Here is a 288,358-nt window from a genome sequence, read left to right as displayed (position 1 = left end):
CTTCCCTAGAATACTTTGTACAAAGCTCCATCCTCCTACTTACACTACTTTATAACTATCTGTTCATGTGTCTGTCAGAGTGTGGGGACAATGACTCATTCACCTTGGGTGCCTGACCCAATGCCTAGAACACAGCAGGCACTAAATAAATGTTTGGAGGATAAATGAGTGGATGCAACAAGTGCTGAGCAAATCTTTAACTCAGATATCTGGACATAGTTTCCTTTTCCTCTCTCCTCACCTGACCTTTATTGTCTCCCTCTGATTAACCAAAACATGGGAGAAGAGTGGACTGTGCAATCTTGAGAGCGAGCCGAGAGATGAAGAGTGCTTTAAAACACGTTAGGGTGTGGGAAAATATGTCACCTGTTTTTCAGTCTATGTGAGTAACATTTCTGGATCTTAGGTTTTCTTAAATTTGAGTATATGCAGATGAGACCCTCCTGGGAGACAGCTTTTTCAAAGTAAGATTAGTCAAGGGGCAGAGAATAATAATGATAATGATAATAATCATAATAATATTAGAAGATAACCTTTATATGTAGTGGGTACATGTGCCAGGCACTGTAATGAGCTTGTTACATAGTTAATATAATTTGTTTAATCCTCAGAACAATCAGATGAGTGAGGTCCCTTTACTCCCCCATGTTGCAGATGAGGAAACTGAGGTACAGAGAGATTATGTAGCTTACCCAAGGATACATATCCAGTAAGTGACACACATGGCTGTTCAAATATTTAGATAGCATTAAGTGCTGATGAGACCAATTCTGCAGGCTGCGTTCTCATGGGCCAATTAGCCTCACTTCATTCAGAGCCACATTGCATCTTGAGAAGGAAGAAAGGGAAAGAAAAAGTAAGAATTGATATTTTTTGAGCACCTATTATTTGTCAAGAACTGCCTTAGGGGTTTTACTAAGATTGCTTTTCTTGTCACAATAGCCTGACAAAATAGATGTTCTTGGTTTACAGATGGAGAAACCGAGACTCAGAAAGGCGAGAAGACCTGTCTGAGATTGCCTAGTAAGTGGCAGAGCCAGAAAGGAAGGCAGGCCTGTTTGATTGCACTGACACTGTGGCACAGTCGGGCCTCAAGGCAGACAGGGCTAATGCATGGCAGCAGAACAGGGGATGCAGTGCCCAGTGCCAGGAAACACAATGCTGAGTACGAGCCTTAGAGATGGTGGTTACATTGGCCAGGATAGGCTTGAGTGTACTGCAGTAACAAAGAAATCTTGAGATCTCACTAGCTTAATACGCTACAATTTATTTCTTGTTCACTAGAATACAAAGCCCAACGTAGGACACATTGCCCTCCTTCACCTCATGGCTACTCCATCTGGAACGGATGGCCTCCAAGATCATCATGGACAGGTAGAGAGAGAGGAGCCACCCAGGCTCTTAACTGCCTTGATCTTGAAATGACATGTTTCGCTTTCAGTTTTAGTCTATTGGCCCCAACTGGTCACATGGCCCAATCCAACTGCAAGGGAGGCTGGGAAATTTAGTGAAGGGTGTGGGTGTTGAGTGAGCACCAGCTCTGCCACAGTGCTTCCATGGCATCTGCCTCTTATCCCTGAGGGCTGTTAAGGATGTTACTTTGTTAAAAGATGTTGACAGTGTGAGTTTGGAGGTCTCCTGCCATGCCTCTAAATCTTTCCAACACAGTTCTCTGAGCTCCTTCCTCCTCTGTGAAAGTGAACCTGTGTGGAAGAGAGACCAGGAAGCTCTCAACAGGGCAAATTAGCAGATGCCCTTTGAACCCTTGTGACCTCTGGCTCTGGGTCTTGTGAAATTCAACTTTATCCCTTTGCGCTCCCAGGAGAGAAAATGAACTGCTAAGAAACCCACCTGTGAAATGCACTACCTTGTCTTCACAGCCCAGGAAGCGGGAAAGAGCAGGCCTGGAGATGCAGCAGGGAAGCATTGGGGGGGGCGTGGAAGTGAGGATGAGGGGACTCCAGTCACCCTCATTCCACCGCTGAGTCCAGACTCTGCAGCAGAGAGCAGTCCTCTTTTTATTAAGGCGTAGTGCCTCTTTCAAAATAATTTACAGCACACAACCAAGCCTGCTGTGCAGCATTACAACGTGTCATTAAAACTCCATTCCTCTTGCCAGAGTAAATGAGCCATTTACAGCCAGGGCGCCAAGACGGACTGTTGTTATTTTTTTCTGCCTTCGTTATTACGAATGTTCCTAGCTCTTCTCAGACAAGCCCCTGGGGATTCCCAGAGGACTTGCCTTGCCATTCGGGTCAGTTACCCGGGCTTGGAGGGGTTTCCTGGATAGAGGCATCGCCCTTGCAGAGGACTGCAGGAAACCAGAGCTGGGTCCCCCACCGGGGACGGTGATCCTGAGAGGTACCACTTATACCTCATGTGCTATCACACACGGGCAGGAGGTCACACGTGCACACAAATGCGCATACACAGGACTAAAGCAAACAGAACCCAGCACCTCTGCCTTCCCAGCCATCAGCACTTGCACCTCCATTAGGATGGGAACACGTGGCTCGGCGGGGGAACTTCAGGTGAGTTGAGTATCATTAAGGAGGGTTCTTAAATCTCCTCTGAAATATGTGCATAGACAGGCTCAGAAATGACCTTCAAATGCTTTAGGGTGTGAAGTTCTTTCTCGTGGTCTTTCAGGTCTCAGAATTCCAGCCCCTGATGCTGTTCTGTGTTGTCTGACCCCAGTGAAGCAACGGACAGTGAAATAAACAAGTCGGTCAAGTATTCATTGAGGGAAAGAGAGTGAGGAGAGTCCGTGGGCAGCTAGAGGAGGAAATACTGCTAGTGAGTCAGACAGAAGTTTGCCCAGAGGTCTGAGGACAACAGCTTTGTCTCATTTACCTTTACACCCCACCCCCTCCTCACACACATACGACCCTGGGAGGTACATGGGAGACACTTGCTAAATATCTCTTGAATTGAATGATGCTTAAAAGATTTGATTCCACCCTCAAGGAGTTTACAGTTTAGTTTCCCAGAAAGTGTATGCTCTCCTCTGTCTTTTGAAGTCTGGTTTATCTTGCAAGGCTGCTGGCCCCAGTTCTTTTCTCTAAGACCACTGACTCGGTGCCAACCTCTCCCTCTCCCTAACAAAGTCAGGTTTACTTGAGTACTTAACTGTCTCCTCTGCTGCCCATGAACTTCTTGGGTCAGGAAACATATCTGATTTAGCCTAGTATCTCCCACAATGCCTAGCACAGTAGATGGAGTAAAATGCTCAATAAATGCATTTAAACATTCATGAAGCTTACCAAATGCTCTGTCTTGTGACTCACAAAACTCAAATTGCTCTGAACTTTGGTTTTCTTCTCTGTAAAGCAAGGATAGTAATAATAACACCACATAGGATTCCTGGGAGGATTAAGTGAGATGATGTATATAAAGCTCTTAGCACAGGCACCTGACTCACAGGGATAGTAGTTACTCTGTAATGGTAGCCTTTAGGGGAAGTGTTCTCAGCATTATTTATCCCTCCTTTATGTCTAGGAATCCAGATAGGAATGGTCAGATTCCAGAATACCATGTTTTCTGTAGGCGCTTCCCAAGGAGTATAAATAAGGTTATTTGGGTTCACCCCATGCTCTGTTGAACTCCCTTCCTCTATTCACAGGCATCGAGTATGGCCTTTCTAAGCTTGAGAAGGATCTGATCCGAGATGGGTTTGAGTGTAGAGGGGAATTATATTCAGGTCCAGAACCCAAGGCAATAAGGGGACCCACTTCATACGTGCAGCCACCTCCTACTATCACCACCACCTGACTTAGCCAACAGAGGCTAAGTAGCTGGTGACAACATTGACAAATGTCAAGGAACCCTAGCTTCAGACTCCCTTGGTGCCCTGCATGAGCTTTTAAACTGGTAGAGAAGGAAAACTGTTATACCAGCACCTATCATGAAAGACAGATGGTAAGAGTTAAAGGGGAGGTACAAGGTACAATGGCATAGTAGAGGGATTTTAACAGCCTGAGGCCTGGCCCATTGATTGGGAGAAAGAAAACATGTTAAAAGAAGCCACCCTATAACCTCCTTCTCCAGATTTTTCATGGTTTTGCTTTTGACTGTTTCTTCTAACATCTTTGTATCATAGTCTTAATAGCCAGCATGTCATCAATTTAACTTTAAACCATTAAAAGGCACCACGCTGAGAGAATGTGTGGGATGGAAGGTGGCTTCATTAAAGCAGTGAATCTTAAAGAAGAAGGAGGCTTTTGTCAAGGTAATATGGAAGGAAAGACATTTCTGGTCAAGAGGAGGAATTGCAGGGCCTATTAAGGAAGGAGTGAGTAGTGAAATGTGGCTGGAGCAGGGTGTAGAATGAAAGAACTTCTGAGTAGGACAGAATGGTAGAGAGCCTTGACAATAGGCTGAAGGGTTTGGACATACTCTCTAGGCAGTAAAACACACATAAAAGCTCACTTTGACTAAGACAATGATGTGATACATCTGTGTTCTTGAAGAGTTAGTCCGGCAACAAAATGGAGGACAGATAAAGGGTAGATGGGGAGAATCTAGAAAGAGGGCCACCGATTAAGGAACTATCACGGTAATGCAGGTGAAGGATCATGGGATCCTGGGTTGTGTCCATTGAAATGGACAGTAATAGATGGGTACGAAGGCATTCTATGATGAAAACCAGTAGATTTGGAGACTGAGTGGCACTATGGAGGGAAAATCAGAGGTAAGGTCAAAGATGACTGCCCAGTTTCAGTCCGTCATGACAGATGGATAGGATTACCCTTAAATAAGATAGAGAATCTGAAAGTGGGGAGCAAGTTTGTAAGGTATTTAGGGGTCAATGAAGAATTCCATTTGAGGCATGTTGTTTTTGAGACAGTAATGGGACACCCATGTGAAAATGTTTTAGACAAATGGAAATATGGACCTGGCATTCAAGATAGATTCAGGACGAGGGACACAGATTAGAGGGTCATGAGGGTGGAGGTAAGATTGAAGACACTGGGGTAGATGAGATCACCGAAGGGGAGATTTTAGAATGAAAAGTTGAGGACAAAGGCTAACTCGGTGGTGTCCTTTCTCCTCATGGTACCCTTCAGACCTGAGCATAAGCCCTCAGTGTCATAATGCTAACACCGCCTAGTGGGTGACCATGGGCAAATCTCTTCTCTAGAAGAGTCTGATTTCCTCATCTGTAAAATCAGAGGTTGGGCAAGATGGTCCATGTTCTGTGAAGCCATGTTTGGAGAGAATGTAGTAAAATGGCTGCTATCATAGAAGGCCATTCTGAGGCAGAAGTAAGCAAAGAAAGCCTAGCACAGGGAAGACATTTTCTCCTGCTGGTCCCATGTAGGCAGGACTCAGCTTAACTCATCACCATCACAATCAGCAGCCCTCCGCTACTACTGATCACACTCATAGGAAGAGAAACAATTAGAGTTGAGAGTTAACTCTTGGGAGATGGCCAAAGAACACTGGTCTGAAGACCTCTCAGTAAAGCACTAGGATACCTGGGCAGGATCAGAAGTCCACTTGCTAAGCACATAGTGCCCCGACGTCTGTTCTTTCCCAAGTCCACATTCACCACGTCCTCTGTGGACCTAGTCTCGGCACCATCTAGACTTTGTTTTCAAGGAACAGAACATTTGGTTCTCAATTGTAGGTATCTGGAATACAATTTACTCTCCTTCCCCCTCAATCCTTTCTGCCTCCTTCAAGTCTAATTTGCATGTAAATTACTTGGGAATGAATTTGGGAGCCATTACTAGGGGAATAGATGGCAGAGAAGATAGGAAGGGTGGAAGATGTTTCTTGCTACTTCCTGTTGTGCTCAGGAATTAGAAGGCATCCTGGGAGCCCCTCCTCATGGCTAGGAATTGGTCATGGTGTGAATAAACTTGATAGTAGGTTCAGGATGGTACCAGCACTCTAAGGTCAAAGAGACCAGCTGGAAATGGTGGGAGGAACAGGGATCTTTCCCTTCCCTCGGTGCTACCCAAACACTTTTACTGTCAGGGCCCTGTATTTAGTTCTAAGTTGTTTTGTGTATGTGTGTTGTGTGTGTGTTAATTTTCTTTCCTCAGTTATAGTCTAAGTTCCTCAGGATAAAATTTTGTTTCTTTATATTATCCACACAGCCCTTTGCATAGTTCTAAATAACAATAGGATTCATTAAGCCCTTGATTTTAGGCAGCTCCAAATTTTCTACACGGGAGGAGCCTTAGAGGCAACAATCCAGTTGCGAGAAAAGTTTAGAAACTTTTCTTAAAGCGCATTTCACAAATATGAGAAAATGTCAATTGTGCTTATCTAAGAGTGGGTGGGGCTTGATGACCCCCAAGTTACTCCTTATCATCATCAATTGATTGATTGATTGATTGGTTTAAGAAGCAGTGTTTCCAATAGCTAGAGCAGGATGGAAAAAAGGGGAAAAAAAGAAAAGGATATACATTAGACTTTCCATTTCTTCTAATTCTGGGAGCATCTGATGAAGGTGTTTAGATCCCCCAATATAAGAGCTGGACTTTGCTGGTAGAGAAACTCTTTAGGAAATGGAAGAGAGAATTGTTAGAATTTGTATGCACCTTAGATATAATGCAGTAAAACCACTTTATTTTCCAAGAGGTGAAATGGGTACCCAGTGAAGTACAGTGATTTGTTCATGATCACACAGCTAAACTAGGATTTCTGAGATCCACTGCCCTTTCCTTAAACCAATGGTTCTCAACCTTGGGGAGCTTTAAAAAACTACTAGTGCTGGATCCTTCCCAGACTAATTAAATCAGAACCTATGCAGATGAGACCCAATCATCAGTATTTTTATAAAAGCTCCCTAGGGTTGAGAGCCATTACTCTATGCTATGGGGCCTCTGCTTTATTGTAGCTCAAAATGAGTTTGGAAAAATTTATGGATCAATTCTAAAATAGATACTGAGTTTTTACTGTGTGCAAGGCACTGTGTTAAGTGGCTGTAGGGAAATTAGATTGGGGAAGAAAGGCAAGGTCATGGCCTAGATGAGCTTCATACTAATAGAAAGCCAAGAGATAAGAACGAAGTGCCACCTTCTTCTACCCCTCTTCCCATCATTTTGACAATGGAAGACATCGCTAATTGACTTTGGCACCCTTTTTCTCTGACCCAAATATGGTCTCATAAGCCTTCCAACCCAGAGCTTTAGGCGGACATCACCCTTTGATCTCTTGGCACCTGGGAAGAAATCCATTTACTGTTCTTGGACAAGTCATACATATATGGCTAGAGTTGAATTACCAAGTAGGAGAATAGTAAGAATAAAGGCAAGGTTCTTGTCTGTCAAGCAGTGATTTTGAACTTTATTTTGTAGGCAATCAAGAGCTATTGAGGATTTTGGACAAGAGACTGTAAATAAGTCTAACCTGGTTACTGCGAAGGTCAAAGAGATTGGAGTTAGTGAGACCAGCTGAAAGGCTATTGCATAGTTGGGTCATCAGGATATATATGAGGCAACAAGGGCCTGAACATGAGGGGTCACAGTGGAAATTGAGAAAAAAAGAGACAATTTGAGAGATGTTGAAAGAGAAGAGTTGGCAGGATTTCATGATTGATAGAGTGTAGAGAAGAGAATGAGAGAAGTTAGATGACCGCCAGGCTTGGGGACCAGATGAGTGAGGAAATGGTGAGGCCATTACTGAAAAGAGAGAAGCCAGGGGAGTCACTAGATTTAGTGGAGAGATAATCAACTTGGGGTGTCCAGACATTTCTTCTTTGGGGAAATCTGTTCTGAAATGGTGTCGGTATACCTGGGTTGAAATTCCTTGTTCCACCTTGTATCTACTGACTGAAGTAGAAATGGAGTAGGTAAGCCTTTTAATTTGCCTCAGTTGTTTCTTCTTTAAAATGGGGGTGAGGATATTAATGGTCATATCACAGAGTTGTTTTATTAGGATTAAATAAGATTAGTGTGACAGGGCTTTGTAAACAGTAATAAACCATGAGCAATTGATTAGTTATGGATTCTTCTGGTTCACCCACATGGATGTATGCTGGCCCAGGGGGACCAGAGTCTGGGAGGAAGGCCAGGCCTGGAGATGGAGACTTGAAAATATTCTCTCTGGAAAAGATAATTAAAGTTAGCCAATGTTTAAGACCTCTTAAATAGATTTCAAAAAGAGAGTGGAGATCACATAGATTGTTGAATAATACTACTTTTTAAAATATTTTATTTGATATTTCTTTAAATATTTATTTTAAATACTCATTTCTATTATAAAAGAAAAAAACTACATGGTCTCCTGCCACCAAACACATTGTTCACATTCTATTGTATTTCTTTCTTCCATGTTCTTTGTTTTTAGCATAAACAATTATTTATAAAGGAGAATAAGAAGAGAGTGAATAAGACATTTTAAAAAATAGCTGGAGTAATCCTAACTGTGGAAGATAGTCACAATACATCTTTTTCAAGAAGTGGGGATAGAAATCACAGACTCCTACAATTGGGAAAACTGTAAAGGTCATTTAGTCTAAACATTTTTTTTCTTTTTGCTAAGCCTACGTTCATTAAATATGCATCATGCTGCAGGTTCTTGGCTAAATGCTATCCATGCAATATATCATATAATACTCTCAGTAATCCTGTGAGGTAGATAGTGTGACTATCCATTTTACAGATGAGGAAACTGAGACCCAGAGGCTTAGTATCCTGACTGAGGTCACAGAGCCAGGCCTGTCTGACATCAGAGCTCATGCTTTCAATGCTGTGCCATCAAAGCCCTCCCACTGTCCTTGGCCCAGTAAAATGAGAGCCCTTCATGAGGGATGCGTGAAGGATGTGGCCCTCTGGGGTGTGTCTGAATCAGAAACTGCTGGGAGTGGGCTGAGAAATGAGTCTTCTGTGAAACAGAGCAATAGAAGAAATGAGTCAGGAGACAATAATCATCGTCAATCTTTGTGTGAGTGTGTGGTGTGGGAGGGGGGCCATAAAGGATCCCAAAGTCACATAGAGGAGACTTGTGGCTGCTCACTGTCTCCATTCACATACTGGCCCTCGCCCCCAGTCTTCTCTGATGTGGCTCTCTTTCTGGTTCTCTCTGGCTTCTTCAGACAAGGGGTGCCCAGTCATCCTGTCCTGGTGGGACAGAGATACAGCTGTACCAGTGGAGATGAGGACACCTCTCCTCCTCAGTGAGTTTGAGTCTTTAAGCAGAGCACCCTACTCCATAATCATCTGGCGTGAGCCTTCAGCCATAGCCCCTTTTCTTGCCAGTTGGGCAATGCTATGAAAAAAAAGATGCCTTAGGGCCAGAGGCTGGAGAACCACTCCTAGCCCCTGCAGGAATCAGAAGAGCTGACAGGGTTGCTTTTTCACAAACAGCCTTCCTCCCTCTTTGGAAAGAAAGCCTTCTCCCCAGCTCTGCTGCAAGGCAGCCTCCTGCAGAGCATCCGTAGCATTGCTGAGCCGTTCCCATGGCAACAGAGGAAGGGGCTTTTTGTTTTCCTCAGAAGGTTGAATCTTTTCAACTAGAAGGTGGCTGTTGGCTCTTCTCCACATTCCGTTCTCCATCCCCTACCCTTATTTGGCTGTGTGACTAGTTTTGCAGTTATGGAGTTTTAAACAAAATTGAAAGAGGTATAATAGGTGGAAACTGAGGCTGAAAGGCTTAAGGAGGCAACTGGTCCAGACTTTTCTCAGCAATTACAGATCAGAGCTGTGGATGTTAGACTTGATTGCAGCAAGACTCATCAGAATCTGTAGGGGAGACACCAAGAGGCTCCCAGCTACTTCAATAGTGTCTACTAAAGAAATCCAGAGGTTTTCCAAGTAAGGCATCTGGGTGGCATTGCACTGGGAGACACTCACCTGGCCCCTCCATGGTGTGTAGAGTGAGGTTGCTTTTTCAAATTTCCTTTCCTTTCCAAGGCCATGACTCAAGATGCCTGGCATAGAAAGCCTGGACTTGATCTCATATTCAGGTAAGTGACCTCAGATGAGCTATTTAATCTCTCCAGGCCTTAGTTTCACTTGTAAAATGAGGGAGTATGAGATAGTAGGATCCTTTTGGGGTCTAAAATGCAGTGTTTTTGAGTTGCTAGGGGAGAAAAAGAGACTTTTCTGAATTGTTGCCGTGTTGCAGATTCTGGGCTGTTCCAGAATGAACACCTTCCTTAAGGGACTTGCCTTGTGAAGTACTCCTTACCCCCTTCCTCTTCTATTTTACGTTAAGGTAAACGAAGCCTAGAAGTGGCCATGTAGGCAGAGAACGGTGCACAAAGACCTCCTCTATCATGCCTGACTCCAGGACAGGCAAATCCCCTCTAGACTGTGAGCATCTTGAGGCCAAAGACCATACCATAAAGACCTTTGTACCTCCAGCACCCAGCACAGTGCTCAATAAATGTTTGTTGAATGGATGAACCTGTAAAAATCCCAAATCATTAGAGCTGAAAGGATACTTTGAGATCCTTCAGTCCCTCATTTTATAGATGAGGAAACTAAGGCTCAAGACATTATGTGGCTTGGCCAAGGTTGTAACGCAAGCTAAAGGTGGAGGGAAGACCAAGCCCGGCTGTCTCAACCCCTCTGCTGCCACCCTTCGTGTGCCGTTTCTAATTCTTTTACCATTCCTGCAAGGAATTTTACAGGAGCATGCTGTCAAAGCTAAAATCATTTAGAATCCTCTTACCATTCATCAGGAAAGCTATGTCAGCCTCTAGGGAGGACAGAGCCAGCCTGGACTCCGCCTCTTTGCCCTCTGCTGTTTAATAGCAGGATAATGTAGGCCTTCAAATGTAAGGATTAGTGTAAGTAGGCGTGTTGCAAATACGCACCTTTCCCACCTTCAAACCCAGAAGTTGTAGCTAAGAGTAATGCTGGTTAAATACTCTAATTTTCCCCCTCATTTTCTCAGTATACATCCTATGTTAGTAATAATAGCACTAGCATGTTAGGGTACTTCATGCTAGCTGCTGTAACAACCCCCCCCAAATCCCCCAAATTTATTGGCTTGCACAATAAAAGTTTATTTTTTACTCATGCAAAGTCTAACATCCTGGACTGGCAGTTCTCCTCTGAGCCATTAGCAGGGATACAGGCCTCCATCTGTGGTTCCATTGGGGCTGCAGAGTTGCTCTGCCATATTCCAACCAATAGAGAGGGCAAACTTTGTACCTGTGACCTAACCACCTGGCCCAGCAGTGGCACACATCACTCACACATCACTTCTACTTACACTCCTCTGGGGATCACTCAGTCATGTGGCCCAACCTAGATGCAAGGGGGACTGAGCAATGTGGCTTCTGACTGGTCAGCCACATCCCAGCAACAACTCTGCGCTATGAAAGGGGAGCCTGGATCTTTATTGGTCTCCACCACACGTAGCTAGCATTTATACAACACATTATTTGCCAGGCAATGTGCTACGTATTATTTCATTTAATCTTCACAACAATCCTACAAGGTTATTATCATCCTCAATGTACAGATGAAAAAATTGCTTGTGGAGATGTCATGTAACTAATGCAAGGTTACATAAGTAGTTGGTGGCAAATTCAAAATTCAGGCTGCAACTCAGACCTCAAGCTCATAACTGCTACATTCCACTCTTTTTAGCTTCTGACCTGAGAAACTACATCAGCCTGTACAGTCTTCAGCAATTTATGTTTCCCCTATGCACCTTGGTTTTATCTTCTTTAATGTAAGAATGTTAAACTGGATGAGATCTGAGATTGAGGTAGCCTGCCAGCTGAGACATCATATGATGCTTGGGATGAACAGATCAGATGTGTGTGTCTTAGTTAACTTGGGCTACTATAACAAAATACCATAGAATGGGTGCTTAAACAATAGACATTTATTTCTCACATTCCTGGACGCTGAGAAGTCCAAGATCAAGGTGCCGCCAGATTTGGTGTCTGGAGAGGATCTGCTTCTAGAGTTGCAGACAGCCACCTTCTCCCTATATCCTCACATGGTGGAGAGAGACAGCTCTGGTGTCACTGCCTCTTCTTATAGAGACACTAATCCTATCATGGGGGCTCTGCCCTTATGACATCATCTAAACCTAATCACCCTCCACTTCCTAATACCATCGCATTAGGGGTTAGGGCTTCAACATGTGAATTTTGAGGGGGAACACAATTCAATCCATAGCAATGGGATCCCCATGGTTGCTTGACCATAGTGAGGCCCTTCCAAAGGTTTGCTAATTCCCTATTGAAACATGAAGCCTCACAGTGTCCATGTAGGGGAAAACTGGTCAAATCATTCCCATTTCTCTAATAAAGAAATCAAAATACAGAAGAAAGGAATGTTTTCTCCCCGAAGACCTCAGAGTGATTTAGGAGTATCCTTGAAAACAGGACTTTTTATCTAGTGCTCTTGTCACTAGAGTGGGGGGAAAAACACTGCTTCTGTGCCCAAAATGCTGATTTCCTGAAAGCAAAATATGTCACATGGAAACAAATCATTCCCAACAAAAAATACTTGCACTTAAATGAAAAAATGAAGCCACGGGACTTCAATGAGCAGTGTGTGTAGGATCCCTGCATTGACACACTCTTGAAGGGCTCGAGATAGATGAATTACCCAGCATTACTTCTCCTTAGAGATTTCATGTGGTAATAGAGTGAGCTCCAAACTCATTCTAGGTCCAGATATTTAAGGAAAGGACAATCTTTGAGTGGCTTTATACAACAAAGCTATATTTCACTGTGTACAGAGGATACCAGTTCTGTGTGTGTGTGTATGTATACACTTGCACGTGTCCTTTCTACCTACGTCCTCTTGATGCTCCCACCCACAGCATCCTAAGCCCTAACCCAGATTCCTCTTGAGATTCCCAACTTGGGGGTAGGAGAAGCTCCACAGGCCTCTTATAATGTCTTTTGGAGGCTTTTTTTTGGTGACATGTTAGACAGGTTGCCAAGGAACAGAAAGAGCACGACCAAAAGGATTTCCATTATATGGGGATATATGTGCACATGAGCACAGGCATCCCTTCCTGGGAATGGATTGTGCCTCTAGAAGAAGGATGATCCCAGAAGAAACCAGGGAGCAGAAATAAAGACTCCAGTTTAGAACTTACCGGTGGCCAGAGCTGAGAAGACTGAGTTCTAGGCAAAGAAGATTCAAGAGTAGCTTCAGAAGACCCAAGAGCGTATTTGGGTAGGTTCCTCTGGAGTAAATGGTTCTTGTCCGTGCTTTGTTCCAGAATAAGATAAGAATGTGAGAAGGCAGAGTGTGAGTGGAAACAGGGTAGGAAATGTGGAACATTTGGAATCTGCCTGTTGTAGCCTGGCCTAAGGAGCAGCAGGCAGCTTGCTGGGGAATGACCAACACTGATGTCTTCCCCATGGCTCCTCTGTCTTAAAGGGCAGGATGTATATGCAGGGACTTGGACATTTTGTTGGCTTGGAGAAGCTTCTCTTTAATACTTTGCTATAAAATGTACACAGGATTTGTTTTAATCAGGTATAGTAAGACACACAGATGTAGAAATGACTGTCATGGAGGAAGAAGTTTTTATATTCACAGATCCCTAGAGATGGGAGGCTTGGCCTGCCGTGTGGGGCTACACCGGGATTGGTAATGTGGTGGAGGAAAAACATGGGCAAGAGCCTTTATTGTGGTTTCTGTAGGAAGAAATTGTCAAGGCAGAGTAAGTAGGCTTAGGATTGGCTAGTTTGAATAATTTCAGTGGGCTCTAGGGAATAGGGACTGTCTCTAGCTCTCTGGTGCCTAGTCCTGGGGTGGTTGGAGCGGGTGGATAGTGGCCCAGAGTGTGAGAGCCTGATAAAGGAGGTGGGTGAGGGTACGGGTTTTGGATAGGTTGGTTTGTATATGAACGGCTCATTTGCAGGGGAGTCCTTTACTATCTCTAGAAATTGCCTAGCCCCAGGAGGAGCAGTACCTCCAGGATCAGCAAAGCCCTGGAAGTCAATGAATCAGAAAATAAAGAAAACCCTGATTCATGCATACCTGTAGGAGACCTAGTCTTTGTCTAGTTAAGAACAACCTAAGGGAGTTGATAGTTGGTGTTGCAGGTCAGGTTTCCCCGAAATCAGACTCTGCGATGGAGATTTGCATGAAGGAAGTTTAATGTGGACAGTTCTAAGGCTCCAAACTTGAGGAAGTGAAGGGAGCGCAAATGGGTGGAGGAAAGGTTGGACTGTGATGCCAGTCACACACAGACTTCAGCAGATCCTGGTCCATGGGGACCTCCGGAGCGTGAGGGGCCCTTCAGAGACGTCTTGAATTGGGGCAAGAGGTCAGGTCAGGCTCCCCATCCCACCCTAGGAGGGGCATGATCTCTGATCACAGTGAGTGAGCTCTCTGTACACAGGGCACTCTAGTGGGGGACCCAGCAGCTGGAGGAAGGGGCTCTCCAGTCCTGAGGAATCTGGTGGCACACCTGAGCAGCCACTAGAGTTGGGATAGAGAATCAATCTCAGAAGTAGGCTAGAGACTGCTGGGCAGGAATCCCCTGGAGGAGGGGTCATTTTTTATGTTAAATCAAGCTATGTGTCTGAAGCTCTGTGGTGAGAAATCTCATTTTGCTGCTAAGGAGAAGTCACCAAACCAAATTGGTTTATTCATGTTGAAAAGTCTGAGAATCGTACTCGGATTTTGTTGATGATTCTGCTCAGATGAAATACATCTACCAGTATGCTGGTGGTATAGTCGTGCCATTGCTAAAAATTCCATAAGGAGAACCCAACCCAAGGCATTTTCTTTCTCCTGGATTTGTTTTTAAAGGCAGAAGTTCATCTGGTGCCCCTTCTGGATCTTACAGGAAGTGCTATCTTCCTCTCTGCAATGGGGAAGAACCAGGCCTGCCAGTAAGGATGGCTGGAGTGTCCCTTTTGTGAGAGGTTTTGAGAGCCACAGATAAAGTCATACCACAGCTTTCTTTTACCTTCCAGCCCCTGTAGACCACAGACTCACCAGTGTACCTGAGAATCAGGAATGAGGTGGATGATGTGTCTGTCCATCTGTAAAGGCCTGGGCCAGCTGGTCTTCAAGGAAAGATGAGCCACAACAGCGCTCATAGCCAGCTTCCACTGCATCTGGGAAGCACCACGCTTCCTAATATCCATGTTCTCCATCTGTGCTTCCTGCTGGGCTCCACAGCTCCTTTCCAGCCACCCTGTACACACACACACACACACACACACACACACACACACACACACTCACACACACACACACAGCATTCTCAATGCTCACCATTTAGTTGGTATGCACCAAATGCGTGTGACATCTGGTTCCACTCCTGACCTCTCATTTGAGCATCTCGTTTTCTTCTCCTTTCAGGAGGGGCTAGAAGACCCAAATACCATATTTATAATCCCCCAGCTGCCACCACCCAGCCTATGTCAAAATTCCAGATTCTATTATCCCCTCTCCGACATTTCAGCACTACGCTCCTTTTGGGTGGGCCCTACTTTCCTTTCCTCCCATCATCCCTTGATGCAAAATGAACACAAGTCTAGGAATTCTTCTGAGAATCTTTGGCCTGACATTGGAAGGTGTCTGATATACGCTTTTAAAAGATTGGAGGGAAGGCGCATCTGAGAAATGCTTTTTCAGGTGGCATAGGACTTCTGCTTTTTCCCTTTTAACCACAAGAAGGGAAATTTTTACAAAATTCTCTGGTGTTAGAGCTGAAATGTGCTTTGGACATCACCTGGGGCAGCTCCCTTATTTTGCATATCTGAGGCCCAGAGAGGGTTGGTGACAGTTCACAGAGTTGCTAAGTGAAAGAGCCAGGAGTGAAATACTCAAGCTGCTTTGGCCACCAGCCATGTGCACGGCAATCAGGTCACACTTACTCTTCACTTGCCACCACGTGTCATTTTCATATTCCATCATTACACCCTATCCCTCCTCCTGCTGAAGGCCCTAATTGCTGTTCTTCCAGTCTCCCTTCTCCCCGGGTACAGGCTTAGTAGTAATATCAGCTTGAATTGATCAGTACTTCTGTGTGCCAGGAATTGTGCCAAGTGCTTCATGTGAATTAATCCATTTACTCCTTTGAAGAACTTTGTAAAGGAAGAGCCATTATTGCACCTGTTTTGCAGTTGGGAAAACTGAGGCACTGGGATTCAAACCAAAAGAATCCCTCCTTTTAACCAGCTCTCTACCCCGGCAAGTAGTGAGCAGTGAAAAGGCCGATATCTGGATTACCCTGCAAAAGATTACTTTTTTAGCACTTATCAGGGGAAGGGGCTCCTTTCTCAAATTTTGGAGGTAGAGGAGTGGGGAAACATAAGATTATACAACCTGAAGCTCAGTATAAGGAAAGCAGATTGGCCGCAGGGTTAAGTGCCTTGGTGTCGAGGCCTGACGCTGCCTCTGTCTTGCTGGTTGTTTCCTGTATGTCACTTTATGTCATGGGGTCTCGGGTTCTTCATCTGAAAAAAAAAGGGCAGAGGTCTACAGATGAGAAGATCTTTGAGTGTCCTTAGAGCACAAGCGTTTTCAGAATCTGTGACTCTATATTCATCACGTTATCTCTGTGCAGGGAATTCTGGTCATATCTCGCAGGGAACCAGACACTCGTTCATCAGCCCCACGTGGAGTCTGCAAAGTCCACTTCATATAGGCCCTGCCTCCCCACGACACATAGCAAGAGGCTGAGATAAGCAAGAGCCAGCTCTCAGACTCTTTGGAGGTATCCCCTCATCAACGCGCGCGCACACACACACATGCATACGCACATGCACTCCCGCCCAGGTGAGGAATCTGCAGGTCTGAGCTCTCCTCAGCTCATCTGCAGATCCCAGCAAGGATTTGGCTCTCCTCTCAGGCAGCACAGCCCCACCGTAGTCATCCGGGTTTTGCTTGGTATGATAGTGCATTCAGTTGAGGGCTTATATAATTGCAGAGTCAATGATGATCTCCAGGCCAATTTCAAGTCAAAGCTATTTTTAATGGAATTGCCAAAGGATGGTAGGGATGGGGGCAGGGAGAAGAGATGTTCAGACAATGCTTTTTTAAGCCGATAAATCTCCCCAAATTTTAGCCGTTGCGTTTCTGAACCTGAATTTTCAGGGTGAGATTGGAGAATGCCAATTAAATCACAGCAGATCTTTGTGAGAGCCGGGTTCATTTTCTTGCACCTACGTTTTTCTTTCGAATGCTGTTGCATGTAGTGGAAATATGACTAGGCTGAGAGTCAAGAGACCTGAGTCTATTTCCAGCTCAGCTAAAGCCCTTAATGTGTCCTTGAGCTAGTAACTTCCCCTATCAGTTTCCTCATCTGTAAAATGAGAAGGTTGAACGAAATGATCCTCATGTCCCTTCCAACTCTAAAATCCTAGATGATCCTCGATGTCAACAGTGCTAGAGCCCCAGAACTGTGAAATGTCATGTGGTCCACAAAGGGTTAGGTTCTTCCTATTTAAATTCTTTCCTCCACCCAAGTTACCTTTGTTGATACAACAAAGGTTGTATCAACAACCTGTCCTAAGTATCCAAGAACCTAGGGCTTTATTTTACAAACTATCTTAGGGAAGAAGGTAAAAGATTTCCCTGGCTTGTGAATGCCATCTAGGAAGGGCAGAGCTTGAGTTATTCCAGTGCCGGGAGTTCATGAGGCTTATTGTCAAATCTTCAGAGAAGAAAATTTCACCAACACTTAGCAACATCAGAAACAAAAAGGTGTCCCCTCTGCCACAGTCAGGTCAAGCTATTGAATTTTGATTTGACCTTGAACTTGCTGTAACTGAACAAGATAGACAAGTGACCTAATGGAATGCTTTAAAATATGTTGCTTCCCTTCACACAGACGTGGATTTCTGAGCCAATTTTAAGCAGTCCTGGCTCTGTCTGTGCATGTTGATTTAGACTGTGGTTATAGTGCTAGCAATTTAGTAATTTGCCTCATTTTTAATCTGCCTTTCCCTTTAGCAGGATCATTTTCTCGGTGTTAAGGGATTAACATTGAGGTAAGAATGGCTAAATAACAGCCCTTTCTGGAATACAAATGACTTTATAAATAAAGGAACATAAAAAGAAGAAGTAATTGCAGTTGGCAAATGTGATATGCCTTCTCCCCTGTGCACTAGTCAGGCCAGTCATGGCATTATGAGTTCAGTTCTAGACACTATATTTCAAGACTGTCTCCATGCTTGAGTCTCCACTGGGCACAAAGACCAGTATACTTAGTTGAACAGTGTTCCCCAAAAGCTCATGTCCACCTCACAATGTAACCTTAGTTAGAAATAGGGTCTTTGCAGATGTAATATGTTAACATGAGATCATACTGGAGTAAAGGGGGCCCTAAATCCAATATGACTTATGTCCTTATAAGAAGAGGGGGAGAGACACAGACACACAGACAGACAGGGGGGAAGGTCATGTGATGACAGAAGCAGAGGTTGGAGTGATGCATCTATAAGCCAGGAAACACCAAGGACTGTCGGCAACCACTAGAAGCTGGGAAGAGTCAGGAAGTGTCCTTCCCTAGAGCCTTCAGAGGGAGCATGGCCTTCCTGGCACCTTGATTTCAAACTCTAGCCTCCAGGACTGTGAGACAATAAATTTCTGTTGTTTCAAGCCACACAGTGTGTGGTACTTTATTACGGCAGCCCTGGGAAACTAATACAACCAGAATGGAGAGGTGTCTGGGGGCCACCTCAGAACAAATGGGAAGAGCCAGAAACCCTCAGCCTTGGGTTGTCCACTGCCCATTTCCTTCATTCCCACTTCCAGGCTTTGAGATGACAGGGAGTTGTGAAACTTGCTGATGGTCTCACTGCAAATCTTGTTCCCTAGCCCTACCCAGACTACCACGGCTGTGTAACAAGCCTTTCACTCCTTTCTTGTTGGCTGCCTATCCCATCCTCTCAATGGCCGTTCCAAACCTTTCTCACCTTTCTCAAGGGGTCCAAACCCACCCACTTGCCTCTCTCTCTCAATAGATGATTTACTCTGAGACATTGATGAGAGCACTCTTATCTTCTCTCCTCACCTCAGAACCCTTCTATGCCTCCTGTGTCTGAGGGAAGGTGTGCACCTCTTGCTTGCCAAGAAGACTCTCCACATATGCTCTTGACCTCAACCTTCCCTGGCAACCTCAGGGACCTTACTCCATCAGCCCTTCTCCCCGGCTGTGCATCTCAATCTCTCCCTCTCCAGTGCTTCCCTCTCTCCCCATTCTCAGGGCCTTTCTACAAGCAGGCCTAGATCTCTCTTAATAAAGCCAAACCAACCAACAAACACACTCCTCAGACCACTACTTGATCTTCCCCTTGACCTTCAGATTTCTTTACTGAGTTGTTAATAGTCACTCTTTCCACTTCAGCAAACTCTTATCAACAGACCACTGCCCTCACCCCCTAACGTGAAGCCACCAGGGACTTTCCAAATCAACAAATCCAATGGTCTTATCTCTATTAACATTAAAGACATTGCAAATATTAGTTTTAAAGCATCACCCATAGTCTCATACTTAAAATTTTTTGAGTTTTTGCAACGTGCATTTCACCCACACACATACACATATATGTATTTTTTTCTGTGTAGTTAACATGGTTTGCTTGCTCTCCGCAGCATCTATTACTGTTGACCACACTCTTCTTAAAACTTTCAACCTGCTTGGACCCTGATTTTCCTCCTATCTCTCCAACTGTTCCTTCTTAATATCTTTTTCTGGCTCTTCTTCCTCTACCCACTTTCTTTGGCCACTTTCTCTCCTCATTCTACAAGCTATCCATGGATAATATCACTACTCCTGTAATTTCATTTAACCCCTCCGTGCTGATGGCTCACAATTTCCTATCCTCAGTTCAGACCTCCTCACTAATCTCCAGACTCTTCTCCAGCTGCCCGCAAGGCACCTCTGTCTTGATGTCCAACAGACTACTCATTCTGTTGAACTAAACTCTTTCTCTCTGCACATGGCATCTTCATCCACCTTGCCACTCTCCTGAGTAAGCTGTGAGCCACCATCTTAGGGCTCTCCCTCCTCCTTCTTCCCCCTCAACCCCTCTCCTTTTGTCCATGGCACCACTACTGTCTTGGTCACTTTGACGTCATTTTTGAGTCTATCATCTCATCTTTATTCCTCCTCAAACCTAATCAGTGGGTGAATCCTCTGGATTCCAGCCCCATACTATCTCTAAAAAGTTGCTTTTTTTTCCCATTCTTAATACCACCAATGAGGCTTTCATTACGTTTCATCTGGACCATTGCGGTGGGTTACTGACTAGTCCTTATGACTCAGGTTCCTCTCTGAGCCACTGCCAACTTAAATACTGACAGAAAAAAATTTCCAAAGTACGGCTTGAGGCCTGAGTTGGAGGGAGCATGACTCCATCCTACTATAAAAAACATTCTTCTGTGGCAGAAGACTCAAGCTGGCCTCCAAATCCCCCCACTGTGTGATCTCATATATCTCCCCCTGTTTTCCTGTGCTTGCTGTCTGCCTCGGGATTCCCTGACACTGCTGGTGCTTTCCAGCCTCTGTGTCTTGGCTCTGAGTGACCCACCTTCCATTGTAATGGCCCCATCCCACCCCACCCCTGCACCATCTAGCACCACCCATCAAAATGCAGGACACACGGTAAAATTTATCCCAGATCATCACTGCCATCATCACCACTGTCACTTTATCTTATGTTTGAATAGTGTTTCGCAGTTTCCAAAATGTTTTCACATGCACTTTCTCAACTGAGCCCATAAAAACCTTATAGCTGGGCAGAGTAAATATTTATCATTCCTTTGACAAATGCAGAAACAGATCAGAAAAGGTAAACTGCTAGCTAATATGTCACTGTCTTTGGGCTCCTCCTTATAGTGCTCTTGTTTCCCATCATATTCTGCCTCCTATTATGATTATTTCCACACTGGGCATATCTTTCGTTCTCTGTTGTGAACTACTTATGATAAAAAACAATAGTAATAATGGTTTACCGTTGTATCACACTTGACAGTTTGCAGAACGCTTTCAGATTAAGCGTGGCTCTTAATCCTCAAAATATTCGTCTGTTAAGAATGATTATCCCCATTTTAACATACAAGTTTGTCACTCGGGCTAAATTTCCTTGTTGTAGTTGGAACATTCATCCATAGGATGAATGTAGTATTTGTGGGTTGTCACAGCAGCTTGAAAATCTAGTACTTGAAAATCTGACCCATGGAAGATCAAGAGGTCACTTAGTCAATGTGTCCCCACATTGTAAAACTAACACTAATCAGTGGGCTTTAGAGGAAGGGCATTGTTGACTTGATGTAAAAACAACTTTATAACACTTGGAGCAGCCTAACACTGGAACTGTCACAAGACGTAGTGAGCTCTTTAATTCTGTGTCAGGTTCATTACAGTGGTCTGCGTTGAGAAGAAGGAGGGGAGAGGGACAGGTGGGGTCAATTCTTTATATTCCTTTATTAAAAAATACTTATTAAGAATCATCTATGTGCCAGTAACTGTGCTAGGTAATGAGAGTGCAGTGGTCATAAAAACAAAATCCCTCCCCTTGAGGAATTTTCAGCCCACTGAGAAAAACTAGTTTAAGTGATAAGTAAATATATAAATTACAATTTGTGAAAAGTGCTGTAAAGAAAATAAGGGGTGCTAAGGTGAAGGTAGCTTTATATTGAGCTACTCAACACTTTATATTGAGAAGACCCCTTAAAAGCAGCATTTAAGGTGTAGAAGTTAAACAGGCAGATATTGAAGAAAGAGCAATCTAGACAGGAAATGTCACATGCAAAGGCCCTGCGGTGGAAAAGAAATGAAGGGGGAGGAAGGGCAGTGTGGCAGGACAATGGTTAAGGGACAGAGCCAGGCAGGGCCTCATAGGCCACCATAAGTAGTTTAGATTCTCTTCTTAATTCAGTAGGAAACTGTGGGAAATTATAAGGTAGTTTTGCATTCTAAAATAATATGATTGCTATTTAAAAGCTAATTTATCTAAGGATAGCAGCTTCTTAAATAAACGCTTGTATACTTGGACTATATCACCATGAGTGGCAGCCGTTCTAATTCAGAGTGGGTCCTCCTGCCAAACACTGTGTGGACAGAGCTCTGATTCATAAAGGGGGCATTTTTCTCTGGGAGGAGCCCAGCAGTCTATCTAGAGGAGTACCTGAGTCTCGGAGGAGACGAGGCAGCAGGGAAGGCAACCTGTTGTGACGGGGATATTGTAAGGATAAAACGAGGAAGAGGTGCTGAGTCCTTTTCCCTAATCCACAACCTTCTGCTGGGTCACACAGAGGAGCCTGTCTTCCCTGCGTCCATTCAGTGGCTGGTAAGAACTTGGAAGAGCATCTCAGAAATAACTCGGGCTGCTCATCCAGTTGTTCAGTGAATTTTTATTGAGCCCCTGCTATGTGCCAGGCTGTTGCAGGCTCTGGGGATATGACGATGAAGCAGACGGGCAGAGCCCTTGCCATCAGAGTGCCTACATAGCAGTGGACATGAGGAGGTGGAAAGCAACCCTTTAGGAAGTCGCTGTAAGCACGTCCAAGAGAAGAAAGGCTAAGGGCAAACACACTCATTGATGCCAAACATTTATCAGAGGCAGGAGAGAGAGGAATTTTAAGACCTGACCTGAGTAATGAAAGGAGGTCTTTGGAAAGAAAAATAGAGAAGAAGGACAAGGGAAATTATCTGGGTGGCAAAATTTGTCTGCGATGGCACCTCAATCTCTCTTTAATCCTTTTCCACCCCAGCCCCAAATTTGAAAGGATTGCAGGGAGCTCCTGTTGGAGTTGTTTCTGGGATAAGTAAATGTGCAGAAATGAAGACTTCTGTCTTGAATTTGCAGACTTCTCCATCTTTCATCTCTATTGTATAAATAAGCTTATATAATAAAGGATGTGCTGTGGCCCTTTGAGCTGCTGTGATAATGTTAGGACTCCACTGAACAGCATTGGCATGAATTAATCTATTGCAGTATCTCTACAAATCAAGAGGCTGACTTCTACTGGAACTGTCCCAAGGCTTTGCGCACAGGGCAAGCCAAATGTCACCTCACTCTGAGACTGAAAATGCCTTGGGTGCCCTTGCTGATAATATCTGATGTATAGATGCATGTGTACAAGCACTCAGTGGCTGCTGGCAACATTTATTACATCCCAAGTGTGAAACGTGCTAGTCTATTCAAGGATTCTGATAGAATTTATCAGCCACAGTGAATGTATAAGGGACCTGGCTTCACTGTGGCTGATTAGAGATCTTCTTTCCCATTTCTATACCACCTTTAGTCTGGGGAGTGAGCAGGAAGTTGCTCACCAAGGGCTGTCCCTTCTCGGTCATCAGGATGAGGTTATTTGGTTTTCCATAGGAAGAGATATGAAACAATCAGATTAAATCATATTCTGATGATGTGAGAACACCTGGTCCTAACCTACCTTTCCAGCCTCAGCTCCTACCTATTCTCTGTTACTCTTGCTCCTCCAAACTAAGCTACTTGTGGGATCCTGAACTTGTCATCTTTGTTCAGTCTGGTCCTTTTGCCAGGAATGTTCTTCTCCGGTACGGGAGTTTTCTCTCATCTTTTGTGACCCAGCTGTAACCTCAATATCTCTGAAAATTCTTCCTGCCCTATTGGAGAGCTTCTTTCCTTTGGGTTCCCATAGGTCAGGTCCTTTGGCATTGGGGATACAAAGTCAAGTAACATAGCGACTGTGTCCCAAATCTTCACAGTCTGGTAGAGAAGCAGACACAAGTAGAGACACCATGTGCAACTATAACAAAGATATAAAAAGAGATATAGAATAAAGAATTTAATCCAGTCAAGTCTAATTGAACATGGGCCCAATTCTGAGATCTTCCATCATTATAACAGTCCCAGTTTGCCCTAGTGATGTCACAATCCCATCCTGGCACTCTTCTAGGCACTTTAGCCTCCTTCCTATAAAGGTCATCACCATTCTTATTACAATCAGCAGCAACCTGGCCACCATCATAATCATAAAATTACTAAAACAGAGTTAATATGTGAACTTTCCAAATCAACAGTGTATGGGATGATTATTCGTATTATAAAGATGATTCTTCGTTTTGTAAAGGCACCTCTAAATACTAAGATTTCTGCTACAATAAAACTTGTGTTCAATTTACAGATATTGAATATAGTCCATTTTTTCAAGAATATTTCTTCACTTCACAAAAGAAAATTAAAAATGCAGGTGAGAGTATTAGCACAAAGGAGTTGCAAAATAAATTTTATTTAGTCAGATATGAAATAAAATGCATGTGCATTAAGAGTGGGAATAGTGACTGTCATATCTATAACATTAATATATCTCTTTCAGTGTTCTTTCTATGTAGTAGTGAGTCACAATTATTTCACAGAGTACTAACTGTTCACAGGCATTAGAGGTTTTCTTCTTGTAGTCCAGGTAACCTAATTTTCTTAGAAAAATTTTAGATATAATCTCTTACCAATTTATACTCAGTGGAAACTAGAAACTTATTATTCTGTTACATTGATCTGTCTATCCAATGGTCACTACCACATTGACTTAATTACTGTGGCATTTTAGGAAGTAGCATGATTTCCCCAACTTTGTTCTTCTTGTTCAAAGATGACTAGGTCTTTTGAATCTCCATATACATGTTAGAATCACCTTATCACCTTATCACCTAAAAAATTGGTTGTGATTATAATTGGAAATGTGGTGTTGAATGTATAGGTCAATTTGGGGAGAATTGAAATCTTAACAATATTGAGGTTTCCAATCCATGAATGTGATGTATCTCTCTATATGTTTGAATCTTTAATTTCCTTGAGGAATATTTTATAGTTTTCAGTGTAGATGTCTTACATATATTTTCTTAAATTTATTTCAAAGTATTTTTTGTTTTTGATGCTATGTTAAATGAAATTTTTAAATATTTAATGAAATTCTATTTTCCAATTATTTGCTGCTGGTGTATAGATATATAATTGAGTTTTGTGTATTGGTCTTGTGTCCTATGACCTTGCTAAACTCACTTATTAGCAACTAATAGTTGCTTTATATTTTTCTTAGGGTTTTTTATATAGACAATCATGTCTACAAATAGTTTTACATCTTTCCTATCTTTATGCCTTTTATTTCTTTTTTCTTGTTTTATTGCACTGGTTAGAACTTCCAGTATAATGTTGAATAGGAGTTGTAAGAATGGACAGCCTTACTTTGTTCCCAATCTTCCTCAATATGATATCTTTTATAAGTTTTTCATAGATACCTTTTTATTAAATTGAAGAATTTCTCCTTTATTTCTATTTTCTGATTTTTTTTTTTTTTACCACAAATGGGTTTTGAATTTTCTCAATTTTTTCTCTTATATCTATTGAGATGACAATATGGTTTTGCTTTTTAAAGCTGTAATATGGTTTAATTACATTGACAAGTTTTCAAATGTAAATCAATCAGCCCTGACAGCTCAAGATCTTGAGGTAGGCTGAGTTCCCACACCTGGTTAGAGAAACAGATTAAAGAAATAATCTGGTCTTTTGAGTTCTCTCCCAAAAAGGATAAACACCATAATATTGGCAGTCTAGGCAGCAAGGCCAAATTCAATCCAGAAGAATTTTTTATGCCAGTACATTACTGGCATAAATTGTACTTGGTCATTGATGTATTATCCCTTTTATATGCTGATGGAGTCAGTCTAATAATATTTAATTAAGGATTTTTTTGTGTCTATTTTCATGATGGATATTGGTCTGCAGTTTTCTTATAAATTTTTTGCAAGAGTTTAGGGTATCAAGGTTATGCAGGCCTTACAAAATGAGTTGAGAGGTACTCTCTCCTTTATTTTCTGAAAGGATTTGTGTAGCATTTGAATTAGTTCTTCCTTAGATGGTCAATAAAATATACAGTGAAACCATTTGGACTTAAAGTTTCCTTGTGGGAAGGTTTTGATAAAGAATGCAATTTCTCTAATACATAGTACCTATATTTTCTGTATCATCTTGTGACAATTTTGATGAATTATGGTTTTCAAGGAACTTTTCCATGTCCTCTAAGTTGTTAAATTTATTAGCATAAAATTGTTCCTAATATTCCTATATTATCCTTTGAATGTCTGTAGGATCTGTAGTGATGTCCCCTCATTTTTTTCAAGAATTCTTGCTAGGTTTATCAATTTTATTAATCTTTTTAAAGAACTACCTTTTGGCTTTGTTTATTTTTCCTGTTGTTTGTCTCTTTTACATTATACTGATTTCTAGTCTTATCCTTATTTTCTTCCTTCTACTTACTTTGGGTTTTATTTGTTCATGCTTTTCTAGCTTCTTGAGATGGAAGCTTATATTGTTGATTTTGAACCTTTCTTGTTTCCTAATAAGTGCATTTAAACTTATAAATTTCCCTTTAGGTATTGCTTTAGCTATATCTCACAAATTTTGATACTGTGTTTTCATTATCACTAAATTCAACATATTCTAATTTTCCTTAGGATTTCTTCTTTGACCAATGGGCTATTTAGAAGTATGCTGTTAATTTCCAACTATTTGGGGGCTTTCATATGTATCTTATTATTATTGATTTCTAATTTAATTCTGCTGTGGTGAGAGTACATACTCTAAAAAGTTTCAGCCTTTTGAAATTTATGGAGAATTGGTTTCTGGCCTAGAAGATGGTTTATCTTGGTGAATATTTCACTTGAAAAGAAAGTGAATTCTGTAGTTGTTGGGTGTAGAATTCTATAAATGACAATGAGGTGATTGATAGTGTTGTTTAGATCACATGTTCTTACTAAATTTTGTTTAATTGTTTCATGAATTACTAAGGCAAGTCTTACATCTATGATTGTGGATTTGGCCATTTCTCTTCTTAGTGTTGTCAGTTTTGTTTCATGTAATTTGAAACTCTGTTATTAGACACATATATGTTTACGATTGTTGTATCTTCCTGATGAATTGACTCCTTTATCATTTATGAAATGTCTTTCTTTATCTCTGGTAATGTTCCTTATCTTGAAGTTTTTGCCTGATATTAACATGGCCACTTTATCTTTCTTATGCTTACTATTTGCATAGTTTATATTTTTCTATTATTTTACTTTAAACCTATTTCTGTCTTTATATTGTATTTATTTATTTATTTATTTTTGATGAAGATTTGCTGTGAGCTAACATCTGTTGCCAATCTTCCCCTCCTTTTTTTTTTTTGCTTGAGGAAGACTAGCCCTGAGCTAACATCTGTGCCAAGCTTCCTCCACTTTGTATGTGGGTCACCACCACAACGTGGCTTGATGAGTGGCATAGGCCCATACCCAGGATCCAAACCTGTGAAACTGGGCCGCTGAAGCAGAGCGCACCAGACTTAACCACTACGCCATGGGGCCAGCCCCTCTGTCTTTATATTTAAAGTGTATGTTTTGTAGACAGTGTATAGTTTATGTGTGTTGAATATTTTTACTCCTATCTGACAATTTCTGCCTTTTCATTTAATATGCTTATTAATGTAGTTAGATTTAAGTCTACCATTTTGTTATTTGTCTTATCTCCTGTCTTTTTTTGTTGTTTTTCGTTTATTCCCTTCTTTTAAGCTAAGATTTTTTTTAGTATTTTATTTTAATTCTTCTGTTGGTTTTCCAGCTATAATTCTTTGCATTGTTTTTTATTGGTTGCTCCAGGAATAACAATATGCAAGGTCAACTTAGACTTAATTTATATGACTTTACATAAAATATAAGAACTTTGTAGCAGTCTATGCCCCTTTATACCTTTGCATTCTTTGTGCTATTGTTGTCATATATAGTATAGCTACATACATTATAAAACCCACAATAGAGTGTTATAACTTTTGCTTTAAACCCTCATGTGAGTTATAAAAACTTTATGAGTAGAAAAAAATATATAGTATTTTGTCCTTACCTACATGTTTATTGTTTCTACTGTTTTTCATTCCTACCTGTAGACCTATCTCCATCTGGTGTTATTTCTTTCAGTCTCAAAAACTTCCATTAGCATTTCCGGTTCAAGACTGCTGGCAACATATTCTGTTTTCATTTATCTTAAAATGTCTTTATTTTGCCTTCACTTTTGAAATATATTTTCTTTGGACATAGAAATCTAGGTTGAAGGTTTTTTTTCCTTTCTCTCGGGCTTCATTGTCTTCTTGTCTTTGTTGTTTATGAAAAGAAGTTATCCATTATTTACCATTTCCCTGTATATAATGTGTCATTTTTCTTTGGCTACTTTCAAGATTTTTCTCTTTATCTGTGGTTATCAACGCTTTGAATATGACGTGCCTAAGTAGTGTTGGTTTTTGTATTCATCCTACTTGGTGTTCACTGAGTCCTGAGGCTTTGTAAGTTAATTTTTTTAGCAACTTTGAAAAACTTTAAACCATTATTTTCTGTTTTTCCTTTCCTAGTCTCTATCTTTCTTCCTGGGACTCTAGTTACACACAGGTTATACTGCTTGATGTCCCACAGGTCACTGAGGTTCTGCGCTTTCTTTCTTTTTCAATTTTTTCCTTTCTATTCTTCAGATTGGGCAGTTAATCTTGATCTATCTTAAAGTTCACTTATCCTTTCTTAGGCCCTTTCCAATCTGATATTAAGGCCATCCAGATCTATAATTTCTATTAGGTTCTTTTTTATAGTTTCCATTTCTCTGCTAAGATTCTTCATCTGTTCATTCATTATGATACATTTTCCTTTAAGTTCTTAAACATATTTGTAATAGCTGTTTTAAAGTCCTTGTCAGCTTATTTCAACATCTGGCTTATCTTGGGGTCATTTTCTATTGAGTGTTTTTTCTCTTATCTATTGATTATGTTTTCCTGTTTCTTCACATGTCTAGCAAACATTTACTGTATGCTAGACATTGGGATGAAATACTGTAAACAGTTTCAATAATATCATCTTCATTGAAGGGTTTTTGAGTTTTGTTCAGAAAGTAGTTACATTTCAGTAACTTCTGTTCCTGTCAAGCTTGGTCTTATTCTTTGTTAAGATGGACCTCTTTTAGTTTTAAACTTAGCCCTTGGGCACGGCCCTTGCTCTATGGTATGGTCCTTACTTCTGCCATGCTTATTCCTAATGCCTGAGGTGTGCAGTGAGGTCTCACCACTCCAGTTAAGCTGGAACTGCAGTGTTTCTCAGCATGGCCTGATCTCTGTTTTCATCATTCAGCTCTCAGGCCTACAGAAAGACATCTCTTCTGAGCCTTGTGGAATCTTGCCTGCACTGTGCAGCCCAACTCTCAGCCAAAGATCTGCAGGGAACCTCCATGAAGACTTCTGGGACCTCCTTCTATACAGCTTCCTCTTCTCAGGGACTCTACCTTGAAAATTTCAGCCACCTCAGCAACCCAGAACCCTAATCTCTGCCTCCGCAGCTCAGCTAAACTACCTCTCTGTTTGGGCTCCATCTTCCTGTTCCACAACAAGAAAGTGTCTCCAGGAAGGAAGACTGGACAACCACAGAGTGATCATGGCACTTGAATCATGTGTTTTTTTTCTGTCGAGGATCACAGTGTATACTGCTTGTTATTCAACACCTGAAGACAGTTTCTTCAAATATTTTTTTCAGTTTTATGGTTGTTTTCAATGGGAGGTCAAGTCTAGTACCAGTTACTCTGTCATGGCCAGAGGCACAAGTTCAACCTGAATCTTCTTTAAAATATAGATTGGGTCCTCTCACTTCCTGCCCAAAACCCTTTCGGTAGATTTCCATTGCTCTTGGGATACGTTTGTGATATATAATATCAACTTCAAGGCCCTACATGACATGGACTCTGCCTATTTCTCTAGTTTCTTATTGTACCATCTTTTCCCCCCATACACTACCCTCTTGTCAGTGTGTTCACTTTCCTTGAACTTCTACCCCACGGTCTTCTCACATGTCTTTCCTTCCACCTTAAAAATGCTGCACCCTCTCCTTGCCTTGTTCACTGCTACTCATCTGCAGGTTTCAACTGAAATGTCATTCCTGACCCAGCCAGTCTAGGTTATCTCCCTTGTTATATGCTCTTGTTTCACCCTGTGTTTTTCCTTCAAAGCACTTATTAAAATTGTAATTATGTGGTTATTTGTTTGATGTCTGTCTGCCCCTCTAGAATACACAATGCATCAGCACAGAGATCCCGTCTCTTCTATTTATCCCACATCCTCAGTATTTGTTAGTGTCTGGTACCCAGTAGGTACTTAATATATACTTAAATAAATGAATCCACTTCTGTCTTTTAGATCTTCTACTCATTTTGTCCTTAATAATAAACATAATATCTTACATTTGTATAGTCTTTTTGACTTTTTGAAGAGGGATTTCTTGCATATCTCCTCTGAGCCTCGCAAAACCCTGTAAGGAAGGTTTGTGACTATTATCAGATAAAGATTTTGAGACACGGAAAAGCCAGGTGATATATCAAAGCTCATACTACTGTAGGAAGAAACATGGCTAGAACAGTCTCCTGGCATCTAATCAGGAATTCTTTCCATAAGACCCCTTGGTCTCTCATTATCTTGGATTCTTTCTAACTTTATAGGGAAAATTGTGTACAAACATAATCCTCTTTTTGAAACAGGTTTTTAGTTTTTCAGACTGGAATCATGTTGGCTTTTTAGGCCTTTAAAAAATATCAGTGAGCACAGAGGAAACTCTACGTAGTTTACAGTCATTTTGCTCCTATCAGTTCCCATGCTAAGCAGTGTCCCCATTTCCATCTTGGCCATGTGGGGCTCTTTGCTATCAATTACAATTTAAAGTTGCCTGGGCTTTTTTGTTGCAAAAATATATCTCAAATATGCTAATGCATCTTTTTTTTTTTTTTTTTTTTGTGAAGAAGGTCAGCCCTGAGCTAACATCCATGCCAATCCTCCTCTTTTTGCTGAGGAAGACCGGCTCTGAGCTAACATCTATTGCCAATCCTCCTCCTTTTTTTTTCCCCAAAGCCCCAGTAGATAGTTGTACGTCATAGTTGCGCATCCTTCTAGTTGCTGTATGTGGGACGCGGCCTCAGCATGGCCGGAGAAGCGGTGCGTCGGTGCACGCCTGGGATCCGAACCCGGGCTGCCAGTGGCAGAGCGCACGCACTTAACCGCTAAGCCACGGGGCCGGCCCCTCTTTTTTTTTTTTTTTTTAAAGCCAATAAAGACTACCAAAAATCAACCATCCATCCAGAAAGCCTGTAGTCGTTTGTGTGCTGTTGTCCCCAGGTAGAAGTGAATGTGCTGAGCTTTACACTCTCCGTCTAGCTCCTTTCTGTGACCAGCATGGCTATTCACAGGCCAACTGGCTGGGAACACCATCTGAGTTTTTGACCACACAAAGCTGAATGGCTAATCCAGGTCTAACTTTGACCTCATCAGCACTACCTTCTCAGCACCACTTTGGCTTAGCAGCTCAGTTATTTACTCCAAGGGATGATTGAATGCAATGTTAATGTCTCTTCAGGGCTTTTGGGCTCATTTATCTATTCAATCTTTTAGGAAAGGTAAAGAGCAGAGAAAGGTAGGCCAGACCAGTTTTGTACTAGTAAAGATTGTCTGATTTCTCACTGCGTGTTCTTTGCCACTTTTCTGCTGTTCCACAATCCTGAAGACCATAGGTAAGTCATCACTGGGTTCTTACTATGATGACAGCTTTGGTAGATCTTGTGCATAGCGAATGGGACCAGACTTAGAGCGCAAGGCTGTAAGGTAGTGATTTGGGTGAGCAGCAAATTCTGGCCTTGGTGTTCATCATCAGAGCTTTTGTCAAACTCCTTTTGGCCCAGGATCCTCGCACCCATGGAACGCCTTAGAACTCTTAGAATTCTAATACTGAACCAATCATGAGGATGTGTGTCTGATGCTTCGTCCAAACGAAGGGGCAGAATATTTGCAATTGGGGTAATCCTAGAAAAGAATCTAGGTCATTTTTTTTTGCCATACTTCAAGCATACTTTCCCATCCTTCCCAAAGGTAGTGCTCACTACCATTTATAGAGCGTATACGTGACCAACACTGTGCTAAGCTTGTACCTTCATTCTCTATGAGATAGGTACTGTTAGCCTGATTTTACAGCTGGGAAAACTGAGACACAAAGAGATAAAGTAAATTCCATAAATTCATTGAGTTAATCTGTGGAAGAGCTGGGATTTGAACCTAAATCTGTTTGTCTGCGTCTGTAGTCTTTGCTTGTAACCACAGGTGAGCAAACTATTTCTGTAAAGTGCAGATAGTAAATATGTTAGTCTTTGCAGGGAATATGTGGTCTCTGTCACATACTCATCTTTCTTCCTTTTAGAACCTTTAAAAAAGTAAAAGCCATTTTGAAATCACAAGCCACGCGAAAACAGGTCATAGGCCAAATTTGGCCCAGATTTGGCCCGCGGACCATAGTTTACTGACCCCTGATTTTAGTCAGTACACACACTGCTTCTCAGGATGTGAAAACTCACTGTTTCCAGGGGAGAATAGGGAGAAAATACTAAGGGCCTGGGAGAGGTAACAGGATTGCAGTAGATGCTGTCCCTACTCTGGTGAGATAAAGCCAGGGGTCATTCAGCCACTTGGCAGCTGTGCCATGGAAGGTTCAGCTTTCCCTTTGAGATTCTTTCAGGAACCTCATGCCTCCAGCAGCCAGAGAACCACAGGCTGGAGGGAAATGCCTCCTCTCCGGAAAAGGAAGCCTGCAGGGCCAAAATTGTCTTCAGACTACCTGACCCTTCTCAACCTTTCTCCTCTGCACACTCTTGCTTATAATCAGAACACTATCAGGAACTCTGGAGTCAGCAGGTTTTTATTTTTATGTTTTAATTTATTTTTTTTTCAGCTGCCAAGTGTTTGACTGTTTAAGGGAGTCCCGTGGTAAATATTTATCTCCCGCCCAGAAGAAGTCAAGCTTCCCTTTGCTGAGCTCACACAGTGTAGCTCTTAGAATGCTGCTGCCCAGGACAGCTGACCGTCTCTACTAGGTTCAGTCCCAGCTGTGGGCTGAACCTCTTCCAGAAAAGGCTGCTGGGCCAAGAAGCTTCCTGTGACTCCCTGCTGCCCCCGTCTAACCAACATCTGTCTCCTCACCACAAGCTTCCCTGCCCACCCCCTTTCCCTGGCGCAGACATATTCTTCTGCCTGGCAAAAGGAACCTTGTTTCCATGGAAGCCTCATTAAATCTGCATCTTGCTCGGTTTGGGTTTGATCACGGCTACCAGAAGTATTTTTAGCCCATGCAGTTGCGTAATGAGATAGGGATTGGGGGACGGAGGGGGCACAGTATGGACAGAGAGAAGATTTAAAAAAAAGAGATTGTGACAGGAAAGGAAAGAAAACCTCAGGAGGAGAGGGTTTCACCAAAAGGAGGAAGGTGAAATACTCCTCTTGGGTGGCTGGGGCTGCTGCTCCCAGCTAGCTCCATCCTACTGGAAGCCTGTGGACACTTGCCATGACAACTGTCCTGGTCATAGTCAGGGGAGCCTCTGATCTCCCTTTCCATGAACTCAGTTGGCCCCAGCCAGGGTGTCAGTTAAACCAGGGATTGTGACTGACTGACATCGCTTCTCATGGGTCTCCCCTCCTTGTGGGCAGAGAGGGCAGGGAAGGAATAGAGGGCTGGGCCCTCGATGGCCACGGAGTGATAGCGGGGGAGAGGTGGTGTCTTAACACATTGGAGGTTTACATCCGAAGACAGGATTTGGGGTCAGAACGGGCATACAGTGTCATTGGTGCTGGAACCTGATACCAAGCCTGTCCCTTGGCGGCTGAGGTTCTCAGAACTTTCACTTCTGCTCTTCAGCCAGACTATGCCCTCACACCACTCCTGCACCTGAGACAGCTCTTGATAACTGGGTTGGTTGTTTGCACTGGAGTTATTAGAATGTATGTGTGTGTGTGTGCGCGCGCGCGCGCATGTGCACAGACATACGCCATACTTGTGCATGTGCATGTCCATGTATAACACCACACAAAGAGATAAAAACCACAGGCAGAGATAATAGCTAGTGTTCTTTGAGCCCTTACTGTGGCCACATGGTGTCTTAGGCCTTGTACCTGTGTTAACTCATTTTTCCTTTCCTTAATTCTGTGGACTAGACACTCACCATCTCCATTCCACAGACAGGGAAACTGAGGCACAGAGAAGTTGAGAAACTTACTCAAGGTCATCAGCTAATTAGTGCTGAGCCAGGTTTTGTACCCAAGCAACCCAATTTGAGAATCTGCAGTCCTAAGTCAGTAACATGTCGTTGGCCTGTCATATATTTTAAACAACTTTCTGTGCACAGAACCATTTATAGTAACTTGTATTGATGAGCTGAAAGTAGTCTGCAGACGTGCTACTGGGATTTCATTCATCCTCAAAGAGGTGGTTTTTTTCAAAGGTTTTCTGAGGGCGGTATCCAAATTCATAAAAATATGTACGATCAAGATTTTCACGAGCTTCATTCTGACTTTCCTGCACTGCTGTTCTTCCCACATTTCCAACTGGTTTTTCTTGCCTTGCCTTTTTTTTTTTTTTTTTTGTGAGGAAGATCAGCCCTGAGCTAACATCTGCCAATCCTCCTCTTTTTGCTGAGGAAGACTGGCCCTGAGCTAACATCTGTGCCCATCTTCCTCCACTTTATATGGGATGCAGCCACAGCATGGCTCGACAGGCAGTGTGTCAGTGCGTGCCCGGGATCCGAACCGGCGAACCCCAGACCGCTGCGGCGGCACGTGCACACTGAACCGCTTGCGCCGCTGGGCTGGCCCCTGCCTTGTCTTTCTTGAGCCTCGTTGCTCCCAACATTGCTGGTAGGACTGTGTCCCAGCTTCATATTCTCAGGACAGCATTTCATTTCCCACTTTTCTCTCCAGTTGCTTCCCGGAAGGGTAACTCTGAGGGCCTTCCTTGAGCTTGGCAACCTGCTTCCCGTCTTTGCCTGCCCGTCTCTTCAATGATTTCTTTTTCAACCTGTCCCTCTTCGAGGCCTTAGTTTTCTCTGATGTTACCAGCATCCTTCCTCATCCCTCACAAAACCAAAGTGGAGAAGATGAAACCAAAATCCATTCCCAGCCCCTCCTGCCACAGCCTCTCCCCTAAGTGCTTTCTCTGTTCTGGTTAGGACATGAAAACCACAGGGGACATGTATTGAGGATTTATTTACTATACTGTACACCTCAACCATTACAATATCCCTATGAGCTAAGTACCATAGATACCCTCCATTTTACAGATGAGTAAACTGAGGCACAGAGAGATACAGTCATTTTCCCAAGGTCATACAGCTAAGGGGTTGGAACCATGATGCAAAACTGGGCAGTGTAGCTCCAGAGCCTGTGCTCTTAGTCACCGCTCTACACTGCGTCCCACTTGGAAACGTCCAAGGAAAAGTCTGAGATGGATCAGCTGCCCTCTTCCTGTGCGATAAAGCAGAGAGGAGGTGTCCTGGAGCTACACTGGCTGGATTGTTCATGGTCAATGGCTTGTGTTCAGCAATAGCCTCTAAAATCCAAGGTCTTGCCCAGGTTCTGTGACAACTGGGCACCACCAGGAACAACCAGTAACTATGATTTCATCGGCGATGTAGCCCATCCAAGAGCAAGGTAGGAAGAGCACGCATATATTATCCTTGTCGCTCTCTTTTGGTTACAACAAGCAGGAATCCACTAAAGCTAGCTTACGTTAAAAAAAAAAAAAGTTGAATGCATAAGATATAAGGGTATTTTGCAGAACTCAAGTTAGAGCAAACAGGCCTTCTGAGGTGCTGAAAATAGGAACTGGGAAGTTGCCAGTGCCTTCCTGTCTTTTCCTCTGGAAGCCAGTGGTTTATTACCTGCTCTCTCCACGTCTCTGCCTCATTTCTCTCCATCTCTTCAGACGATCTTTCACTGCTTCATCACACTCATGGGAAAACCCTACATCAACACTTCTGAGTTTACGTAGCCTCACTTCAGGCAGCCATAGGATTCTTAAAACTCCACATCCAGGGAGAAAGCTTGGGTCAGGGGCCCAGCTGAAGGGCAGGGAAATGGAGAAAAAGACACAGCTGCCAAGCCTGCGAGCAAAAAGGAGGCCAGGCAGAAAGCTGTTGCCATGGTCCAAGGGACAGTTTAGAAGATCAAGGCAGAAGTAAGTCGTGTCCTTTTCACAGATGGAGAAACTGAGGCACAGAATGAGCCTGGCTGCACATCCAGAGCTCTGGCCTCTGTGTCAGTACTAGGTCCACCGGACATGGTGTCTGATCCCGTTGGGAAGTGTGGTTTCTCTGCTTTGTCCCACAGCCCTCTACACAGCACTGGCTGGCCAGGGGGTCCTGGGGCCCTCTCAGGATACACTCAGTTCAAAAGATCCAGGAAAAAAAGCATCCAAAGTGAGGTTCTGGAAGAGCTCAGGCTCTGAGTGAGGACACCTGGGTCCTAGGAGCAGCTCTGTGCTAATCTGTTATGTGGTGTCCTCATGGAGCTAACACCTGGTGCTCCTGGATTTGAATGCAGGTCTCCAAAGCTGACGTTCTTTCTATTATGTGACAACCCTCATAAAGCTCACAACAACCCTGTGAAATGGGTGCTGTCAGACCCACATTACAGATGAGCAAATTGGGGCCCAGAGGGTCAGCCGCTGGTTCAAGGTCACACAGCTGAGCCAGGATGCAAACACAGCCCTGTCTTAATTCCTAAGAGCCACTTGCAGTACTCCACTCTCTGCTTCATTTCCTCATCTGTCAGATGGGACGATAATGCCCATCTCACGTGGATATTGTAGGGAGGAAAAACAGATAAAAGAAGAGAAAGAGCTCTGAAAACATAAGCAGCCCCTGCAGATGGGAATTATTTTTGTTGCTGTCACACACCGCCAGCCCCTGGGGCTTTGCTGAGCTGTCCCCGGCCTGGAGCTCCTCCCACCAACAACAGGGGCGAGAGTCTGTCGTTATCCTGAGCCAGGCTGACAAAGTGAGCCCTGCTCCCTCCTTCCCACCTCCCCATCCCCGGAAGAAGGAAGAAGCGGAGCTCATGCTGTGCCCTCCCTTGTTGCTGGGGGAATACAGAACCTAGAATTCGGGTCTCAGCAGCAGGTTGAGGAGACAAGAAGATGGATTTTTTCCCCCCAAAAAATTTATTTTTGAAATATTTTTATTTGTGGATTCAGGTTTGCATGCAAGTTTCTGCCAGAGATATAAGATATCCCAATGATGGGGACTGTTTTATAATTGAGGAATGGGAAAGGAAACAACAGTTACTGGGCACCTACTGTATACTGGGCAGCTATGTGACTATTGACCATCCTTGTAATATAATACAGGCTCTATTATCCCCATTTTACAGACTGGGAATGTGACCTAGCAAGGTTGTGTTCCATGTGCTAGTTCCCACAGTGGTGACAGGGCTGGGATTAGAATCCAGGTCTCCATCTCCTTATCTCTGTCTTTCTACCATTGCCTCCCACTAGAGGGGAAGCCATGGAATGGGTATCAGAGATGTCACTTTCCAGTCAAGCAGACCAGGAACCTACTGGAAGCTACTTATGCACAAGTCAGTGAGAAAGAAAGCAGAGTCAGAGGTGGATGGGGCCCCCAGGCAGCTTGCCCATGCTGGCCCACACCTTCTGACCAGCTGTCATCACCTGGTTTTAGACAGGGCTGGTTGTGTTCTACAGAGGCCTCCCGGACATTGCATAGGCTTGCGGGAACCTGTGAAGGGACAGTCTTCAGGCTTCACTGAGGTTCAGCCCAACTCATTAGCTAGGGCAGGTACCTGAAGGTGCCTTCCAAGGGATGGAGCAGGTAGGCAGGAGACTCAGGATTCGTTTTCATGGCCAAAGGCTGAGCTGAGAGGCTTTCTGAGCAGTGGCAGAGTGGGAAGTGTCCAGAAGTTTTATTTGACAATTGAGCCAGGAGGAAAGGAAAGAAGGAAAGCGAATGTTAAAGTGGTAGGGCTCACCTCAGCTCCTTAACGAAGGTGCATGGGGCCACCTCTTGAAGCAGTGAACCTGCCTTAGGCCATGTGTTTATCAAAGAGACCTGTCAGCCCTGCAGTGGGCTCTGTGTTTAGAAAAGGGCCTAACATGATTCCCCTAGAAAGGATTTGACAACAATAACGTGCCGCCGTATGTGTTTTCTCGTCTCATTCTTTCAGTAGTCCTCTGAGGTACGTGAGGCAAGTCCCTCCACTTGGCAAGTGGGCAAAGCAGGGCCCAGAGAAGTTAAGCTGCTTTTCCAGAGCCACACAGCTGGTAAACAGTGTCCGTCTCAGCTGTCTTCTCTCCCATACCCACTGGTCTGTGCATCACACAAATAGAAAGCCAACTGAGCAGGCATAGAGGCATTGAGTGTGTATGCATGCTGCAATCTCCCTCGTTTTGTCTCTCAGGGCTGTACCCTAGAAGAGCTAATTATTCTTGGTTAGATAAGAAATAATTAGCCAACACTCCTGCAGGATGGTTGATCAAATACCAACAGAACAAACTCAGATCCAAATAGATGCTCACGATGTGTGTGGAGTCACCATTTCACCATACAGCTCTAATGTGTGACCCTCATACACCTACCATAGTGTGACGTGTGCTCCCTCTCACCTCAGTCCCTGATTCCACATTGTAACAAACAGGATTTCAGGCTTTCTACTAACAATGACTAAGTTTATGTGGATCCCCTTTTGAATGCCAAACCCTGAGTCAGTCACTGGAGGTAGAGACATGAAGAGGGCAGTCAATATTACTTTGCCTACCTTTGGCAAGAAACCCAACTTGCATTCACTTTGGGGAAAGGGGGATTCGTTGGATCACATGAAAAAAGCATCAGGACAGTCCCAGGGATGCCCACAACCGGGAAGTCAGATGCGTCCAGGAGTCTTTCTTCTTCTTTCCTGCCATCTTTCGTCTCTCAGACTGGTTCCCTCCGCTGGGCTGAGGACATGGCTGCAAGCAGCTGTCAGGCTCACGTCTTTAGCTTAAACATTGGAGACCAACTGTCCCTCTTGTGTCAGAGACCGCTTAGACCATTCACCCTGCGGGGAGGTAGGATATGTAAGAAGATGCAGTTCCCATTCCAACCACGTGGTTAGACTCAGAGAAATGAACATACCCAAAGCAGAGGCGTAGAGGAAGGGAGGTGACGCTCAGGTGATAAACAAGACCCAGCCCCTGACCTTAGGAGCTTTCAGTATAGTGGGGGGTGTAGGCATGGGCAAGTAAGTCAGCAGCTATAACACAGTGCCATAAATTCTATGACACAAGAACCCTGAGACCCAGAGGAGGGGCAGCCATGTGGGTCTGGGTTGGGGTAAGGAGGGGCATCAGGAATGTGTTACAGGGTCACTGAGGGACACTCGGTAACTGGGAATCATCCAGGTGTACAAGGGAGGGAGGGCATTCCAGACAGAATTAACCACATTAGCAAAGATCCAGAAGTGTGTGAGCACCTGGGAAAGGCAAGTAGCTCAGTGTTGTTGGAGGCTCGGACACAAAAGGAGGGGGATGAGGCCTGATGTGAAGGGTAGAAGAATTAAAGTTCTTCAACAATATTTGTGGAGTTAGGATCTCAAGAACCCTGAAAGGATTTGTTTAGAATAGAGTCAAAGAACAACCTGAACAAAATATACAGGGTGAGAGTTATTGGATAGCGTGTAACATGGTGAGAAATGTTGGCTTGAAAACTGTGTCTGTAACATGAAGGTGTTTTAAAGGATTTTCCTTTGGGAAGAGATAAAAATCTCAAATTGTCCCAGTAACTAATGAGCCTCCCTATGGATATAAAATCTTAGTAAATGTAATCATGAGAATGCTGGTGAGATGGGCAACATAGATCACAGAGCAGCTTGTAATTAGTGGTTACTAAGTTGGCGTATCCTTCAGGTCGCACTTTTAAATATGATTTTCAAAAATTAAAAGTCAGTTAACTTTGAAAAAAATATTGAAGGAGAGAGATTATGTCACCTCAAGTTAAAAAGGAACATTGGAGATGGTGACTCAAATGATCAAAAGCACCAAGCTGCCCCTTAGGATTCGAGGGAATAGTGTACAACTCAGAAATCAGATATGTGCGAAGCAATATGGAATGAGATAAATACCAGATGTTCGAAAGATTGGAACTGATACAGGATTTTCAGGCACCAGCTTCAAGAAAATGAAATGAGATCAAGAAAGGCGAGTAGAAGTCAAGGGAGTGGAAGATATTAGGGAAAGTGAGGAGCTAGGGTTTTGTGGGAAGGAAGGGAGGAGAGGCAAAGGGAACAGCTCTTTTAACACAGGAGCCTCCTCCTACCCTCTCCTCCCTCTTGCTGTAAAGTGGGTTTGTTTTAGCTGAAATGACTGCAAGGCAAATTTTTATTTAAAATAAAGGAGCTATTTTGTGCTGACTTCCATCATAAAATCAGAGCTCTACTGCCATAAAATAAAATCTCATAATAGAATGAGTAGAAAATTTGATATCCTGCAGAAGGAAAGATGGCAGCCCACTCAATGCCAAGCTGGGCATGATTGTACACAAGCCTTGCGTCTCCCGCTGGGAGGCGTAGCTACTGCCCAGCACTTCACATTTCCACTGCAGCTGTTTTCTGCACATTCAGAGGTTACTGAATCCCTTTCCCATCAACAATTGATCTTTGGCCCTTAACCTAGGAGTTATTAACCTGGAGCCCAGGCACCTGTAAAGAGAATCAATGACTGATTTTTCCTAGGGTCTTGTGATCCCCCTGAAATGATATACAAAATATTGCATGTGAGTGTGTATATTTTTCTGGTAAAAAGCATCTGAATTATCAAAGCAGTTCATGACCCCCCAAAAGGCTGAGAAATATTCCCTAGAACAAAGGGAGTGTTTGCTACACTCAGAGACTTCCAGATGTGACCAGGGCAGCTCACACAACTGGGATGCAGTTTCCCACTTCAACAGCCGGTCTACTTGCAGCTGTACAAATTCATCAAAGCATATTGTAGTAATTCTATAAGAATCAGAAATTTAGTATATTCAATTTATTTAGAATAAGGACCACTGTATACAAGTTCTTCCAAAAGACTAAAGATTCTACTTTTGGCAGGAAAGAACATTATCAGATTCATGAAGTGCCCTTGTATTTATATTTTTAACTCTGAGAAATAATTGTGATTTCACTAAATAAAATCATTATACTTCAATTACAAAAATGTTGGCTGATTTTGGCATCTAGGGGTAAAATGTAGCCCTTGTGAAGTGCCAATGCACTGTATTTTCATCCACTAACAAGATTGAGCTTCTGAAATTCGCAGTTAGGCATAAGGATGTGCCCATATTATGTGATATGTTTAAAGAATCTCAAATATTCACTTGAAATGGAGGAGAAGAAAATTCAGAACACAGAATTTCTTATGGAAAATCAACTTAGAGGAGGCAGGAAGGAGAGCAAGCAAGAATATTTCTGGTAAATCGTGGATGCATCAATAGCCTGCCAATGTGTTGATCAAAGAAATTGTCTTTTGGGGGAACACAGTAGAAGCCAATTAAAAAATAAGCATCATGCTGTATAAAAACAGCCAACAGAAGTCACAATGGCCCGATTGTGTGATGAGGTAATTAACAGCTGGAGTTAGCAAAATACGCTCAAAAAAAAAGAAAGAGTAGTTAAGAGGAGAATAAAAAAAACACAGAGCAGATCTTCAAAATCAAAAACAATGGAGACAACTATTCAGAAAATTAAGAAAAAAAATCTCACTTAGACCTGAATTATCTGGATAATTGGTAAGACTTCCTACATGTAGAAGCCTCAGTCCTCTGCTCTTCTCTCTGTAAATTCTGTATTGAAGACATCATCTATGCTCATGGCTTCAAAAGATCTTTTCTTTGTGAATAAATCCCAGATCTGTGTCTCCTGGGCTCCGTTCTTTTATGTCTAGGCATAATCTCCCAGTCAGCATGCCCAAATTGAAAGCATCATTTTCATTCACCAAAACAACTCCTTCTCCTCTTCTGGAAGCCTCTCTTTCTGTCCATTGCTCCATCATCCCCACCTCCTTCACCCAATACGAAACCTTAAATTTATCTTTTACTTTGCCTTATCTCCAATTTCTGCATTCAAAATGTTTTTCTCAGGGGCCGGCCCGGTGGCGCAAGCGGTTAAGTGCGCGCGCTCCGCTGCGGCGGCCCGGGGTTCGCTGGTTCGGGTCCCGGGCGCGCACCGACGCACTGCTTGGTAAGCCATGCTGTGGCGGTGTCCCATATAAAGTGGAGGAAGATAGGCACCGATGTGAGCCCAGGGCCGTCTTCCTCAGCAAAGAAAGAGGAGGATTGGCGGATGTTAGCTCAGGGCCGATCTCCTCACAAAAAAAAAAAAAAAAAAAAAAATGTTTTTCTCAAACATCCCTTTTTCATTCCTTCATTCGTTTGTTCATTTCACAAGCATTTATGCGCTCCTGCTACACTCTGGAAACTATGCTTGGTGCAGAAGAGGGTCTTGTAAACAAGCAATTTCAATTGAGTGTGATGAGTGTCATCACAGAGACAAGCACACAGTGCCGTGGGAGGACATGAGAGACACCAATCCAGTCCAGGGATATTGGGAAAAGCTTCTCAGAGAAGGCGATGTCTGAGATCTGGAGGATGTGTGGGAAGTGGGCAAGAAAGAGCTCAAATAACAGCATTCCAGAAAAAGGCCTGTCATAGCATGCTAAGAAGTTTGGAGGACAGTAAAGAACCATTAAAAAGGGAAAGAAGGGCCGAATGAGATTTGCAACTTGAACAGATGGCTACAGCTGTGTTGGGAGAATGAAATTGAGTGGGTATGAATCAGGTCAGGGAGTTGAGTTAGGAGACTGTTACTGGAATTTGGGCCAGAGGTGATGGTGGCCAATGGATAAGAGTTTTAAGAGGAGAATGGAAAGAAGAAATTGTATTCATGAGCTGTAAGTAGGTAGAAGCAACAGGATCTGATGATGCCTGATTGGAAGTAGGGATGGGCCAGAAAGCAAGCCAGGAGGCAGGACTGAATGGATAGTGGTAGACCCACTGCCATGAGGATTAAAGGAAGAGAAACAGCTTTGATAAGATGATAAGTTCAACTTTGGGATGTGTGAATCTGTTACGTATTTCAGAGGTAGAGCAGTTCTAGGTGATGATAAGGCTCAGGATGTAGCCTTGAGAGTGGATGGTTGAAGTGGTGAAGGTCATTAACAGTAGTGAAGGTCATGAGGTAAAGGTATCGAGGGGCAAGGATTTTAAATTAGTCCTCTTGGGCCCAGCTAACATCACCCAGGATGCTGGCAGGAAGATTGCGAGCCGGGTAGCAAAATCTTCAATCTTGAGCCAAGTGACTCAGATGTTAGTAGACAGTGGCAGGAAGCAGCAGGAAAAGGGTTTATAGCTTGCTGAGGGCAGCAGGGAGGACAGAATTATCCCTGGCTGATGCAGCTCTGAGGTATTGTGCTTCTCAGCCAAACCTTGGGAAAGCAACAGCAATATCCATAGGAGGTGGTGGGCACTGGCTTCCCCAGAAAATCTGCCTGGATGGATTCTATTCCCAAGGGACTCCTATCTAGATAAGGAGCATTGTTAGTTCTCAGAACATAACCAACCAGATGTATATGTCATTACTGACTTTCCCCCACAACCCTTTTGCTCTGGCCACATGGATCTACTCGTGGTCTGCTGAGTGCACTTTGTGCTTTCTTCTTTCAATGCTGCATTGTTCGTAACCTTCTTCTTCCCTCTTTTTCACCTCACCTACCCGAATCTCATGTATTCTTAATGACCATCTCAATCCCAGCTCTTCCAAGAACATTTTTTATTTTTATTTTTTGGTGAGGAAGATTGGCACTGAGCTAACATCTGTTGCCAATCTTCCTGTTTTTGCTTGAGGAAGATTGTCCCTGAGCTAACACCTCTGCCAATCTTCCTCTATTTTTTGTATGTGGGATGCCACCACAGCATGCCTTCAGGAGCGGTATGTAGGTCCATGCCCAGGATCTGAACCTGCAAATCCTGGCTGCCGAAGCAGAGCACACGAACTTAACCACTATGCCACTGGGCTGGTTTCCCAAGAACCTTTTAATACCTACCAAGTGATCATTCTCTCCACTGGCTGCACACTTCCTGTAGCACCTGTTCTATTTCTATCAAATCCTACTTATTAGGCACGTATATTGCAATCTCTTGATGGACAGAGAATCCAACTTATAATTTGTCAATTTCTAGTATATTTCCTTGCATATGTAGATGCACCATGAATGTTCAGAAGGCTGGTTGGTTAATTTCCTACTTGGAAATTATATGGTCTGCAAAGTTCTGGCCCATGTGTTTCTTTTATCAAGAAGGAATGACAGACAGTACATGGAGCTCAAATTCCGTGAAGCAAAACCAAATAAGAGATGGCGCTGATTGTTTTTTTCCTTTTAGCTCCTGTAACAATTGTTCTGAATTTGTTTGATTTGCCTAAGAGCTGAAATTATGACTGCAGCTCAAATGGTTTTTCTGTACATCCAGAAAATGGAATTGACTATTTGATAGAGTAACTGCTTAAGACAGGAAAAAGAGGAGATTGTAGTCCTCAAGACTCTTTTTTTATAGCAAAGCAATAAAAAAAAAAGTGAAGATAAATGGGATCCAGTGGCAAGTATATGAACCTGTTGGATGAAAGCCCCTGTGGCCGTTGAAGGACAGTGTTTATGTGACTGCTGGGCCATCGACAGAGAGATAATGTGCATCAGTGGCCAATGTTCCAGGAAGTTTAAGGAGATGGATGGAAGTTGCACAGCAACTCAAGAGCCTTCTTAGGAAGGCAGGACTCCTTCAGTGCGCCATCTGCCTGTCTGCCTGTTCTTTATTCTTCACATTAAACTGTCTTCCTTTGCTCATTTTTATGATGGTTATCCTAATAATACTGTAGCCTGGACTTTGGCCAGGACATCTGGAGATAGGAATCTTCCTGAATTATTTTTCCCTTTGGGTTGTGTGATGATATTTACAACTTGTTAGATGGCTAGAGATCCTGGAGAATTTCTGTTTTCTTGGATAATCACCAAAGACGGTGAGGCCTGTGCTTTGGATAGTGGTACCCGTGGAGGGTGACATCATCAGCGGCCCCCAGGCTCCAGTCAGTCAGGACCTTTGGAACTGCAAGCGGCTCATCTGCTGGTACCCCATCTCCTTCCCTCCAGCACTCCTAACTCAGCACTGGCTCCATGTCGTAGGTGGTCTGGTTTGTGGAATCTGATTCGGTCTCAGCAAAAGGTGGACACAGACACATTCCCAGAGTGGAGGGCTTGGCCTGGCTGGTCTTAGGCCGAGGGAACTGGAGAATCTTATTCTACTGTTCTTGAAACTCCAGAATTTTGGGGGGACACAGACATTCAGTCCATAACGAGGTGTACTGCTAGCACCTGCCTCCTCCAGTTGTGATGAGGGTTAAATGAGATGTGTTGAAAGCACTCAGCACAGTGTCTGGCACGTAAGGAACACTCGATAAATGATGGTTGTAAAGAAACCAGAGAGACCCGAAGGTGACAGTGGATGACAGAGGCCACAATCTCCTCCTGTCTCACGAAAAGCAATTTTTATTATCGCCTTTGAAGGGCTGTATAGTGTGGTGGTTAAGGGCATGGATGATGCAGCTAAACTACCTCAGTTCAAATTCTATCTCTGTCATTTATTAGCTGTGTGACCTTAGGCAGATGACTTAAGCTCCCTGTGCCTCAGTTTTATCATCTCTAAAAGAGGATAATAAATAAAATAATATTGTGGAGATTTGATGAGTTAATACATATAAAGTACTTGAAACAGTGCCTAGAATATATTAAATGATATGTAAGTATTAGCTGTTATCATCATTAAATGATGGGCGGCTTAGGACAGATAGGAACTTAAAGTCTTTGAGGTCGTTCCCAGTTTCATAAATCACACTGAGCTTGCAGTGTAAATATCTGCTTACATGTCTGTCCTCTCCATTGGACTGTGAATTCTTTTTTTTTTTTTTTTTTCGGTGAAGGAAGATTACCCCTGAGCTAACATCTGTTGCCGATCCTCCTCTTTTTGCTGAGGCAGACTGGCCCTGGACTAACATCCGTGACTATCTTCCTCTACTTTATATGTAGGACGCCTGCCACAGCATGGCTTGATAAGCTGTGCCTAGGTCTGTGCCCAGGATCCGAACCTGTGAACCCCGGGCCACTGAAGCAGAGTGCGGGACCTTAACCACTACGCCACTGGGCCGGCCCCGGATTGTGAATTCTTGAAGAGTAGGGACACAGTTTTATTCATCTCTGTGTAGCATAGCATCCTGTTACAACACCTGATGTTTACTAAGTGCCAAGCACAGTACTGGGCATATTGTGGGGATTCAGTCAATGTGAGTCGATGCAGGTGGGCAGTTTAAAGGTGAGAGAAGGGCCTCAGGGGCATCACACTCAATAGTCACCAACACAAACTACAAACATTGTTATCCAGGAGAAATCTGGTCAATATTTCACCTTCAGCGTCAACACCAAAAGAACCCAGGGAGAATGTGTGGAAGGAAAGAGAAATTACAATCTGCTTGTATGTGTTTTAATATTATTATTATTATCACTACGATATGATTTTGTGTGTGTGTTCTGTGTTCACTTTGTGTGCGTGGAAAATGGGATGCCAACCTGCTCCCCTTCCCAGTACTAGAGCTCAGGAGAAATTGCTTACAGACAGGAATCTGTAAGCCATGAATTTGGCTATAAGGGCTTCTAGGCACTCTTTCTCAGCATTTGTAATCTGTGTCATACCAGAGGTAAAAACAATGTCTTGCTCATGTTTGTAACTCCTTCAGCTCCTAACTCCTATCATATACTTTACCCATAGATGCTCAATAACCGTTTATAAATGGAATTGAATCTCTGGACGCCAGGAAGTACTCACCTTTTCCCGCCTCTCCCCTACTACATAGTTGATCTAGCCCTATCCCCCCTTCCATCACCCACCTTACAAACAGCATGTAAACACTTCCCAGGCATCTTCTTCCTCTGTTGTTGTTCTTGACACCTCCACTGCTTTTTTCTCTCACATCAAAGATTTCCAGTGCCATTTGGGAAACAGAATTCTAGAAATCTGGAGACCTAGGGCTCTTTAGACCTTGCAATCCAGTTTTCTGACCTGAGGTATGTCCTTCATTTCTCTCCCCGACTCCATTTCTCCTCTTCCTCAGTGAATATTTTCTGAGTCCCCATTAAGCATCCAGCAATTCCAGAAAATATTCCATGTTCTCCTCTTTCAATGGCACGATCCTGGAGCCACATTCCCTCTGGAGACTAAGCAGACTGGAGAAAGATGGAAAAGTACTTTGCGTGTGAGGAAAATGCTAAGTGTTCTGTCTGATCGCTTCAATGACAAGTTTGCTTCTTGAGAAACTTGACTAGACAGAGTGTGAGGAAAAAATGAAAAGGCAGAAACGTGTTAAGCTTGGCTGAATAATGACCAGCAGGGTGAAAAGATAAGATAACCACCCACCCACAGGATTTCTATCCTCAGGCCCCAGAAAGTTGATAACAACAAGCATTGAAACTACTCTTAATGGAGGGTTTGCTAAAAAAGCAACTTTACAGCCACTTTTAGGAAACAGGATAGGGAAGTTTATGAAATAGAGAAGATGCCTAAGCCTGTGAGATACCACCTCCATCTTGGAAAATAACCAAGATGGCACCATCTTGTTCAGGATCATTTAATTTAAATAGATTCAGTGATTAATGACAGTGTTGTTAACAATCATAGCACTGAGTGTATATTAAACATTTTGTGTTAAGCAATTTGCAGGAGGATATCTCACTTAATCCTCATGTCATCCTTTTACAGATGAGAAAATTGAGGCTTAAAGAGGTGATTTTCCCAACATTATCCAACTATCAGTGGCAGAGCTGTGACTCAAACTTAGTCAGTCTGACTGCAGGATCTCTGCTCTTGTCTCCTATATTGTCATATACCTGGTCTGTTGAAATGGACCATCTTCCTACACTGCTTTTGTGACCTTCAGAATGCCTAGGTGTGGACTGGGTAAAGCTCATAGGCAGGGAGGAAGAAGAAAGTATTGAAAAGATTCCTGGCCTGAGCTGAGCAGTACCATTTACTATAACGAGGGGGTGTAAATGGGGAGCTATTTACCAGCTGTGTGACCTCGGGCAGATCCCATAACTCCTCCAGCCCTCAACTGCCACACTCCTCAAATGGGAGTGATTGTAACTACATGGGCTATCGTGAGGATAAAATGAAATAACTCTGTAAACAGAAGTGCCCAGTGCAGATGCAGAGGATTATTGGCACTCCCTACCCTTCAGGTATTAGAAGTTGTTACTAGGCAACTGGGAACATGAAACATGGTCAATTGTCTGCTGACTGGTGCTGTAGTTAATTTTGGCCCCTCTCTTTCCCTTCCTTCTCCAAAACTTAAAACATATGCCAGCTGCCTTTCCAATAGGTTTTGTTTTCCTTTGGGAGAGAGGAAATAGACCAGGATACCCCAAAACTAACCCATTAATTCTATTCTCAGCAATAAATGAAATGGGGTCCCTGATAACTGCCATGCCCACCCCACAAGATAGTTGGGAAACTCTTGATGGTCATGCATGGGAAAGCATTTCATAAACGGTAAAGTGCTGTCTAAAGAGAAGAAATTCAATCAGAGGGCTCCACGCTTGAGGGATGGATTCTTAGAAAACCAATTACTCTACTTATGTGGCCAGAATCTGAGGGCAATGCTGGGGAGAGGAGCCAGGTCAAAATGGAACAGTAGGAACTAGTCATGTCAAATCTGAATTTATGAAAGCTTTAGAACCAGAATCAGCAAACTTCCTTTGGACCATGAGCTCACATCATGAGTTATGGCTAGGTCATATCTCCTTCCTGCCCCTGTCCCCTCTCCCTCCCTACTTATCCCTCCTTGACCCCAAGACAAATAATAAGTAGAACAGATTATAATCCGAGGGAATCATACAAATGGGAAAGGAAGGAATGTGTTCAAGAGCATTTCCACCTATATTGAAATTGCACAGGAAGCTGGTGAATTCATGCTGCCTGTTGTCACCTCTCTCTGTGCACACGGTTCCTTGGCCTCCTTCAAGTTCAGTTTCCTTTTGGGTCAACCTCCTGCTCCTGTACGAATGCTCAATGGCTCAAGTTAACCCCACTCTGCCAAGTGCTGGAGAAACAGAGAGGTGGACAACATGGCCATGCCCCCACGGGGCTCACAGAACAGTAAGAATGAGAGAAGACAGAGGTTGTGGGTTCTAGGTGCTAAGTGGTTGCTACAAACTGGAAATGGGACCAAGTTTGGAGGAGGGAGAGGCCCTATAGGCTGAGTCATTGGGGAAGATTTCTGGAGGAGATGGGACTTCAGCTCTGCCTTAGAGGCAGGACTTACATAATAAATGTGTTACAGTCTTTTGTTGTTGGGGTTTTTTTGTAAATAAATTATTTTAAAAGATAATTTAAAAAATGCAGTCTGCTGAAAAGGCAAGATGCAGCAAGGGAGAAAATTGGGGGAAAAATTCCTCTTGGAGACATTCCTTCACTTACCCAGTGCTAGATTACCCAAAAGCATCAGCTAAGTAGAGTCATCCCCTAAAAAATTAGAAAAAAATGGAAATAATTTGAGATTTAAAAAAGAATATCTCATCATGGGAACTTAATTGGACTTTTTTGTTTGTTTGTTTATTGCAGTAACATTGGTTTATAACATTGTATAAATTTCAGGTGTACATCGTTATACTTCTATTTCTGCATAGATTACATCATGTTCACCACTCAAATACCAATTACAACCCATCACCACACACATTTGCCGAATTATCCCTTTCACCCTCCTCCCTCCCCCCGTCCCCTCTGGTAACCACCAATCCAATCTCTGTCTCCATGTGTTTGTTTATTGTTGTTATATCTACTACTTAATGAAGGAAATCATACGGTATTTGACCTTCTCCCTCTGACTTATTTCACTTTGCATAATACCCTATGGATGGACATTGAGGGTATTAATTGGACTTCTTACACTTACTTTATGGCTTAGTTTTGGGTCAGAGTCTGCACAGGCCTTGGCATCAGACCACTGGGATCAAAGCCTGGTTTTATCACTTACTAGCTGGGTAACCTTGGGTAAAATGACTTAACTTCTAAAAGCCTCAGTCTCCTCACCTGCAAGCTAGAAATGCTAATAGTACCTCATAGTGTTCTGGGAAGGAGTAAATGAGTTATATTTGTAAAGCATGGTGTCTGGCCCCGAGGAAGCTATTACTTGCAGGGGAGGAGGGCATCATATGGTCTTCATAACATAGGGGAGCTAAAAATCTTAGTCCAACCCTCACTGCTCCCTTCAACAGCATCATCAGAACCTCGTTCCTTTGTCGTATAGTTCTCTCAGTCCTTCAATGAGCGAGAAATCAAGCATTCATGTCCCTGTATATTTTTCCAGACTTTGTGCTTGGCCAATAAATATATTTTCAGTCCAAATTTCACATTCTCCTTTGGGACTTTTCACCTGATAAACATCCCTTGTGTGCTGTTGAGTACAGTACCCTTCCTCCCTACCCCCACCCAGAGCTTCCTTGAATGTACATCTGCTCTGTTGGGCACAATGATGACCCCACCAAGGTCAGACAATGGCTGACCTCATCTGGACCCTGATGACCAGTCCATAGACTAGACCCCAGGGCTTAGCAACTGGCTGAGGCCCAGAGAGCAGTTGGAAAACAAAAAACAGTCCAGCCCAATTGTTTTGGCACGCCCGACCTTAGGCTGCAACAAATGAACTTGAGGAATCAGATAGGAAAAGAGAAAGAGGTGATGCAATTATGTCCCATCTCCCAATTTTCTGACTCAAAAGTTGCTAGTTTACCTCCTTAGATTAGTATTTATCAGAATCTCCTGGGGTGTTTGTCCAAATGCAATTTCCTAGGCACCACCCCAGATCTACTGACCCAGAATCTGGGATTGGTACCTGGGAATCAGCACTCTGATTACCCCAGAGGTTGCTAATATGGGTGCTTCCATGACCACTCTTTGAGAAGGGCTGCCTAGAACTCTCTCTCCCTGCAGGTGAGGTTGGGAGGAGAGGTTGTCCAAGAGGGACCTCCACTTCAACTGCAGCTCCTCTGCTTTATCTGCTGTGCTTGGTTATAGTTCACGGTAGGCTTCCTTCTTCACAAACATTTTCTTCAGCTTTAAAAAATTGTTTTGGTAGCCATTGGTCTATTGGAAAGGACACTGGATTTGGAGTCCAGGTGGCCTGGGTTCAAATCCCTGCTCTGCCATTTACCAGCTGTGTGACGTTGGGCAAGTTGCCGACCTCTCTGTGCCATTTCCTCTTGTAAAGATAATCGTGCTTCACCGTTTTGAGGATACAATGAAATGACGTGTGAGTAACAGCTTTAGGAACACTGGGTCATTCTACAGTGCAATTTTTTATCATCAGTTTGGAGCCTGCCATGCCCACATTCAAATCCAGTGAGTATATGCAGTTCTGTGCATGAATAAAGGAGGCTTCTTTTCCTTTCTACCCTTGTGTGACTTTGGTTTTGACTGTGGACTGAATCCACGACAAGCCTGGGCCGTGATGTGGCTCTACTGGACTCTGCTGTTTCTTCCTCCAAGCCCTCAGAGCTGAGTGGGGCAAGAGTTTCCCCACGTTCAGCGGCAAGAAAAGGGACTTTCTTCCTGGGAAGGAGTCTGGTCTGAGCATCTTCCAAACTCCAACATCACTGATGCTGTTCCTCCACCCAACCTCATTTGCTGTCTCCTGTCTCAATTGAGAGAGAAACCATTTGAGGAAGGCTCTAGGAGCTAAGGCTGCGGCTGGGCCAGCGGAGGGAGCAATTTTTAGCAGTCCATCCTCTTTATCTCCTCTTTTCTTAGGAGCCTTTTCTAGGTAGCACCTCCTCCTATCTCCCGGTGGCATCTCCTCATGGAATGCACAGGTAAGGGTCCTTGGAAAGCACCAGCTCACTGGGGACAGTCTCCAGGCAGATCCACCAATCTTCATTGCTGAGCTCCATCCTACTTTCAGGCTGTCCTCCCCCCGTTCCGCCCCGCCATCACCATAGCAACACAGTGGTGTAAAAAATAAAGGAGCTAAGGCATCTAAATATAGCCTGAGTCTCAACACTTCCAGCATGGAGCCTAAGACCAAGGGGTGACAGCTAGAAGCACCCAAAGGATGAGCAGCAGCCAGGAGGGAGGATGAGTCAAGGAAAGGTCAAGGATAGAAGGGAAGGTCGGGGGAACAGTCATTTATGGAGCCTGCTGCCTGTGTCTCCTCATTTAACCCCCACACCACTGATGTGGATGTTATCATCTCCATGGTACTACTAAAGACAGAAGCTCGAAGAGCTTAGGAACTTGGCCAAGGTCACACAGCTGTAAGCATTAGAGCTAAGATTTTAACTCAAGTCTCTGGGACCCCAGAGTTGATGTGCTTTTCCCACCATACCACATGTGCATGTGCAGGCCAGAGAGTTTTCTGGGGACACTGGGCTTTTTGAGAAGGTCATATAAACAAGCTGAGGCCAGAGCTCCACTAAATTATTGGATGAGACTAGGCCTAGTGGGGTGGGGGACAGGGAGGAGAGGGAAAATATATGGCTTCTACCTAAGCAGCCCCTGTGTGTTCCTCAAGGGCCAGGGAGAATGAGGGGGACTGTTGGCAAGACTGCATTTCCCAGGGTGATAATGATATGGAGTGGGAGTGGAGGCTGTTATGATGCCCTAATATAGAACATAAACCCCTGCAAAAAAGGGCATGATTAGAAGCCCTAAACCAGAGAATGCTCACTGTGTGATTCATACCTTCACTCATTCCCTCGTTCATTGGTTCAGCAAATATTTTTATTACGCATCTGACATGCTCAACTCTGGAGATACGGAGATGATGAAAACAAATACAGCCCCAGCCCTCCCAATGCTTAGGACACTGGGGGAGACAAGGAAGGAAATAGTTACACACCTGATTGATTCTTTAGAACTGTGACATGGACAGTAAGTATGTAACAGAAGAACATCACCTGCCTGATGGTAGCAGTGGAAGGGAAATACAGAAGCTCTTACAGCTGAAGAAAATCCGCTCGGTCAATTTTAAGGGAGATGTTTTTCAAGGTGAACAGAGAGGCTGTACTGGTAGCTTAGCTTTGACCATGGGCCTGGGTGATCAGTGTACCCCGCAGACCCGCTCCCTGCCCTGTGTCTTCATAATAATCGTGAAGTCCATTTGGTAGCCATACAACGGAGGCTTTCAAAACTCGACAAACTAGACCCAGATGAAATCTGACAGTAAGGAAATGTATTAGGTCTTCTTCCTACAGCCCTTGGTATCCCTGGCATGAAACTGAGTGTGTGGTTTGTGGACAAGGCAAGTCAGCTATGCTATTGGCTCCTCAGGGTTAGCAGGAGCAGCGCTGGGAAGTGTCTGTGAATTAAGCAGGAGCAGGAGGGGAGGGCGTAGGCATTACAGTTGTGAATTTCTGTGGATCCAAAGCTTCTCCAAACTACCTGCATGGCAGCAAATATAGGGGCTGCTCTATGAATGAGTTAGCATTAGATAATAGAATGGGTGTGGAGCCCTTTAGCTCTTCAGAGAAATACTGTCTAAATACATAGTGTTTGCATCAGAGATAATGATACAGTACTCTATTTATAGTGCTCTGCTACCTACCTGCCAGCTCCTTCCCAGGGACGTGGTACAGATGAATGGGCAAGATCTGGGAATGTGCTTTGAAATCATAGATTAAAGCCCTTCCAGGTAGGCATAGAATTTTAAATGTATTCTATTAGTGTCACTGTCGTTATTTTTTCTTTTATCACCCCGGAGTGTCACCACCTTCTGTTTCAGGTGAACGACCCTGCCTGACTGTTGCGTACCCTGAATGTCATCAGAAAGGCAAGAGCCCACAGATGTGCAGTATAAACAAACATGTTTTTATCTGAGGGTTCCAGAGGTATTCTGGGCTGCTCCGGTCAGCTGGTCCTTGCCTCTCTGTGAACCCAGGCTTTCCCAAGCTCATTTTCTGTCCACCACTAGGAAGATGCAAATGTGGTACTTGAAGTGAGTACTGACTGCAAACCTTCTGGCCCTGAGCAGGGTTGAGAGGGGGCAATCGGAGGAAGGGCAGATGTGCTATGAAAGGGAGGCTGACTCTTCACCGCCTCGCCCAGCCTGGCCAACTGAGTGAGGGAGCACAGCTCTGGAGAAGTCATTGAAGTGGGGCAGGGTGGGAAAGGAGCTTGAGAAATTGGCACTGATTGGGACTACAAAATCAGATTCTTGCATCTCTGGGAAAAGAAGAGTGTAGATGGGGGGCTTATCTGTCAAGAGGAACAGCCAGGATCTGGCTAGAAGAAAGTGAATTCAAATGCTTCCTCCATTTGGAGAACTTCTCATGCAGGGTTGAGGAGCCTTCAGTAGGACAAATTGGTACCTTTGCTTCTTCCACACACACCTTGATGGAGATCAAATAGGACCCTTTAAGCATAACCAATGGGATTAAAATATGCAAATGAACTGCCTCTGCAACCGCCCTCTGAGCTCCTGCCCCAGGAGAGAATAAAGAGCATGCTGGATAATAGGGAAGGTCACCCTCTGGAAGGCACGCAGCTAACACTGGGGCAGCAGGTGCAGGGGAAAGATGATCCCCATTTCCAAATAGACTTCCTAAGACTGGCTAAGGTCAGTATGCGGTGATATGAAAATGAGGAATGATGTTGAGGGATACCATACCCTTTTGCCTGTAATTCTTCCTCAGACCAGACCATGAGTTCAGAAAATACCCTGCCTGGTCCCAAACGAGCACTTGTCAAACTCCCAACTATCTCACCCTCTTCTCATCCTATCCCAGAAATGAGGGAAAGAATAATTCTTTTATTGGTTGTTCCAGTTATAACTTAAACAACAGACCATGGTCAAATTAAGTGACATTTAAGACTGCTTATTTTTTTAATGTTTACATATTTTTTATTGAGATACAATTGACATATAACATTATATTAGTTTCAGGTGTACAACACAATGATTCGAGATTTGTATATATTGCAGAATGATCACCAGAATAAGTCTAGTTAACCTTCATCACCACACTGTTAAAAATTTTTTTTCTTATGATGAAAACTTTTAAGATCTACTTTCTCAGTGTCTTTCAAATATGTAATACAGTATTATTAACTATACTCATCATGCTGTACATTACATCCCAGGACTTATTTATTTTATAACTGGAAATTTGTACCTTTTGATGCCCTTTACCCATTTCCCCCACTCCCCACCCTCCATCTCAGGCAACCAGTAATCTGTTCTCTGCAGTACCTATGAGTTTGGGTTTTCTTTTTTTTCCACATATAAGTGAGATCATACAGTATTTGTCTTTCTGTGTATGACTGCTTATTATATGTCAGTTACTATGCTACGAGTTTTACTTGCATGGTCTCATTTAATCCTCTCAAAACCCTATGAGGTAGGTTTTATTATTGCACCCATCTTCAGGTAAGGAAACTGAGGCTCAGAGAAATTAAGTAATTTTCCAAAAGTCTTAAAACGCTTAGGTACTGAACCCAGATATCTCTGACCCTAGGGCCCATGCTCTTGACCACTAACTGGGGGAATGGATAATTATTTCCATGGCCTCAGTCATAGGAAGGAACAATGGAGCACACACTTCACTGAAGTCATCACTGAATAAGTGAGTGACTGCAGAGCCAGGTTCTAGCCAAAGTGACTCCTTTGAAGGCCAAAGAAGGTTAGACTTGTTTGGGAAAGGGAGCAATTAAAGTGGTCTTTTCATAGCAGTAGCCCAAGAGCCGGCCCTGATGGCCTAGCAGTTGAAGTTCGGCACACTCTGCTTCGGCGGCCTGGGTTTGGTCCCTGGGCGCAGAACCACACCACTCGTCTGTCAGTAGCCATGCTGTTGTTGTGGCTACTGACAGACAAGACCTACAACTAGAATATACAACTATGTCCTGGGGCTTTGGAGAAGGGAAAAAAAAAAGAGAGAGAGAGGAAGATTGGCAACAGATCTTAGCTCAGGGAGAATCTTTCCCAGCAACAAAAGAGAGAGTAACCCAATAACAATGCTCTGAAGAGAGTTATATGGGCAAGAATGGAGTCAGGGAGACTGGCATGGGTCTGCCCCAGCACTCCTACCAGTATAATCACATATTGAGTGTTAAGTGTAGGCTCTGCCGTCAGTTCCCAGCTCAAATTCTGGCTCCATCACTTAGTAGTATTCATTAATCACTCATTCATTCATTGAACAAACATGTATTGGGTACCGTCCATGTGCCAGAGACTGTTCAAGCGCTGGTAAATGAGACAGTCATGGTTTCTGCTCTCGTGGAGCTTGTATTCTGGTGGGGAAAACAGATGGTACCCAGATAACCAAATAAATAAACAAGTTGAAAATGAAACAGGGTGATTTGGTGTGGAGTAGCTGGAGAGCCAATCAGATTGGGCGGACAAGGAAGTAACCTGCAAGCAGAGGCATTTACAAAGGACCTGGGGATAAGAATATCTGGAGGAGGGAAGTTCCAGGCAGAGGAAGCAGCTAATGCAAAGGCCCTGAAGCAGAAATGAGGTGGACGCATTTGAGAAAACAGAAAGAAGGCAAATAAAGACAGCAGGGGCAGAGGAGGCGGAGGGAGAGTGGTAGAAGATGAGTTGGGGCAGGCAAGGCTGAGCTTTGCCGGCTTGATCAGGTTCTCAGGACGATTCTGGAGCCAGCAGCATCGGCGTCACTTGGGAACCTGTTGGAAATGCAAGTTTTCAGGGCCCACCCAGACCCCCTGAATGGGAGACCCTGGGGGCAGGGCCCAGCGTTCTGTCTGATCAGGCCCACACGAAGATTCGAGTATGCTGAATTTTCAGAACTCCTGGGCTAGATGATGCAGTTTTAATTTTATTCTAAGTGCGATGGGAACCTACTGAGGGTTTAAGTAGGGGAATGACCTATTATGATTTTCTTTAAACAATTTTAAAAAGCACTCTGGCTATTGAGAGGAGGACAGACCGTAAGAGAGTCAGAGGAATGGAAGCAGGGAGCCAGGTTAGGCGGCTATTGCAAAGTTCCCCTGCTTTGAGTAGGGCGGTGTGGCAGAGAGGAGAGGTGGCCCCCGCCTGAAAAGGGCAGGGAGGCAGAAGCTGGGGCCACAGAGAACTGGCCACCATCTGTCCAGCGCACAGTTCAAAGGCAATGTCCTCAGAGAAGACATTCCACACTCCCCCATTCCCTCCCTCTTATCTAAAAATAGGGAGCACGGCCGAGATCTGGCCTGTCACAGACCTTGGGCAGCTGAGTCTTCTAGAGGGTGGGTGCTTCCTCTGGTGAGGAGGGGCAGGTGAAGGGGAGGGCAGTGGTGAAGGGATGGACTCTGAAAGGCTTAGAAAGTTGGCTGGCTTCCTGAAAGTCTTAAAGAGTTAGCTCCGGAGGGGGAGTAGGAGCCCTACTTATATTACACACACAAACACACACTCAGCTGAGTGAGACCTGCAATTTCCAAAAACAAGGGTTACGGGCTTTTGCTCATATCATTACCCACAAAAGTCCCAAGTGAGAAATAAAGCCTCTTGTTCTCCTTGTACAGGCTCAGAGAGGGTCAATGGCTTAGGAGAAGGCAGCAGGGGAACTCAGACTCAGGTCCTTTGCCTGCTCGTCTAACATTCTCCCCATTATTCCACAAGGCACCAAGTGACCACAAGAGTGGATTAGGATCAGGGCGAGGTGAGTCATGCAACTGCAAGGTTGGGTCCTGTCTGTACTTAAAATTTTGATATTTTGTTTGTCATGGATTTTTTACATTAATTCTGATTTTTAAAACTATTGCATTAAAATATTACTTCTCTTGATTACTGCATTGTTTGGTGCCCCCTTACATTTTGCACCTGTGCCTCGCTTGCCTCACCCTGATCCTGGCCCTGGATCTATTCTTCTCTATTCTATATCAACCTCTTCCATTGACCATCAGCAGAACCTTTAAACACAAAGCAAACAGGATTTCTGTTCCCCTCACCCTTGTGAAAATCTCAGCTTCTGCTTTTAGACTCTGTTCCCCAAGAAGTTTGCCTGCTATGTTCCTGCCAAGATCAGTGAGATCCGTGAAAGTAGCAGGAGGCTAGATTCTCACAGCAGAGCAGAGTATGCAGTGCTCAGCACTCCTGCAGCTGAGCCAGGGCTGGGACTCAGGCCCTCTGGCTCCAACCCTTGCCAGCCTGGGCCCCATTTGTCTCTACATGGTGCCAAACAAGAATTTGCCATCTGTCTGTAGAAGAAAGGAACAACCCTGAACCAGAAAACAAATCATTGAGAAGTCTCACAGGTGGACATTTCTGACAACCCCTTTGGAACCCACAACACAATACACCCAAAATGGCGACGATGACTGACATGCAACCCATACACTCTCTCTCATCCGGGGCCACTGCACTGCACAACTCCAGGGGCAGCATTCCCATTGACTTCTGTGTGAATGGAGCCCACTGCAGTTGTGCAATGCTGCAGCTCTGCCTCAGTTTAGTCCATGACTGATTCAGTCAAGAACATGTCTATAGAATCAGCTAATCTTCCATGTAGTTAAGTCTCCAGTTGAAGGATTTTCTTCGCCTAGCACAGGGACAGTAGTCTTTTCTGGACTTGCTATTCATTGGGATCTCTAGAAATTATCCACCAGAAATATACACTTTGTAAGTGCTCCAGTGGACAGGAAATTAAGATGGAAGGCAGGAGCTTTGACTGTGCTTGACTCAGGTCCTTAGGAGCCAGCTCCTCTCTCTTCCTAATTATTAGCAGGTTTTTCTTAGACCTGAAATTTCATGTCGAGATAGTACAAACATCTCTCCTTTCTGCTTGGATCAAAATCATTTTTAAAAAATGAGATCCCCGGCAGAGAGGGAAAGCAAGACAGAGAGACCCAACATTTCCAAAGCCATGAATCAGATAACCAGCTATTTGTTCTCTTCAGTGCTGGGAGTAGACACACTGTTAAATAAAATGATTTTATAGATTATTCTCACTGCCTTTCCAAGAAGGGGATTTATCAGCTTCAGGGCACAGTAACCGTTTATTCCCAGAACATTTGTGTTTTTTTCTACATCCCCTCTTGGCTTGGAAGAGGACAGAATTGGAGCTGTGAGATGTCCTCCCTTTCCCAGACCCCACTCCTTTGGGGTGAGACAGGGCAAACTTGGGGCCCAGATAGGGCTGTAAATAACTGAGTCACATATAGAGCTGAAACCTGCACAGGTCCACTGCTATGGGGATTGGAAATTTAATTCCACTTTGAGAATAACTGGGCAAGGCCCTTACAGAGACCACTTTCAAGAAGGCCAGATTCTTCCTCTAATGTATAGTGAAATGTTCCTAACCCTCACCCCACCCCATCACACCCCTGCTCACATGCGTATACACACAATCAGAAATATGAAGTTCTCCCCACATACGGCAGCAAAGAGGGAGAGAAATCTTTATCATAGCTTCAAGAGATGAGAGCACTCTTGTCCTAGCAAAGAAATTGTAGTTAGACAATGGATGAGCACATTAATTTTCCTATGTGTGTAAGCACACACACATACACATACTTTTATCTTCGCATGGTGGCCATGAGAAATAGTCAAGCTTAGGAGCCTCCTTGAGGTTTGTGGGATACTCAAACCACACTGATTTGAGCTGCATGAGGAATGTGAGTAAGTTGATTCCCTCCATAGAGACACTAAATTTCCTAGAGCTTAATATTACCCCCTACCCTATGGAAATTCCACACAAGCAAAAGGGATGCTGTCTGTACATGTTCACACCACGAGACTAGAAGCTCCATGAGAGCAGGAACATGCTTCTGATAAATAATGAGTGGGTAGATGGATGGATCGATGGGTGGATAGGTGGATCAATGGGTGGATGGATGGATGGATCCTCTTTGAAAGGGTGGAGAGTATAAATATTTGTGATTTAAAATCTTTTCTATCCCGTAGAGCTGCCCTGCAAGGCATGACAGCCTTCAAAAGGAAGGGTGCTGGTTTAGAAGACTGCTTTTCTAAGAAATTAAAAAATTCCTTCACTTTGCCCTGACCCTTGGGAAATAGAGTAGCCCCTTTGGGGTTTTGGGCATCACCTTCCCTCTGACTATAACCTGAAACCGAGGTCTGTAGTCATACAGTCACCTCAGTTGCCCTTTTCCCTTTAGCCACAGGTAAGAAGCTCTTCAGGCATTGGGGAAGTGGATATTTAGGAGAGCAAAGGAGTCAATCATGAGCTACAGTGCCCAGTTATGAGCCCAGACATTCCAGAATGAACAGAATGAGCATCAAGTCCTCAAACATGTGGGTGTGCGCCCATGGACATGACCAGCAGTCAGGTCTTAATTGTCAGTGGAGACAAAATGTTCCTATATTTTGCCTAGGGGAAGCCACATCCTTGTGGATTTTCTCTGATCAGTGCAGCTAGTCATAGTATGGAGAAGCTGCAAGCAGCAGAGCGCTCATCAGAAGGATCTGGAATAGATGCCAAAGGAGCAAAGATCATGTGCATGCTCCTCCATACACATCCAAACACATCCTCCCACTTTGTACCTCCCTGCCTGTTCATTCTCCCACCCACCGGACCACCTCCCCCAAGCTGCAGAAAGTTCTTCAGTGAAATCCATCTCTCTGCCTCAGCCTGTCCCATATTCCTGTTGGTTCAGGCTGTGTGTGGAATAGTGAATCAGGCAAGAGTCTGACAAACAGGGCTGCTGCTTACAGTTGTGCAGGTTGTGCACTATATAAAGACCCCTGAGTGGAGGCTAAAAAGCCAGCCAGGGCTCTCCACGCCAAGCCCCACCATCTGACGTGTTGCTATGCAACCCAGAGGAAGGCACCCTGTCCTTGCCAAGCTGTGTATCTCCAGGGCTGTATCTTTTCTCAACTTGGCACAAAGGTGCTGTATAGTCTAGCAGTGGCCCTACAATCAGGACAAAGTATTCTGATTACAAAATAGATACTGCAAGACAGTTCCAAGAGATCATCTGGCTCAGTTCCTGACTTCATAAAATAAATAAGAATTTGTTGTAGAATTGAAGTCTGCCTGCCTGCCCATATTAGTTATCTATTGCTGTGTAACAAATTGTCATAAACTTAGAGACTTAACACAATACCCGTTTATTATCTCATAGTTCTGTAGCTCTGAAGTCTAGGCATTGTGTGGCTGGGTTCTCCGAGTCTCACCAGGCTAAAACCAAGGTGTTGGCCTGCTGGGCTCTTATCTGGAGGCTCGGGGGAAGTGTCTTCTTCTGAGCTCATTCAGGTTGTTGGCAGAATCCAGTCTCTCGTGGCCTTAGGTCTGAGGGCCCTGTTCCTTGCCATCTGTCATCCAGGGGCCACTCTTCTCCTGGAGGCTCCCTACATTCCTGCTCACATGATACCCTCCATCTTCAAACCAGAAACAGTGTGTTGAGTTCTTCTCATGCTTCAAAGAGATTCAGGCATGAATCTCTCTGGCTTCCCTTTCTCCTTCAGCCAGAAAAAGCTCTCTGCTTTTAAGGGCCCTTGTGATTAGATCAGGCCCACCTGGATAATCTCCGTATTTGAAGGTCAACTTTGCCATATAAGATATCATGTCATATAACACTATGGGGGAGATATATCATCACATTCACAGGCTCCAGGGGTTAGGTCAGCATATCTTTGGTGGGACATTTTAGAAATTCAACCAACCACAGCCTCCTTGCCCACCCATATTCCTTTTAAAAGCCAAATCAGGGCCGGCCCTGTGGCTTAGTGGTTAAGTGAGCGCGCTCCGCTGCTGGCGGCCCGGGTTCGGATCCCGGGCGCGCACAGACGCACTGCTTCTCCGGCCATGCTGAGGCCACGTCCCACGTACAGCAACTAGAAGGATGTGCAGCTATGACATGCAACTATCTACTGGGGCTTTGGGAGGAAAATAAATAAATAAATAAAATCTTTAAAAAAATAAAAAAAATAAAAGCCAAATCATTGAGCCTTTTTTCCCCAAAGGCTTGTTTGAATGGGCATATTCATACCTTACTTTATCAGATAGTTACCCATTTTCAGCAAATGCTAGCAAGTAGTAAACTAATTTGTGAATCAATCAGAATTACTTTTTCTCGTCATAACCTCTCTGAAACATTTTGGTAGAATCTGAAATCTGTGCTGGAACTGGCTCTTACCAGTTCACAAGAGCTGATTGTTAAATGTTTAGGAATTTTGCAAGCTGGTTGTTAAAACTATTAGTAGCTTGAAATTGACTAGAGTGGGAGTATTTACACCACTGAAGCCATACACCCCAAATCAGGGTTCCTTTTTTTTCCTAGAGAGCTGGTTTACCAGCATACCACTGGGTGTAGACCTAGGTCATCTACTTGACCTCCTGTAGCATGCAGGAATCCTTTCCACAGCCTTTTTTACACATCATCATCATCCTACTTTTTAACACCACCAGGAATGGGGCTATCATTCCCTTATAAGCCAGTTCATCTCGCTGATGTAGTGGTATGTTGTAGAATTGAAGTCTGCCTGCCTGCCAATGGCCCCAGTCCTTTGGAAACAGCACTTGTGACAGTCCCAGAACCATCTAGAGTGGGTGCCATCTTCCCCAGGAGACACCTCTCCTCTGGATCCACATATCAGATCCTAGTTAGAAGCGCAGTCTTTAGAGCAACACTGTCTAAATTCAATCCCAGCTCTGCCGCTCATTTAACTATGACCTTGGGCAAGGCACTTAACTTTCCTGGGTCTCTGGTTCCTCATCTATAAAATGGAGCTAAAAATAGCACCTACCTCACAGGTTATGGTGAAGATGAAATGAGATGATATATGCAGAGAGAATAGCACCTGGCTTGGCGTGTACCCACCTCATGGGTTTGTTGTAAAGATTAAATTACTTAATATAGGTAAAGCATCAGAACAGAACAGTGCCTGGCACAAAGTAAGCACTAAATTAGTAAATTAATTTGAAACACGGTTTCTAGACTTTTCATCAACCTAGTCACCCTAGTCTGGTGCACTCCAGTGTCTCAAGATGTAGTGTCAGAACGGACCTAATGACTCCAGCCTTGGGCTAACACTAGACGTTGCTTCCAGCCGCCCCCTGCCTGACTGGCACGAGCATTGAGCAGCTGCCTCTTTTTCTCTAAGTTTTCAATAGAGTCAGAGAGACCTCCAAGGAGTCTAGAGCCCTGGATCAGCAGCATGGGCACAACCTGAGAGCCTGTTAGAAATGCTGAATCTGAGCCACCCCCAGACCTGCTGAATCAGAATCTGCACTTTAATAAGATCCCCTGAGGGATTCATATGCACATTAAAATCTGAGAATCGCTGTTTTCAGGGACCCTGTGACACACCTATTTTCAAGAAAAATTGGGTAGGGCATCCTAAGCCTTCTCATGAGACAAGGAGCCTTTCCCCCAGCCTTAGTGGGGGGGTCGGAGGGGGACTGCCAGAGCTGGGCTGTCAGGCTGTGGTTGGGAGGCAGGAGGGGCTTTTCTGCTCCTTGCTCAGAGCCAGAAACCTGCTAGGGGAAGAGATGGGGGCTGCTGGCACCCAAGTAGGGAGATAAAGAAGACTAAAAGGAGGGCTCTCAGAGATGTGAGGCTTCTGAAAGCTCCTACAGAAAGGCTACCAGCTTGGCCGCCAGCTCTGTCCTGCGGCCCCAGGTCGAGGAAGCTCTGTGAGCAGCTGGGATGAATTTAGAAATGATGAAAAGAAACCCTTCTTGATATGGTGAAGAGTCGTTTAGTAGGAATCCAGAGGGAAGAGGTCTCTGAGTCAGAGATTATTTCTAGCAAGAGAGGGCCAAAAGGTTAGGAAGCCACCTACTCACCACACAATGCAGAGGCTGATCCACTTATTACCTGCCTGTGCTGCCTGAATTTAAATGGGAGAATTCTGTGATTCCTCATCGTGGCCACAGTTTGGGAATGGTACCCAGAATTGTACGAAACAAACTATAGGAATAATAGGGGACATATGCTAAAATCCCAGCTCTGCTGCTTACTAGCTATGTGACTCTGGACAAGTTACTTAACCTCTCTGAGCATCTGTTTTCTCATCTTTAAAGTGGAAGTAATACGCCTCTGTTACGTGGCTGAAATAGGATGAACTAAGCAAGTTCTTCTCATGGCGCGGAATACAATGTAAATGTATATATTATCTTAGGTTCCTTCCTTGTATAAAGTGAAATTCACGGGGTCCTCCTCTAATATAGTATTCATCCATTTGACAAATAAATGCTGCTTCCTTCCTTTTCACCCTAAAGGAACTCACGGTCAAAGAGCACCTTTCCTTTTGCAGTATCCTGAGGACCAGAGGCCTAGTATGGAATTGGGTGTCCTCAGTGCAAAGGAATGTTCTGAGAGGCCAGCCAGGCAGCCCAGAAATGTGTTTCCTAATCCTTTCCGGGCTGTTGGTGGACAATCTCCTGGGAGCATCTTTTCCAAGCGGCACAGCCAGGTCTTAGCTGGGAATGCTGCATGCTTTGGCACCTCCCTCTGTAGAAGGTTCAGAAGAGAGGCAGGTGCAGGCCCTGGAGCCTCTGAGAGCGTCACTGGCTCTAGGAGCATCTGCTCAGGATAAGCTGACCCCATGACCATTCAGTAACTGCCACTGGGCCGGAAGGAGGTATTGGGCATAGGAGAAACGTAGGGTTCAAAAACCCTAGCCTAAACCCATGAATTAGATCCCAGCTTGTTGTTGGAGAGCTCTCCCATAGACTGGACAAATAGAGTAGATTAAGTAAGCTGAGGATGTAATTCAATGACACTGGGCTTCTGGCCTCTTTGTCCCACTGGGAATCCTCAGGCTTTCCATCAAAATCGCCTTCAAAATATTTTTTTGTCCCTAATGAGTTATATTTTTACTGTGAAAAGGCAGAGTAGATTCATTTCATGGAGCCTCAAGTGTGTTAGAAATTCACCATTAGTTACTCGGCAAGTCATGATGGAGGGCCTCCTCCACGACAGGCACTAGGACTAAGTGGCAAATAAGAGACACAGGGTCTTGTCCTCATGGAGCTTACACTCTAGTGTGGGCAGACTATGAACAAGTGAGTCAATGAACTAACCAGCTCACTTCAGGCTGTGATTAGTGCCCTGAAGGGAACAAGCAGATGGGACGTGATGGAAAGTGACCCATGGTGGAGAGGTGGAGATGGTGGGGAGGGAAGAGACCCAGGGAGATAACATGGCCATGGGAGGCCTTTCCGAGGTGGTGATTTTATGTGGAGACCCAAAGGATGAGGATAAGTGTGGACCCAGGTGCATGGAACAGCAGGGCTGATACCCTAAGTGGGAAAGGACTTGATTTGAGGAACAGAAAGACGAGTGTGTCTGGGACTCACGAGCAAGGGGAGAAGGTTATGAATGAAGTCAGAGAGTTGGCAGCAGTGGGATCACGTAAGACCCTATGGGCCACGGTAAGGACTTTGTATTTATTCCAATCATAGGAAGTATGATAGGACCTAGGTTGCACCTTTAATGAATAACCTGGTTGTTGTGCAAGGAAGGGATTGAAGGAAGAAGGCAAAGACAGGAGCAGGAAAATCTCTTAGGAGGCTATTGCAAAGTCCAAGGGAGAGGTAATGGTGTCTTGATCTAGGTCTTGACAGCAGAGGGAAAGATGGTGGTGAATTAAATGTATTGGGGTTGGAGGTGGGGAGGGGAGGAAGAGGGATGAAGGAAAGGAAGGAATCAGGGGTAATCCCAGGTTTGGGGCTTGAACAATTTGATAGATTACAGTGCCATTGGCTGAAATGGGGAAGAACAAGTTTGGAAAGAGAACTCAAGAGCAGGCTGGTGATTCTTACTAAATTTAAATGTACTTGTGCCCTCGTTTGTGGCTTGAGCAGAACTGGGAACTTTCTCAGTTTTCAAGAGCTGGAAGGGATTTCTCTAGCCTCCAGGCAAGGTGACACCTTAAGTCCGAACAGATGTGGTGCCTTCCCCGTGAACGATCTCAGTGAGGGGATCGTATGCCCTGCCTGCTCCACTGATTATGCCCTCCGACTATTGGCTCCGCTAGCTGACCTAAATTCCTCTTGCCGCTACTGAATGTCTGTCCTCATTTTCCTCTTCAGCTAAGTTGTCAATGGCTTCTCTTATTCTGCTTATCTGTTCACTGAAAATCACAACAAGCACAAGTCACGCTGTGTTTTATGACATGTGGTCTGTCCAACCCAGAGCTTGTCACTGGCAGAGACACAAGGCCAGATTTGGGGAGACTGTGAGAGTTGCTCTTCATGCTACCACCCTAAACATTCCAAGCGCTTCTTTTTTTTTTTTTTTTTGTGAGGAAGATTAGCCCTGAGCTAACATCCGTTACCAATCCTCCTCTTTTTGCTGAGGAAGATCAGTCCTGGGCTAACACCCGTGCCCATCTTCCTCTACTTTATATGTGGGATGCCTGCCACAGCATTGCTTGATAAGCGATGTGTAGGTCCACACCTGGGATTCGTACCTACGAACCCCAGGCCGCCAAAGCAGAGTGTGTGAACTTAACCACTATGCCACCAGGCCAGCCCCCAAGCCCTTCTAATAACCCATTTGGGGTCTATCATCCTGTTACATCCAATCCTTTCTTGACCTGACTTCTATTTCAAGCCGGTACCACCTCTTGGGTCACCAGTTCTAGTTACTGATTTCCCTTCATTTTCTGACTTAATGACTGGAGATTATAAGAATCCCTTATGTTACTCTCAAACCACCAAACTGGGGTCATATTACTCTCAGTAATAATGGTTGCTATTTATTAAACACTATTAAACTAGGGAACATGCACCCTGCCAAGTGCTTGGCATACATTATCTCATTTAAGAACGCTATGAAGTTGGTATTATTATTCCACTTTACAAATGAGACTAGGAGAGCTTAGCAAATTTCCCGAAGTCACCCAGCTAGTGGGAGGTGGGAGCTGGCTTTGATCCCAGGTCCTCAGTCTCCAATGCCCATGCTGCCACTCTGGAGGAAGGCAGGCTGACGTGTTGTGGCCTTTCAGAGGTTGAACACTCCCTCTTTCTGTGGTGGCTAGCCAGGTTTTTCTGTGACTGGGGTGGCTGTGGCAGGTGATGAGGGTTTAGAGTCTTTGTTTTTGAAGCAGTAGGGTGGGAGGGGCCGGAGAGTATCAGTAACTATTACATTCACTTCAGGAGCGATGGACCCACATCTGATTCTATAGAATCGACAGTGTGGACAGAGGAAGCTCTGTAGACACCCAAAGCTCTACCAGTGACTTGGGAGAATATTACAGATATTCCTACTTTATAAAATGATAAAGGGAAGAGCTGAAGGTCTGAGTCTCCTCAACAAAGGCCCTGGGGCACCTGAGTCTGACAGGGTGCACGCCTGCAGGCAGCCAAGCAGGGCTTCTGCGTGGATGCCTTCTTTCTCACCACTGAGGCGAGACTCGGCTCCATGCCCACCCCCTTCCAGCAACGTCTCACACCCTCTGGGAAGGGCTTAAGTATCTTGACTGGGGTCTGGTCTGGAAATGTCCCCCTCATTAGGCAAAGGCTGGGAGAGGCCCAGGTCCACCTCCATTTTTAAAGCTCCTAGTAATACTTAAAAAAATGAAGAAAGCAAAACAGGGTCACTAAAATTGGTTTATATTTTTCAATGTTTAAATTTAAAAAATAACATCCTTTAACATAAAAGACAATATAATTGTGCTGGTCACATGATCATTGTAAGATTTATAAACTAGTCGTAATTCAGAGCACCCCGGAGTTAATGTGATCTGGTCAGTGTAACCCTGTGACAGAGCACCTTTGGAGAGAGGGTTGGTAGTTTTGATGCCTGCTGTGCATTACCAGAATGTGTGTCTTGAGCCAAAAGGCCCTCCTGGCTTCCCTGTGACAGTCACTGCCACAGAGAAAGAGAGAAGTTCTGCTGTTTCCAGGCAAGACTCCCACAGGCCACCTTGTCCCCCCAACCCCAACTTTCTGTCCTTTCTGTGAAATAAACCTTTCAGATCAACATCAGCTGACAGGCTTATTTTTTTTTGATTTCAATAGTCAAAAAATTCTCCCTTGTCCCAAAAGCAAGAGGGATAAGGAACCAAACATTATGGGAGGACCAAAAAGCCTGAGCTGTTAGAGGTATATTATTTCATTGCTCTCACAACTGCCCTGGGGTGGTGTGAGCATCATTTAACCCATTTGTGTATCAGTTAAATTATTTGTCCAAGGTCACATGGCATATCCAGGATTAGACCCCAGAACCTTTGACTGTAAAGCCTGAGCTCCTTCCAGTCTTCGAGTGTGATCGTGCCATGAAGCCACACGAAGCCTAGGAGGAGCCCCTTGTGGCTAGAAGGGGCCCAGGGCAGCCACTATCCTCCATGCCCTGTGGTGTTGGGGCAAACTTTGACCTTTTTGGATCTTTTCACTGCTTCCTTCTCACCCTGTTTCTTCTCCTGGCTGGCTTGCCCCACCCCCCACTCTGCACCTTGCTTATGATACTTATTTTTCCATCCACAGCAAAACAATTCACATCAAGGTAATTGATGATGAGGCGTATGAGAAAAACAAGAATTTCTTCATTGAGATGATGGGCCCCCGCATGGTGGATATGAGTTTTCAGAAAGGTGTAGTACCCTGTCCTCCACACTAACGTTAACATTCTTCTCTCCTCTTCTCTTTCTTCTTTTCTCCAATCCATTTGTCTCCTTCTCCTCCCCTTCTTCTACCTCTCTGGTTCACTTTCTCTTGTTTTCTTTCTTGTTCTCTTTTCATCTCTTTTCACCTCTCCCTCTCTTCTCTCCTCTCTCTGCACCCAGCTCTGTCCTAACACCTGCCAGCCTGTCACATGGTATCTGTAAGAGGGATGCTCAAGAGCCAATGGTAATTTTTGTTTATTAAGGGATGGGGAAATGGATATGGGGAAAAACAGAGAGACAGGGAGAGAGAGAGAATGAGAGAAAGAGCCAGCCAGAGTGCTGAGAGTATCGTATATGAGACTCTTTGCTTCTCCTTAATGGCTTAGTATACAGAAAAGAAAAAGACCAAGTAGCAGAGCACCAGGCAGGAGGGCAGTACTGGGAGACTGGCCAGGCTCTCAGCATAGATATCTACAGGGCAGCTGTTCTCAGGGCTAAGCTTACAGTCCCTGGACGTTGAGCATCAATGTATTTGGATTTGGGTTCTATTTAAAGTCCATCCTATTCCCTAAAGCAGGCCTTAGGAGCCATCTTATCTGCCATATACACGCTGTTAAGGTGTGTTTCTCTCCCTGACCTTGATTGAGCTGAAAGTACAGATTTGAGTTCCAGGTCTAGGTGCCCACCTGTTTCTATGAAGAGCATCTAGGTGTGGAGGCAACAAGTTAGAATAGTGGGAGAGAGGATTCTGACCTGAGTGGAAGCTTCCTTAAAAAGTCACGAGACTTCTCAGAGTGGTTGGGGCCTTTGCCTTCAACCTAAATGACCCCATACACTCCAGGCCTCCAATAGGGAAGTCTGAACATCCTCTATGGATAGCGCATACTGTGGAGCAGGGAGCTGCCAGTATTTGGGGCAATGTTCCTTCCCTGGCTGAGCTGTCAACCATATCCCTCCGGGCCATGCCCATAGTCACAGAGCACCCCATTCCCATTCCACGGCAGAGTCCTTGCAGTGGAAAAACAGGCCAGGCTCATATCTCTTAGATAGCCCCGCGGTCTAGGGCCTAGAGAGAAATTCCCAGAAAATGCTTCTTGACAATCAGTAAGTTTTGTCTTTCGTCCACTGAGCAAGGTGTGAAAAGGTGTCCAAAAAAGTGCCAGAAAGGTGAACAAAAATGTACTTGTAAAACACATGCACACACAACACGAATTCACAGCAAGTCCTGCGCCCAACAAACCACCTCAGATCAGTCCACCACTTTATAGACAGCGAAGCTGAGCCTGTCTGCAGAATGGAACAAGAACATCAGAGGCTCTGATGAGACGTTTTAGCTATTGCTCGTTAGCACCTCTTTGACCTTTAGAGAGCATTTAGGCCCCAGGCCAAAAAAAAAAAAAAAGTAGAAAACTAACAATCAGGGCTCACTATTGGGGCCCACTGAGCCCGCTGTGGTTCCATGAAGCACCAGGAGCAGCGACACAAGGAGACCCAGGCCCACGCAGCGACTTCTCCGCTGCCGACGGGCCTCGGCCAGCCCCACGCCAGGCTTTAGAGGGGAGCAGTTTTCAAGGAAACTTTGCTTCCCTGGCTGACTTGTTTTTAAAAGACGCTAGACTTTGTTGAGATACCCAGAAATGAACAGAAACCCCTATCACCTTGTCTCCCAGCCCCTTGATGATCAGCGTTTAAGGAAGCCAGCCTTGGGACGCGACATTCCTATAGGATAGAAGTCCAAAGGTGATTTAGAATTTGATGATATATATCATTTTCTTCACACTTTCCCACAAGTGCATCACCTATGGATATTAAAGGAGTCCTGTATCACATCATGGTTAATACATATTTATTTTAGTTCCCGCCACTGAAGCCCTGTGAGATAAAGAATGAGAAAGAGAATAGAATACTGCCTTTCTTGCTTTCTCTCTCTCTCTCTCGTTTCTCTTCCTCATAAATACTTTCCTTTTAAAATTTTCTTTATGAGGCTCACATAAGAAGTGGGTATAGACACAAGTAAGGGAACCAAGCCCCTAGCTAGGTACCGTTGACATGTTTCCTATTACAGAAGGGCCCTGGTCATTCCCAATGGGCCAGTAGTTTACCGACTGCCCAAAGAAATGCCACTGTTACCATGTGACACCCATTGGAATGTGCTGCCCAACTCACTTCCTACTAACCATTGCAGGATCTAAAATGACTCCTCCCCACCATCACCCCCCTTCCTCCTTCCCAGTCCCCTCCTGTCCTCCTGGATCCCTTCCTTTGCCCACTTTTCCTTGCCTCCTGGCTCCCTTTCCTTCTCACCCATAAGGACAACTATGACCAAGGAGACCAGAAAAGCTAAGACCATTTTTTGTATAAGAACAATACAATCCACCATAGTCCTGCCAAAAGCCACCATGGCGGGACTGCGCTGCATGTGCCAAGAGTGATGGGGAGTGATTTTAAAGGCTGTGCTCCAAGTAACCAACCAGTCTACCGACCCCGTCGACACACTGTCTCTCTTGTTGTCCCTACAGGAAAACCGTAAGGGTTAAAATAGTAGATGAGGAGGAATACGAAAGGCAAGAGAATTTCTTCATTGCCCTTGGTGAACCGAAATGGATGGAACGTGGAATATCAGGTGTGAGATTCTTTAAAAAACAAACAAACAAAATAAAACAACAAAAAGAAAGAAAAATGTAAACAAACTGAAAAGCAACAACAACAAAAAGCAACTATATTTTTTCTCCCTCCTTTTCTTCCCTCTTCCTCCTCCTTTTGACCAGCAGATTTTTTTACTCTTTTCCCTCCTGTAGTCTTGATCTCACCCTGTTTCGGTATCATCTCTGCCTTCTTAGCCTTAGCTTATTACAAGTCCTCCTTTCCCACGCCCTGGGTGCTGCAGCCTCGACTCCTCATTACCCTAATGATTTCCTTCCACCCTGTGCTCCAACTAGCCAGTTACCACTGTCCCCTGCACTCTCCCCCACAGCCCCTGCACAGATACACCGTAACCTGTGAATGTGGAAACTCCTTGGTGGGTGGGGAGGAGAAGAAAAAGAAAGGAATGTGATGCGATGCATGCATGTGCCTGTCCCTGCCTTCCTCCCTTCCCACCCTACACTCTCTAGCCTGGATTGAATGGGGAGGGTCTGGGATGGGGGCTGGGGCCCATGTTGCAATGATGCTTTGACAATTTTCTGCTGCCCTCCCCAAGCTCCCTTGAGTGCTTGGCAGGTTATACACTTGCAGAGTGGCCCATAGTCCCCTCTGCCCTTCATGAAGGTAAGTGTTTTATCTGGCTATTCGCAGTTGGGTAGACCGTGGCACGGAAAGGCTTACCAATTGTCAGAGGCCACAGCTTCTAAGAGCTCTCTGAGAGAGAGCTGGCTTCTGAGGTAGTCATGCAGCCTGGAATCCTGAGCTATTCTTCCTCTCCTTGGCATCCCGCCCCATCCCATTCTACCTCTGTTCCAAGGTAGAGTACTTTATTCAGACTACTTTAGGATAATGCAATCACTAAAGCAGAAAATTAAGAGTCTGCAAAAGGAAGAAAGTAATCCAGGTATGGAAACCTACCTAGCCAGAGGGTCCTGGAAAAGGACTGACATGGGGCATGAGTAGTGACTTATGGGTGTTCCAACTGGAGAAGGGACTCTTAAGTGGTGTAGTTGGTGTTGATCCCTGAGAAACAGGTGTTGAACAGTTCACAGAAGCCTGCCTTTGCTTTGCATCCGCAAATGAGCCTATCACCCAGATCTCAAGATAACCCTCATCCCACATCAGAGAAGTGGCCTCATTTCCTCCTTTCCTCAGGACATGCACCTAGGAATACCTGCCGGGCTTCCATTCCTAAGGGACTGATTATGTTGCAACCAAGGTAGATGTAAGGAAAGATTGCTCCCCTTGAAGAAAATAATTGGAAGCCACTACTTTGAAAGTGTTGGAAGAATGTATGTGGGAATGGTAATGTGCTCTTGGGAAATACCAAGAGGAGAATATTCGCAATCCCTTTCAGGAGAGTTATGCTGCTGAGAGCCTCATGGAGGATAGAACAGTGAGAGCATCTGTTTGTCAAAAAGTGGTGATTATTCTGCAACTACTTCATATTCATATGACAACAAGCAACATAAAGCCTTTCACCCAAGGACAGATCCAAGAGATTCAGCAAGTACACTCCCAAAGTCTCATCTATAGGTCTTCTTCTCAGACCCGTGTGATTGATCAGTTCTCATTACCTCCTGGGAACTTTCTCTGCAGAGATGACCAGTTCTGTGACCACACTGGTTTGGACACACCTGGTGTTCTAGAGGCAGAAGCCCTCTCCATCTTCCATTACTCATCCTCTCCTTGTCCAACTACTAAGATACTGCCGTGAGCCTGACTGCCACAGAATGCTGGGAGAAAGAAAAAGTCTCTGGTTCCATTGCTTCCTAGATTGTGTTCCTGCCACCAAGAATATTCTCAGAAATGGTCTCAATACCTGCCCTACCTCATTCCCAACTCCCTTGTGAATTTACTCCACATCTTCATGAGTGGTTGGATGCAGAGAACACCTAAGGCCATTGTAAACCAGCTTCATCAGTTTCCACAGCCCCAGCTACTTAGGTGCAGGTGAAAGCAGCACAAAGGGTCATACAAGGTAGCTGGAAGGAAGGCAGTGGCTCCAGACAAGAAGAATGGGCTGGAAGTCCATCCATGACTTGATTCCACCAGAAAAGAGGCTCTCTTTTCTGCATCCCCAACAAACCCCTATCAACAGCAGGACAGTGAGTGACCTAAGGTAAACCTTGTGCTCTTCAAGAGACTTGGCCAAACACAAACATCTATGACTACTCCGCATTTGAGGACCTCTTTTTTCTGCACTAAATTCTCTGTCCTAGAAGATGTTAGTAAAGCCCTGGTGGAGGCGGTAGGTGAGAAAACCAGGATTTCATCAAGCTATCGGTATGATATGCCCCCAGATCTTCCCACTACCAAGATGCCAAGATGGAAGGTGCCAACAGGAAATGTGTCCATTTCCTAGCTTCCTGTTTTATTGTCTATAGGGTAATTTCCAGTTTCTTCAGATCTTCCCATATTTTGGCATCAAACCATAAGGTGAAAGGTCATAAAACTTGATTGTCTAGGCTCAGAATCAAATGAAAACCTATCCTGATTTCCAGAATTCCCTGCTGCTCTTGGAGTGAGAAACAGTGCAGTGGAAATTGCTTTTCATTATCACTGCTGCATGGGAGAGTCTTAGGCATTCAGAACAGCATAGGCTCTGCATGGTCAAAATGACAATTGCATTACCAAAAAAAATAAATAAATAAAGGACTGGATTTGAAATAAGAGATTCTATTCTTGGCAAACAAAGCAGACTTCAGAGGTGAGATTGAAAGCTCTGGACATGCTGGGGGAGGGAAAAGGGAGGATGAATAGGAAACATGGTTGCCCTGGAGTAGAGTAAGCACTGGAGTCTAGAAGTGGACTTCAGAAAGCAATGCTGAGTGGCAGAGTCAAGGCTGCCAGGCCTGGGCCTGGACTGGAAGCCTCAGGTGGGTAGGGAAAGCACTTTCCCGCAACAATGGGGCCTGTTTGTGCCTCCCCTTATCACATCCGTGGGCTCACCCTGACAAGCTGCCCAGATCTTCCAATTAGTCACAGAGCTGTGCTGTTTCCTACTTGTCCCTGGGGTGTGTGAGCAGGGATAGATGACTCTGACCTGATCCTGCAGATCAATACAGGGGAAAGTTCAGCTCCAGCTTCTCTCATCATCAGCAGCAGGAAAAACCCCTGGAGGTATTGTGTCACTCAAAGTTGGCCTACCTGGATCTCACTGACCCATTTATAACTGCTAAGTGGAAAGTCTCAGATCCATGTAGACAATGACCAGAGAATGGTGCGATTTCAGCTGACTACAAGCCCTCTCGCTGCACTAGGGATGATTCTGGTGTTGGAAGGGATGTCTGAGTGAAAAGCAGGGCAGCAGGGACCTTTTTGGAAGAGCTGCCCCTTGTCTGGCCTAGCTGGGTATGCTGATGTGTTCCAGTCTCTGGTCTCCACTGGAACTTGGGGGCCAGGGATGGGGACTTTTCCACGCAGATCCATAGAAGGAGCAGAATGAACAAGCTGCCTTGCTATCTCTCTATCTATCTATCTCTCTATCTCAGTGTAGTGAAGAGATCCATTGATCCATTACTCCTTGGAATTCCGCATGGGAGAAACCAAAAAAAGTCAACTGCTGTTCACCCTGCATATATACCATAAAGATTCTGGATTCACATGTGTCTTCAGGGGCTGTGAATGAGGAATGATGGATCACAGGCCTGAGTTGCATTCCTAGGGATTCGAGAAGAAATAGTTCACAGACACTCCGCCAGACACGCTCTTTCCTCAACAACTTCCCTCAGTCACCTGTTACACCAGGGGTATGTGACAGGTTGTTCCCAGACTTTTATTTGACAAGAGCCAGGGAGCGAGGGGCTATACTAAGACACCATCAAGATGAAAATGTGTGTGTCACAAGAATTTTTAATTTTTGGACCTTGAAGTCTAAAAGAGTTAAGCACAAGTACAAATTTAGGGGGCTAGGGACAACTTGTGCTGGGTACATCTTTAACTCAGCTTCCCAGTCCACGCAGGACCTTGTATTTCTCTTCCATCTGTGTATAGCTTTCAATATGACAGTCTCTCCAGAATATCTGGACGCTGATTTAGCCTTTCCTTTCTGGAACGAAAAGACCACCATCCAGAGATGCAGCACCACAGGATCTATGAAAAATACAATTGCCAAAACAGGACAACAAACCTTTATCAAACACCTACTAGTTGCCATGACTTTGCTAGGCACAGGTAATACAAAATGGTAGGAGTCCATGGCCCCGACCTCCAGGCTGTATCTATAAAAAGATAAACCATTCCAAAGAAGACATTCTGCAGGACTTACCATTTCACTAGGTCATTCTTTTAGGGAAACTCAAAGTTCTGGCCTACATGGCAGCTAGGAAGCCATTTGTGGCCATGGAAATGTTGTGGGCACCAGGAAGCTGAGCATGATCTGATTATGAGGTTAGGGATGAAGGTCGTAGAACTGGGCACTGCTCCACTCTTGTACACCATTAGTCAGTGCCCTCAGCTCCTATTCAAGCCCCAGGGTCATATTGTCCACTGATAAGCCAGCTACTTTGGCAGGGTTGCAACCCATACAGTTTTCAATGTAACTGGATTCTCACTCCTTTATAGAATGGATGTGAGAACCTGATCCCTTAGAAGTTGACGAATAACCGACTCTGTCTCTGCTCCACCCACTTGGTTCCCCCATCCTTGTTCCTCTATCCCTAGCCCTCAGAGTTGCAGGGAAGGTGTGGGGAAAGCTCTCATTTAACTGCAGGGCTCTGGTGCTCAGCAGCCTCTCCAGCAGCTCACACCTCTTGCTGCTGCTGTGCATGCTCCAAATGCTGCCTTTTGCATGTGGCTGCAGAGCTCTCACCTACTAAGCTCACTGCTTTCCTTATGCTACCAGCAACCACAAAGCCCAGGAACACTTTCAAGATGGGACCTTAATGCTCTTTCCTTTTCTTTCTTCCGCTTGTCTGATATCCATTTGCAAACAGCACTCCTGTTGTCTCCAGGTAAGAGGTGTCTTGCTAGTGCCATTATTTAGTTTAAGACCAATGTCTTTTGATTTATTAATAGGAATCATGGGCATGAGTTAACCTTACAAGTTCTCCCAAGGACTGGGAGATTTATTTCCCCAATTGTAATTGAAGTAATCGTAAGGAAGTAGACAATTCCTTGAGCACCATTTCTGCCAGTGGATGTGGGTAGGGGCATAGCTGTTTTTCTCTGGGACCAGGAAGAGAATTGAAGCTTACCAAAGTGATGGTGCATCTTCTCCTGCATCTTAATTCGTTTGTATCTCATGTTGTGGGGCAAGAGCGGATGAGAGTCAGAGCTGAGTCTCCTAATAGGATCATGATGGGATTTGAAAGAAATTACTTTGATCTCAAGGGATCCAGGGGAAAATAATCAGGAGCTGCTACGAGAACATGAAAAGCAATTTTTAAAGAATCTGGAATTTTACTGCTCCTGGAGATCTTCCATCTCATCACAGCTGAGATCTAAATTGCTAGAAGTTTGTTTCATTTGTCATTGACCCTTGAAGTCACATGTGCCATGAACAACAGGAAGAATTAGGATGTTATAGAGGGTGAGGGCTATTATCTGGCTGAAAATAGAAATTTTAGGGAATTTATTGTGGAGAGATTCTCATGCAAAATCTAGATCCTGTTACAGAACATACACCTACTTTGAGAGTGTGTTTGAATCAGTGGAATCCAATCATAAACAATGTCCAAATTTGTGAGCAGATAGGAAAACATTTCCATCAGATCCAGCAATACTATAATTCTTGGTGCAGGCAGAATGAGCTATATAAGACATCTCAATATATTTTAAAAGAACATTTTACATTTCATCAGCTCTTTGAACATATAAAAATCTTAATGTCATTTAAGAAGCAAAGCATCTTATAGAATTCATTGGTATTCAAAGTCACCTATAGGCTGCACCCTGGGTTTGAGAAGGGGCAGTGTACACAATAAGGATATTTGCCTCCTTGAACCCTTAAACAAAAAAATGTAGGTAAACCTCTACATTTTCCCTTTCTGCAAACAAAATTATTCCAGCTTCCTTGGTCTCTTGCTTCCTCTTTATACCAGTAGAATAAGGACTACTTCCAACCCCATATATTTCCACTATTCTCTCCGGGTATTGATGTCACAGTATTGGGCATTCCTTTTCCACTTCACTCATCCTCTTGCCTTAGAAGGTATTTGGGCTTCTTTGTTCCAACTCTTGCCTCCACCCCCACCAACCACACATATAAACACACAAGAAAGATTGTGATTTAATTTAAGCTTCTTTATACTTTTAACATATTTGCACAAATACCAATAGAAGCTAAAAGAGGAAAAGAAGGTGTCATTTCCTAGATATTTCAATTTGTAAACATTTAATTTAAGAGCCCTTGGTTAGATTTTAAATTCACAGGAAATCCCAAATTCTTGTTTGAATTTTCCTAGGTGGGCAGGCAAACATGATTAACAATGCCTGGTGGTGAAAGACGGAGAGAAAATATATTCATTCTAAGCTACACCACCAAGCTCAGGGACCTGGGAATGAGAGCACTGGCTGCATCGCGCCACTTCTTTCTGAGGATGTCTGTAGAGTATTCACAGCAATCTATTCCTGTCTGGCCTCTCAAGCTCTTTGTTCATCCAATATTTGTTCAATCTTCCATCCTATTCATATTCACTCTCTCTCTCTCTCTCTGTCTGTCTTCCCCCTCTATCCTCCTTTTCCTAAATCTAAGAGTTTGTTTAGTCAGTCTGAATATCAAGATCACCTGTCATTTATTCTCTTCCCTTGAAATTCTGAGGAGTTACGTAAACAAGTGGTCAAAATCATTATAGTCTTTTAGGTTTGAGACTTATCACTCTCTCAAGAAATTAACTTAATTTGAATATAAAGGAATGATCATTACAAAAATAGAAAAAGGCAGGAATAGCTACCAAACCAAGACACTAAGTCAGAGTTGATTTAAAGGCAAGTGAATTGATCAATTAACAGATATATATATATATATGGAGTATCTCTCAGGTGCTGAGGGAGATCCAAAGGTAGAAGATTGGTTATTTGTCAAAGAGATTTTTGCAGAAGGCTAGGTGGAAAAACTGACTGTCACTACAGGGGTGAACAGGTCAGTAGGTAGATCAATATCCTTCTAGATGGATATAGTGCTAGATTGATAGCTAGAAAAGGGGTTAGACAGGTACATTTATATGTCACTGGAGAGTTCATTATATTGGTATAAAGTTCTTGTGGCACATGTAGGGTATGACATGGAGGAATTAGGGAGGCAAGAGTGGAATAATACTGTCACTGTTGGATGGGCATTGTGAGATGGTGCCAAAACTTACAAGTAGAGGAAAAGCGTACCCATGCTTTTAAGGAATCTATATGTCTTTTTCCAAAGAGTTTTTCTCAGAGTGGCTTGCAGTCTGGCTTCTAGGATCGCTGACTTCATAGCTAGAACCCTGGATGTACCCAGATGTACCTTCAGAATTAGTTAATAAGAGACAGAATCAATGGATTAAATTGAAGTCAGGCTGCTAGAGGGTATCTGCTTACGTAGAAATATACGGAAGGACCTTGATCCTTGAGAAATCATTGTTTCCAAAAGTGATCACTAACGCTAGCAGGAGGACAGCACCATGGACAGCTCCCAAGCATTTTGGGATTGTCTTCTGTATTTAATGCCAGAAGCACTGAGTAAAACAGCCAGCTCAGGAATCCTCCGCACACTCTCTTACCATCTTCATTCAGGCCAACTAAGAAAATCCTTCTATAAAATAGGTTCTCTTCTTGGTAACTTACACCTTTGGCTTACAGCCTTCCAGTGAATTCCTTTCCTTGCAACCTCAAGAGCTCAAGTCTCACTCCTCCGCATGCTTCACCAGTTCCCAAGATAGAGAGAAAAGAAGACTTTCTTGGCCTCTGGCCAATTTTGTCCTTGAGCTTATCCAAGGACTAGAGGATTCCCCTAGGAGATTCACTGTGTGGAATGAAAGCAATTAAGGATGCAAATAAAAGAATTAATTGCATGTAAGAATGTGGACTTGGATGGAAAGATGTTTAAATGAGCTCTGAAAGAAACAGGCTGCCGAGAGCAATTTTCTAATCAAAGGAGAATAAAAAGATTCAATCTCTATTTCACTCTAATCCAGAAAACATGTCTTCATGGTGAAGTAGTCTTAAAATGGACTCACCAGCTGAATTGGAAAAAATTTCTAACTGTTCAACGTGAGAAGAGACTACTGATACATAAGGCAAGACGCTGAGAGACACAGGGAATGCCTCAAAAGAAAGTAAAGGAAGAGCTTTCTTTTGTTTTGTTTTTGAACAAGTATTTGTGTTCCAGAAGAAATGTGCCTATTTCCTGTAGAAATCCTGGGGAACTTTCATTGGAAAATCATGAATTTTGGGGGGAAATCTCCCAAGTTTCTCATTGTAACGATAATAGTCACTTGTATGAAATGTAGATATTCCTGGAAACATCCCTCCTTTCTCCTTTATAGAGAGGATAGTCCAAACAGTGTTAGAAACAGATGTTAATGTGAACCAGTAGACATTCCCTTTGGATTAAAATGTGCTTCTGGCCCCCAAGAACTCTTTCATGAAGTAGTTGAACAAACAGGCCCAACAGTTCAGAATGGTTAAAGATCAAGAGATTTGGCTTTTGTTCTCAACTCTCTAGTATCTCACCAAATGACTTGGGGACTTCGCTTGATGCTATTTCTCAGAAGGTCTTTGGGTCAGGTTGCTCACCCAGGTATAAATTGGAAAAAGGAATGCTTATACCAGGCCTGCAAGAAACCCTCTCGTGGTCTGATGGCCATAAAATGTTCAGCACTTTGTTGAAAGAGGCACTAAAAAATACACAAAATCTGCAGTCTCAAGAGCTATGTGCCCGCCTCACATGCCTAATACTCTGAGCTTTAGACTTCTAGGGAATGGTGAATGTGCTAAAACTAGTCTGATTTTGTTTTGTTGCAGAGATGACAGACAGGAAGCTGACTGTGGAGGAAGAGGAGGCCAAGAGAATAGCAGAAATGGGAAAGCCAGTATTGGGTGAACACCCCAAACTAGAGGTCATCATTGAAGAGTCCTATGAGTTCAAGGTCAGGCCATAAGTGAGATCTAATTGGATGACAGAGTGATGGGGTGGGAGGTAGAAGACATGGAGTTTTGTTCCAATTTCACCACTGAATGTGTGAAGTTGAAACTGAACGAATCACTTACCCACCCCAGCCTCAGTTTCCCCATTCGTAACATGGAATGAATAGTTCTGGCCATTTGTATCCTAGGAATATTGTGAGGAACATAACATATTATATGGACTAAATGGGCTATAAAGCCCCTGGATGTATCATCACTGTTGTTTAACTGTATTTTTAAAACAAAGATACTAAAATTTACTCCTCCAGGGCAAGGTTTATTGACATCGTTACCATTTTTCTCTATTGTATTACTCTAAATATCCAATGTCAGTAGTCACAGCCAAAGAAAAGGGAAATGGAAGAATTGTCCCAGAAGATATCACCCAAGACCATTCCATGCGTAACTTTTAGAACCCACATGGAGCCCACTGAAATGCAGGGCTCCTTTCATTCTCTTGAAACACCAGACTCCTCAATGGTTCTGAGCATTCTAACCTCATGATTCCAAGTTTTTATCTCCCTGACAGAGTACAGTGGACAAATTGATCAAGAAGACAAACCTGGCGTTGGTTGTGGGAACGCATTCCTGGAGGGACCAGTTCATGGAGGCCATCACTGTCAGTGCAGGTAAGAGGGTCTCAAGATGGGCACAGCCCTTGCTGGGAGAAGCAGACAACACCAGAGAAGGAAAAACAGAACCACATCAACAGCCTGCCAATTTCTGGGAGGGCCTCTGTGTCCAGTCTTCCCAGCTCTAGTCCTAGATGTTTGCCTGTTTCACTGGGTCACTTTGGAAAAGAATCACAGGGTAACTGAAAAAGCCTGGCTATCTCTGGTTTCAAATCCTGGTTCCGCTGTGTGGACTGGGACAGGTTATGCTCTCTGCGCCTTGATTTCCTCATCCCAAAAGAGAACTATTGCTACCTTTCTCAGCAAAGTAAGTAGAAAGGCACAGAATCTGGTACCAAACATGAACTCAATAAATTCTGGTTTCCATCATTCCTTCCTCTTATTAACTTAGTCCTCCTTTTCTGTAAAATGAGGGACTATTCTGACTTAGAGATGTGGGGGTCCAGAGTTTGTAAAATCTTTGCATTGACTCTGACAAACCTCTGCCCCAGATGATTCCAAACCTCTCCTGCACCATTTACTGACAGGTTCCCTCAGTGGTGACTCACAGCAGAGCCAGTGTCCCAGAAGCCTGCAGACGTGTTGGAATGGGGATGGGAAATGCTCCCACCACCATCACCAATCTTGCCTCTCAGTACCACTGAGGCCTCCTTGTATGGCCTGCCCAAGCACTACTGGCCTTGTCTCTTTTCATGAGGTTTTGTTGTCATAGCAACCCACGGGGTCATATCCCCAGGGCCCCAGAGCCACAGCTAAAGTACAGCCAGGAAGAGAGAGCTGCTACCTCCGCTGCCCCACTTTTCACATCGCCTGCTTCAGATACTCCCAGTTCACTCTCTGATGACCTTACTTTGCCCCCAAAGAGAAAATAAATGGAATGTAGGCCACATAATCTAACCACCACCCCCTCTTTTCAAATGAGGAAACTGAGGTTCAGAAACAGGAGGTGATTTACCCCAGGTTCAGATTCTCTTCATGGCAAAGCTGCAGTGGAACCCAAGGGTCCTGACTCCTGCTCTTTCAAAACACAGCTTCCACGGGTGGTATGAAAACATTACAGAGGTTGCCCTTGACAAGGCGCCAGCATGCCTCAGCACATCCTCTCCTCCTGGACTGCTGAACAGGCAACTCTGCCCACCTTTCCTGGCAAGGACAAACGAGGCCCATCCCTGCTCTGTCCCATGGGATATTTGGAGTATGGCACTGGCTCTGTGGTGTGTCCGCATGATCTGGAATGACAGCCGTCCCTCTGAGACAGATAATGACCAGAACCACGAAGTTATTGCAGAATTAGAGAGGAGCCCCATTGGCATCCAGTGAAGAGTGGGCACACGCTGATTTCGCTTTTCTTCACCTAGGCAACCAAATCCACCCTCCTCTCTTTCTCCTCCACTGCCTGTCCCTCTTGTCTTCTCCCACTCTATCTCTTAACCTCTTTCTTCTCTTCTGTATTCCCCTGTCCTCTCTCTCCCACTCTCCCTGGGAACCCTGCATTCAAATTGACCAATGGGGCACCCCAACTCGGTTCCCATTTCCCAACTGTTTTCTGGTGCCCATGCCCTGGCCCCCACCAGCTGCCCAGGAGGGATCTGGAACCTCCTTCCAGCTGATGAGGTTCATGATGTGGTTTGGACTTGACTTCCTCATGAATGGGGATCTGACCTTGCTGCCCTTTCCCAGGCGTGTTTCTCTTGCCTCCAGCAGGGGATGAGGATGAGGATGAGTCAGGCGAGGAGAGGCTGCCATCCTGCTTTGACTACGTCATGCACTTCCTGACGGTCTTCTGGAAGGTGCTGTTTGCCTGCGTGCCCCCCACAGAGTACTGCCATGGCTGGGCCTGCTTCGTCGTCTCCATTCTCATCATCGGCATGCTCACAGCCATAATTGGGGACCTGGCCTCCCACTTTGGATGCACCATTGGCCTCAAGGACTCAGTCACAGCTGTTGTTTTCGTGGCATTTGGCACCTCTGTGCCAGGTGAGAGTGAAGGGTGCTTGGGTTTGCAAAGAGGATATTACCAGGTTCAAGTGACCCCTACAACTTTGCCTCATTGTCTTCCTTACCATCTCAGATCTGAGCTTAACAGATCCCCTGCTCCTAAGGTACACAAAAGTCAGAGAGAGTAATGATAGTATTAATAATGATAGCCAACATTTCTTGAGCACTTTTGATTTGTCAGGCCCCATGTATGCTAAGCAATTTACATCTTTTAACCCTATAATTGCTCACCAAAATCTTATTCAATAGGGACAGTTATTTATCCCCACTTGACAGAAGAGGAAACTGAGGCCCACAGAGGTTAAGTTACCTTCCCAAGTAAGTGGCCCAATTTCTTATCCTCCATGTTATGTGAATAGGCCACAAACACGGTAATTCAAAGAATATAGATATTGTTCTCCTTCCATTTCCCTCTGGCAGTCTCTGAGAGGCTGAAGATTAGCCTGCTTGAAGAAGTCACAATAGAAATGCCCCCACGCATTCTTGGCCGCCTCTGCTTAGAAGGACACCTGTGAGTACAAAGTGTCTCCCGGCGGGACAGGCGAAGGAAGCTTAGCGAGTTCTTGTCCTTTCATATGATGAATTACATATTCTTTTTTTTCCTGATAAACACCCAGAGACGAACAGGAACAGGCATGCACTTATTCATTCATTAGACAAGTATTTACTGAGCCTGATACAGTCTTATGCTAATTGCTGGGGCTAAAGTGGGAGGCAAGACAGACATGCTTCCCTCTCCACGTAGAGTTTATAATCTAGTGATGGAGACTACACTCAACCACTATAATTAAAATCATCTCTATAAGTTTTATGAAGAAAAAGTACAGGTGCCATGCAAGTATAAAACAGGGACCTGGGCTGGGTCATGGATGGCTTCCCAGGGAAGATAAATGTAAGCAGGGCCAAAATGACAAGTAGAAGTTAGCAGGCAGAAAGGGGCTGCATTAGCTCAGGTTCCTTACTTAGTTCATTGGGGTTTCCAGGGTGTCCGAGCCCTGAACTCCCACTGAGGAGCTGGCCTCCCCATTGCTGTAGAAAGAAAGAGACAGCATCCTCCTACAAGAGGGTTAGGCTGAATCTCATCAGACAGGACTCTGCTGGCTGGACCAAGAAAACATATCCTGCTGGAGAGTAACTAAATCTACATCACACTCTTGGAAAACCTCTTCCCAAAACCCTGGCACAGACCAGTGAGATTATTTATCCATTGGTGATGCAAGAGGTTTGGATCATGGAAATGATCAGGTGGTAGGAAATTAGATGATCCAGGGATGATCTGGTTAGAGGAGATGCCCTGTGATCTCTGTGCTCCAGGCCTCAAGGGCCTGGAACTACCAGAGGGGAAGGAGCAGATATGGCGAAAAGAAACAGATGTGGGAAGAAATTGCAGAGGATCGGAAGCAAAATAAAGCAAGGTCATAGGCAAGACGTTTTCTCTGGGAGATCTGAGCAAATTGGCAACAAGGAGGCAAGCCAGGATGAGCCAGACAGGGAGAGAGCTTGGGGCACTTCCAAGTCCTTGCGATTGGTCCAGGGAACAGCTGGCAGCATTAGGGTCTTGAAGAAGGTTATGCTGTGGTCCACTCAGCTGATTTGGCTGAAGCTCTTTGGATGGAGGGCGATGGAACGGAAAGGGCCTTATATGAGAGTTGTAGGGTCAAATCTCCCTAACTTCCCGCATGACCTTGGGCAGATTCCTTGACCCTTATTTTCGTTACCTGTGAAATAAAACGTTGGGCTAGTTGTCCCCGACAGTCCTTTCAGTGCCTACAATCCGTGCCAACAGCTAAAGTCAAACAGCCTGCCAGGCCCTGTGCTCCACATACTAACTGCAGAGGCAGAGCTCCGTGCTGCTGGAGTCCGAAGCTCACCCTGCACATCCTCGTCATGGTTCGCCAGGGTTTCCTCTGTCTCCCTAAATCCAGCCCATAGCACAGTGCTGAGCCTGCAGGCATCGTGCAATAACTATGTTAAGTGAGTAAGTGCCTCCTGTGACAGTTACAATCAGGCATCTACTGTAAGCAGCTTCCCGGGATGTCAAGGTTCCCTGGGAAGATATTATGGGATAGCAAACTCCCCTTACTGAAAAAGTAGTCAAAGGGAACAATGAACCCACTCAGTAAAGACCAGGACCAGAAAGACCCGAAGGAATCCAGCAGATGAGGAATGGGAACCCCAGAGAAGTGAGGTGACTTGTCCAAGGCCACACAGCTTGTTAATGGCAGAGCTAGGGGTGGCCTCCAAACCCCTGTCTCTCATTCCTGGGCTCAGCCAGCTGGCCCCAGCTGCCTTTTGGACATACTCAAAGGTGGGCCCTCCACACCTCAGCCTCCCGCCAGCTCCCATTTGTCTCTGCCCTTTTCCAGATACGTTTGCCAGCAAAGCTGCGGCCATCCAGGACGTGTACGCAGACGCCTCCATTGGCAACGTCACGGGGAGCAACGCCGTCAATGTCTTCCTGGGCATTGGCCTGGCCTGGTCCGTGGCCGCCATCTACTGGGCCCTGCAGGGACAGGAGTTCCACGTGTCAGCCGGCACGCTGGCCTTCTCAGTCACCCTCTTCACCATCTTTGCGTTTGTCTGCATCAGTGTGCTCCTGTACCGCCGGCGGCCCCACCTAGGCGGGGAGCTTGGTGGCCCTCGTGGCTGCAAGCTTGCCACGACTTGGCTCTTTGTGAGCCTGTGGCTCCTCTACATACTCTTTGCCACGCTGGAGGCCTACTGCTACATCAAGGGGTTCTGAGCCACAGGACGAGGCCTCCAGCAGAGCAGGCCTAGAACTTCTCCTAAGAGAAGGGCACCTCCCCACCAGTGACCTCTCCGAGATGAGCAGCCCTGGAGAGGCAGCATCAGGACCCGAGCCCCAGGATCTTCACCCGACCTAGGCCCTGGCAGTGAACTGAAAGGGCAGAGTCTTAATCAATCCATCAGAATGGAGGAAACACCCACTTTACAAAGTATTTAATTCAATACAAACCAACAACAGCAACAAACCCACCTCCACCCCATCTTCCCACCCATGTCCCTGACCCATAGCAAAGGTCAGACCCGTTCACCATCTGCTATTCCACCTTCTTCTGATTATTCCTTTGCTTCTACTTTCTTTGGGGGCAGGGTTTCTCCTGTCTGTCCAATTCAATACATCACCGTTCTCTCAGTTGGCGAAGCGTGAAAATGAGTCATAGCCATGTGCCCGGTTTGGGGTTCTCTTTTCCTTGTAGTCATTATTGCGGTTGCTTTCATTTCTCCATCAGGTTTTGCTCATTGTTTTTTTGTTTGTTTTGTCTTTTCTTTCTGAAGTTAGTGACAAAGGTGCTGGGAAGGAACTCAAGGTCTGAGCCGATGGGTAGAGGCATAAATTTTCAGACACACACCTGCTGACTCTCATTGAGTAACAGCTGTCTCTTGGCTCCATTGAGGTCTTGTCCCTCATTTCCGTTTTTTCTCTGAATTCTTGAGAGGGCTGATGGCATTTGGGTGGAAGTAAGTTTGCACACCCACGCAGGGCACTAAAGAGCGAGGGGTTGTGGCTAGAGTGGGAGGAGCTTTATATGCTTATGTCAAAATCAAATTTACACAAAAAGTCATTGTTCTCTTCCCTGCCCAAGACTTTCAAGTTCTGTCTGTCTCATGTGTCAGTGTCTATATGTTTATCCTTCAGCAGGAAGACCCACCAAGCAGGAACTATGGGACAAAAATAAGAATCGTATGTGATGACAAAAGACAGCTGGGGAAACAAAAGAGAGATATGCCTTCTTGAGTGTCTTTGGCTTTGTATCTGAGGCAGGAGAGAAGAGATGCCCACCTAGTGAGATCTTTAAGGGGAAAGATTATATTTAAAATGTCAGTGCTTCTGAGAAATGTCGGCTTCACCACCCCCTCACTTTCTAAGGCATCAGACTAAGGGGTCTGACTCTATTTCTTGAGGTAATGCAAAAACTTAGAGGTTTATAAGAAAACAAGGGGCTCCTTCCACCTCTCCTGAGCCCTCAGGTCACTTTGAAAGCTTTTTCACAAGATAGGAACTGGAATTCCTCATCTCTTCCACATTCCTGCTTGTTTTTAGATCTTATGAAGCTCTTTCTCCTGACTGTGGGCTATTTCTTGCCCCAGGCAAGAGGAATCTTCGTTGCCATAATCCCATGGAGCCTAGGTTTATAGAAAAAGAGATTGCCATGCCCTACACGCATTTTCTCAACAACTTTTGAAAGGACCTGACTTTAAAACACACACACACAAATAAACACATACGAAATCACCACGAAACTGCCCACAGATCTTTAGGCTTTCTGCATTGACATAAATACATTTTTTAAGGGGGAAAAAAGAAATTAAAAAACACCTGTTTAATTTTAAACACGTTTTTTAAGAAAAAAATTACTAAAAAAGAAACAGTGCTCATGTCATAAGCTGTGTTGACAGTTGCCAGTGGAAATGTTGGGTTGGTTTAAAAAAAAATAAAAGCTATACTTATATCTCTCTAAATAAAGCTTGTTTCTCCCCATGTTTCTTCAAGAAAAGGTCCAGGGGGCCACCTGGGTTTCTTCTGGAGCAGATGTGGTTGAGGTGAAGGTGTCGTCTCCTATTTGTATCTCCTATTTACATCTGTCATCTCCTCAGATGCCAATGTGCCAGACCCAGTATTTTTTAAAGCCAAAATACTTCAGGAAAATGCCACCTGTCAAAATCTCCACTTTAAGACGCTGGAGGATATAAGCAGTCGAGCTGTGATGATTAAAGCAAAGGAGCTTTTTGTATTAGAAAGGCACAGGATTCCAGCCAGGCAAACAGTGCCCTGCATTTATTACCAATAAGCATATTCATTCATTCATTTACTCATCATTCATTCAACAAATGTATTTTGAACACCTTCTATACATTGAGCTAAATTCTGGTGATACAAGGAAGAGTAAGATATAGTTCCTGACCTCAGGAAACTCACAGTCCAGAGGGGAAGGCAAAACTTCTTTTAGCCAAGGCTCCTTTGGTTATAAGAAACAGAAACCCATTAAACTAGAAGTGGAGGGGTGCCATACTGCAAAGGCCTGGTGGGGGGCTCTCATGGAACCCAAGGCAGGAGGCCAGAGGAGCCTGAAAACCCTCAGGAACTGAGACTACTCTCCACCTCCCCAAAACCACATGGTCACCCCAGTCTTTCTCCCTGTCTGGCCTATCCGCTTCCTCACCCTCCCAAGGTGCTTCCTCTGCTTTGCTTATCTTGCACACAGCCCAGCACAGCCACCAGCCGTGGCACTATATCATGACCTCACAGCTCCGTTCCCACAACTGTCTATCTGGGATGTCCCTCTTTTTTCTCTGAGTGCAAATTCTTAACGGAGAGAATGTGGCCAATTCCCCATCCCCAGTGGGCTATTCCCAAAAGGCAGAATCCTTTGTAGAAGGCTGTGTCATGGGGTTTGGGGTGCCTGTGAATTGGTTACTTTGTGTCAGGTGTCCCCTTCTGGTGAAAACAACTCGGGTAAGGGGAGAATGGTGACCACATTGTATGGACTGTTGCCCTTTCCAAAAGCTAAATGATGGGAAGAAGCTTACGAAGCATATGAACCACCAAGGTTCAAATAAAAATTACAGTTCTATGCCATGAGTGCTCTGAGAGTGGCATAAACAGACCACCATGGGAATGCAATGGAAAGAAACACTAACTCAGCCTAGAAGAATTGGGAAAGACTTCACAGAGAATGCAACACTTAGGTAGGATTCTGAAGGAAGAAAAAATAAGTAAAGAATAAAGAATAAATAACAGGGCTTGGCATTGAAGGATGGACACAAAGAAACAGCACTCTCGAACACACAGCAGTGAAATGGGCTATGACGTAGTCACGGAATAACAAGGGTTGGCATGGCTAGAGTATAGAGTTCAAAAAGACACAGAACAACTCAAAAAAGCAGACAGGGAGAAGGGTTTGGCTAAAAAGCTCCTTCAATTTTTTGCCAGCCACTAAATTGAAAATGAAAAGTGCCCTTTAGCCAATTAAACAGTAGAGGCAAAATCATGAAATCCATTTATACCCATCTCTCCCCTTTTTGAGTCATTTCTGGGTTATCCAGATATTGGGCTTTGTCAAGAGAGAAGCTAGGGAGAACTACAGAGAATGGGGAAGAGGACTGAGAAGAGGAGCCTGGGAATCTGAAGACCCGGGTTCTAGTCTAGATGCCACTGACTAGCTCTGTGGCCTTGAGCCAGTCCATCTCCTCTCTGGGTCAGTTTCCTGAACTACAAATAAGGTTTTAATAGACGGCCTCTGAAGCCCATTACTTCTAGCCCTAACACTGGGATTCTAGAATATATATACAAAAGTGACGTGTGTGTGTGTGTGGAATCAAAGTGCCTGTCACCCTTATCTGACAGCATTGCAGATGCCCTTCTGCAATTCCTTGGCCCTATGGCCTGTGTATTAGTCAGCGTGAAAAAGACATTGCCAGCCACTGTGCACATGTTCATTGTCAGCACTTTTTACTGGCTGAGCAACAACATTCCATCCCCTGACTCATTTATTACTTAGAGTAATGTTAGCTGCTGTAATAAATAAACCCCAATATTTCAGTGGCTTAGCAAAATGAAAGCTTATTTCTCACTCATATAATAATCCAGTGAGGATATTCCTGGTCAGTAGGTGGCTTTCTTCCACATGGTGATTCAGGAACTCAGTTCACTTCCATTTTGTGATTTTGCCACTCTCTGAGGCCTTGGCGTCCTCTTCATCCAGCAGCAGATGGGAAGAAAATTAGAGAAGGCACACACACTTCTAACTGCCTACTTTGAAGTGATACCCATCACTTCTGCTCATATTCCATCAGTAAAAGGTAGTCGCTTTAACCCAACCAAATGCAAAGGAGACTGGGAAATATAGTCCTGGCTGGGCAGCCACTTTCCAGTGACCACTCTATCCCACAAAAGGATGAATCTTTAATGAATGTCTGCCTCTGCCACAACCCTTCTGTGACTAAAGATAGATATTTTTAATATCATTGGCCAAGAGCAATCTGATCCATGTCTACGTGGAGTTTTATGGTTTACAAAAACCTTTCATATACATGGGTATGAGTCGGACAAGAACCACAGAGGCAGATCTTATTCTCATTTGATCAATGAAGTTCCGAGAGGTTAGACAATAGCTCAGGAGTACACAGATAGTAAGACACTGGACACAAACACAAGTCTTCTGATTCCAAATCTAAGCTTTTTCCAGAATGTCATGGCCTCCCCTGACAACACTAGAGCAAAGAATGAAACTCCCAGGAGCCTGATCTAGCCGGTGAGAAAGCCCCTCAGAGGCAGCCAGGGCCCGGGAGGGAAGGCAGAAGTCAGCCAGCCACTGGTCCTCTCATCCTCCTTCGGTCTCCTCTCCTCCCCTTTGTCTCCATCCTCACTGAGGAAGGAGCTTCCTCTAGGGGCAGCTGAATGGACTTCAGTTCAGCATTTTGGCCTTTCACATGTTGGTGCTAACCTCCAGTATTCTGTGGGGTTTGAATCCCAGTTCTACCATTTTTACCTTTTGTGGGATTTTATTTTTTATTTTTTATTTTTTTGTAAGGATGATTGGCCCTGAGCTAACAGCTGCCAATTCTCCTCTTTTTTTTTTTGCTGAGGAAGACTGGCCCTGGGCTAACATCCATGCCCATCTTCCTCTACTTTAAATGGGACGCCGCCACAGTATGGCTTGACAAGTGGTGCGTCGGTGCATGCCCGGACCAGAATCTGCGAACCCCGGGCCGCCGCAGCAGAGCACACGCGCTTAACCACTTGCGCTACCCAGCTGGCTTTTGTGGGATTTTAAACAAGTCACTTTAACCTCCCTGAGCCTCAGTTTCTCCAATTCCAATATACAGTTTGAATTTGCAAAGGTTAAATGAAGCATTTTGCAAGGCAACCACCATAGTGCCCTGTACCTAGGAGACCCTGGGAATGTTCCTTTCACTTCACAATGATGGTTTGTGGTGAAATCCCTTATCATCAGACTTGTGCCATCAGAGTCTGAAATGTTCGAGAGGCCTGGAAGTGTCCCAGGGGGGTAGATGGATGGCCTCAGGCCACCACATCAACATGCCATCCCTCTATATATTGGGCCAGGCAGGCTCCACGGAAGTGGAGAAAAGCTCTTCACAGTCTTGCATCTGTCATAAGAGCAGGCCTCTAGCCCTTGGGCCTGCATGGGGCACGGAGGTTAAGACTTGGAGGGATGGCCAATAGGCACCAGGACCCTCAAGTCAGGCAAGCCCCTTGGCACAGTGGACAAGTCAGGCAGAAATGTTTGGTATCAAAGAAAGAGTGACACAGGAAGAGGCAACAGGCCATATAGAGTCTTCCATGCTAATAAGTAAGGTGGGTCATGGTGGACAGAAATACCTGTGGGCTTGCAGGAGGAGGTGACGCCTTGGGAGAAGCTACATAGTCTGTCCAAGGTCATCCCACAAGTAAGTGGCAGAGCTGGACTTAACTACCTACATCTATCAGATTTCAAAGTAACCACTCATTATTTTCACATGCACCTGTGGGGTATGTAAGACAAGCATTGTTTACTTTCATAGCATTGATGAAAAAAGTGAGGAGCATAAATAGGATGACTTGTCTTGGCTTCACCAGGACTTTCCTGGTTTTAGCACTGAAATTCCCATGTCCCAAGAAACCCCTCAGTCCTGGGAATCTGGGATGATTGATCACTCTAAAATATTATGACCGTCTTACACAGTGAGGCTTACTACAGTGCCACTACTACTAGTAAATGGTAGTCTCCAAACATGCACCTTCTACTATGTCATGCTGTCATCTTTTACCAACCATTCCATGTCCCATTACTCTCAGCCAGCACCTCAGCTTGATGAGATTCTGCAAGTGGTGGGGTGACCGAAATTCCCACAAAATTGGAATTCTTGATGTGTTGCTCCAGTTTTTCATTGATCAGTACTTTCAGGCAAGGGAGTATGAAAAGGCACCCCCAATGACTCCCCAGGTTCCAAACACAGTCCTCCTTACTCTCATTGTGTAGCAGGAACTCAATTCCCCCTCATTAGTTAGGATAATCACCCCACCCAGTTCAGAGATCTCCTTCTCTGTCTGTTGCTTTGTTGGCACAAAGAACTCAAAATGGCTAGAAGTCAGGCTCAGCTTCCAAGTCATCAGAACCATAACTGCTCCCTAGTGGAAACATTTCTCCCTTAGGCATTAGGACCTCCAAACATACTAAGTTCAAGGTTGTAGGGACAGAAAGCAAAATTCTTCAAGAAGATTATCAGGAATAATAATGAGAGGGATCACCCCATCTCCATCCCTTGGTCCCCAGACCTATGCATCCTGTCTAGGGGCAGGTAGTACTATGTACTGGTCCCAATTTAAAGCATACACTACATTCAATAGGATAGCATCCCAACCTCACAAGGTTTTATCTCCTAACTGGTGCTGTAATTGGGACTACAACAGGTCATTCCAATATTATCTCAAACCAGCAGTCTTTGAGTGATAGGAAATGTGCTAAGACTAGTGCCTCTGATCAGAGGCCATGCTATAAAAGATACCATGGCAATGGGTAAGGCACTCTGAAGTCCATGCATGGAGATGTTAGCAGAAACACTATGGTCAAATCCACACCCTGAATTTGTGTCCATCCTGTGTGAAGAATAACTGCTACCTTCTCCATGATGGAAATCATCCAGTGTAATCAACCTAATACCAAATGATAGCTGATCTTCCTGGGAGGAAGTACCATATTAAAGACTCATCAGTTGCCTCTGCTGTTAGCAGATTGTCCACTCACCAGTGGCAGAAGCCAGATGAGCCAGATGTGGGGACCCATATTATTGAGCTCAAGCACAGCCTCCATCCCTGTTACCAGGACCCTTCAATACTTGGATCCATTGAATAATCATCAGAGCAGATTGAGAAAGAAGCCAACTAATATCTACAGCATGAGTCATCATCTGATTATTGAAAACCTCCACCATCATGATTGCTGTCAGGTACGCATTTATGTAGGACACTAATATCTTCACACCGTGGGCTTCATTCATGAAGTCCACACATACATATCCTGCCCAAACTTCCTTGTCACCAAGTAGCTTCCTTTCAAAGCCTCAATGAGCCAGTCACTCTTTATCCACTGCGCATGATTCAATGTATAACCATAATTCAGGCCAAAGTGGACAATCAGAGGTACTTTCTGAAGTCCTTCCCCCGGGAGGATTTCCATCCAGTCTTTGAAGGCCACCCCAGTGGAGCTGTAGCATGGCGCTGTCCACTTCTGGTTGGTGCTGGCACAGTGTGCAGATCCATCTCTGTGTTAGGTTCATGCTTTTTCCTCATTGATTAACTGTCACAGGAAATTATCCGTGAAGCCATAGTGTGGTTGAAGGAGAGGCAGCAAAGCTGTAGGTACAGTTACCATGGGCATCTAAAGCCACCTGTTTTTGCAGCTTACTGATGCCTTCTTGACCTGACTAGCCTGGATTCCATATCTATCACTTTCATTTTACAATAGAATGCTGCTTTGTAAGTCCACTTTTATATTCTTGGGTAAGGCACCTGGTTCTACATGAGTAGTTCAAGTTGCATGTCACTTAGTTTCATTACTTCCCCATCTGTGTCCTTAAGAGACCTGATGGTGTTGAGCATTTAATTGATGCTGCATCTTGGGTTTGGTCCATATCCTCACAGTGGCTACAGGAGAGAGGGACTCCTTTAAAGTTTCCTGGAAGGACTTCTAGTTGTCCATGTGCATATTCACAACTTTTAATTTGTCTTTTTCCCCGTGTGTGATCTCTGAGGCCATACAAAGAATCAGGTGGCTCCACAATTTTTATAATCACTGTTCTAAGCACTAGAACCACTTGATCTCCCAACACCTTGCCCTCTGCTTTATTCTGTGCCACCTTCAGTGATAATTTGGGTAATCACGATGCCACCATCTACCATGAACTACCTGTGTCCCACTTGCCCTCATCAAGGAAGTTATTCTTCGGCTGCACAAATACATGACCTACCCAAACCCAGAGTCCCATTTTACGAGTTTGTTTCCTGGGACCACTTCCAGCATCAGTTCTGTATCAGTCAGAATCCCAATAGAAACAAATTGTACATTCAAATTGGGATAATCCAAAGGTGTGGACAGAGTGTTGGAAATCCAGTGCTAGCAGTAATGAAGCTGTTATCACCTCTTGGCCCAAGTTGCAGAGGAGGAGAGGGTTTTGGAATTGAGGAGAGAGAGTCATGTAAATAAGCCTCTTTGAGAGGAGCAATTTCAGTTAAAAAACACAACCAGCCCAAGGCAACCTCAGGGGAAGAACCAGGGAATTAACGCCCCCCCAACCTCCCATCTCCTGTTGGGACTCCTGTTACCCAGAGGGCACAGGAGCTCCACTGATGTAGTTCATACAAGTCAGCCACCCATGGCAGAGCAGACAGCAGGTGGAGAAGGGGGAAGACAACATCTGGGGAGTCAGGCAGAATAATTCCTGGCATACCATGTAGAGTTGTTGCAATGATTTCATGAGATAACAGACTTCGCGGAGTTCCTGACATACAGTAAGCATTCACAGGTGAAGACACTGAGGAGGCCCAGAGAGGTGAAGCTAACTGCTCAAGGACACACAGCTAGTTCATAACAAAGCCAGATGGGGACTCCCATGGTCGGTGCTTTCTCCACTGTCCCTCCTGGCTTGCTATTCCACATGGCTTTTGCTACTGATACTAAGTCTTCCCTTCACTAAGGGATACTAAGTTTAGCTTCTCCTCAAAGAGTTATCTCCCCATAATATGTCCTCATTACAACTTTTTGCAGAGGCATGTGTATCTTGTCATGCTATCGCCAACTCATTTCACTGTCTTGGCAAGTTTATTTCATTATCTCTTTCCCTAAACATCTCATTTTTTAGATGCTGACGATGCAATAATCAACATCACAGTAGACACTCTCTTTCTTCCACATTTAATGGACTTTTCCATTCACATATGTCAGATCCTTCTTTAGAGGTATCAAATCAAGTGTTATCAAGAATACTAAATTAAGGATTGAAACAAGTGGATTCTAATTCTGGCTCTACCACAAGCTAGGTGTCTGATCTGGGCAAGGCCACTTAACTTATTGAGGTTTTGAAATTTTCATATATAAACATTACAGCATTGACTTTCTGGGCTCCTCCCAGCACTAAAGTTCATTGATGAAGCAAAGGAAAAGGAGGACGAACAGTGAGCCCAGCTTTGTACCGGACACTCTGCTGAGTGCTCTACCCTCATGACTTCACTGAAGCACCATGGCCATCCTGTGAAGGGGTCATATCCCCATTTTACAGATGAAGAAACTGAGATTCAGAGTGGGCAAGTGGTTTGGCCAGAATCACACAACTACTTCTTAGCAAAACCAGAATGTATACTTGGATTAATCTGAACTAGAAGCCAAACTGTAAACCAACGATTCTTGAAGTATAGTCCTCAGATGAGCAATATCGCATCACCTGGGAATTATTAGAAGTGCAAATGCTCAGACCCCACCCCAGACTCCAGACCACTGGAGATAGGTCCCAGCAAGCTGTGTTTGACAAGCCCTCCAAGCAAATCTGATGCACGCTCAAGCGTGAGATCCCCCGTTCCAACCATTATGTTCTACCACCGCTTTCTCAAGTCATATACATCTCCTTGAACGCTCAAACATGCAGATGTCAATACTGCCCTGTAAACACAGCTCCAGCGTCTTTCTACTTGTATATCCAATTTTGTCTTTAAATGTGCTAATCGCATAATTCTTTCCATATAAACATCTCAGTATATCTCATACATCCTTTAAATGTTTTACTATCACTGCCCTCATTCAAGTTTGCAAGGTATTCTAATCTTAAGGTGGTGGCTCCAGCCTAGTAGAAGGAACAGACGTGAGAATTAACGATTATAATATGGGTAGGGATACATGCTAGGATGGACATATGGGCAAGCTGTTAGAGCCTGAAGCAGCAGCATTAGATTTTAAGGCAGCATATCATGAACAAAGAAGTTGGGGAGTCTTTCTAAAAGGAAGTTATGCTTGGGTAGAGTTTGAAACATTAGCCAGAAGAATAATTATTGTTATTGTGGGGTTTTTTTTTTTTTTTTGTGAAGAAGATCAGCCCTGAGCTAACATCCATGCTAATCCTCCTCTTTTTGCTGAGGAAGACCGGCTCTGAGCTAACATCTATTGCAAATCCTCCTCCTTTTTTTTTCCCCCAAAGCCCCGGTAGATAGTTGTATGTCATAGTTGCACATCCTTCTAGTTGCTGTATGTGGGACGCGGTCTCTGCATGGCGGACAAGAGGTGCGTTGGTGCGCACCCGGGATCCAAACCCTGGCCGCCAGTAGCGGAGCGCACACACTTAACCGCTAAGCCATGGGGCCGGCCCGAGTGGTTTGTTTGTTTTAATCTTGGTTCCTTTAAAAAAAATCAAACAAAAGGAAAATCTTTTCACCAACTCAAAGATTTTAGTTGACTGTTCCCTCAACAATAAATTAAGAAAAGTCCCTAAAATAGACTCCAGTTTTCACCACATTCCTCCTGAAAGTGCAGGGCTGTAACTGAGGTAAGAACAGGGTGGTTTGGGAGAATTCAGGAGAAAGCGTGTGAGAGTCAGATGGGGACAAGCAATGTTTGAGCCAAGTTTTGAAGGACCAGGCAGGATTAGCTCTACGAGGAAGGCAGGTAGCGCGCATATATTCCAGGTGGTTTAGCAATGCTGTATGATGACATGATTGAGAGCAGAGGTAGCTTAATTTGTGGAGACCTAGGTTCAAGTCCTGCTCTCATATTACTCGTAGAGTGATCTTGACTTGTCACCTAAGGTCCTAAAGTCTTGTATTTTTCACTCAATTACATAATTAAGGTAATATTATCTACTTTAGAGTTTTGGGGGGACTAAAATATATAACTGATGTAATTTATGCATCACACTCCCTAGTAGATTTGTGATTATTGATATTGTTGTTCCAGGAGGAACCATGAAATGTGAAGGCACTAAAGAGCATGTGGCACAGAGTGGTGTGATTTATATGACTTGAAGAGTGTACTGAATGTGCAAATAGCAGGGTTTAACTGATGTACATCAGGACAGCGTGTCAATATCACAACAAGATGTGTATATTTTGCAGGAAAGTGTGTGTGGGAGGAACGGTTGAAGATCAGGACCAGATCAAGAAGTTCAGCTTTGTAGGCTAAATAAACCAAGGCAACTGTATTTATCCCAAAAGCTATTTTATTAGTCTGCTCAGGCTGCCATAATAACACAGACTGGGTGGCTTAAACAACAGAAATTTATTTTCTCGCAGTTCTGGAGGCTGGAAGTTGAAGATCAAGGTGCCGTTAGGGCTGGTTTCTGGTTTGGCCTCTCTTCCTGGCTTGCAGATGGCCACCTTTTCACTGTGTCCTCAAATGGCCTCCTCTCTGTGCACAAAGAGAGATTTCTGTTGTCTCTTCCTCTTCTTATAAGGATACCAGTTCTAGTGGATCAGGGCCCCACCCTTATGACCTCATTTAACCTTAATTACCTCTTTAAAGGGCCCATCTCCAAATACAGTCACACTGGGAGTTAGGGCTTCAACATATGAAATTGGGGGGATACAATCCAGTGTCCCCCCACTGAGGGATTTTAAGCAGGAGAGTAACATGATCTGATTTGCCTTTAAGTTAGCTTGGGCTGAGCTGTCTGCATTGTGGAAGATGGTTGAGGCAGAGAGTGGATGGAGTGGAGAGTGGAGGACATTTACAACTATGGACTATTGTAGGAAGCAGATGGAATGGTGGCAGCAGGCATGGAGACGAGGGCACAGGGGAGAGAGAATTAGAGGGGGAATTTAGTGACATGGTGACTGACTGGATGGACAGGAAGGGAAGGACGTTGGAAGGAGGAGGCAAGGAGGGCTCCAGGCTTCCAGGCTGGGGGGAGTGCCTGGCTGGTGTGCCCAGCACTGATGAAAGGTGGGTGGAGATGGCGTGTCCAGTTTTAGGCATATTGAGTTTTTCAGGGCTTGTGGAAGACCCAAGCGGAAGTTTCCAGGAGTCTAGACTCAGCAGAGACCTGGGCTGGAGACTGAGACTGGGACAGTCTCAGCAGCTGGCTTCAAGTGCAGTCGCCATTCTCCTGAGTGTCTCTTCTGAACTGAAAATAGCCCACACACGCTGTCCTGCAAATCTTTCTAGTCACAAATATGAAAACCTCAACCACCAACAGCCTAGCAGAGACACCTCAGCCTATTTCTAGTTTGTTTTTCCAGTTTGAGGTGTCTCATTCCTCCCAGCAGCCCCCCCCCCATGTCTTTCATTCTTCTGCCCACCCTCCCCCTCCTCCAGCCATGTTATTTCCCCTGGAGCCAGCCCATTATGACTTTTCTCCATCAGAAATGACCCTTTCTCAGGGCTCTTGGCCATGTCTTTGATTACTTCTTGTCTTTCTTCTCCCTTCCCCTGCACATCTCTTTATCTTATTTCCTCTCTAAAACATACGCATCTCATCTCATTTTTTTCTTCCTTTACTGCTAATCACAGCCCCATGATGTGGATCCCCTCCAAGGAGGCTTTCTCATACCTGTCCCACTGCCTAAAGCTGTATTTGCTGCATCTCCCTGTTCTGTACTGGCCCCTCTTCACTCTGTTGACCTCTGTTGACTCATGCCTGGACCCCGTTCCCTCTCTGTGTGTCTCCCTCCCCTGAAACACACAAACCTCCTTCAATGCAAGATCTGCTTACCTGTGTGCAGTAGAGCAAAGAGCCTGGAGAGAAAGAATCTATGTCTGTGAAAGGTAAAGTTACCCAAAGCTAAAGTTAGTTCAACAGCTGAACCAGGATAAGAAGCTGATCTTCTAAATCCAGTACTCTTTCTGAAACATGTGGGAAACTAACACCACCAAGTGGCTAGGTCCACACAGACCCCCTACTCTCACCTCTGCTGTGCCCTTGCTGCTGCCCAGAGGTCCTCCTGACCATCTCCTGCTGACTCCCCACCCCACTCCACAAGAAGAATGCTGCAAAGCTCTCCTGACCCTCCTGCCCCAAGCCAGTAGTCCTGCTCTGGTCTCTGGGCTTTGCAGGGTCCTAGTCTCCACCAGGCCTATCCCACAAAATCAAGGATTTTGAATGGACCTATGTTCAAGGGGATCAGATAAAACTTTCTGGAATCAGCTCAGCCCAGCATAGCTTTACCTAGGTCTCAAGAGTGACCCTTCAAAAAGCAGAGTTCGCATCTTTAACAGGGAGGAGGTATGCCCGTAGGAAAGAATTGTTAAACACTGGGCAGTAGGGAGGATGGGAGAAGTGAAAAGATTGGGGTTTCCATTTGCAGCTACATGTGACATCTCTAAAACCACTCCCCTTAAAAAGACTCAACTCCTTCCATCACCAGCATTGCAAGGGGTTAAAGAGTAAAGGAAATAGGTCACTCATGGGAATTGAGAAGATGTATTTATACAGCACGGAGGCCCGTGTGAGGAGTGGAGACGAGTGGGTCCCAGGGGTCCTACCTGGCCCTGGGGTAGACAGAAGTCTGGGGCCCCAGGACAGAGTTGTCTAGGGCAGCAGGCCCATTACAGTTCTGATGGCAGGAACCTGATGGTTCCTGGGCCTGGGGTTGGAGCTGCTGTGTGCCCAGGACACAGTGGGGCTCCTTCATCCTCCATGATGGGTGGGGGGGATTCCTTCCAGGATCAATTTCTCCTGCATCTATCACTAAACCCACCATAACAGGACTTTGAGAGGGGATATTTTCTATTTCCCCAGACTTGGTGATTAGGGACCAAAACTAAGAAAAAAGAGATGCTAGGTATCCCATAGCCTAAAGAATAACAGTTGAAGCTTGACCCCCTCCCAAAGATAGTAGGATACTTGAAATAGCTCTGCAACCAGCCACCCCTCCCCATTCCAATCTATAAAAGAAGGCTGGGGAAGAGAGAGGAGAGAGAGAGCCAAGAATCACTGGATTGCTTCCTCTCCTCCTCCTTGAAGCTGAAAAAGCAGGAGCCTCTGAGAGAATTGCTCCTAGGGATTTAGGCCAGCTGCAGGCCTGCCATCTCATTTCCCAGTGGGACATCTGCAAGGTAGCGTACTTGCAGATCAGCCTGCTCTACCTAGTGAAGCAAGGGAGGAGAGAAGGGAGAGAGATGCAGAGCCAAGAGAAGAGGCATTGAGGATCAACATGCACCTCGCCATTTGGTATGGCACAGATGTGTGAGTTTCCCATGGGTGAAGGACAGCCTAGAAGGGAGTCAAGTGTGAACCATATTACAGGTACAAAATGAAAGGCAGGGTCCTTAGAACAAAGTGGATGTGGGGTATATTGGTGTGGGGAAGTGTGGAAGGGGTCAAGGCAGAGCGGGACTTCCCACGTAAAGGCCCTGTGCAGTGGGGAGGCCAGCCCTAGGACCCGACATGGGCCCCACACGAGAGCCTGCATTTGGGCACCTACCACGCATTGGGCAAGCCAGCGCTAGTCTGAGAAGCTGCCACAATGAACAGAGAGGGCTACAACTGTTGTCTGTGAGGAGACCTCCTCCCCACCCTATCACCTCAGAGGAGCTGAGTCATGATAAAGTTGAGGAAGAACTGCCTCAGAGCCTGACCATAGTCCCCTGCTCTCCTCCGAGCAGTCAGGATGCCAGCTCAAGATGGCGCCAGGGCAGGAAGGGAGGAGGATCTAAATCAAGCTGGAGATTGAAGTTTTGTAATTGGACTGAACTGAGCTTGTAAAGAAGTGAAGTAACCAGGAAGTTATGGGAACCACCCAAGTTGTCATAAGGGACCTACTACACAGTGGAAGGAAGATGCAGCAGAGCACAGCCAAAAGCAGTGTTTGCAGAGAAGTTTCACATTTGTACCTGAGTGCACTGAGATTCCTCAACCAACTGTTTTCACCCAAAGTTACCTGGGACTCCCCTCCCCTCTCCAAGTTCTCAAGCACCAGGGGACCTCAGTTACCTGAGATGTAGCTTCCAGGTGGGAAGCTGGGAACTCACAGGAGGTAAAGTGCTTTCACCTTCTGCTTTACTGGGGAAAATGGTCATTGTCATAAATGTGATAGATCTGTCAGAAGCAATGTACACAAAATGCACCATTTAAACTATGAAAAGCAAGTCTTTTGGCTCTTGGACAATGTAAAAATCGTGGATTTTTAATTAGTATAGAAAAGAAAACACAGAGATAATCTACATTGTGATAGTCACCAGAGTTATTCACCAAGTATTTCTGATTCTACTTCTGGGCACTTCCCAGCTGCCTTTGAGTTAGGTGAGACCATGTGATTTGCTTTAGTCATTGAATGTGAGCAAAGTGACAGATGTCACTTCCCAATGGAAGCCTTAAGAACCAGGGTGTAATTTACCATGTTCCCCCTTTTTTTTTTTTTTTTTGGCCTCCACAGTCACAGAGGATGGAGCCTCCCTCAGCCTGGGTCCCTGAGTGAACAATGAAGAGAAGCGCCCCCGGCTGATATATGGTGGCTATGTTGTAGGAGTGAGAGCACCTTTGTGATTTAAGCCACTCTGATTGGGGGAGTGTAGGTCTCTCCTGACTGATTCTCACGAATACTTTAGCAATGTGCCCATCATCTTGTGGGGAGACCACATCCAAGTATTCAGTGCCCTTCCACCATCAAGTGTGTGAATGATCAGCGTTGCCCTGGTCTGAAGGTACCACATTCAGGATCGTGGACCATTAGCTAGAGTCAAAGCTTTGGCTAGGAAGACATCAGGTGAAGGGACCTTCACCTTGTCAAAGAGGACACCTTGTTATAGGAAAAAGAGGCGGTGCAGACAGGGGAGGGCTGAAGCTACATTGATGAGGTGTTGGCTGGGGGACACAGAAGAGTAGAAAGAATTGGCCAGAGTGCTTGCCTAGAGCTGACAAGAGATACCTGTGTCCCGTACCTAGCATAGGCATTTAGTAGGCAGCCATACAACCACAGTCATGACCTTCCCCATATCAATTCATGAAAGTCACACAAAGGGGAGTAGTGATCCAGGCCCTAGGGTTGAGGGCTTGATTTAGTGGCACTGCATGAAAAAGGTCAAGTTTTGCCTCTCCCCACCTGTGCAATGGAAAAAAGCCAAATGCCACAGACCAGAAGATTAGGGTGCCTGGGAAGGTCAGCCTCCTTGGTCAGCACACCTATGTCCTTGTGGGTCATTCAGTAACTTGGCAGTAAGTGGCCAGATGACCAGCCTGGCTATCTCTGGGTTTTTTCTACAAGGGGATTGGTGCTGCCAGCTTCCCATCCACCCAGATCCCCTTGGGCACCAGCGGTGAGTACCAGCCTAGAGGCCCCTCCTTTGATGGCATCATAGGACCCTAACAAGATCCCTGGCCCTGGTCATCTTTCAACATACCAACTAAAAATATCCACAGTCTTCCTCTCCCTACAGAGGCTAAGCATGACTCAGGAGACTCTCGGTGAAGGAAGAGACAGGCTGGATTTTTCACTTTTTCTTGACTGCTACTGGTAATGGTTCTCTTGTCCTTGAAGAAAGCAAAGGACGGCAGAATGGGGCTGTAGGATGGCCCTGCAGTCAAATGTGAGCCCAGACCTGCCCCCTTCCCACACCAAGCTGCTCTCTCTACTGGAGGCTAAGTCAACCCCAAGTCTCCCGATGAGGTTCTACGTGGGCAAATGCCTCCCTTATTTCTCTTCCCCAAATCCTGGAAGCCTATGATAGGCCTCTGCAAATTAGTGACTTTTAATCAGACCCTAAATTGCTCAGAGAAGAAAATGCACTCTCAGCTGAATGCAACCACCCTGGGTCTGACCTGGACAGGAAGAGAAGGTTGCCGTTCTAGCCCCTCAAGGAAGGCAGCCGGGAGTGGGCGGAGCTCCCAGCCTGCACTCAGAAAATCTGAGGGTCACTCCTGGCTCTGCTGTTTCCAGCTGGGTAGTACCCAGTGAGTCAGTGAACTCCTGAGACTGAACCCACACTCGTGAAATGGGGACAATGACACTTGTCTCACTGGGCTGTGGTATTAAATATGACAGGGCCTGTAGACACCATGGACACAGTGTCAGCCCTAGAGGAGGAGGGACCTGTGTGACCACATTCAAGGGCTTAGACCCTTTCCCAGGAAAGCTCTGCTGGGGAAAGGGCTGGGGGAGAACTTTTCAAGAGGATGATCTTCTGTTTACCTACAAAGGACAAGGAGGCAGAGTGTGGCAAAAGGAATCAGGAGGAGGTTCTCAGAGGGTGCCAAGGAGGCCATTTCCAGGGGCAGCTGTGTGTGGAGAGAGGGGGCAAAAGGAAAAGATGCTAGTAACACTGGAAAAATCTACAGCCCCCATCTCTGCCACCAGTCCCCAGCTGAAGTCCTCCAGCTCTTTGAACCAGACCAGCAGCCTCGACCTAAATGTGTACCCTACAAAACTGGGGCACATATAGCATGAACCCCATTGGGGTTGGCCTCTTCTCTACAGCTGCATCCCAGCCTAGGGTCTGGTGATGTGGATTATAGCCAAAGTCCCCACTCCCACCAGACTGAGGCCATGGAATGGGCTTCCCCCCGGCCCTGCTCCCAAAGCGCTGCCAGCAACATTCCCTACATTCCAATGATGGTTTGGGGGTGGAGGGGCAGCTGTATGGGTGGAGAGAAGAGGGAGAAGTACAAAGAGGGCTCAAACATTGTAGGCGAGGACCAACGGGACCCATCAATGTCCTCACAGCAAAGCATGGTGCCACCTCATGGCCACTTCTGGGTTCCCTTCTGGTCCAGCAACTTGGACTTCCCAGAATCAGAGTGAAGGGCACCTAGGCCAGGGAAAACACTTCCTTTTAGGAAATGAAGCCTTTCCATCAGAGGAAGCCACCCAAAGAAAGAGGCAACAGCCACCAAGGTTTATTCATTTTTATTTTTTATAAAACAAGCTACAAATAGTCTCTTTCCCTCCTCACAAAGGAAAACCACACAACACAGCCTACACATACGTGATAGAGAAGACATCTGGGGGAGATTCTGAATTTCTACAAGGAGGTGCCTTCTGTGTGTTTACATGCTTACTCCAGGCCAGAGAAGGGGCTGGGGTCTCCTGGAAGGTCCATCCAGCTCCAGTGTGCTGAGTTTTCTGGTCTAGGCTAATGGGTGAGGGCTCCTTTTCCATCTTACCATGTTGGGATGGGGCCACCAGTCACCCTGAAACAACCTCTAGGACTTTCACCAGGAGAGCAAGAACCTTCAGACCATGCCCTGAGAAGGCCAGGCTCCTCCGCACTGGGGTACTCCCCCGAGCAGGGCCTTGTGTGAGCCAATGCCTCCCAGACCCGAAACGGGATACACAGTCTGCCAAAGTGGATGCACTTATGGGAATTCTGGGACAGGATACGAGTAAAGGTCACATTTCCAAGAGCAATCTGATAAGGACACCAGTCCGGGGTTCCCCGCCCTCCCTCGCTGTCCCACGGCTGATCACGGGAAGAGGCGCTAAGTGTCACTTGTTGCTGTCTGTCTGAAGGCTGTCTGAAGGCGCATGGTCACCTGGGCAGAGGAAGCCGCGTGTCTGACCCAAAGGCTGGGCTGCCCACACTGGAACCCCAGTAAAACCGTGAAAAGCTCAGCCTGGATCTCCCCAGAGCTGGTTATTATCCCTGCACTTCTAGGGGAGGCAGAAGTGGGAGGTCCAAGAGCAGTTTTGCTTCTGGGATTGGCCGCAAGCCTGGAAGCCCTTAAGAACATCTGAGGGAACAGGAAGAACCTCAGTATTGGGTTAAAAAAAATAAAACCATTTAGTTACCAACAAGGTGATCAACCCAGCTCCTCCCTCAGGCTCGTGCTGACCACTGAGGACGGCAGGGCGAGACACAGGCAAATGGAGGTGAAACCCCCCCTGCCCAGGCTGTGCTGAGAGAGCTGTCTCCGGAAGCCTCATTTGTGGGTTTGCAGGAAGAGAAGGCTTCCTACTGGCACCGCCCTCACCAGTGCAGGCTTTCTGTCCTCTTCCCTCCACTGCTTAAATATTAAACATCTGCTAAATAAAGCGCCCCACTGAGTGTCTTTTTCTTCTTTGCCTCCCCTCTCATTCTTTACACAGAGTCGATGCTAAACATGGGTGAAAATGTTTCAACTGACCTAATGTAAATCTTCTGAGGATAATGTGCTCAGTGGGTCACTGGGATGCTGGTGCCAGAGGTTCTGGGCCACCTGGGGGTCTGGATAGCAGGAACACACAGGCATGGGAGAACTGGTGTCCATGCTGGCTATTGCCCTCCCTCCAGGGGCAACTCTCATCTCTTCCCCAACCCAATCTCCCTTAAGAAGGCCAACCGCCAAGTGACTTGCCAACCTTGACAGCTATGGCATGAGGCGGTTCCCTCCTCTCACCAGAAAAGAACAGATGGAGTCTGCAATATAATCACAGGGCTCTCATCTATACGCACACAGGGGTCAGTCTCCAAACGGAATCCAGGTGGGCTGGGGACAGAGTCCTGGGTTCTAGAAAGCTGGGCTGTGTGCCCAGAACCCCCACAACCCCCAGCAGGGAGAGGGAGGGGAATTAACAAACAGCAATGCCAACGCCTGTACAAAAGAACTATACAATTTACATATATATTTATATACAGTATATAAATCTCTTTCTTCTCAGTCCCAACAACACCCTCCCCCCCAAAAAACCTAAAAGTTGTCAGTAGCAGATCCAAAAACTTACAATAAGAGAGAGAATAACCAGTCTTTCTTCCCTTTCCTTTTCCCACTGTGGTATTAGATAATGGTGTTTTAAAATGAAACCAAAAAGAAAACACACAAATGCGAGTTATTAAAAGTGCAAACATGGTAGGCACCACTTATGTTACATGGGATGTGGCTGGGCCGTGGGCAACGTCAAGGGTTAGGTGTCTGGTGATCCATCTTGCCTCCCTGGTCTCTCCACCTGCCCTTTGCTTTTCTGCTCCTTAGATGAGGCGTCCTACTGAGAAGAGGAGGGATAAGCAAGAGGAAGTTAGAGTTGGGTTTATGAGAAATCCAACTACATGTATCAATTTCCTCACAAGAGCAGCCTTTTCCACCTGCTGTTAGATACGGGACTGGGTGGGACACAGGTAGCCTAGAATTGCAGATAGGCCCATGTTTTACCAGCCCATCCTTTGCCACCACGAGCCATCACAATAGCAACTGAAACAAGTTTGGCATTCCAGAGAGAGCTAGGCTTTGCCTCGTAAGCATAGTCAGGGGTGTGCACTCTGTACAAACCATATTCCTCGATGCCAGCCTTTCTCCCTGGGGCTGGGGCGGAAGTGGCAGGTGCTTGTTTATAGGTGAGGATGGCAGGATCCTTGTAGCACTAACCAATCTTTCTCTTGTGTCCTTAGCAAAAAAATTGAAAAATGGGATCCCAAGTATCTTGGCCAATCCCTCACTCCTGCTGCACTACCAAAGCTGCATTAGGGGACCCATCAAGGGGACCCCAGAAAGCAGGGAACGTACTGAATGGGTTTGTGACTGTTTTCCCCGGGGGGACGCTGCCAAGACTGCCACCTGCAACAAATAGGAACATTTGACACTCGAGTGGCCTTGACCCAGAGAACTGGGAGAGCTTCTTCTATACCTGGGTCCCTATCCTTTCTAACCCCCAGAATGAAGAGTGGGCTTGGGAAAGAGCCAGAGGTTGTGTGGCCATGCTTCCTGGTCTGTGTGCGTCAGTGGCCCTGTTCTGCTTGGGTGAACCCATTGCTGGCCAACACCTTTAAGCGAAGTCCGTTTTCAATAAGGCCAGGTCCCCACCAGGGTGCCTTTTTGTTTTTTGGTTTTTTGTGTGTGAGGAAGACCAGCCCTGAGCTAACATCCATGTCAATCCTCCTCTTTTTTGCTGAGAAAGACTGGCCCTGGGCTAACATCCATGCCCGTGTTCCTCTACTTTATATGGGACGCCGCCACAGCATGGCTTGACAAGTGGTGCGTTGGTGCGCGCCCGGGATCCGAACCCGGGCCACCAGCAGTGGAGCACAAGCACTTAACCGCTATGCCATGGGGCCGGCCCCCAGGGTGCCTCTTTGGAATCCCCTCAGCTATTAGCTGAGAAGGGCTGATGGAATTTGCATAACCTTCGTGGGTCCTGCTTCTCCAAGTCACAGAATGGCGGAGGTGGAAGGAATTTTAGCAATCATCTGGTCCAGCCCCTTCACTTAAGAAATCTGGAAACCAAGGCTCAGAGCAGTTGAGTGACTTAACCAAGGTCCAGGGCTTGTTCTGCTAACACACTCTGCCCTACAGCGTGCTGATCAATTTTGGAAGCTTCTGCAGGGCCCAGGTCTCCTAAACGAGAAGCGGGGAGCTGAGAGGCAAGCACACCAAGAGCTAGGCCAGCTCCGCATGACCCCTGGAGGCTGTGTGACTTTGTGCAAGCCCCTGAACCCCTCTGGGTTGGTCTATAGAACAGGAATCAGGACCACAGCTGTGCTGCTTCTGCTCTGCCTCTCTCACAGGATTGCTTTGAGGATTGGCTGAATTCGTGGAGGTGGAGAAAGGGCTTCAAGGAATAGAAAGTGCCGCGGGAATCCACACCCACCCATTGGTCACGTGAACCCACAGCTCAACGTCCCCCCAGTTATGCTAACATCCCTTAAGACCTGAGAAAGAGAGACAGAACACAAGGTGGTGGTGCGGCACAGGGTAGATATTGGTATACCCAATTTTATGGATGAGGAAACAAACTGGGAAAGACAGTGACAGGCGCAAGGAAGGCAGGTGGGAAGTGGCAGAGCCAGGGTGCCTGGCTCCAAATTCCATCCTTCACCTGCTCCATCAGCAGCTGCCTCTCTCAGTGGTGAGCGGAAAGATCTACACACATGAAAAGGGCCGACCGCCGGCCTGCCCACCATACCGAGACTCGGAGTGTACATGTACAGCAGTGGTAACCAGCTCTCAATCATGAAGGCCACTGCTCTGATCCCTTTCCCTAAGTCACGTCACTTAATCCTCATAGCAACTGTGTATGATAATTATAAAAGGATAAGATTATCCCCATCTTATGATAATGAAACTGAAGCTTGGAGATGGCATAACTTTTATGTGGTGAAGCAAACTCAGACCCAGCTATCTGCTGCCAGAACCATGCTTTTAACCACCAAGGAAGGCAGGGGGGAGGGAAAGCCTGAACCCAGGGTAGGCGGCATTCTCGGGCATTTCAAAGGAAGAGCTGGCATTTTTTTTTAAATGGAGGAACCATTCTCCAGCCTGCCTGCCTCACAGGATGGTGACAATAATCCAGAGGAAAGTGCTTTATAAACTGGTAAGGACTAGTTAAGAAAGAGGCTCAGCCCTCAGAATGTCTGGCCTTTTCATGCTGTGCAGAAAATTCAGCTCACCAGGGAGGAGCTGGTTGGTAAAAATACCTGTGTTCATGAGGCATTTCCAAAAAATTCCATCCCTCAGACCCAAAGCTACATACACGTCCAAATTCCATATCCTCCCCCTACCGGCTCCCATCCCCCTATCTGGCATGCAAGCCCCTCTCAGCCCACCAGAGGGCACCGCATGATACCAGATGACCAACGCCTGGACTCCATTCCCTACAAACCACCTACCCAAGTGGCTTCTCTGCCGCTCCCCAGAGTAGAGGGACTGAGGGAAGCCGCCTGAGTCCGCGGGTGTGTTCCTCTACTACTACTAACTTCTTTTGTACTTTCACCATGAACCAGGTACTGGGCTAAGTTCTTCACACACACCATCTTGTTAAATCTTCACACCAAATCTGTGAGGTGGATACTATCATCTCCATTTTGCAGATGAAGAAACTGAGGCTCAGAGAGCCTAGGTAACTTGACAAAGATTACAGAGCTGGTAAGTGGCAGAGCTGGATGCTTCCTTCAGGTCCTGTGCATCAGCCGGGATGAGCAGACACCTGGTGCCTGGCAAGTCTTCAGAGGAAGGCTAGGAAGCCTCCCTGAGCTCTGTGGACCCAAGATCACCACACTGAGCCTCCCCTTGCCCACAGTGTGCTGTGTAGACCAGAGCTACCAGCACAGGAAGGGGACCGAGGGCAGAGTCACTACAGACCTCTATGATTCCATCCCCACTGAGCCCAGAAGCGCTGGGGTAGGCCTGGGTGGTCTCTTTCCAATATTGGCCCTCTACCTGTGCTGAGAAATGAGCACAGATTCCAAGTTTGTCAAAGTGTGATGTCACCACAAGGGGCAACCCCCTCATCTATACATTCAATCATTTGACAAGGATCTAATGGATCCTAGGTGCCAGATACTGTGCTAGAGGTTAGAATTGAGAAGACACAGTCCTGGCTTCAAGGGAGAATCAGAAAAGTAAGTTGCAATAGAGTCTGATAAGTGCTACTGACAGAGGCAATAATCTTATGAAGAAGAATAGTAATATTGAACTTCTATTGAGTTCTTTCAATGTCTCAGGCACTATGATAGGTACTTTCACTCACTGTCCCATTTAATCAGCACAATAGCCCTATAAGGTAGATACTATGGTTATTCCCATTTTACGGATGAAGAAACTGAAACCCAGAATGGTTGAGTGGAAGAGCTAGTCTGTGGCAGAGGCAGGGTTTGAACCATGACATTGCACCGTGACCTATGGGAACACAGAGAAGCATCATCAGACAGGAGTGCCCAGAGTGATGGGGTCACTCACCCAGGGTCACATACCCCAGAATCAGGACCAGAACCCAGTGATGGAGGGGGCACAGCCTGAGACTGGGTACCTGGTGGTAACTCAGCCACTTCCCATGCTACCCTTTGGGTTTACACTGTCAATCAAGGGTTAGAACAAGGAGAAGCCCTTATGTCTTCTCCCTAGGCAAACTCAGCTTGTCCAAAACTCCCATTTAAAATTAGAATTCAGATAGGATTATTCCATTCCATTTCAAATGCCAGCATCACACAAAGCGGTACCTTCATCCCAGAGCCTTCACCAGCCCACAGACTCTCTCATCTTTCGGGTGCATCCAACTTGACATGTCCAACCATACCCGTCATCTTCCTCCATCCCCCTACACCTACTCTGCTCTTCCTTCCATGTTGCCATCTCAGTGGCTGCCCACCCTCCAGTTGCCCAAACCAACCTTCATCCCTATCTCCACTCAACCACCAAGTCCTGCAGTTTTACTTTCTATGCATCTCAAATCCACCTACCTCTTTTTACCTCCACTGTGTTTTTCAGAACTTGGGCTTCCATCATATCCTGCCTGGACTATGCCTGGGGACTCTGCTTTACTCATCTCCAATCCATTTCGCACACTGTGGCCAGAATAATTTTTATAAGCAAAACTGATCCTATTCTTTCTTTCACTGAACCTCTTCAACAGCTTTCCACTGCCCTTATAAAGTCCAAAATCTTTCACCTCACCTCCTGCCACCTCCCCTCTCCTGCCAGCTTCAGATTTGGCAGTTCCTCTAAATCACACTAACATCATCTAGTTCCTCTAAAACTGTTTCCTCACGTCTACATCTTCCCTCCTCATTTGCCTCAGCTTAGAACACTCTTCCCTCCCCTGACCTCTCTCTTGGCCATCTTCTTGGGCATGTGACCCTGGGTGAGTGACCCCATCACTCTGGGCCCTCCTGGCTGTGAGGATGTCTGTGTTCCCACAGGACACAGCGCAATGTCATTGTTCAAACCCTGCCTCTGCCACACCATTCCTCAGGTATGGGTTTAGACCACAGGTTGGCAAACTTACCTGTAAAGGACTAGAAAGTAAATATTTTAGGCTTTGTGGGCCATGTACAGTTTCTGTCATATATTCTTCTTTTTTGAAAACTACATCCTTTTAAAAATACAAAAACCATTCTTAGCTCACAGGCCAAACAAAAACAGGCCATGGACTAGATTGGGCCCACGGGCCATGGTTTGCTGACATCACATCCTTCACGAAGTTTTCCAAGGCTGTCTGCCCTGAGCTGATTTAGATGCCCTCCATATGCTCCTACAATACTCTGCGCTTGCTCCACTGTGATGGAGACGATTAGGTGTTCACCAGAATCCATGCTCTCCCCCTCTTCCTGGGTGCCCAGCCTTCCTTACTGTTGGGTGTGGTCTGGTGACTGAGTTCCAGCCAGTGAAATATGAGAGGTAATGTGTGTCACTTCCAGGACTGGCCCATAGAACCCCCCCCCCCTCATGCACTGCTCCATGCTTTACTCCATCTGGCTGGCTGGGGTTGGAGATGACCCCCAGGGTGACCTTGGAAGCCACATAATGAAGATGGCAGAGTGATTCTCAGCCTGGATCTCAGAGTGAGTGCATGGAGCAATCCCCATTCCTACTTCTTTCCCTACACACACAAACACACACACACACACACACACACACACACACACACACACCCATGCTGAATTATCACATGGGCAAGAAAAAAAAATTCCTCTGTGTTGAGCCAATACACGTGTGGGTCTACTTGTCACTGCAGCCTGGGCTATCCTCATACACTCTCATAGCACTTATCACAATGTATGCAAATACTTTAATATCTGTCTCCTGAATAGGCAGATATTAAAGGGACCTTATCTGTAAATTCCTCCTCTGTGTCAGGCAGCCAGCATGAAGCATAGCACACTCCCAGTAAATACTTGAATAAATGAGTACCTGGGATCTCATCTGCTGGGGGAGCCCTCAGTCCCTGTGCCCGGGTGGGGCAAGCACTGGAAGGGCAGGAGCACAGGGGCGAGCACTCACCTTCTTTGCTAACACCCAGGCAGCCCTTCAGCTCGGGCAGTGAGATGACCTTGTCCTTGTTCAGGTCACAGTAGTCGGTGAAACGCCGGGCACATTTCTTGGGCTTGGCTTTCTTCTTCACGTAGCGCTTGAAAGGCTTCATCTCTCGCTTGTTAATGTCACTGCTGCTGTTGCTGTCCAGCTGGCTGAAGTACCAGTGCACCACTCGCTCCTCCAGGGTGTGGCTGGGGTCTGGCTCCGAGAACCTGGGCCACAGGCAGACACCCCCACCCCAGAGAACACTGCTCAGGATCCTGGAGGAACCATCAGCCCCACCACGATTCACTCCTTTACAGATGCCAGGGTACTCATGCAGGGCTGCCGGCAGCCAGGTAGAAATGGCTCCTCCAAGCCAAAGACCTCCCAGACCCACTCAGCCTGCAACAGAATCAAGCCACCCTCTCCAACTTGAGCCTCAAGACTGAATGATTCATTTCTCTGGGGTCCCCCAGTGGGTCACCCTTACTACATGAACCTGCCTCACCCTCTACCATAGCCAGGAATGTTCTTGTACAAGACAGGTGCTCAAGACATACTGGCTGTATTTAATTCACTTGAGAAAACCACAACTAGGATCCAAATTGTCCTCCTGGCCTCGTGTTCACTGCCAGACAAGCTGCTCCTCACACATGAACATGTACACTCAAGTGAACGTGACTATGGGAAAGGGTACTCTGAGCCCACGCCACACCCAGCACCAGGTCAGGTCCTGGGAGGGCTTCCAAAGTGGGAGACATAGCCCCTGGTCTCAAGCTGCTCACTGTCTCAGTGAGACACAGCCAAAAACGTGAAACCAGGCAGTGACAAATCAATGTAAAGAGTGATGTTCCCATGGTCCGTCACTCTCGGGTACCCAGTGCAGTAGGATTGAGAGAAAAAGGCAATTGGGTCAACTGGGAAATTGGGACAAACAGAGGTTCTAAAGCTGGCAAGTCTCAGACCTACAAGGAGTGAGCTCTCTACACAGAGGTTTTAAGTCAGGAGGTCTGGGATGGGCCCAGGAAGCCACATGTTAACTAGAACCCCGGGATTCTGCTGAGAAGCACTGGACTACAGTAACCAAGAGAGCTTCCTGGTGTCGAGATGCATTGTAATGACCACGTCTAACACAGCCCATGTGTATGTGGTGACCATACAGTGACAATGTCTACACGTGCAACTGTACACATGGCCTACCCATCCATTTTATTTACTTATTTACTCACTCATTTACTTACCACATCTTTTCCCAAAAAGGATTCAGGGAGCTAGCTAATATTCAAAACATTTACAGCCAATGATGGGTCTAGTCCAGAGGGGGTGACTGGGGTCTGACCAGAACAGAGCCACAGGAATGCCGTGGCTCCTGCTCCCGGGGCTTGGCACTGAGCTAACGTGGTCCAGGCTTCTGTGTTCAAATTCCTGGGTACCTTCCCTTGGTAGGGGGAATAAGACTGAGGTTGGAAGTTTCATACATTCATATACCTAGCCTGCAGGGCACTGAGACCAACCACATGAGCACCATGGGTCAGAAGTCGGGGCAGAGTGGCTCACTGTTCCACAGGGATCCTACACCAGGGGTTCAGGGGCTGCCGGCACATTCTGGAGCTGTACCTGGCAAGAAAAATATTCAAGGCACTTGCCAATGTCTTGGGGTTCTTCTCTGGGGTTTGCCAAGTTTTCCAGAAGGGTGGGGACCATTCCTGACCCCTCCCTTATGAAGAAGCCAGCAAACTCCCTCCCTTTCCCACCCCCAAATGACTTTATTGTTTAGGAAAAAAGGAGTTGCATTACCAAAAAAAGCCAGGCATCCCTGGGCTAAACACCCATTCCTAATTAAGTGGATTGCAGTCTTGGGCAGGCCCCCTGCGGCACCCAGGACTGTTTCCAAGAGAGCACAATTAGTAGATCTGCCAGTGGGACCTCATCCTGACAGCTTTACCGCAGGGAGTACCCGGGGAAGGTGTGAGGGACTGGCTGCCTCTGGCTCTTTGGGAATCTGCTTAGTCTGCCATGCAAACTGGGCTGGGGAGGTCTTTGTGACAAGCATGGAGCCATTCACTGCGGAGCTTAGCTTTTTGTCTCTGCTAGTACATGGTATTTCCTCTACGTTAGCTGCGTCATTCACTCTCAAGCCTGCTCTGCGAGGTATACCAGGTGGCAGCAGACAATCTCTATCAGGATGCTCAAGGCGCAGGAGGAAGGGTGGCCAGCTCCCTGTAGGAGTGCTCTTCTGCCTCTGCCTTCCCCTGAATGCGAGGGAGGACCCAGGCTGTGGAGGAGAGCCAGGAGGAGCCCCAAGAGAGGTGCTCCAGCTATTCCCACCAGAGGCTTTTTAAGGCGGCCAGGGAGGCCCCTCCGCCAGGGGACCATGGGAGTCCCAGGGGAAGGCAGCTCCTCGTTTAACCTTTAGGCTCAGCATAGCGTAATGTCTACCTAGACGCTGGAATAATAAAGCCTCAGTCGCTGAGACGGGAAGGGATGAGGTCATCCCATCCACATGCCTTGCCAGGGAAGGCTCGCTGCCTCCAACATGTGTTCCTGGGGCTCCCGCCTGTCCAGTTCTCAGCAACTCCATTGAGGGAGCTCCCTGCACCTTCCTTAGTGCTGGTTCGAAGCACAAAGCAGCTCTTCTCCCCACTTTCTGGCCTCTAAGAGTTTCCTCCCATGCCAGAGAGGGACTGCCATTTGGCTCCTACTCCCTTTCCTCTCCCTTTCTTCTGACTCTCCCTTCCTGTCCTGTCTCTCTTGTCCAGACAACCATTCTCCTGCCCTCCTCACTCCCAGCAGGACCTCACAGCCCAGAGCAGCCACGACTACTGATTGCTGGCCTTCCATCCTCCTCCTCCTAACCTGGAGGCTCCAAGGACACTTCCCCAGGAGAGGTCCTCCAAGACCCCTCCAAGCAGTGCCTCTGGCTCCTTATAACACTGCCACAATCCACAGCCCGCCCTGTGGAGCCTGAGGGTCCTGCTTCTTCCCTCCCTTCTCCCCAGCTAGTGTGAGGTTCTCTGCTCTGAACTCCTTTGACCTCCAGAAACCCACACCCCAATAACAGAGCACAGTTCTACATGTGAAGTTGGCAGTGCTACGGGCCTACTTTGGAACCCAACACTTTGTCTAGGCCAAGCTCCAAGTGCCTTTAAAGCAAGAATTTCTTAGCTTTGGGAGATCATGGACCCTTCTGAGAACCTAAACAAGCTATAGTCCCTCTCTCTGGAAAAATGCACATCCACATAGAACTCTGCAGATTTTAGGGGTTTAATGGATTCCCTAAACCTCATCCAGGGTCCACGGACACAGGTGAAGAACCCGTGATCTAGAGAGAAGAAGACTCCAGCCACGGCCACAGAAGAATATTTAAGCATGAACCTTCTAGAAGAAGATGGAGTTAAGACAAAAGACAGTAAAGGGAGGGGTTTGGGAGTAGTTTCCATATTTCCAACGAAACATAATAGAAAAAAGAAACTCCTGAAGGCATCTGGTTTAAAACTCTGTAAATCAGGTTTCTGGCTTGGCAACCACCTTAAGTCTCAGACCTACCGAGCTTCACACAAGGTCTAGTTAAGACTGAGATCTATCAGGAGTCCTGGTTTAGCCAAACCAGCAGTGGCCATGTGTCAAAGCAGACACAAGAGGCCTCTGTTAACTAAGGAAAACCTAAGATTTTCCCAGGGGAGCACTGGACGGGGTAAGGCAGGAGGGCTGACCCCAGAGTTCTAAGGAACCTCTCAAGCAGTCTTTGCTGGAGTCCTTTCCATCAGAGTTAGACTCCCCACAATTTACCCCAATCTCAAAGCCATACCCCACTGATCCCTCCAGCTCTTGCAGCTTTCTAGAAGTATCCTTTAAAAACATTGGCAACTTGCACTCCCAGGTCTAGGTTTACACTGGCATCAAACTTCAAACCTCTCTCTCCCACGAACCCCCACTGGAGATGAGGGCTGCTGGCATTCAAAGCTGCTCATCAGGCAAGGACTGGGGACCCTACATGAGAGGGTGCAGTGGGTCCTTAAGACCACCTGACAGAGATTGGCTGGTCCATGCGATGGGCCTCCCTACAGGTAAAGTTCCACTTCTACTAAAAGGGCTCATTGGGTGAGTAGAGCATCCAAGTTTCCTTGGATATGGTATGAAAAGTCACACCCAAATGATACCAAATTCCAGATTCTGGAAGACCATGGTTCAGTAAAATGCCGTGTCTGTCCTGCCTCTGGGCTGTTTTGGTGGCTGTCCTATTGACTCCTGCCTCCAGCGATGAGGAAACCCACTAGAGCCAGGTCCCTCCCTGGACTGGCCCCTGAGTCTTCTCCCACATCAAGAGGTGGCAGGTGCCGCCCTTCTCCTACAGCACTTTCAGTTTTGCTTCTGCAGCTTCAGCTCTGCCGGGCTTGGCTGCAATGCACAGTTGGAAAGCCAGCCCCATTTACCACAAGGAAACTTGCTTTGGCCAAGACCTTGGGCCCAGTTTTGCTGTCCCAAGCAGTTTTAAAGAAGGTGAGGTGGGAAGGCCTGGAAGTACTAGCCAAGCCAAGCAGACCAACTGAGCCCCATCTGGAGTTGGGTCCAGGCCCCACCAGCTGTGCAGGCGGGTGGGGCTGGGAAATGCCAAGTCAGCCACATTCCAGCCTCGTCCATGCAAGGCCATCAACAAGTAACCACACTGGGCAGGAAGGAGGAAGCCACAATACAGACAGTCTCTCCTTGGGGGACCATGTCAGGGGCCAGGAGGCTCACACAGTCCATCCCACCTCCCCTCAAAGTTGACTTTCTCTAGTGCCAGGTAGAAAATGAGAAGACTCTGCCAGCAAGGGTCTCAGAACTCTTCCCTTGGGACTGATAAATGCTAATGGGTGCCATGGGAGGGCTGATCTATGGGGCAGCTCTGCCTCCTGGAGCCCTGGTGGGAAGGACCAAGAGGTAATCCAATCATCCGACAAACCTTCATTGAGAATGGCTACTATCCAATGATACTTGCAGGCCATCCCCTCCCATGCACTAGCCACAGATGTTTCCACAGACACTCCATTCTACTTGCCCAATGTTTTAGATTTGGGTCACACTGCTTTTCCCCTCTAAATCAGGCTAGATGGCCAGAAAAGGAAGTAGGCATCTCCCTCTCTTCCCCTCCCTGCATCTAACAAGTCTTCCAATCCTATTGATTTCATGACTAAGGCTTCAATAAACCATCCTTCCCCTGTAGCTTTAGTCCATCTCTCCTCACCTTTCACCCTGGCGACTGCTGTAACCTTCCTGCCCCGTCTTGTTCCCCTCCCATCCAGCTTCCGTAAGGCCATCAGGATGATTCTTCAAAAATGCCCATCTAATCATGTGGCTTCCTGCTGCCCTCTTTGGCATGAATCACAAGGCCCAGCATGATCTGGGCTTTGCCCAACTCCACAGCCTCATCTTTTGCCTGTCCACAGCCTAATTCCCTAATTTAAACCGTACTTCTTACAATTCTTTCCACAGGCCCTACCTCGTTCACACCTCACTACTCCTAGGGATCCTCTGCTGAGATGTCCTCACCTCTGGTCCTTCTAGGTCAGGGCATTTTCCCATTCGTAAGCAAAGATGTCGCTCAAATGTCACCTCCTATGCACAGCCTTCCCTCACATGCCCTCCATCCCCTGAGTCCCTGCAGCACTTCATCTGCCTCTATCATCACACTGATTTTATAGTGCGATCACAGGATTATATATCTCTTCTTCCAGACCAGAAACCATGTCCTTGTCCCCGTATGTCCCCAGAACTCGGCACAGAGCTTATACCAGAGGAGAGTGGAGATATAAGAGTTTGTGCAAAGCCAAAATCCATGCCTGACAGGTGGTAGGTCGGGGGAAGACATCCTTTTCTGCACTGCCCAGACATCCTCCCTGTCCTTTCTTCCCCGTGTCCCTGAGTGGGACTATTTCTCACTGGCCTCAGCTGACGTCCAGCCTTAATTGCCAGACCCTGAGGGGATGCAGGAAAGATCAGCTGTGGCTTCCTTGACCTCGTGCCTGCAACTCCAACTCTGCCTGAATTCAGAGCCAAGGCCCAAACCCAGGAAGCCCGGATTCCCTAACTCTCTTCATCAGCTCTGCTCCAGATGGGCTGTCCAACCCCTAGCTGCCCTGTGCCTTCACTCTTCCATCGTAGAGAAGGAGTGACTGGCCAGGGTCTGTCCACATGGTGCCCCAAGTCCCTCGGGTCCAGCCAGGGAGCTGTAGGGCCCGGGTGACAAAGAAGCACCATGGTGAACTTGACAGCTGGATTTGGCCTCATATTTAGTCTTGCAGTAGTTGGTGGACCCTCTGATGTGTGTCAAGATAAAGACACTTTATCGTGACATCCCTCTCTGTATCAGCCAGGGATCTACCCATCCATCCACTCATCCTTCTAGCTTTTTATTCATTTAACAAATACTTATTGAGCACCCACTGTGTGCCACTCTAGTCTGAGTTCGGGGAACACAGCAAGGAAGAAGGCAGAAAATACTCCTTTTCTCAGGGAACTTAAATTTTCACTGGGTAGGGTGAGACAGACAAGAAATAAATCAGGCTGAGAACTAAAGAGGTGTCGTGATGGAGGGTGACTGCGAAGCTCCTTTGGAGTGCATGGTGTCTGAGAAGGTGACATTTACATGGTCAAGCAGAGGCCAGTCACAGGCAGATGGGGGAATCATGGTGCTTCTTTGTCACCAGGGCCCTATAGCTCCAGGCTGAAGGAGCAGCTGGCATGGAGGCCCTGGGACAGGCAAGAGCTTTGCCTGTTTGAGGAGCTGAGGAGAACTAGCAGCTGGAACATAATGATGGGAGAGGGAGGAATCAGAGAGGAGGGCCAGAGGCTAGCAAGACCATCCTGCAGGGCCAGCTGAGAGGTAGGGCTTACTCTAAATACAATGGGAAGATCTGGGAGGGCTTTAAACCCAGTAAAACTAGTAACCCTGGCCAACTACCTCCCTGTATAGCTGCTTCTCTCTCTTCCTGCTTCCTCCCACCCCCTTCCTTGATTTCTAACCTATGTCTTGGTTCATTTTGTCTGTCTTATGATTACAAGTCCAGCCTCAGGGTAACACAACTACCAAATGCAGTTCAAACCTTTCATTCTCATTAAAACCAACCACAGTCAAGCTAACATGAGCTTAAAATGAAAAACATGTTTAGGAAAGAATATTTTTTTAAACTTCTCCCAACTCTACATTATACCTAAAAGAGAGGATTTTTTTGGAAGAAAAAATCCCTTCCCTAAGGACACACTGGTATTAAAAACTTCTTAGTTTTTATTTTCTGTGAAAATCCCATCAGCCTGCGATTCAAGGGCAAGGTGTCTATCTGACTGCCCCGGGCAGCGGGGCCCACCTGTGCTCTCGGCCCAGTGGCCCATTACCTGCTGGCAGGACTCAGCCGGGTTGGCGCCCTCGGCCTGCCTGGAGTGGTGGCCCCCCGGTGCTCGAGGGCTGGGCTCCCGTGCAAGCACATGGGACGGAGCTGGAAGTCTTGTCTCCTGAGGACTGAAGCGCCAGGCAGGCCCCTGAGCCAGTGGTCAGAGCCAGCAGCCCTCGGGCAGTTGTGGGCAGGAAGCACCCAGACCTGGAATTTTTAAGCCCACGTCCCCTCCTCTTTTCCTTTTTCCCCTCTCTTCTAATAAACATAAATTTCTCATATCCATTTTTGCATGAAACAGGAATTTTTTTTATTCTAAGTATAAACAACATAAAGGCACATCATACTGAATATTTCAAAATCCCCCCCACTTCTTGGAGATAGGGACACAGCCCTCTCTATGTAGGAGCACCACGGGCGTCTCCGAGCAGCTCCCGTCTGCGGCCTGTCAGACCCTGTCTCCATCTCCTCAGACATAGTGCTATGCTCCTCCTCGGGGAGGCCTGGCCCCCACCCACAGGTGAGCAAAAACAGAGCCAGGGCCAGAAGCCAGCCTCAGGGCTCACAGGACCATGGGGGTGCTGAGAGCAGGTGCCCGGACAAGCAGTTTCCAAGAGTGGCAACCACGAGGCAGCCACCGCACGCACTTGGATGCAACGTAAAATTGGGTTTTCAGGATGGCTGCCTCTTCCACCTCAGGACACAGAACCACTGGTAGCTGTGCTTGGAGTCCTGGTTCCCTACCCTGGATACACACCCTGTGGTCCTGCTGAGCACCCCCGGGGCGGCCATGCTTGGGCCCTTCTACAGGCCTGGGAGCCTGGGCCTGTCATCGTGGTGGCACTCTTCGCCTTGTTGATGTCAGCTCTTCCTCCAGGCAGATGCAGGGGACCAGCCCCCTCCTTGGTGAGCCACAGAAGCTCAGAGGCAGGCTGCTCATCCCCGCCAACCACATGGTACTTCCTCCGCTGCTGTAGGAGCCTGAACACCCCCGACCACAGTGCCCCTGCTGTGCCTCCCGCCTGGCTTCATAATGAGAAGCACATCTCACAGGCCCTTTGGGACCTGGTTCCTGCCTGCCTCTTCTGTCTCATCTATTACCACTCTTATCTCCTCCTCCTCCTCATCCACCCCACGCAGCCCAGCCCAGCCATTGAACTATGGACATGCACTTTCTCGAAGTCATAATATTCTTTCCTTTTTCCTGGAATGGCTTTCCTTCTCTTACTGGCTAAGTCTTACCTAGCCTTCAAAACTCAGTTCAGTTATCACCTTCTCCAGGCAGCCTTCTCTCACTCCTCCAGACTGAGTTAGCAAACCCTTCTCTCTTTTTCTATCTCTGTTCTAGCACCTAGCATACAGTGTGTAAGTATCTGTCTGCAGCCTAGTATCCCCCCTAGGCTGCATTCTTTGAAGGCAAGAACATGCCTCATATCCCTGGATTCCCAGTCCTCAGCCCAGTGCTTGGCATACTGTGCGTGTTCAAGAGGTGCTGAGCAAATGGATGGATGGATGCAGGCCTGCATGCTCCAAACAACTGGCCTAACAGGCCACAGAAGTGACTGCTGTTGATGCTGGTCACTGGGGAGCATGGCCTCATGTCAGGACTACCTCAGCCAGTATATGAGCCCCTGAACTAAGTTGAACTTGGCTATGGGAGTGTCCAAGCCCACTGCCCAGAGCCCCGTGGGATTCTCAGGAAGCCAAAACGGCACATGGCTCCTGCCTTGTCGGAAGAGAAGGAAAACAAGTGCTCTCTACTACCTCCCTGCCCTCCCTGTCCCCATCATGTGCCCATCCCCCTTCCTGCCATTCAGGACTCTCACTCCAACGCATCCACTTCTGAGACTGAAGTGCTGGAAGTCTCCAGACACCCCTGGACTTGCCTGAAATCAGGTAACTACAAGCTAGAGACAAGCAACTCCCAAAGAAGATGGAGGGGAGAGGGGCAGGGAGATTTTTGGCGGAAGGTAGGACAAAGCCATAGCTACAGGGTTTCAGGAAAAGGATCAACTTCCAGCCTTGCCCTACCTGACCGCTCCCCGCTCTCCCAGCCTCCCACAGCATCTGAAAAGTCAGGGGTCCCACATTCCCCGCTGGGCCTGAGTCCTGCGCACATGCTCACCTCCCGCCTCCAGTGGGTGCTGCTGAGTTAATGGCCTGTACCATGTCAGTGGTGAGGGCATCCAGCAGGCTGGTGATAAATTCCATTTTCTTCTCTTCTGGGCAGCCTGAAAAATAAGGGAGATTTGAAGGCAGGTGCCAGGTAAATAATCAAGTAAACGCTTCCTCAACTACCAGTTCCCAAACCTCTCCAAGTCCTCTTCGTCCAACCAAGTCCACTTTGGGAACTGTTTACTGCTCAGGTAGTTCTCATAAACCTCCACAGTTGCTCCACCCACAGCCCACGAGGGACCATCAGACCAAATGGATAACAATGCTTTCCATTTTCTCCCATTCCACGAATTTTGCCGAGTATTGGCTCAGCACTATGGTAAATGTTAGGGTCCTTATCCTCATGAGTTCACAGTCTACTGGGGAACTCAAGCTAGTTGTGGTATAGTACGACCAGGCCCTCCTCCTAGAGAGTGAAAACGCTGCTCTAGAGGGAAGGACCAGGTGCTGCAGGGGCACATGGGACAGAGAGAACCCCCAGTGGTCAAAGTTGACTCAAGTGGACCCACCAGTTTATCCATCCAAGAACCTCCGTCTTCTTCCACTTCCTTCCTTATCCAACTTAGATTATAACGATCAAATCTCCCTTATAAATACCCTCAAATCCTTTGCTTCTCTTTTCCTCCATCGCACTCTTCCAGCAAAGCCCCAAGCACAGATGAACCTTCCCACTGATACACCTTTTCCTAGTCTACACTCATGAGGCTCAGTATCGCTGGTGTAAACGCCACAACACAACTGGACAAATTCATGATCGCCAGCACCAAATGGGCCCTCACTACCCACCATTCTCCTTTCTGCAGCAACTATTTCATTCCCTTCTCTCCCCAAATCCTCCAGCCCTCTGGTGAATCGCTACCTTCTCAGAGAAGCCACAGACTCTGGAGTAGATTCTCCCTGTCCTTCTCATAGCTCTTTCCCTTCAGAGCACCTGTCACCACTGTTTATATGTCTGTATTCACGTATTTGCATGCTGTCTCCCCCACTATGTAAGCCTCATGTCAATTCTGATCACTAGATTATACCCAATGCCTGGCATATAGTTAAATCTCAATTCACATTTGTTAAGGGGATGACTAGAAGGAGATACCCTGGCGCCATGACTCCATTCTGTGACAGGGTGATTTCTACAAACCTTGCTTGGAAACCCTCTGACTTTCAGGAGCCTCTGTCTTTAGCTCTCACTTTGGAGTCTTGATGGGGAAAGGGAAGGTGGGCCCAGCTCCCACCAGCATCGATCCGAGTTTGTACTGATTAAGACTATTATGTTCCAAGCCACCGATATTTGGTAATCTTCTTGTAACTCACTGGCAGAGAACACTATAAATCCTTAAGGGAACCCAGCACAGCAGCCATTTAAAGGTCCTGGGCCCCCTACCTGTGTGTCTTGTGTCACCTCCGTGACAGTCCTGGGCCACCAGGGCTGATTGCAAAAGCACTCTGCAGGATAGGCGACAGACACTGCCACACCCCTCAGGGCAGCCCCTCTCCATAAGCTATCTCCTTTTCGTAGCCCTGGGAGAAAGGGTTCCCAGCCCCCAGAACATTGGCCCAATCACCCTCAGGTAGAGAAAGAACTGTAGAATTGTTCGGATAGGATTTTAACCAATGATTACATTTTAAAGATAAAAGGTAAGAGCATGGAGAGAAACAATGTGCTCAAGGGCACAGGACCAATTAGAGACAAATCCCAGACTGGATGCAGATCCCAAGGCTCCTGGCTCCACACTCTTGCAATGCCCCTGCCTAGCATCTCTGCTCCATCTTGCAGATGGGGAAACAGACCCAGCGGAGGGAGCTGCTTCTGCATGAGGAGGGGGTGGAGGAACAGAAGGAGGTGAAGGCCCAGCAAGCGGCAGCGCTGTCTCCCACCTGGCAGCTCCCTGTCCTTGAAGGGGTCATCCACCTCCGCACTCTTGGCCCTGGCGTCGCTCTCACAACTGGGCGTCACGTAGCTGGGAAGAGACAGATACAGGAGGTGAGGAGGGACTGGGAACTGAGCTGACTGCAGCCACTGCTGCCAGCAATGATCTGTGTTGTCACTAAGCCTAGAGCTTCCAATGCTGACAGCAAAATATCTCCTGCGCTGTCCAGCAGCTACAATGCTCCCAATGAGACGTGCAGGCATGTCATATTAATCACTCCAGTGTAACGACGTCACCTTACGTCTGCACACAGGATCTTTTTGATCCAAAGAACCTGGTGACTCAGGCAGGACGATCACCTTCTCACCAGTGAGCCAAGGTTCAAGAGGTTACCTACTTCTCCAGCTAGGAATGAAATACCAGAATCCAGGATCCAGGTCTTTCTAGCAGAACCTCATCTGCCCGTGAATGAAAACATTGCTCTCCTAGTGCCTGGACGCGCACCAGGCCAGGACAGTAAGGCCGGGAGATGCGAGGTACCAGCCTAACAGGAAGCTGCTCCTTGCCCCAGGGTCCACCTGAGGCGCAGGACAGGCTCTGGGGGGCTTACCGTGTGGAGGTCCCAGGCAGTGGGCGCCCCGTGTCCACCAGCACACACCAGCAGTAGCCAGTGGACTGGTGGCACTGCACTGGCTTATAGAGCCCCCCAGGGGCGCACTCCGGGATGACGATGCCCTCCCGGGGATTCTGCTGTGCCTCTTCCAGGGCACTCTGCCTCTCTTGGTCACACGAGTGGACTTTCTCTGTAAGAGAAGATGCAGCCTGGGGTGACTATCACTCTTGTGACTTATCATTGCTGCCTTCCATGCAAGGACCCAGCCTGGCCCCAAGGAACTGAAGGCTTGGCTGGTGAATCACCGCAGAGAGCTATGTCTCCTACACCGCCCTTGGTGAGGGACTGGAAGCCCGGAAGCTCCCGGCAGCCCTCTCCGCTGCCAGGATTCATCAGCATTCACACCCAGTATGTTCCACCTCAGCAACACGCCAGCCAGGGACTCTAGGGCCGCTCCTTATCAGAGCAGTGGTTTGCCTTGGGGGTGAAATTTCCTGAAATTCTCTGAGAGAGGCGGGTGCAGGAGCCTGACTGCCCTGCAAGCTGACAAGCTGATGCAGGAATGCCTGTGTGTGGACACTCTCCCAAGCGCAGACACAGCAGGACAGAGCCACAGACCGCCAGCCTCAGGGGGAGTGATGCTCAGGTTCCAAGAGAAGCAGGAACAAGGTCCAATCCTGCTCCTTCCCACCCTGCAACAGGGCCAGACAAAGTAGGTTGAATGGACTTGAGCCCATTACACAACACTGTTTTCATTCAATAGAAGAGATACAGGCCCACAGGAAGGTGTCTGCACTCAGCAGCCTCAGGAAATGTGTGAACACGTCTGAACAGCCAAACCCGGTTTCCCCGGAGCCAGGCCCAGGCTGAGGTGGTGTGTGGTGCTCTGTGCCAGGGACGGCCAGCCCAGGGGGCCTCAGACCTACAGGGCCCTGGACCTGAAAATCCTAGCCAGTCAACCAGTCTACCTGCCTGACTCTCCTTTCCTGTTTTTTTGTTGTTGTGTGTTGTTTTTCATTTATTAAAAATAAATAATATTGGGTTTCTTTTCTTGTCATAAAGGAAATTTTGAAAAACACATAATCCCACCAAAGTTAAATACTACTCCCCTGGGCCCTTTTGTTACGCACATACACACACACAAATACACATGCACACACCTACTTGGGTTTTTTCTACAATAAACGGGATCGTATCATAAATCTGTACTCTTACTTTTTTATCTACTTATTTATCTATTTATTTACTTTATTATTACTTTATTTTTTCATGAACATTATTCCACAACTTTCCTCCTAAAGAAGATGACAGGAACACAGGCTTGGGCATCCCATGAAATTTTCACAGTGTGTTACAAACGTACCATTCTCAGAGCCAGGAATCAGCAACCTGCAGACACAAGCTGCTCATTGAACAACAGCACAAATGATCAAAATTACACAAACTCAACTGTAAAGGAGCCAAGCCCTTCGAAATAATGGCTCTATTAATGATACACGTATGAACCGTGCAGATGTTTAAACACATTGCAGGTGTACACAGAGACACAAAGCAGTGCCACGCTGTCTCAGAGAGACGTCAGATGATGGGAAAGGATTCTGTGTCTCCTCCTAGGAGGAATGCTGAAAAGCAAGAGCCCAGTGATTCCCATCACAGGGGGAAGGGGATATTCCTTAGGGGCATAAAAATATCTGAGGGTCAGGAGATGGGTAGGCATAGCATATTCACTATTAAAATATAATTTTGAATTTGGAAAATGAAAAAAAAATACTATTGTTTTTATAATGCAGACACAGCAAAGCTAAACAGAATCTCCTTGGCTAGAGGAACAGGAGTTTAAAACGGTTGACAGACATTAAACTAGGGATTCTGAACTGGATTATAACTACTACCAAAATAGCCCCTACAGGCAGTTTAGGAAAGAGACATAAGCTGATTGGCGAGAGAGGGGCCTTGGTGAAACTGGGCTTAAAGACCCAGAATTTGGACTTGAGCCCCTGGCTGTGATGGAGCCATGGCACCTTCCAGGGGATTAGGCAAGAGTTTTTCAACAGCTCCCCAAGCCCCAATTTGGTAGCCTCATTTTCCTACCTCGTATTTCATGCCATGGAAAAGGCGACAGAGCAGCAAAACCAAAGGAAAACAGTTTTTTTACTGGCACCACGTTCATGTAACAACCTCTGACAGAGGTTTTAAATTAAGATCCTCCAGGCCAACATTCTGAAGCCATAAAACAGACCAAAAGCGAGAGGCAAAGAGATGGGGGAGGAAGCTTCCCCAGAGGCAGAGCAAATGATGAACCTGACTTCATACCACCGGGGATCCTGAAACTGCAGAACTGTGGAGGAGAACCATCTAAGGAGAGGTGGGAACCCATGGTTTGGGGGCTGTCAGACTTCTGGAAGTCCTTGAAGGATGTTCTGAAATGTTTACAGCCAGCTTCCACAGAGGCTGCACGAAGCTCTATGGAGAATAAAAACCATACAAATGATGAAGCTCGCTAATTTGGAAAAATGGAGGGTAGCATGGAATTAGAAAAAAGGCTAAACGCGGGGTTTATTACTTTTTTATTTATTTGTTTGTTTATTTGTTTATTACTTTATGACAGTCCCTACAAGTCCAGGTGCCCCTCTAAGAGAGACATGAATGATTTATAATAACAGCACTAACCATTTGTGAAAAGTACACAAAGAGTTTGTCTTCCAACAGAGAGAAAATCTCCCTTAAAATCCTCTTTCTACTAATAATAGTCAAAGCAAATATTCATTGAGTACTGTGTGCCAGGCGACAGACTAACGGCTTTACTTGCCTGATTGCTTCGTCCGTATGAGGTGGGCATCATTATTATGCCCATATTGTAGCCAAGGAAGATGAGCTTGGAGAGGTTCATGAATTTTCCCAAGGCACTCAGGCCAGAGAGAGGAGGGCTGGGACCCCAGTCAAAGGCTCCTGACAGTCAAGCCTGTCTTGTTCAACTCTAGACAGAGGTTACTCCCTCTAAGCACTTGCTCTTGGGGAAAAATACATTTATTTTTACAGTGTGACGTTCTTCCAGGTCAGCTGCTTTGCAGACTACCCCAAATCTGCTGCCTTCCAAATCAAGAGTGTAAAAACACGTACTTGCTCATTCGACACAGCACAGCTTATTTTGAACCAACGATTTTTATCAGTTTATGCACACTACAAATCTTGTACCCGAGTATTTCTCCCTCTTCGCCTCGGAACTGGAAAACTCAAAGCCAAATTTGTACCCTACCCCCCATTACAGAAGGGTAAAATGAACATTAGCTAACACCTATTTGAGAGTTTACCACGTACCAAGCTTGCTACTGGGCGCTTCACTTGTATTAATTCACTTTGAACTCATCACAGGCCTCTAAGCTAGGTGTTATTATTATCCTCACCGAGAGAGGAGGACCCAGGAACAAGGACTGGCTGTGTGATTTCCTCAAGGTCATACAAGTAGGAAGTGGCAGAGCGGGGATTCCGGCCCAGGCGGTCTGCTCCTAGGCTATGTGCTTCCTCTTTCTTCAGTATCGTCTCTCACTGCCATGTGCTAATCTGATTTTTATTCTAACCTATATTTTTCTTTTACTCAGTGTGGTAGGTTGTTACAAAAAGGTCCCAGTGAATTGCACCTCCCTGTATTCATGCCCCGTGTAGACCTCTCCACATTGACTCTGATTGGCTTTGCCCAGTGGAAAGGGCAGAGGTGACAGTGTGTGACCTCCAGATCTAGACCTAAAGAGGCCTTGCAGGTTCCATTTTCACTTTCTTGGAAGCCACTCCGAGTCCACTAGGTAAGGAAGCCAGCCCAGCCCACTGGAGGATGAAAGGCCACATGGAGGAAAACCGAAGCAGCTCAGCCCACAGCCAGTACTAATGGCCAGAGGTGTGAGTGAGGTCTTCTTGGACATTCCAGCCCAGCTGACTCTACAGCTGGATGAGTCCAGGAGGGAGTTCAGGTGGAACTAGTCAAGGAACCACCCATCCAATCCACAGAAACATTACAAAGAATAGGTTATTTTCGTTGTAAGCCATTAAGTTTTGGGGTAGTTTTTTACACAGCAATATATAACTAAAATACCTAGACTTGCTCAACTCATAAGTATTTTTGTAGCCCTCTTAGGCCCTTCAGCCAATCAATCAATCAATTGATCAATTATTCCTTCAGTGCTTCTCCAGAAGGCATGCAAATACTAATCAATACGTCCCAAGGGGCATCTGAGGACCCAGAAGCCAGCCCCATCCTTAAGGCCATTGTAACCCTCTGCCCTTCTCAGTCACCTCCCAAATGAATCTTAAAATTCACAACCATCAGTTTTCCCAGATACCAAGAAGTCACCTTCCAGAATGCAAGACGGGAGGGTTATTTCAAGGGTCTCTCCATGACCATTGGTTCAGAGAGGGAGCTCCCCAGAGGTGGACACTCACTGTTCTAAAACATTCAATCTCTGCTTAAGAAAATTCAGGGAAGATGACAAGGTTAGAAGATCTGGCCCAATAACTATTAGAATGGACCAGAACCATCTGTAAATACTTGAAAGACATAAACAGCAGAGGAGAGGGAAGAATCAAGCCTTTCTGGGAATACCTGACCACACATTCTTACACATTCACACACACCCACCCCTATAATCCTATCCTGGGATGGTGCAGAGAAGAAATGAGGGCCAGGTCACTCCCCACCTGGCAATGGATGGTTTAAGTTTCACTCACAAACCCCTGGCTGCCTAAGAGAAGAAACACAACAGGAAAGTATGCTGTGGAAGAAATGAGAACACGGTCAGGCCTTTGCCACCAGAAAACACAGAGCCCTCTCTACCGTCAGTTATACGTAGCGCCAGAGCAAAGCAGGACTAAAGTGGGGCAGGGGTGGGCAGGGAGGGGGACAGGAGAGACAAAGACTAGGCTGAACCAGACGAACATAAACCCCGTCTGCAGGCCCAGGGCACGGGTTCTTACGTGTCCAGCCAAGACGGGATAAGCATGCAGAACAGCTCTGTCTGCTCTGGCTGGCCCATGCCTCTCAGTTACTTGTGGTAATTAGGAGCAAAGAAGAGCATGGACAGCCTAAATCCTCAGCTAATCCCCAATCTTGATTTTAGCCCAGAGTTTATCCTTTTGTCCTGGGAATCTTTTCTCCTTTATCATCTTTTTCTTTTTTCTTATTTACTTTTTTTTTTTTTTAAGCAAAAATGGCCAACAAATATAAACACTAGAAGATTCAAGTTTCAGGTCCTTGGGCTGGTCTGTCTTTCTGATGCTGCCTTTCAGAGGTGGAGCTGCTGAAGGAAGGAGCAGACCGAAGAGTGGAGATGCAGGGTAACCCAACCCCCAAGTCAGCAGGTACTGGGGAGCTGGTCCCATCGTGAACTCTTTGGAGAAAGAGCAGAGGAACTTCTTGGTGATGGAGGCAGAGGGGGAGATGGCGGAGAGAGAAGGCAGTAGTCAGAGAAAGTGAGTATCACAGTCAGGGTTCTCCAGAGAAATAGAAGCAATAGAAGATACAGAGAGAGAGAGAGAGATGGAGATCTATTTTAAGGAATGGGCTCACACAATCACAGGGGCTGGCAAGAGTGAAATCTGTAGGGCAAGCCGACTGGCTGGAAATTCAAGTAAGAATGATGGTGCAGTCTTGAGTCCAAAATCAATAGGCCAGGCCAGCATGCTGGAAACTCAGGCAGGATTTCCATGTTACAGTCTGGAGGCAGAATTCCTTCTTCCTCAGGAAATCTCAGTTTTTGTCCTTAAGGCCTTCAACTAATTGGATGAGGCCCACCCACACTATTGAGGGCCATCTGTTTTACTTAAAGTCAACTGATTGTAAATGTTAATCATATCTGAAAAATACCTTCACAGTAACATCTAGACTAGCGTTTGTCCAAACTGGGCACTGTAGCCTAGTCAAGTTGACACATAACATTAACCAAGGTCCATATGAAAAACGAGAGCAAGAAAAAAGCCCCATCTTATAGAAAATCATACACAGAAGAACACAGAAGAGTCACGGGCCATAGAAACATGTATTAGGAAGATGCCTCGATGAATGATGCAGTCTTCCCTGAGAAAGAACCAGAAGCAATCCTCCTAGTGGAGGCTCAGTCGGTAATTACAGGCAGCTGCTCAGACCGTTCTGACTGAGAGTTGCTTATACTAGAGAAAACAGGATTGGGAAGCTGACAGGGCAGGAGACAATGTCCTAAGAGAGGAAGGTGCTCCTAGAGTGTCAGACCTAACGCAGGATCCTGAGTAACATGCGAGGTTAGGGCTCACAGAGAGGATGCAGAGGAGGTCAGAGGCCTTCGTGGACCGTTTCTCAAACAGGCTGGTACAGGGTGTGTGCAGGCACCACGTCAGGCTCTGGAGAGGTCAGAAAAGTTTTGTAAGACGTAGCAAGAAGAAAGAACTAGCCACAAGATTTTAACCTACCCTCCTTCCAGACATTCCTCCATCCCTGAAGCTGTCTCTGAGGGCCCCAACCTAGACTGAAGTCTCCCTCTGCTGAGTCTAAGACTGGGGATCTGTTCCTGCCATGCACCCTGTACTCTTGGTACCATGATTTGACTAGAGTGAGAGTTGAGGACTCTGTCACATCCTTCCTGATCCTTCACCTCACCCATCCCTGGCCCCCAGCTCCTTCTTCCTAGGAAAACCATAATGTTTCAGGTTTAAAGGATCCATAAAGAGTATTTAGTGTAAGAATCCCTCTATTGCTTGAATCCCTGCTATGCCATCCAGCCACAGAATTCTGTTCTAGCCTGACGCTTCAGAGATGGGACCACCCACTGCTGGGCAAATGCCAAACGGTGGGGATGAGACCGCAGAGGCTGAAAACAGAATATCTGGCCCTTTGACTCATCCTGGGAAATGCTACATTCAACCCTCAGACTATCAAGTACTGGATTTTCTTAAGGGAAAAGTCCATAAAAGGTTACCCGCCTGAAAAATGAGAGGAGCTTATTTATGTTTCCTTGCAAAAGGAATCATCCCACCAGGCCAAGAAAATTAAGGAAAACACTAGAGTTGTGTCGCCTACAATTACCCTGAAATCCTTTCAAATACCTCACACCCCTCTAGCCTCTTATCAAAAATGAATGAAATGCTGAACGATAACCCAGAATAACAAACTGTGTGTTAAAAACAACCTTCCCTAAGTCACAACATGAAATTCCAGAGGCGTAAGAAATCAAGTGGCTCCTGCCTCAGGAGTCTCTGGGCTGGCATGTGAGTGTGTGAGTGTGTGAGTGTGTGAGCGTGTGAGTGTGTGAACGTGTGAGTGTGTGAGCGTGTGAGTGTGTGCTGTTGGGACGGCTGCAGAGAATCTGGCCACGCAAGGGACTGCAGGAACAAAAGCAGGGACAAGTAGGAGCAGGTTTGAAGGCAGTGACTCTCTTGTTCTTGAAGGGCCGGCATGGGATGGGGATGTGGTCTCCAGCAGAGGAGGTGCTGCTGGAGTCCATAATCTCTCAGAGTGATTTATGGTACATCACTAAGCAGGCCCTTTGTGTTTATTTAGCCACACAGAGTTTTAGCACCTATGGTTTCAAGCCAACTATGTGAAGAGGTTATTTTTCTTACTTGTGGACTTTGCATTTTTTCACAGGAGGAGCCAAGTGGCCCCCAGAGGACCATTTTTCCAAGCACCATTTTCTGGCTGGCTCTGCCTTTCCACTATAGTCTTTCCATCACACCCAGCACCGAGCTGCTGCTTGGCCATCACCAATTCCTGAGTCTCAGAGTCATCCAGGGACTCCAAGAGCCCCCTGAAGAGGAGGGGAACCCACAGAACCATCACTCAGGGCTCCCTTCAGAACAGAGGGCAAACAATAGGCCTAGAAAAGGACAGGCCCAGAGGAGAGGCCCTGCCAGCGAGGGAAGAAGCAGACTCAGACAAACGGAACAGAGTCAACCCCTGACATTGTGCTCAGGTGTGTGTCAAGTAGAGGTGGGGGTGGGGAGAAGAGAGAAAGAATACGCACAAATTTAACACAGTCACCTCTTCCACTGGAGTGGGTTTCCCCATCTCATTTAATCTAAAGGCCCTTTCCCCACAGAGTAGGAGGCCAAATGAAGTAAAAATTGTAATATCACCCAATCCTAACCTATGAAGGAACCTTGGGCCACTTCTCTGCAGGAGGGTACACCTTCATGAACTAACTGCAAAGAGAAGAGAGGCTCTTCAGCTCCGGCCCAGAAGGAGAAGTGAGGATGGGATAAAAGCTCAGAGGGATGGCTGTTCCCAAACGCCAGAGGGAACTCAGGGCCATCAGCTATTCCAGGAACAGGAGTCGGGGGTAGGGGGAATACTGGGCTTCCTTGGCAAGGCTAAAAGCACGAGTAAGGGCCTAGCATCCTGCTCCTGCACACTCCACCCCAGGGCCTGGCATGTGGAAGGTTCTGTCACTGTGTCATGGCAGTCAGCAACAGTTGGAAGAGAGGCAGTATAGCATGGTGGTCAAGAGCACGGGCTTTGGGGGCAGCAGGATCAGCCTCTGCCACTTGTTAGCTCTATGACCTTGGGCAGTTCACTGCAGCTCTCTAAGTCCCAGGTCCCTTACCTGCAACAGTGGGGTAACAAGAGCACATGCCTCATAGGGTCATTGTAAGGAGTCAGTGCAACAGCATACTTGAAGCATTTACCCAGGAGCCATAGCAAGGGTCTAAGGTCTTAGCTGGTCTAAGGCAGCAGTGTCCTCAGCAAATGTGGAGTGAACCCAGGCTTCCTGACCCACCCTTGTGAATGACCAGTCTCCCCAACTGGCCTGCAGGAGTAGTGGGAGCAGTCTGCTCCAGGTGGAGGCAATAAAGGGACACACTGAAGGTAAATTAAAAAAAACGTAATATAACTAAGAAACAGTCTGCTTTTTATGATCACCATGCCAGCAACTCAAAACAATATCAGTGATAGAACATTCTTCCCCACTGGGGTGGACCACACCACTGCCACCTCCCATTGCCACACCACTGCCCGACAGTCAACTCCTTCCTTAGATGTTTCTTGTATTTCTTCCCTTGGCCCCCTTAGCATCACATAGAGGCTTTGGTACACAAAGTTGTTGCTGGGCCTGTGACCCGGGACAAGGCCCTTAACTAGTCTGGGCTCCTTTATCTCATTTAAAATGAAGCAGTGGTACTAGATGATATCACTCTCACAGCCCACAGTCCTACAACTAACAGGATCAGGTGCACTTCCCCACGGCTCAGGGGCCTGATCCAAACCAGCTTCCCATGCCCCAGGGGAACCTAAGCACGAGGAAGGTGCTGAGGCAAGGTCAAGGCCGCTGGGGGCCTTCAGGTTCTCCCTCGCACCTCGTGTCCCCCTCACAGTAACGCTGCTGTGTGGCTCAACGTGCTGTGGCTCAGAGGCCCCACCTCCAGAACAAAACTAACATCATGCATCCCACGTCCCCCACACTGGCTGAGAGCTCCTACTCACAGGAGTGTTTGCAGTGGGCTCTATAAACAGGGCACGTGGCTGGGATGAAGTGCCCCAGGTGAGGAGGTGTAAGGGGACATTACAATCTAACCAGCCTGTCTAAATAATTTCTCTCTGTGGAACCTAAAATGGCCATGCACAGTGCACCATTGTCTGAAGCAATGACCTCTTCCTTCCCACACAGACAGAAACCGAGGAGTGGAGGAAAACAAGATATAAATTCTACTGAAGACATTTCTTCTAAGATGGATTGTCCCAAGATAGCATCAGCATCTTTTTTTTAACTTTTCCCCCAAAGCATCACTGACTCACATCCACTCAAATTTTAGGAAAGGCTCCATCTCTATTGACTCACACCATTAAGTGAGCTCATATGACCCTTCCACCAAGAAGAGTATGAAATGCTTCAGAGTGGTTTTGCAACGACAAGTACCGAGAAGAGGCAAGCTGTCTTCTTTCTAGTTTTTCTCAGTAATTTCATTAACCTTGATCTGACAAGCTCTGTTCTTTAAGGACAAGAGATAATAAATAAAAATTCAGGTGAGAAGGAAGGAGGGGGCACAGGCCAAGGGGAAACAGAAGAGAGATTTTTTAAATTTGTCAAATGAAGTATCATAACTTCACTTTGCATTCCCCCAAACACTAACATTGCATGTGTGAGTGTGTTTATAAGATACATACCCTCCTACTTTCAAAGCCATTTTACAAATAAACACAGACTGAGGACCCTCAGACCAAAGCAGAGACTGTAGCTGACTTCTAGCAAATTAGAAGGAGCTAATTATAATACTTGGGTAGGATCTTTGATTTCAGTTTTTTAGCAGCAAAGGCCAAAAGGTAAACATTGGGACACATGGTTTTGCTATCAACACCAAAAAGCATACAAACTCACCTACAGAAACAAAACCTTTGCAGGCTGAGCAAGTTCCAGAGGCTGGATCGTACACCCACACCCGTCCCACCCCACCACTACACCTCTGTGTTCCAAGCAGACAACGTGGGGTGAAGGAGCCAGGCAACCAGGAAAGCTAATTTTAAAACAGGGTAAAAATGAACTGCAGGGCTAGGCTCTCTGGGGCCTCCAAACGTGTTTATGGCTCCTCTCTGCAAAGTGAAAACTTGAGAAAGGCTTTTGTTGCCAGGGAGAAAGCCATAGGGATGACCACTGGTCCCCATCCCCAGCTCCATTCTACTGGCCATGATTGACCAAGACACCTGCAAGAGATAGATGGGCAGACATCCAAAAGGCCAGTTATAGAAATAAACATCAAGAGTTTGTTTTTATATAGATATTTTAAATGCACACAAGCCCAGACCCGTCCGCGGCTGCTAACGTTAGTGGATTACTCATTCTTCCTCCCAATCACGTCAGTGTGAGGTTCCAGGTGGCTGTGGGGTATTTGCTTACAACGGCTACCGCTGGTTTCCCTGAGAGCTGTTTATTTTTCCAGACCTCAGGTCATTACATCACCCCGTGGTTTCTGGGCAGGCGGGTTTAGGGGGTGGGGATCCAGCCAGGAGGAGCAGTTGCCTCAGTGACCCCAAATCCCAATCATGGCAGCAGCTATCCCAGCAGGAGCGTCCCCAGTGAGGGAACAGCAATCCATAATGCAGCCAAGGGGCCCAAAGCAGGCCTAAAGAAGCACCGCTCTGACGATGGCAGGTAAGGGCAGGGATGCTATGAACGGCTTACCTGTGACATGGATGGTGAACTGGGCAAACACTCTCATGTACGAGGAGACAGGGGCCATTTTCATGGCAGAACTTATAAGAAATGCATTTCCACCTTGCGTCCCCGTTCACGGCTCTGGCTCCAGGGAGCATAGTTACCATGAGCTGCTGCATTGACTGAGGCACAGAAGGCAGGTCTGCCAGGCAAAAAGACAAGGGAGGAAAGGCACAGTCCTTTTGGATTTAACACACAGGGCCAGGTTCTAGGGCCTTCTTGAAGTGTCAGATCAGATTATGAAAGAAGTTAACTAGAAAAGATGGAGATAAAGGAAAGAAAGAGACAGGGAAGGAGGAAGGAAGTCAAATGATCCCACTAGAGGCTCCAAGAGTTAACCACGCCAGGGCAGACGGAAGGGCCTACGTGCCTCGAGGGCGTTGCCACGCTGCACAAAGAGAAGAGTTAAGGCTCACAACCATATTTCCTGAGAGATAGTATTTTCCGAGGAGAAAGCACAGAGTTTTGTCACACAGGAAAAAAAAGACTTTTATAAATCCCAGCTGTAGGAAAGTGTCCACATATAGCAAAATTAGAAGCAGTGAGAAACGGGATGAAGAATGAGACAAAGCCTAGTTTTTGTCATTTCTTTAATCGCTTTACTCTCTTCTATAAAATGTAGATGATTAAAAATTTTTTTAATTCTCGCTATACTAAGAAATGCCTTGGTAGCTAGCCCCCAAAACAAAAAACTCAGCAATGGTTCCTATTTGCTTATAAAAGCAGAACAGAGTCGCTGGCCAACATCATGTACGAGAAGATGCTTGCTCTCAAGTTCCAGGGTGTTAGCTGGCCAGGTACAATGTCTTTCTGAGTGCACGAAGAACTCCTGTGGCAACAGAGGCGAGAATCACAGAGAAGAAGTCCAAAGACGTAGAGCTGTCAACGCTGAAGCCGCCAAGTACTCAAAAGGCGACACTGACCACGGTGAACACATGACAAAGTCTTAAAAACAAAACCTCCAGGAGGAGAGAAGGAGACAGGATAAGTCTGCAGGCATATGTGTCATGTTATTGCAAAACTTCAGCTGCCCAGTGGAACCTTTCCAACATCAACAGTCCCCAGGCCAGAAAACAAACCTGGCGTCACAGGGTCTGTGTGTGAAAGAAGGATGTTTGGGGTGTAAAAGAAACTGGGATGGCCTTTGTGCCTCTGAGAGAAAGCTGTGAAGAAGAGCTCTCACCCAGACGGGCTTCTCCAAGTCCTACTTCAACCTCCCCAGAGATGGGGACTGGAGCTCACCTGAACCCAGAATCTTCCAGCAAACTCTAATGGGAAACTATCTCTGGGGCTTGACCCAGAGGCTCCAGTCCATACGAGTCAACTGCCCAGACATGAGTTATCATTAAAGTGTATCTAACTTCTCATCAAACCAAATGAGATAATGTGAAAAGTGGCCAGCACAGGACATAAAGATGTTCCATCAAGAGTCGCCATTGTGGGATTTTTTTAGGCATTTATGGTGCACCTACTATGTGCTAGGCATTTTATATATATATATATATATATATATATATATATATATACTGTTGCATCCTTAGAAAAATCCTGCAAGGCACTAATAACTTTATTTTACATATAAGGAAATCAAGGCTCAGCGTAGTTAATTAATTTTCTCAAGGTCACCCAGCCTCTCGGTGAGAAGCTAGCATTGGAAGCCAGGTCTATAGGTTAGTCTCATACCAAAGTCCATGCTCTTGCCATTACAAGGTTTCTCTCTTATATATACAAAGGATTACCTACCCACTGCTTACGAAAGCCAAACCTCAGGATGCTTCCTTGGTCACCCATTTGTGAGAGCACGCGTCAGAACAGAATGTTAAAGCTTGACAAAGGCTAACGTGTAACGTGAGATGACGAAGAGCTATGTGAGCTGCCTGAAGAGTCCCTGTGCTGATGCAGGCTTCCCTGGGCACAGTAGGAAACATCTCAGGAGGCACATCCCCGACTTCTGTGTGGTCTATGAGAGGGACCAGACAAATTTCAGAGAGACACCTCCATCCCATCCAAATGCTTCTACTTCAATCCTAGATGCCAGGGGCCAGCAAACTTTTTTCTTTAAAGAGTCAGACAGTAAATATTTTTAAAATATTTAAATGTGATGGTCTCTGTCACAACTATTCAACTCTCCTGTTGCAGAACAAAAACAGCCTAGACAATACGTAAATAAAGAGGTGTGACTGTGTTCCAATAAAACTTTATTTGCAAAAACAGGCAGGTGGCCATTTGCCAACCCCTGCTATATGCCTTTGTGATACCATGTCTCTTACACACAATGACATCAAAAAGATGGACAGGCACTCAGTATTACCACTTGATCATGATGGTGTCAAGTGAGAAAGTCCCCAGTTTACAAGGAAATTTCTAAGGCATCAATGTCTGATAATTACCGCTGGTCTCAGTTTCTCCTAGGGAAACTTTAGGTCCCCCCCAACTATCCTGTCCTACACACTATCCTCACAGACATAACCAGAGCCAACCAGGGAAAAATAAAGGTGGCCAGGGGCCGGCCCCGTGGCTTAGCGGTGAAGTGCGTGCGCTCCGCTGCTGGCGGCCCGGGTTCGGATCCCAGGCGCGCACCGACGCACCGCTCTCCGGCCTTGCTGATGCCGCGTCCCACATACAGCAACTAGAAGGATGTGCAGCTATGACATACAACTATCTACTGGGGCTTTGGGGAAAATAAATAAATAAATAAATAAAATTAAAGGTGGCCGGGTCACTCCAACAAAAGGAAGGTGGTTGTACCTGCCTGGAAACCATTTCTCAACATGACCCCATACTAATCCAATTGGAAACTATATAGGGGAAGTAGGAATGGAAAGCAGAAGAAATGAAGTGGAAGCAAACATTATGAACCACTTGACATGGCCACTTCACCACACTCAAGAGACTACAGCTCAAGAAGACAGGCACTCTCTTCCCAAGGATATGTAGTTTTCTATAGCACCACCACTTACTAGCTGTGACCCAGGACAAGTTACCTCCTCTCTCTCAGCCTCCGACTCTTTGTCTGTAGGATGGAGACGATAACAATACTCATACGGTTACAGTGAAGCTCAAATGAGATAACACATGTAAAGTTATACAGGACCTGACACGAACTAGCTATGACGACAGTGATGATTCTGATTTTGCTGCTGATGATGATCTTTTCTCCTCTATCCTTCCCCAAAGCAAACACATTGAGCTAGGTTCTACAATAGATATAATAGACAGGCAATAAAGCCCTTCCCCTCACAGAGTTTATAACCTAGGTAGAGAAATTAACCACTGGTAGATGGAAAAAAAGCAATTCATGGAAGCAATTGCTAAATGTCTAATGAATGTTGCAGGCAAAAGATGCTGTATAATTTCAGAGAGAGGCTCACCCTCACATCTACCACTTGGTTACAGAATGAGAATTAAGCCTCATACTAGGGCTCTGCAGACCTGCTAGAGGTTCAGAAAATGGGGAGACCATTTGTAGATGTCACTTCCAGGTACCACAGGCACCAAAACAACTTCTATTTGACTTAACATATTTGCCTAACAGTGATGGGGGAAAGGAGGAAGGTCTTAAGAAGAAGTCTCCTGATAGATACTTTTGCTTAGGGTGACAATCACAAAGTCTTTCCTGATTGAAGATTTCTCACTATAAGCAGTATCAATAACATTGCCATTTTTTCCTACCAATAATGATGATGATAATAAATATACGCACTTAGACTTTATCATGTACTTACTATTTATCACTTAGCCAGGCATTGGTTAAGTAGCATACAGACATTAACTCAGTTAACTTTAACCACAGTCCTTTGAGGAAAAAATCATGATCCCAGATGAGAACTGAGGCTCAGGGGGATAATTTGACTTGATCTAGTCCCTCACTAAGTGTTAGAGCCAGAAAGTAAAGCCAGGTTTCACGGATTCCAAAGCCTGGGCTTCAACCACACAACTGGTCTGAAAAAGACTCTGGCCCATGGGAGTTCACATGGTCTCCTTCCCACCCCACCGTCCCACACCTCCTCCAGCTTTACTCAAACAGGGAACCAAACATATGCAAAGGTACTGACCAGCCCAAGTCACAGAGAAAATCAACCAATGCTGTATGGATTCACCTCGTGGTCCAAATCATCCCACACACTCTAGTGCCCACACCACCACCTTTACCACAGAACTGGCATACAGATAAACCTGAAGGGGGCCAAGGATGGCATACTTGTTGATTGACGGTCATGTAAAAGTGCCTGCCCCTTGACAGGGATATATCTTTTGTTTGTAGACCTTGCTATCTATAAGGAAAAGATGATATGGCTAAATTCAACAGCCAGGCATAAATTACGCTGAGTGGCACTTCTCACAATGAAGTCTCAGGCTGAAAGAAGAATGATGCCCTCCTGATAGAGGTAAAGATTGGGTTGTTCATGTATTTTCCTGTCGATGGACATCTGGTCCTTACTGATGGTATATGGACTTTATTGATTTTGGTCTTCATTGATGGTAAATGAATGTTACAAATAAGTCCTACAAATCTGATCAGTCTTCAAAACTTATCACCTTTCTACAAGGGGTTCAGCCAGTACCAAAACCTGACCACTAGCAAGACCCTCAAAAGATCAGACCAGAAAAGACACGAGTATAAGCAGCTATTTAGAGCCTTAAAAACACATAGAACCGGGGCCAGCCCCGTGGCTTAGCGGTGAACTGCGCGCGCTCCGCTACTGGCGGCCCGGGTTCGGATCCCGGGCGCGCGCTGACGCACCGCTTGTCCAGCCATGCTGAGGCAGCGACCCAAATACACCAAATAGAAGGATGTGCAACTATGACATACAACTATCTACTGGGGCTTTGGGGAAAAAAAAAAAAGGAGGGGGATAGGCAATAGATATTAGCTCAGAGCCGGTCTTCCTCAGCAAAAAGAGGAGGATTAGCATGGATGTTAGCTCAGGGCTGATCTTCCTCACACATACACACAAAAAAACCACATAGAACCAAGTCTCTTGAGGCTTGAAGTCCAACTTCTGTATGTCCAGCCATTCTTCTTTCAAACTCTTCGGCATGGCATGTAGAAGTCAATTAAAATATTAAAACATACAGTCAAAAGTTTTTTACCTAAAGGCGTTAAGATATTCCTGAGATAACAACTGAAGAAAATTAAAGTTGGAAGGGATTACCTCATCTAATGTCATTTTACAGCTGTAGACATTGAAGATCAGACAGGTTAAATGACTCACCCAAGCCCACACAGCACGTAGTGATGGAGCGACCATGGGGCAACCACGGACGGACCTGGTATGTATATAATCCAAGGCAGATTATTTACCTGAATTTCTTACATTGGTGTTGTTCAGTTTGGAGTCCTTGATTACCAAGTGCTTAATCCAGAGAGTGGGAGCTGTGATTTCTGAAAAAAAAAAAAAAAAGGAGAGAGAATATGAAGTCTGGGGAAAGAGAGTATTAACTTGGAGTGTAACCTCCAGATTACTTAATAGCTTTTTTAAACATCTGAGGCATTCGAGGCTTGACCTATCTCCCTCGTTCCATATCCACTTTGTCCCAAAGCCCTCTCGCTTCCGCACAACAGAAGCTCCTCTCCCCATTAGCTCATAGGAGCCAACTGGGGCCTCCTGTGCCGGGAGGCAGAGTGGTCAGAGTCCAGAGGCGCTGAGCCACTCCATCCAGGAATAAAAATATTATCCCAGGAGGTGAGGAACATGGGCCAAGCCAAGTCTCTCTCAGCTGCTTCCTTGGAAGAAGATTTAAAGGGGATAAATCAACAAACGAACGCCAAACAAACCACAGAGACCATTTTGGAGGAAACGGCTGAGCCACAACAGATTTCAACTTGCTGAGACTCTGCCCCACGTGGGAAAGAAAGTAATGGGTCTAATGTGTGCTTCAATTCCCTTTCCAGTGGTTTCTCATTGAACAGAGGCTGAATTCCTCCATCCAGAGTGCTCCGGGGTGCCCCCAGGCTCTCCAGGGCTTGGGTCACACCGTGGACAGGTGGTGTGGGAATCCAGATGACCCTCAACAGGCTGTAGAGTGACAGGATCTTCGGCGGGCGGTTGGGGAGGTCTCCCAAGCTGACATGGTCTCCATTCTCCACCCGATCCCCCAGGGTCCCAGAGTTGCCAATGATCCAGGACCCTTGTGGATCATAGAAATGTTTGAATTTCTAGGCATAAGCACACATATGTTCCACTAAATGACCAGTTGCAAAACATATCTCACATTTCAATCCTTCTCTCTCGAGCCAAGCCTGTGCTGGGGACATCCCTAGCCACAGTACCAACCAGTGGCATAATTTATTTTTATTCCTCTGTCTCACTGTCCAGTCTTATGACCCAGGCCTGGATACACTAGGCTGAAAGCTGCTAACGAGTTGCTATATATTACACTGAGAGCCGAATCTTGTTGTCAGACTTTCTAGAAACCTCACTCTGCCAAGCTTCCTGCTCCTCCTCACGGGAACCTGGAGTACTTAGCAAAGCACACTGAAGAATGTAGGCCCTGAGAAACTCAAACACAAATCGAGGCCAGCCTTTTACACTCTAAGCTCCTCTTGTCTACTCCTCACACCTCCAGGGACATCCCGTCTCTATTTTGCCACCAGCCACCACTATGTCTCTTGACCTAGAATTTCTCCTCTCCCAAATGTCTGACTCAACTCTCAACGTCTCTAAAACTTGGCCAACCAGCTCTATTACCAGTCTCTTTCCTGCTACTTTCCTCACCAGACCCCATCCCCACCATACTCCTTCCTTTGTTCATGCCAGTCCCCTGCCTGGCTCCTCCCCCCACTTTCAAGATCCAGCCCAAGTCCCATCTATTCACAGAATCTTTTCCCAGGCCATTGTGATCTCTTTTTTCCATAAATGTCTACCACAATAAAAACTGAGACCATATAATTTAACACACAAAGCTCTCCAATAGTTGCCACTGTCTTGAGAGCAAAGGCTTCATCTCGTCTATTTCTCCTTTGACTTCCAGAAGCCTAGCACAGAGCTGGGCACAGAGTAGGAACTTAGAAGTGCTGGTTCATTTACTAAAGGGACACTGCCGGCCTGACTGTGTCTCTCAGCCATGGCCCCTTGGTCTTGGCAGCTCCAAGGATCTGTTCAAGCCATGTTATTGTTGGACACCAGCAGCCAGGCAGGAAGTCTGTCAAGAACAGAGGGCCTTTCCAGAAGTGGAGAGTGTACCAGTTCCTGGGAGGGTTTGCATTTTTTAAAAGGTTAAAACAACCCAGCTTAAACTGGGTAAAATTGAAATTAAAAAAGAAAAATATATAATAATAAAGGTTAAACAAACATCCGAAGGAAAGACTTTCCCCAAATCTGAACACAGATGGTGGAATTCGAGTCGGAAGTGATACAAGAGCTTACCATCTCCGTCGAACACCGGCTGAGTCTCCATCGTGGGTGTCGGCTTAGACCCGTCATCTGAATTGAGCGTTAAAAAGAATCGAAAAGAGACTACCATTATTGAGGTAAATACTATCTACTCTCCAGCACTGTTGAATGGTTGGGGTTTGCACATGGCCCGGCCAAGTCCCAGTGAAAAGACCAAAGAGAAAGAAAAGGAAGAAGAAAGAACAAGAAGGAAAGAGAACCATAGAGAAACACCAACAGTAAGACAAATTCAGGTGTGTGCTCGCCATCCCACGGAAGGGAGCTATATTGTCATGGCTTTGGAGGATACTTTCTCACAAATTTGGGTGCACCAGCATGGGTCTGTCAGCCCTTGTTCCTCCCCACAGGAAAGGTGGGAGAGCCATCTTCCCCAGAGGCACTGAGTTTTGGCCTGGCTTGTTGGGACAAGGTCAGCACACTTGTGACATGAAATTCTGGCATCTCCAGCTCCTTCCTGCCCTCTTGTGAAAGGTACCAGCCCAGTACCTTTCCAGTGGCCCTCATTGAAGAGCTAAAGGAACACAAAAGAATGTGGTGCTATTCCCTCCCAACTTCCTAGCTATTTCTCCATCCTAATTTACAAATAATGAGGAGGCAGGAAGGACCATTCTCTCCTCAGCACGCGGGGCTGAAGAGAATCAGGAATCCTTAGAATACTTGTAACTGTGAAACAGGATGCACCCCAATTCCCTGTGAGAGGTGGAGGCAAACGAAACGAAAGGGAACGTGGGAAATTGCACCCTGGATTTGTTTTGAAATTTCCAACATAGCTGATGGGAGCAGGGAGTTCCCAATAACAAAGTCCTAACACTTATTGTCCTAGTAGTGTTGGCAGCTGTCTCTGCAGAGCAAGAACCTCTGCAGGTCAGGAGTGAGTGCAGACTTTATCTATCTTCCAGGACTTAGTTATCTTCACTAAAATGAAACCTTAGTTCAGAGCAGTGTTTCTCAACTTTTTTTTCATTATTGCCCACCTAAGGGCATTTTTAGACTTTGTTTTCCTAATCACCTTCCTAATGAAACTGTAATAACACAGATACACTGTATATCTCTTTATGTACTGTATGTATATCTGTGCTTTATATGTAAAAAGAGCAAGGGTTCTTTTGCCCCCCAAGAACCAATTTTTGCCTCACTGGTGAAAGCTGGGAGCAGGTATCTTTGCCCCCAATGAGAATGCATAGTTTAGAGATTTCTGTTTTCTCCCTCAGCAAGAGAGGGAAGGAGAGCTCTGTGGTCTGAGACAGTTTGATGATTACACCACCCCTCTCTTCCCAAGACCTCTAGAGGTCTTTTAGAACTGAAGGCTATATTCTCCAAGCATTAACTATTTATGAAGAATGCGAGTTCTCGGATAGTCTCTGCGACGCCAGTCAGATCATCAATAATAACAACCCTCCACCATTCGGAGCTCCCAGAACCTTTGGCCGACTTCCCCACATCTTATCGGGGGAGGGAGAAAGAACACAGAGTCCTGATCCCTTTTTTGTGCCAACACCTCACCCTTGGGATCTTAAGATGCGAGAGCTATGGAGACCCTAGCCCCTGCTGGAGGCTGAGACCAGCAATCTGACAGCTGTTGACACCTGACCCTGCTATTATTCTCCTGGGCTGACACCAAGACCCAACTCCCACAGGGGCCAAGGCCATCCCGAACTACCTGACAATCACCCCAAGGAATGAGACGTAGTAGGAAGAGAAGAGTAACCATGCTGGCTATCTTATTCGCCTCAAACTGGAGCCCCAAACAGGCACGTTTTGACGCCAGACTCTAAGTTTGAGCTGGAAGTCATTGAGTGAGAATAAACACGGAACAGAGCTACACAATGTCATTTTTTTAATAGCATCACTTCCCCTGACTCTATTAACACCTCTTTCCGTTGAATTCAACGAACCACTGAATAAAGTCTTTTGGCAGCTGCAATGTACATTTGGTTGCTCCTGCCGGATGCAGAGTTCAGTCTAAATAGCCCAGCACAGTGTGCTCAGCCTCTCCACACAGGGTGGCTTCATTTTAGGAGTCTTAATGGTAACAAAGAAAAAGTGAGAAATCAAACATTCCCAGAGGGACAACGGTGAGAAGCCAAGTGCAAAAGGGCTTATGCAATATTTTAATATTCAATTAAAATCCCCCCATATTCCAAGAGCTCCATCTCTCTCTGGAGCAAGATAACAGAAAACCTTCTGTTTATTTCTCCCATCATCCAGATGAGAGTCTGGGATGGCCCATCTGCTCCAGCGGTTGCAAAGACAGTCCGTTGCTCAAGGAGAGCAAGGAGGGTTTCCAGTCTCCCGGGGAAGTTTTGCACTTCTGCAGGTCGAGGACCTCCACGATTGCCCAGATGCAGGCCCAGAAGCCCACAGAGCATGAAGCCACGTGCAGGGAGTGAATCTTCCTGCAGGGTAGGGTCACCGAGGGTGAAGAGATACAGCTGCACTGCCAGAATGGAGGCCCCAGATGTCAATCTTTATGAAGTGAGAAAAGACAAGGTGCCCTGCTGCCAGGAGAGCCACCTGTGAAATCCAGCATGCCCAGAGGATGGAAGCCAAGCCAAAGCCAACAGGACCCTCTGACCATCATCTCCGGGCACCTGGGCACCTGGCTTCCAATCCAGCAAACAAGCGCGCCCTTCTACCAAACACAGGTCCGAGGCCTGCGTCCAAGGTCCACATCAGTTCTGCTTCCTGGCAAGCCTTGGGGCAGTACCAGGCCCCACACAGGGCCCTGGGGAAAGAGAAAAGCTTCCACATGTGCCCCCAGCCTCCCAGTCTCCAGTGGGGTCACACTCCAGATCCCACTTTTACATCCAATAAGCTGCATAACTTGAACCCCTCACTTTTCTTCTCTTGGTAGTAATATCTTCTCTTCTAAAAATGAAGGCTGCCTGCCTCCCCGGCCTCAGAACCGCTGTGTAGGTGTAAAAAACTTGAAAGGCCTCTTAAAGAGATATAATACCATGAGTGCTAAACCGTCTTATCTAACTGCTTACTTTTAAAATTGGATTTGAAAATTAAAATCCTATCAAAGTTTTAAATTAAAAAATTAAGTAAACTTTACAACTCAGTAAGAAGACAAACAACCTGATTTTAAAACGGGCAAAATATTTTGAAAGACGTCTCACCAAAGAAGATGCATGGATGGGTAATAAATACATAAAAAGATGCTCAACATCATTAATTGCTAGGAAAATGCAAATTAGAACCACAAAGAGATACCACTACACACCTCCTAGAATGGCTAAAACTTTAAAAATAGAAAATACCAAGCGTTGACAAGGATGTGGGGAAATGGAAACCCTTGTTCATTGCTGGTGGGAATGCAAAATTGGGTAGCCACTTTGGAAAAGAGTTTGGCAATGTCTTTAAAAAGTTAAACATAAACTTAGAAATAAACATAAACCAGAAATTCCCCTCCTGGGAATCTATCCAAGAAAAAGAAAAACATGTCCACCCAAAGACATGTACACAAATATTCATAGCAGCATTATTCACAATAGCCTCAAACTGGAAACAACCCAAGCGTTTGTCAACTGGTGAATAGATAAACAAACTGTGATACACCCATATAATGGAATATTATTCAGCAATTAAAAGGAAAATTACTAAAACCTATGACAAGATAGATGAACCTCAAAAACATTATACTAAATGAAAGACGCCTGTGCAAATACTATGTATTGTATCATTCCATTTATATGAAAAGCCTAGTAAAGCAAATCTGTAGAGACAGAAAGCAGATCCACGGTTGCAAGGACTAGAGGAGGGAGTGGGGTATAACTGTAAATGGGTACAAGGTTTCTTTTTGGGCTGACGGAAACATTCTCTGGTAATGGTTGCACAACTCAATAACTGTACTAAATTCGTTGAATTGTACATTTACAGTGGGTAAATTTTATGGTATGCAACTATACTTCAATAAAGCTGTTAAAACAAAAGAGGGGGTAGTGTCAAAGCTGTCACAGATAAATCATCAGGCACAGCAGTTAGATTATTTGAGTGATCCTTAATTTGGGTTGAAGACTTCCATATATTTTAAAGAAAAATACATCTGAATCTCAGTTAACATACATGCACATGATGATTTGATACCTGGTGTTTATCCTTGGTGATTCTTTTGGACCTCAAATAGTAAGATTTCATTTCTCTTTAATACCATAATACTCTTTTAGACCAAGGAGAAGATGATAGAACACTGAATAAAGCCATTTCAAAGATTATCATCTTTCTTACCGGGAAAAAAAAGTAAATTTGGAAAGCTTAAAAAAAATAAATATAGCAAATCTGAGAGAATTTCTCAAGGATGATGTCAAGATCAACAATAACAACAGTAATAGCACATTTGCAACACTCACAGTTTCTGGCAAGTGGCTTTCCTCATCTATTCTCACCACAGGCCAGGGCAGAGGAAGTCGCCAGGCAGATAAAAACAGATTGAGTCTCTGTGCAAGAACGTGATTTGCTCAAGGCCCCAGAGGCATTGAGCAGCTTTGGAAACTGCCCAGCCCCAGAGCCATGGCATCTGGCCTTCCAAGATTCCCTAACCCCCAACCATGCCTCGTCCTTGCAGGTGCAGCCCCAGAAAGTCGCAGCCCCCGCACCGGCTCTGCGAGCCTATACAGACAGTGGGTTTGTGTGACAGCACAATTCCTTGCCCTGCGAGAAGGCCTGGCCCACGCACAGACAGCTGGAAGTCACTTCGACCCCCGATGACACCATTCAAAGCCGCCTCTGTTTGGCTTTTTGATTCCTGATTGACATTCGCTGGCGAGTGGAGATAAATGCTGGGCTGAGGACAATGTTGATCCGCTCTGACTATTCTCAGGGAAAGACTTTTCAGAATAACAAACAAAACAAAACAAAACCCCAAAAACATTGGTGTGCTTAAGGGACTGAATAGAGCCCAAGAAGTCCAGGGAAGCAGGGCCGGGCCTTTCAAGGGGCTGGCAAGTCCATTGAGGAGTTAATTGTTTGGGTGTACAATGAGTTTATTCTGACCACATACAAAGAGCTTTCTCTTCCAGGTCCTTCAAAAGCAAATGTGTCAAAAGAGCCAGAGGAGGAATCTGTATTAACGGCCTCTCTTGGGGTCTCCGAGACTGAGGAGCCTTGGAGAATGAGGAAAAAAGAAACCACCACCCCCATCCTGAGATTCGGAAGGTCTCTCAGTGATCCCAAGTCCTCTTTGATTCTTGGGCTCTGCCAAAACCACGTCTGTCACTGGTCACCCTCCCTCTTGTACTCATTTAGGCTGCCATTGGCCATCTTGTACAAAGACATGGAGATAAACTTCAGCCTGGTAGAACTGCTGGAAGGTTCTTGCTTTTGAAGGGACCACATTTATTCCAGAGCCACCATCCCCCCCAGCATGTGCCTCAGGGACCCAGTGTGGAAATCAAGATGACTTATTCCGGGCATCATAGGGAGACTGTTTGCAAAAGTCCCTTAAGAACCTGGCCCAAACCACACCAGGAGGAGGATGGAATGTTAGTCAACCTCACTATTTCCTGAGATACATGTCCCATGATCAACAAGGCTCAGAGACGTACTGTGAGCTGTCCCAATTCCGACTTTTGAGAACAGAACTTGTCTGGGCACATCAGGTCCTTTTCAGGACAAGAGATCAGCGTTTTACATTCCGTCTACCCACCTGCACACTCCCTCCCAAAAGAAGTGAAAACAAGCTTAAAGCCGTTTTTTGCAAGCAGTTCCCCACATCCGCAAGCTCCACATTCCCCTGAATAAGAGCAAAAATACGAGGCTGGTGAAAAAGGCAGACCAGAGATGGAAGAAGAGGAGGAGGAGGAGAGGGAAGAGGGGAGGAGGCGAAGTGGGGAGGGGGGAGGGGGAAGGGGAGAGGAGGAGGAGGATGAGGAGATGGAGGAAAGGGAGGAGGAAGAGGTGGGGGAGGAGGAGGAGGAATATGGGGAGGAGGAAGGAGAGGAGGAGGAGGAGGGGAAGGAGAAGGGGAAGGAGGAGAAGGAAGAGGCACCAGCAGCAGCAGAGTCACTTCAGGGCTGGGTTCACATAGAAGACCACGCTAATTTTTTTTTTTTCTTGGTGAGGAAGATCAGCCCTGAGCTAACATCCGCTGCCAATCCTCCTCTTTTTGCTGGACTAACATCTGTGCCCAACTTCGTCTACATTATATGTGGGATGCCACCACAGCATGGCTTGATAAGCGGTGCATAGGTCTGTGCCTAGGATCTGAACCTGCGAACCCCAGGCAGCCAAAACGGAGCACACGAATTTAACGACTATGCCACCAGGCCGGCCCCTGTACTAATTGTTTTTAACTCTTTATTTTGAGATGATTACAGATTCACAGGACGTTGCAAAAATAGTACAGAGAGGTCCCATGTACCCTTCATACAGTTTCCCCCAATAGTAACATCCTTATAGTTAACATAATTGTATAGGGAACCTATAATTATTTAGGTAACATCATTATCATACAATATTAAAATCAGGAAACTGATATTGGCATAATCCACGGACCTTATTCACATTCCGCCAGTTTTACATGTACTCATCTGTGTGTGCGTGGGGGGGAGTTCTATGCAATTTTATCCATGTGCAGATTCATGTAACCACCACTACAATCAAAATACAGAATTATTCTACCACCACAAAGATCTCCCTCATGCTATCCCTCTATAATCACACTTTCCCTCCTCCACCCCATCCTTCACCCCTGGCAACCACTAATCCTTTCTCCATCTCTATAATTTTATCATTTCTAGAATGCTATATAAATGGAATCATGCAGTATACGGCCTTTGAGGTTGGCTTTTTTCACTTTGCATAATGCCCTTGAGATCCATCCAAGTTGTCGCACATATCAACAGTTTGTTCCTTTTTATTGCTGAGTAGTATTCAATGGGATGGATGCACCACAGTTTGTTTCACCCACTGAAGCACATTTGAGTTGTTTCCATCTTTGGCTATTACAGGTAAAGCTGCTGTGATCATCCACGTACAGGTTTTTGTGTGGACATAAGTTTTCATTTCTCTGGAATAAATGCTTGGGAGTGCAATGGCTAGTAAGCATATATTTAGTGGTTTAGTTTTTTGGGTTTTTTTTTTTTTTTTTTTGCTGAGGAATATTTGCCCTGAGCTAACATGCATTGCCAATCCTCTTCTTTTTTTCTTTTTATGTTAGCTGCCACCACAGCATGGACGCTAACAGATGAGTGGTGTAGGTCTGCGCCCGGGATCCGAACCTGGGCTGCTGAAGCAGAGCATGCCGAACTTAACCACTAGGCCACCGGCGCTGGCCCTAAGTGGTTTAGTTTTTCAAGAAAGTTCCAAAATATTTTCCAGAGTGGCTGTATCGTTTTACATTCTTACCAAAAATGTATGAAAGATCCAGTTTCTCTGCAGCCTCACCAGCATTTGGTATTGTCACTATTTTTTATTTTAGCTCTTCTAATAGGTGTGTAGTGATATCTTATCATGGTCTTAACTTGCATTTCTTTATGACCAAGGATGTTCAACATCTTTTTGTGTGTTTATTTGCCCTCTGCATATTGATTTGGTGAAATGTCCATTCGTGTATTTTGTCCATTTTTAAATTGAATTGTTTTTCAACTGTTGAGTTTTTGAGAGTTCTCTATATGTTCTAGATATAAGTCCTATGTCAGATATGTGGTTTGTAAGTATTTTTCTCTCAGTCTATAGTTTTCTCATTCTCTTAACAGGATCTTTCGCAGAGCAAGTTTTTAATTTTGATTAAGTCCAACTTATCAATTTTTTTTACTTTTTACATGTGTTTGGTGTTCTAGACACCAAAGCTCTAGGTTCACCTAGCTATAGTTCTGAAGATTTTCACCTATGTTTTCTTCTAAAAGTTTTAATAGCTTTACATTTTACATTTAAGTCCAAGATCCATTTTGAATTAATTTTGTATTTAAGGTGTAAGGTTTAGGTTGAGGGTTTTTGGGTTTTTGTTTTTTCCTATGGATGTCCACTTGCTACAACACCATTTGTTGAAAGGACTGTCCTTCCTCCACTGAATTGCTTTTGCACCTTTGTCAAAAATCAGTTTACCATGTTATGTAGGCCTACTTCTGGGTTCTCTATTCTGTTCCACTGATGTACATGTCTATCCCTTGGCCAAAGCCACACTGTCTTGATTACTGTAGCATTATAAGTCTTAAAATCAGAGTATTCTGATTTCAACTCTGTGACATTCTGAAAAAGGCAAAATTGTGGAGACAGTAAAAAGATCAGTGGTTGCCAGGGGTTGGTGGGGGTGGGGGGCTGTAGGAAGGGATAAATAGGCAGAGCACAGAGGATTTTTAGGACAGTGAAAATATACTGTATGATACCATAATGGTGGACACGTCATTATACATTTGTCCATTCCCATAGAATGTACACCACCAAAAGTGAACCCTAACGTAAACTATGGACTTTGGGTGATAATGATGTGTTAGTGTAGATTCACTAATTGTAACAAATGTACCACTCTGGTGAGATGTTGATGAACGGGGAGGCTGTGCATGTGTGGGGGCAGGAGGTATATGGGAAGTCTCTGTAACTTCCTCTTAATTTTGTTGTGAACCTAAAATTGCTCTAAAAAAAATCAATCACTGGGCCCAGCCCAGGGGTGTAATGGTTTAGTTCAGCCCACTCCACTTTGGCAGCCTGGGTTTAGAGGTTCAGATCCCGGGTGCAGACCTACATCACTCATCAAGCCATGCTGTAGTGGCGACCCACATACAAAATAGAGGAATGCTGGCACAGATAGCTCAGGGCCAATCTTCCTCACCAAAAAAAAATAATTTAAAAAAAAAAGAAAATGAAATAAACATTTTTTTAAAAGAGGGAGTAACAGTATTTGTTCAGAGGAATAAAGGGAAGCTTTGGATTGAAAATTCATAAAGGGTCGGGGGGGAGTAAAACATTAAAGATCTCTTTGCCTAAAAGAAAGCAAATAAAGTGATACCTCTCACTTTATTTTTCTTTTTAAAAATTGTTTTAACTATTCTACTTCCATGGCCTTTCCAAATAGATGTTAGAATAAGCAGCCCTTGAATGTCACAGATTTCTTTCAGCAAGCACAGAATCGGTACAATGCGACCTGAGAGCAACAATTTCTCAGCCTTTACCACAGGAGCTACACGGTGCTCAGAGCTGGAGAAGGGGGGTTCAGATGTGGCCCTGAGGCCTTTCCACCCACATGCTGAAATCCCTGCCTCCCTCCAGGTTGCTTTGCCACACCTGGAACTGAACTCACTCAATCAAGGAACAGTGAGCAAATGAACACATTCGCAGTGGCCTGCCAAGCTCTGAGCTGTCTCGCCTGGACTTCAGGGGCCCCACAAAGGAACCAGGCAGAGGCATCACAAACTTGCCGGTGGACCATGCTCAGCCCAGGCAGCCTCGTCCAAGGGTCTTTCTTTACAAGCTCGGGCCATGGGAGCTACCAGCGGGGCTGTCTGGAGAAGCCACCTGCCTTCCCTCCCCTGAAGAAGTGACAGCTTCCCAGCAGCTATCAGTCTGTGCTCCCCTGGGAGGCTTACCTCCACCTGAAGATAACCTCCATAATAAGAGGCTAAGAAACATTAGAATGTGAACTCCAGGAGGGGAGCCCAGGGGTGTTATTGTCTACTCATTGCCAGATCCTCGATGACTATAATGAGCCTGGCACTTAGTAAGTTCTCAACAAATATTTGTTGAATAAAAGAACCAAGTATGAAACACCAGTGGTTACTAATAACACCAGGGACTCCTAAGAATCCATGACCAGGAGGCTTTTCCAGATCCCTAAACCCCATTTCCTCTCTGGTCCTTGGAAATGGAGATATGGTAGGGATTCAAACTCTTAGTTTGGTATCCTCCCTGCATAAACGTTCTTTCAGAGACCCTAGATTAGGGTCTGAGATGGAGGGCAGGGGGTTGAGTAGATGGAGCCAAGCTGGGGGAGCAGTTAACTGGGGGAAGGAGGGAGACATGGTGCATGCATGAGCACTCAAGCACACTCATGCACACCTCTTCTGCAACTGAACCCTCAAAGCTGGTCTACTGAGATGCCGGGCTTGGTCAGGGTGGCTCAGAGCACCAGAGAGCAGCAGCACCATGCAGTGCAGAGAGCAAAAGAGCTGCCTCTCATGCGCTTGGAACTGCTTAAGCACAGTTCTGTTTCAGCAGGCACAGCATCAGAATGAATGCTTCTCCATAGGGAAAACCAATGTGAGCAGAGGCCAACTCACAGAGGTCATCAGCTGCCCATCTCCATTCAAATCCAGCCCAGGCCAGTAAATAACCAGACTTTTGCCATCTGATGGCAATGCTGACAGATCAACTACTGATCCAGCCTCCCCTTCAGTGCTGGAGGAGAAAAAAGAGGCAGCTGGGAAGAGGTTAAAGTCATGTGAGCAGAAATGACCTTCCAGGCATAGAATGATCTGAGACAGCAGCCTTGCACACCTCATTCCGGCTTGGGGCAACGAAGCCAACCTCCTTCAGGTGTGCTAACCCCCAAGAGGGCTGAGGCTGGAAGCCACACAGTCCCCTTCATCTGGGATGCCTGCCATCCATCACCCCTACCCTAAGCACATCCCTTAGCCCTGAAAGAGGGTGCTGTTTAATCCATCACTTGAGTGAGAAGGTCTCCAAGTTGGCACCAACCTATAGACCAGGGTCCATGAGAAATTCTAAAAATAGAGACACAGAGAGACCTTGGAGAAATAAGTGTGGCTCACTCGTTACTTGGAGCACATACTGTGGAGCAGCCAGTAGGAGATAAAGAAAGTCTGCAAAGGAAAGGTAGGTTGGGTTTTGGAAGTTCTGCCCCTCTCCAAGACTGGCTTGACAACTACAGAAGCCCATGCAGAAAATGTAAGCAGAGCCTGCTAATGTTTTTATTTTTCTCTTACTTTCTTAACCAGCTAACTCCCAGACCTCTTGCAAGTAGGAGAAAAGCAAACTGCAGAAAATTCCTGATGACCCTGAACTTTCACTTGCCATTTATCAAAGCATCACCCTGGGATCTCTAAGGTCCGGGCCACTCAGGAAAAAAAGCTCCCAGGGAACTGCCACAAATCATTTTACAAGTGCTCTCCTGTTCTCTTATTTAATCATGCTGCACCCCCACTCACCCCACCGGACGCTGAGAACTTCCCTCCTGCACCTCACAATTAATGCCGCCCAGGATCAGTCCCCGACTTTGTGCTCGGTTATCCTGGAGGCTCCCCAAATTTCCACATTCATTAGCATGAAGACCCCGAAAAGAGGCACCTCAGGAAAATCCACAAGCCTTGGTGGGCCAGGAAAAGGCGCTCCAGGTAAATTCATGGTCTCTAAACACATTTTGCTTCCCAGCCACTTTCCTTTGGACTACTTCACTTGAAACCAAAAATTCATCTCTATCTCAGCTTCTGCAGCCTCTGACTGTTTAGCAGCAGATTGTCAGAGCCTAAGACGCTGCTCTGTCGCATCAATAAAACTCATGCGGATACACGTGTGCCCCCCCACCCCCAAACACACACACACCCCCCTTCCATCTCCCTTCAAGGGCGAGGAGGCCCAAAGGAGAAGAAAGGGAGGGGCAGCCAGGATGGGAGCACCCCAGATCAATGGATATTTGAAACTCAAACACATGGCCTGGGACCTACACTGCACGTGTTAATTACCACACATGTGCCCATAAAGGAGTCCGTGAAACACAAGGGGCCCAAAGAACAGAGCGAGGAAAGGACATTCCAAGGGATTAAGTAAATAGTCTGAAGTTCTGACCCTCCTCCCCTCCCGGAGGACATGCATCTGGGTAAGATAACAGCACTTCCCGCCCTCCTTCGCCCACGTCTCCCCTCGGGCCCCACACCTGTGGACCCAGGAGCCGCAGCAACCCAGGCCTCCCGTCCTGGGCCAGACGGCTGTGACCTGCTACCACTACCTCCTGGCCTCTCTCCCTCCTCCCTTCCTCCTGCTATCTCTCTGGGCCTTCTCCCCCAGCCTCCTTTTGCTCTGCCTTTCTCCTCTCCTTCGGAGGACGAATTCCTGGCTGGCAACCAGACTCCTCCTCTCTCACAATACGCCTTTTCATTCCCTCCAGGCAGAGAGAACCGATCCCTCCAAGTCCTGTCCATGGAGTATGTTCAAAAAGGCAAGAGAATGGGAAAAGAAAAGGTTGGGTCTGCTCCTCCCCTGCCGCCCCCCACCACTCACACACCAGACCCCTGGCCTTGCCTCCTTTCTCGCCATACCCCTCACCCTGCACAAGGGTGCAGTCCTAGCATCTCTCAGCGGCAGGTCTAGGCTGCGAGCTCCAGCTCTAGGGAGATGCCTTCTAGGAGACCCCACATGTGGGCACAGGCTCAGACAAGGGGCCTTTGTGTCTTCCCACCTGCTGCCCTCTGGAGCACATTCCATTCTTAAGTGGCAGCTGAAAGAGGGACCTCGGCGGGCTGACACAGGATATTATGAATGCCCTCTTGCACCCTGTCCCCATTCAAACCCCAGCTTCCCAGACAGGTGTGGCTTCAGGCCCTTCCTACAGGTGGTTGAACTAAACCTGCTTTTCACTGCACTGCCCACAGCAGACAAAGAGATCAGCTCCTATGTTGATCCTCCAGAGCAGAAGGAAAGAGAACCCACTGGGCAGAAGTCAAGTTTCCAGGAGCAAGTGGGCCCTAGCATCCTCCCCAGGCCTTTGCACCAAAGAGGAAGCCTCCGCAGAACCATCTGGGAAGGAGGAACCCATTCGAGGTAGAGGAGCAAAGAGCGGGAAACCAAGTGACTTATCTCTGAGATGAGGCTTCACACTCTACCCCCCTGTTCCCTGCACCACCCCCGGAGGAATCAGATTCCCCTGCCCTCTTCTAGCTGGATCCCTGAGAGCCCAAGAGTGACCATAGGTCTGTTTCTTATTGTCATCCGTAGAGTGCAGAGCCTCATCAACCTGGAAAGTACTTCTCTGTGTCATTTAAGAACCAAAATCCTATGGTTGGCCTTTCTTGGTGCGGATGGTTTATTCAGCATCATGGCACTCAGTTCCCTTTGAAATCTAGGTGGTCAGTTTTGCACGACTGCCAATTTTTTTTTTCTACCATCAAGACGTCATGCCCAGGAATAAAGGTGATGTTCCTGAAGTTGCAACAAGCAAAACTGCAGGCAGCTCCCTTTTCCAACCCCCATAAACTGTAGATATATACACGCCATTCACAGTGTTGATGATTTCAGGTCGTTGCAAAAAGAATCGTTCAGGCCCCTCTCCCACTTTCCCATCTAGAAGGGAACCATCTTTTGTTCTGGGAAGGACCTGGAAAGGCACTTGCTCCCTTCTTTTTATCCATTTACTCATTCCTGCCCACAGAAGGGGAGCAGCTCGTCTGGTCCATTGGTCCATGTTTTCTAGCAGGTGGTGGTATCACCATGCTCCACTTCCACGTCTTCTTGGAGCACCTGCATTTAGGGGCAGCAGGTTCTCCGGGCTCTCATCTCCTGCATTCAGGCAGGGTGAGTTTGCCTCCTCTTCCTGTCCCATGGAAGCAGGGTCCAGGGCTATGCCTTGGTCTCCCTGAGACTGCGTGGGTAGGACAAGCCTGTGCACCTCACACAGATCCCCAGCAGGCCCAACTCTCCACGTAAACTCGTGAGCATGAAGTTCCGAAGACCCAGATTCAGGTGGGAAGCCTCAAACTTAGCCAAGGTTTCCTGCCTGGGTTTTACCTGAGAGCCCAAAATGGGGGTTCTGGAGTACTTACATGTGCAGTGAAATTGATACTTGTTTTCCATGCAACTACCAGCTCTCTGTGTGTATGTCGTCCTGGAGGTAAGTAGCAGTGAATCTTAAGCCTCAAACTGTCTTTCATCCTGGAAATGATGGTCAGCATATCCAGGGACCTCACGTTGGCTGCTCCACTAAACAGCATTCAGACAAATGCTTTAATTGCTACGTAATTTGTAGGGCCCAGTGCAAAATGAAAATACAAAGCCCTTTGTTCAAAAAATAGGAAAAAAGCGCCATTAGGGGCACTAAAATATAAAGTTTTATTTTCTCTTCCATAGTCTCTCTCTTGACTTGTCACAGTGTTTTTCAATTTTCTATAATGTTGTTTTAGGTAAAGAAAAATTAAAATTTTTAGCATACTATGGAAGCCCCATAGCATGCATCACAAAAGCTATATGCAAATGGGGCAACAAGGATGGGCAGTGGAGACGCATATTGCACATGTTTCTTCTGCTCATGCTTCACCGTCCCATCAGACTTGACTTACAAAATACAAGTTCAAAGGCAAAAATTAAGAGTTTCAAGACAACAACTGCACAGGTCACAAGCCTATGAAGCCATCCTAGTCTTAGTGAAGAGAATCTGGATGTGCTAGAACAATTATTAAGGAGAATCAGTGAGGAAAAAAATGTTCAAATGGGTTTCCACATAAGACAGCCAGGGCAGACTTGGGCACGCCTACTTTCATAATCCTTTTTGGTTTAATGCTGGCGACATTGGTAGCTGATTGACTGAAACTCCCAAGAACCAAGATTTTCAGGGTTCCTGTCTGCTCTGTGCACTGCACTCGCTCACCTCCCTCAGAAATTCTGGGAGCGAGGTCCTCACCACTGTCTGAGCCTTACTTACCTCTGGTGCTTTGGGGAGGAAAAACAGAATACAAATGGAGATTTCCCGCAGGGCATTGTAACTCTCACCCCAGGCTCCTTCCATCTTGTCTAAGAACTCCTGCGTGGACTGGCTTTAGAAGCAAACATTTAGATAAAGCGTAAAACTCTACTCACCTTTCCTTCCTGAGTTACCCTGGCTCAGGGGCTTGTCGGTGACTGAACCTTGGGTGGGAAGGGAAACAAAAACAGAGATGTTCAGAATGCATTGAGCTTGGTTTCTTTCAAAGAGTTGGCAAAGCCTGATATTGTGAGCATATGGCTCTGTGTATATATATTGCATACACATCTAGGGACGTTATATACAAAGTTAGTACATACATACATGTCGAGTGGGGTTTGTTTAACATCAATGTCACTGATAGCACAGCACTGTTGAGAAGAACCATGATTTCCAGGTTCCAGGCAATAGTCTTCACCAGATTTCTACAAAATTCCACATCCACATAACTCCCTTGTTGAACATTCCAAGAAGTGCCCCTCACCTCCACTACCCATCTCCCCTACTTCCCACCAACTCCATGTTCTGAGCCATATCTACTCAGTAGGGCCAACCGAAGAGAAACCCCCTCTTACTGCAAATGCAATGAATTGACATCCCTTGCTGGTTAGGGCAGGAAATCGGTGATTTTCCATCTGCATTAAGTAGAAAATTGTTGGCCCAATTGTACTGAATGGGCCAAAATAGTCTGAGGCATGGAAACAATTTTCTAGATGCAGCCTGTTCCTCAAGGAGGGGGTAGTGCGTGTGTTGGACCAAACACTTTGCCCTGCATATGCTGGGATGCCATGGGCACCCATCCTATGGTCCTGACCCTAAGGCACCTGTCTTCTCCATGAAGCCCAAACCCACACACGCAGGGCAAGGCCAGCTCATCCAGAAGGGCATCTGTGGAGGTCCCACCAACAAAAGAAAAGAAAGAATCCATATTTTCTCAGTCTATATCATACCCCTTATTCATATACTAGTTTTGTGAGAATTCAATTCTATTACCTGGCATGACTTGTTTCTAGTGCATTTGTTTGCTTTAAATGAAACTTTTCAGGTCATTTGTAAGGAGGGCTCATTCCTGCCCCTCCTCACACCAACCCCAATTAAAGTTTCCAGTTTCCATGTAGACCACAGATAAAGTAAACTTTCCTTTTTGGCCTGCAAATCTTGGTTTCCTAATGTAGATACTTACAGCCCTCTCCACTTATTTTTCCCTTTATATAGCAGGGCAGGTAGAAAAAAGGAATAAATTTTGTAAAAGAAAGAAAAACATTAGGATAGCAGGAGTACTAGCCTTTGGAATTTCCCATAAGTTTTAGAATAATGTTTTATACTTTTCTTGCACTTAAAAATTAAAAATGAGTAAATAAATAAAACCTCATACACCCAGATATGGAGAAATAGGATGCAGCTGGTAGGTGGGATCGGCTTTTTTGAATGAGGGCTGAGCTGCATAGTGAATTAAGGGGGTGACTCCCAAGTCCCTTACCATCTGAATGGAAGTGGAAAGTGTGGGGCTTGGGTAAATCCATAATCCACAATCCCAAGAAGTTGACCCAAGAGCAAAATTTCTCTATAATTATAAAGTCAGAAATAGAAAGGACTTCATTTTTGCCATGGACTAGCCCAGTGGGTCACCATGAAGCAGTGGTCCCCTAACTTGTCTAATCATCAGAACCACTTGAGAAGCTTCACAAACATGTGGACTCCACGTCTCACTCCAGACCTACGGAATCAGAATGTACAAGGAGGAGTCTTGACACCTGAGTTCTTTTTAATTCCCCAGGCACTGCCAATGACAGCCAGATTTATGGGCCACCATTTTGAAAGTTTTCCATTTCTCTACATTACATTGTTCAAGGGTGGCAAACACATTGCACATAGGCCCCCACTCACCTCTCCTGGGCCCATGACAGACATCACTAATTGATCATCACAGCCTTTGGTGTTGAACTCCCATGCGGTCTTGAAATTTGTCTCAATTAAGTGCTCCCAGGGCCACTAGCAACCAGAGCACACAGCTAAAAACTTACATGCCATGCTCTAGGGGTGACAGTCAACGCTTGGGAAAAGATCATTGAACCAGAAATCTAAACTCAAAATAAATAAATATATACACAGGCATATTCTGACCCTGACAACCGACTACATAGTAAGCGTGTTTGAGTGGAATCCTCCCTGACCTGAAAAAGGACTCATAACCGCCACCCGTCTTTCAAAGGTTCCTCCACAAGATGTAGGAGACCAGCCAAGAGGTCTCTCTCCAACCCTCTTCTTTCTTCCCACCCCTCCCTACGGTACCTGAACATACAGGAGTTTTATTCTGCACTGAAGAGCCACTGATGGGCTTCCCATCTGGGGTGACACACCAGCAGTACCCTGTGTAAGTATGGCACTGCACCTGTTCAGGGAAGTGGGAAGGGGAAGAGAAGCATAAGTCTAGGGTCACAATATCAATAGTCATGCCCCCCCACTTTCAAAGCATCCCCAGTGTGGTGGAGGAGCTCCTTCCACCTCTCACCCCAGCATCTGTCCCCAAAGGGTCTCTAGCGGGTGGGCCAGTCAGTCAACAGCATTGATGATGTGTTTTCTGTGTGACTTCCATGCACAACCACAGCAATTTATCTACTTCTTTCTTATGACTTTTAATGCTGAATACCTTATAGCCTACTTAGATACATCTTTTGTGTTTTTCCTGCAATGGTTCTCACCAATACCCTCACATTTTTTCCCCATGCATTGGCATACACTTCCATCCAATTGTCAAAAGTTCTGAACTAATTTGAACTAATTTGGCAAGTACAAGTTGGAATGTCACTATTGTAGATTGATATGACCCTCTTTAACAAGCAGAGACAAGGAGTAAGCTTTTCTTCTTTGTCTAGCTCTTTACAGCATCCGTTCATATAGTCAGCCTGCCTATTGATCAGGTGGCTCTCCCGAGACAAGGGCACACGTGATGGGGTTAAGGACAAGGTCACTTGTGCCTGCAGGTTCCAGTTCTAGATGCCCTGCTGCACCACTATGTGATCTTCCTCAAGCCTCCAAGATCAGGTCCACCGTGTCTGGGAACAGTAAATGAAAATGAAGCTTTTTGCTTCATTCAAGGTAACTCTTCTTTCTCTTCTAATAGCTGTCACTCTATCCACCTCCTCCTGCCCCATTCCACCAACCTCTTCCCACCCACTTTCTACACGGAGTTACTCAACACAAATTGGGGCATCACTCCCCTGCTTAAAACCCCTCAATGATTTGCCAGACTCAGGATGGAGAATAAGCTCACGATCCTGGAGGACCAAATGAGCAAGTCTGCACAGGACTCAAGGTCCTCCATGATCTGCCTATCCCCACAACCTCATTTTACACCCATGTCTCCACACACACCCTCCATTCCAGCCACAATGAACCCTTTGAAGTTCACAAACACATCCTAGTATCTCATGATTCTGAACCTTTGCTCCAACTATTCAATCTGTCCAGAATACCATCCCTCAACCCATCCACCCCCAAGCCACTCCTAATCTCTTTGTATTCCCACCCTCTCCACGATACACCTTCTCTGCAAAGCAGTCCCAAACTCCTCGCCTCCTCACCCTCTTTCCTCTGACACTCCACACACCCTGGTTCCTCAAATTCAGAGCCCTTATCAGAACGAGCTATAATGGTTGATCTGTCTAATCTATCTCCTCCTCTAGACTGTGACCTCCTTAAGACAAAGGACTGCATACTGGTTACTTCTATATTCCATAGCATAATGCCTGAAATTTATTGTAGTGTTTGATGAGTTGCATAAATGCATGAATTATCATATTTCCTTAGTTCTTAGTCTCCATCAATTCTAAAAATGTAACATTAAACAACCCCACCACATTAAATATAGACCTCAATTATAAGATATGTGTCAAGTGCACAGATATTAAAGTGTGAAAAAATGTGCCTCTTGGGATCAAGGACATATTGGAATGGAGGATAGACAGTAATAGCATACAAATTGAGTGGTGAGATATACAAGGGGTACAGATGTAAAAGAGAGATCTGACAGCCTGGGTGAAATCCAGAAGTTATCAGTAAGGCAGAAAAACTACAGAAAGGCTCCTGCTCTTGTGTGGATACGAAACACGGTAGTTTTCGCCAAGACTAGCCATTTCATAGGGACCAACCCACAGAGATCAGGACAAGAACAACATGGAGGGCATCTTGTTCCTACCAGTATGATGACTATGTATAAATGAGGCATTTACCTCACTGTCCATGCAAGGAACTCTATTCAATGCCTTTACCCCAGTACCATAACACACTCCCACTTCACCTCGTGGAGACAATCCATCAACCCCATGGCCATGGTTGCTGCCCCAGAGGCTCACCCAAGGCCAATATCTTGGGTTGGGTCAGTGCTAGCTTCTGAGGAGGCCTAACAGTGGAATGGAAAGAAACCCAGACAGACCTAGGTTTGAATCCTGGTCTAGCCAGTTACCAACTAGGCACGTTACTTAGCTCTTTGAGCCCCATCTCTAAAAAGGGGATAACAACGCCAAAGCTGGAGGGCTCCGGCGAGGAAAACAGACAGTCTGAGTCCACTGCCTGGCATGGGGTGATGGCCAGATACAGGGTGCCTGGGGCAATGATTGCTCGCAGCTGGGTCAGAAACACCTGGCAAGCTGGACTCCTCACAGGCAGAGCTCCCCTAGTAACCCCCGGAGGCTTGGGTGGGAAGCACTGCTGGAACCTGGGAGTTCACTCCTTCAGATTCTCTCAGCCCTGCAGGGATAGTTCCTAGAGATGACTCCTCACCAGGGGCAGCATTTTAATGGAGGCTGGCCGGCTGCTCTCTCCTCCTTGGCCAATAAACACCTCTGGGGACACCTGTCCCTGGACTGGGTGGCCACGCTGACTCACTCCCAGGCCCCTTGGCTCCCATGGCCAAGGCCGGCCTCCCTCTCCATGAGGATGGTACCCCCCAAGTCCGGCACCCGAGGCTGGGCCTCTGGCCCAGTGCTGCCTGCTGGAGCCAGGTGCTGCGGTCAAGCAGGCCACAAGAATGGCTGCATGGAAAGCCCCCTCCTCCCAGGCAGGCAGAGGTCCCAGCCACAGCGACTGGGGACAGAACTACATGCGTGAGCAAGAGGCTAAGCCCAAAGCTTTGTTTCAGGGGATATAATCTGACCTCCGGGCTCAGCGGGTCCCAAGGGCCACATGCTCACTGAGTGCGCCCATTGTATCCCTGCGAGCACATGGACACTGCCTCCCAGCCCCCAGCCGGGCCCACAGGCCCAAACACAGCCCCTTTCTCCCCAGGGCCCTCAGCATTTTCCTCACACCAGGCTCCAAGGAACAGACTCCAAGTTACAAAATCCTCAGGCTGGGAGCTGCTTCCAAGTCCTACAAAACTGAAATTGAATGAGGAATTGTTGCCACGGTCCCCTGAGGCCACAGCAATGGGCACACCTACTCCAGGTGTGCTGCAGGGGAGGGGGCCTCGGTGAGCAAAAGAAGACCCAGAGGACCTGAGCGGGGTCTCGGACCATGAGAACTGCAGGAGGGGCCCAGCAAGGTCCCTTCCCTGTGCTAATGGAGCCCCAAGTGAATCAGCCCATGATTCTCAATCGAGGGGTTGTTTGTAAGTTGTCTTGCAAAGTTTTCAAGATGTCTTCTTGAAGAAAAAGAAGTTACATGGAGACAGAAAGTAGTAGTCATGGGGTCAGAATTTAGCCCGCCTTCCCTAGGTTGACCATCTCCACCACTCACGTTAGCCACTTAACTTCCAACCCTCTGTGCCTTGGGAAGGTTCTTAATCAAACCAAGCTTCAGACTGTCCATGTCTCTTTAAAAAGGGATGATGATGACACCTACATCACTCGGTTGTTGGGAGGATTAAATTAGACAATGTAAATAAAGCACTTAGCACACATGGTAAGGGCCCAGTTAAGCTTAGCTATTTATTTTTATTATCATTGTATTATTCTTCAGCAAACTATCTGTACACTCAAAAAGGATACAGCCAGATTCTCCGATGGGAAACAAAGAACATCCTAGTCTGACCAGTCCCAGGGGAGCGGGCAGTCTGAACTCAGCAAAAAGTTTGAAAAAGTTTGAGTGGAGGAAGGGGCAGTTCATTTTCATATAGAAACAGTTCTACCACTCAGAGGAGAGAAGGAAAGCTTCTTGCAGAAAAGCAATCAGGAATGTAAATTCTATAGAATTGATAGTTTATATATACATGATCAAGATGCAAATTCTACCTAGTTTAGCTACCTCCCTTGCAAATTTGTCTCCTTTGTTCTACCTCCACCACCACGACCCCCTAGCCTCAAACTAATCAACTCTCCGACTTGATCTATGGGAAAAGCACGGGCCAAGAGGAATTGACAAGGTAATTAGCCATTTCTAGGATCTCACTGTGTGGTTCTCAAAACTCAAGGTTGCTCCGGCCCTAAAGATATAGATACAGACCATGGAATTTGCTCCTATCTCACTCTGGAACATCCTAGGAAGGCTGAAATGACAACTGATGGGTCTTACTTAAGAGACAAAAAGTGTTTGTACATCACCCTAAGTGAGGTTACTCTCTGTTCAACAACATTGCTGAACATAACTGGTATCCTAAAAGTACTTTAAAACAGTGTGTCCTTAGGTAAGTGAGTTTCATCTCTGACTTATATACTTAAGTATTTTTGGCAAGAAGCCCTTTGCGTAAACAGCCCAGTGGTATATTTCAGGTCAACCTCTGTCCAAATTAAGACAAATTTGAAATTATTTTAAGCCTGAATCTATTTTAATCTTCAACATTATCCCAACTCCTGAACATGTGGAAGAATGTGGGAGGCTAGCACTCCCAACAAATGGAGTTGAGTGACTGATGAGCAGAGAAGAGCAGAGCAAATACCAGCTCACAGGATAAACAGATCAGAGTCTGAATGGGAGGAAAGTACCAAGAAAAACCAAGGAGACAAATGGACCACGCACACAGACAACTGTCACCCTCGGGTGCCAGGTCCAAAATGGAAAACACCACCTTCTACCTTTACAAGAGCTTGTCAATCACCACCACTGACCTATGCCTATTATCTCATCTGGGCCTCAAAGTCGCCCTGTGTACACGTCCTTTACAGGAGAGGCACAGGGAGCAGAGGTTACTTGTTCAAATGTCACAGCTAGGTCATAACAGCAGAGGAATTTGAAACCCCATCTCCAAGCACTCACAAAATTTAGGAACTGACAGAGCTGGAAAAAAACCTTAGAGATCCCCAGCCTAACCCAAACATTCTACAAATGAAGAAACCAAGGCCCAGAGACAGAGAGGTAGCATGATCGCCAGTACCTAGTCCTGGCAGATGGAAGTCCCCAGAGCTGGAAGGGAGACAGGGAAAGGCATGTTTCCTAGGGCTGTGTCTAAGGGAACTGATAGTCTCTTTGTGCTTGTAATTTTCCAGCAAAGGGAACTCTTCTGGGGGAGGAGGCGAAGATGGCATAAATATTCTAATCAAGGAGGCAGCTGGAAGAGAGTCTTTTCCAGTGTAAGAAGTCATTTCTGGAGTAGTTCAGGCACAGCATGGGGGCCTCCACCGTGTCCCCAGCCAGACTGCTCTCCTGGCTGTTCTTGAGGGTCTCCTCTGACAGGGGTCAGACCTCACCCAGAGCAGCTTCTCTGTGTTGGGCTTGTGCTCTCCTTCCTGCCCAGGGCCCCTGCTCGCCTAGGAGACCAGTCGCCCCTGCGTACGGCACTCTCTCCTCTTTTCTCCTGCAACGTGAAGCTGCTGTTCCTACCGCCTTACTTCTGTCACTCGGATCCGAGGAAGAGCACAGCTGCTATTCTAGGGCGTGTGACTAGGAATTATGGGGGATGGGACTTCTCTAGCCAAATAACTTTGAAATATTGAGTTAAATAAAATGAGAAGATTTCTGGACTGCAGAACTTCTCAGAGCCTTAAGGCAATTCATGATTTAGCACTAAGAAGAAGATATCATTTGCAGCGATTCCTAAACTTATTTAACTGCAGGACCCTCCCTTAGTTTTGTGTGGGGAGCCTTTCACGGTACTAGTGTTCTCTGAAACATGCTTTAAAAAAAAAGGCAGTACAATGACATGCAGGGCCTTGCTGTATTTCTTTGCTTTTCCAGTCCGACTTTCTTATGGTCCAGGCATCAGACTCTCATTTGGTTCACTACTCTTGAAATAATTTCCCTCCAGCCAACCTTTTTTTGTAACTCTTTCTCAAGCTCTCTATCTGATAAGAAATCCATCTTGAACTGCCTCAGACCTTCACTGACAACTGGGATCCCCTCCAAGGTACAGCCCCTTCTCGCCCCGTGGCTTCATTCCCCCCATTTCTCTGTGCCTCTTTCGTAAAATAGAAAATGTGAACTGTATGCAAAGGGACAGGCTTGACTCAGCATTCTTAGTAGCGACTACCAAACTTGTAAAGAAATGATTACTATCACGCACATGAACACTTCCTAGTGGGAAAAAGTTAAACTACAAGCGGAAGGCATCGTCTAACTCTCTTTTGGCAGTGGGAGTATGAGACTGTTTCTTCTTTTTAATCTGCCAGTTGCTCCAAATCAGTTCGCAGGTTCCTTGGATTAAGCTAATGCACACGGAAAGTTCAGCATCTTGCTCTTGGTCCAACTGATAACTTTCTTCCAGGGCAGTATTTTCTGCTGTCCCATTTTCCTTTTGCTGCATTCTCTACAGGACTTCGGAGAAGCTGTGTTTTTCCATGGGGCCCTGGCTGGGAGACGGAGTCTCTGGGCCATCTGAGGTTGCCACATCTTAGGTTGTCCCCTAGAACATCTCTATCAGAAGCTGCAGGAGAACATTGTTTATTGGGTGTGCATTAGATTCGTCTGGAAGGCTCACGGAAACAGATTTCTGGGCCCCATTCACAGCGTTTCTGGACTCATTCGGTCTGGGGGTCAACGGGAGAATCTGCATTTCTAACAGGTTCCCAGGCAATGCTATTGCTGCCAGTCCAGGAACCACACTTCAAGAACCACTGTTTTTCCCCACTCCACCCTTTCTGGCATTTATCATGAAATACTCAAGAAACAAGTACTTTTCTAGGTGGGAATTTGGGAAGAAGGGGCCTTGTGATCATACTTCTTTCCAGAGTTTTTATATTCTAGTTGTTTTGATGACATGTTGTCTTTTAATTCAGGGATCTAGTGATTGCAGCATTAAATCTTCTGGGTGATTTCACACATGGAAGAGTTTGATTTCAGTGACAAGAGGGGGGAGGAGGAAGGGATGGTGTAATCCCTTTGGTCTGGCTAGCATGAGCTGTTTTCTCCTCAGTTTGGAAAACGTTATCCCACAAATTTCCCCCTCATCTTTAGTCAGGTTTGGCTGAGAAGAAAAAAGATGCAAAAGGAAAAAACATGGCTTTGGAGTCAAAATGACATGGGTTTAAATACCAATCTCTGCCACAAGCTGTGTGACTTTCACAAAGTCACTTAACCTCTCTGAGCCTATCTATGAAATAAGGCTAATGTCACCCACCTTGAAGGTTACTGAGAAGACAAAATGAGACAAGATATATAAAACATCTAAAACAGTGTCAGGTGTAGAGCACGTGCTCAGCACAAGCTGATTTTGTTCTCTTTTACAGGGAGGATGTAGGCTATAGCTTCAAAGCACTGCTATTCTTGTTGGCTGTAGTCACTGTCTCCTGCTCTATGCCAGGTCTAGGGAGGACTGTTTGTTGGGGAATGAGAGATTTTCCTTTTAGAATATTTACCTCATCCTCCAGAATTTAATGGAGGGGAGGAAGGGAAGGAAGGTAATCCTTCAATTTCAAATCCTCCTAAATACAGGAGTCTTTGTTGACCATATTTTTATGAGTTGATGGTGCAACGTGGCTGCCAGCATGATATTAGTTAGAAGTGGTGCGTTTAGAACAAGAAACAGTTCCACTCTTCCCCAGGCTGCTCGTGACCACATCTGAAATACTGTGTCCAGTTTGGGGAAGGACGTTCTATAAGAGGGGCCTTGGCAAACCGAATTCTAAAGGAAGAGGTCAGGAGGAAAAAGAGACACAAATCTCTGTGATATGGAAGTGGATGATAGAACTAGGGACTTTTGCCAGGGCAAAAAGAAATATTTGTTGGCTAAGAGAGAGGATTTCACAAGGACATAACAGTGCCTGTTTTCAAATCTTTCTGTGGAAAGTGGAAATTCTGTGGATTCTGTTAAGTTCCGTAGCTAGAATGGGGGTCATCTGCTGGAAATTACAGCTCTCAAGTTAATGTAGAGAAGGACTTTCCAACTAAGTTGTCCCAAATGCATTGTGTATGTTGTCATTGGCAGTAGTAAGCTTTCTGTCTTGGGTGGCAATCAAGCAGAAGGTAGATGACTGACTGCTTGGTGAGAGATTGTAAGTGGAACCTGAGCTCTGGATTGGGGTGGGCAGGGAGAGGAAGGAAAAGATGAACCAGATATCTCTGAGGGCCCCTTTGACTCAAAAGTTCTGTGATTCTACAACCCTGCTCTGAATTGAACTTTCCCTGCCAAAGAGTAAGGTGAAAATTTATAAACTAGTACCCAATTGTCAATGTTAAGACCACTCTTGCAAGCATACGATGAAGAGCATTTTTTTTGTATTTTCCAAAAAGTATGAGCACCATCCCCCCAACACACACATAAAGATATTTTGAAAACCTGAGTGTTAGGGCTTCAGGGGCCCAAGGCACTTTATCTTCTTGACTTCTGCCCCACTGTTTGGTGCCTGGAATGGTTTTGTGAACAGCAAATATGGCACCTCTTGTTCATTCACTTTTATTTCCATTTTGGGGGCTAAAATATCAAATATGTTTTTATGTTTTAAAAAGTGCTCCCCAGCAAGAAAGCTCCTCATGTGTAGGAGCTTCACTCAGATCAGAGCCATGAAAATCTGGCCAGTGAGGGGACCAGGTGGCCTGTAGGAGTAGAAGCTCTTTCTTGCTTCCCATATCTGACTTCACTACTTTCCTGCCTTCATACCCCCTCCTGCGTTCCTATTACCTTTCCCTCCTTTGACATGGAAAAAATCTTGATCTCTTTAATTTTACAGGAAAGTTCAGTTGACTGACCATGCTACCTCCTAGCATGTTCTACGCACCCAAAGTGGTATGGCAATAGCCCTAAAATGTGTGTGTATTAATGGCTTTGCCTGAAAGTCTCCTAAATAAGTATTTGCTGTGGGCCTACTGTGTGCCTACCCACCCAATTGAACATTAGCTACTGTCTCATAAAATCCTAAAAATTGTGGTGGGTACTAGCAGAGTCCTCAATTTAACCTCCCTCCCAGGGCAGTAGCATGGCCTCCCCACCCCCACTCCCAGGCACTCCTGCTGATGACCATTCAGTCCCCACCTGCCTACTTCCCGGGATGGAAAGTTAAGTTCCCTCTGAGTCAGACATTCCATCTGTGGCTTGCTCTACTTGTAAAAAGTTCTTCCATATTTTGAGTCAGAATCTGAGTCACTAGATATTTTACTATCCAGTAAAGATCTATAGTCATCCACAGACAAAGGTCTGAAGATGGCTCTCATGTATCCCTTTGGGCATCTCTTTCCCCTCATGTTTGGTTCTTCCCGTCTCCAAACCAAACATCTCTGGATCCCTTGAATATTCCTCTGTGACATAATTTCCTGACCTTACTCACCTGAGGCACCCCCCGGATATGCTCTAGTTTGGCAACATCACTTGAAAAGATGGCAACGTGCTTTAGAGAGGCAGTATAGAGAAGTGGTTAGGACCAAGAACTCTGGAGCCAGGCTGCTTGGGTTTGAATCCTGACTCTACTGCTTGCAAGCTGTGTGACCCTGGGCAAGCTACTCAGCTTCTCTGTGGTTCAGTTTCCTCAACTATAACATGAGAATATAATAGTGTCTACCTCATAGGTCATAGTGAGGAATGAATAATTTAAATGTGTCATGGACTTATAAAACAGCCCGGCCCATAGTAAGTGCTGTGTAAGTAAGTGGTGTCATTATCTGAAAAAGAAAAGAAGAACAGAGAGGGTGACTGAAGTCCCCCTTCACTGAGCCTCCCCTTTCCCAAGGGCAGCAGGAAGGCCAGAGAAGCTGGCCTCTGTCCTTCCCTCCCTCCCAAGTATACCCTCTTGCAGAAGAACAGCTGCAGATACCACCCAGAGCTTGCTCCTTTCACTTCCACAATAGACAATCTGTAGAGACAGACTCACCAAGGGCTATGCGGAGCTCAGATGCTCAGCTGGGAGCACTCAGACCCTGCACACTTGCTCCAAAGCAAACGATGCCAGCCAATCTGCGAGAGGATGCTCAGAGGCCATTCAGGCATGGAAGAGTAGGACCGAGAAGTGACTGGGGTAGGCAAGTCCCCACAGAACACAATGGTTACAGTGTTGGAGCATAAAGCATGCTCCATCCACCATCAGCTTCTTGCACTCCTCTGCATCTGATGGGAGACCCAGGGTGTGCCAGTTCTCTCATTGAAAAGAAGCGAATGGCAGCTCCCACCACGTGTGAGACATTAGCTGAGTCACTTGCTAGACCAGCCTTTCCTGCACATGGAAGGACCAGGCCCTGTCCCTGCCATCATTTACAAAATTAAAAGTTTACTTTCACATGACTGCCAATGGCTACAGGATTTGCTCTTGGGTGATGAAAATGTGCTGGCGTCAGATAGTGGTGATGGTTGCACAACCCTGTGAATATTAAAAACCACTGGATTGTACAGTTAAAAGGATAAATTTTATGAAATGTGAATTATATCTCAATAAAGCTGTTATTTTAAAGAACAAAACCAGGTGTGGCCAGCCCACAGGCCACGGTTTGCCAACCTCTGGAATAGCTTAACCAGCTCTGCCATTTTACAGTTGAGCAAACTGAAACCTAAAGAGAAAGGAAGCTAACATTTGCAGAGCTGCACTTATGTGCTAAATAGTGGGTATTTTCATATAAATTATCATACGCAATATCTGGTGTTTGGAACAAAAGCAATTCAATGAAAAACACATGTAAAACAAGTAGTAAGGTGCCCTGGGCACAGTAGATGTTCAGATTATAATTTTTGAAATTTAAAAACATAATTTTCAAATTTCATAGTTTTCATTCATTTCAAAATTTCATAATTTTCAAAACAAAAATTTGAAAACCTAATAATATGTTTATTAAGCATTTATAAAAAAGGAAAAAGAAAAGCAACAGGTTGCCCAACAGTGGGTCTATTTACCATTATGCCATCTATACATAAAGGATGGGCTTGAATTTTTAACACTCTGATTGCTTTAAAAAAAAAGTTGGTATTACACATGCCAAAGCAGGCTGAGGGAGCCTAAGCAGGGCATCATCCACTAGCACATACAGAACTGGCTTTGTCTGGGGGCATCCAAAGGAGCCATTTATGGCTGGAGAAGCTCAGAATGCTCCAACTTATGATGCAGCCAAGGTCTTGGTACTTTACCTAGAGAGCCCTCTGCGCCATCTGAGGAGAGACCAACACTGTCGCTCCAGGTAAGACAGTTCTACATTCAGACAAAAACATATAGCCTCTGGACTCTTTTTAGACCTCTAGGCTCATCAAAGATAGGATAAATTCTTTCCACCCTATGAGGATGCTCAGCACTCTGGCGCATCAATGTTTAATCAGCTGAGCTAACAAAGCTCATGGTTCATGCAAAGCATCATCACCTTCCGTACTTGCTGGGAACCTGGAACAGGGAGGCCCAGATGGTAAACCAGGTGTTTCCAGGACAAGCTACTCACACAGCTCAGGCCCGCAGTGACTTCAGGAAGCACAGTTCTCCACTGAGGGGGCGGGCAGGACCTAAAAAGGAGCCTCAAGACCTGCTTCATAGCTCAAGCCCAGGCACCTGGGAAATAAGATGTAGTTCCCTAGGTTTGGGAAAATATAACAGTAAGAACTATAGAAACGCTGACAAGGGGAGCCCGCTATCTTTGCCAAACAGCCACAGAACTTTTTCTCTGTGCTTCCAACTTCAAAACAAAGCCTCATCAAGAAGAAATTACAACTCCCCAGGCCCCGATATGCAAAAAAATGACCTCAGGAAATAAAAAAGGATGTATATGTGTGCATTGGTGGGGAGAAGAGTGATTAGAACGAGTAAAAATGGGAAGAGCGTTGGTGCCAGACAGAGCTATATCAAGGCAGACCGTTCCTGGAACACGGAGCTCAAAGATGGGAAACATAACACATTTTTTCACATAGAAGTAACATTATGAATGGTGTTTTATTTTCTACAATATTATTAGAACTATAATCCATCTACACAAAAAATGGGAATGTATTTGGTAGCCACCACTAATCAACCACACTGTTGCTCAACCTCATGGAAAGCAATTTGGTAGTAGGCATCAAATGCCTTAAAAAGTACGTGTTCTTTAGACCCAATATTCGACTTCCAGAAATTTAATCCATAAATTTCAAGGATTCATGGTACATTCATACAATGGAATACACTGCAGCCATTTAAAAAATGAGATAGAGTTATATGTAATTAACCTGGAAATAAGTTCACATTATAATTAAAGACAATGTTATAAAACAATAAATGATATTAGACCATTTTTGTCCTAAATAATGATAAATACACACAAAGAAAAAATATCTAGAGGGTTACAGACTTAATCGTTGCTATTTCAGGGGGCTGAATTCACTGCCTTTACCTTTCCACCTTATGTACTTCTATATTGTCAGAATTTTTTTATAAAGTGTGGGATACCATTTCTGTTCAGAAAAAAATGAAAATATTTCTCTTTCTAATTATTTGATTAAGTCCCTAACATACATACATACACACATATGTAAAATAAGCTTCTATAATACATCCTTTTACTCGCTGCATAGTGTGGCTATGTCATAATTTAAGCAATTCTCAATTATTGGATATTAAGGTTGTTTCCAAATTTTTACTACTATAAGCAGAACTTAGATGGAAATCCTTGTGGCTAAATGTTTGCACATTTTTAATTATTTCATTAGAATAAATTCCTAGAAGTAGAATTTCAGGCTCAAGATGTGGGCATAATTAAGGACTTCTGACCCATATTGCAAAATTATCCCATAAAAAATCACTGCCAATTTACTTTCCCAACTGCAGTGCGAGAAGGTCACCTTTTCCCTTCACCCAAGACTGAATATTACCATCTTTTTTCCAATTTTTACCAATTTGGTAAGCAAAATGACACATCATTCTTTTTATTTGTATTTCTTTAATTACTAAGGAACATGACATCATTCATATTCACTTATTGGCCATTTGTTATTATTGTGTGACCTGCTTATTGATATCTCCTGCCCTCTTTTCTACTAGGATCTTTTTCTTTCTGGTTTGTAAGAGTTCTTTACATACTATTAGCCCTTTGTCATTACCAATATAAATAGGCATTTGAAATATAACCAGTTGTACATGTATGGTCTTGTATACTGGCTACTTCATTGTAAGTTTTCATATCTTTTCTGCATGTAAGCTCCTTGAAGGCACAGGTCATGACATTTCTTGAATCCTCCATAGCAAAAGCGCACAGCCCAGAAGACAGCAGAGCTCCAAAATGTCTGAGATGAAAAAATACCGTGTCTGGGATTTGCTTTGAAGCAATCCAGTTTGGAATGGGAGATGAAAACGGGGTAGAGATGAAACAGAATCAGCCACCTGTTAATCATTGTTGAAGCTGGGTGATGGATACACAGAGTTCATTACAGTATTATTTCTACTTTTTTGTATATTTGAAAATTTCCATAATCAAAAGGATTTTTTTTAATGTTTGCTTGATTGATTGGTCAACAGCATCAGAGAGGGGACCTCTGGAATAACAATGGTGATGAAAATGAATTATATATGCATCAAGGCCACTTTTGTAGCATAAAAAAGGTAAGAGCACAGATCTTGAAATGAGGCAGGCCTGGGTACAAATCCCTTCTAGCTTAGTGACCTTGAACCAGTTATTCAACCGCTCTGAAACTCAGTTCTCTGTTACAAATAAGCACATTAATAGCTACCTCAAAAGGTTCTATTGAAGATTAATGGGTGTAAAACTCAGTGCCTAGCACCAAGTAACACTTAATAAAGAACTACCATCATGAGTATTCAGTGATGCACAAGCTTGACAAACTCTAGCCAACATTTCCTGGTGGTGGTAATGAAACACCCTTCCACTATGGCTGCCATTTCAGTTAATCAACTTGGGCACCAGACAACTGCTTGGCACAGGACTTGGTAGAACCGATGTCAGGAATTATGTTTCCAATACCCAGAAGAGAAAACAGATAAGACCACAGCAAAGGACAAAGCTGTGACTCCCGACCTTACTCAACAGGTTCCCAAAGGGCCTAACTCACATTCCAATGATGCAATCAAGAACAAGAGCGATGAAGCCCTTACAGCAGTGGGTCATTCGCAACTCGGACCAAATACCAGCATCACCCGGGGAGCTTGAAATAATACAATGTCTGGGTCCCACTCCTAGAATTCGATTTAATGGTCAGGGCTGTGGACTAGGTATCAAGGTTTTTAAAAATCTGTGATCTAATGTGTTCCACTCTGCTGTGTGAGTTGGGGCGGGGGAGTAGGGAGAAAAGAGGATAAGGGAAAACAAAGAAGAGAGCAGAGACCACTGCATCCCACATGAACTCCATTAAAGCCAGCCCAGTCACGTGGTCCCAAGCTGTGTCCCATGCCAGACAAATCCAGTCCCATTAGGGTCCCCTCACTCCCTTCATAAACTTCAAGAGAGTGTTGCTGTGTAATAATTCACAGGGCTAAAATACGCTAATAACACCAGGATGCGTGAATATGGATATTCTAAAGAATATTAAAGCAACGTAGCTGGCGTCTAGGTTTTGGTCTTTAAAAAAGTCCAGCTAAAGGATAGCAGAGGTTGGGATGTTTGTCTCATAGCCTTTTGGCAGCCTGTCAAGGCAACTGAAGCACACTCAAAGAGGCAGCCTCATTTTGTGGAGTTATTGCAGTGTCTTTGATCAAGGCGAAAAGCACATCCATTTCAATCACTGTAACAGCGACGGGCCAGCTGTCTGGCTGTCTGGCTGCCCACCGGGGTGAGCCAGCCTCAAGCCTGCAGACACATGGCAGTGCTTAGTGTGTCAAACAAATGAGGGGTTCTTCACTGTCTACTCCACCTCTGCTGAACTCCAGGGCCCCTCTCACTTAGCGATCTGCCCGGACTAATCTGGAAGTTCCTCTCCCTGGCAAACACCACCTGGCCCAGCCTGGCCCCACCAAAACAAAAGCTGGCCAGCAGCTGTCTGTCACGAGGCAGCACACACTTCAGAACCAGGAGGGCAGGGGTCAACTGTTCTCATAACACACTCAGGATTACACAAGCCTAGAGAAAGGGGAAAAAAATTTTGCCTCCTTCCTATTACCTTTACCCCCATCTCAGCCGCAAACACAGCTGAGAGAGATCTGATTTTCTCCCCCACACGTGCATTCTTCACAGGGCAGCTTCAAATACATATACCAAGATCGTCTGCATTCTTTTCACTAGAATAAATAATAAAGAAAAAATTGATGAGGGAGCTCATCAATTTTCAAACTTGAGGAGGTTCAAGAAAAGGTTTTATTTTCCTTAAGTGACATCATCCATAACATCTTGGGCAGATTTGGTAGCAGAACTAGAGCAGAGACGGGGATAATGATGATGATAATGACAGATATTTATACAGCATTTATGTGTTCCAAGTGTTTTACGTGTGAACTCATTTAATCCTCATCACAACCTTATGAGGTAAGCTATAGTAATACTCATTAATAATAGTAATAATAACAGTAACATAATAATATGTTCAACCTAATTATTAAATAAGATAATAATGGAGATAATCATTTCCATTTTTCACATAAGGCTATTGTGACCCAGAGAAGCTCAGTGACTTGCCTGAGGTGGTGGGGCTGAGATTCATGCCAGGCAATCTGGCTCCAGGATGGGTGTGCTAACCACAGCACTACACTGCCTTCTTCCAGCCCACACCTCAGAGCTTCCTTTAAAGCTGCCAATTCAGAGAATAGCAGAGTATGGAGGACTGTGGAAGGCACTGGAACTAGAGGGATCTGAGTTTTAATCCCAGCTCTGCCACTTCTCGGCCCACTGTGAACGGGGATAACACCTACCTCACAGGCTTGTAGTGAGGCTTAAATGAGAAAATGAATAAAAGCACCTCTCACAGGGTCGGCAGCCAACGTCAGTTTAACCCAGTGGCTCTCAATCCTGGCTGAACATTTGAATCAGCTGGGAACTTTTAAAAATATAATGCCCAAGCCCTACCCCACCACCCTTCCACAATTCCACCCAACGGGGAAGTCAGTCTGAAATTCACAATCCCCTAGGCCCGGCACAGAAATGAAACCTGAAACCCATCGGACCAAAGGCCAGCCTACACCCTTTGCCCCATTGATTCAGAATTTCAGGGAGGCTTATAAACCTCTGCAGCCTCTTCTTCCAGCTCGACAGCAGGGGGACTCCCCCAAATGCTGTTCTGTTCCACAAAGCAGTCACAGGCCCCGGGACCATCCCCAACCATGCGGCTGACTCACCCTTGTCCAATGACCTTCCCCATTTTCATCCAGGTGGGCCTTCATCCAGCCACCTCTCTCCCCTCCAGGCTACGTCCCCATCTCCAGCCTAAAAGCTTCATGCAGGAGTACCCGATTGTCCCGTGCTGCCCGTGTTTTAGAAATAGTCTGTGCCAACATCAACATAGCCAGCATTACTTTTCCACAAAGCACTAACCAGAAGACCATACAGGATGAGAGGTGGGAATGCCTGAAAAGAAATTTTAAAATCTGAGTGCACGCACACACATGCATGCACACGTGTGCACGCACACAAACACACACACACTCCAGGAACCATGGTATACTTGTACTCAAGGGAGCACTGCTTCGTTTGAGGACTGGGGTTAGGAAGAAGGAAAGCACAGAGGGGCAGCAATAAACAACAGTGAAGGGAATACTGGGGTTGCCCATGGAAACTGGCAGGGATAAGAAAAAATAATCAGCCCACATTTGACAGAAGAGAAAAATGGAGACAGCCAGCAGGGAGGACCGGGACCAAGCAATGTCCATTTCCTGGCTCAGACTTCCATGCGCCTTTTCAGGACCCACCGCCAGCTGGCGTGGAGGGCCTGGGAGGAGAACGCAGGCACCAGAAGGTAGCACAGAGGGGTGTCAAAGAGCCCTCAGCTGCTCCCCAGAAAACGAAGGCACTGAGCAGCCCTCCTGCTCTCAGGCACCTCCCCTTGGCCTCAGTCCAGGAAACAGCCTGAGAGACTTGGCCAAGGCCTCACCTGGGTAAAGGAGCCATCCTCGCTGCACTCCGGGACGAACACCGCCTCCTGGGGCTTTTTGGCTTGCTCTAGGGCCTGAGCCCGTTCCAGGCGACACTTGCTCTGGCCAGCGTCTAAAAGAGGAGAGAAACGAGCATATTTCATACTTCACTTGGATTCCACGCTGGAGCCATGGGACAAAATGGCTGCCTGGCTCTAGGAATGCTGAGAGAAAACCACTCCGCCTGTGGGTGAGCCCACACACAACCAACTGGGTTTTCTAATGACACAAGGGCAGTGGCCAGTGAGCACAGCTAGGTCTCATCTTCCTCTTAATGTTATTCTTAGAAAAGTAGGGGGATTGCATTTATACCAGGTTCTGTTTATTTTTTTCTCGAGACCAAGTATCCCCAGCCCCTCCCAAGGAAAAAAAAAATGTTCCACTTTTATTATTTTGCACTGGGTTTATTTAAATATGTGCAAATTCAAAGTCTCAAAGATGTTTTATAGTTAAGAATTGCAAGCACTTTCTTTGGAAAATCAGAGGGTCTAGGGCAGCCTGCTCAGCCTCCCACAATTCCTATAATGGCTCTAAGCAGGCCAGGGGCCACAGACTGAAATATCTATAGGGTGTAGGAAAGTAATACAAATTAGAGAAGCAAGCTGAGTGTGCAAACAATGGCATTCAGCTTGGAAACACCATAGGGAGTGCTGAGGACGGCGGCAAACTGGAGAACAGCCTCCCTTTTAAAGGAGGTAGGTGCTGTTCAGCTCTAGTCATGTGTTGCCTTGTGGGAGGGAACACAGACCTAATATTACCAAAGCTTCCAATTTTTTACAAAGAGTACAAAAATCCAGATTTTTATGTTGAATCTCCCAATTTTTAAATGCTGTCTCAAATGTTTTTAATATTTTTAAACATGTAAGCAGACCAAACCAAATACATCTGTTGGCCAACAATTTGGAATCCCTATTCAGGAGCCAGTAATAACATCTTGCCATTTTAATCATCTCCATTTACGAAAAAAAATAAAAATAAATAGCATTAGCCAGATAGCAGCACATCTCTCCAAGCCCTAGCCTGGGGGCAGTGTCTAAAAGACAGAAAAGTGCTCAGTTCTCCAGGTAGACCAGTCCTCCCTCCCATATTCCCTGGTGGAAGGGGTGGAGGGATAGTAGCAAACAAAATGAACAGACTCATTCCAAGCTCCTGCCGTAGGAGTGCGCTGTGCAGGGAGCTGGGTGCGCAGACGTGTTTCCCTGGCTGGGCGGAGGGGCACACACTCACCTTTGCATCTACCTCGATGTACCACACCCAGAGTCGGGTCTCTGCACTTGGCTCGCTGGTACTCACACATGGACTCGTAGGACCTGCCGTCAGAGGCACAGATGGGTTTGGGTTGAGTCCTGGAGCAGTGGAGGTTGCACTGAGGGTCACGGTCACTTATGAGAAACTAAGTTGGAAAAAAGTGAAAGGTTATAGAGGTTACTTTCACAAGAAAAGTAGAGGTGAGTCCATGACTTACAATACTGGTTTGCCTTGGGGAGCAAGTCCAGAATAAACCCAAAGTTATTAAACCCTAGAAGTGGAAGGGAACTGGGCAGCCTCAAAGTCTAACCAAGGGAGGCATCACGTGCTAAGTAATTCACATGCAGGATCTCATTAATCCTCACAACAACCCTATGAAATAGGAACTATTTCTTTCATAGATAAGGAAACTGACACCTAGAGAGAGGTAGCTTACCCAGTGTCACATAGCTATCAGTGGTGAATCTGAACCTAGATCAGTCAGACATTAAATCAAAGCTTTCACCAGTGGGACATTTGGCCTCTCCATCCATGCAGATGGTCATGCGACCTCTATTTGGGTACTTCCCCAAATCAGGAATTCACTAGCAAACTGTACATTTCATCTTTGGAAAATTTTATTTATTAGAAAGCAGTATTGAGCCCCAAATCTATCACCCTTCAGTTTCTGCCCACTCCTCTCCGGCAGAATACAAGTTAAGTAATTTTCTATGAGAAAAGGATTTCCTGATTTAAAAAAATAACAATCGCATTGGGAAATGCTGAGTTAAACAGGTTTCTGTACTGCAGGACTTCTAAAACACCTTTGCTACATTCCTATGTATTGTGAATCTCCAAGAGGTATAGTAAATTAAAGATAGATAGCTGTAAATTATTTACTACTCTTGCCATTGAGTTGTGGGGTCTAATTCCCTCCCCTTGAATCAGGACCAGCCTCAGTAACTGGCTTGACCAATAAATGCTGTGGCAGTGATGTTTTGGGACTTCTGAGCAAGGTCATATGAAGCCTTGCAGCTTCCTCCCAGGCCTCTTGCAACACTCACTCCGCGGGAAACCAGCTGCCATGTAAGAAGACGAACAACCCTGAGACCACCAAGCTATGAGGAAGCCTAAGCTAACATGTGGCAAAACCACATGGAGAGAGAAATGCTCAACCAACTCAGGCACAGAGACGTGTGAGTGAAGAAGCCTTCAGAAGAGTCTAGCCTCAGCTATCATCTGATTGCAACTAACAGAGATGAAAAGAAGCAACTGCATGAGAGATCCAAGTGAGGACTGCCCAGCTGAGCCCAGTCAACCCACAGAACTATGAGAGATAGTAATAGTTATTTTAAGCCATTAAGTTTTATGCTAGTTTGTTACACAGCAATAGAGAACCAGATCAAGGGGCATATATGATGATGCATCTCCCAAACTTATTTGACCATGAACCCCTTTATCAGGGAACCTCTGTTAACAACTATAGAAGACAGCTGGAAAATAATAATTGGGTCATACAATCCATGAGCTTGTGTTTAATAACCCACATGAGCCTTGAGAGCCGGGTCCACTCTTATCCACCCTCACATAGCAGAGCTCTGCACACTGAAGGCTCTTCGTCAGTACGGTTTGAGGGGCTGAATATCCCACAACGACACACAGCAATGTCATGCGCACACAGCTGGCCGTCGGTGATGCTAGAGTTAACTGAATGATCACACCAAGCTCAGAGAGGTTTAGGGAAGGTGTGAATACAACCCCTGTTTCAGATGTATCTGCAGACCCTTTACGTGAAGCAAATAGATAAGAACTTATTGACTCTTTTCCAGAACAGCCAAGGGAGGTCCAGAGACAGTACCACTCCCTTAAGGGAACGCTGGAAACACACAGCCCATAGTGGACAAATTCCAAGAGAGTCCAAGCCTGTTCATTAATACACAGACTGCCTCTCAGCTGTAAAACCAGCCCCCCCAACTACCATGACCTCACGCCTGGGTGCTGGCTGTTCCGCACAGGGAGGGAGCAGAGGAGGCTGAAACCATCACACGGGCCTCGTCAGGATGGACAGCACAACTTGGCCTCGCTTGACATCCTCTGGGCTCCCACACTCACAGGTTCACCCCAAGTCTGACGACCAAAGCCCAAAGGGAAATGTTCTGAGAGTGTCTCATTATGGAGTCCAGTGTTCCATGACAAAAATCAAGAATATAGAGTCATATCCAGAGGAAGCCACTGCATCCAGGCGGGGGCAGTGTCATCCACACCTCATCCCTGCACGGGATCCCGGGCCTCATCTCCCCTCAGGTTGCCCCTGCTTAACACCCTTGAGAGATGTCCCACTGCCCTTGGGAGGTTCACGGTCTCCGAGACCTGGCAGAATCCGACTCGAGGTCCCCTCTCTGGCCTCAGCTCCTACAGCTCTGTCCCCGCCTCACTCACCACTGTGCGGGCACACTGGCCTGCTTCCCATTTCCCAGAGGAACTACACTGGCTCCTACCTCCAGGCCTTTGCACACACTGCTCCTTCTCCCTTCCCTCCCACCCCTACTTCTGATTTCGGCTCACGTCATCTCTTCTAGGACGTGTTCCCTGACTCTCACAGGTGGGATGGGCCCCCCTGTAATAACCTCTCCTACGTCACTTCTCCTTCCTGGCTCTTAACACGCTTTGTGACAATGCATTGATTTGTGTGATTTGATTAACAATGGAAGCCCCAACTCTGAGCTCCATGAGACAAGGATAAAGTCTATTTTGCCTGTGAATACAGCCCCAGCATCTAGTGCGATGCCAGGGTACTTGATTATTTGTGGGATGAATGCATCCCTGTAGTGGCATTTCCCACATGGCACTACCTCAAAACCAGCCAGTGCGATGGGACAGGCCTGGCCTCCTGGGCTCCTGCCACCCCAGGGGGTCACTGGGCCACTCTCCCACTCCCACACTCTGAGCTTCCCCTCCCTCCTGCACTACACAGTGGGCAGAGGTGGTCCACAGCTCTCTGCCTCAGCTCTACCTCAGAACTTAAGTTATCTCTGAGACTGAGAGGTGAGTCTCTCCTCCTTCCATCTCCACCCCAGGCTCCTCTGCCACTACAGCCCTCCCAGCCTACAACTGACCATGCACCAGGGAAAACTTAGGAACAAAAGGTCCAGCTGAATGAGGCAGGCTTGGGAAGACCTGGCTACAGGTTCCTGGATGGGCACAGGGCACAGGTGTTTGCAACCAGCAAAACTGGCCTCAGAAGTCGCTCTTCTTGCCTCTGGATGGCTCAGATCCATTCCTAATCTGTTTGCAGCCTACAAATGCAGCCAGACCTGGCTCTGTAATTCTGCCTGGGGAGCAGCAGACGCCCGCCCAGAGGGTGGGAACAGCATCCTTGAGCTCAAGCTTCCAGGCCAACCAGTGGCCTCAAGGCTGTCCGAGGGCAGGTGGAGGCCCTGCTTTGTCATACCACTCTCTCCTTCTCCACGGATGGGTGTGCTACTTACCTGAGGTAAAACTCTGCTTTTAAAACCCACTTTGTTAGGTTATTTTGCCATGCGAATCAGTAGGAGCCAAGGAACAGCATGCCCTCTGTTCTCATGATCACATAAGAACAGAACTATCCGGATCTTCCAACACCTGGGAAAACCAAGGAACTCATCCTTGGTCACAGAGGAATTTGTTAGCCAGACCTCAAGTCTGAAGAATAATAAGAGCGGATAACTATATATCACTTACAATATGTTAACTAATTTAATCTTCACAATAACCCTACGAGGCAGGGTATGTTACGATCCTCTTTTTACAGATGAGGAAACAAAAGCCCAGAGAAGTTAGGCGACTTCTCCAAGATTAAACAGCATGTACGTGTCACTGCTGGGATTGACACCCAGGCTCCAAAGCCAGGCTTCTAACCGCTATCCCATACTGCCTTTCATTATTACAGAGTAATGCTACAAACAGAAACTGACCCAATTGCAAAACTGGATTCATGAAGTCAGAATCTGTTTACCAAGAGCCTACTGTGTGCAGACACAAACTGCTAAAGATCCAGATAAGACAGCCCTGCCCTCCAGGCACTTTAAGCCTACTGTGAGAAGCTCCTCATAGGGTTCTTGTTGATCTTAAAAAACAGGGATCAAGATAGACAAAGTTTCTTTTCAAACTCAAGAAGGTCGCCCTGTTGTCTCCTCCCCAGCTCACAGGAGAGGAGAGCCGCAGGTGTCACCGTGGCGTTGAACCACAGGCCATAAATTTGGTTTGGAAATGGCTTGCTCTGGGCCCACAGAGTCACCACGGCAGCTGGACAGCTGCGCCAGAGACCAGCTTAACTAGGTTAAGCTGCACAACAGGTTAAAGAGCTTCAGAAGAAGCCACACACACCCCAAAGCATGGAGATCCTTCCCAGCTTCAGAAGAGCTCCCAAAGTGTTCCCATCTAGAAAGGACTGGTCCCTGAGGCCAAGTCCAAGGTCTGAGACAGACCGAGGCCATTGCTAAGACCATCTTCAATCATCGGTGGGTCTCATTTTCATCTGTTTTAGGAGCTGTGTGTGTTTGTGATTGTTTTCAAAAGCAAAAAATGCAATGACCTCTATAAAATAGTATGGCTATGTCCTAAAAGGATCACCCAAACCTCCAAACACTGCTTGTTCAGCAGTCTGTTCATCTACTCAAAAAGCAAGCACTACGATGAGGCCAGCACTGCAGGAGGCCTGGGAAGCAGACCACAACCAACACAGTCCTCAACGAGCCTGAGCCTCCACTCCAGGTTGGAGACGATAAGCAAGCAGAGACTAGCCATACAGCAAGTGAAAAGAAGACTGCAGGACCAAGAGCGGGTCAATCTTAGGGACTCTGCAATGCTACAAAGCCACACAGTCCAACAGAACTTTCCGCAATGATGGGCATGTTCTATATCTGTGTTGTCCAATACAGTACCCACAGCCACATGTGACTATTAAGCACTAAAATGTAGCTAATGCAACCGAAGAACTAAATTTTCAGTTGCGTTTCATTTTAGTTAACTTAAATTTGCATAGCCACATGTGGCTAGTGGCTACCATATTCAAGAGCACAGCTTGAGAGGAGAGGAGAGAGGCCCATCCTCACTGGAGTTTCTCCTAGTTGACCCAAGCTAAGATGGATTGGACTAATGGGAGAAAAGAAGCAGATCCTGGGGATAATTTTTGCATTTTGAAACTGGACATGAAATCAATTCATTCCTTGTGGTCAACAGCAGGACATTCCAGGAGTTGATCACAGTCCACCTGAAGTCAAAGGTGGCTTCTTCCTCTCTTCTGCAGGAGATAGGGGGTACAGGCTAGAAGCCCCCAGCACCAGCCTGGGGCCTGTGTCAGTTCTCGGGGCACACAGACAGAAGTCAGAATCTGAGTCACCCCGCTGGGACTTGAACCCTCAGGCCACAGAAGTCCGTTGTGGGTTCAAGAGCAACCATGGTTGGTGGAAATTTTGAGTGTTGGGCAGCGGCAAGCTGTCTTCCCAACTAGGCAAACGCTGAGCTATTTCCCTCTAGGGAAGAAATAGTATTTTCATAAAAATCCTCACATACATTCCCTTCCTTCTTCCTAACCAAAAGACAACAAAAACAAAATAATTATATTAAATATGATTGCGTAATACAGAAACCAAACAAAAGGGGCCGGAACAATTGTGCATTTGCAACTATCTCCTACTCCCACCACCTCCCCTTGGGGAGTGAATGATTCCAAAGGAAGCTCAGGACATTTTGTGTTCTGCTCACAAAAAAATCCATCCTTCCTATTGGAAAAGTAAGCTGCCAATGGGGGCTATTTCACCAAAGACGAGACGGGGGTAATGAAATCAATGTTAGACCAACAATCCCTTCTATCTGAAATGTACACACGCTGATCCTTGCCCTTCAGTCTCAGCAGAGTAGAAGGCAAACCCTGCCACAGCCTCGGCTCAGGGAGACCCTCCAAAACCGCAAGCTGTGTTAAGTTTGACTGGCTGCCAAGTTTCCATGACAATATAGAGAACAACAGAGGCAGCCTAAGGTTCCATGTGGGAGATGTCTGATTCATTATAACATGAGTTGGTTTCACAGTCTTAACTTCTACCTGTTCCATGCTGATTTAACCAGTATCTAAAATTCTAAATAGGCATTTTTCTGGCAACATGCATATCTCTATATTTTTCCCAGGTGTAGAAGAGGGGCAGGGGCCATACTGACCAACCAGGGCAATGGCCTATCCACTGGGTTTGGAAGCTTGAAGTCCACAGTTTGGAGCAGCAAGTGGTGTTCCCCTTTACGATATCAGACTCAAAAATCACAGGCCAAGCTCAACTCATTTAAGGTTTTTCTTTAATAAATTTATGCATAACAGAGCTTCAATACTCACTTTTAGCACTTTTGCTTCACTTATCTATTGCTGCGAAATGAACCACTCCCCAAATGTAGTGGCTTCAAACAATTAATCATTGCTCTCAATTCTGTGGGTTGGCTGGGCTCAGCTGGGAGCTTCTTCTGCTCCACATGGTGTCAGCTGAGGCAACACATTTGGCTGCATTCAGTTAGGAGCTTGGCTGGGGCTGGAACATCCACTCTGACTTCACTCACTGGTGCCTCAGTGGGAGGGGCTGGAAAGGCTGGCTTGGGGGCTGGCTGGGCCTCTCTCTCCAGCAGGCTTTCCTCTCCTAACCATGATGACTTCATTCAGGCCTTGGACTCTTGCCTAGATGTTTGACTCTGCCACCAACCTTTTCCCCCATTGAAGTGCACATTCCATCCTTTCCATCCTGCCACTGAGGTTATCACCCTAAAAAGCAAAAGCTTTCATGCTGTAAACCCCACCATTAGCTTCCAGAGCTCCTGCTACACTGTGTTCATACTTCTATCAAAACCCTCAACATGCTGCACTAGGATTTATGTGTTTACATGTCTATAAAAGACGAGGTCTTGTTCCCCTTTATATACACAGGGTCTAACACAGTGCTTGATCTAAAGCAGTTGTTCAATACATGTTTGAAGAATGGATGGGTAAATATCAAACCTTACCTAAAATATATCCTGGATAAGAAGCTCCTTTTTCTATCATTTACCGTGAAAAGAGATATTCTGTGTCCAACCACCACCAAAAGGTTAAAGCTCTCAAAAGCACAGAGTAATGGAAGCTGTTTGTTCTTTTTTTTCCTTTTAAGGGACATCTATTAGATAAGGAAAGCCCCACATTAAACACAGGATTCTTCCCTTGAATTAAAGGAAAGGAAAAAAAAATCCCTAAGTCATTGAAGAGAATGTCCCAGAGTGGCTGAGACAGAACCCATATACCCACAGCAGGTATCACTGCTAAGTGACCATGGAATTCATTCCCAAGGAGGCTGGCCTTTGCCTGAGAATCTCCTCACACAGCCCTCCAGGAAGCCTTGCCACCACTCTGCAGATAAGTCATGTCCCCCATAAGTCAGGAGTAATCTGAGATGCCTGGGTTGCTGGGCCTGAAATGAGTATAATTTAACAGCCAACGTGATTAGCAATCTGGTTTTTCTGGCAGCTATCACATGCATGCACTTGAGCATGAGCAACAGCCAAATGATAAAATGGATTCGTTGATAAGTCACATTTTTGACACTCTGAATTCATTTTTCCTACAGAATTAAGGTTGTAAATAATGGTAAACTTCCCAGCCCAATCTGCAAAAGCCTATTGGGAAGCAATGGGAAGGGGAATGGTCCCTACCTGTGTGCCTGCTGGGTAGGTAACAGGGACAGCAAAGGCCCCTAATGTCCGGCCCCAAGCTGGGTAGAAATATGAGCCCCACTGTGCTGTTCCCTCCTGCCTCAGGACTTGGCGTGTGTGGCCCTTCTCCCTGGACTGTGCTTCCCCCTCATAACTCCTCTTCATGTGTCCCATCTCAGCGCAAATGCTGCTGCCTTGGAGCATTTGACTTCCCAAGTTGGTCAAGACCCCTGTGATAAGAGCCTCCGTATAATCTCTACTTTCTACTGTGGCTTGTGCTCCAAGTGTAATTAAATGACTAGCTGTTTAATTATGTGTTTCTTGCCCACCCTCCACAGTAGGCTGTAAGCTCCCTGCGGGCAGGAACAAGATCTGCTGGGTGCCACACCGCTGGATCCCCAGTGCCCAGCAGGGGCTTTGCCCAACGTGGGTGCTCAATCAATATTTATTGGGGCCGGCCTGGTGGTGTGGTGGTTAAGTTTGGTGTGCCAGGGTTCACAGGTTCAGATCCTGGGCACAGACCTACACCACTCATCAAGCCATGCTGTGGCAGTGACCCACATACAAAATCGTGGAAGATTTGCACAGATGTTAGCTCAGGGCCAGTCTTCCTCACCGAAATAAATAAATAAATATTGATTGATTGAACTAACAAGGAGAAAACCGAGGCTCGGCCAGGCCAAGGTAGTAAGTGGGAGAGCATGCCCTTAAGTCCAGACTCTTTCTACTGTACCACATTGCCTCCTTCAGTGCAAGATACAGAGTGCTGTGTCCCAAAGGCTGGCCGAGGGGCAGAGGGGGCTCTGTTGTTCAGAGTCTCTGGCAGTGGCCCCTCTGGTAGACAGCAGAGAAGAAGGGCTTTGCATGCAAAGAGAGCTTTCCTCAGGGAGGATGTTTTTCCTGTCATGTTTAGAAGTCAAAGTCCAGCTCAAGTTTTTAGAACTCAGGCACTAAAAAGCATTTCTGGGAGGTAAATCTGCTATTGAAAGGAGAAAAAAGCCGCTCCTGGAGCCAGTGCCTGGAACAAAAAGTAGAGAGCCACATTCCAGACGTCTGGCTGCGGCTCAGCCTCTTACTCTCCAACCAGGGACTGTCCACCTCTTGTCACTTGCTTCGCCATCTGCAAAACTGGACTTTGCCCTTTTCCGCTGGGGCCCGCGTCTTTGGGAGCGAAGCGCGGTTCCGCATTAAAACATCACTCACCCGTCCACTATCTAATCCATCATCTGCATTGAGAATCCACATCCTTATTCCTGCCAGCTCACTCTCACCCTGCCCTGACCCCACAACCACTGCATTTACACAGGTGCAAAGGAGGGCCAGGATCAGGGCCGCTTCAGAGTGGGGCTCGCGAAGATGGAGGAGGGGAGATAAGGGAGGTCAAAGGGAAGGGGAGGTTGGCAGCTACGGGGTCTGCTCTTCTTCTACACACCTCCACTGCGGGGCCTGACAACAGCACGCCCCGATTAAAGGGCTTTTCACGCTGCTGAGGGAAAGCAGACGTCCCCCTCCAGCTGTTCGGCAGCTGGAACCACTTCTGTTGTTTTAGCCAGGAGAGGCCTGACCTTCGTCACCCCACCCCCAGCCCCCTCCTGAAGGGAGGAATTTAGTGGCCACCCCAGCCTATCCACCCACCTCCCCTCCTCCGCCATGCCCCCCACAGCCATGAGGATGATGGGTCAGGACCCAGGGGAGAAGGTTGTCTTACACCAGGTGCCATTGTGGGGGAGAGGAGGGGAGAGAGGGTCGGTGGGTTTGACAAAGCAGCCAGGACCCTGGGTCGAAAGAGATGCTAACAAGGCTGCACAGGCAGAGCATCCAACTCCCCCAGACCCTGTCCACACCCCCAGTCCATGCCCCACATTAGCCTATTCGGAAGATGGGTGCAGTTAAAGTGTGGGTTAGGATCCAGGTCAACAAATCTCCAAAATATGGAGCATTTTTCTAAGGGAAAGGAGCCAGACTCAAAAAGCTACATACTGTATGATTCCATTTATATGACATCCTGGAAAAGGCAAAACTATATGGATAGACATCAGATCAGGGACTGGAGGTAGGGGGAGATGCATGAGACAACGGAGGTGGTGGAGTTATTCTATATATTGATGATGGCAGTGGTTATACAACTATATAAATTTGTTAAAATTCATAAAAGTGTACGCCTAAAAAGGGTGAATTTTACTGCAAGTAAATCATATCTCAATAAATAAAAAAGAGAAAAGCATGAAACTAAGGAAAAATCATTTCAAGGAATGCTTGTTTTGAAGGGCACATCAGACCTCCCATAGGCACTCAAACAGATTTCTGGAGATTTCTCTGCCCACCCCCTTCCATTACCAGGCATCATGCTAGGTGCATTGGGGGTTATGAAAATAAACAAGAACAAAGGCTCTGCCCCCAAGAGCTGGATCTAGTTGCAAAGACTGACATGTGCACAGCTAACTCCACAGGGACTGCATTTTCGAAACCAGTAACCAGGAAGTGAAGCCACAAACAGACAAAAGGATAGAATATTTGAAAATAGGATGCCAAGAAGTCCAAGATGTAAGATGGCTAACTTTTTAAAAAAGAGAGAGGAGAGAAGACAGGAGAGGAGAAAAGAAAGAAAAAAGAGGCATCCATTCAGCACAGAATTACTGAGCACCTATTATGTCCCAGGGTTCTGCTGAGTGCTGGGGACAGGGCAGCTGACCCCACGTTCTGTGAGGTTGGAGTGAGAGGTTAACGCAGACCGGAAGGACCCCGGAGGATTTCTCAGAGAAGGGGCCATAAACTGGGCTGTAAAGGATTTCCACAAGCAGGAAGGGAAGTCTGAAGGGCATCCTAAGCAACAGCAACAGGTACACAAAAGTAAAGAAGCACTCATTTCGAAAGGTGGTATAGAAATGACCATTTATTGGAGAAATAAGGCTCTGGGGCTAGGTTAGAGGTGAGATCACAGAGAGTCTTGAAAACTCCCACCTGTCTTTTTTTTTTAAAAAAAGAAAAGAATTGGAAGCCAGTGAAGGAAGTAAAGATAAGATCAGACCTGAGCTTTAGCAATCTCTGGCAAGGGTATGAAAGACAACAGAGAGACCAATGAGGAGGTTACTATAGCGAATATAGCAGCAGGAGGAATGGAGGACGGGCATTTTTGGGCCAAGGAAGCGGCCTGGTGAGCTAACTGGATGAGATAAGAGAACCGGGAACCTCAGAGCTGTCCTCAGGGAGAGGGATTGCTGCCCCCTGGGAGACGGTCTGTGCGCTCCATCACAGCCCCGCAGGGCTTCCGCGAGGCTAGGAAGGGAAAGGTGGGATGCCACAAGCACGCACGTGGGCAAGGAAGAAAGAGAAATGCAGAACAAGTAGAGATAAAAATATTCTTTTGAATGAATGAGTCCTTCAACTTAAAAACCTTTCAGGTTTTAGCCCTCCTTGATCACCAACAGGGAGTCAAGACTTTCAATCAGAGGTAGAAAGCATTCATTTTCGTTTCCTGCTTGCACCCCAGTCACTAAGTACTAGCCAATAGAACCCATGGAGCAAGGGCATGGAGAAAGTCACTTGCCCATCCCCCCTGCCATCCCTCAAATTCTGCCACCAACATAAATAAAAACTCCTCTCATTCCAAATAAAATAAACAGAGCACTCTCCAGGACCCAGGACCTAGAGTTTTTCAATTCTCTCAGCCCACGAGCACTGGAAAAAAATAAAGGTTAAGTTGATGGTATTAACAAGGAGCAACAAAGTGGTCTTGTATTCGGGGTGCATCCAAGAGATGGTGGATCACAAGAGAACTCAGACTTGGGGTGCAAAGCAAAGAGAACAGGGAAGGTGTTCTTACATATCTGCTTGGTTCTAAGTGCCCAGCCCTTCATCTCAATGACACACACGGCTGGTAGTAACGGTTTGCTAACTTAACATTATCTCTCTACCTAGCAAGAGCAATTTATTCCACAAGGCTAGTGGCTCCTTACAAGGTTATCCTGAACACTCCCCCAGGCTCTGCCCAGAGACATGCTCCAAGTTTTCACTGGGTATTCCCAAGAATGGAACTAACACATCACTGAGCATCCTGGCTAGTGGCAATGGGGCCTAGACACTACTCCTGCACATCCTGGCCCTGCCCCACCAAACTTTCCCCCACCATCACTAGCAGTATTTTATGCCCAGTGATTTGTGACATTTGTTTTATAACCAGGGGAATGAGCAAGGAGATTGGTCAAGATTGGGGCTAATGACTGTGGGGGGGATGACTGGAGTTGGTCCCGACCAGCTGAGTGCTGGGGTGGTGACTGAACCCCTCCAGCTAGAAGGACAAGGTCCCAAAAACAGAATTGTTTTCACAGAGACTTGGTGAGATTCTGGGAACAGTAGGAGATGTAGATTCTGAAAAGGGCGTTCAAGAGATTCCGGATCACTCTGAGAGATTCTAGGCACACACAGAGCTATTTCAAGGGCTAGGTGACAAAGAGACACAGAAATGAGGCAGGTCCTTTCCCCCACCTCTGCAAGAAACCCTAGCCCTGCTCTGGCAACTGAATCAACAGTTTTGGCAGCAGTTGGAGATAGTTCCATTGGCACAGACTCGGGTGTTCTCATCACCGGCACTGCCAGCAATGAGGTTCCTTTTGGGCAAAGGGGAAAATTATGACTAGTTTGTGGAAATATTTAAAGCACCCCAAATAAGGAACTAAAGGGGATTGCTGTTTGGGTAGATGAGGGTCTTGGGGTCATTGTAATTTGGGAGTAAAGGTAGAAGTGGCACCATTTTGGAACCATAGACAGAAGAGGATTGAAAATACCAGTTATAAGAACAGACACTAATGGGAGTGCAGGTCTGCTTAGCTGGCTGCATGAGTCTAAACAAGCAGCCCTGAACTCGGGAAGAATGTGCAAAGGCCAACTGAGGATCCAGAGATCGATTTTCCAGAACAGTGACCCTGGATATGGTTGTCAGGCTCCCACGCTGGTCAACAAAATGCCTCAGTAACTCATTATGTGGCTGAAATAAAGCTAATAATACTTGGCCCAGACTAGAGTGGAGAGTTTGAGGGAGAGGGAGTTGGATAGTCCCCAAAGGAAAGGGCTGGTCAACCAAACCTGTCCATGAGCTGAGGCACGAGTGCGTCCACTGTACGGACACACGTGTGTGTGTGCACACACACTCAGAAGAGCCCTTAGGAAGTACTCTTTTGTGGAGCACAATCACCAGCTCTTGTTCAAGAATCTAGGGTCAAGAACATTGAAGGAGATAGCTGCTGGCTAAGTTACTTGCAAGAACAATCGCTCTGGAAGTCTCTGCTTTCCTCTCCTTGTGGATCTGCTCTGCACAGTCAGAAGTAAGTCCTTCAACACCACAATACGTTCTGCAGAGGAGGTGAATGGAAACCTTAGTTAGTGAACCTCACAGCACCCAGAGAAGTCATGATCAGACACTCATGGTCCCTCCTACAGTGGGCCAGTTGTGCCAGGTGAGCCCCGACCCTCCGTGCTTCCTGCCCCACCCTTCCCACCAAAGCCCACAGCATCCTGGGTGGCGGAGAGGCCCAAAAGCCCCCTTCAGGCCTGAGCCCCTTAACCCGAAAGACAGACTCTCATCTTGGCTGAGTTTCCATTCTCATCTTGCTGGAGGGCCCCCTGTAACTCTTACAAGCCAGCAACTTGAGATTCTCGGTGCTGCTGCTGTTAAGTTTTCTGATCTTGGAAGATATTCATCCACTCACATATTTTGCAGTGAGCTCTCCAGCTCTGACCACTTACTACTCCCCTTATCAACACAACGGGGCCCAAAACGGCCTCACCACAGCCCACCCAAGAAAAAAGACTTCCACACAAAGAAAAGGCAGGAATATTCCACCCTCCCAGCCCCTGGGAATCATCTCATGGCTCCATCATAACTAAATGGAGAAACTGGTATACTTTCAATGTCATGGGATTATCACCCCAGAAAATGTCATTTTAATGCCCATTTCCTTCGGGCAAGATACTACGGCATGTATACGTGGGCTCATCTTCATATCCACTTACATGGGGAGCGATTTATATTGACAAGGGAGATAACAGAGGAAGAAATGCTTTATCCAGAGCACTTGAGGAAATCCACTCCCTTACAGCACTAAGCCCTGGGGATGAAGCTGAGCAAGTGCAGACTAAAACAAACGGAAGAGCAAATCCCAGTCTTGCTGTGTCATCGAATTATGTTGGGGCTATGTGTGCTTACACTGTGTGTTTCCTTTTATCGCTAGTTCCACTGCCATGCTGAGATCCTGTCACAGTGGTGCCAGGCTTCAGATCACCAAACACACAAGCATATACATACATGCATACACACACACACACACACACACACACACACACACAATGACTTTACAGTCGCTCATAGACAACAGAGAAGAAGAAATAGTTTGGCCCATGTGGGACTGCCATGTGCCACATAAAACCTGGTGCTGTCAGACCATCTTGGGCTGAAAATCCCCACTGTGTCGCTCAGACAAGGATTAATCACTGCTGTCCAGAGCCCAGGCTCATGTCTTACTCCACACAAGTGTGAGGCTGTTCTGGGCAGGAGAGAAATCCTGTTGATCCAAACTGGGCCAAGGAAAAGTAAATAGAACCATGTCAAATTCTACAGCAGGAATGGAAGATTCGTGGAAAACCCAAACAAGCCCACTCCTGAGGGAGAGAAAGAATGGTTCTTCCCTTTTCCAACACTTGTAGGTGCCGGGTACAGAGAAAGTCTTTCTTTGAACGACAAAAACTTGTATTTGACTTTTGAGGATCTTTTTCTTTCAGTCCCTTAAATTCAGATTTCCCTCAGACACTGGAGTAAGCAACTGATTGAGAAGACGCTTACCCCTGCACTTAGCAGCCGTTGTCTGATAAGTAATCCTGTGCAAACAGGACGGCAGAGGGTGGGCTGAATCTGCTCGGGAGGGCCACGGGGCATGCCAAGCAAGCCTGCACGCTCCCTAGGAATGGCACTTCCCGGGCTTTCTGACAGGAAGTACATTGTCCGTGAAGACTCAGCACTAAAGACTTTTAATCCAGGCTCCAAAGGGGCTCTCAAGACTTTTTATTGGCCAAGGAAATGCTCACATTGTGAAGTTAAATAAAACCAAAATAGAATATCAAATATATGTGTGTGTGTAGATAGATAGATGTGTATATACACATATACACCCATATCATACATACATGTACACATAGACACCTCCCACTCCAAAGAGAGACAGAGGACAAAAGATAGAAAGAAATACACCAAAAGGTTAACAGTGGCTATGTCTAAACGGTGGGAATATAGACGAGTTTGTTTTTTCCTTTGCACTTTTCTTTATTTTCCAAATTTCCTACAATACACTTGTTTTAAAGAAGATGAGGGTGAGGCACACACAAAACTCTAAGTAGATTGACTCAGACCTGCCTCTTAAGCAAAGTAGCCCTTAAAGCTCTACCCTAAGCTCTGGTGTGCCCTCAGGAATGTCAAAGCCTGAGAGCCAGCGGCCCACACGAGCCCGGGAGGGGCAGAAGCTTGCCCTCGCTTGAAGTGCGGGGGGCGAGGGGGTGTCTTCTTCTTGGCTTCTTTATCTCCTGGAGTCTGATCAGGTTTCCTTCTCTTCTGCATCCCACGCACAGTTCTCATAAAGTTGGCATAGAACAACTCAGCATCCTTTCCATGCAGTGCCTTCTGGGCCCAGATGATCCCTCACAGCATCTATCCAGGCAACAGCCTCGTCACCACATCGTCTCCCTCTTCCGTTGGGATGGCACAACCAGGAAATCTCCAGCCTTCTCTGTGGAAGGCACTCTGAATCTCACCAGTGGGGAAGAACTCTAATCTCCCAGTCCAGAGCAGTGTTGTGATGGGGTTGCCAGCAGCACTCAAAACCTTTCAAAGGCACACACGACCCTGCATCAGCCTTCAGACTACAGGGTGGTAACAGGTGGTGAATATGTTGTCATCTGGGGGCATGGGGAGGAGTGAAAATCACATGGCTAAAAAGGCATTGGAGGACAAGCAGCTCTAGCTTCAGGTATGGGAGGAAAGCAGAGGGCCGTCTGCAATCTCCTCATTCCTGATAGATGCCTTTAGAACAAAGATATCCTTACATTTCCTTCTTTGCAAAATAAGTCAAAACCTGCAAGGTAGTTTTGTATCCTGGCTCCACAACTTGCCACAATCATTCACTGGATAAATATTTATTGACTCCTCTATGGGCCAGGGTTGGGCTTGAGCGCTGTGCACACAGTGGGGAAACACTGACAAAGTCCCCACCTCCATGGCTGTGCTGACTCTCTACAATCCTGCTGTTCATATTTCACATATGGAGGATGTCCTTCTAAGTCCTTGGTACCACCAAGCTAGAGTTGGGTCCCAGGCACAGACTTCAGAGTAGGGGTAAGCCAAAGCAGAACGTCCACCACATGTAGCGAGCTCCTTGGGGAAGGGTTTTCTTGATCTGAATCACAACACAGGTGCCCTCCATAGAAGACAATGCCATTTCTGGCTGATCCAGAAAAACAGATCGACTCTGTTTTTTTTTCTTTTTTTTTTGAGGAGATCAGCCCTGTGCTAACATCTGCCAATCCTCCTCTTTTTTTTTTTTTTTTTGCTGAGGAAGACTGGCCCTGGGCTAACATCCGTGCCCATCTTCCTCCACTTCATATGGGACGCTGCCACAGCATGGCTTGCCAAGCAGTGCGTGGGTGCGCACCCAGGATCCGAACAGGCGAACCCCAGGCTGCCGCAGCGGAGCGCGCACACTTCACTGCTTGGCCACCATGCCAGCCCCAAGATCGACTCTAAGTAGAACCCAGAAAATTCACTGGAAGAGGGATTAACAAGGCCTCCAGACCAAATCCCCACGTTGCTCAAGCTAATCAGAGTAGTCAGGCTGTGTCAAGATCCAGGGCTGACCACCTCCCAGCCCAGCCTCCAAGAGGACAGGGCGAAGGGTAATGTGCTGGAGCACTTGGTCTTGTATAAGAAACTATTCCTTCTAGGGAAAGCAGAAAAAGACAATTTCCAAATTGCCCCTTTTTACCTCAATAGTGTGTATCCTTCCAAGTCCTCATGCATATTAAAGCATTTCCAAAGAAGATGCTTAAAGTAGAAGCTTCTTTGCTTTAAACAGATTCTCTATGCCAGATCTAAATCTGTTGGAGTCTCAGTATCCACCAGAAAACTGCCTAAAAACACTATATTTTAGTGCAGAAGTTTCAAGAAAGAAGAGCATATTTTTCTAGCCTAGATTATAAAACACCAAATTGCACAGCTAAAATCTTAAAGCCCTCTAAGAGAGACTTGGAAGGTAAGAGGCCACAGCAGAAATAAATTGGGGGTGGGGGGAATTCTCATTTATTGTATGACTTCTATGCGCCTGGCACAGGGCAGGCCATCTTACATAAATTATTTAATCAATCCTGACAACTCAAGAGGTAATATTTTGCATCCCACTTCACAGATGAGAAAACTGGGGCTCAAAGCAGTTAAGCAATTGCTCAAGGCCACACAGTCAGAATCAAAACCCAGACCCGTGACTCCATCACAGCCAACAAGGACCAAAGAACCGTGTGAGGACTCACAAGAGTTACCTGACCATGCCTTGGACTATACAAAGGCTCAGCAATTTAAAAAATTCATTCTGACGTGGTTATACCCTTGCACAACTGAGTAAAGAAAATGTAGACTTCTAAAACCCAACCACCACATTCTCACCTCCTCTCGCCCATCTTCTTTAAAAAAGATGAGACAGGAGGGCAGTGGGGAAGGTAAGACTAAGCAAAGATTCTGGATCCTTCACAGGCCACAGCACCTGGCCCCCAGCAGCAATTTTCCCAGGACCTGACACTTCCTGCCCCTATGGTCCAGCTCCACCTCATCTTCCCACCTCCCCTGGTGAATATTGGGGGCTCTATCTCTCCCTTGGGGAGCTGTTCTCTAAAGTGCTAAGGTGAAAATATCAGGGACAAAGTTCAGAGTCAATGCCATTCTATTTCTGATGTGGGGCAAAGGGGCTGTCCTCATTTATGAGTTGGGGAGAAGATGGATACCAGATCAACTCAATACCCCGCTGTCAGCCAGCTGTGACATTTTTAACAGAAACCAGATCTGAGCCTTTCACAAGACACAGCAAAGGAAGTGCTGTTTGGGAAGGTTCTGTACTGGGGAGAAAACGCAGGTGTTGAAAGCATAGACTTTGAGTAGACAGACCTGAGATCCAGTCTCTAGCCTGTGGACCTCAGTTAAGATACTTACGTCTATGATTCTCAGTTTCCTCGTCTGTTAAGACAAGGAAATACAGCAGTTCGACTATCAAAGGTTGATCTGAGGATAAAAGAGCAGGTTGGCACATTAAAAGTTCTTGATAAATCTTAGATATTACTATATTATTACTTCTGTTATCCAGTAAATCAGGGGTTTTCAAACTGTGTTCTGTAGTTCCATACATTCTCACTGAAGATCTTGGGGACTGGTTTGCAAAGTTAAACTTTGGATATTTTGTGAAATAGCCAGTTTTCTTTGTATTTTATGTTTGCACGAATGCATTTCTTTCTAATTTCACATGACAGTGATTTATAACTCACAGCAGTATCATCAAGAACCATGGCAAAAAAGTAGAAAACATTTAAGTTCTAAAATGTTACAAATTAAAAAATAGTGCAACTGTTACTAACTATAGTCTAAAATGTCTCTTATTTGTTTTATGGAGATGGCAACAATTAATTTTTTCAAATGGGAGAATAATGTTATTACAACCCCACATTGCCACCTGAATCTCATAATAAGCAAAAGCTATTACCCTAAACACCTTATTTTAGACCTCATTCTTTCTAATAAGTGTCAGCAGCTTGAAGTAAAAGACTAAGATAAAAACTTGATCTTAAAGACGCATTTTATAACAAATCTTTACCCTTTTTTGCCTGCGTTGTTCTATAGGTGAAACTCAGAGAATCATATCAATTTTAAAGGTCTGCTTTGCACATCATAATATGTGTGTTGTCCTATTCATACTAAAAAATATGATTTAATGTAAGAGTTCCATGCCTTCAAGCAGTCTGAAAACTGCTGCCCTAGGTTTGTCTAGTCTTGCACATTTTATCTTAGAATTGCTCAGAACTCCTCGTGGAGTGACAGAAGGTGACAGTAGGAGAACTGGTATCCCCATCCCCCAAAAACGTTCAGCCCTCACAGAGCACCTTTGCTGCCGCCCTGCCTCCCACCACAACTCCTGTGGTCCCTAGGAGACAGCGGGCACTGCCCTGCCAGCATCTCTCCATCTTCCAGCACGGGGGTTCCCAAAGCACAAAGGCGGGTCCCCAGGCCCACAGAGCTGCCCTTGAATGAACAGAGCAGAGGGCCGCTGAATGCACGTGATCTGGCCACTGAGAACAGGGAGAAGAGGGCTGCACCTATATGAACCATGCTACATCTAAAGCTCCAACAGGCACTGAAAGGTCCCTGTGGCTCCCACTGCCCCTGTCCTCCTGGCTCCTTTGTGACTGTCTTTGTTTCTCACTTCCGCCACTCCTTTCACTAAGGGCCCCCACCCCAACCCAGGGAGACAGAAGGAGGCATGGGGGCCGAGGGCAGCGTGGCAGCAAGTCTGGCAGCGTTCTCCACAGAAGCACCCAAAACAGCAGAGGAAGGTCATGCCTGTGTCTCGGGTGAATTCTAGCTTTGCAAGCTTGTCTTCTACTGCAATATACATCCACGTTGACCATAAAACCAATGTCCTACCTCCTCCTTAAATAGGCCCTTCAGGAAGCTATGCCTGTTCAGGAGCTGAGCCCGTGGTTCCACACGTCTCTGGCAAACCATAGCACCCCCCACCCCTAGCTGGCTGACTTGTGTTTGGGGGAAACACAGGGATCGTGGTGACCAAAGGTGTTTCCATTCCTTTGAGCACACTAGCAACGTACAACCAACTGTGTTCCGGTTGATGAACAGCTCAGGTTTCAGGTAACAGGATGGCAAAGCCACTCTTCAGTTGGGGCTCCCAGAACAGGCGAATGGCTCCACGGCTTTGGCCCTAACAAGGTTGATGCCCCCATCTTCCCTGCGTGCCTCCTGCTTCCCTTCTCTTCCCACCCCTTAAATCCATGTGGCCCAACTATGGCTGGGTAACAGGAGGGAAAGTGGAGAAAGCCCTGAGCCAAAGACAAGATCAGATGTAGAAAGGCAGATTCCAGCCAAAAATCAGGAGTCTGTAAACTGGAGGCTAAAGCTAGAGGTTGGCCATTTCCATCTTTCCTCCTCCACCTCACTCTATGTAAACCTTGACTGCCCCCCCCCGCCCCCACCACCACCACACACCCTGACAGCATATCTCAGGAGAACTTTCTCTTATTTTTCATGGATGTTACAAGACCTGATACTGCTACAACCTTCCTTGGCCGTCCTTTCTAAACATGTAACTGCTCTCTAGAAATCCTTCCTTATGCCTAATCTAAATCCCTCATGCTATAATTTAAATTTATCTCCTGTTGATCAACTCAACCATTATTTCTCAAGTGCCCGTTAGAGGCCTGACCCAGGGCTACTCTGGGCTACAAAAGAACATAATCTGGCTCTTTCCTTCCAGAAGTCAATGCTCTGGTTGAGGAGAAAAGATCGACAAATAAGAAGGAGCCCTGCACTGCCCGCATCATCACCTAACTGTCAAAGCAGTGAGAGCAAGCAGGGTTCTAGGGTCTTGGAGAAGGAGGCGTTGAAGTAGCTGAGGAGGCTGCACAGAGGGTGTGGACACGCGCTGCTCCCTGAAGGGTAAATAGGATTTGAGGAAGGGAGAGCACCTTGAGCAAAATGACCGTGCACGTGCGGGGCACACAGAGCCCAATTTGGCTGCAGCAGAATATCTGTGTAAAGATGAGGTGGGGTCCGCCAGCCCTTCGGGCCAAGGTAGGAAAGTCATTTCATAAAACTGGTGTTTTCAGCTGGTTGTTCTGGCCACAGTGGGTAGAAGAGACTGAAGCGGAAGGAGAATAAATGCAAAATGGACCATTAAGAGGCACTGGTGGAAATCCAGACATGAGGTGTTGACAGGCGCCTGGGCTACCCGGTGGCAGTGGGGATGGAAAGAAAGAATCAATATAGAGGAAGATTCTGGAAACAGCTGTCACCATCTTCTGGCTCCAGCCTACTTCAGTAAATGCAGTGTAATTAGGTCACCTCCTGCATCCCCTGCTCCAGGCCAAGAGCTGCTTCAGGCACTGGAGGATGAGTGTCCTTGTCAGGGAGAAGCTCCAGAAGGGCTCTCTCGCCAACCAGGCTCCTCCTCGGATGGTCTCTCTGGGTCCTCCTTGAGAGGGAGCTTGCCCAAGGCCCAACCCCGGAGGCCAGCAACTCCGGCTCCCTGACCCATTCTCCAGTGTCCTGGGGGCCCCTCCTCAAACGTCCGGCCCTCCAAACTCCAGCCCAGGGACCTGGCTGCTGGCTCCTACCCAGAAGTGTTTGGAAGTGGCTGGGTGGTGCCACTCTGCACCCTGTCGGCTGCCAAAGGGAAAAAGACATCTTCCCCAAAACCACAGTCTGGTTCCAGTGATTTAAACTAACGTCCCACAAAAGAGGACTTGTGGGACCCGACAAGTATCCCCCACCTTCGCCCAAGCACACATCTGTCTACCCTCAGAAATGTCTTTGGCACAAGCCAAGTGCCACACGGACCTCCTGAGTGAGGTGGCCCAGCAGCTGACTCATAGGAGCAACCGTGCAGCCACTCAGTGACCTGGCTGGAGACGTGCAGAGGTGGGAAGGGCACTGTCAGGGGTGTCAGTCACCAGTGGATGAGGGGAGGTGGGAGGCAGAGGATGGAACAGAGCCAGGAATGTTCCAGAAACAAGGCAGCAGAAGCATGTGTGGATGTTGCAGCCAGTCTCTGAGGTGGACTTGAGGGTCAGACTGCTCTCTCAGGGGCTGTGACACCCCCTGGCCGGTACCCCCACCTCCTTAGAGAGAACCACTAGCTGAGCAGGTCCTTGTCGAGTTCCAGACCAGACCCTACTTGAACCTCCAGAAAAGAGACTATCCTCAGCTTGGCCCAGACACCACAAAGAGGTTTCCTTGTAAGAAGGCTTCTCTCCTCCTTTGCCAGCCCAACACCCCTGGCCCTGCCTCCTTCCACGTCCCCACCGAGAAACAAGGCCCATGGAGTCTGGCCAAACGCCCAGTTACTGCTAAGAAGTCCCACTTGGGTTTGATCCGGACCCAAGAAGCCCTTGACTGACTCGTACTTGTCCCCTGGAGATCACGTCCTCTCTCCCTCCCTCTCTAGGGGCTCAGAGTCCTAAAGAAGCCTCCAAGATTCAGTACCTTTGTGTCCCAGACTCAACTCTCAAACGGCTTCCAGAACATCTCTCTAAAACACTCACCCTCAACATCCTGGAAGGCACTCAGTTTCTCAGGCATTTCTGTGGCTAGTGTAGCGCAATATTTAAGAGCGTAGCCTTTATCATCAGACAGACCAGGATTTCAAATCCCAGGTCCACCACTTCCTTGCTGTGTGACCTTGGGACAGTCACTTAACCTCTCTAAGCCCCAACTTCTTCAATTGCAAAGTAAGAATAATGCCCATTCCATGGACTTGTCATGAGGACTAGTGAAATGATGCATAAAGCACTTAGCACAATGCCTGGCACACTGTTAACACTCCATGAATGGTAGCTACGTTTATTAGGACCACTCCACAGCTCTCAGACCAAAATTGGCCGGGGGAGGCAGAGGGAGTAGGGAGTGGAAGAGAAAGATGCGAGCACAGGGGATGGCTCCAGCTGGCTCCTTCCTCTTCCTCCTCTAACGGGTCAGCCAGGAACCTCGGATGTGGCAGATGCTGGCCTCACGGTCTCTTCCTGTGCAACTTGTGAGCTTCTCTCTCCTGGGGAGGCTCTAGTCCCTCGAAGAGACCTTCCTGAGAGATCTGGGCCCTCTAGTGTAGAGATTTCCAGATGGTCATTTCCTCTCCAGAAGGGTGTCTGTCCTCGTCAAATATCCCAGCACCCACTCCACCTATCGCTTGGGGGTTTGAGATATGTTTTCCTGACCCATCCTTGGTGAGTTTATGATAAAGATGGAAAATAAGAACAAAAATAAGCCTAGGAAGCATATATATCCATGATTTAACTACCTGGCCTTGGAAAAATACGTAATATCAGTAACTCTACCCAGATGGGCACATCAATTAGCCAAAATGGATTAATCTAGATTTTCTCCAAAATTGTTATGTGAGGCAGGTTCTTATTTCACTTGCACTCTGAAATAAAGGTCCCAGGCACCAGAAAAAAGACCCACCGAAGAGTGCCCCCCAAAGTAGAGCACAGAGGAAACCCAAGGCACACAGCCACACTACCTGCACCAGGATCAGAGGATCCAGAGCCAGAGCCATGCTGGAGTTTGCAAATCCAGCTACAAAGCTGTGTGGGCTGGGCTGGACCTTCACCCCCGGCCGGCTCTGGCCTCAAACACACAGAGGCTACATAAACGAACAGGGGATTACAACAACCCAGGCTACAAGGAGACTGCATGTTTGCTTTCTGAAAAAGTTGTAATTTGCCAAGAAAAACCATCTCCGATACAGACAAGGAAAATCTCGAAATAAATCAGAGCTGCACACGGGCATGGCACAGCCAAGGAAGCCCACCTGCTTCCTGGAGGAGGAGGCCAGTGCGAGGTCAGCCCGACCTCCTGCTTCCCAACCTGGGTGTCAGCCGCACACACTCACAGATACACATCCTCCTCCAGGCCTGGCCTTGGGCAAGCCCCTTCTCCAATCCGGGCCCCAGGGCTGAAGCTTCCCGGATTTATTCAAGGCATCCCTTCTCTTTGGCAGGAATCCCACTGCCTCAAGTCCAGCGCCCTCCTTGCCCTCTTTGCCCAATTCCCAGTCTCCTTCTCTTCTCCACATTGACCCCTGCCTTCTGTTTATTCCCCTTCTAGTTTCCTCAAGGGCTCCCTCTTAGCTTCACATTACAGGACAGAGGGGAACTCTGCTCCATTACCCCTGGCCAGGGTGGCTTGGAAGTCCTGCTGGGTGAGCAGTCCTGCCAAGTGCTTGGTTCAGATGTGAGCAGGGAAGGAGGACCAGGCCCTTCCAGCCTCCCTCCAAAAAACCAGAGCAATGGCTGGAGAAGTGGCCTCGCCCCAAGCAATCCTGCACTCCTCTGAGGTTTTCTGACATGGGTAAGAGGTTTCTTCTCACCATTTCACTGAGCCCAGCTCCCTATCCTGCCTACCCCTTCACATTCTCAAGCAAAGCCCTTCCTGTCCAGCATTTGTGGATCCCTGCACACACACACCATACGCTCAGATGTCAATGACCTCCAAACCCGAGGCCTGGACCTTCTGAAGCCTCCTTGGCTGTGTAATACTGAAACAACCAGAAGTTGGTCAGCACTTTACAAAGCACGTTTTGCATATATTATTGCAATTGGTCACGTGAAATAAATGCGTGGGTTCAATCACTAGCTGACGCGTTAACTTATCTGTGCCTAGTTCCCACATCTGTAAAATGGGCATGATAATAGAACCACCACATAAGGATGTTGTAAGTAAAGTGCCATGCAAGTGAAGACATGTAAAGAATGTAGAATCATGCCTGGCACAAATGGTTCTCAGCAAATGTTAGCCATTGTTGTTGTCATCATAACCACAATCAGGTTCTCACAGCAAGGGCAGAGATTAACTGAGGTTCGGAAAGGTCAAGCAACTTCCTCAAGGTTACCATGTAAAGAAGTGCTAGAACACAGCTCTCAATGAGATCTTCTGACTCCGACATATGTTTCACCATTCAACATCCAAGAATGGTGATTTGGTGCCTACGTACCATTCTGCTCAAGGAGCGACAATGGTGAGCAAGACGAGCGTGGTCGCCGCCTGAGCCCCAGTGAGGAGCAGGAAGTGTGACGAGAGGAAGCTGGCTGGGAGCAACCTGACAGGGTTGGTCAGAGGTGCTGGCTGCAGGACAGAACGAGGTCCAGCTGCCTCCCCTCTGATCCTCCGCAGAGCCTCCAGGACTGGGGGCCACGGGAGGGAGATACGACTAGAGAAGGAATCCAAATCTCTCCGGCATCCATCGTGTGGCCCCTCCAGCCCCATTTTCACTTCCCTTCCCCACGCTCTCCAAGCTATCAGGACCAGCAGCCTGTCCTGCCCCACGGCCTGACCTGAAGCTTCAAGCAGGCAGGATGGCTCGGTCCACCCAGGCACAGAATCAAACACTAAGATCCAACCAAATGATTGGTCTTGGTACTGAGCCTTCTCCTTCCAAAACTTCTCCTCAGAACACAGTTCAGAGGCCTGAGTGGCTAAACTTCATTACCGCCCTAAGCCTCTCCCATGAGGAAAATCCACTTCTTGTTCTTCAAACAAGAAGGCATCTGGAGAACGTAGTTCATTTGTATTTGTTCCCTGGACATGCAACTTCCAGACTTTGTCAGGCTTTGGGTAATACCAAGTCAGGATATGGAAAACAGTGGAAAAGGCTGTGATATTAACCAGCTCCGTAGACCTCAGTGCCAGACGGTTCCTGAGACCAGCCCCTCGTGAGCAGCTGAGCAAGTCCCCAGGGAGGTGTGTCTTCAGTTGGGAAAAGCCAGGACACCACTTCAGTGTGGGCGCGGATTTTTCCAGATTCATCTGCCTTTCCTGGTGGTCTGAGGTATAAGCAGGAAACTGGGTTTCATTTCCTGCTCTGCTTATTTTGATAAGAAGAAAGTTGGAAAAAGAACAACTTCTAACCTACAATGAACTTTCTGGATAAAGCTGCCTGACCTGAAATGGGCCCCTGAAGATTCCAGAGATCCAGCAGCCCTTCTGTCTCTTCATTCACTTGTCCCAATGTTCAGTCATTCAGTCAACAAATATTTGAGCCTACCGCGTGCCCAGCACCATACATCAGCAAGCAAGACACATGAGGCCCTGCCCTCATGGGCTTTATGTCTTAGGCGGTTGGGACAGACAGACATATACAGAATAAATGGACACAGTATTTCAGACAGTAATTTGTGTCCTGAAGAAAATAAACAGGGTGATGGCACAGCAAGTGACTAAATCACGTGGTCGAGGAAAGACTAGAGGGGGTGGCGACATTTGAGCATAGACTTGAATGTCAAGAATGTGCTGCCCACACAAAATCCAGGGTAGATCATGGCCCCTCCCCTCAAGAGCCTCCCAGTCTAGTGGAGGAGAAACGATGCACAAACATGAGAGCCGCCTCCTACCTTACCTACCTGTCCACATCCTGCCTCATGCAGGAGGTGAGAGAGGATGGGGGAGGGGCAGAGGGGGCAGAGGTCAGATGACATAGGACTCAACACAGGCCAGGGTGAGGAGATCACATTTCATCCTAAGTGCTCTGAGAAGGCATTGACGGGTTTTACACAAGGGGATGATGTGATTTGATACACATTTTTCTTTTAATTCACCCCTAAGAAGAAAACAAAACAACTGATTAAAAAGTAGACCAAAGATCTTAACATTTATCTCACCAAAGAAGATATACAGGGGCCAGCCCAGTGGCGCAGTGGTTAAGTTCGTGTGTTCTGCTTCAGCAGCCCGGGGTTCATGGGTTTGGATCCAGGGCACGGACCTACACACCACTCACCAAGCCATGCTGTGGCGGCATCCCATGTACAAAATAGAGGAAGATTGGCATGGATGTTAGCTCAGGGCCAATCTTCCTCACCAAAAAAAATAAATAAATAAACAAAACAGATATACAGATGGCGAATAAGGACATGAAAAGATCTCCACATCATATGTCATCAGGGAAATGAAAATTAAAACAACAATGAGATGCCACTACATATCTATTAGAATGGCCTAAACTTGGAACACTGATAACATCAAATGCTGACGAGGATGTGGAGCAATAGGAACTCTTATTCACTGTTGGTGGGAATGCAAAATGGCACAGCCACTTTAGAAGACAATTTGGCCATTTCTTACAAAATTAAACATACTCCTAACATACAATCTGCCAACTGCACTCCTTGGTATTTACCCAAATGAGATGAAAACTTATGTCCACACAAAAACCTGCACACAAATGTTTATAGCAGCTTTATTCATAATTGCCAAAATTTGGAAGCAACCAAGATGTCCTTCAGTAGGTGAATGAATAAATAAACTGTGGTGCATCCAGACAACAGAATATTATTTAGCATGAAAAAGAAATGAGCTATCAAGGCATGAAAAAACATGGAGGAAACTTTAATGCATATTATTAAGTGAAAGAAGCCAATCTGAAAAGGCTACATACGTATGATTCCAACTATATGAAATTCTGGAAAAGGCAAAACTATAGAGACTGTAAAAAGATCAGCGGTTGCCAGTGTGGGGCGGGGTGGAGGGGGGATGAACAGGCAGAGCACAGAGGACTTTTAGGGCAGTGAAAATACTCTACATGATACCATAAAGATGGATACAAGTCATTATACATTTGTCCAAACCCACAGAATATACACCACCAAGAGTGAGCCCTTAGGACTTTGATTATGATGTATCAATGTAGGTTTATCAGTCGTAACAAACGCACCACTCTGGAGGGGGATGGTGATAGCAGGGGAGGCTGTGCACGTGTAGGAGCAGAGGCTAAAAGGGAAATCTCTGTATCTTCCTTTTAATTTTGCTGCAAACCTAAAACTGCTCTAAAAAAGAAAGTCTTTTTAAAAAAAGATTCACCGCAACTGCTGTGTGAAGAAGGATAAGAAAAGAAGCAGGGAGATCAATTTTGAGGTTACTGAGGCTAGCCAGGCCCAAGTGACGGGGGTAGCAGTTTGCAGTAGGGTGGTGTAAGTGAAGAGAGAGAAGTCAATGCAGACGGCATAGAGTTCGGAGGGAAACTCAACAGGATTTGCTGATGGACCCGATGTGGGTGGTTGAGGGGAAAAAAAGGATCAAGAGTGACCTCTAGATTTCTGGCCTAAGGAAATGGTGAGTGGCGGTGCCATTTACTGAGATAGGAAAGTCTGGGGAGAACTAAGTTTGCAAGGGAAGAGCAGTTGGAGGCTTATTACATTACAGAGGCTTACTGAACATCACAGGTAGTTGCTGTTGGCACCCCACCCGGACCCTCCATTCAGCCTGATGCATCCACCCACCAGTTGCGGACAGTACTGCAGATCTCTACAGAACTGCCTTGATGAAGGCAGCCGCTCACCAGGGGACACGAAGGAGGTTACGTGCCCCCCCCCACCCCCAATCAGTAGATCAAGCAAAGGCTAGACATTACCTGGCACCACATATTTTTTTTTTTTTATGCTTCATTGAAGTATGACTGAGAAATAAAAATTGTATATATTTAAGGTGTACAACATGATGTTTTGAGAGAGAGATATATATACACATTGTGAAAGGATTACTGCAATCAAGCTAATTAACATATCCATCACCTCACATAGTTACCTTTTTTGTGTGTGGTGAGAATACTTAAGATCTACTCTCTTAGCAACTCTCAAGTATACAGGCATACCTCATTTTATTGCATTTCGCAGATACTGCGTTTTTTACAAATTGAAGGTTTGTGGCAACCCTACATCAAGGAAATCTATCAGTGCCATTTTTCCAACAGCAATTGCTCACTTCTGTCTCTGTGTCACATTTTGGTAATTCTCACAATATTTCAAACTTTTTCATTATTATTACACTTGTTATGGGGATCTCTGATCAGTGATCTTTGATGTTACTATTGTCATTGTTTTGGGGCACCATGAACTGCGTCCATATAAGACAGCGAACTTAATCAATAAACGTGTGTGTTCTGACTGCTCCACCGACCAGCCATTGCTCTGTCTCTCTCCCTCTCCTTGGGCCTCTCTATTCCATAAGACACAACAATATTGAAATTAGGCCAATTAATAATCCCACAACGGCCGCTAAGTGTTCAAGTGAAAGGAAAAGTTGCATGTCTCTCACTTTGAATCAAAGCTAGAAATGATTAAACTTAGTGAGGAAGCCATGTCCAAAGCCAAGACAGGCCAAAAGCTAGGCCTCTTGCACCAGTTAGCTAAGTTATGAATGCAAAGGAAAAGTTCTGGAAGGAAATTAAAAGTGCTACTCCAGTGAACACGCAAATGATAAGAAAGCGAAACAGCCTTATTGCTGATGTGGAGAAAGTTTTAGTGGTCTGGATGGAAGATCAAACCAGCCACAACAGTCCCTTAAGTCAAAGCCTAATCCAGAGCAAGGTCCTAACTCTCTTCAGTTCTATGAAGGCTGAGAGAGGTGAGGAAGCAGCAGAAGAAAAGTTTGAAGCCAGCAGAGGTCAGTTCACGAGGTTTAAGGAAAGAAGCTGTCTCCGTAACATAAAAGTGCAAGGTGAAGCAGCAAGTGCTGATGTAGAAGCTGCAGCAAGTTATCCAGAAGATCTAGCTGAGATAATTGACGAAGGTGGCTACACTGAACAACAGATTTTCAGTGTAGATGAAACACCCTTATATTGGAAGAAGATGCCACCTAGGACTTTCATAGCTAGAGAGGAGAAGTCAATGCCTGGCTTCAAAGCTTCAAAGCACAGGCTGAGTCTCTTGTTAGGGGCTAATGCAGCTGATGACTTTAAGTTGAAGCCAATGTTCAGTTATCATGCCAAAATTCCGAGGGCCCTTAAGAATTATGCTAAGTCTACTCTGTCTGTGCTCTATACCAAAGAGCACAACAAATCCTGGATGACAGCACATCTGTTTACATCATAGTTTACTGAATATTTTAAGCCCACTGTTGAGACTGACTGCTCAGAAAAAAAGATTCCTTTCAAAATATTACTGCTCACTGACAATGCATCTGGTCAACCAACAGCTCTGATGGATACATACAATGAGTGTAATGTTGTTTTCATGCCTTCTCACACAACATCCACTCTGAAGCCCATGGAGCAAGGAGTAATTTTGACTTTCAAGTCTTATTATTTAAGAAATACATTTCATAAGGCTATAGCTGCCATAGACGGTGATTCCTCTGATGAATCTGGCAAAGTAAATTTAAAAACCTTCTGAGAGGATTCACCATTCTCGATGCCATTAAGAACATTTGTCGGGCCAGCCCTATGGCATAGTGGTTAAGTTCGGTATACTCCACTTCAGCATCCCAGGTTCATGGGTTCAGATCCTGGGCACAGACCTACAGCACTCGTCAGCCATGCTGTGGTGGCAATGCACATACAAAATAGAGGAGGATTGGCACAGATGTTAGCTCAGGGCTAGTCTTCCTCAAGCAAAAAAAGAAGAAGATTGGCAACAGATGTTAGCTCAAGGTGAATCTTCTTCAGCAAAAAAAAAGAAAAAATTGTGATTCATAGGAAGAGGTCAAAATATCAACATTAACAGGAGTTTGGAAGAAGTCAGTTCCAACCCTCATGGATGAATTTGAGGGGTTCAAGACTTCAGTGGAGGAAGTAAGTGCAGATGTGGTAGAAATAGCAAGAGAACTAGAATTAGAAGTGGAGCCTGAAGATGTGACTGAATTACTGCAGTCTGACAATAAAACTTTAACGGATGAGGAGTTGCTTCTTATGCATGAGAAAAGAAAATGGTTTCTTGAGATGGTGTGTACTCCTGGTGAAGATGCTGGGAAGATTGTTGAAATGACAACAAAGGATTTAGACTATGACATAAACTTAGTTGATAAAGCAGCAGCAGGGTTTGAGAGGACTGACTCCAATATGGAAAGAGGTTCTACTGTGGGTAAAATGCTATCAAACAGCATCACATGCTACAGAGAAATCGTTTGTGAAAGGAAGAGTCAACAGATGCAGCTAACTTCATTGTTGTCTTATTTTAAGGCATTGCCACAACCACCCCAGCCTTCAGCAACCACCACCCTGACCAGTCAGCAGCCATCACATCCAGCAAGACCCTCCACCAGCAAAAAGATTACAAGTCGCTGAAGGCTCAGATGATGTTTAGCATTTTTTAGCAATAAAGTATTTTTTAATTAAGGTATGTACATTGTTTTTTTAGACATAATGTAATTTCATACTTAATAGACAACAGTATAGTGTAAATATAACTTTTTTTTTTTTTTTTTTTTGGTGAGGAGATCAGCCCTGTGCTAACATCTGCTAATCCTCCTCTTTTTTTGCTGAGGAAGACTGGCCCTGAGCTAACATCCGTGCCCACCATCCTCCACTTTATACGGGACGCCGCCACAGCATGGCTTCCCAAGCAGTGCGTCAGTGCGCGCCCGGGATCCGAACCGGTGAACCCCGGGCCGCCGCAGGGGAGTGCGCGCACTTAACCGCTTGTGCCACCGGGCCGGCCCCAAATATAACTTTTATATGCACTGGAAACAAAAAATTCATGTGACTTGCTTTACTGTAGTATACGCTTTATTGCAGTGGTCTGGAACCAAACTTGAGGTATGCTTGTACAATACATTAACTATAGCCACCATGCCGTACATGAGATCCCCAGAACTTGTTACTCTTATAACTGTACCCTTTGCCAAACAGCTCCCCATTTCCCCTACACCCACAACCCCTAGTAACCACCATTCTACTCTCTGGTCCTAGGAGTTTGACTTTTTTAGATTCCACATATAAGGGAGTGGCACCACATCCTGGCTTAGCCTTTTCCCCTGCCCTATTCTGCTTTCCTCACTCTCTTTCCCCTGAGAGCACGCCCTCAATAAATCCCATGCACCAGAATCCCTGTGTCAGGCTCTGTCTGAACCAGGGAACCCAACTAAGACAACACTTAAATGAAGATGTCCAACAGGCAGCTGTCACAGGAGTCTGGAGGTAAGGGCTAAAGATACAAATGTGAGAGTCACCAGAGCACAGATTTGAAGCCATGGGGCTCGATGACATCATGTGGGGAAGAGCATAGCTGGAGATAGAGGGCCTAGGACCAAGGCATGAGGCAATCCCACACTGAGGGGGGCAAGCGGGAGAGCCATCAAAGGAAACCAAGAAGAAAAATCCAGTGAGATAAAGGAGAGCCAGTGAGTCTCTCACTCCTTCCAGTCCACACCAAGTCACCCCAGGCATTTCCACCGTCCCAACCCCTATCTGAGACTGGCTTCCAGAACCAATGAGAGGAAACTCATATTAACATGGAAATGGTTTTGCTGCATTTACTCAAACATTTACTGAGTCCCACTGTGAGCCAGGCGGTGAGCTGGAGTGAAGGGTGTATGATACATACAGCACAGACCATGCCCCCAGGAGTTCACCTAGGAGAGGAGAGAGTCAACAGTTGAACAAGGTTCAGTGTGACAGCTGATGGGAGGCAGAAAGTCACAGGTCAAGTTCTGTCGGTTTTCAGTTATCTCATCTGCTCACTCCCCTCTCCTCCTCTGCCTATAAGTACCCTCTCCCCATCACACCAAAAACAGAGTGAGGGCTCTATCCTCATGAGCTGGTATGATGCCAAGCAGGCTTCTCAAACTTGAAGGTGCATATGAATCACCCGGGGATCTTATTAACATGCAGATTCTCATTCAGTGGGTCTGGAGGGGGGCCGGGATGCTACATTTCTAATAAGCCTCTAGGCAATGCCAATGATGCTGGCCAATGGACCCCACTTTGAGCGTCAAGGGTGTTGAGAACACACTACACCTGACAGCAATAGTCAAGGACAACAGCAGGAGGTCAACCTGAGCCATGACTTTCCCCAGGAAAGCCAGTTCCCGTAGCAGGAGGGGTGGAGCTAACCCTGGGCCACATTCCAGCATTTCAAGCAGCAGCATGCACTGTGCCTGAGCATATAATGATGCACAGAAATTGTACAGCCTGAAGCACGACCGGAAGGGTAAAAGAAGCAGGTAACAACATCCACCACTGTTTATTGAGCTCACTGACTTTATGCCAGGCACTGTGCAAAGGACATTAAGTGCATGTTTCAGTCTACCCACACAGCTTGTGGTACTTGCACTTATATCTCACCAAGGAGAAATCTCCGGAGGCTACGTCACTAGCCCAGGATGACACAGCCAATACCCAGGCTGCCCCACTCTAAAGCTGGCACTCTGCGTCATGACAATTGAGCTGCCTCTTCAAAGAGCTGATGGAGTATGAAGCCCAGTGGCTCTAAGCTGGGGCACTGCCCAATTCTGCAACAGATCGCTGGGTCCAGAGAGGGAGGGGGTTGGGGCAGATAGGAGCAGTGTGCCCAGGTAGGGCACCCAATGAGCACAGCCAATCGAATTCACCCAGAGCACTTCAGGGGTCCTGGGGTAAAGAGGAGGCCTCCTTCCCTCGGCCCCCAGCTTTCCCTATCTTGATGCCTAGCCTACTGTTTCTGGTTGTCACTGCAAAGCACTGGAGGCTTGAAGACCCTCTGTGCCATTTCATAAAAGGAAAGAAATACGTGAGAAGCACCGGCTCGTTCTTCAGCTGGACGATGCAGAGAGACCACCCAAGTTAGGGCCCCAGCTCAGGCCCTGGGAATGCTCCTTTGTTGGAAATAGAAAACTAATAAGATTCTCCTGAGGTTTATGTCAGTCGTCTCCCTCCTCAGAATACAAAGCCCTGGACAGATATGGGATTTCATTCACCCCCCTTGCAGACTAGTTCAGAGAGCAGAAAGGGGCTGGCATTGTCACCAGGCTGGGAGCCCCCAAGGGGACAGAGCCTGTTCACCTCTGAGGCCCCAGGATCCAAAGCCCAGACTCGGTACATGACACATCAGGGGTGTGCAATAAATGTTTGTTGAATGAATTGATGTCTCCTTCCGCTCCACTGGGAAACTTGGCCCAGAACAGAGAAGAATTCATCACTCTAAACTCTGCAGTGAGTAAGTGGAAATGAAAAAAGGTGCAGGCTGTGAGCCTCCTGTCCTAAAGGCCGGCCCTGGGAAGGTCCAGGCATACCGTGAGACATGAGGGGCTGCGCAGGCCGGCCACTCCTCCTCTCAACAGCTTGTAAGACCTTGCTCAAGAAATGACCAAGGCAGAAGTCTGCAGAGCTGAGGCTGCAGAGTCAGCCTGCCTCCCCCCTCCCTGCCCTTGGCCTCCCCAGGCTGTGACTCAGGTGGGAGGCAGAGCTCATGAGGATCTGGCCAGCCCTGAGGCAGGAAGTTGGTGTGAAAGAGGGTAGTTCATGGCCCGTTCTGGGCAACCAAGTGTGGGCCCTCACCCCCAGGAATTGAGGGTCTCACAGGAGCCAGGGTGTATCAAACATCCTAAGAAACTCAGTGCTAAGGAGCACAGAGCAGGGCTCCCCATCTGAACAGTGATTGTGAACTGCCTTAAAGAACGGGTAGAATTTCAGCAGGCCACCTCCAGCCACCAAGCCTTTCCCTGTGCTGTGCCCTCCGCCTACAGCACCTACCTCCCCTCTTCACTGAGCGAGGCCTCATCCTCCTCCAAACCTCAGCTGGAACATGACATCCTCGGGGAAGCCCTCTCTGCCCCTCTGGCCTTCCAGATGGGGTCAAAGCCCCAGGGCCAAGCAGCTCTCCTTTGTAGCTCTCACCACACTGAAGCTGTATTTTTTTTTTCTGTGATCATTTGATCTCCTCTCCCACTAGACGTCAACTCCATGACAGTGGCTGTGTCTGTTTGGCTCTCATCATCGTACCCTCACCTGGGGCTGTGTCTGGCATGCAGCAGAAGCTCAGTACGAATGTGCTGGATGGATGTTAGAATAGGGTTGGGAGGAAGGGTAATGGCATTTGAGGTGGAGCAAAAACATAGTTTGAATATGGCAGGAAGCCGTTGCGATGTATGAGCCTATGAATTACAACTCTAAGTCCCAGTTCTGGCAACAGTCCTTTATCAGTAATAACGCTGATATTATGCCTGCTCCCAGTGAGGGACCCTGCGGCTCATCTGGACCTGCCTAATTTGCAGATCCATAAAAGCTACAGCCAGGTGAGTGGCAAGAACAGAGCCAGCATGGGCACTAATCACATCACACTATGGATCAGGATCAGGATCAGCACATTAGGGTTCATTCATTAGTAAGGAGTCAATCAAAGCAAAGCTCTGGAGAAATCAATCAGGAAAAGAGTTTCCCAGGACAGAATATAAGGGCTCCGGACCTTTCACAGCCCACCGGCACTTGTCGCCACTGCAGGGGCGCACTTTGTCCTCTGCCTGCAGATACGGTTCCCGCTGGAGGCTCTGGGCCTCGCTGTTGAGAGCACTTAGCTGAATCCAATCCATGCCAACAGCCTCAGCAACCCCCAGGGAGAGAGCCCCCACACCTCCCAGGAGATGAGGGATACGGCAGGTGCCCACCCTGGCATTAAGGTAGGATGTGTGCCTCTGTTCCCTACTCCAGGGGAGCGTGTGTGTGCGCGCACGTGTGCGCGCGCGGTGTTTGTCTTAATGGGATGATTTAGTACAGACGGTTATGTTACTTCTGTATTAGACAATCCTTCTTCAAATTTATGTTGAATAATTGTATACTAAAAACATTTTTGAAAAATCTACCCCTGGCAGACTTCCACTGACTTCGTCAAAGCCAGGAGAGTGAACAAAGCAGGATTCCACGCTCTTCCCACTGCAGCTCCGACAACGGTGAGTTGACAATGTGAGATCTGAAGTCATGGTCAGAGCTTGAGGTTTACCTTCACAAGCCAAGTGATCCTGGGCTCAGGTCAAGTTTAATACCCCAGTTGCCTCTGCATGTCCGTAAAATTTAAATAATCACAGGTATGTTACAATACTGCATCTGCCTGGCACCTTCTAGGTCTCGGCAAATATTAGCAGTAATAATTGCTGTGGTTAAACTAATAATTGTTATTATTTTTTAAAGTACACAAGGCAAAAGGTTCAACGTATGTGTGGGAAGTAGAGTAACTTCCTTCTTAGCTGGAACACAAGCTGGTTGAGGGAGACACAAGGCTGGAGGGGTAGAGTCCAAATTAGAGAAAGGGGCTGGGAGGGCTGCACCAGGAGCCTGGGCGTCATTCTTCACCCCCATGGGCAACACCTTCCGAGCATCCTCTCTGTCCCAGAATAGGAGAGGGTTGCTCAGTCCAGCTCTTCCCATGGGCCTGACCTGGCTGTATGAGGCAGCAACAGGGTTTCCCAACGGGAAACCAGCCCCACGAGAAAGAAAATTCTACCCGCTTCTACAAAAAATAACCCTAAGTCGGCACTTCTCCACCCCACCCCAAGCATGTGTGCCCCCCAGAGGCAGCAGCAAAGAAAACATACGGTTCAAACCCTAGAGAAGCAGGAATCAGAGACACCCACAATCACCACCCCCTTGATTATCCACCTTAGCAGAAAGGGGATGTGTCCTTATCTCTGTATCATTTGCCTGGGGTGTGTTTGACATCCTGAGAATTACCCGAAAACACCTCAAAAGGCTACAGTTCAGAAGGGAGAGAGAAGTTTTGTTCTCAGCTCAGTATCCTGTGGTCTTTGCCAGCTGGGCAGCTATGAAAAGTGCCATCTTTCAGAATAATAATAATAATAATAATGGCAAATTTTGTTTTATTGCTAGGCATTGTTCTAGGTGTTTAACATGCTAATTCATTTAACCCTCAAAACAGTCCTGTGAGATGGGTACTTTTTACAGATTTTAAAGATGAAGCAACTGAGGCACAAGGAAGTTCTGTTACTTGGCCAAGCTCGCCAGCTGGTAAGTGATGGAGCCAGGAATGGAATCCAGCCAGTCCGACCCTAGGGTTCATGGGCAAAACCACACCATACAGGCAGTGTTTTGCTTTTAAAGAAAACATCACATGTTGCCTCCCCTTCTGACTTCTGCTGCATTCATTCAACATCTAACATTCATTAGTTGAGTGTCTACTGTATGCTTAGACGCTGTCCTTGGAATTATCCCTAATGGCCCTTGGAAAAGACACTCAACCACTACGCCACCGGGCCAGCCCTTAACACCATTTTTTAAGTGAACAACTGAGTGTTACAGTCCAAATTTTAACACGCTGCAGACTGCTAACACATTGTCTTGTGCTCCCAAGGTTTTCGCACAACACTCAGTAACGAAATTTCTCCCGGGCCATATCTGTCTTTTTATTTAAATGTTTTCTACATATGTCATTCGTTGAATAAGAAGCTGTTGCTCTATCTGTTTTGCTTTGTTTTTCTAAATTCAGGCTGCACACGTCTGTTCAAGAGAAATTCTAGAAGCAAGTAAAGTTCACTACAACAGCACATGTGCACTACAGTCAAATGCTGAGGCACATATGCTCAGCAAGTATTCTCATCAAAGTGTTTCGGTCAATTGTTTAAGAACCCATGAATGTGTAACGCATCTTATCATAATAACAGCCCATTATTGACAGTTTGAGACCTTATTATAAATCTGGATACTTCCCTGACTGGTGTGTGTGTGTGTGTGTGTGTGTGTGTGCGTGCGTGCATGCGTGCGCACGTGTGTGAGAGAGAGAGAGAGAGAGATAATGAATGAACAATTGTTAAATACTGTTAGTAATTCAACTTTGGAATAAAAATATCTTTTTGTGTGTGTGTGTGAGGAAGATCAGCCCTGAGCTAACAACCATGCTAATCCTCCCCTCTTTGCTGAGGAAGACCGGCCCTGAGCTAACATCTATTGCCAATACTCCTCCTTTTTTTTCCCCTTTTTCTCCCCAAAGCCCCAGTAGATAGTTGTATGTCATAGTTGCACATCCTTCTAGTTGCTGTATGTGGGACGCAGCCTCAGCATGGCAGGACAAGCAGTGCGTCGGTGCGCACCCGAGATCCGAGTCAGGGCCACCAGTAGCGGAATGCACGCACTTAACCACTAAGCCACAGGGCCGGCCTCCTGAAATAAAAATATCTTACTAACCTTCCTTCAAAATCTGGGTCAGTTCAACTCAAGAGTATTCTGCCATTTCAAAGCAAATCAGGACTTTCTCAATACTTTACAAAACGACAGCAAAAACAATTAGCAATGAAATCAATTCAAACTGATCAAATATCATTGATATCTGTCCTACAAATTGAGATTCCTTCTAAATTTGTTTGGAAAATTAATTATCCTGCTCTTTAAAAGTTTGAAGACCACCACCCTATTATAATGCATTTTAACTCAGTCTGAGAAGTGAGAGCTCATTCATTCAGCATGCTTCCAGCATGTCCTGGGTCTCAGGCACTGTTCTGGGCACTGGGGTCTCACAGAGCTTTCATTCTAGTGGAAAGACACAGCTAATAAACAAGTAAATATATAACGTAGCAGGTGGGATGTGTGCCAGGGAGAAAAACAAAGCAAGGGTAAAGGGTGTAAGGAGGTTGGGGAGATGACGGTTCTTATCCGCAGGTTGGTCAGGGAAGAGTCTCTGAGAAGGTGACATTTGAGCAGAGGCCTGACGGAAGTGAATGAGTGAGCCATGCAGTTTTCTGGGGAGAGAACATTCCATACAGAGGGAACAGCAAATGCAAAGGCCCTGAGGATGGAATGTACCTGGAATGCTCAGGGAACAGCAAGGAGGCCAGAACAGTTGGAGCAAAGGGGGCTGCATCAGGTCAGATCAGAGAGGCAGCAGAGGAGCAAACCACGTGGGGCCTTGGAAGCCACTGTAAGATGGGAAGCAGAGCAGTGACTGATCTGATGCTTGTTATAGAAGGCTCACTCTGCTGCTGTGTTGATAACACAGTGTAAAGGCACAAAGGCTGAAGAAAGGAGACCAGTATGGCAGCTATTAAAAAGTAATCTTGGAGGCCAGCCCGATGGCACAAGCGGTTAAGTGCGCACGCTCCGCTGTGGCGGCCCAGGGTTTGCTGGTTCGGATCCAGGGCGCGCACCGACGCACCGCTTGGCAAGCCATGTGGTGGTGACGTCCCATATAAAGTGGAGGAAGATGGGCACGGATGTTAGCCCAGGGCCAGTCTTCCTCAGCAAAAAAAAAAAAGAGGAGGATTGGCAGATGTTAGCACAGGGCTGATCTTCCTCACAAAAAAATAAATAAATAAATACAATTGAAAAAAAATAAAAAAGTAATCCTGTTAAGAGGTAACAATGGCTTGGACCAGGGTATAGTAGCAGAGGGGGTAAGAAGTGGGTGGATTCTGGATACATTTCGAAAGTAGACTCAATAAGATGTACTGATGGATATGACTTGGGATGTGAGAGAAACAGAAAGGTGAAGGATGACTCCAAAGGTTTTGTGACAAGTGTAAAGATGGCATTGTCACTGAATCAGGGAATACTACACGGTAAACGGGTTTGGTAGAGCTAGTGGGAAAAACATGGAGTTTGGCTTTGGTCATTGTTAGTTTCAGATGCTTATTAGACATCCACGTGGAGATGTGGAGTAGGAAGTTGGACATATGGATATGTCCAGACTAGAGACACAGATTTGAGATAGCTCTGCATACAGATGCTATTTAAACCATAAAATCACATGAGACCAGCAAAGGAATGAGTATAGATAGAGAGGAGTTCCTCAGGGCTAAGCCCTGACGAGCTCCAACATTTAGAGGTGGGAGAGACGAGGAGGAACCAGGAGATGAGATGGATTGGGAGCATCCAGGAAGGCAGGACGAGAACTGACAGAGTGATGTCCCAGAAAGTGAGGGGAGCGTGTCATGAAGGAGGCAGTGAACGAGCGTGTCAAGGGCTGCTGAAAGCCTAGTAAGATGGGGACTGAACACTGACCACGGAATTACCCAGCGTGGAGGTCAATATGACGTTGACAAGTTGCTTCAGGGAAGTGGCGGAGACGAAAGCCAGACAGGTGTGAGCTCAGGAGAAGACAGAGGGAAGGAATTGGGGAAAGCATGTACAAGGCAACCCTTTCAGAGAGTTTTGCTGCGAAGGGCAGCAGAGAAAGGGGTTGGTGGCAAGAAGGTGACAGGGGAGAAATTACGGCAGGTTTGACACTGAGGACGTGATCCAGTAGAGAGGAGGGGAAATAGTGACAGAGAAGACAGTGTGAAAGTGATGTCTTCGAGCAGATGCAAGAAGATGAGACCTAGTGCGAAAGTGGAGGGTTTGCCTTGAGAGATGCAAGGGCAGTTCCTCCGCAGTGACAGGAGGACAGATGGAACATGTAGGGACAGAAATGGGTAGGTTCAGAGATGGCCCCCTACGGAAGTTCTCTCCTCTTGCCTCTATTTTCTCAATGAAAAAAGGAAGCAAGGCCATCAGCTGAAAGTGAGGAGGGAGGAAGACGCGCTGGGGGCTGAGGAGAGAATGTGTGAACTAGTCTTCTAGAACAAAGGAGAGTGAATGGACTAGAGAAATAGAACAGGAATGCCAATTGGGACAAACAGGAACAAATTCCCAGTAAGCACAATGAGAACGGTCTCATTAACGAGCATCCCAGTTGGACAAAGACACTCTGGTCACTGGGCTCCTTGAGAGGAGCCTTCTCTGACGACAGCAGCTACTTCACCAGACCCAGGCAGCTGTTCTATTTCTTCCCTCTGATCATTTGGCTGCTTAGGAGCGTTTCACATCTATCAATGAATAGAACAGGCAAGTAACAAGCAAGTCTGACTCCTCTGAAAGTGCCTTGGTTTTTGCAGGGGTCAGCAAACCTCTCAGGAGGGACACATCTGACCCAGCTCCCTGTTTTCGTGAATGTAAAGGTTTATTTACTTTATAACACAGCCACATCCATTATTTCACATATTTTCTGTGGCTACTTTTGCACTACAATGGCAGAGTTGAGTAGTAGAGACCCTATGGGCCACAAGCCTAAAATATTTACTGTCTGGTCCTTTACAGAAAAAGGACTGACTGAGAGCAGTGGTTCTCAAACTCTGCTATGTATGAGAATCACCTCTAGACTTGTTAGAAACAGATAGCTGGGCCCAACACTAAGAGTTTCTGATTCAACGGGTCTGGAGTGGGGCCCAACTTTACATTTCTAACAAGTTCCCAGGTGCTGCTGATGCTGCTGGTCCAGGGACCACACTTTGAGAACCACTGGTTCAGAGAAAGCCCTGAATGTCACCATTGGCCTACTGTCCTCACATCATGAGGAACTTATTCCTGACTCTGTAGTGAATGTGAGCTTTTCCATTCTACCTCTAGGTTCAAATGCATAAATAGATATTCAAGAAAAAGACGAACAACTCTTTTTTAAAAATTTCTCTAAACAGGCAAGAGATGAGCCAAGGAGATAAGAGAACATAAACCTCATGTCTTCCCTAAGTCTCACGAAACCCTAGCCAGGGTTTCTCTCAGGGCTGCTGTATCGAGTTAGCTTATTAGCAGCTATGAAAAGGGAAACATTTTCTCTTGCTTCAGAAGATCATCAGAAGTGCCACACTCAGAGCAAAATTAGATCAACAAATTTTCTACCATTGCACCAAGACTGAGTGTGTTTCATTAAAATCAACTCTACCCCACCAGCTATATCAGGTAACCAGGGCCTTCTCCTGACACCCACGCACTCCAAGTAGGGTTGCTAGATTCAGCAAAAAAAAAATAAAGAATGCCTAGTTAATCTAAATTTCAGATAAACAGTGAATATATTTTTAGTGTAAGTATATTCCATGCACTATTTGGGACATACTTACACTAAAAAAAAATCATTGCTTATCCAAAATTCAAAGCAAATAGGTGCCCTGATTTTAACTGGCTGGCCTAACTCTAAGGTTCCCCAAAGCATCCAATTATATTTCACTTTATTTGGTCTTCCTCGAAAGTCGGCAAGGAATACATAGTTCACATGTAAAGGTACATAGAACCCTGGATATAGGTGGAAAATCTACCATGTTCCTGCCCTCAGGAGAATACAGTCTAATAGAAAGGAAAGAGGGACAAAAATTATTTTTTTACCCAGCAAGCCTAGAGGTGGAATTACACAATCAAATGCCAGAGGCATTGAAGCCACACGGAGCTGCCTGCCCCTATACCAGACGGCCTCAGGCTAACATCTGGGTTTTTTCTGCCTCTTCCTTCATTGTCAAACTGTCAGTGATCAGCATCTCCACACGCCAGCCTTTAGCCATCCCTCCTCCAACTTTCTAGTTTGATTCTCCCAATTTTCAAGTGAACTTAAAGTAACAGACCTGTTCAAATCATGATTAATCCAAAAATAAATAGGCCCTAAGTGAAAGCCTGGATATTTCTCCCAGGCAGAAAGTAGTCATACAAACTGAAGGATAAAGACCCACTGGAGCCTGAGCAGGAATGCAACCAGGAAAGCGAAGACACGCATGCTCATCTACCCTGAGAAAAAGCTGAAAGAACCTTCTCCCGTTCCCTCTCTCCCGCCTGGAAGGTAATGTTATAGTTAGAGCTCTAGAAACCATCTTGTGACCTTGAGAAAGAAGCCCCATCTAAGGATGATGGCACAGAAAGATAGAAGAACCTGGGTCCCTGATGATTTTGTGGAACCACCACCAGCTCTGAACAGTCAACATCTGGAAGCCCTTTACATGAGAGAATAAACCCAGATATAATTAAGCCTCAGCTATAGTCGAGGATCTGTTCACTGCACTCGGATACCATTCCTAAATGCTCCAGGCTCAGAGTACGTTAAAATATAAAGATACACCAAATCAAGGTTACCAAAATTCTGCTAAATTTTAAATATATACACTTGACAAATGAATGGTTTCTTTCCACATACAAAAATACAATTTAACATAATTGTGCTATTTACTTCTTTCAATCCTGAAAATTGTGACTGTACCAGCAACCTCATTTGGAAACAATGTCCAAAACATTTAAACAGAAATGCAAGTTAAAACCACAGTGAGATGCCACAGACCTATTAGAATGCTAAAAGTAAATATAAATAAATAAAAAATAATGACAATACCAAGTGTTGGCAAGGATGCAGAGCAATTAGAACCCTTATATGGTGATGATGGGAATACAAAATGAATCAGCCACTCTGGAAAAAAGTTTCTCATAAAGTTAGACTTACACTTACCATATGACCCAGCAATCCCACTCCTAGAAATGAAAACTTATGTTCATACAAAAACCCGTACATGGATATTTCTAGTAGCTTTATTTATAATTGCCAAAAACCTGGAAACAACCCAAATATCCTTCAGCTAATGAATGGACAAACAAACCGTGATAGGTACTGAGCAATAAAAAAGAACAAACTATTGATACCTGTAATAACATGGATGAATCACAAATGCACTATAACACATGAAGGGAGTCAGGCTCAAAAGACTACATAATTCCATTTATATGACATTCTGGAAAATGCAAAACTATAGGGACGGAAAACAGATCAGTGGTTATCAGGAGTTAAGGTAGGAGAGATTGATGAAAAGAGCAACAGGAGAGAATTTTTAGGGGTGATAGAACTGCTCTGTATCTTTATTGTGGTGGTTACACAACTCTGTGCATTTTCCAAAACTTATAGAACTGTACACCAAAAAGAGCGTTTCATTTACTCTATGTAAATCGAAAAATAGATTTTAAAAAAGTTTAAATGAGTGCTCTTCTGGAAAACAGTCCTGGGGCACATGGCTTTCTTGGGGTATTCACTTTGGACTCAGCCTCAGCATCTACACCAGCCCCCCTACCCCCAGGCACTGTCTGGACATTCTCCAGAATCTAATGCAGTGGTAGGCAGAGAGGATTCTCCATCCAAATCCTGGATACATTTTAACACCAGCCACTAACTGGCACCCCTCAAATGCAGAACAACAGACAGATTGTATGCAGCTCCACACAGGCCACTGCATAAACATTAGCAACAAGTTCCATAGTGACTCCCTGCTACTGGCCTTTGCAGCTGCCCAACTCCCAGGACTTGAGGATCTGCCCAGGGTAACATGGAGTCTGGACACAGTTCAATGTGTCAGTCTTAAATCTATAGCTCATAACTGTCTCAGTCCTTGGAAACTGCCTGGTAATAATATAGACAACAGACCCACTCCCACCAAAGTCCTCTTCAGGCTTCCTCATGGTTACCCCTGATGACCTCCTGGAGGACATTGCACCATAAAGCTTCGAATGCCCAGGATTAATCCCTGAGAGTCAGGCCATGGAAAATCTATCTGTTCAGGAGGGATTCTGACCAGGGGCGCATGCAACTTGACACCTCCTCAGCATAAACACAGTCTGTCTCTCTTGACCTTACACAGTTACTAAGCCAGGTTTATTAAAAATGGAGTATCCAAGGCTTATTGCATAGGGGTATTTTTGTCAACCAAAAAAAAAAAATCCTTCAAACATAAATCATTTAAGGCACCCTCCACATTAGCTGGCATGAAATAAACAGAGCCTGTCTTGTGGGCAGAAGGTGCCAGAGTGGCTTTGCCAGCTTCAAGCCTCCCGCCTGGCCATCACAAACTCCACCCTAGATGCTCGAAATATAGTAAAAACCTTCACAGAAAGGTTTCTTCCCAACCATTTCTTTGTACCCACCTGTGCTGGGTAACCAGAATCCTTTTCTAATGTGCTATTAACGCAGCATGGTGTATTGGAAAACACAAGGACTTTGTAACTAAACAGACTTGGATTCAAATCCACTCTTTTCTAGGGACCCTGAACATTTTTCTTAAATTCTCTGTACCTTGGTCTGCTCATTTATAAGTGGGGATAATAATTGGTCCCTTTTCCAGGACTGTTAATTGAAATAAATGGGAATCTTTGTAAAACACCTAACATGGAACTTGACTCATAAAACATGATCATAACAGTTAAGTCTTTCTTCCCCTAGGAAATCTCCTCTATCTGGAGTCACCCCACATCAACTGAAACAGAGGCAAATGATCAGAGACCAGAAGGAAACCATCTGCTCCAAGCCAGGGAACCTGGTTCAAAGGAGGGACTGATATGTGAGTGAAGAAAAGAAATTTGGTCTCCAATTGTGTCACCTTGACTAATAATCAAGTGGGGTCCCTTCCTAGGGAGTGTTAGACCAATAAATCTCTGCTCTTCACTCCCCCAATCCTCATTCACACTCGTTTGGAATTCTTTTTGGACCAAGATTCAAAGAAAAACAAATTAAATGGCCAATGTCCATCAGAATACAGACTTTTTAAAAAGTGTTTTAACTGCTCTTACCTCCTAGGGTTCTCTTGGAAAATACCCTGACATTCTCTGGAAACTTTTTATACAGTATAACTTATACCCCAAAATTGTTTTCCAATGGAAAATAGCTCTTCACAAAAATAAGAGACTGAACATTCACTAAAGATACAGTCAAAACTTTGAAAAGCTTTTACATAAATCCTTGCCAGAAATGTTCCCCTAATGCTACATTCTGAACTAAAAGCTGTCTCCCTCCCCAGCCAAACTTTCCACTGCCCAGACACCGCAGTGGGAACTTTGTAAGTCTGCATTCCATGTGTCAGTCTCTAGAGTCAAAGTGAAGTCCATCAGAGGAGGTGAATTTGCTGAGAGGAGTTTACCACAAACAGGGAAGAGCTTGGCCAAACCCTGCTATCGGATGTAGTTTATTACATGTTCAGATCATAAGGCAATATCTCACACACTAGTTAAAGTAAAATTATACAGCATACAATATAGAGTAAATATGTACTATGATTCAGAGACACAGGAAACTCACAGATTTATGACAAAATGCTGGTTGATGTCATTACCAATAGATGGTTAGCCAGCACTTAATACAGTGTGGGGCTCTGGGAACATAGAGACTGAAGACAGGTTTCTGTCTTCTGAGTTCTTGATGTAGTTGATAATATGGGGTTCTTGTCCTAAAGCAGCCCACAGTCTAGTGGGGCAAAAAGATAAACGTACACTGAACAAACCAATCCATCACCATAGGGGGCTTTAGCAGATGTGAGTACAAAGTGCTGGGGACAGAGAAGAAGAGCAGACGGACATTTCAAAGAAACAATCCGGGGAGTAGAATTCTCCCAAATAAAAGTCTCCAAAAAATAAATAAATAAAGGCACACACACATATCTCTCACACACACACACACCAAACTTAGGATGAACAGGAAAAGGGGAGGGAAGGAGAAAGAAAACAGAAAAACAACTCCCCTGCACTGTTTCGAGCCCAGCCCGCCCCAAGTCCTAACTGTACCTGAGGAGGTTACGACAATTGACCAGGACAGCCTCCTCTTCCAGCCTCCAACACTAACAGGAAGAACGCTGGAGGGCACCGGAAGGCCAGCGCGGCATCCGCAGAACCCAAGGCACCTTCAGAGTTAGAGAAGCGTCCAAGATATACATATTTTTCAAAGAAACACAACAGAGGCCCGATGAGAAGAGGGCAGAAAGGAAGCTGAGGCCCAGGGCCTCCCAGTCATGGCTAGCAGATTCTCAGGGGTCTAACTGTGTTCTTTCCTTTTCTGCCTTTAAACACAGGCTGTCCTGTAGCCAGAGTCTATCCTGGTTCCCCCCACCCTCTGAGCAGCAGCCATCACGAAGGTGCAACATGGCCTCACTCAAGGGGGTGAAAGCCACGACTTGCCTTCTTGCCTATAGATAACTGTGTGATACTATGGGTCAACTTTCACATTTGAAATGAACAGACATGCAGACTCAGTGCTTGCTTCACTTTCACTAATTGTATTTATACACACGAGAAAGGCATGCTCCTTTTAAACAAGGAAAATGAAAATCTCCCTTATCCCACCACCCAGAGGAAACCATCAACATTTTAATGTGTACTTTCTTCTATGCATATTTATCATTTACAAAATGGGACTCTACAATACAAGACATGAGGTTTGAGGTTTTTGTTTGTTTTATTGTGGTAACATTGGTTTACAACACTATATAAATTTCGGGTGTACGTCATTATATTTCGATTTCTGTGTAGATTACATTGTGTTCACCACATAATGTTTTAACCTCCTTTTTCTTCCACACTAAATCCGTCGTGAACTTATCCATGTCAAAAACACAACACCATTTTTATAGATTGTGCCATAGATCTGTGCCATGACTTACTCATCTACTTTCTCTTCAGGTTCGTTCTTAATTCTTTTCTTCTGTTTGTGTCTAATCCATTCTCCTTTTTACTGAATTAGAGGCACACTGCCCTTACAGCCAAAAATAGCAGAGCCACCTTAAGTTCTGGGTCCTTACTTTCATTATCTCTCCCCTTGGTTAATTACAAGATAAAATGGGATCTGAATGTCTACTCTTTGGTGTATCTCTGAAGGGGGAACTAGGACCAATTGGTAGAAGTCTCAGAAAGGTAGGATTGCATTTAATGACAAAAGCAATCACTTATGGACTTAAACAAGAAAATAGATAATCAGCAATGATGTTATAGACAGAATTTCTTAACCGTAGTCGAAGCAAAAAGATATCTAAGATTCTCTGTGGTAGATTTCATCTTTTATAAATAGACTGCGAAGTTAACTAAGGTTTGCTGTCAAAACAATAATACAATTCCTCAATGATAAGACATTAAATGGAATAGCACTGCTTCCTTTGGTTGTCAATCCCTAAATTCCAAGGCAATGTCTGTTCCATAAAGTGCACGATGGCGGCCACCAGAAGTAAAAGCAGTTATGGTTCCCAGCCTCAGAAATTATCTCCACCACCCCCCATTAAACCTCCTTCTCTCTTCACCCGTGGTTGTTCAAGACCATTTCTTCATAAGTGTGCTTGTTTTCATCTAACTCCTCCCATTTCCTTCAAGACCTTCCTCCAATAATTTTTCTTTCTTTCTGCATCTCCAACCTCTTTCTCCTCTCAAATCTCTCTCTACCATCTTTTAAAGAAAATTCTTTGACCCTGTATCTCCATCTAATTCTCACCATTCCTGTCCCACGTTTTATGGCCAAGCTTATTGAAAAAGTGGCCTGCGCTCCACGTCCACTTTCCTCCTTCCCAGCCCTCTGACTTCAGCCTTCATGATGCACTGAAATTGCTCCTGCTGAAGGTGCTAATGGTTTCCTAGTGGCCAAACCCATTGGACACCTCCTAGGTGTTAGCCATCTGGGCCTCTTCCAGGCTTCCCTCTCTCTCAGTTAGCTTCCAACTTTTCTCATCTGTTCCTTGCTGTCCGTGTTCTGGTCATCTAATTATCTATTACTGTTAGCAAGCTGTCCCATGTCATTGTCAGTTTGGGCTGCTATAACAAAAACACCACACCATACCATATACCAAAAATACCGTGGGTGGCTTAAACAACAAACCTCTATTTCTCACAGTTCTGGAGGCTGGCAGGTCCAAAATTAAGGTGCCAGCAGATTCGGTGTCTGGTGAGGATCTGCTTCCTGGTTCATAGATGGCATCTTCTCACTATGTCCTCACATGGCAGAAGGGGTGAGAGAGCTCACTGGGGCTTCTTTTATAAGGGCACTAATCCCATTCATGAGGGCTCCACCCTCATGCCCTAATCACCCCTCAAAGGCTCCCACCTCCTAATACCATCACATTGGGGGTTAGGATTTCAACATATGAGTTTGGGGGAACAAACATTCAGTCGATAACAGCCTAAAACTTAGAAACTTAAAGCAACAATTTTGTCATGCTCACAGATTCTGTGGGTCGGGAATTCAGAAAGAGCACAGTGGGGATGGCTTTCCTCTGCTTCATGAGGGACTCGAAGGCTATGGGTGAATGCACAGCTCGGGGCAGGGATCCTCTGTGGTGTCTTCACTCACACGTCTGGAAGTGATGCTGTTTGTCAGCTGGGACCTCAGCAAGGCTGTTGGCCAAAACACCTACATGTGGCTTCTCCTTGTAGTCTGAGTTCCTCAAAACACAGCAACCTCAGATTCTTACATGGTGGCTCAGAGCTCCAACTGTGAATGTCCTAAGAGAACCAGTGGAAGCTGCATCTTCTTTTACTACCTAGCCTTGGAAGTCACGTAGCATGGCCTCCACGGAGTCACAAGCCTGTCCAAAGGAAAGGGACATAGACCCTCCCTCTCTCTAGGAGGAATGTCACTGTCACACAGTAAGAAGGGCATGTGGGGTGGAGGATATTGTTACAGTCATCTTTGGAAAATGCAGTCTGCTACAATCCTCTTCCTATGCCCAATTTCTCCAGAATTTGATCACACATTCTCCCTGCACAACTTTATCCATACCTATGGCTTTAACTCTCTTCTACACATTGGTGGCTCCTCAGTCTACACCTGATCTAGAACGTGTCCTGATAGTTTCATCTGGATTTCTCAAGGTGCCTCAAATTCAACAAGTTGAAAACAGTCCTTCTTTGCCCCTCATCGAGTCTGCTTCTTTTCCTGTACTCTCCAATGTGATTTGTGGCACCAGCTAATATCTGAAATCATCTAAGTGAGAAAACAAATAGGCATCCTCGATTTCTCCCTGTCGTCCACCCTCAACCCTTCCACATCCAATTGGCCACCAACTCCTGGCAATGCTGCCTTCTTGATAGTTCTAGGCCTTCGTCTCGCCTACTATCATCACAACCACCTTAACTCAGATCCTCATCATCTCTAGATGGAATTTTATAATTAGTTCATAACTGGTCCCCCAGCTTCCATTCTTGCACCCCTCCAAACTCCTCACTGCCCAGTCTTTCTAAAGCATTAATATGTCACTCCCTGGCTTAAAATTCTTCAAAGATGCCCCACTATCTACAGCAGCAAGTCCAATTTCTTAGCGTATACATGCATTGTCCCTCATGGTTGGCTGTTACCTCCTTTTCCAACCTCACTCCCTCTCTCCCCTCAATCACCCTACATCACAGCATACTGAACTTCTTGCGGTCTCTAGAACATACCATTCTCTCTCATACCTCCATGCCTTTGTACATGCTGCTTCTTCTGCCTGGAAATTTCTCTCTGATCCCCTGCCTTGGAAACTCCTACTCAGTGCTAAATACCTAAATCAAGTGGGACTTCTTTGACTCTGCTCCCAGAAGAATATTAGCCACTCTGTCCTAAGTGTTGCCACAGCAACCCCTCCCACTATCGTCATATTTTTATTACATACAACATTATCACATCATGTTATAATTTGTTTACGTTATCACCATTCTGATCAGCATGATTATATGAGTCACATTTGAGAGGAAATAAACAGTTATGCTATCAGAAAAGCATATGCCTCCGTATCATAGGTAACCCATTACAATCTGGATTCCAAACCAAACAATACATCATCCCTTCCAATGCTAAAAATGAGATAAGGGGATAAAAAAAATGATGTTCTGTGATACCCTGCCTTTGACCAGAGGAACAATGTTGAAGGTCACTGCCAAATCTGGACTGCCAACACTGCATGCAGGCCCTCCCCATGCCTTCCCTCATGGAATGGGCACCACAGCCCCCTGAAGTAGGTATTATTATCTCCCATTGTACCTATAAGGAAACCAAATTTCAGACAGATTAAGTGATGTGCACAAGGCCGTGAGCTAGCAGGTGGCAGAGCCAGCCTTTGAGCCCACATATGCGCAACTCCAGGGCCTGCGCTATTTCACAGCCTCTACTACCTTCCTTAGTCTCAAATAACTGATGCTTCACACCTTCTAGGCATTTTAAGGACAGATCAGGAACCCAAGAAGTCAAATATGAAAGCCTGTAAAAAAGAACTACCAACTTCAAGAAGTCGCCTTGGAGAGAACTTTCTCCAATGAGGCAGAGGAATGTCAAGTGTCAAATCACATAAGTGACCAGTAAAGAGTTGTTCAATGGTCTCCTCTCAGGTGCATGTGCGGGAGAAACCCACCCTTTCAGGGACAGTGGCATTATCATTCAGATCAGTTACAAAAACATGAGCAGGAAATGGATTCCAGCAAGTGAGTTCACAAGTGCACACCTACAAGTGAAGATCTAGATGGAGGCAGCTGATTCCACTGCCTCAGTGGCAGAGGAGGAAGAAGTTCCTCAAAGGTACATTTCTGGTAAGGCTTAGTTTATTCCATAAGTGTATCAGTCAGAACTACTGCAAATCAGTCTCCCTTGTAAATGACAGAAAATAAAAGCAAACTCACTTAAGCCAAAAAAGGAGTGTATCAGCTATTACTGATATATACCAAACCACTCCAAAACTTAGTGGCTTAAAATAACAATTTATGATTCTGTGGGTTGACTGAGCAGTTCCTCTGACTGAGCAGTTCACCGGGGCTCACTCATGCAGCTGCCTTCAGTTGAAGGGTCAATTAGGCTGTAAGGTCCAAAATGGCCTCACTGACATGTTGGGCAATTGGTGTTAGCAGTTGGCTGGGGCACTTCAGTTCTCCTGCACACGGCCTCTCATCCTCCAGTAGGTTAGACTAACTTTCTTACATGGTGGCCTCACTGCAGAGGTCCAAGAAGGTGAAGGCAGAAGCTGCAAGGTCCCTTGAGGCCCAGTCTCCAGAACTCAACAGTGTAGCTCCCACCACATTCTATGAGTCAAAGCAATTCACAGGCCAGCCCAGATTCAAGAGGTGGGGAAACAGACTCCACCTCTTAATGGAAGGAGCCACAAAGAAACTGTTGTCATATTAAATCTACTACAGGAAGTTACTGGCACATATAAATGGGAGATACAAGGGAGCTTTAAGCATAGCTGCATCCAGATGCTCACAATACATTATCAGAAAACTGTCGCTTTCCTCTCTTAGCTTTGTTTTGCTCTCTGTTGGCTTTATTCTCAGGCAAGCTTTTCATTCATAGTGACCAAGTGATCACCAACCACTAGAGGCCTACATCGTCACAGTGTCCCAACCCCAGAGCTTCTCTTCCCCTATAGTTGCAACAAAAAGTCCCAGAATTGAATTCATTGACCCAGCTTGGACCACATGACCATCCCTGACCCAGGAGAGAGAACACACTGATTGACCAAGCCCAGATTACACATTCACCCTGCAACTGGGAAGTGGGATCAGTCCACTTAAGTTATGGGGTCTGAGAGTGAGGGAGGGGTTTTCCCCAAAAGAAAGTAGAAATTCTATTACCAGAAAAGACAGAACAGATACTAGGCAGACCAAAACAACAGATGTTTAGTACAATAGGCTCCTCAAGAGCGTAACAGGCAAAGAACCACCATGGAATGCACTGAACTTCTCTCTTCCAATGCATCATGTAACTTTGCCAGCTGACAAGTCCCAGTTTCCCAGTGGGGTGGTATGTGTACCACTGAATAGCTTGTTGTGCATTTGAAAAACAAAGACATAGGATAAAGCCTTTTCAAGAAGCACTTGCACAATTCTTCTGTCTAGCAAAAGATGTCCTTTCTTGGACATTTGTCACATTGCTCCCAAAGACCCCCTTCCCTAATAGGAATCAGAATGCTTTGTCTATTAACTTTGTGGTTTTTCTGGATCAGATGCAAACAGTTTCCTCCTTGCTTCCCACAGCCGTGTCAAAGGCCAATTCATAAGTGAACAAGTGAACAAGAATATGAATCAAAATGCCCCTCCCTAACTAGAGCTGTGCTCAGATCCAAAGCCCCCAAGTAGGCGAGAGAGATGGCAATGGAGCAACCCAACCAGTCCATCTTTTTGGAACCTTTTGGACTCCAATGTACTAATTTACATGGTAGCACTTCTTTTCATCTTCCTGGACATCTCCTGAGCATGGGACAAGGGGCTGGGAAAAGAAATCTTCATTTTAAATTTCATCACATGGTATAGCAGTTGCACGTGGCCCTTAAGACTTGGTCTTTCACAGAATTGGACATCACGCTTTTAGAACTGCAGCTGCCCAGCTAAGACTCTCAATTTCATGTCAGTACAGGAATGGCTCCAACCCAAAAACAAGACTCTCCTCTACCCTCAAGCATGAACATAACATCTGGGAGAGCAGAGGCCAGAGACTTCAAGAGGCTCTCTTGCTTGCAAGGGAGCTTGTCTTGATATATGTAAGTAGCTATCAGCAAAAACAAATGGAATTTGGATTCGTTTACGTTCTTTTAAGTCACAGGTTGCACAGGCCATGGGTTCCAGGCCTTGCCTGATAGATTTTATTTCCTTCTACAATTTTAGCCTAAAGACATCTCAAACTAGAGTGTGCATGAGAATCACCTGCAGCACTTTTTAGAAATGCAGATTCCTGGACTCCGTAGCGTCTCAGGTGAACTACAGACTCTACTTTAGGAAATACACTCTGTGAGAAATACACATCTACAGGATCCAACAAGATTCTTAACTGCTGGGTCTCAGCTCCTCAGGAAAGAGGCCAAGATTTTGCTAAAGACATCTGGTTACAGGCTGGCATGACTAAAGTTTCCATGAGCTGGACTAGACCATTGTGGTATGTGGTCGTGAGCCCAATCAGCCATGATGAGTGTAGATTTGTGCAAGCAATCTTCACTGTGATGCACAACCCACTTGCTTTAGCACTGGGGAATACCTGGTTACCAAGTTTTTCATAACTAACACAAAGGAAGAACCTTGGGGTGTTGGGGATAGGTGGGAATATATACCAGGGTCTCACAGTGAATATCAAAGAAAAGCCCCCTCATGCTCCCAGCAGGGGGAGGAGAAAGTAGCCATTCTGAAATAGCCAGAGCATTCTGTTCTTAACAAGGCTGCCCTCAGGAGAAATAATTTTACCAGAGCCTAACTTATTGGGGTTTTATCAGAGCCTACCCAACCTGGGAGAAGGGAAATATCCAACTCCAGCCCCCTCCAGCCATCCTGTCCCACCTAAGGGGAGGAAAACACTGATAAGTACTTGAGAAGTTCACAGTCCAGAGGCCCAGGCTCACTAAAGGACTGAGACCTAATCATAAGACTAGATGCTTCCTCCTACACCTTTCCACTGCTTTACTAAAGGTCTGCTTACTGCAGTTCCTTCTACTCCGTACATCACATCTGACTTTCAATAAAAAATTACAAGGCTTACTAAAATGCAAAAAATATATAATTCGAAGAGACAGGGCAACTATCAGAACCAGATTCAGATACGGCAGAGACGTTCGAATTACCAGAACAGGTTTTTTTTTGTAAACTATGATTAATATGCTAAGAGCTCTAATGGAAAAAGTAGATAAAATACAAGTACAGTTGGGTAATGTGAGCAGAGAGATAGAAATTCTAAGACAGAATCCAAAAGAAATGCTCGAGATCAAAAACACTGTGACAGAAATGAAGAATGCTTTTGATGGGCTCATTAGTAGACTGGACACAGCTGTGGAAAGAATCTCCAAGCTTGAGGATATACCAATAGAAACTTCCAAAACTGGAAAGCAAAGAGAAAAAAGACTGAAAAAAAAAAAAAAAAACCAGAATATATATCCAAGAACTGTGGGACAACTACAAAAGGTGTAACATACACGAAATGGGAATACCAGAAGGAGAAGAAAGGGAAAAAGGAACAGAAGAAATATCTGAAGCAATAATGCCCGAGAATTTCCCCAAATTAATGTCAGACTCCAAACCACAGATCCAGCAAGTTCAGAGAACACCAGGCAGGATAAGTGCCCAAAACACTTTACTTAGGTATATCATATTCAAACTACAGAAAATCAAAGATAAAGAATAAATCTTGAAAGAAGCCAGAGGGAAAAACACCTCATCAATAAAGAAGCAAAAATAAGAATTACACTGAGGTTCTCCTTAGAAACAATGCAAGCAAGAAGAAAGTGGAGTAAAATATTTAAAATGTTGATAGAGAAAAATCCATCAACATAGAACTCTGTATCCTGCAAAATTATCCTTCAAAAGTGAAGGAGAGGAGCCAGCCCCAGTGGCACAGTGGTTAAGTTCTGTGCACTCCACTTCAGGGGCTCAGGTCAGGTTCCCAGGTGCGGACATGCGCCACTCATAGCTATGCTGGGGCGGTGACCCACATACAAAATAGAGGAAGATTGGCACAGATGTTAACTCAGGGAGAATCTTCCTCAGCCAAAAAAAAAAAGTGAAGGAGAAATAAAGACTTTCTCAGGCAAACAAAAATGGAGGGAATTTGTTGCCAATAGACGTACCTTATAAGAAATGTTAAAAGAAATTCTTCAAGGAGAAGGAGAAAGATATAGGTCAAAAACTCGGATCTACATAAAGAAAGGAAGAACATTGGAAAAGGAATAAAAACTTCTATTTTTCTTATTCTTAATTGACCTAACAGATATAACAGTTTGTTCGAAATAATCATAGCAAAAATGTATTCAATGATTACAGCTTATGTGTAAGGGAGATGAATGACAGCAATGATACAAGAGACAAGAGGGAGGAATCAGGAATATTTGGTTATTACAAGGTAGTTACACTTGGGCGTGGTTGGCACAAGCCGCCATATCGGAAATACCCTTCCAGGAAGTCCTGCTAACAGCCGGGACTTTTCCTCTCTGAGCTGCTGTTCTAAAAGCAGCCCTGAGAATCGGGTGTGGGCCCACCCACAAGCCTGCTGTGAGTGGTTTTCCAACCCCAGACAAGGGAAGGCTCGCCATGGGGTGAATGAAGGAAGAATACTAGAAAAACCAGGCACTGCTCCTCTAGCTCTGTGGAATTTGCCTGCGGAGCAGATCTGGGAACATGTTGGGGAGTCACCAGCCTGACCCCTGAGCCCAGAAGTTAGGAGGAGGGCCCATCAGCAGAACCTCTCAGTTACCTCCTAATAGCAAAACTGCTTCTCACAGTCTGGGAGCAAAAAGAGAAGGTGATCAGGTATACTCGAGCTTCCTTCAGATGCTCAACTCAGGAAAACAACCTACCAGCCAGGGAAAAGAGAAAATGAAAGAAGACTTCAGGCAGGAGAGAGTACAGTGCCTGAAGGAGAAGACGCGCCCACGTGGCATGCGGAGAAAGAGCACGCCCAAGAGCATCTTCCTCCTCCAATTTCCTGACCTGTATCAGGTTAGGAAAGGGGGGGATCTGATTTATCACACAAAAACTAGCTTCATTTTAAACAAAAGGCAGTAGAACCACAGATTAGAAATCTTCCATATATTGATGGCCTTTTCAGCTTTAATTCCAAGGGGAAAACTAAGGAAAACAAAACAATTTTAGGTTCTTATCTGAATCGCTCATATTTTCTTGTTACATCTGTTATTTTAATCAATAGTTAACATTTACTGAGCATCTGGCCATTATTTTCTTTAAGCTCCACAATGACCCATAAGGTAAATAAAATCTTCAGTTTACAGACAGGCAGCTGAAGCTTAGAGCTTAGTTAATTTGCCCAAGAACACAGAGCTAGAGAGCAGCAGAGCCAGGACATAAAACCAGGTCTCTTTGGGCCCAAAACACTGTGCTACACTGTCTTTTGGATGGGCAGAAGGTGGGCAGCTAGTGGAATGGTAACAGCTCAAAGTTCTCCTGTCATCCAGTAATGAGATGGGCAGTGTATTTCATTCTCAAGGTAGATGAGGCTTTAAGGAAAGAAAAGGTACAAACTGAGAATTGGCAATAGATGTGGGCCCAGTCTTTTTCTAAGCCTCTACCTTGATGGCAAAAGAAAGTATAATAACCCACCACCAGGAGAGGGTAGGTGATCCTCAAAGCCAAGGAGAAGACAAGATGGATGGAAATGATGCATCTTGTCCTCTATTCAGCCCCGGACTTCAGGCTGCCTGGGCCGGGGCAGCTGTGAATCTGCCCTAAGGCTTTCTGAAGTCACCGCCAGCAGGGCAGGGAGACAGCGTCCACAGAAGGAGGACCTTGGACACTTTTGGATGATCTTCAACAAATGCAACGGGTTTCCACATCAACCCTCAAACTGGGTATTGATTTTAAAAGGCCTCCCAGGAAAATATTGTGCCAACCGTAAAACATGCTCCCTGGGGGCCAGCCCGGTGGCGCAAGCAGTTAAGTGCGTGTGCTCCGCCGTGGCGGCCTGGGGTTCGCCGGTTCGGATCCCGGGCGCGCACCGACGCATTGCTTGGCAAGCCGTGCTGTGGCGGCGTCCCATATAAAGTAGAGGAAGATGGGTATGGATGTTAGCCCAGGGCCAGTCTTCCTCAGCAAAAAAGAGGAGGATTGGCAGATGTTAGCACAGGGCTGATCTTCCTCACAAAAAAAAAAAAAAAAAAACCATGCTCCCTATGCTCCAGACTATGTTCCACTTGACTCTGTGTATGTCCACACCGACTGCTATCAACAAACATGAAGAGTCTTACACCACGGTCTACCTTGACTTCTTCAAACTATATCACTGGCTATTTGTTCTATCTGCTCTACTGCATATTTGCTAACTGAAACCTTTAGCATTTGCAGAAACCAGGAAGGAATCCTGCTCACTTAGGGGCTGAGAAACCAGAACCCCATGAAATGGAAGGTATAATAACACCACCAGTAGTCAGGAGGCAAGGATGTTGACGATTCCACATGTTCTGAGTTTTTTGGCCACATGTTCCAACCACTGTAAATTGGTGAACTGGCCAAAGACAACTCAGAAATACAATCCTCTACTAAAATTCAAGCTATTTCCTCCCCTTGGCTAGACTGTTGTCACTTTCCCAAGTTCTCCAGGGCATCTGTGAATGAAGAAGTTACAGACAGAGCCATGGAGGTGGAGATCTGGGTTCTGGCTCTGGCTCTGCCACTAGTTGGCTGTGTGGACTGGGGACAGTCCTTGCCTCGTGCATAAAAGGAAGGCGTCCCTGAGATTCCTTCCAACTGCGGAACTATGCGATCATGCTCATCTCATTGCGGGGCCTCCTGGAATCATCTTCATTCGGCCTATTAATTCTACTCTGAAAGTGTCCAAGTTTTTCCTATGTTCCCTTTTTCCTATCAGCTCCTAATCTTGGAATGTCTGCCCTGGTAGTAACCTTGGAAGTCATTTCCTCTTCCTTTAACAGAGGAAGGAACTGATGGCACAGTGATAGGAGATCTCCCTCTCTGGGCTGTGGCCATCAATGTCCAGCACACTTGTCACCACGCATGCCACACTACCACTCTGCTGGTCTACAAACCCCAAAATGGACACTGCGCTTGTTGCCCTAGCATCCCTTCCACTCTCCCACCTTGTACCGCCCTGTGGTCAGGAGGAGGGAGGAGGAATAACCTGACCCCCAACTCCAGAAAAGGGTATCCTACCTCCTACCCTGCCACAGTGGCTGATCTAAGGAATCTAGGCCTAAGTCACTTCCAGCATGGCACTCCCCTGGCCAAAGGGATTGGTTAAAAGAATGGGCATTTGATCTGATTTAGATCAATAAGCTAAGAACCAAAGTTTTCTGAGAGCATCTAGGAATGAAGGTTGTCCCTCTTCTGAAAGGGCTACTGGAAGCCAATTTTCTCTCCCTCTTCTAGAAAGTATGATGTTTAGCTATGAAGCATGGATTCACTGCAGCGATCCTACCACCATGAAAAGCTAGGCTTAGGATTAAACAGACAACACAAAAGGCAGAGAGGAGAGACATAAAGTCACTGAGTGTTTGATGACACGTTAAAGTTGCTGAATCAAACCAAGCCTGAAATCCACCTTGTACCTGTACCTTCTATTACCTGAGCCAGTGAATCCCTTTCATTGGGTAAGCCAGTTCAAAATGTGGTATCGGTTTCTTATAACATAAATTCCCAACTCATGTCTACATAGCAAAGACCACATACAAAGCTGATCCACAAGTACACTTTAAAGGCCTCCCAATCAGCACTAAAGAATAAAACCAGCTCCCTCATGCCCTTACTGCTTCCACCAGGAGCCAAGGAGACTCCCCTTGGTTTGGCCACCAACCTAGAACTCAGGGCAGCTTCCCTCTTGAAGCTCTGCAGTCACACGCAGCCTCCATAAGGAGGCCACTGCTGAGAGGAGAACATTGGCACCTAAGCCCCCTTCCTCTGCACCCCTCCACGGCAACACCAGAGACAAGAAAGATGACAATGCTACACAAAAGTTAGGAGCCCTTCTCAGCATAACTTGTTACTTGTTTAAAAATGAGTGACAACTCCTAATAAATTAATTGATCCCAAAATGATGATCACTGGTGCTAACATCACAGACGTTATGTGCCTCCTGAGAGAAGTCCACACCCACCCCCAAGAAATACACTTGCCCACACAAATGTCAAATCTGTATCTGATCAAGCCTCTAGATCTACCTATCATTTTACAAGGAATATAAAGGAGAGAGGAGCATGTAACACAACACTAGGGGAACGCAATCAGCAAAACCTAGTGTGGAAAATCCTAGAACAACCTGTTTATTCAACAAATAAATTACAAAGTAAAAAGGAGGCTGAGGGGAAACTCGTAGATGAAAAGAGATTTAAGATACAGATAAGCTAATACGTGGACCTTACTCGGATCTTAATTCAAACTAACAGAAAGCCATATTCAAGAGAAAATCAGGGAGATTTGGATGTTGATTGAATTATATCATATTATATTAAGGAATTATTGTTAATATTCTTCGGTTGTGATATGGTATTGTGCTTAGGTTTCTTTTAATGTCCTTCTTTTTAAGATATATGTATATATGAACGTAATTACAGATGATAAGATACAATGTCTGGACTTGCTTCAAGATAATCTGAACAGGGGAAGAGGGGCAGAGGTGGAAGAAACAAGATTGGCCAGGAGTTGTTCATTGTTGAAGGTGGGTAGGGTTCCATGAGAATTCCTGATACTATTCTCTCTTTTCTGTCTATATTTGGAAGTTTTCATAATAGAAAAGTTTTTTAAAATGAATGGAAAGGGGGCCGGCCCCGTGGCATGGCGGTTAAGTGTGCGCGCTCCGCTGCTGGCAGCCTGGGTTCGGACCAGGTGCGTACCAACGCACTGCTTGTCAGGCCATGCTGTGGCGCCATCCAACATGTGGTGGAGGAAGATAGGCACGGATGTTAGCTCAGGGCCAGTCTCCCTCACAAAAAAAAGAAGAAGAAAATAAATTGGTTGAATAAAATGGACCTTGATGGGGTTAAAATAAAAAAAAAAGTTTAAAAAAAAAATGAATGGAAAGAACTTAAAAATGAAGGAGAGGGGCCGGCCCCGTGGATTAGCGGTTAAGCGCGCGCACTCCGCTACTGGTGGCCCTGGTTCAGATCCCGGGCACGCACCGACGCACCGCTTCTCCGGCCATGCTGAGGCCGCGTCCCACATACAGCAACTAGAAGGATGTGCAGCTATGACATACAACTATCTACTGGGGCTTTGGGGAAAAAAAAGGAGGAGGATTGGCAATAGATGTTAGCTCAGAGCCAGTCTTCCTCAGCAAAAAGAGGAGGATTAGCATGGATGTTAGCTCAGGGCTGATCTTCCTCACAAAAAAAAAAAAAAAATGAAGGAGAGTCTGTAAAGAATCCATCGGTGAACTACTACAAACAATCAACAGTTACAGCAAAGTTGCAGGGTACAAAATCAACTTACAAAAATCAGTTACATTTCTTTACTCAAATAACGAACTAACAGAAAGAGAACTCAAGAATACAATCCCATTTACAATTGCAACAAAAAGATATTTTTATTCCTAAAATATCCAGGAATAAATTTAACCAAGGAGATGAAAGACCTATTCAATGAAAACTATAAGACATTATTGAAAGAAATCGATGATGACATAAAGAAATGGAAAGATATCCCATGCACACGGATTGGAAGAATAAACATAGTTAAAATGTCCACACTACCTAAAGCAATCTACAGATTCAATGCAACCCCAATCAGACTCCCAATGACATTCTTCATGGAAATAGAACAAAGAATCCTAAAATTCATATGGGGCAACAAAAGACCCCGAATGGCTAAAGCATTCCTGAGAAAAAAGAACAAAGCTGGAGGCATCACAATCCCTGACTTCAAAATATACTACAAAGCGATAGTAATCAAAACAGCATGGTACTGGCACAAAAAACAGACATACAGATCAATGGAACAGAATTGAAAGCCTAGAAATAAAACCACACATATACAGACAGCTAATCTTCAACAAAGGAGCTAAGAACATATAATGGAGAAAGGAAAGTTTCTTCAATAAATGGTGCTAGGAAAACTGGACAGCCACATGCAAAAGAATGAAGGTAGACCATTATCTTTCACCATACACAAAAATTAACTCAAAATGGATTAAAGACTTGAAGGTAAAACCTGAAACCATAAAACTCCTAGAAGAAAATATAGGCAGTACATTCTTTGACATCAGTCTTAGAAGGATCTTTTTGAATACCATGTCTACTTGGGCAAGAGAAACAAAAGAAAAAATAAGCAAATGGGACTTCATCAGACCAAACAGCTTCTTCAAGGCAAAAAAAACTACAAACAGAACAAAAAGACAACACACCAACTGGGAGAAAATATTTGCAAATCACATATCCAACAAGGGGTTAACCTCCAAAATATATAAAGAACTCATGCAACTCAACAACAAAAAAACAAGGAACCGGGTCAAAAAATGGGCAGAGGAAATGAACAGACATTTTTCCAAAGAAGATATATGGATGGCCAACAGACACATGAAAAGATGTTCAACATCACTAATCATCAGAGAAATGCAAATCAAAACTACGATGAGATATCATCTTACACCTGTTAGAATGGCTATAACCACCAGGACAAAAAACAACAAATGTTGGAGAGGATGTGGAGAAAAAGGAACTTTCATACACTGTTGGTGGGAATGCAAACTGGTGCAGCCACTATGGAAAACAGTATGGAGATTTCTCAAAAAACTAAAAGTTTAAATACCATATGACCCAGCTATTCTACTACTGGGTACTCATCCAAAGAACTTTAAATCAACAATTCAAAGAGACTTATGCACCCCTATGTTCATTGCAGCATTATTCACAATAGCCAAGACGTGGAAGCAACCCAAGTGCCCATGGACTGATGAATGGATAAAGAAGATGTGGTACACATATACAATGGAATATTACTTAGCCACAAAAAAAGACAAAATCAGGGGCCGGCCCGGTGGCGTAGTGGTTAAGTTCACGCACTCTGCTTCAGCAGCCCGGGGTTCACAGGTTCGTATGCCGGGCACGGACTTATGCAGTACTTATCAAGCCATGCTGTGGCAGGCGTCCCACATATAAAGTAGAGGAAGATGGGCACGAATGTTAGCCCAGGGCCAATCTTCCTCAGCAAAAAGAGGAGGATTGGCAACAGATGTTAGCTCATGGCCAATCTTCCTCACCAAAAAAAAGAAAAAAAAAAAAGACAAAATCGTCCCATTTGCAACAACATGGATGGAACTTGAGGGTATTATGTTAAGTGAGATAAGCCAGACAGAGAAAGATAAACACTGTATGATTTCACTCATATGTCGAAGATAAACAAATACATGGACAAAGAGAACAGATTAGTGGTTACCAGAGCGGTAAGGGGGTGGGGGGGGGCATAAGGAGTATATGGTGACAGACAAATAATAATGTACAACTGAAATTTCACAATGTTATAAACTATCATGACACCAACAAAAAAAAAAATCACTGGGCCGGCCCAGTGGCGTAGTAGTCGAGTTCACAGCTCTGCTTCAGCAGCCCAAGGGTTTGCAGGTTCAAATCCCAGGTGTGGACATACGCACCACTCACTGGGCCATGCTGTGGTAGCATCCCACATACCAAATAGAGGAAGATGGGGACAGATGTCAGCTCAGGGCCAATCTTCCTCATGAAAAAAAAAAAAATCCCTAATATGGTGGGAAAAAAAAAATGAAGGAGAGTCTAAATTCTGTGCCAAAGTCCTAGTGTCATTTCTAGGATAGCCTGCTGACCCAAAATAACACTTTTTATATAAATTCCCAAGTAATTACCTTGACAGAATACTTCCAGTTGACACAACTTATTTGCAAATGTTACTGGGAATTTCTGAAACAAGACAAGTTCCCTTTCCACACAATTACAGTAAGAAGCACAGCTCTCAGAAAATACTGTATAACTCCCATCAAACATTAAATGGGTGACCTGTGTGGTGTCTTTGTTGCTGCTTGTGCAACTCAAGACTTCAGAAACGTATTAACCCTAATTTCGTTAATCTTAGTAGGGGAAGACCATTCTCATCCTGACACCAAAGACAGAAACCATAATGACAAATTAGCTACATAAAGATGTGAAATGTAGTAGATTGAAATCACTGCCTTTTCGTAATGGAAGGCATTTGCCAGACATGACAGAAAAACAGATTAATATCCTTAGTATTAAAAAAAAAAAAAACTCTTCCAAGTCAATCAGTGAGGTAGGGAAAAAAAAAAAACAACTACCAACCCTCTTTTAAAAACTAGCAAAAAATCTGGACAGATGATTCCCAAAAGAAAAGGAACTAATGTAGGATTGCCAGATACAATGCAGGATACCCAGTTAAATTTGAATTTCAGAAAAATAACAAATAATTTTTTATTTGGGCCATATTTATAATAAAACATTATTTGTTGTTTATTTAAATTCAAATGTATGCAATTTACATTATTTTACATTGTATTATTCAAATTTACGTTATTAAATTATTCAAATTTATACAATTTAGGCAATCCTATATTACTATTTTTATTTGCCAACTCTGGCAACTCTAAACTAACGGCCAGTAAATTTGAGAAAATGATTGATCTCATCCCTAAGCATCCAAGGACAGCAAGTACCATGAGAAGAGCAGAGGCTCAGATTGAGCAGAAAGGACACAGCACTGTCTGGCAGAGGCAGAGAACAAGGCCGCGCCTGCCCGTGGACCTGAGTTCAAGGGAGGGGGCGTGGCCTCAGGGTCTCAGGCGGGTGGGGGGAGGTGGCCAGCAATGCGGTAGACAGAGGGGAGGTCAAACGTCCCTGAAAGAAAAAGCATAATCAGCAGCACGGAGCAGAAGGCAGTATTTGTTCTTAAAACTTTCTTACGATGTATCCAAATGCATTTTTATCTTTTATGGAAAACTTTATGACGTATTATGTAACACATACAAAAAGGAATTTAAAAAATCCTGTACTCACTACCCACTTTAAAAACATAGAACATTACCAATTCACTGCAAGCCTTCTCTGTCCCCTCCAACGTGTTTCTCTCCCTCCTGCCCTCACACCCTCGGTAACCACTACCTGATCTTCAGTTAGCATTGCCCTTAATTTTCTCCTACATTTTTCACATATGTGTGCACTCCTAATCAACATATAGTTTCTGCATGCTTTCAACCTGTATATAAATAGCATCATAATATATGCATTCTTCTATAATTTGCCTTTTTTCACTCCATATTTTAATTATGAAATTGATCCATAATAATTAGTATAGCTTTAGATTTGTCATTTTCAGTACTATGTAGTACTCCATTATGTGGTTATACCACGATTTCTATTTCTAGTCTCCTGTTGGGCATTGAGCTTGTTTCTAATTTTTTACTAAAAAAAGTTTTACTACTAAAAAATGCTGGTAAATGTCCTTAAACATGTCTCTTGTATATATTTAAGCACATTTCTCGAGGGTACATACCAGAGTGGAATTACAAGGTCAAAGCATGTGTGCAATTCCAACTGTAATTCTACAAAGTGACTGTACTAATTTATATTCCCACCAGCAGCAATAAATATATTTTTTACAGTTGTGTCCTGCTGAGATTAATTGAAAACTCTCCTTTAAAGCAAACTGAGTTCAAAGCATGCTGGAAATGAATAGGAGGCCCAGTATTAACAGTTACTAACCCTAAAAATCAGCCTAACATGAGCACAGGCCCACTGTGTCAGACGTAGATGGAATCCAAGGGTGACTTGAGGATCAGGCTGAGTTGAGAGACGTTTGGAGCTTTTTTTAAATCATGCATGTTTTAATCTCTATTACTTTCCTCTAAGATGAAAAGATGCTCATTGTAAACAAAATTATCTTAATAATTACTAAGATACATCTCATAGAAATGGAACATTCCCATGATAACCACCATTAACAGCATGACAGACACATAATCCACCCGATTTTCCTATACAACAACAAACTTTTGTTTTTTTGCACAAAGGGGATTACATATTCTGGCTTGCATTTTACTTCTTTTTGCTGTTCAATATATCTTTACAAGGAAAGAAACGATCTATATGTATTGAAAATTCTATTATTCAATAAATATTTACTAAGCACCTGTTCTTGGGCAGGACAGAGTCCGTAAAGAGAATTAAGCAACTCCACCATTAAGAGACTCCCACTCTGAAGGGAGAGAAACTAAATAGACGCAGGTCTTAATAATGGCTCCCACTTATCAAGCATCTTCTATGAGCCAGGCACTGTATTAGACCCTTAATGAATGTGGTAGGCAGAATAATGGCCCCCCAAAGATGCCCAGGTCCTAATCCTAATACTGCTGTGTTACACAGCAAGGAGGAATTAAGGTCGCTGGTGGAATTAAGGTTGCTAATCAGCTAACCTTCAAATGAGGAGAACAGTCTGGACTCTCCAGGTGGGTCCTATGTAATCAATCACAAGGGTCCTTAAATGGGGAAGAGGGAAGCAAAGGAGTCAGAACCAGAAAGATGGCAGCATGAAACAGACTTGACCAGCTGTTGCTGGCCTTGAAGGTGGAAGGCAGCTATAAGCAAAGGAATGCAGGCAGTTTCTAGAAGCTGGAAAAGGCAAGAAAATGGATTCTCCCCTAGAGCCTCTGGAAAGGAACTCAGCTCTGCTGATCTCTAACCCATTGAGATCCGTGTCAGACTTGTGACCTCCAGAAATTGGTGTAGTTTAAGCCACTAAGTTTCGGTATTTGTTACAATAGGAATTGGGATAGGGATAGGAAGCTCAGACATCCCACTTCATCCTCCCGACCACCCTGGAATGTAGATGCTATGACCTCCACTGGACAAACCAGGGAATCGAGGACCCAAGAGGTGAAATTACTAGCCCAGGCTCACAGTGGCAGAGCCAGACTGAAACCTGGGGCTGTCTCCCTCCAAAGCCTGTGTGGATGCCGCCCCACTACCCTCCTTCCTACTGTTGGCTAGAATACAGGGACGACGGGGACTCACGTGTCCCAGCAGTAAGCAAAGCATAGAGGGCTGAGAGAACTCCACCTGGGGCAAAGCTGGGAGGACCCTGAGGTGCCTTTTGAGTCTTGCACATGATGGGCAGGAGTTTGCAGAGATGGAGAAAGAAGGAGGCCAGGAAATGCAATGTGGTTCAATGTGGCCAAAGTCTCGGGCATATGGGGGTACCCAATGGGAAGTAAGGCGGGGCACGTTGGCTAGAGACCAACCCTGTCCAATATGATAGCCACTAGCCACATGTGGCTATTAACATTTAAACTTAAATTAATTGAAATCAAATTAAATTAAAAATTCAGTTCCTCAGCTGTGCTAACCACATTTAAAACTTCAACAGCCACATGTGTCTTATATGGGATGGTACAGATAGCGAACATTTCCACCCTGGCAGAAAGTTCTACTGGACAGCACGGCTGACGAGGGAAGTCACTGGAGTCATTGTTTCTGAGTGGTCAGTGGCACCGTGTACCTAAGGAGTGATTCACATCCTTTCACAACACTCGCCACCTCACCCTCTTACTTATTACTACTTTTGTGTTCTCTCTCCAGGGGCTTTGCAGAATTTTTCAAGAATAGATGTACAATAAACATCCACAAAAAATATTTAAAACTCCCAGCACTGTCCTAAAAATGCTCATCTAGTCCTAAAAATGAACCATATGGGAAGAGGGTCCAGTTTTTCTCCTCTGTCAATACTTTAAAAAAAAAAAAAAAACACATTCAATCCTTATCTGATAGAATCAGATCAATGCTGTAGTGAAATAGTTTGTATGGGGGAGGGGCATAGTCACTCACACTTGTAGAGTATTTGTCAGGTTTCAAAGCACCTGACATGTCATCTCAGGGAACCTCACTCAGTCCTGGTCCTCCCTGACGGTGGGAGGGGCTCTCCCGAGCAGCCTTTCCTGCTTTGTAGAGACTGCTCCACTCTGGCTCCAAAAGAAGGAGGCTGAAATTAACGGAGGCAAGGTCCCGGAAGCACACAGACCTCCTCACCTAATGAGCTCAGATGTCTGCCAAAGGTAAGATTATTTTGTGATCTAGAGATTGAGTTTAGAATGATGTCAGTCAGATGCAAAGGGAAATCCAATTAATTGCTATAATGACCGATGTTGCTCAGAGGTCTTTATGGGGCTGTTGGGAGTCTTCACGGAGATCCAATGCTCTTCTCCCCTCGGTGACTCAGGATCCATGCAGAGCACATATGTACAATGCTAACCCTGTTTGGCAGGCCTCACAAGCAGCTCCGATCGATTTCTCATCCGCAACTCAACCCTTGTCCTCTCCCAAACAGCTCTGCAGTGACAAACCCGGAAGGAGGGGGCCCTCCACACTGACAGCAACCCACCCCCACGCCCCAGCAATGCCAGCAACTTGGCTGCCTAAACAATAGATCTCTATGTGGTCGGGAGAGAAAGGGTGCCCTGTACCTGTTAAGCAGGGCCACGCTCCCCCTCCCCCAGGCTCTTCAAAGCAGGGAGAGGGAGGAGGTCGGAATGAAGACAGGCATCAATCCAGGAACACGCCTCCCCCACCCCCACTGGCAAATAAGGCTTCTGACCCAAGCATCAGCTTGTGAACTTTTCTACTCTGCAGGGCTGAGGACTCAGATATACAGAGCTGATCCCTCTGAGCAAGGGAGGGGGTAGATTGCCCACCACCGGCTCAGCTTTACAAACAAGCCCTTTAGCCAGCTGATGTACACATGTATGCCAGGGCTTGGGCCCGCTCTGGGTCTAACTGGCCAAGAATTGAAATAAAAACCAATAATCACTCCCCAGTGTGGTATTTTAGGTAGGGCCACGTGCACATCTAGAAAGGGGGAGGAGGGAGCAGAAGGAGGCAAGAAAGGAGTCCCTGCTCAGGGAATTTTTATTTGTCTGACTTCAGGTGCAAAGAATTGAATTAATCATAATCTTTGGTTCATAACACACTCCACAGTGGTCCATGCAGGGCCCACTTTTATTTTTTATTTAATCAGCTATTAGATTTTTACTAATGGACAAATACCTTCAAACCCATCCTTCCCCCACAAAAAAAAGGAAATTATTGACCCTAATTTGCACTAACCATATGGTTTCCCCGCCAATCTGTCCCCTGCCTCACCCCAACTTCACCCTGATCCTGTGTCCCTCATATCTTTTCAGATGGTTTTACTGCAGCTGTATGTATTCCTAAACGTTCTTGTCTTTAATTTTAGTTATTTTTAAGTTTATAAAAGATGTCATGCTGCATCTTTTGGTGCATTTCTTTTGCTTAATAGCATATTACCAATATTCATCCATGTTTTTGCATGTCGCTGTTGTTCATTTGTTTTGACTGAGTGTCATTCTCCACTGTGTGAATACATCACAGTATCCTCATCTGCGCTCCAACTGACGGGCATTTGAGCTCTTCCCAGGTTTGTGGTACGGGGAACATGGTTGCATGTGTCTCCTTCCAGACGTGAGTTTCCCTTGGGCACATGTATGTACCTAGTAGTGGAATCTCTGGGCCAAAAGAAATGTGAATGTTCAGCTTTAGGAGATAATGAGACAATATCAAAGGGTTTTCCATTTGACTGCATTTCCAAGAATTTCTAAGATGATTGTTTCCTCTTCCTGTCCTCCTCAATTTCGTTTCTTTACATTTCACATCAGCTCTATCAAAATGCTTAAGTCAAGTTCTCGGCCTAACATCTGGGTAGCATCTCAGATAAATCCCCCATGTGACGAAGAAGGGTCTTGTCAGCCACACAGATAATAAGAAGGGCACCACTGCAGACACAAGGACCCACCCTGGTCCAGACACTGAAAAAAGCTAGTCAAATGGAAGGGAACTGTCTGGAAGCTGCATCACATTTGGCAAATGGAAGATAAAAAGGGGATTAGGGGGAGCTGAAGCCTATCCCTCATCCAAGTTTGCTTGCTCAGTCTCTCTTCCCCCAAACCTCCCATAACCACCACACACACTTATTTTTAAACCAAGAACAAAAGCCTAAAAATGGGGAAAAAAAATTGTTTGTAAGTAAACAATTTCAAGTTTAAACAAGAGTACGGGGTCCAGCTTGGACATCACTGTACAGTCCAATTCATTTCAATAAATATTTACAGAATGCTTTGCAGTGTGACCAGCACACTGACAAATAAGATCTCTATTCTGCCCTCAAGGGGTTGTGAGTTTGTTCATTTAACAAGACAGGATCGTATACGAAGTGCCAAAGGGACGAGTCAGTGCTAAGAAGATGAAGATGCTGGCCTGATCTCAAGATGCTCACTGTAGAAGGATTAGCAAATTAGAACACAAGTGAACCAGATACAGAAGTTGTTCAAAGTTGAGAGCGATCGATTCCAACCTAAAGGGGGTGCTGCAGAAAAGTTCCTCGAGAGTGATGCTCAAGCTGGGTTTTGAAGGATGAACCAAAAAGCAAAAGGAGAGAGAACAAATCAAGAATATACCTAAAACAATTAAGAAATCAAAGTTCTTACTCCGATTTCTTGACATCCCCATTTTCTCCTATTTCTCAACTCCTTAAATGTATTTCCTGCCTCCAGGCACGCTGAAGCACCAAGAAAGTGGAAACCGTGGACCACTCACTGTTAAACATGCATTATCTGCATTTATTTATTTTTAATACAAACACCAAAAAATCTATCCCCACCAGGTGCCTGGCCCTATGCTGAGCTCTGGGGTCCACAGATGGACAAGATAGGCTCAGTTCCTGCCCTCACCCAGCTTTCAGTCGTCAAGGGTAGACAAGGATTAGAAAAGACAGGCAGTTGCCTTGGCCTGCCCATGGGCCAGACTCCGCCAGCCCGGGAGAGCCCCTCCCCCATCCCATCCTCCCCTGAAACATTTTCAGTAAATTGTGCAGGATTAAAGAAATGGTTACCTCCTCGGTAATTAAAAGGATCCTGCCCAGCGTCCCAGGTAGCCAAGCGGCTGCTCAAAGCCGAGAGACCAAAATATCAGGTGCTCCCTACATAATAGCCTCCAATCTGATATTTGAGCGCTGCTGGTTTCCAGAGTCACACAAATGTCAGGAATTTTATGAAGGCAGGAAGCAAATAAGGGGGCAAGGATTGGGGTCTCGGCCTCGGGGGAGCTCAATTAGTGAGCCAGATAAAGTTAAACCGAAAGGGCACGCTCTCGGTTTCCTAGAAAGCCAGCTGGAAAAGATGCCAATCCTTAAGCCTCTGTCACTCAAAAGATTAACAGAAGAGACACCGGGGTGCCCAAGGGAATACTGCAACAAGCCAGATGTTTCTGCTCCTCCTGTGACGCTGCCACTCGCAACCAGAGCCACACTTCTGAGGCCACCGAGAAGCCAGAGAAAAGAAGTGGAGTCTTCGGGAACAGGTTGAAACTCAAAGACATCAGCCTTTAGTGATACAGACACCAAAAAATATTGTTAATAACGCTTTCTTACAGACTCGCATGATACATCTGGGTTCAGTATTTTCTCTTTGAGCCATCTCTTCCTAGTTGGACGAACTAGAAACGGCATCGCTAGTTGGACAAACACTCCTTGCAGCTGCTTAGTGGTGCAGAAAGCACACAACCTGTAAATCCATATAAACTGGATTTGGCTCTCAGAGCCGCACATGCACCATGAGTGTTTTAAGCAAGCCATTTAGCCTCCCTGAGTCTCACCTGCAAAATGGGACTAAACAGACCCACCTTCTTATTCTTATAAGCATAAACGATCACAGAAAGTGCCTAGCCCAGTGTTCATAAACGGCAGTTCTTAGTGTTGCCTATAAATGTACCCAGGTAAACACACGCTCAAGACAGTGGCTTCCCCTTGGTACTTTTTAAACACGTGTGTATGTGTGCGTGTGGGGAGGGAGATGCAGCTGGGACACACACAACCCTATTTATAGTTCCTGCTTATGTTCCATCATTTCTATCAAATTAATAAACTAAAGGGAGGGAAACCTAACCAATGTCCCTGTTTTCCCCTGACGTCCCTAACTTTCCCCTACAAGTTGCTTGCTCCAATTTCAGGAGGCAGGGAAAGAGAGACATATGGCTTGAGATGCTAGACATGCCCAACAGCAAACAAGCCCCCCACCATTTGTCTCCGGCCCCTCGTGTGGGCGGGCATCCAGATTTCAGCTGGGGTGCTCTGGTCTGCATCTCTGTCTTGACTGTTCCTAATTATTGGAGGGAATGCCATGGCTCTCCTGACCTCGGAGTTTAAGAGCTGCAAGTCCTAATATCAAACCAAGCAGCTTCATTTAAAAGGCATCCTCATCTGCATCCATAAAAGTCACTCCCGGAGCCCTTACTTGCCCCAGCTTTGGGAACGCCTGTTGTCGAGGATTTACGACACACCTTGGATCTAATCTGCCGAACTTTAACTGCTGCTGTTGCACATCTGGTCATAAAAGCAAGGGCCGGCCCAACACGGGGACAAACACTTTTCTTTCCTAAGTGGCTGCAAATCTGATCTCACAGTGATAGCTGGGCTCGGATGTAATCAGCCAGCATCTGGGCAGTCGTTAAGGCTCGTCAAACCTTGCAAGGCTTTCCACCACCCACAACAGCTATAAAGATGATTCCCATATAGCGAGAGCTATGAATAAAGAACCTGCGATCTGAACAGGTGATAATGAGGTTAGGCCCAAGGATACCCAGGAAAGTACAAGTTGGTTAAGGAGCCAATCTTGTTTTCACAAAGATCCCAGCTACTTTCATAGGGACTCATGCCGCGGGTTAAGCAAGCAGCTGTCCTGAGAGACCACTGCCCTGACATAAACTAATTCTTGGCCAGAGATTGTCTAAATAAGTTTGGTCAAATGAATCACTAGGTGGTTTACTAGTACATTTTTTAAGGCAGTGGAATCCTTCCTTAGACCAATCCGGGTAGGGGGAGCAATAATCTAGACCAGAAATGAACACAATGCTGTGGATTTCAGGAGATTTTACAACGCCCTGGACAGCCTGTCCTGTGCACAGAATTGGCATGTTTCACATCGTTCAGAAACTCCAATCGGACCAAGGTTCAACAAGTAGCTCAACCTCCCTCCCAGCCTCGAACCCAGGGGAAGAGATTCTTGCACGCTGCGCAGCTCGTCTGCACTACCTCTCCACGGCCCCCCGACCTCTACCCCTCCTCCAGGGCTGTGCCCAGCAGGAGGGAGCATTAAAATTATCTGCCGTGGGTTTTACGAGCAGCGATCGCTTTTTAACACAACAACACAAGGTCCTTGTGTGGCTCTCGGGTAACCTAAAACTCTGGAGGCAGAGCTGCCCCCGCTGTCTGCCAAGAATGCCAGCGCTCCGGGACCGGGCGCAGTGCAAGACCACAGGGCAGCCCTACTTGAGTGTGGAGCGAGCTTCTCTCCGACGCAGGAGGCACCTCTAAGGGTCTTGGGGCAAAATGCCCTGGGAGAAGAGATTAGGAAAGAAAACCCACCAGTGACAGTTGGGAGCGGGGAGCAGGCAGAATCGGTGCTACAAGAAAGGCTGGGGGGTAGCGGGAGACAATGGGGGAAAATATATTTCAGCAACTTCAATAGGAAGCCCGCAGGGGCCTGGTAATAGGCGAGGGGGGGGGGACAAGGTCTGACACCTCCCTTCCCCCTCCTCCCGCCCCAGAGGAAGGAGGGCCCGCGACCCCAGTGTCTCTCCGCAGGTGGGCGCGCGGCTGGGGGCGCACTTACCCTGGGGCCCGTGGTGCGGTGGCCGCAAGCCGGGGACAGCTGCACCAACACGAGCAGCAAGTGGGGCGTGAGCAGGCGGGCGCAGCGCGCGGGCAGCATGGTGCCAGGCGGGCCGGGCAGCCGGCTGCGGGCAGGGGTCGCGGGCTCCGCGGGGCGCACAGCCGCGCCTGCCTCCCTGCCTTCCTTCGCTCGGGGCCCCCGCGGCGGCAGGCGGCCGGCAGCGGCGGTGGGCGCGGGCGGGCGGAGCGCGCGGGCATGAACCGCGCGGGAGGGGAGGGGAGGGGAGCGCAGCGCGAGCGTGTGCTCTGCGCGCGGTGCTCGCTCCGGTCGGCCGGGCCGCGGCGGCAGCAGGTTGGATGCCAGAGCCCGGGCCATGGGAATTCCAGTTATAAACCCCCGGGAGGGGCGGGGCGGAGCCCCGGGGCCCTGAGTGACGGGCCGAGAGGCCCGTAGCAGCCGACCCTCCGGCAGGTGAAAGCCAATGGGAGAGAGGAAAGAGGGGCAGCTCGCGGTCAGCCCCACGGGGGAGCGACACTCGGTGGCTCAGCGGGAGTGGGCTGCGGTTGAGACCGAGATAAAGAGGAACCTTCTCTCGGCCCTTCTGTCCGAGGAAGCCTACGAGAGCTCCAGCAGCCTGAACATACCAGAATGTCCACCCAGCTAATAATAATACCTTAAGCATATATAGTTTTCAGCGCGAGTACGTGAGTTGTCAACAGCTCAGTGAAATGAGCAGGGAAAATACTCCTAGCCCCATTTTTCAGATGAGGGTACTAGGGCGCAGAGGCACTGAGAAATCTGCTTCCCCGCTGCATCAACACCAAGAACAACTGGGAATTCGCCAGGGCTGGCTGTAACCGGCGTTGGGAGTTGGGAGTGGGTGCATTCACTTTTTTCAAAGAAGCTTCCGGGAGGTGACACCCCAGGTCCTACAGCGGCTGCCCCGGGAGAAGTGTGGAGGAGGCAAGGTGGAGCAGCCCTGGGCATCTGCCTGATGGGAAAGGCCCCTGTGGGTATGGGGTTCACGCCCACCTGTGGCCCTGTGGTGGATCCGGGATTGGAACGCAGGCATCCTGTCTCCCTGCGTCGAATTGCGGGGCCAAGGGGCAGCCTCTCTGTGGCCCAGGATCCCTGGGGAAGGAGGTCAGAGTGGCCCTGATCTCCTGATGGGGGAGAAGGAGGAAAAAGCATCGATGGGGAGGGGTAGTCTGTGGGTGCAAAGACCCCGGAGATGGGTCAGAGGAGAGAGGGGAGACCTCTCCTTGGGTACCCGACCTACTTGGAGACGACAGTGCAGCAAAGGGTCCAGTGGATGTTGGAGGACTCCACCCAGGGTGGTCCCCAGAGGGCCGTCTTGGGAATGATCAGAGCCACATCACACCAGCTCCTCAAGGAGCAAGGTGCTCTGCTGCATTCAACCTAAGAGAACAAGGCTTTATCTTCTTATGTGGAGCACAGCCCTCAGTGTTTACGTCCATGGGTATGGACCACTTCTTCAAGGTGAGGGATACTTTTGTCTAACCGGAATTGGAAGCAGTGCCAGTGTTTAATTCCTCCTCCCTGTCTGGGCCTGAGAGTCCTGACAAAGCTTAGCTCTGCTCCCTCATGGCTTCTCTCCTGGATTGTGTGCACAAGCTTCCTACCCAACTCCTGCGTTCTGTTTTGCCCACTCACCTTGCAGGCCCCATCCAGCCTCCACCCTGCAGCCTGTCATCTTTCTAAAGAGCAAACCTGAATGCACCACTCTCTGCTTGAAAGGCTTCAACTGTCCCCAGCACCCTCAGATCAAAAAGCTGGGACTGGATGCTGGACCAATAACAAAGTACTTGTGGTTCTCCAAACAAAAATGAAGAACACCTCTAAGAGAACTGCCTGTCTTCCTCTGCTGGGAAATAGTGCGGTGGTCAGACTTATGCTCTCTGGAGCCAGTCAGGATGGGTTCAAATCCTGGGTCTGCCACCTAGTGGTATAACCTTGCACAAGTCACTTCACTTGTCTGGGGTCCAGTTTTCCCCTCTGTAAAATGGGGATAAAAATAGTAGCCATCTCATGAGTTGTTGTCAGGATCAAAAGAGATGGAGTATATAAAGCCCTTAGGATGGTTAAGTTAGAAATATCACCATCCAGCATATGAAGAGGGCAGGACTGATCTCATTTTATCCTCAAAATTGTCCTATGAAGCAGATAGATAGATCCAGCTTTACAGGTAACTAAATGGACACTCCATGCAGTTGTGACCTGCCTGCCTCATTTGGCTGGTAAATGACAGCAAAGACTCAAGCCCAGGTCTTCAGAGTCTAATTCTGCCTCTGTCGTGGGGTGACTGCCATGTCCAATCTCAGATGCCATAGGGTCTGACCTTCCCTGTGCACTCACTGGACATTTCTTCAACATCTGCAAGGGAGCTGAGACTCTGAGCTTCACTGAGCTTCAGGGAAGGGCGTGGAAACAGCAAGGGTCAGCCCTTCCTGGAAAGAGCCCATGGGATCTGGCATGCTGCCCAGCTGGACTTGTGACACTTGTCCAGTACCGCTGGGCCTCAGGCAGCACTTACATCAGTTTCCACGTGCCCGCCTAAGTGTTCACCCGCCAGGGGCTCGGCAGGATGGAAGTGTTACCATCGGGCTCAGCAGTGGAACAGGTTTGTCCTGATTCTGTCACCTGGCCACGTGCATGCCATCACGCTCGTCAGCTTCTTTCTGTGGCTGGAATTATTGAGAAATCTGTTGGAGTAAGTAAATAGTCTTGAGATGGCCCCCCAGGATCTGGCAGCAGCAAGTGCCCGGGGGAAAGGCATTGCAATCGCCCTTTCCATCCATAACACCACATGCTGCTTTCCAGCCAGAAAGCTTATTTCCAAGTGCTCCCTGGTCCAAAAGTCTGCATTATTCTGGATTTCAACCATGTAGCTTAGTTTAAAAAAATGAACAACTGCTTTCCAGTTATTTTGCTCAGCAAGTATTTTCTTTCCCTCTGGTTGGCATGCGGGGCCTATCGTAACCGTGGCCATCGTTCAAATGATGCATTTTCTTCTCCCAACTCCTCCCAAGCCCAGAAAAGGTTAGAAATGCCAGAGAACTACTAGTCCCAAACAGCGTTTCTCTGCCAGGCTCAATCTTCTGATCCAAGCAAAAAGTGAAATTGACAAGTTCCTTCTTTCCCTGGAGGCCAGGCTTACAGTCCAAAAATAAATCTAGCTATCCTGGCATCTGGTCTGTCCAGTTTCAGCCATACTCCTTGTCCTGTGGGACTTCTATTTGTAAGGGGATATTTCAGTAGAAGAAAAATAATACTTTGTATCCCATATTGAGGCCTGAGGGCCTCAAATATTTAGTACTAGCTAGGAACGCCCGTTTCAAATATCTCTCTGTTTCCATATAATCCCAAGGAGTCTGGCCTTGTCTCATATTCAGAACAGAACCTTTGCATTCATTTAACAGGCACTTTGATGCATCTCCTTCTGTGCCCAGCACAACGCCTATTATTATGAGGGATCTTTGGATGCAAACTGCCCTCTGAGAGGTTACAATCTAATGTAAGACAGAACAGACAGATACCTGGAGACCATATTTAAGATCAAAGCCTGCACTGTGTTTTGGGGACTCAGAGTATTGGGACCCACTCTAGACCTAACGGGCAGTGAATGTCTCAGAAAGAAGGTCAATCTTGAATGGGGCTTTGGCGAAAAGTGCTTCCATAACATAAATCTACCTTGATTTATGTTTGCTTCGCTGGTAACAACAGCTACCAGCAGAAAAAGGTGGGTTGTGTCTAAGACCCAGAATAGTTCTTTTCAAACACACTACTGAGCTCAGAAGCCTGGACACCAAGAATCGCAGGCTCTGTTTCTGGATTTATGACTAACTTGCGGTAACACTTAGCACTGGGCTGAAGCAGGTATTATTAGTTCCATTATGCAGATGAGGTTGACCCACAGAAGTTAACCTCACCAAGGTCAGTCCTTAAATTCTAAATATACATGACAATTCACCAAAAAAAAAAAAAAGGTAAATATGTGAAGTGATGGATGTATTAATTAACTCGATGGAGGAATCCATTCACAAGGTATGCATATATCAAATCATCGTGCTGTATACCTTAAATATCTTACAATCTTATTTGTCAATTGCACTTCAATAAAGCTAAAAAATACACATGATGAAAATAATTAGAGTAATTTAAACAATTTGGAAGCTTATTTCTCTCTTTTGTACACAAACTCCATTCAAAGTCTAGGGTAGCCACCTCTAGCCCAGGCTCCTTCTAGTATCACTCTGTCATTCTTAATAAGCAGCTTCTACCTCGTGGTCCAAGATGGCTGCTCAAGCTCTAGCCATCACATCTGTTTTCCAGCCAGCAGGGAGGAAGAGGGTAAAAGGAGAGCATTCCCCTCTCTTTAAGGACACCTCCCAGAAGTCACATTTCATTTTATCCATTGGCTAAAACTTAGTCATATGACCACATCTCGTTACAAAGAAAGCTGAAAGAAATGTAGTCTTAACTCAAGGTGGCCACAGGTGTCCAGCTAAAAATCAGGGTTTTTGTTACTAAGGAAGAATAAAATACTGAGGACAACTAGCAGTAGGGGCTATCATCATTATGATACTTTGAGTTGCCAAACGATAGAACCGTGGATAATGCAATGGAGTCCAGAGTGTTCAGTTGTGGTTTCCCTCTAGCTCTGCAAGTCCAGCTGCCTCATGCTCAAAAATATTAATGGCCTTAGGTCCAGACATCCAGACTTTTTTGGGAGGGTATATAATTAACATATAACATTGTATTAGTCTAAGGTATACAACATAATGATTTGATATATGTATATATTGTGAAATGATCCCCACAATAAGTTTATTTAACATCTGTCACCTCACTTAGTTACAAATTTTTTTTTCTTGTGTTGAAAACTTTTAATATCTGCTCTCTTAGCAACTTTCAACATACAATACAGTATTATTAACTGTAGTCACCATGCTATACTCTACATTCCCAGGATTTATTCATCTTATAACTGGAAGTTTGTACCTTTTGACGCCCTTCACCCATTTTGCCCACCCCTCATCCCCCACCATTGGCAACCACGAATCTGTTCTCTGCCTCTATGAGTTCAGTTTTTTTAGATTCCACATATAAGTGAGATCATACAGTATTTGTCTTTCTCTGACTTATTTCACTTAGCATAGTGCCCTCAAGGTCCATCCATGTTGTTGCAAATGGCAAGATTTCCTTCTTTTTTATGGCTAAATAATATTTCATTGTATGTGCATACCACATTTTCTTTATCCATTCATCCATTGGTGGACACTTAGGTTGTTTCCATATCTTGGCTATTGTAAACAGTGCTCCAATGAACATGGGGGTGCAGATAACTTTTTAAGTTAGTGTTTTCATTTTCTTCCGATAAATACCCAGAAGTGGAATTGCTGGATCACATGGTAGTTCTATTTTTACCCAGACTCTTTTTTTTGTTTGTTTGTTTTTTGTTTTTTGTTTTTTTTGTGAGGAGGACCAGCCCTGAGCTAACATCCAATGCCAATCCTCCTCTTTTTTGCTGAGGAAGACTGGCCCTGGGCTAACATCCGTGCCCACCTTCCTCTACTTTATATGGGACGCCGCCACAGCATGGCTTGACAAGCGGTGCGTTGGTGCGCGCCCAGGATCCGAACCGGCGAACTCCGGGCCGCCACAGCGGAACGCGCGCACTTAACCGCTTGCGCCACCGGGCTGGCCCCCCAGACTCTTTTTTTTTTTTAATAATTTTATTTATTTATTTTTTTTCCCCTAAGCCCCAGTAGATAGTTGTATGTCATAGCTGCACATCCTTCTAGTTGCTGTATGTGGGACGCGGCCTCAGCATGGCCGGAAAAGCGGTGTGTCGGTGCGCGCCCGGGATCCAAACCCGGGCCACCAGGAGCGGAGCACGCGCACTTAACCGCTAAGCCACGGGGCCGGCCCCTACCCAGACTCTTGATGCCACAAAAATCTACTTCTAGTATTTCCCTCTCTTAGGCACCTTCCAGTCAGAGGAATGGAAAACATACTGGGATGAAGCTCAAACCACGTGGTGCCCAGGTGGTGAGAGAGAAGCCCCCTAAAGAGACCAGCAGTCAAGTATGATCACCGGGAATAATACACATCGTTGTGAAAATACTCTTGGCAATTGTCTGTATTGTTCTGTTTCTATTTCTTTCCCGCCCTCTTCCACCTATAGGGGAATCTCTCTTTTCACCTGGTTACTTTCTGGGACCTGGCTTCAAACTTAATGATAATAACAGTAGAAGTCACTGTGAGGGCTTAGCCAGTGCCAAACACAGAGACCTTAACACACACTCGCGCATTTGCTCTATGAGGCAGGTACTATTATTTTCCCCATTTGACTAATGAAGAAACTGACTTTGGGAGGTTACATGAGTCATAGCCAGAATCAAGCGGCAGAATCAGAAGTTGACCCAATCCACCTCATGCTACTAAGAGCTGACCTTTTTGCTAAGCACTTTCCCTGCGTGATCCCGTAGCCTCAGGCCTGGCCTATGAAGGTGGTACATTAGGCCCATTATGCAGATGAGGAACTGAGGCCTAACCACAAAGGTTAACCTTATAAAGGTGGTCCTTATGTTTTGCACACACATCAAAAGTATTGGCCTCCTCTTAAATCTATCAGTCCTAAGAGTCAGAAGCACACGGTATTTTGTGTATTAATGAAAGTTAGCTCCTCTTTCCATATGTATGAATTTTCCCCACTCACCAGCTTTATCTTTTATTTGCCTGCTTTACTGGTCCGTATTGTCTACACTGGAGCCCATGACACAGGGAGCCTTTCCCACGTCTTCAGGCTCGTAACTACCGTGCTTGGGTACTCCAGAGAAGGCACTGTTACAAGGACCTCTTTCACACTGTGGTTTAAGACTCCCTTGCAAATCATCACCATTTGGTCCCAACCCATCGGCACAGAGACAAACCAGTCAATCAAACAAATTCTATTGCAACCCTGCTGTGTGCCAAGCACTGCGCTGGACACTGGGTATACATGAGAACAAAGAGAGAAGGTGACTGACCTCCAGGAGCTTACCGTTTAGTGGGAAGACAGACATTAAGCAACTAATTATCAGTAATTAATTCACTAAATACAAGTGTGCACAGTACAGCAAAGATGTACAGGGTGTTTGAGGCGTTGTTAAAAAGGGTGCCTAACTCCGTCTGGAGAGTCAACTTTCCTAAAGAAGTAACGTTTGAGATGAAGGATGTCAGGTTTATGCTGGAGAATGTGGCAGGCCGGGGTGGGGGGAGCATTCTAGGCATGTCAAATAGGGTGTGCAAAGGCACTGAGGCAGGAGAGAACATGGAACTAAATTTGCAACTAACTGGATCTTCTTATCCCTTTAAGTCTCAGTAGCCCAGGAAAAATAGTTATCATCATTTACTATCTAGCTCATTTTATGTTTTTATATTTTAAGTCATTTTATAAATAATTTACCAAAGTAGGAATCAAGGGATAGTGTATTAGTTATCTATTGCTATATAACAAATTACTTCCAAAACTTAGCCTAAAACAACAAACATTATCTCAGTTTCTGTGGGTCAGGAATCTGGGAGTGGCTTAGCCTGGTGGTTCTGCCTCAGGGTCTCTCGTGAGTTGCCTTCAGGGCCAGCTTCGTAGGCGTGCAACCTGTGCAAGTGACAAGTCCCACACTGGGCTTAATACTCTGCTGTTGCTGTCTTGAAATTTTTCATAATTTTTAAACAAGGAGCCCCCTCGTTTTCATTTTCCACTGGACCCCATAAATTATGTGGCCAGTTCTACAGTCAACCTAGCAGCCAGGGTTGCAGTTGTCTGCGGCTGGTGGACCCACTTCCAAGCTCGCTCCCATGGCTGTCCGCAGGCCTCGGCTCCCCACTGGCTGCTGGCTGGACACCTCCATTCTCCTCCACCCGGGTCCTCACTACAGGATGGCTGACTTCTCCCTGGAGCACGTGATCGGAGAAAGAGCCCAAGACGGAAGCCACATCTTTTATAACCTGATCTCATGAGTGACAGACCATCACATCCTCCACGTTCTGTTGGTCACACAGACCAACCCTGGTACAGTGAGGGAGGGGACTACTGAAGAGTGTGGATTCTAGGAGGTGGGGATCAGTGGGAGCCCTCTTGGAGGCTGACTACCACAGACAGCGAAAAATAAGTTTGTTAGAAATGTTAACAAGAATTTGAATATAATAAACCCAAAATTTAATTCCATAGTTTCCTAGTTTTGAAGGTAACATACCTGAGATAGATAACAAACTTGGACTGAAAACCATCCACTCATCAAACATCCCGAACCTGGAATATATTCATCTTGTACATACTGATTCCAGATTTCATATGTATCTCTAATTGGTTCTCGCTTATCCTTCCTTACTGTTCTTCTGTTTGTATTTGCATCATCAAAACACAGTACTTTTTTTTTTGTTTGTTTGTTTGTTTTTTTTTTTTTTTTGATTTTTATTGATATTTTAATGGTTTCTAACATTGTGAAATTTTGGGTTGTACATTTTTGTTTGTCCATCACCCCATATATGACTCCCTTCACCCCTTGTGCCCACCCCCCACCCCCACTTCCCGGGTAACCACAGTCCAGTTTTCTCTGTCCATGTGTTGGTTTATATTCCACATATGAGTGAGATCATACAGTGTTTGTCTTTCTCTTTCTGGCTTATTTCACTTAACATAATACGCTCCAGGCCCATCCATGTTGTTGCAAATGGGACGATTTTGTCTTTTTTTATGGCTGAGTAGTATTCCATTGTATATATATACCACATTTTCTTAATCCAATCGTCAGTCGAGGGACACTTAGGTTGCTTCCACTTCTTGGCTATGGTGAATAATGCTGCAATGAACATAGGGGTGCATAAGCCTCTTTGGATTGTTGATTTCAGGTGCGTTGGATAGATTCCCAGTAGTGGGATGGCTGGATCATAGGGCATCTCTATTTTTAATTCTTTGAGGAATCTCCATACCGTTTTCCATAGAGGCTGCACCAATTTGCATTCCCACCAGCTGTGTATGAGGGTTCCTGTTTCTCCACATCCTCTCCAACATTTGTTGTTTTTTGTCTTGGTGATTATAGCCATTCTAACGGGCGTGAGGTGGTATCTTAGTGTTGTTTTGATTTGCATTTCCCTGATGATTAGTGACGTTGAGCATCTTTTCATGTGCCTATTGGCCATCTGTATATCTTCCTTGGAGAAGTGTCTGTTCATTTCCTCTGCCCATTTTTTGATCGGGTTGTTTGTTTTTTTGTTGTTCAATTGTGTGAGTTCTTTATATATTATGGAGATCAACCCCTTGTCAGATGTATGTTTTGCAAATATTCTCTCCCAGCTGGTTGGTTGTTTGTTCATCTTGATTCTGATTTCATTTGTCTTATAAAAGCTCTTTAGTCTGATAAAGTCCCACTTGTTTATTTTTTCTTTAGTTTCCCTAGTCTGGGTAGGCATGTCATCCGAAAAGATTCCTTTAAACCCAATGTCAAATAGTGTGTTGCCTATATTTTCTTCTATGAGTTTTATAGTTTCAGGTCTCACCTTCAGGTCTTTGATCCATTTTGAGTTAATTTTTGTGAATGGCGATAGCACATGGTCCACTTTCATTCTTTTGCATGTGGATGTCCAGTTTTCCCAACACCATTTATTGAAGAGACTTTCCTTTCTCCATTGCATGTCCTTAGCACCTTTGTCGAAAATTAGCTGTCCGTATATGTGTGGTTTTATTTCTGGGCTTTCAATTCTGTTCCATTGATCTGTGTGTCTGTTTTTGTACCAGTACCATGCTGTTTTGATTACTATTGCTTTGTAGTATGTTTTGAAGTCAGGAATTGTGATGCCTCCTGCTTTGTTCTTTTTCTTTAGGATTTCTTTAGCTATTCGGGGTCTTTTGTTGCCCCATATAAATTTTAGTATTCTTTTTTCTATTTCTGTGAAGAATGTCATTGGGATTCTGATTGGGATTGCATTGAATCTGTAGATTGCTTTAGGTAATATAGACATTTTAACTATGTTTATTCTTCCAATCCACGTGCATGGGATATCTTTCCATTTCTTTATGTCATCGTAGATTTCCCTCAATAATGTCTTGTAGTTCTCATTGTATAGGTCCTTCACCTCCTTGGTAAGATTTATTCCTAGGTATTTTATTCTTTTTGATGCAATTGTAAATGGTATTATCTTTTTGAGCTCTCTTTCTGTTAGTTCATTATTAGCATATAGAAATGCAACTGATTTTTGTAGATTGATTTTGTACCCTGCAACTTTGCTGTAGTTGTTGATTGTTTCTAACAGTTTTCCAACAGATTCTTTAGGGTTTTCTATATATACAATCATGTCATCTGCAAATAGTGAGAGTTTCACTTCTTCGTTACCTATTTGGATTCCTTTTATTCCTTTTTCTTGCCTAATTGCTCTGGCCAAAACCTCCAGTACTATGTTGAACAGGAGTGGTGAGAGTGGGCAGCCCTGCCTCGTTCCTGTTCTCAGAGGAATGGCTTTCAGTCTTTCCCCGTTGAGTATGATGTTAGCTGTGGGTTTGTCATATATGGCCTTTATTATGTTGAGGTACTTTCCTTCTATTCCCATTTTATTGAGAGTTTTTATCATAAATGGATGTTGTATCTTGTCAAATGCCTTCTCTGCGTCTATTGAGACGATCATGTGGTTTTTATTCTTTGTTTTGTTGATGTGATGTATCACGTTGATTGATTTGCGGATGTTGAACCATCCCTGCGTCTCTGGTATAAATCCCACTTGATCATGGTGTATGATCTTTTTAATATATTGTTGTATTCGGTTTGCCAATATTTTGTTGAGGATTTTTGCATCAATGTTCATCAGCGATATTGGCCTGTAATTTTCTTTCTTTGTATTGTCTTTGTCTGGTTTCGGTATCAGGGTGATGTTGGCCTCATAGAATGATTCAGGAAGTGTTCCATCTTCCTCTATTTTTTGGAATAGTTTGAGGAGGATGGGTATTAAATCTTCTTTGAATGTTTGGTAAAATTCACTGGAGAAGCCATCTGGTCCTGGACTTTTATTTTTTGGGAGGTTTTTGATTACTATTTCAATCTCTTTACTTGTGATTGGTCTATTCAGATTCTCCATTTCTTCTTGGTTCAATTTTGGGAGGTTGTATAAGTCTAAGAATTTATCCATTTCTTCTAGATTGTCCAATTTGTTGGCATATAATTTCTCATAGTATTCTCTTATAATCCTCTGTATTTCCATGGTATTCGTTGTAATTTCTCCTCTTTCATTTCTAATTTTATTTACTTGAGCCTTTTCTCTTTTTTTCTTAGTTAGCCTGGCTAAGGGTTTGTCTATTTTGTTTATCTTCTCGAAGAACCAACTCTTTGTTTCATTAATCCTTTCTACTGTTTTTTTGGTCTCAATATCATTTATTTCTGCTCTGATTTTTATTATTTCTCTCCTTCTGCTGGCTTTGGGCTTTGTTTGTTCTTCTTTTTCTAGTTCTGTTAGGTGTAATTTAAGGTTGCCTATTAGGGCTTTTTCTTGTTTGTTAAGGTGGGCTTGTATCGCTATGAGTTTCCCTCTCAGGACCGCTTTTGCTGCGTCCCATATGGTTTGATATGGCATGTTATCATTTTCGTTTGTTTCCAGATAGTTTTTGATTTCTCCTTTAATTTCATCAATGATCCATTGGTTGTTCAGTAGCATGTTGTTTAATCTCCACATTTTTGTCACTTTCCCAGTTTTTTTTTCCTGGTTCATTTCCAGTTTCATAGCCTTATGGTCTGAAAAGATGCTTGTTATGATTTCAATCTTCTTAAATTTATTGAGGCTTGCTTTGTTTCCCAACATATGGTCTATCCTAGAGAATGTTCCATGCGCGCTTGAGAAGAATGTGTAGTCAGCTGTTTTGGGGTGGAGTGCTCTGTATATGTCTACTAGGTCCATCTCGTCCAGTTTTTCATTTAAGTCTAATATTTCTTTATTAACTTTTTGTCTGGATGATCTATCCATTGCTGTAAGTGGGGTGTTAAGATCCCCTACTATTATTGTGTTGTTGTTGATTTCTCCTTTTAGGTTTGTTAATAGTTGTTTTATGTACATTGGTGCTCCTATGTTGGGTGCATATATATTTATAAGTGATATGTCTTCTTGATGGAGTGTCCCTTTTATCATTATATATTTCCCTTCTTTGTCTTTCTTAACCTGTTTTATCTTGAAGTCTACTTTGTCTGATATGAGTATGGCAACACCTGCTTTCTTTTGTTTGCCATTAGCTTGGAGTATTGTCTTCCATCCTTTCACTCTGAGCCTGTGCTTGTCTTTAGTGCTAAGATGTGTTTCCTGAAGGCAGCATATTGTTGGGTCTTGCTTTTTAATCCATCCTGCCACTCTGTATCTTTTGATTGGAGAGTTCAATCCATTTACATTTAGGGTAATTATTGAAATATGAGGGTTGAATGTTGCTGTTTTGTCACTTATTTTCTGGTTCTTTTGCATTTCCTTTGTTTCTTGTCCCATTTGTTTTGGACTGCCAATTCAGTTTGGTTGTTCTGTCTTATGATTCTTCTAGTTTTCTCTTTGTTTATCATATGTGGTTTTAATTTGATTATTTGATCAAAACACAGTACTTTTGAAAGCTTTGGTGGCTCATAATCCTGTGGAAGAGAGTACGGTCATCTTCTTTGCTCCACAACTGCAAACATTTTCATTTTCAGATTTATAAACATAATTTAAAGTCTTCAATCCAATTAATATGTTCATTTCTCCATCATCCATTTCCTTTTTGCATAAACACCTGCCTTCAACATTTGTCCATTCACAAACCACTGCAAGTAAATTTTGGTAGACAAAAATCTAAAAGATTAAAGAATATTGTCCTATGTCTTTTTTAGCAAAATAGGGAGGTTCAGGCTCTTGTCATAAATATTGTGTAATTAAGTTCATCTTCTTGAGTGACTAACTGGATGAAAATACCATATTTCCTTTTTGTCATTAAAAAACATAGTCTTAATTCATTGATAATTGACTTTGAGAAAAATCATCTAGAATATTATCATCTAAAGATCCGTATACTAAGATTTCTCTTACATAATCAATTTCACCATCATCATTTGCTTACATTCTAGAGTGCTACTGCATTTTTGCATTCACCTTCTGATTTACGTAATAATTATGAAACCGCTTCCTCTATCAATTTTCTTCTCTTTGCCATTATAGGTAGAAAATGAAAAATTCAGAATTTCAGTTGTATCCCATGAAACCTAAAAGCAGACCACAAAGATGGTGTCTCCAGTCTTCTTTTATATCTTCTTGAAAAATGATATGATACTTTAGACAATGAATTAAGAAAACTGAAGGATGATAAAACACTAATGATTTACAACCCTACTACATCATCCTTCTAGGTAATTCCATCATTCTTCAGTTTTCTTATTATTTCAGTCTTTCTCAGCATAGTTAGGAATAATTGATGAGTAATGATGAAATAATTCCTAGGATGACAAAATAACTAGATGTTTCAAGACACAGGAAAAAATAAGATCACTAGGATCTCACAATGTATCTTACATTTAGAAAATGGTTCCCATGCACCCGTATCATAATTGCAAGATAGAATGGGTTTTATTCCATCTTTAAAAAATAAGTAAATTTTATCTTTGTACTTTGGAAGATATTTAAGAAAGAATAAAATTCAAGAAATATCAATCTTTACATAAGTTAGAAAATGCAAAAAATGAAATCAACTAAACTTGGGTCCAATGGACCCTGAATGGTGTTCATACAACTAATCTAGTGGATTTGGCAGATGTGGCACCACTAACACGACCTGAAGCAGATGTTTTTCTTGCTCCAACAGCAACCCTTCAGCCCCCAGTTCCCTAGCAGCTTCCTGACTTCACAGTGCCTGCCTCTTCTTCCTGCCTGAGGGCTTCCCCTGCCTACCAGCATGCCCATCCTACGCACAGGGCAGGCTGGAAGTGCCCGGAAGGAAATACTCCCAGGAGAAACCCACAACCAAGGGGGAATCAGAATTAGTGGGTAAGTTCCCCAACTGTCTCACCCTCCAGCAAGACAGTTCTGGGTGTGTTCCACATTTTCTCAGTGGGTCCCCAACAGGATTAAGTCCCAGTTGCCCACAGCAGTGGCCTCTCATCAATGAACCCTTAGCTGGCATTTCTCCCTTCCCTGTTGCATTCCCACATTCCTTTACTGAGCTTCCTTGGATCATGTCCAAATAAACCACTTGCACTGAAATTCCTAGTCTCAGAATCTGCCATTGGGAGAACCTAAACCAAGACGAGGTGAAACTTTTATCATGATAAAGCAGCTGCAGCCCCAAAATCATTGGTGGGTATTTTTGCTCTACCTGGAGGCCTCACCGTGGATACCCTCAACCCGGAACAGAGAAAAGTGGGCTGATGTAAGTGGGCCAAACAGCAAGGAGACCAGTTAATGATGGTAGACTCCAGTTAGGAGACATAACGCTTTTAGACGTCATTAGAATAAAGAGCTGTCTAAAACCATCAGAAATGCTTTATCCATTTGACAAAAAAGTTGGAATGGGCCTCTGGGAGTGGCAGATGGACAGTCTGATCTTAGTTAAGAAACAGCCTTGGGCAGCAGAATAGCCTGGTCTTAGATTGCAACTCAGGCCCCTCTGACTCCAATGGCTGCCTTTAGAAAGGGATAATAAAGTCTTCACAAAGCTGCTGGGAGTAATAAATGGGCTGTAGGAGAATGCTCTGTGTTCTTCATCTTTAGCAAGCTACCTTGGGGTGTAGGCAGAGGCAGAAGGTCACCTCAAAGCAGATGGCCTTGCTGTGGAAGAGTCACCTAAGTCGTCCCCTTAGTCATGTAAATGAAGGGTCTGCAGGCATCCGTGTCCTGGGAAAAAGAGTGTGACAAGCCCTCTTCTGTGCTGTAAGCAGCTCTGCTCCTTTAGAGGAACTTGGGTCACTGGGGAGGGAGAGGGATCCGGTTCTGCGTGGGCAGTGGCAGGGCTGGCCTCTCTGCCTCACAGCCCTCCTGGAGGGTTTGCACCCTGGGAGTGGCTGGGTGACTGAACCAGGACAGTGGAGAGCTGGGACCCTGGGGCTCAGGTCTAAGGGCCAGGCCCCCTCCATTGAGTGTGGCTGCAGGGGGAGAAGGCACCGTCCAGTGAGGCATTTCAGTACCTGCAACAGCAGCAAGATCAGAAAATTCCGCTGCACCCCCAGCTCTGCCTTCCACTGAGAGGATGCCTTCACCAGTTCAGCTAGTGCATCTCTTCCCTCTGGCTGCCACAGAAGAAGCACCATCACGGCCTTGTCCGTCAGCCACCTGGGGGCAGGGCTTGGGCATCAGCATAGGGAGCAGCACCTTACCTCCATAGAGGGCAGCATTCTGGGGACCGGACCCAGGAGGGCACCTAGAGCTTACCCTCTTCACCAAGGTTGGTCCTGGCCACCCTGACAGCTTGGTCACTGTCAACCAGGGAGAGGCATAGAGGCAGACATGACTTGTCCCCCATGTGAAGGGGGTCAAGGGATGCCTGATGTACAGTGGGGCAGGAGGGGAGAGCTGCCCTAGAGTCCTGCATCTATTTCCAGCAGGTGAGGGCTTGGGCAGCACAGCCTCAGGCTGCTATCCATGCCCCAAACTGTACTAAGACACCAGGTGACCCAGCAGAACCCCCGCACACACCTGGGTGCTTAGTATGTCAGTTCCCTCCCTGCACGAGTTTCCTCTTGCTACTGTAACAAATTACAACAAACAGTGACTTAAAACAACCCAAAGTTACTATCTTACAGTTACAGAGGTCAGAAGTCCAAAACCAGTCTCAGTGGGCTAACATCAAGGTGTCAGCGGGCTGCATTCCTTCCGGAGGCTCTAGGAAAGGGTCTGTTTTCTTGCCCTTTCTCTGGAGGCCGCCTGCACGCCTTGCTTTGTGGCCCCATCCTCCATCTTGAAAGCCAGCAGCACAGCATCTTCCAATCTCTCTCTGACTCTCCTTCCTCCCTTTTATATGGCCCCTTGGGATTACATTGAGCCCATCTGGATAATTCAAAATAATATCTCTATCTCAAGATATTTAATTTAATCACATCTGCAAAGGCCTTCTTGCCATATAAAGAAACATATTCACAGGTTTCAGAGATTAGGATGTGGACATCTTTGGGTGGGGAGGATGATTAAGCCTACTATATTCCCCCACACTTCATTTCCTCTTCTAACTCCCTCCCACATTTCCCTTAACTGAAGTGTCACTAATTCCAGGCCTTCTGCTCATCTCCCCCTACATTCAGTCCCTTCAGTGGGAGCTTGTTTACTATCACAGCCTCAGTGCCGACTAGTGTTTTAATGATTCTCAAACTAATGCTTTTAACCCCAAACTAATGCCTCACCCACTTGTCATAAACAGCATGCATGATCTCCTCACCACCCGCAAAGTCTCACCTCACCCCCATGCCCCAGCCACCACCCACAGCACCTCCAGACACCTGGTCCTCCAGGCTCGAAACCCCTCCCAGCCCACCTCTTCCAAACCCCGCCACACCTTCCCGCAGTTTTGCAGTCAGCACGTTCGTGGCCCTACACTCCACCACCTGGTTTTCCCAACTTCCAACGCGTTTCCTGAAAACAAGCTGTCATACACTATCGCCATCATGCCATTCTCCTGTTCAAGGACCTCTAGTTATCTGTTGTTTTTTTCCTACAATGAACATACATTATATTTCTGATAAGGGGAAAATGTTACTTAAAATATAAAAAGGAAAGATCAAATCCAGTCTCCTCTGCCTTCTCACCACATACCAACCCGTAAACGTCCATGCCCTTCCCTCTCACGGCTCCTCATCAGGACCCCCATCCCAACTGAAACACTTATTCATCAAACACTTAGCGAGCACCCACTCTGTGCAAGGCACACACCTTGCAGAATTTGGCCTCCATCCTTACCTAGACCATCTTCTCTCCTCTTCAACAAGTCAACTGACCTCCTCCTCCCACAGAGGTCGACCATGATGATGTAGCCAAATTGACAAAACTGTCCAACAACAAGGAGAAATAAATATAAATCTAGTGGGTTTTTTCCACAAGCTTTATATATATATATGTATTTTAATGGCTACTATTTATTGAGCATTTACAATATACCAAGCACTTCACAAATATCTCATTTCATCCTCCTGACAACCTTATTATCCCTGATATTATTCCCATATTTCAGATGAGGACACTGAATCTCAGAGAAGATAAGACACTTTCCTGTAGTTACACAGGCCTCAGTGGCAGAGTCTATTTCAGACCTGAACTTGTCTGACCCCAAAGCCCATGTTCTTCGCCACCAGCCTGTGTTAGAAGAACTGGATGACCAGATGGAGCTGTTCCTCTGAGGCAGTCTAAAGTCTCAGCCAGCACCAGACGCAGGAACAGGCAGTCTCCACAGAACCTAGGTTCAAAGTTAATGGTGCAATGCGAGGGCTGTGGCCTCTGGACAAAGCAGCACTCAGGAAGGGGCTGGAGTTTGAGAGGTGGGACAACACCGACCACAGCCTCCTCCTCTACGGGGCACTGCATGGAGTCACACCAGGCTTACATACAGCAGAGGAGGCAGCCTGCCCTCAGCCAGGAACACTCCTGACTGACCACAGGGGCACTGCCATCGGCCTCAGCCCTTCTCAAGGTCATCCCTCCAGCAGCCCACTGCTTCCTGTGGTCCTGTGTCTGTGCAGCTGGACAATGCCTCTCAGATGGCCACATCTCTCTGCCGATTAGACCACAAACATCTTGAGGTTGGAGCTCATACCTTCTATTTTCTGGCTTTTCTACCCTCCCCAATAAGGTCAAAATCCATGCACAATCACACTTATCACTTAGGCCATTTAAATGGCCAGATGACATTGAGGTAAAGAACTATGGGTGGCCAAATTGTTTTAAAATTTACTAGGATGAAATTCAGATTAAGGAGAAATTATTTGTGATTGCTGTTTTCCCATGTGAGAGGTGTATTTCAATAAGAACACGTGAAAACTCCTTGGACATAATTCACTCCTACATCTGTGCCTCTACCAGATGTTCTGCACAATTAGACATCTGGGCAAAGACAGGAAAACTCCCATGTATTAGAGGCAGGAAATATAACAGAATGGTTAAGAGTCCCAATTTGGGAATTAGACAGACCTTGATTCAAATTCCATCTCTATGAATTGCTGGCTAACCATGGACAAGTCATTCCACCCCTCTGAGCCTCAGTTTTCTGATCTGTGAAATAATAATTAAAAGTGCCGTCCTTGTTCACACCCATTAGAATGGCTATTATTTAAAATAAAAAAAAAACAGAAACAGAAAATAAGTGTTGACAAGGATATGGAGAAATTGGAACCATTGTGTATTGCTGGTGGGAATGTAAAATGATGCAACTGCTATGGAAAACAGTATGGTAGTTCCTTAAAAGTTGAACAGAATTACCATCTGACCCAGCAATTCCACTTCTGGGTATATACCCAAAAGAACTGAAAACAGGGACTCAAACAGATATTTGTACACCCATGTTCACAGCAGCACTATTCACAATAGCCAAAAGGTGGAAACAACCCAAGTGTCCATTGACAGATGAATGGATAAACAAAACATGGTGTATACATACAATGGAATATTATTCAGCCTCAAAAAGGAAGGAGATTCTGACATATGGATAATTTTGAAGACATTATGCTAAGTGAAATAAGACAGACACAAAATGACAAATATTATATGAATCCATTTATATGAGGTTCCTAGAGTAGTCAAAATCATAGACACAGGAGGGGAGGTATTATTTAATGGACACGGAAAGATGAAAAGGGTTTGGAGATAAATGGTGGTGATGGTTGCACAACAATGTGACTATACTTAATGCCATTGAACTGTGCACCTAAAAATGGTTAAAATGGTAAATTTTATGTATATTTTACCAGGATAGAGAAAAAAAGTGCCTTCCTTATAGTTTTGTTGTGAGGGCTAAATGGATTAACACTGGTAAAGCAGCTGACAGTGTCTGGCGCATAGTAGGGGGTTACTAACTTGTAGGCATCATTGGCTTTAGTCCTCAGATCCAGTGGCCGAATCTTGACCAACCCAGGGCCTACAAATAGGACTGAACAGGGAGAGCAGATGAGTAGAGAAACCCCAGACTGACATGAGGGGATTATAACTAGACATAAAAGTAGAGGGATGACAGGACCTAAGTCCAAAAGCACCCCAGGATGAAAAGAGGAGGCTCTAGAAGAGACTGAGAGAGAAAAAGATCTGCAGGGGGCTCGTGTAGTAGAGAGCCAGGGCAGGGTTGCCAGAAAAATACAGGCCCTGTTAAAATTGAATGTCAGATACACAACAAATAATTATTTGGAATAAGTAGTTCCCAAATGCTGCATAACCCTGTTTTATTGCATAGGACATACTTACACTAAAAATTTATTCATTTTTAATCTGACATTCAAATTCAACCAGTGTCCTGTATTTTTAATTGCTAAATCTAGCAACCCTAGGCCAGAGGCCCAGCTCATCCTTCAGTACTTTACACTAAGTCACTTTAGAATGATTATAGATTCTAGAATATTCTGGTATCTAAAAATCTGGACAGGGCAGCAGCTGGGGAGCAGAGGATGGGACAGGATTCTCGCTTTGCAAATTTTTTCACAGTTGAGTTCCTATAAATAGCAAGCTCCCTTAACCATATTCACATAGAAATTAATTTTTAAAACTTAAATGTACAGCCCCACTTTTAAAGGAGCCCACCTGTCAGAGCTGAAGGCCATGCAAGCCACTGTCCCAAAAGCTGTGGTTCTTCTGGCTTCTGAGAGCAGGAGAGAGGAGGTAACCACTACCAGGGTCTACTGCAGACAGAGGGGTCCCATTGATAAAGGCCAAATCGCTACCCTGTGACCCAAAGGTCTGGTCTCCTCATCCCAGGCCCAGCATCTCCTGCCCAGGCTGCCGTGGCCATTTGCATAACGGGCAGTGGAAGATTCTTCTGAAAGCCGAGACCTAGAAAGGGCTTTGTCTGTGTAAAACCAAACACAATTCTCCTGCCTCAGTCCTCAACTGATTAAAAGCTGGAGTCACTCATTTTGTTTTGAGAAGTGCCAGGGTTTTATGCTCCAGGTCCCCCCTTCCCTCCTCACTATTTCCAGCTGCCGAGGCACATCAGTGTGGAAGACCACACACCAGCAGGCCCAGCGTGCAGAGGCCTGGCGAAGATTAAACCCCAGGCTCAGGGGAGGGCCCGTGCAGAAAGGGAGCTGAGCATGGAGAGAGGAGTTTGCAGAGAGAGCCCTCCATGCCTACCCGGATCCCCATTCACCCCAGCCAAGCTTCTGGTCCTCCCTCCATCAGACAGGGGAGGGTCACAACAAGTCCCTGGAGCGGCACACAGCACTGATGTGGCCAAACATGCCTCCCTCTCCAGTTTTTTTTTTTTTTTTTTTTGTGAGGAAGATCAGCTCTGAACTAACACCCATGCTAATCCTCCTCTTTTTGCTGAGGAAGACCGGCTCTGAGCTAACATCTATTGCCAATCCTCCTCCTTTTTTTCCGCACAGCCCCAGTAGATAGTTGTATGTCATAGTTGCACATCCTTCTAGTTGCTGTATGTGAGATGCGGCCTCAGCATGGCTGGAGAAGCGGTGCGTCAGCGCGCGCCTGGGATCCAAACCCGGGCCGCCAGTAGCGGAGCACGCGCACTTAACCGCTAAGCCACGGGGCCAGCCATCAACTTCTTTTTAACTTAACCAAATGTATTTACCACAGAACAAAATTAATTTGGGGGAAATCCAGGGGTGGCAGGGAAACCAAAAGGGGGCATAGTTTGGGTTTTCATCCCAGCTCCACCAGCTAACTGGGCGACCTGGGACCATTTGCCTCCCACTCCAACCAGAGGCTATGCACCAAGACTAAAGACCAGGTAAGATGTCTGATTGGGTATTGTCTTTGTCCCTCTTAGGACAATCTCAAGAAGTGTGTTTGCTCACTTGGTTATTGGCCGTCTCACCCAACAGAACGCCAGAAGCTCAGGGCTGGAGACCCAAGAGCTAGCACGGTGCCAGGCATCAAGTCTGGCTCCATGAGCATTTTTTAGTTGAATGAATAAAGTATGGAAGGTGCGCTGATGAAGGACAGGAGCTGGGCATGAGAGCTGCCCTTCCCACCTGAGCAAACCTTTTCTCTTCCCTGTGCTCTGTTTCCTCAGGATCAGAAGGGCACCCTTTTGAGTGCTTGGGGTTCCTCAGCTATTTTTCTCACACCAAGTTCCAAAGCAAATAGGGGTTCAAGATGTGGTATTGGGTGCTGGAATCTTACTCCCTTCTCCTTTGCCTTTGGAACACAGTGTCCTCATCAGCAGTGCCAAGGGGGGACATGGGGACATGACAGGGGTGTCCTATCTGAGGCCATGGCAGAGGATCTTCAATGAACCCCTCTTTCTGACCCTACCTGCCAAGGGCCTTACCAACAGAATGGGGTTGTCAGAGGTTAAAGGAAATAAAAATAGGGCAAAAGGTCTTTGAGGGAGGAGGCCCGAGTTTCTGGTGGGCCCCAGAACAGAAACAGGCCTTGGTCCAGCGTCACACAGGCGTGTGTGTCCTGGAGAGGACCAGGAGGGCTTCCCATCCCCTCATCACGGCTGCTGGTGCTTCCCACTCCCTTCCCCCCGTCCTCCCCATTCCCGCACCCCACCGCAACGCCGCAGTAATGAAAAATTCATGTTAAAAGCTCCACATGTGATCTGATTTTCAACACTTTAATTGGATTAATAAAAGCAGGGAGTGTGGTGAGCCCAGGTCCCTTCCTCCTCAGGGACCCCGCCCCACACCTCCACCCACCGCCTCTCCTCCTCGCTCCTTTTCCGGGCTTAGCTCTCTCTTCCTAGACTCACTGCTCTGCCTCTCCGCTCTCTCTACTCCACTCTGTCATCCGTAGCTCCCTTTCTTACTTTCCTTCCAGCTCACTCCCAGCAGCCTCTTCCTCTCGGTGCCCAGCACTTTCTGAGCTCCAGTAAAATTTTCTTTCTTCCCCAACTGAGGGAAGAGCAGTCCAATTACTTAAAACTCTGATGAATGGAATATTTCTAAATACCTGGAGAATGGAATATGTCTAAAGACATTCAATTTTATTAGGTTCTAGAATATACATTACCTACTAAGAGAGTTATAGGATAACAGCACTCAAAGTCTCTGATATAAATTAAATATAATTAGTATATCGACAATTAGTGTGCAAGTGTTATCATTAAAGACCCTCATTCTTGAGGTGACTAACAGTTCCCGGACACAACTGGGGCAATGGCACTGCCACCCCATTTTTTTTTTTACAGATACAGCTAAACGACAGAGGGAAAAAAACACTCTAAGCTGTTTCCACGATGCATAGTAAGCGGACTGGTGCCATATCCTCGCCAACAACAACAAAATCCTAAACAGCTGAAAAGCTCCGGACAGGTGGTCACCTGAGTCCCAGCGCCCGGGTGGTGCCCCAGGACAGTTCACAGCGAGCCCTTGACCACACAGCTTTATTTCTCTGCCCTCAACGACTTCATCTCTGAAGGGCAGTCTGGATGGATGGGCTCCAAACTTTCTTTATTGTATGCCTCTATCAGTAAAAACGTTTTGAGCATTCATCCCCACCATATGTATTTCTAGTTATAATAGACTATAGAAATAATTCTTGTTACTCACATTGTACCGATATATTATGTACACCACATACAGAAAATGTTAAAGGATAAAATAAACATTCAGTAAATGATACTTTTATGTTTTACTAACCACGATGGCTTGAATTTATCACTCACTAACATTTCAGGGCAAAATATTTATTTAGGACAGGAGTCTTCACGAATGAGAGTTGCTGTAAATCCATATTCCAAGTAGACTTCAAGATAATTTCCATGTGTTTTCATCACTGAGTTTTTGCCAGATCATTGTTTTTACCTTGAATTGTGACTGAAAGAACTCAGAAGAGAAATTAAAGTGGCAGCTTCACCATTGTCATTGTTTTCTTGCTTGCAAAACAGTGTTATATTATGATATAATTATATAATATTATATTATTAATATTATCTTTAAAACTCAGTTTTTCACAGGAATCTTTTTAGGCTGCCTATCTACCTTGTGAGGGTAGGTTTAACCTAAACAATATACTCCGTAAGTTCTTAACAGGCACGAATATCGTATAACACAACACTGCCCACTGGAAGCACAGGAGAGGATGGGGGACCCACCCATGCAGGGACTTCCCCTCCCACATCCTGCATAGGCATTGCACACCCCATCTGATGTATGCGCTGAGTGAGGGGATACAGCCTCTCTGTGGTGAAACATTAATAAGCGCTTTTCTTGTTTTTAGACAGACTACAAATAGAAATGGAAATTCTGTTATTCTCTTCCCACCATCCACAGGACTGTCTTGGGGCCGCCCTTTGGTGACCACTGCTGCAGGATCTCCTAATCAATAAAGCTCTCTGACTCTCCAATGTCTCCATAGATGGAGTCTTCCTCAGCTCTTTCCACCTGCCGCTGCTCAGCGCTCCCTACCTGTGAGCTGAGCCGAGGTCACAGCTCGCACTGAGGTCTACGCACTGCGAAGGGCCATGCTATTTGGGGTGAGCAGCACCCAGTGCCCTCGGGCACAGCTGGGCCCCAGACCCCAGCCTCACAGACGGGGCCAGAGGATGTGAGCATCTGGCTCTGGGGAATGATTCTCCACTGCTCTTTCACCTGCACAACCTCTCTCCACATCTAATAGGTCCTTCCCTGCTCCAAAGTATGTGTCCCCCTCTTCTCTCCTCTTTCTCTACCGAGGAACCCAGTTTCTGCTTAGCCAACCCCACTTCTCCTGCTGGGAGAATTAGGAGAGCTCCTTTGGATATGCTTAAGGTGTTCGAAACAGGTGGAACTACATCAGACTTTCCATCTAGGACTTTTTACCAGTTATGCTTCTAGGGAGGGTAAGAGACGACCCAGCTAACAAAGCTACCAAGTGGCAAAGCTAGAATTTGAAGTTGAGGTCTAGATCATTCCAAAGCCCACACTGTTTCCAACTCTCCAAAAGCAGGGAATGACTAGGATTTGGGTGTGTGTCGTGTTTCCACCTGTGCACAGAAACATACGTATCTATAAATAATTGTAATAAGGAAAGGCTGACGTGCTAGGTCCAAACATGGACTAACAGGTTGCAAGCCCGTGGAGCAGGAGTCTCCTTTGCTCACACCTGAGACCCGCTCTTGGCGGCTGGTAAGAGAGTGAGGGTGTGCCCACTCACAACCTCCTGGCGAAACTGAAAAATACGACTCAGATTTGTCTGCTCCTGACTCAACTGTTTGGCATCTTTGAAAGGACAGCATTGACTCCGGCCTTGGACAGAAACCTGTTCTGGTTGGAAGAGACGTCAGATTCCTTGTCAAGGTGATAATGACCCAAATACCATTTGGGGACCTTCTGCACCAGCTGTCCAAGCTCTAGCTAATAAACTCAGTAAGGAATTTGTGGTCTTCCTGCATCTACGTGACTAGGTGATTGGCAACCAAATGCAAGTTTTAAAAATGAGAAAATTGATGAATAGAATCAGCAAAACAAGGCTTGGCTCCCCCTCCTTAAGTGTGAGTGGTTGGGGGAGGGTATTGCAAAATAAACGTCTACACTCCCCTTGTCACTTCCCTCCATGGTATTGCCAGGCCTTAGATCAGCCCCACTCTCAGTGACAGGGGGTCTCAGCATCAAGCTAATGAACACGACAATGACCAGGATGACAATGGTACACCGTTTGCTGTATACATATTTTGTGCCAAGATTTTTCAAAAATACTTTTCAAACATTATCTCAATCACCCCACAGTTCTTTAAGGTAGCAACTATTATTATCTTTGGATGAGGAAACTGAGGCTCAGAGGTGCCGAATTTATCCCAAGTTCACATTGCCGTTGAGGGGTGGAGCCAAGATTTGAATCCCAACCTATCTGGCTCCTAAGGCCATGATCTTAACCACTACTCAAGGAGCTCCAGGCTGGAAACCAAAGAGAGAAGGGCCACCTCCTACAATGCATTTATCACAAAGTAGCTTGACCCAACAAATGTTTAGAGCCAGGTATTCTCTTCTTGTTAGGTGATCAGAAAGTGTCACCATCCCCTCATCCAGTCGTTCAATAAATACAAATTGACCATCTACTATGTGTCAGGCTGGGTTCTAAGTGCTATGGATACAGCAATAAACAATACAAACAAGTTCCTATTCTCATAAAACTCAGAATGTAATAAGGGAAGAAAGATAAACAAATCCATAAGAATGTAACAGGTCAGGGAGAGATAAGCATCATAAGGAAAAACAAAGCAGGTGAGGTCAATAGAGAGTGAGAGGGAGAAAAGGTTGCTATTTGGGATAGGGTGCTGGAGGAAGACCACTCTGAACAGGTGACATTTGAGTGAAAACCTGAAGCAGTGAGGGACTGAACACTGCAGAGATCTGGGAGAAGAGTACTCCAGGCAGAAGGAACAGCAAATATAAAGAACTAATGTTATTTGGCTTTCTCCCTCTGACTTATTTTGCTTAGCATAATACCCTCATGGTCCATCCATGTTGTCACAAACGGCTGGATTTCATCGTTTCTTATGGCTGAGTAGTATTCCATTACAGAGGGGAAGCGGGGAGGGAAGAGGGCGAAAGGGATGATTAAGCACATTGTATGGTGATGGACTGTAATTAGTCTTTAGATGGTGAACATGATGTAATCTATACAGAAATCGAAATATAATGATGTACACCTGAAATTTATATAATGTTATAAACCAATGTTACCGCAATAAAAAGAAAAAATTTTTTAAAAAAGAGCTTATAAATTAGTACATAATTTTAAAAAAAAAAAAAACGATGTAGGGGCCGGCCCGATGGCGCAAGTGGTTAAGTGCGTGCACTCCTCTGTGGCGGACCGGGGTTCGCCAGTTCGGATCCCAGGCGCGCACCGTCGCACTGCTTGGCAAGCCGTGCTGTGGCGGCGTCCCACATAAAGTGGAGGAAGATGGGCATGGATGTTAGCCCAGGGCCAGTCTTCCTCAGCTAAAAAAGAGGAGGATTGGCAGATGTTAGCTCAGGGTCGATCTTCCTCACAAAAAAAAAAAAAAGATGTAGAAAAAATGAGGGAACTAGAAAATCGCCATTAGAACACCACAGAAATGATTGCTACAGGCAAGATCAATCAAATGTTAAAAATCATTGGGCGAAGTAGTGAAATCCAAATAAAGTATGGAGTTTAGTTAACAATGTATCAATGTTGGTTCAATACTTGCGACAAATGTACGAGTAAGATGTTAACAATAAGGTAAAATGGGTGAGGGGGATATGGGAACCCTTTGTACTATCTTTGCAACGTTTCTGTAAACCTAAAACTATTCTAAAATAAAGTCTATTTAAAAAAAAAAAAAAACTAATGGTGAGGTTTGCCCTGCCCCTGATGTTCTCAACCCTGTTTCCACTTTTGCTAATTTGCAGGACTACATTATCCTTATTTTTGCAGAGAGGAAATCAGAGGCCTAGATTCAGAAAGTTCTTCTCACTGGTTTCACAGAGAGAGGAAAAAAAGTAACTTTTGTTGTGTTTACTTACATAAGCTTATTTATCCCTACAATGACTCTGAAAGGTGAGTGTATTCAAGTTACCGTCTGCTGGCTCGAGCCTTTGCGCTTTCCACCGTACCATGTAGAAGGGAACCGTATGACGTCAGCCTGATGCACCTCTTGCCTTCTCAAGAGCTCAGAGCACCTGGAAACCAGAACTTCAGGTCTTCATCCACCCACCTGACAGGAAGCTGAGAGCCTCCTGTGTACTGGGCTCATGCTGGGAGCTGTGAGGATACAGGGATGAGCAAGACAGACATGGCCTTCCTCCCAAAGATGGCTCCAACCACTCAGCAGGGCCACTTCCAAGATAGCATCCTCAGTAAGCCACATGCAGTCTCACCCATCCTCCAGCCCTAGGCCAGGACCCCAGAGGAATTCCTCCCATCTTAGCTCTGGCAGAGGGAAAATGAGTCCTCTGGTCCTCAGCCACCTTTGAGCCGCCAGGTGAGGCTCAGTCTCTGCTACCTGCCCACTTGCCCTCCACCCTGCTCTGTGAAGTCCTCCCGGCTAACAGAGGGCTGGTTTTCAAGCTGAGCTCTCCAGTTCTTGCCCACTGACCGAGGTAGAGCGAACGAGGTAACTAAGATCCTGTCACTTCCCAAGGAATGGAATTGGAGAGACTCCATAGGGCGGGCCAAGCCATTTGAAGAATCCAAGATGGGTTTGGGGATTCAGACAAAGGTCTAGCCTTTTCTCATTTGATCCAAACAATATGCCTGACAAAAAGCTCACCACACCCCCTGCCTTCAAAGGGAATTAAACTCCATCAAGTGTTGCCAGGAACCTGTCTCTCAAGTTCTCCCATAGTGTGATGTAACTTCTAAACCCAGTAGATCAATGAACGGATCTAGGGAGACCCAACAGATGAGACATGAGTCTGATTGAGAGTTGTCAAAGCATATTCAGAAATGGGCCCACCGCTTCCCTCCATCCAGAAAAACTAAACAGGGTGGTTGGAAATCAGACATGGAGGGACGGCAGAGGGGAAGAGTGTTCAACTGCAGCTGAAATCCACCTCCTCCACTCAAGGCTTCGCCTTCAGTGTCAACAAATATGCAACCAATTAATGTAATTGCAGAGTTATTTATGGTGCCCAGCGAAGTGCAGCCGGATCCTAAAAGACAAGGGTGGAAGCAGACAAAAAACTCTTTCTCGGGTTTTGGCGTGCGGTTTTGTTGGTTGGGGTTTTTTTGCCTTTTCTTTCACATGTTTCAGTCAACTTGTGGTATCCATGTGTCTGGTGGTCATGGCCCCTTCCAGTCAGTTTGCAGGTGTTCCTGCCTGGGGGGAGGGAAAGGAGGGGGAGCTAGAGGGAAAAAGCTAAAGGTCTTCAGATTTCAAACTGTGCGCTGACATAGAAGACTTTTTCAAGGTTCCCCACTCGGACTACACCTCTGTCTTAATCCTCTCCATTGACCCTTTCCATAACCACCACCACCAAAAATTGCATATAGAGACCTTTTTTTCATAGCTCTGTTCTGTGATTGTTCAGAATGACAGCTGTGTTGCCATTCAGCGCCCCACAAGACAGGTTTTAATTAGAGTTATTGAGGGATTTGAATTGGCACAATTAGGGCTGCATTAATGGGGTCTCCATGTGTTCTTTTGAACAGTTTGGCCCTATTTTTTGTCCCAGGGCAGGAGGGGGTTGCAACTAATGAAGTTGGAGAGTGCAAATTATCTCAGCAAAAAGAGGGCCAGCGTGAGCCACCCAGGGGAGGGGCATGCACAGCAAAGAAAGCGCCTACATATGCTGGAGAGAGACACTTATTTTCCTGTCTTCCCTTTTTAACATGGTCCTTTTAGAAGGAAGTTGCAGCCACCAAATATGTATCATTGGCTAAGAAGGGAAACAGAAAAGATGGGTATCCTATGCCAAACTGAAGTAAGGATGTGTGTGTGTGTGTGTGTGTGTGTGTGTGTGTGTGTGTGATAGAGAGAGATATGCACCTTATGTTTTTACACTTACCCCAAATGCTTAGGGGCATATTAGGGGAAGGGCAGATACAAAGAGTAACAACAATGATCAAAAGTCCTAACCCTTCATTATCTGAAATGTTGATTGCTCTTTACTATCCAAATTTCCCATTTCCTTTCTCTCCAGATGTCTATTCTTCTAACTCCTCCAGCCTTTATCCTCTATGCTGTCTTGACAAGGCTCAATCAAAAAAGTAAGACCCATCCCCAAGTCTCTGAGCCCCCCGACCCATGAATTGCAGCCCAGGAGGGTACTGGAGACAAGGGTAAAGCCTCGTAGGCCTTGGTGTCTCTGACCTCCCTGTGGACCTGACACTCTTCCCAGAGGTGCCTTCCGTAAAGGGCATTTCCAGTAAAAAGTCAATAGAGCCATTTGGGGAGTGGGAAGGTCACAACTGGGAAAACAAATACGATGGAGGCCACTTATCAATCAACTCTGTGTGAGAAGGAGATGGCTGTACTGAAACAGACCTCAGTTCACTGTGGCCCCTGAGCCTGGGGTTGGCTTTTGAGTGATCTGAATAGCTTTGGGGACTGGGGAGTGGGACCATTCAGTAAGCTAAAGCTGCAGCAGACCACAGCAGGACAAGGAGGTAAAGGAGGGTCGCTCACAAGTTGTAGCTAAAATGTTCAAGCCCCTTCCCATCGCTGTGGGCCGGCAGTGCGCCTGGCTGCCTGCAACAAGGGCCTCTTATTTCACAACGAGGCTCCCGCTGCCTTCGCTGGCACCGATGCTTCAGCTCTTCTAGGGGCCAAGGCTACTCCTGCTCTTTGGCAGAGCGAATGGGGGAGGGAGCTTGGCTCACCCTCTGTGGGACAGTCTTGGCAGAGAGAAATGGGGACAGCAGTTGAAGGCACTGAGGGCCACTCCCGACAGACAGACAGACAGACACCCAATTCAAAATGCCCCCAGCACTCAATGTAACATTGGCTTCTGGGGTCCAGACAGTTTGGCCTTGTCTGATTCAGCCAGCTCTTCTTCTGCCACACCCTCTACAAACCACAGGGCTGACCTTTATGAAAAGAATCCCACATTGCTGGCCAAATTGGTTTCCCCAAAAGATGAAATACTGAGCCCAATGAAAACCAGCACGCCAGCACACGCAGCATGCCAGCATTGCTTTAAAACCACGGTCCTCAACAGGGGTGAATTTGCCCCCAGGGGACATTTGGCAACGTCTGGAGACATGTTCTGTTGCCACAAATGGAAAGGGAGTGCCACTGGCATGGAGAAGGTAGTGGCCAGGGATGCCGCCACACCCCGCAGTGCACAGCACAGCCCCACCAGCAAAGAGGTACAAGGCCAAAATGTCAATAGTGTTCAGGTTGAGAAACCCTGCTGTCAAGTCAAACAGACCTGAGTTCAAACTCCAGCTCTGCTATTTCCTAGCTGTGCAATTAGCAAGCCAGCAACCTCTCTAAACCTTGGTTTCCACATCTGTAAAACAGGGATGGCAAATACTTCACTCCTAGATAAAGCATTGCAGGGGGCAAAAAAAATACTCATTTTTTTTTTTCTTTTTAACTTATAAAGAATGTTCTGGGCTATCTTTATTACAATCACTAAAAGGAGGAGGCATTTGGTAATCACGAATGAAGCCTTCCAGCCCTGAAATTTTCTTTTACACTCGCAGCTGTCACCTGCCTGCTTCCGGAGTATTTCTCCCACGGAAGCTAGAAGGCTGGCGCCCAAGGCCTTTGGGAGAGACAGTCAGGATACCTTGTATTCTGAGTCAAAGCAACACTCGGGAAAGGATTCTGCAGGGCGCGTGTCCCCTCGCCGCCTGAGCCCAGCTGCACTGTGGTCCCGGGCTGCGCCCCAGAGACCGACCCACGGGGGGAGGGGAGGGCCGCCTCATTTCCGGTGGAAGCGGACTTGAGGACTTCGGCCTTTTCTTTTGAACCACACAGCAGCCAAACGTCAATTAGCCGAGCCCTGAAAAATGAGTGCGCTCTGCGCTCTCGGCGGGGAGGGCAGGGCGCCCCGGGCCCGGCCTGGGGTTGCTGCCCCGTTCGCCCTATTGTGCCGCCAGTAAGAGCGTTTTATTGAAAAGAGCTGAGTGCATCTAATGCAGTTATCCGTGTCCGCCCCATCGCGCCGTGGGCTGGGGGCGAGGCAAGCAGCTGCCGCCGCATCACACGCTCGCAACAAAGGAGCGCGCCGTGGAGAATGTGCTCCCCTTTGAACGCCTCATCTGGTTTCCATTTTTGAAAGGTCCCCCATCGTCGCTTCCACCCAGCCCCCACCCACCTTCACCCCTCCCTTCTCCTCTCCTCTGTGCTCTAGCTGTGCCACTTGGTGGGGGGCGCCCCTCTCACGCGTGTTGGAGACCTGCGCTTCCCCCGACTCCCGGCCCAGGGCCCGCGGGGCAAACGGGCCTGGCTTCTCGGCCAGCCTGAACCACCTTCCCGGGCCTGGGCCTCAGTTTCCCAACCTTTGAAATGCCATGCTTGGATGCCACCTTGATGCCTTTCAACTCCAATGTTCTGAGTCAACCAACTGATTTGTAAAATGCATGGCAAGTACATAATAGTATAATTAAGAAATTTTAAATTGCTCTTAATTTCACAGCCTGAAGATAACCACTAACAGCATTCCAGATTATTTTCTTCTAGTTTTTTTCTGTGTATAACAAGTCATAGATTAAATTACCATTGTTTAATCTGGATCATGTTGTGCAAACAGTTTTATCTCCTGCTTTTAACTTTATCTGGAGCATCTTCCTATGTTAATAGTCTTTGAAAATATTTTTAAACGGTTGCAAAATACACCATCAAGGGCTTGTACCATAATTGATTTAACTGGTTCCCCGTTGTGGGACGTTTAAATTGTTTTCGTGTTTGCTTGGAGTTTGATTTTTGTTGTTCCCACCACCACCACTATTATAAATTACCAGGTGATTTTTTTTTTAATAGAATCCTCAAGTGACTCCCCAAGTTGACAGCTGGGACTAAACCCCTGCCCCCCTATAAATCAAAGGCATAAGGCAGGCACTTCCACCTCTTCCTAGGGCTGGCATGGAGGGGAAAGGTCATCGTTGGCCTCCTCCTCCCCTCCCTGACACCTCCAGGCACCTGCAAGTTGGAAATTCACAAGTGAATCATGGCCCCTGTAAATTATGGCCTCAGGCAAGTTGTATAAACCTTCAAGTCCTCAGCTACACAATGAAGATACAATCATCCCGACCTCAGAGGGCTGTTGTGAGAACACATGCTTAATTGATGCCTGGCACCTCTAAGTCCCTCCTTGTTAACTGAGGCTGAATTCCCCCCAGATGAATTTCAGGCCCCACCAGGCTGGTGGGGACTGCAAGGGGCATATGAGGAATGGGCCTTCTCAGAGCTCTCAAACCCTGCCCACAGAGCAGAGCATATTACTAGGACATGGCTGCCAGACTATCCCATTTACTAACTGTGTGACCTCAGGCAAGTTTCTTAACCCTTCTGTTCCTCAGTTTCTCCACCAATAAAATGAGGGAATTGTGAGGATTAAATGAAGTAATACATAAAAAGTACATAACACCTCACATCTATTAGGATGGCTGTTATCAAAAAGACAAGAGATAAGTGCTGGCAAGGACGTGGAGAAAAGGGAACCCTGTGCACTGTTGGTGGGAGTGTAAATTGGTGTAGCCATTATGGAAAACAGTATGGAGATTCCTCAAAAAATTAAAAATAGAACTGCTCTATGACCCAGCATTTCCACTTCTGGGTATAGCACAAGGAAACAAAATCACTATCTTGAAAAGATATATGCACCCAATATTCATTGCAGTATTATTTACAATAGCCAAGACATAGAAACAACCTAAGTGTCCACAGATGGATGAATGGATAAAGAAAATGTGGTATATATATATATGCAATATATATTCAGCCATAAAAAAGAAGGAGATCCTGCCATTTGTGACAACATGGATGGACCTTGAAAGTATTATGCTAAATGAAGTCAGAGAAAGACAAATATTGTGTGATCTCAAGTATATGTGAAATGGGTGGGAAAGATGGGTGAAGGTGTTCAAAAGGTACAAACGTCTAGTTATAAAATGAATAAATCCTGGGGATGTAATGTACAGCATGGAGACTATAGTTAACAATACTGTATTGCGTATTTGAAAGTTGCTGAGAGTAGATATTAAAAGTTCTCATCACAAGAAGAAAAATTTGTAACTATGAGGTGACAGATGTTAACTAAACTTATTGTGGTCGTCATTTTGTCATGTATACATATATCATTATGTTGTATACCTTGGATTAATACAATTTTATATGTTAATTATATCTCAATAAAAGTACATAGAACAGTGCCTGGTACATACTAAGTGGTCAACGAATTTAGCAATCTTTATTGTGTGCCCACCTGCCCAGCTGGTGAAGAATGAGGTCAGCCTCCCCCAGGAGCTAGTTTTCTCTTTCATCTCCCGGGACTAGCCCCTTCCAAAGCCTTATCAACACAGCCTCCTGCCTTCAACCTCAGGCCCAGCTCCACCTGGAGGATCCCAAGGCTTCAGAAAGACAGACCCTGAGGAGATGCTTAGCTCCAGCAAAGAGCCCAGGCCCAGAGAGATCCTCACAGACCACCTGTGCCCTGGTCCACACCCCCCAGCCTCTGCTTCTGGGATTTGGCATTCCCACTGGCTCAGAAAAGGGAACAGGTTGGGAGTGAGGAGGTTGCCTTGCTGTGACCTAGAATCTCCATGCTTGCCCCCTCAGGACTTTCTGTTCACTTGTCCAGATAAGAGTAACACCAGTGGCAACCACTATGGACTGAGTACTCACTAGCTGTCAGACCCGTAGCTCATTTCATCCACACAGAAACCCTGGAAAGTATTATAATGGCATCCATGAATTATCAACCAATGCATAGTGAAGTATGGAAACTGAGCTCAGAATGGTTAAGCAACGTGCACGAAGTCGTGGAGCAGAGATTTGAACTCATGAGAGTGTGACCACAAAGTCTTACTCTTCCCAGGAGACCACATGGCCAAGTTCCTTTATAAGTGAAGCTAAAGTTGCAGAGTCACCTTCCCTGGAGTACGTGTCCTGAGGAACCTAAAATGGGAGGGCATATGGGGTAGGGTTGCCAGATTTAGCAAATAAAAATACAGGACACCCAGTTTACTTCGAATTTCAGATAAACAGTGAATAAATTTTTTAGTATAGGTATACCCCCATGGACTATTTGGGACATACTTATGCTAAAAAATCTTCATTACTCATCTCAAATTCAAAGTTAACTGGGTGTCCTGTATTTTATCTGGCAGCCCTGGTTTGGGCGTTTCATTCACACTCCCCAGCAACTGATTCAGCAGATGCGAGAGGCACAGTCTTGGCCTCCGGATCACATCACATGATGTGATGTCACTTAATGCCCCTCATCTCTGTGCCCCTTTTCTAACTCAGAGCTTACATGACTTGTCTAAGATCCCAAGGCTGGAAGTTGAGCCACACGCAGCCGCGATCTCCCGAGCCTCCCGCTATTATGACAGTGCTCAGCGAAAGGGTCGCCATAGCCCAAATGAGGATCTGTGCCTTCCAGTGTAAAATTGTCATTCAGCTGCATTGACATAAGAAAAATATGGGCAATGTGAAATTTTCAACAAGTAATGCAACTAAAGACTCTTTCTGCTTTTAAGATTTGTTGAAAATCTTTTGGTTACAAGTGACAGAAACCCTGATCTAAACTAACTGAGACTACAAAGGAATTGATAGCTCATGTCACTGAAAAGTGACATGCTTATATAAATAAATGATTTAATAAATAAATGGCAGAGAAGACACAAATCTCCCATGCATGAGAATTCCAAATAATTTATGTAGATACACCATCCTTAAGGGGAAAGAACATAAATCCCAACTCCTTAAGCATGGGCTGCACATATTGACTTCCTTCCAAAAAGTACAGTATGGAAAGGGCGATAAAAATAACTTTACAGTGGAGAAACCTGACAAATCCTACCTCAGCCAGGTGATCAAGGTCAACATCAACAGTGATAAGTCATGTTGATAGTACGTACCCTTGATATGATGTGATGAGAATGGCACTTTGCTTCTGTGGTCTTCCTCTAAAAACATATAACCCCAGGGGCCGGCCCGGTGGTGCAAGTGGTTGAGTGTGCGCCCTCTGCTGCAGCGGCCCGAGGTTTGCCGGTTTGGATCCCAGGCGCACACCGATGCACCACTTGGCAAGCCATGCTGTGGTGGTGTCCCATATAAAGTGGAGGAAGATGGGCACGGATGTTAGCTCAGGGCCAATCTTCCTCAGCAAAAAAAAAAAAAAAAAGAGGATTGGCAGATGTTAGCTCAGGGCCGATCTTCCTCACAAAATAAAATAAAAGAAAAGAAAAACATATAACCCCCGTCTAATTATGAGAAAAACCTCAGATGCATCCCAATTGAGAGACATTTTACAAAACGTGACCAGTATTCCTCAACAATGTCAAGGTCACCAAAAACAAGGAAAGTCTGAGAAACTGTCACAGCCAAGAGGAGCCTAAGGAGACATGACAACTAAATGTGATGTGGTGTCCTAGATGGGCTTCTAGAACAGAAAAAGGGCATTAGAGGAAAATTAAGAACGCCTGAATAAAATATGGACTTTATTTAACAATAATGTGCCACTATCAGTCCATTAGTTGTGACAAATGTACCATACTAATGTAAAATGTTAATAATAGGAGAAACTAGGTATGGGGTCTATGGGAACTCTCTGTACTATTTTCATTATTTTTGTGTAAATCTAAAACAATTCTAAAATAAAAAGATTATATTAAAGAAAAAGTCAGAGGCTTCAGGCGTGGCTGGACTTGGAGCTCAAATAACGTTCTCATCTTTTGGCTCTGCCTGCCTCCAAGCTGGCTTCAGGCTCCACGTGATAGCAATATGGCGGCACCATCTCCACCACTCAGGTTAGAGCTCAGCAGAAAGGAGCAGCCGCTTCTTTGCCAGAATCCCAGTAAGGCTCTTTGTGCCTCACTGCGTCTGGTTGAGCCACAGGGCTCAATTGCTGGGGCTGGAGGAACGAGAAGCCCTGATTGGCTTATACCTGTCACAGGCTTCAGCTCTGAGTCAAGGGCTGATTGTGGGGGAGAGACGGGTGCATCAAAAAATCCGGGGCTGTTACCTGAAGCAGCTGAATGGATGTTTGGTGTTCAAAACTCATCAATGTCCAACGCCCCCTTCATCACTCTTGGTGCTAAAATGTCTCTATATGAAATGAAGATGACGATTCTTTTTTTAATATCCCTACTTGCCAAAATAGTTAAGTACTCTATATCTGTCCATCAATTTTTTTTTATCTGATTCAAGAAATCTCAACATGGAGGAACCACGGTTCAAGTCTGACCCACAGAGCTAAAGCATCTCAGATGAAAGAGGGGCAACAACGAATTGCCAGACCGTTCTGACCTCTCTTTAGGACTTCATCTTGAGGGCCCAAGAAACTGATGTGACTGTACAAGCCCCACAGGAGTAGAAAATCCAGAGGGCTCCCCAAGAAGAGCCCTTCTTGGGCTGAAGCAGGAAAGGCTGGGAAAACCCAGTTGCCATAATAATGTTTAGTGGTGCTTACAATGCGCCAGACACCCACGAACTCCTGTGGTCCTCACAATAGTGCCAGGCAGTAGGTATGGTCATCCCCACTTTATAGGTGGAAAAACTGAGGCAGAGAGCGCTTCAGTAAATTTTCCCAAAGTCACACAGCTGGCAAGTGATGGAGCTAGGATCTGGTCTCAGGCTCTGGCTCCAGAAGCACTGTACTGGAAACCATTATTTAGCAACTAAAATAGGAAAATGACCCCAAAATACTGACAGCATTCAATATCCAGCTTCTCACCCCCGGTTTTTTAGTCCTGGGTTACCGTTGACCTTCCTTTGGTTGGAAAGTCACTTCCGTTTTTAACTTCATTTCAGGTGCTTGGCCTTGCAGGAGAAAAAAATAATTCCTCTCTCTCTCTCTAAAAAAGGCAATAAAAACAAGCAAGGGGAGGGACTGAACAGGCTACCTGAAGAAAACACAGATTCAAAGTCCTGAGCTCAATTTGCATCTGTGTGTTGTTTTCCTTGGCTTATGCATGAGATATTTTAGAGCCAGCTTGATTTTTTTTCCTTTTCTGAGCCTGTCGCCAGTTTGCACAACCAATTCACCCTGCCTGGGCCGGCACCCAGCAGGTGTTTGGAATGAGCTTGGCATTCCCAGGCAGGAGCACTCTCTGCTGGGCACTCAGCCTGGCCCAGGGCCCTTGGCTGAAAATAGACATGAGGACCCAGCATGCTGACCCTCTGTCGGGAAATTCCCGTGGGACTCTTTTTTTGCCTCTCAATTCCTCACTATTACCAACCTTGGTCCACGGTAACCATCAGAAAGAAAGTCACTCCAAATCCAACTCCTTTTCTTCTTCCATGAACCTGCCCCTCAGTCTGCATTTCCTGCCAGGAGCACAGATGCTGCTGCCACCCCCTTGCCAGTCATTCAAACCAGAGCCCTGGCCCGTCTCACCCCATAGCCCACCAGTCCCAGGAATGCACCTCCTCGATGTCTCTAACACTGCCTCCTCCTCCCCAGCTCCACTGCCTCACCTGTCCTCACTCCTCACCTGGTTTGTTGCAAACCCTTCTACCTCCAAGTCATTCCTCCATTCTCTGAGTCATCACAATGTGGCCAGCATTATCTGAAACCCGCTGACAATCAGCTACCTAAAACAGGCCATGGACCCCCACTGCCTAGAGGATGAAGGCTGAAATCCTGGGATTCCCAAGGGCCCAGCTCGTTCTAGGAATTGTGGAAGAGACAAAAGAAATGGGGGACATTGTCTTTGCCCCCAGAGAGTCATAACAAAACTGGGAAGAGGAGAGAAACATATGAAGCTGCATGTGAAGCAGACCCAGAGGTTCCTACAAATACAGTGTGTAGCAGAGCGCCTGGCTCATATTAACAGCTCAATAAGTGGAATCCATAGTAATAATAAGTAGCATTATCATTATTATAGGATATTGTGGGCCAAAATCTAGCGGTGCTTACTCTAAGTGGGTCAGGCAGATTCCAGGGGCCAGCTGTGGCCAGGAGGAGAACCCGCCACTATCCTGCACACTCTTGGCCTCGGTGTTGACATTTGCCAAGTGGAGACAGCTTTGGAAAGGAGTGTTGGGATTCTCAGATGAAAGATGTTTGAATATCCAGGCTTTTCTGGACTTGCGTCTCAGCAACTCTCCAATTCCTCACAACCAAGACCGCTCTCCCACCCACATCAGACTGAGTGTCTCTGTGCTGGTTTGGGGGGCCCAGCCACTCAGGGGCCTCAGCACTGCCTGGCCCACTGCCTGGCCTTACGCAAGAACATCTCTGGCTCTGCTGGGAGAGAGGAGAAGGCCCACAGGAGAGCTCTTGCCCTCCTTTTGTCAAGACCTTGGGGAGCTCTCTCCAGCTTCCCTACAGCTGGCTTTCTTTGCCTAAGTGGATGGCAGACCCAAGCCCAGCCCCTGGGCTGCACAGGCCCTGACGCCCTTAGCTGCTGGTAAAGTCCAGAGCGAGTGACTTGGCCTGGGGTAGGCCAGACACAGGCAGTGTGTGCACACACACACACACACACACACATGCATGCACCCTCCACAATTCATCTCCAAGGCCTCTGCCCTTCCAGTCCCTCCCCCACTTTCCCTCTGCTCTCGGCCACCTACTCTATGCCAAACTCCAACACCCTCAACGGTTTCCCAACTGTTGCCACTAATCCGGTTCTGGGGAGCAGGTCAGCAGTGAAGGAGCTGCAGCTCGTGTGAAACAGCCCCGGCTGGCCCCAGCCGCTCACACCTGCACACTCCATTCATCCCCACTGTTTACACATTGTCTTCCGCAATTAATGCTTTCCCAGGAACTGCAGCAGGCTGAGTGCCCCACCGCCACACAGGGACCCCATTCTGAGCCCTTGTGTCTGTTAAATTGAGCATGGGGCCCTGTGATTAAATTAAGGTTTGTGGCTCTGCTGCTCTGGCCCCCACTCTATCCCACTCTGCCTCCCCCTCCTCCTTCTTTCCTTCCCCCTCCCCTTCCTTCTCCTCCCACCTCCTCCTCACCTCCTCCTCCTCCTCCTATCCCCCTCCTGCCCCTTCCACTTTCCCTTCCCATTCATCACAGGGCCTCTTTGCAGCTTGATGAGGGGAGGTGGGCAAGGGGGAAATGTCCTGGCCCCTGGACGGAGGAAGAGTAGCCGTCTTCCATTTAAAGCAAGGATAAAATGGGATGTCTGACCCCTTGGTGAGCGGGGCTCTGGGGAGAGGAGACAGTGCAGGACTAGGAAGAGAGGGTGGTGTGGGGCTTTTGCTAAATTAATTCATCAGTTCCCAGAAGCAGCGTGGCAGAGTGGTGAAGAATACAGGCTCTGACAGAAGGCAGACTGAATCAGGGTTTGATTCCCGGCTCTGCCACTCTTTACCTCTGGGATCTTGTTCAAGTGTAATATGTCTTGGTTTCTCTGAGCTGGGCAGAGGGCTCAGAAGGAGCGAGGAAACAGAGGCAGCAGGAACCTATGATGTGATGTGAAGAGAAGGGCACTTACCTCTGTGGTCTTCCTCCCGAACCCACAAACCCAGTCTACTCATGAGACAAACAGCGGACAAATCCCAGCTGAGAGCCATTCTACAAAGCACCTGACCAGTACTCCTCAAAAACGGGGAAAGTCTGAGGAACTGTCACAGCCAAGGAAGCCTAAGGAGGCATGATGACTAAAGGTAATGGGGTATCCCAGGTGGGATCCTGGGACAGAAAAAGGACATTAGGTAAAAACTGAGGAAATCTGAGTAAAATATGGACTTTAAGTAATAATGATGTATTGATATTGTTTCATTAATTATAATGAATGTACCATGCTAATGTA

At 45.8% G+C, this 288,358-nt stretch overlaps 2 protein-coding genes across 7 annotated transcripts in view; one reads left to right on the top strand and one right to left on the bottom strand.

Annotated features, from left to right (window-relative positions):
• Positions 1 to 87,466, top strand: part of SLC8A3 (solute carrier family 8 member A3) — a 126,911-nt gene extending 39,445 nt beyond the window's left edge. Inside the window, exons 1-8 of one of the 6 annotated variants that reach the window (XM_058567225.1) lie at positions 9,886 to 9,919; positions 53,400 to 53,501; positions 68,200 to 68,306; positions 70,838 to 70,941; positions 79,902 to 80,026; positions 80,593 to 80,692; positions 82,397 to 82,672; positions 85,060 to 87,461. In XM_058567225.1, coding sequence (XP_058423208.1) covers positions 70,923 to 70,941; positions 79,902 to 80,026; positions 80,593 to 80,692; positions 82,397 to 82,672; positions 85,060 to 85,436 — 897 coding nt within the window. In that variant the 5' untranslated portion in view covers positions 9,886 to 9,919; positions 53,400 to 53,501; positions 68,200 to 68,306; positions 70,838 to 70,922 and the 3' untranslated portion in view covers positions 85,437 to 87,461. Of the gene's footprint in view, positions 1 to 9,866; positions 9,920 to 53,399; positions 53,502 to 68,199; positions 68,307 to 70,837; positions 70,942 to 79,901; positions 80,027 to 80,592; positions 80,693 to 82,396; positions 82,673 to 85,059 lie in introns of those variants that run through there. The other 5 variants (XM_058567223.1, XM_058567221.1, XM_058567220.1 and 2 more) reach the window with 5 other exon arrangements.
• A 17,827-nt stretch (positions 87,467 to 105,293) lies between these two features.
• Positions 105,294 to 249,073, bottom strand: SMOC1 (SPARC related modular calcium binding 1). The gene is made up of 12 exons (XM_058567226.1): positions 248,891 to 249,073; positions 177,077 to 177,242; positions 175,810 to 175,922; positions 158,832 to 158,931; positions 156,656 to 156,703; positions 141,890 to 141,946; positions 139,825 to 139,905; positions 123,352 to 123,544; positions 122,749 to 122,831; positions 120,827 to 120,932; positions 111,317 to 111,561; positions 105,294 to 105,590 (listed from the first exon to the last, which is right to left on the bottom strand). The coding sequence occupies exons 1-12, from the start codon at positions 248,987 to 248,989 to the stop codon at positions 105,577 to 105,579; spliced, it is 1,305 nt and encodes a 434-aa protein (XP_058423209.1). The 5' UTR covers positions 248,990 to 249,073; the 3' UTR covers positions 105,294 to 105,576.
• Positions 249,074 to 288,358: the final 39,285 nt, after the last annotated feature.

The sequence above is a fragment of the Diceros bicornis genome, chromosome 24 (genome assembly GCF_020826845.1).
Source record: "Diceros bicornis minor isolate mBicDic1 chromosome 24, mDicBic1.mat.cur, whole genome shotgun sequence".
Classification (NCBI taxonomy): domain Eukaryota; kingdom Metazoa; phylum Chordata; class Mammalia; order Perissodactyla; family Rhinocerotidae; genus Diceros; species Diceros bicornis.
The sequence above is the reverse complement of the archived record's forward strand: the minus strand, read 5'-3'. Positions and strand labels throughout refer to the sequence as shown.

Excerpts from the sequence above, each read along its gene's own strand:
- SMOC1 (XM_058567226.1), bottom strand. The coding sequence starts at position 248,989 with ATGCTGCCCGCGCGCTGCGCCCGCCTGCTCACGCCCCACTTGCTGCTC. Across the intron at positions 158,932-175,809 it reads AGGATGGCTCCTTTACCCAG|GTGCAGTGCCATACTTACAC; the intron begins GTGAGGCCTTGG and ends TTCCCTGAACAG. Across the intron at positions 120,933-122,748 it reads CAAGGACAGGGAGCTGCCAG|GCTGCCCAGAAGAGAAGAAA; the intron begins GTGGGAGACAGC and ends CTTATTTTTCAG.